Below are 288,358 nucleotides of genomic sequence, written 5' to 3'. Positions count from 1 at the left end.
CCCAGCTGCTTACCCTGTAGAATCATGCACAGTATTCACAAGCGAGTGGGGTTTGAGGTTTCAGTCAGTAATGCAAATACATTCAGCATCACTAAGGCTGGTTGCCCTTGCTGGAGTGTAGGCAGTCACCCAGGTTACACATGGTGCTGGTCTGAAAAAGCAGTTTGGACATGTGCTTTTTAAGAATCTGAAAAGTGGATTCATAATGTGTCAGTCTGTAAAAGTGTTTATCACTTGCCAAAAAAAAGAGTAGTAAGTGTGCTTTCAAATTGGCAAAGAAATTTCGTTTTGTGACTAATGTGAAAACATGACTCTGTGTGCAAATAGGAATTACAGGCAGAGATTTATTGCGTATTGCTCTGGTGATTTCACAGTTGCATTCGATGGAAAGGGGGAGCCATTTTTTGGTGCAGAAGCAGACTCTTAGCACACACCCAGCTGCTTACCCTGTGGAATCATGCACAGTATTCACAAGCGAGTGGGGTTTGAGGTTTCAGTCAATAATGCAAATACATTCAGCATCACTAAGGCTGGTTGCCCTTGCTGGAGTGTAGGCAGTCACCCAGGTTACACATGGTGCTGGTCTGAAAAAGCAGTTTTGACATGTGCTTTTTTAAGAATCTGAAAAGTGGATTCATAATGTGTCAGTCTGTAAAAGTGTTTATCACTTGCCAAAAAAAAGAGTAGTAAGTGTGCTTTCAAATTGGCAAAGAAATTTCGTTTTGTGACTAATGTGAAAACATGACTCTGTGTGCAAATAGGAATTACAGGCAGAGATTTATTGCGTATTGCTCTGGTGATTTCACAGTTGCATTAGATGGAAAGGGGGAGCCATTTTTTGGTGCAGCAGCAGACTCTTAGCACACACCCAGCTGCTTACCCTGTGGAATCATGCACAGTATTCACAAGCGAGTGGGGTTTGAGGTTTCAGTCAGTAATGCAAATACATTTAGCATCACTAAGGCTGGTTGCCCTTGCTGGAGTGTAGGCAGTCACCCAGGTTATACATGGTGCTGGTCTGAAAAAGCAGTTTGGACATGTGCTTTTTTAAGAATCTGAAAAGTGGATTCATAAAGTGTCAGTCTGTAAAAGTGTTTATCACTTGCCAAAAAAAAGAGTAGTAAGTGTGCTTTCAAATTGGCAAAGAAATTTCGTTTTGTGACTAATGTGAAAACATGACTCTGTGTGCAAATAGGAATTACAGGCAGAGATTTATTGCGTATTGCTCTGGTGATTTCACAGTTGCATTAGATGGAAAGGGGGAGCCATTTTTTGGTGCAGAAGCAGACTCTTAGCACACACCCAGCTGCTTACCCTGTGGAATCATGCACAGTATTCACAAGCGAGTGGGGTTTGAGGTTTCAGTCAGTAATGCAAATACATTCAGCATCACTAAGGCTGGTTGCCCTTGCTGGAGTGTAGGCAGTCACCCAGGTTACACATGGTGCTGGTCTGAAAAAGCAGTTTGGACATGTGCTTTTTTAAGAATCTGAAAAGTGGATTCATAATGTGTCAGTCTGTAAAAGTGTTTATCACTTGCCAAAAAAAAGAGTAGTAAGTGTGCTTTCAAATTGGCAAAGAAATTTCGTTTTGTGACTAATGTGAAAACATGACTCTGTGTGCAAATAGGAATTACAGGCAGAGATTTATTGCGTATTGCTCTGGTGATTTCACAGTTGCATTAGATGGAAAGGGGGAGCCATTTTTTGGTGCAGCAGCAGACTCTTAGCACACACCCAGCTGCTTACCCTGTGGAATCATGCACAGTATTCACAAGCGAGTGGGGTTTGAGGTTTCAGTCAGTAATGCAAATACATTTAGCATCACTAAGGCTGGTTGCCCTTGCTGGAGTGTAGGCAGTCACCCAGGTTATACATGGTGCTGGTCTGAAAAAGCAGTTTGGACATGTGCTTTTTTAAGAATCTGAAAAGTGGATTCATAAAGTGTCAGTCTGTAAAAGTGTTTATCACTTGCCAAAAAAAAGAGTAGTAAGTGTGCTTTCAAATTGGCAAAGAAATTTCGTTTTGTGACTAATGTGAAAACATGACTCTGTGTGCAAATAGGAATTACAGGCAGAGATTTATTGCGTATTGCTCTGGTGATTTCACAGTTGCATTAGATGGAAAGGGGGAGCCATTTTTTGGTGCAGAAGCAGACTCTTAGCACACACCCAGCTGCTTACCCTGTGGAATCATGCACAGTATTCACAAGCGAGTGGGGTTTGAGGTTTCAGTCAGTAATGCAAATACATTCAGCATCACTAAGGCTGGTTGCCCTTGCTGGAGTGTAGGCAGTCACCCAGGTTACACATGGTGCTGGTCTGAAAAAGCAGTTTGGACATGTGCTTTTTTAAGAATCTGAAAAGTGGATTCATAATGTGTCAGTCTGTAAAAGTGTTTATCACTTGCCAAAAAAAAGAGTAGTAAGTGTGCTTTCAAATTGGCAAAGAAATTTAGTTTTGTGACTAATGTGAAAACATGACTCTGTGTGCAAATAGGAATTACAGGCAGAGATTTATTGCGTATTGCTCTGGTGATTTCACAGTTGCATTAGATGGAAAGGGGGAGCCATTTTTTGGTGCAGAAGCAGACTCTTAGCACACACCCAGCTGCTTACCCTGTGGAATCATGCACAGTATTCACAAGCGAGTGGGGTTTGAGGTTTCAGTCAGTAATGCAAATACATTCAGCATCACTAAGGCTGGTTGCCCTTGCTGGAGTGTAGGCAGTCACCCAGGTTACACATGGTGCTGGTCTGAAAAAGCAGTTTGGACATGTGCTTTTTTAAGAATCTGAAAAGTGGATTCATAATGTGTCAGTCTGTAAAAGTACTTTTCACTTGCCTAAAAAGTAGTAGAAAGTATGCTTTGCAATTGGCAAAGAAATTTCGTTTTCTGCCTAATTTCAAAGCATGACTCTGTGTGCACACAGGAATTGTTTTTAGATATTTAATTGGTGAAGGTGTTATTGTGATTTTCATTTATAGGAAAGGGGTTTATAGTATTTTAAGATTTCTAAAGAACATACAAAATGTAGTAATATATTTAAATAAAATAAAGGAATTTTTTTTTAGTTTTTTTCAGGTATTGCTGAAGAGCAGTGAACAAAATTTAAGATGCCTACAAAATCCAGAGTAAAGAAAGACCAGAAAAAAAACCTATATTTGAAGACAACTGGAGGACCTAAGTTAGTTGGAGATGCTCATGTTGGGAAAAAGAAAAAATCTTCTGGTAAGCAGACAAACATTTTTTTAAAGAACATATTCAAAAAAAGGAAAAATGTACAAAATGTCTGTACTGGAAAGAATGTTTTCAATAGAAAAGGACAGGAAAAAATTGAGAATTTAGTTAATGCAAATATACCTTCTGCAACTAAAAAGATTAACTTAAACAGAAAAACAGCGTTTAAAGAGATACGTAGAAAAATGTTTCAGAGAAGAGTTATGTCCAATTTGATAAAGGATGTGAAGAAATATAAGCAAAAGGCTAAGTTTTATAAGAGAAAAAAAGAAATTGAAGCCATTGCAGCAAAGGCATTAGAATTAAAAAGGAAACTATTCATTTTAATTTTGAATAGGATGCGTACATTAGATAAAATGGTTAATATACTGAAATCACAAAGCAAAAGGAAAAGAGTAGTGAACAGAACAAACTTTTCTAAAGTGTTTTTAGGAAAATGGATGCATAGTTCAAGTAGTGAACCTTTTTTTAATGAAGAGAGCTATTTTCAAAGTAATAGTTTGCTGCATGCAGTTGACACCAGAGGTCGTGCTTACGAAGTGAAAAATGGTTGCATAATGGAGAAGGAGATAATGGTTCCAAGAGATGAGGTACAAGTGATGGCGGATGAGGCTATGGGGAGACGTCCTAAAGCCCCAGTGTACACTTGGAATTGTAGTAGTATTTGCACTGTGCGTCAGGAATCTATTGATAAATTTCGTGAGTTTCTAAGAGAATATAGTAAAAAAATTGTAAAACAGAAGATTAAGGTGCTTCAAAGTCTAGATCCATGCAGAGTGAGAGAGAATACTGGTTTGCAGGGTCATTCTCTGGCTTGTCTATCTAGAAAAGTGTGTAATAGTGTTTTCCATCATTTTAGGATGCTGGCTGTTCATCATACTGAAATGAGAAAGTTTGTGAGACGGTTGTATTTTGCTAAAAGTCCAGCAATAAAGTTAGATGAATTGAATAGGGCTCTGTTCCGTGGATCGGTATCAGATGTAGAGAAGGTTGTTGATGAAATTCAGTTTTGTTACTTTGGTCCTGAACAAAACAGTGCAGAAAAGGACACAGTAAATGAGGAAGAAGTGGAAGAGAATGTAGAACCCTCTGTAAGTAAGACATTTAGGGCCTCATGTAGGTAGCCAAATACCGGTCGGTAACGGCCGATTTTCGGTAAATATGCCGTTACCGACCGGTATTCAGACAAGTGAGATGTAGGAGTCCAAAAACCACTTTCCGGTAAATATGAGGCGGTAAATACCGATTCATATATTCCGAATTCTAAAATACCGATTCAAATTTACCGAATACAAAATTAACGAATCGGTAAACATGAAGTGGTAAATATGAAGTGGTAAAATTTTAAAATGACATGTAGGAGCACTCGGTAATTAAGAAATCCTGTAAATTCGTTAAATAAGAGTCGGTAATTAACACGGATGAAAAGCAGGTGGTAACCATCAACAATGGATAAATGCAAACCCAAAATGCTACAGCGTGGACAACATGGCCGCTATGTACGTCATTGCAAGGCGCCTACGTCTACAGGCAGCAGGACTGAGGGTGTGGCGACGGGAGGAACAAATCTACAGACAGCGCATCACACTATTCCAGCTGACTGATGCAGAGATACATGAGAGGTACAGGCTAGACCCCGAAACCATCATGGACTTAATCAGGGACCTACACCCACGCCTGGACCAGCCAATAAGAAGGGCGCACGCCATACCCCCACATGTGCAGGTGCTCTGCAGCCTACATCTGCTGGCATCCGGCAGTTATCAGGTGGTGATAGCTGCGGTGGGTGGGGTATCCCAGATTTGCCTGTCACGTTTCTTCAGGAAGTTTCTGGATGCCATGATGCAGAGAATGCACCACTACATCAGCTTCCCCAACACACAGGCTGCACTGCAGAAAACAAAAACAGACTTTTATCACATGGCACAGTTCCCCCATGTCATCGGCTGTATTGATGGTACACACATCCCAATCTGTCCACCAGCTGATACAGAGCACATCTACAGGAACAGGAAGTCCACCCACTCCATCAATGTGCAGGTGATCTGTGATGCAGGGAACATCATCACAGATATTGTTGCAAAGTTTCCTGGGAGCACCCACGACTCTTACATCTTCCAGAATAGTGGGATATACACACGACTGAGTGCCGGAGAATTTGGAGAGGGATACCTGCTAGGTAAGTAACAGTGACGCCCCTTGAAACCTGCAAATCATAGTGTCATGAGGCATGTTACTGATGGTTCCCTTTCACTCATCCAGGCGACAGTGCATATGCATGCCGGTCATTCATCCTCACTCCCTACCTACACCCAGCAACCCAGAGTGAGAGACGATACAACGTGGCACACAAAACAACACGCAATGTGGTGGAGCGCACTTTTGGACTACTGAAGAGCAGGTTCCGCTGCCTGCACAAGAGCGGAGGCGCACGCCAGTACAAACCCATCACCTGCTGCAAGATTATTGCCACTTGTGCAATGCTGCACAACCTTGCCACGAAAAAAGGGACAGATGTGGAACTAACATATCATGAGGACAACGAGGATGAGTCAGACCAGCCAGAGGGCAACGCAGCTAGAGTGCCAACTGCAATCGATGGGAGAGAGAGACGGGCAGAGATCACAGCCAACTATTTCTGAGTAAGTAAGGGGACACAGCGAGTTGTGAGAAGTCATGACGTAGTTTTAATGTGGCACCACGCCATGAACACATGAACAGGCCAATCTGGCAATATACCATCTATACAAGTAGTATGTCCAGGGTTACGTCACCCAATGGGAAGTGGCAAAGCAGGGCAACATCAATGTTTGCGCATACGCGCTGCAGTGGTGGGTTGCACGGCCTGTGCATCCTCACTAGAGCCAACCCCAAGCCGCCTGCTGCTCCTGCGTGCTTCTGGGACGGGGGGTGTGATGCTGCTGCTGGTGTCGATGCTCTCCGCAGCATCCCCTGCAGCAGTTGTCGACGCCTGACTAGGCAATAGCACCCCTAGTGCACTTGTCACCTGCACCATCCCCCGAGACAGGTCGCTGCAGCACTGTGTGAGGCCCTCCTGCATCGTCACAGAGCGCCGGCACAGTAGAGAAGTCGCAGTTGCCAGACGGTTGAGTGCCCTGCTGGTGGTGTCCCTTCTCTGGCGTTCCCGGCGCCGTGCTTCGATGTCAGCATCTAGTTTGCTGCACAACTGCTGGATAGACTGGGACATGTCCCGAATGCCCGCAGCCATGCCGCTAATGTTAGTGTTCATGTTGACTAATGTTGTCGTCATCACCCGCATGTGCCTCTGGACTGACATGACTGCCTTTGATTGCAGGCGCTGTTGCTTTAACATTTGGCCCTCGAGCCCCAAGAAGACACCATGGCCGTCAGTGGGTGCTGGTGGACTCTGGACACGCGACCTGCGGCGCCCTCTTGCTTCCGTCTGTGCTGCCTGTGAGGTGTGGGGCACAGTGGCATGGCTCCCTTCCTGGGGCCCGGTGCGGTCTTCTGGTCCCATGCTGTCGTCTGACGAGGTGTCTAAGGCTCGTAGCCTGGCTGCTGGACGCCTCCTCATTCTCACGCCTGCAAGCGGGGATGTGGCTGGTGATTCGAACATGAGTGGCGATGCTGGCTCTGGTGGTGGTGATGCTGGCTCTGGGTGAGGTGATGCTGGCTCTGTGTGCGGCGAGGCTGGCTGTGTAGGTGGTGCGGCTGCCAGTGGGCCTGCTCCCTGGTCTGAACATGTGCTGGCTTGCGGCGATATATGTGGCCGATGTGCCGTCTCTCCTGCAGCATGCCCTGTCCTGCATGGTGTCACATCTGTGGACAGAAATACAACATTGGCTCAGTGTCCCCGAAGGGCTGCATTGCATGCGTCACAATAAATCATTTCACATTCCAATATGTCCCCTGTCTCCTTGTGCCTCGAGTGCGTGACATGCCTTGTTGCCCTGTAACATTTACGTCATGGTTAGTGTTGCCCTGACTACATCTCCCGGAATGCATTGCCTGTCTGCACTGACACGTGTGGACTGCAGTGTGATTCTCGATTCACAATTGGGGGATGTGGGATAGGGGTTGGGGGGGCTACATTGCTGTGCTTTCGTCTTACCTTGGTGTGTTGCGGCTCTGGCAGAGCTGTCGGCGTCCCCAAGTCCCACGACGCTCTCTTGCTCGATTGTGGCCGCCACCAGCTCCTCCAGTTCGGTGAGGGCAGGTGCCCTGTTGGTTCCACCTCCGGTCTGGCTGGCCTCCTTCTGGATGTCACCCATCTTCCTCTTGGTTACAATCCGGAGGTCATACCAGCGCTTTTTGAGTACCTCAATGTCCCTGTGGGTCACTCCCACAGCATTGACCTGCGCCTGGATGGCCAGCCATATGTTGCGCTTTTCCACCTCAGGCACTTGCAGGGATTGCCTTCCGAACAGCTTGTGGTGCTGCTTCACCACCTCCTCCACCAGCACCTGGAGTTCCTTGGGGCTAAATTTCAGCTTCCTCCTCCTTTCCCCTCCGTCTTTCTGTGTTCTCTGGCTGGACATGCTGTTCGTTTACCCGCTCGCACATGCAACGGCTCCTTGCCTCTCCTCTGCACTCCAAGCCTCTCCAGGGTCGGCTGATTATGTACACCTGCCTGGGTGTGGCCACTTCGGCTAATTTTGTACACCTGCCTGGGTGTGGCCTGTTCCTTGTTGGGTGGGCTGTCGTTGCACTTGATTAGCTGTTTCGTCAAGTCATGTGATTTTCTTTACCGAATCCGTACATGCCGATTCGGTATTTTCCGATTCGGTATATACCACCTCGGTATTTTCCGAGTCGGTATATACCACCTCGGTATTTTCCGATTCGGTATATACCACCTCGGTATTTACCGATTCGGTCATTTCCGATTCTTAATTACCGAATGTTACCGATTCGGTAACTGTTACCGAATTTTTACCTACATGTAACTTACCGATTCTTATTTACCGATTCGGTACGGCTCGGTATTTTAGAACCGGTAAAATTTATTTACCTACATGAGGCCCTAAATGATCACATAACAAAATTTGCAATAATCTCTAATGAAAGACCAAATATTACTTGTATTTGTTGCCGCAGAACTCATTATAGAAAACAAACTAGGAATGTTGATCTCTACAGAAAGAGTGAAAATGAAGATAATTATAAGTGGAAGGATTTTGCCACATATATATTTCTTGAAAATTGTTTTGAATTGGGTGAAGATCACCGTATTTGTAAATACTGTTACAACAAGTTAGAGGAAAATAGAATGCCGACCAGAGCTGTACATAATAATTTAGAATTGGATGCTATTCCTGCTGAACTTTCTGAATTAAATACATATGAGTCTATACTCATTCAATGTGTTCATCCGTTCCAGACCATAGTACGTATGGAGCCCAAAACTGGTAAATTACCTCCTTCTGATTTACTGAGAGGTTTAAAAGGTAGAGTGGTGTATTTGCCCTTGGATTTGAAAAAAAATATGGAAACTATTGATGCGGATACTTTGGAAACTGAACCATTAATTATTCTGGTTAATGGTGTACCTACAAAGAATAAGAAGATTTGGCAGGAGCTGGTAGATGTACGGAAAGTACAAAGTGCAAATTTGTATTTGAAAAGGAATAACAAATGGTATGAATCAATTTATATAGAAGAAGAAGAAGAAGAAGATTTACAAGAAGACACAGAAACACCAACTGGACAAATTGAAAAAGTGGACAAGTCAAAGGAAGAAGAAATTTATGAACATTTTAGCATACATCCTCTTCATTCAAAAGAAGTTATGGGAGACAATATTGATCTGTTTCAGATGAAGAAAGCAAAAGGAACTCCCGTGAGTGTATGGGAGGAGAGCTTGGAAGCTCGATGTTTTCCCCAGCTGTTTCCTAAAGGAAAAGGAGGACGATACGATGAACGTCCGGAACAGATTCCAGCTTCTGAGTATCGGACTGCAAGACTATATGCTGAAGATCCCAGATTTCGACAAAGTATTCCTTATTTGTTCCATCTTTTATTTGAAAGCGACTTGTCTGCACTGTCTTATGCAGTAAATCACATTTTAAAAAGTGGAGTACATTTACAAAATGTGTCTGCTAAGGATTTTATGGAGAAAGTGCAGCACCGAGATGATCATTTGGAAACACAACTGATCAATCTGATGGCTTGTCAGCGTGGGACAAATGAATATTGGTACAGACGCCATGGTGAATTAAAATGCATGTTACGGAATTTAGGAACACCAACATGGTTCGTTACCCTAAGCTGTGCTGAGTACGCTTGGGATGATTTACTGGATTTTCTACGAGAGGCAAATTCAAACATTAAAAACATCGAATACAAGACAGCAGGAGAACTGTGCTCATTGGATCCGGTTAATGTTTGCAGATATTTCAATCATAGATTTGAGGCTATGATGTCGTTCATCTGCAATAAAAAAAAATCCACCTCTAGGAGAAGTAGTGGATTTCTTTTGGAGAAAAGAGTACCAGGCAAGAGGTGCTCGTCATATTCATATGCTGTTGTGGATCAAGGATGCCCCAAAGTTTGGAACAGATGCTGATGAAGCAGTGTTATCTTACATTGAAGAATATGCAACATGTGCTATACCAAAAAACACAGAAGAGAAAAAGTTAAAGGAGCAAGTTTTACGTTTCCAAAGTCATCGGTGTGGAAAATACTGTCGACGGAAATACAAGAGCAAAGATAAATACTACACTAAATGTCGATTTGGATTTCCTAGACCTGTTCTTTCAAATGGAAGAGTAAACAGTTTTATGTCATCTGTGAGACATACTATCACAAGAAAATCACCTAAGAATACCTACAACCTTAAAAGAAAAGAAGAATCAAAAAATATAAATGACTACAACCCAGTCATTTTATCCATGTGGAATGCTAACATGTATATACAGTATGTAGCTGACAATTCCATTGCTGTTGCTCGATATGTAACGTCGTACATTACGAAAACAGAAAAAACAGAATTGAAGGAAATGTGGGAAGAGATTTCTCACGAGAAAACTGTCAGTAAGAAGCTGTACAGTTTCAGTTTGAAGATGTTATCGCATCGAGAAATTGGATCCTACGAATGTTCAGATAGGTTATCTTCTGCAAGTCTCTACTCGAAATCAAGAAGAATAATTTGGGCAAGTTTAGGCCTTGCAGCAATGAGAAATCGGGTACTGAAATCTGTTGGAGAAATTGAATATTTGGCCAAGAATGACCCAGAAAGTACAGATATTTTGAAATCAAACATGTTGGACACATATTATCCCAAGAGAAGTCATCATCTGGAGAACATGTGTCTCTATGAAGTGCTGCAGAACTACATTTATTCACGGAAAGCCACAGAAGACATCAACAATGGAAAATATAAAGTCATTGGTGAGGAAGGATGTTTGGTGAAGCAAACAAAAGGAAGTTTGATAAATCACAGGAAGCTGAGTTGCGACACTACTGACAAAAAGGAATTTTACTACTTGGCTCTTTTACAGCTGTTTAAACCATGGCGTACAGAGGATGAACTACTGGGAGAATTTCAAAGCTATGAAGATTCATTTAATGCTTGCAAAGACAGCATACAATGCAGTACATTCTCAACTTATCTGCAAATGTTAAATGAAGAAATTGAACAGGAAACTACAATTGCAGCAGAAATAGCTAGAGACAGTTCTCAGGACAGCCAAAGTTCAGGAACACTCAATCAAGATCCCCTAGGACAACCAATCGTTGAAAATGAAGCATCAATAGCCATGAATGAAGTGGAAACGGCTATGAATCAAGCTCAAGAAGAATTTATAGACTTACAAAATTTGGAAAGACAACTGAACGAAGAGCAGCAACAAATTTATGAAGAGATCAGAAACAAAATTGATCACGGATTTCTACATGAAAAAAAGAGTGCTCATGCACATCATTTCATCCAATCAGGATGTATGTAAGCGGACAAGCTGGAACTGGAAAAAGTTTCCTTATAAAAGTCATCAGAAGCTACCTACAGCAAAAAACGGATTCTACTTTGTCTTGTGTGGTTACTGCTCCAACTGGGTTAGCAGCATATAACATAAAAGGAATCACTTTACATCGTTTGCTAATGTTACCAGTGGAGCATGAGAACAAAATACAATACAACAAGCTAACTGGAGAAGCATGCTTGGAAGTTTCAAGAGTATTAAAGAAGATGCAAGTTCTCATTATTGATGAGGTGAGCATGGTATCAAACTTAATGCTTGCCTTTGTGCATTTAAGAATGCAGCAAATTCTGAAGACAGACTATGACGTGTTATTTGGAGGAAAACACGTCATTGTTTTTGGAGATCTTTTGCAACTTACTCCAGTTAAAGGACAACCAGTGTTTAATACTGTGACACATGAAGACACGAAGAAGTCATTGGGAAGCATCGGTAATACAAATATTTGGTCCTTCTTTGAGTACAAGAAACTTACTACTAATATGAGGCAAGCAAACGATGAAGAATATGGAAGTATTCTGAAAGATATCAGAATTGGACTACTCACTGAAGCTGGCACGAAAGCATTACAGAGTCGGCTGCTACATAATTTATTTCCAAAGGAAGAAATAGTTGCAGAGAACATATACAAGAACATTGCAGTAAAGAAAAGTGTCATCTGCTTAATGCCAACTCTACGTGAATGCTCAATATTCAATGAGGAGCTTTTGAAATTGGAAAAGGAAGATATCAGGAAATTGGAAGCAGTGGACAAAATTGAGGATGGAAGAATTACTGTTACATTAACAGGCACACTGAAAAATAAATTGGATTCACTAGAGAAGAACATTTCCAAAACAGCTGGATTAGAAAAAAATCTATATGTTTGCATGAACTGTAGAGTATTTTTAAGGAGAAATTTGGATGTTGAAAAAGGTTTAGTTAATGGAGCTATGGGAAGAGTTGTGGGTTTTATTAATTATCAGAAAAAAGATGGAATTGAATGTTTAAAAATAAAATTTGATCAGATAGAAGAAGTTAAAGACATTTGTCGTTGTTCAGTTCGTTTCATGCTTGTGAAAGACTTATATGTACGTAGGAAGCAGTTTCCGTTTTCTCTAGCATATGCTGTAACTATTCACAAGTCTCAAGGATTGACTGTAGATTGTGCATTTGTGAACATTGGTTCAACTGTGTTCAAAGAAGGTATGGCATATGTTGCTTTGTCACGAGTGAAAACATTATCAGGTTTATTCATGATAGACTTTGATGACTCAAAAGTTAGTGCTGATGCAAATTGTGTAAAGGAGTATAATAGATTAAGAAGAAGCTATGCTCCTCATTTAGGTCAGTATCCTGTGTTGGAGAAACGTGTAGTTTCTCGTAAAAGGAGAAATGAGAATATCTGTAATGAAGATGTAGAGAGGAGGAGAAAAAAGAGGAGTGATGTAATTGCAAGCAAAAAGAAAAAGGAAAATGAAGAACAGGTTGTAGGATGTCATTTTGAAAATAGCTCTGGTTTCAACTGCTACGCTAATGTAGTGCTGAATGTTGCATTTTATCTGGATAGTGTGCAAGAGCAGATAATAGTAAATCAGGGAAAAAGATTCTGTTGAGTCTCCTTTTTCAAAAGCTGAGTAATGATAAAACTCAAATAGAAAGTGCTACTGAAATTAGAAAACTTTTAGATGTATGTTCAGGACGAACACAGTTTTCTCAAAATGTACAGCAAGACGCACAGGAATTCTTGATGTTTTTTCTTCAGGTACTGGAAGAAGAAGGGGTTCCCATTGAAAATTTATTTGGTCTCTCTTATAAATGGGAACATAGTTGTGAAAACTGTTATAATATATGTGGCTCTAATGTTGATTCTGAAAGGTTTATTTATTTAACATTGCCAGAAAGTAAAACAGTCACTTTTGCTAAATTAGTTAAAGATGCTAATCATAGCATGGAATGCAGTGAGTGTCAATCTGACATGTTTTCAACGTTAATTTTAAAGGAATACGGACAGTATGTAATTTTAATGATGCAACGCTGTAAAGCTGATGGTTCAAAATTAGATACTTTAATAAAGAAGTTTACAGGACAGCAATTATCAATTTCAGGAAAAACTTTTGTAACAGTTGCAATAATTTTCCATGATGGACCTACTGTAACTTCTGGTCATTACACAGTTTATCTTAAATGTGAAAAAGGCTGGACACTGTGTAATGATTCCCAATTGATTTTTAAGCAACGTTTGCCTTTTGATTTAGCAAATTCCTATCTAATCTTCCTGAAACCTAAATTTTAGAGAGATTTGGCAACATCTGGACAAAACAATGTTACCATTTTATTGGATTACCATTGGAATTTACAAATAAAAAGATTTTACAAATTATCATTTGGCCTAATGGAAAGGTAACCAATTGTAATGTGGAATTTTTCAATTTTTTAATGAAACTTTGGAAAACCAAAAATTTCGAAAAAATCGGTAACATCTGCACAATTTAAATTTTGGAATGTTATTGGATTGCCATTGGAAATTTATTCAAAAAAGATTTTTAAAATTACTATTTGGCCACGCGGAAAGGTAAACAATTCTATTGTGGACTTATTTAATTATTAATAAATCTTTCGGAAACCAAAATGTTACAGAGAATCGGTGAGATCTGTACAATTTAAACTTTAGATTTTTATTGGATTACCATTGGAAATTTAATCAAAAAAGAATTTTAAAATTACTATTTGGCCTAAAGGAAATGGAACCAGATGTATTGTGGAGTTATTTGAGATATATTTTTGTGATTATACTTCTGAAACAAAAATATCAGACGGTATTTTAAAGAAATAAGTATTGATATTAGATGATAATTTTTAAGAATATTATGCATTTATATAAAGTTATGTTTATGCAAAAAGAGATTGTGGGCTTTTTTTTTTGCCCGCTGTTAAAAGATGAATGCAATTGCTTTCACAATTTATAGTGAAATGCAATATATTCTGAAAACAGCAAAAAAAAAGGCAAAAAATTGTTTTTGAAAAATATGTAAATATGTGTACTGTATTATAAAATGTTTTATTAAATGTTAATACTTTTTTCATTTTTTTCAGATTGAGATAGAAAATTTTCGAAAACTAGAACCATTTTTAAAGCAATTAAAAAAAAATTTAAATGAATAAATATTGTTTTGAGTGGGTATGGTAAGTCAAAAATTTCATGGTCCCTTTTTTCCACTTCTCCACAATCACATTTTCAGTTTTTCATTGTAGTCTCTCAAGGACCTTGTAATGTGATAATTGATTTTTAGTTTTTTTTAAAAAAATAAATAAATAATTACATGTACCATAAGCGTACGGTAAAAAAAAAAATCAAAAAAAAGTTTTAAAAAATATATTTAAAAAAGTTGAAAGGTAAGGTTGGCTCTTAAAAGAGCCGTTGTGTTCATGCAGGGACAAAGGAAAGAAAGAATGGGAATATTAGACGGTACGACAAATGTGCTGATCTATTTTATTGTTCACTAGGGAAATACTGGTCTCCCTATAACAAATTAGATCATGACAAGTGGCGCACCGTATTTCAACCCTCAGAAACCGAGGGTTAATTTCCTGAGGACGAGAAAAAGGAGATGCTCCCCCCACAGATGAAGGGCTCACCTGACCTGCCGAAGATGGACTCGGCACTGCAGATGATGGTCCAGGCTGAGCTGCTGTGGATGTGCTTGGTTGACTTACTGAAGGGTTACCTTCAGTATGTCGAGCATGTGTCCTTTTGTGTACATCCTTAAGGTGTCTCAACATGGTGTGATTCCCGAAGGAATACTTCTTGTTGGGATTCCCTCTTGAAAGTACACGCTTACACAGCTTACAAGTCACTAAGGGTGCATTTACCTTTTGCTGGCCCTCTGGAAAAGAAAAATACTCCCATATGAAAGAGGTCTTTTGTTTCCTCGTTCTCTGCCTCAAGGTAGTGCTGCTAGCCTCACTCTCAGAAGGGCTCTGCTGTTCTGCCATCGTATCACAAAGACAACCCAGCTCCTTCTCCTAAGGGATCACAAGCAGAAATGAGGGGAATGGGTGTGGTGTAGGAGAGTTCTAGAACTGAAAGTTGTAAAAACCAATCAAAAGTCTTGTTTCTTGATCACATGACCTACCGTACGCTTACGGTACGCTTACGGTGCGCTTACGGCAAAAGTACGCATGCGCGTAAAAAAGACACGCGCACGCGCGCATGCGCACAACAGGCACGCCCCTTCACTTCCGCGTAACGTGCGCGTGCAGCGTACGCGTTACGCGCTGTGCGCGCGTGACGTGCGTCTACGCAAATTGCGTAAATAAACGCAAACAGCGTAGAAATCTAACATAATTAAAGCAAGACGTGCGCTTACCGTACGCGCACGTTAAAAAATAAAAAAAAAAAAAAAACAAAGGAAAAACAAAAAAAAAAGTTATACTAATAAATCTTACCTGTTTATTTTCTAAAAATGGTTAAAAAAAACATATTGTAGAATTTTTAAAATTTAACCATAGTCTTTAAAAAAGGATAGAAAATTAAAATAAAAATATGTAAAAAAAAAAGAACAAAAAAAAAATTAGCATTTAAAAAACCTTGCAAATTCACTGAAAAAACCATGGGTTTCACTCACGTTATAGTTAGGAATTAGCATTTAAAAAACCTTGCAAATTCACTGAAAAAACCATGGGTTTCACACACGTTATAGTTAGGAATTAGCATTTAAAAAACCTTAGAAATTCAATGAAAAAACCAAAGGTTTCACAAATGTTATAGTTAGCTGGACATTTCACTCGTAAAAAACCATTGAAATTCCCCCGTTATAGTTAGTTCAGCTAACTATAACTCGCGCGCCCGCAATGCACTACTGATGACGTCACATATTACATCACTCATGACATGGTCACTGACATCACTGATGACATCACTGATGACATCTCAAATGACATCACTGATGACATCACTGATGACATCATCCTTGTGACAGAGTGGCAGACCTCCTCTTCCCCTAATATAACCATTGAAACACACATTCAAAAATAGAAACTAAAATGTTCAAAATAATGAACATATCAATATCAGTTACAACAACCTATTCAGTAATTCTAAGAACCACATACACATACAGTCATTCACCAACAGTCCTCTACAGTCACTCATACATGTACTCACTCATCATATGTATTCATACACCTATACATCCTGTTACACAACGCCACTCATCCATAGAGTTACTCACACACATAGTCACTCATGCTAATAAAGAATCAAACATCCATTTACTTGCATATACAGTTATACACACACCACCACACTTACTTCTACAGAAACTTACATATACTTACTCTTTTAAACAATAACTTATAGAAACACATACTTATTCACACAGGAACTCTTCCAATCTCTCACTCTCACATATACTCACTTATATACACCAATAGTCACATATACTAGTTTAAAACATATGCAGTTACTCAAAAAGACACTATAGAGACAGTCATTCACTCACTAACACACCCATGCACACACTCATCCACCCATACAGTCCTGCACACATGCTGTATTCAACACATACAAACAGTGAGTCACTCATTCATGCACCTATGCACTAAGTAATACCCCCCACCGAACCATACAGAAACTCAGACACTCATACTGATAAAAAAACAACTAATAACCTATATAGACACTCATGTAGCTACTCACCAACCCATGCAGCCACTTATACACAAAGTAAGAAACTGATACAGATATTTAAATATTTAAAGATTACTCAGTAAGCCATGTATTCACTATGATACACTTAATCAGTCAGTTACACAAAATTTGTTTTTTTTTTTAAAAGCATCCATTTAGACACTTATATACCCATTTATTCTTCCATTGACCTTGAGATATACATAAATATAAAAAATATTTAATTTTCAGAAAAACACACAATCACTGGGTGATGTCATCAGTGATGTCATCAGTGATGTCATTTGAGATGTCATCAGTGATGTCATGAGTGATGTCAGTGACCATGTCATGAGTGATGTAATATGTGACGTCATCAGTAGTGCATTGCGGGCGCGCGAGTTATAGTTAGCTGAACTAACTATAACGGGGGAATTTCAATGGTTTTTTACGAGTAAAATGTCCAGCTAACTATAACATGTGTGAAACCTTTGTTTTTTTCATTGAATATATATACATATATATATACGGAAGGGAATCGCAACTCACCCCTACCCTTTTCTTCCAGAAGAATATTGAATCACTGGACAGATAAGAGAACCTTCATATTCCTAATGATATGTTTTAGTTCTTTGCTGTAGTGTTTTGACTATATATAAGGGAATGGTAGCACATATTTTATTTTAATTTGTAGATTGGGTGTAGATCTTTTTGGGTGGAGCAGGGATAGACTAGGTCACGTTATGAGAGGAAACAGTTTTGATTAATGGACTATATCATGCATCTGTACTAATTAATTTACACGTACCACTATGCACACATGAATTTCATCCCAGGTACTGGACATATAGAAGCACTATGCTACTTACTTTGTGTGCATAAATTGAACACAGCACTAGACTGTGCACAAAGGATATTTGAAATCAGTTCATAAAGTTTTACATTGTGTGCATATATTGATTACAGCACTAGACTGCGTAAAACAATACGGTGCTTTTTTGATGGTTTCTTTAAGGTACGTTGTATTAATGTTACCAACATGTATATAAAGAAGAAATAATCTGCTTGAAACTATGAATACAATAGTTCTAAAATTACATGTATTAGACCATATGAGCACTAGACTGTAGATTTTTCATGTATATTTTTGACTAGCTTAAAATGGCCGCCACAGTTACACACTTGGTTAATAGTTTTCCATGTTGTCCGTTTTTTACTTTTTACTGTTTCCCTGAGAGTATATACGTGTATTCATCCCATGACTCCGTGTGTGATCAAGCCTGCTGTGTCAGGCGAAACGCGTTACCTAATAAATTAGATCTGGTGAAAGATAGCACGGTGGTGGTCGTTATATTTGCTTCAACTGAGAATATATATATATATATATATATATATATATATATATATATATATATATATATATATATTACCTACTGGCGATAGCCAGTAGGTAGTTATAGTTAGGACCACGTTTCCATAGGAAAACCTCAACATTCTATTTTGAATAACTTTGGCGCCGGTCGACGAATCCTCGCAAATTTTTCAAAATAGGTGGGGCGCTACGCTCCGCTCCTACCCTGAAAGTCTCGGGGGGATCCGTCAAGCGGGGGCTGAGATAAAAGGGGGGTCCCAAAACGCGTTTTTCCCATGCATTTTTCCATAGGACCTTTAGAACGAGCTACAGCCCGAACGGCTGAACAGAATTACTCAAAATTTGGCAGAGAGGTAGTCCCTAGGTCAAGGAAGTGCCTTTTGTAGGTTTGGTGTAAATCTGTTCAGTAGATTCTGAGAAAATAGCCTTTAAATCAATATATATATCTGAGCCAGCTTACGGTACGCTTACCGTACGCTTACCGTACGCTTACGGTAAGCGTACGGTGGCGTGCGCGAGCGCGATTCTGATTGGCTCTTAGATCTTAGTAAACATTCGAATCGGCCGAAACCAGGAAGCGGCGGCCGCCATTTTGTCTCTCGCACTGAGAGTGATTTTTAAAATATCAAGCCCAAAAACATGTAAAGGGGCTGTTTTGACAACTCCCTCCCACATAGTCATGTTGAGGGAGTCCACAAACATCCCCCAAGTGCAAAAACGGTTTTATTTTTTTTTCGGCAATTTCGCGGGGTACGCTTACCGTACGCTTACCTTAAGCGTACGGTAAAAAAATAAAAATAAAAAAAACACTATCCACACTTACCCCACCCCCTGTGCTTTTGGTGGCCGAAGGCCACCAAATGTACAGGGCTTATGTTAAGGGCAAAAAACACTATCCACACTTACCCCACCCCCTGTGCTTTTGGTGGCCGAAGGCCACCAAATGTACAGGGCTTATTATAAGGGAAAAAAACTTAGCATTTAAAAAACCGTACTAATTCACTGAAAAAACCATAGGTTTCACACACGTTATAGTTAGGAATTAGCATTTAAAAAACCTTGCAAATTCACTGAAAAAACCATAGGTTTCACACATGTTATAGTTAGCGGAAATTTTACTGATAAAAAACCAGTGAAATTCCCCCGTTATAGTTAGCGCAGGCAACTATAACTCACGCGACTGCAATCTTCTGCTGATGACATATGTGTCTTTATGAAAAAAAAATATTTGTAATATATGTATAGCTAAAAATGTATGGAAGAAGACATGGGCAAATAAGTGTCTAAATACAGTATTAGCATCAGCAGAGGATTGCAGTCGCGTGAGTTATAGTTGCCTGCGCTAACTATAACGGGGGAATTTCACTGGTTTTTTATCAGTAAAATTTCCGCTAACTATAACATGTGTGAAACCTATGGTTTTTTCAGTGAATATATATATATATATATACTACCTACTGGCAGTCACCAGTAGATACGCATAGTTAGGATCATGATTCCATAGGAAAACCATTTTTTGACTTGCCTATATCTTTGGGATGTTTGACGAATCATCACGAAAGTTTCCAAGAAAAGTGTCATAGTAAGTCTTGTTAGGCATGGAAAGTTTTGGGGTGAACAGTTATGCGGGGGCCGAGAAAATGAGGGGTCAAAAAATGATGTGTTTCCCATATTAATTCACATAGGACTTGTCAACATGGCTACAGCCCGAACCGCTAAACGGAATTACACCAAATTTGGCAGAAAGGAGGTAGATTCGGTTATGCAGATTCTGCTTTTATTATTTGGTGTAAATGTGTTCAATAGTTGTTGAGAAAAATAAGACAATACTTTTACTGATATCTGTGGCCATGCCGACTTTGTGAAAATTAACAAGCTCGTGCATGGAAATGAGCTCTGATTAACTGCCAACACTTCAAACAGAAAGTGTTGGCACCCATCTTGGGACTTTGCTTCAGCCAGTCCCAAAGAATATATAAAAATAAAAAAGAAAATGTGTCAGGGAAGGAATACCCTGACCCCATAAAGTTGGTCCTGGGGTCCCAGAGGAACCCCACAAGGTCAAAAAAGCATTAAAAAATAGCTTGCGTTGAATTTGCAATATTCGTGTGTTCGCGGGAGACAAAAAGAAGCATAGGCGCCCGTGCTTCTTTAGTAATCAGCCCTCGGGTGGACCAGGTTCTGAGGGCATTTTCAAAATAAAGCAAGGGGATGCACGGGCCCCCTTCCAAGGGCTTATTAATGCCCCAGAGACCATCACCTCCCCAGGGCTTATTTATCATTAAATGGGTGGGCGCTTTCTGACCCCCCCAGACCCCGGGGACCATCACCTCCCCAGGACCACATTCCAAAAATAAATCGGGGGGCCTCATGCCCCGGAGACCACCACCTCACTGGGGCTTATATATTTTTATAAGGTGGTCTCTTGGACCCCCTTGGTCCTGGCGACCACCACCTCCTTGGGGCCATCATCAATTTGTAGTGGGGTGCCTCAATGACCACTCCTGTTCCCGGGGACCACCACCTCCCTGGGGCCAACATATTTTTTTTTAAATGGGAAGGGGCAACGCAGCTCCCCTCCTGGGCCATTCTCAGCCCCTCCCCATGGCAGACCCTACATCAAAAAAGGAGGGGGACCATGTGGCCTCCCTCCCGGAGCCCTGGATAGCCCTGTGAATCTCTATCACCCAGGGCCAGTTCCTGCAATGTCGTGGGGGTGCCCACCTCCAGGAAATAGCTGTTTGTTGTGGCTTGGCTGGAGCTTTACTGCTCCTGCCAAGTCACAGCAAATGCCTGACGTCCAGCAACCAAGAGCATTGAAAATCCTCTTGCTTGCTGAAAGCAGAGCAGAATTTCTCTTAGACAGAGGGAGTTGCATGTTTAGCTCCCTCTGTCTAAAAGCAATGCCGGCTCTTGCAGGAGGCGGGGAGCCGGCCGGGACCGCAGGGGCATTCAGGCCCCCCTCGCTGTCCCAGTGGAGACTGAGTGTCCTCGGGGCTTCCAGCAGACATGTTCTGGCCCCGGGGATGTGGTCCCAAGTGCCAAAATCAGCCCATGAAGTGAGGTTGCTTGGCTCCCTTCCACCAATGGAAAAAGGCAGGGCCCTGGGGGATGGATTACCCGGGATGGAAATCGGCCTGGGAAGGGGACTTTGTGACCCTCCTCCCCAATAAAGTATATAAAATTGAAGAGGTCAGGCCCTGGGGAATGGGGTACCCGGAGCTCAAATTGGCTCAGGGATGGGGACTGTATGCCACCCTTCCCTATTACAAATAGGCCGGGCCCTGGGATGTGAGCCATGGTGCCAATGAACCCTCCTGCTACCTCCAGTAAGTCCAACATAGGGAATTGCTGAGAGTTTGCAGAGGCCACGCCCTCTTTCTCCACCACTTGGCAAACGTGCCTCCAGGTGTACAACTGGTTAGGGGATGATGTTTCTTTGGTTGCTGAACATCTTGGGGGTCAATAACCCCTCCTGTTACCTCCAGTAAGTTTCACACAACGGGATTGCTGAAAAGTTGTCGGATGCCATGCACCCTTCCTCCACCGCTTGGCAAATGTGCTTCCTGGCACACAACTGGTTGGGGGATGAAGTCCCCTTGACTACTGAGAATTCTTGTGGGCCAACAACCGCTCCTGTTACCTCTAGTAAGTCTCACACAGCGTGATTGCTGAAAGCTGGTCAGAGGCCCCGCCCCCTTTCTCCACCACTCTGTAAACACGACTACTAGCTAAAAAAAACATAAAAATTAACTTATAAATTTAAAGTTTACAAGGACGTTATAGTTAGGAAATATAATTTAAAAAACCTTAGAAATTCACTGAAAAAAAACCAAAGGTTACAGGGATGCCCCCCCTCCCGGACTGATTTTGACCTTGTAAATCCCATCACTAGGGGCCCGGCTAATGAGCTGGAGGAAAGGGCAGCCACTCGGACCCCCTCCCCAGGCTGATTTTTGATCCGGGAGCACATCCCCACAGCCCGGCCTTTGAAATAATAGGGAGGGGGCATGCAGCCACCCTCCCAGTCTGATTTTGGCCTTGGGGAACCCATCCCCTGGACCTGCCCCTGATGGAAAATAAGGCAGATTTTGGCAATGGGGACCCCATGCCATGTATTCCAGGCTTAATACTAATGGGGAATGGGGACATGTGGCACCCCTCCTCTGGCTGATTTGGCCTCGGGACCCCATCTCCCGGTGCCTTGCTGCAAAGTTAAGAGGAAGGACATGCAGCCCCCCTGCCAGACCATTAATTGCTTTGGGGACTGCATCCCCAGGGCCAGCTCCAGCTATGTCCTTGAGTGCCCATTTCAGGGACATAGCAGTTTCCCTGCCCACACTGGTGTGGCAGGGAAACCTGTGTTTGCTCTTGCTTGGCAGGAGCAATTTCAAAGCTCCTTCCAATCGAGAAGAGTAAACACAAAGTCTGCTCCAAGTGGATGGGAGCATGGAAAATGCTCCCTCCCACTGGAAGCAGACTTTTCATCTGTGTTGATTTTGAACCTGCACAAGGGCAGGTACATAAAGTGCACCCTCGCAACCCCTGAGATGCCCACCATTTAGGGTGGAGCGATCCACGGAGAAATACTTTATGGAGCTGTAGTGTGACCTGATTTAACTTCCAGTGCTGGAAGTAGGGCAGCTACTCCTTGGGTGACAGATATCTTGGGGTCTTGACCACATATTGCTGGCGCTGCAAGTAGTTCAACCTATACTAAATTGATCAATTATTCTGCAATAGGACAATAGGTAGAGATATTTTTATTGGCACGCTATCCAGAGGTTATTTGTGGGTACAAAAGGTGACAACAAGGAAGCCAGTGAGCACCAGGAAACATCCTTTATCAGATTACAGCACCAAGGGAGACCTCTCGGTGAAAGTGTGCTCCATAAATAAGCCTTTTATGATGTGTTATGGTGTATTATTTTTACAAGGTAAGACAGAAAATAGAGCAGTCATATTGCTTTCTCTGCAATCTCCGTAATAGGCATAGGTCACACATGATGGACAGACAGACCTTGTGATACTGCTTGAACCAAATTCACATCTGTGCCGAAAAAGAAGCATCCTTCATACGCTTTTTTAAAGTTCATCCTTTAAAATTCATTCAAAAGGAATAGAAGTCAGTATATATATAAATATATTTCTTAATATGTTGAAGTCCATGTCAGACATGATTGCAGGCAGCTGTTTGAATGTTAGAGCATTTACAAACTGTATTTGCATACCTTGATCCTGACCCGTCCCTTAAAACGGAGGTGAACTCCTTGGATGGAAGACGGGCTCGGAAATTTACCAGTGTATCTCATCATCTAGATTTTGGTGTTTCACACAAGGGAACACTGCTGAAAATGCCTGCAAAATTCTTTTTGTAGATCACTTAATATCTAGAGCAATTCACAACACATATGTTCTCTTACAGAGGTTGCATAAAAGGCTTGTTATGTTCACTCTCTGAGTCCCCTTATTGCCTCCATACATATTTATGTGGCCAGAAAACTATTCAAAAGTTTGTTACAGTCTTGTGGCCAATGTAAAAAAACATTTTTGCAGTCGAAAATGGCCTGATTCTCAAAATAGGGCCTCTACTAACCACAAAAAGGCCTTTTCATATGTACATAACACAAATTGCGATTCGGTAACGTTATCAATTCGCAATTTGTGTTTGGTGATTCGGTATTTTGAAGAGGCGTGTTTAGGGCATCCCTTCCTAACACCTAACAACAGTGATATGTATGAATATTTTGGGACCGAATTACAGCCGCAAACATTCATTTTTTCACCGACACCTCAAGGATGGGGTTATTTATTCACAAATGGAAAGGGGTCCCCATGGGACCCCTTCTCATTTTTGAATGTTGAAACAAATGTTTTTTAAGAGCATGCAAGGGACCACTGCCTTCTCTTAAAAAATTAAATTTTAATATTTCTTTGTTTTTTAAACACATCCCCCTTTCCTTTAAGGAAAACGGGCTGCATTTAAAAAAAAGATAGCTTTATTAAAAAGCAATCACAGCAATCATCTGCTGACACCTGCAGGCCACCATCCCTGTGATGGCTGCAATTCCGATTGGGTCGCAAATTGTGACCTATCTGATTAATATTCATGAGGTAGGTCGATTGCAACCCCGTTAGGAATTGCTAAATGAAACTCAATGGGTTTCATACATTAGGAATGCGATTTCCTAATTGCGATTTGCAAAGAATCGCAATTAGGAGAACGCAATCCCTAAAATTTGTACATGTGAACCTTATTTTCTTAAAAGTAAAAATTGTAAAAAGATGGCTGCCCAGGATATTCTAGTTTAAGACATGGAAATCAAATTTACCAATGAGACTACAGCTTTAAATGGAAATGAAGGAAGCTACATTTTAATATAATGATTGAAGGTAATGCAGCTAAATTTGCACCTGACAGATTTTTGGTGGAATCGCCAGTTTAAGTTGCACTCGAGCCTGATGGATCTTTGGTTCCAGAATGAGGCATGAAACAACAATTCAAATTCAATTTAATTACAGTGAAGCACATGTGGCTACACAAAGATGACAGAGAATAGTTGATTTAAAACCATAAAAGTTTAATAGTAAATTTACAAAGTTACACCTTAAAATAATTGAAATTAGCCATAAATCAATATTTAACATAAAAAGATAAAAAGACAATGGTTGATACAATTCAAGCAAGTCAAAATCAGCAAATGCAAAGATAGGTTATAAAAAGATTATCATAAGTAAATTGTGTATCCTACAATTGTCCTTAATAAGTTCTTCAACACTAGCAAATGAGTTAAAACTAAAGTGCAGGGGAATTTAAGCAGCAGGTGTTAGCAAATGAAGCTTCTAAGGCAGACCAAAATGAAAGTTCCAATTAGATAGAGGAGAAATATGTTTGCTTGAGAAATTAACTCTATGAGCAGAAATAAAATAAGCATAGGGTCTCAACTGAGGGCATTATAAGGTGGAAAGCAGCAGGTACGACTGACTAACTTAGCCATGCACAATTAAAACATAGGATTCAACAAGTTGAAACTTGTGCCACAGTTCCCAAGAAACAGGAACCAATGAAAACTAAGGGGCCCATGAGGATGGTGGTCGGAAAATCACGCCGACACCCATGGTAGAGGGAAAAGACCACCCGCTAGGGCCGCAGTATAACCGTCGGCCCAATTAGTATGCTCCGCAGTCGAAATACGACCACGGCGATCGGATTCCGGCAGTTAACATTGCGGCGGTTGCTGCTGCCAGCAGCACCGCCGCGATGTGAAAAGGAGCATGTCCTGCAATTCCCTGCACTGCGTGGCAGGCACTGGACAGTGCCTGCCAACTGGTACAGGGATATATAAGGGGTACCATGGGTACCCCACCAGTACACCCACACCCCACAAACACATTGGGGGCCCGCATTGGGCCCCCGGAACCAGTCTCCGCCAGCCTTTCAATGGTGGTCCCACCGCAGAAGAAAGGCTGACTATCGCCGGCATCCTAATTACGCCGGCGGTGCTCGGCCCTGATACGCAACAATTGTGGCGGTCCGGCAAGGCAAGCGGGCAGACTGCAACTGGCGGAAATGTGGCGGGCAGAAAATCACACCGCCGCGGTCACGGCCGCAATGCTAATCGAACCAGCAGTTTCCCGGCTTTCGACGGCGGGTGGATAGCTGCCGCCTGACCGGCGGTTACCACCGCCGACCCATCAGCGGTCATCCGCCCGCCATCCTAATCGACACCTAAATACTTGCAAACACTTGGTGAAGGACCTTTTCACATGAATCATACAAAGTAAGATTTCAGCTCCATGACCTTCATAGGTATCTTGCAAGAGAGGGAATATCTCAGCCAGTCCACCTCACACACAGGTGTTAAAATCTACTGTTCCGCTCCTCAAAAGATACATTCAATGAACTTCAAACAGCATTTAAAAATAACAACACAGTTCTAATGGACACACAGTTAGAACTCTGATTCGGAAACAAGAAAAAGATTATGCACAACAAGCAGAAACATAACATTTCATTAACATTGGCCTTTCAAATCGAGACCTATATTGACTATGGTTAACATGAACAGACTCTAGCTTTGATTAACTATTATTTTAATAATCACTAATTATGTTTAATCTAAATATAAAATCACACTTGAATTTAAGTAAGCAGTGATTATATGTGATGTGCATTAGCATGTTATCATACGAAAATGAAAAATAGTGACAACGCTTCAACGATGGCAGGATAGATGCTTCTGGTGTGACAAAGATACTTGTGCCGTAGACAAAGAATGATATAGATTTGTACAGCTCTATGTCTGTTAACCTTAACACACTCTGATGAGATAAAAAATAATTGCAGGGCCAAATGTTTTTCTAAAGAGCTCCAAATTCCAGAGTTGCAGGCACATTTTTTTCCCTAGGGCCTGATTATGAGTTTGGCGGTCCGACCGTCTGAGAACTGCTGCTCCAGCGATCTACCGCCTGCCATATTATGAGTTTTACTGTCACAATTGTTGCCACCGCTAAAGCTGTCTACTCGGCGGGACTGCAGTGGTCTTCAATGTTGGCGGTGCGTGCGCTAATGCCGCCAGTGCCACGGTCCACCGGCTGAGCATATAATGACTTCACAGTCATACTCGTGGTCTCTCAGTGGTGCTCAACAAACGGCGGTCGACTGACGCGGTACGCGCCATAAAAAGCAACACAACAGTGAACATTGGATGGATTCAAAAACGTTACACCTGATGTGCTTTAGCAAAAACATGCCTGCAAATCACACTATAAAATACGCCCCATCCATGACCATATTCCTTTGCTCCCTAACTGCAGCCCAGAAGACAGCCACCAGCATGTACTGCATTTTTTGACAAGGCACCCCTTTTTCCATCTTACCAGTTAGCACTCACCACCACCTTCAATTTTCTTTTCTGCAACTTTTTGCCTCTATCCCTTGTTTGTATATCATTATTATACTCACTTACATTTTTTTCACCAGCCTGGGAAAAACATTTAATTGAGCAAGAGTTGTCAGGAATATATGATGTTACAACACATCCCATTACCAACACATACTTTTAAAACGTGGATTTTACAACGCAACTACCATTACAATGCATATATTTCTCCACGCAAGCTATTAGAACGCATGTTGACACACATACATAAAAAGTGCTATTACACCACCAACCATTACAACGCATCCCAATACAACGAATACCATTACAACGCATAATAATTATACTATGTTAAACGTGTACATATGTCTCCGCGATTAGGACTACTGGGATTGGTGAACTGTATTAAGCTCTGTTATTGGAGGTTCGTAGCTATTGCCCTAACACTTGCAAAGAGAGATATAGCTGTACACTGAGGGACAAAAACTAGGCCCAAAAAAATGGCATGGGCACACAGTATGGCCTATTGCAATCTGCAAACTGAGATCTATGCTACACTCCAGCCTCCAACCTCAAGACCTCGAGATATATGGAGCGTATATCGCACGTACCTACAACAAACACTCAACGCTTCCCAGGCACACCCACCGAATCCACAGGCAACCCCAGAGAGTGCAGAGCCTGGACTGGCTCATAACACTGGTTGATTTTCTGGTGTAGTGCGTCCCCTTCCCCTACCAAACATATCACTGCGGCAAATGCCCGAGCGAACACAATCTAATGTGTCGTATGCCATACCAGTTAGAACAAAGCGCAGTAAACCTGAAGCAAGGAACCCCTCCCCCCCTTCCATCCCTTTTTTTTAAAATGTTCTCTATATGATTACTGTGTTTTATTTTTTCATAAGTTTAATGGTTGATTGATTTATGTTGTTGTCCCATCAATGTTATTGTTATGATTGAAAATTGTATTTTAATGTCTTTATCTTCATTAAAACGTATAAAAAAAATACGTGTACATATAATACATACAAAAACTGAAAAAAAATTATTGAAACAATATACTTTGACATATAAATAAACTTTTAAGAATAAAATAAACAGAGTGGATTCATTACCAAAACCAGTATTAACATACAAAGAATAACATCGTGATGTCTTTCCACTATTTCCACTAAAACATCCTAGTCATTATCGACTCTAGAAAAATTGGTGTCCTTCCACCATTCCCACTACGTCTGCCTAACCACCATCTACTCAAAATGGCTGCCACTGTGAACCGAAATGTTAAAAACAACGGGCCCGATTCACAGAACTAACTTAAGACAAAATCCTAAACTTACTACTTTTGGTATTCACAGAAGTTAGGATTTTGCCTTAAGTTTGTCTTAAGACAAACTTAAGACAGACTTAAGACAGACTTAAGACAGACTTAAGACAAACTTAAGACAGACTCAAGACAGACTTGAGACAGACTTGAGACAGACTTAAGACAGGCTTAAGACAGACTTAAGTTAGGATTTTGTCTTAAGTTTGTTCTGTGAATCGGCCCCTATATTTTTCACAAAACATAAAAAATAAACATTCTGTCAGGTTCTGCATCACGTGGAAAAATAGATTTCAAAATATACATTTTCATTTAAATTTTAGTTTACAAATGTATAAATTAAGCTGGCCATCATTTTGTGCTCAGTGGTGCACTGACTTCCCTGGTAACCACACACATCTACAGTAACAGGGGAAAACTACCAGCTTCGACTGCAGACAGTGCCATCTATTGACATAAGTAAGTGTAGGTTTAAAACGATCCACATTTAGATAAAAACATTAATTAAAAAGCCTAATTTTTTTAAACATTTTAAATATATTCACAGAACTTGAAAAAGACATCCAACATTACAATGCACATTCTGTCAAAAGTAAGTGTCTGTTCAAAATAATTATGAATTAATCTTAAGTGAAACAAAGCCAAACTTGCAAATTAAATTTTAATTTTTAAATCATTTACATACTTTGACCATATTCATACAGCAATCAAAATTAATAAAAATTTCAGAGGAAATTCTTCTGTAAGTACACTGTGAAGTGTTTGTATTACAAAATAAAATATTTTTCAAGTGTTAACTAAATTACTGTACTAACACCACAGGATGCTTGCCTTAGGGAAGGTGCTGGTCACTTGTGGGGGGCAAAATTACTATTCTAACTCCCCCATGTTCTTGCCTCAGGGAAGGTGATGGGGCAAAATTATTATTCAAACTCCGCAGGGTGTTTGCCTCAGGGAAGGTGCCGGTCACTGGTGGGAGGCAAAATTACTCATCTAACTCTGCAGTGTGCTTACCTTAGAGAAGGCACTAGTCAGTGGTGGGGGGCAAAATAACTATTCTAACTCCGCAGGATGCTTGACTGAGGGAAGGTGCTGGTCACTTCAGTTCTCGATCAGGTAGAACGCGTTGCTGCATCTTATTCTGCGCCTTGAAATAGATGCCAATCCTGTTCCCCACTATCAGGCAAAGCACATAATTGTAATCTAGTGTTTGGTGCCTTGTGCCTTTTTAGGTCTGTGTGATATTGATCGGCACGTTTTTTTCCATGCAATCTCGCATACACTAGCCTGTCTGGTACAAAGCAGTTTTGTAAACCAGTTCAGCACATCTTGAATTCAGCCACAGCACTGTTTTCTTTCTTTTAATTCTTGGTAGGATCATGATAATTATTTGTCACTTTATTCCAATCCAGACTGAGTATCATAATGATGAGCTACGCACCTATTGACCATTCACCCGGAGACATCGCTCCCGGTTGGACATGATCATGCTCATATTCATTAGAACTTCCCAACCTAATGGCCCACAATTTTGTCCTTAGGTTAACGCGGATTCAAGCTGCACTACAATGTTAATTTGATTACGTTTTCACATGCGGTGGATCCAATCCTAGATGCCAGAGTTATTCAAAGGCTTTCCATCATCGTATAAAAGCTTTCTATCTGTGAGTACTGAATTATTTTAGTTCAAGCCTTAATCTATATCTCCTGGCAATCTAGTGAGCACTGACATACCTCCCCCCTCTCTCTTTTGTGTACCTGCAGTGTTCTACATTTTCATGTTCCTGGAGCACAATCGTAAAATATTTCCATTGTCGATTGGGCAGTGCTCTTTTGAGGTGAGTCATCCTACCACATCAATGGAGTTACACACCCCTTACCACTTTGTACTTTATTTAATGGTCAGTCTATCTACCTTGTAGGTTGCTCCTCCAATGGTCCTGATAAAAACCCCGGTAAGGAAAGAATTACCTTCTTCTAGTGTCTGGTGTTGAAACGTCGACTTTGCTTACAATTGGACCTGTACTTACCTGTTCAACCCAGAAGCGGAGAATTTATTATGCATTCATGGCATCGTATCACTTGGGTTGCCTTAGTCAGCTTTTGATACATTGTTAGACAGGTCATTTTCAGCCTTGTAACATATTGTAAATACTGTTAATTTTATTATCACATCCCCATCCCCCCACGAGCGCTACCTTGAGCACTTTATTCACCTGATTTCACTTTGGAGCAACTATTGAAGAACTTGTGATTAATTCATAATGTAAACTTTTTTTGATAATCAAGTTAATCTGGTCATTGTTCCATTTAATCATTGTGGGGTGTCCTCTTATTATATTTTTCGCCTCAAAAAGTTTACCGGTCAGTTGGACCACTTTTTGTATGTACCATTATTGGCCCAGGTCCAGCTGGGTACTGGGTATACCCTATTGTTATGTAACGGTCACTAGTGGGAGGCAAATCTACTCACCCCTTCCCAAAAATTAATTTATATATCTTAACATGCCACATTGTAAATGCATCATCATACTTTTTGTATTGAATTATTACAAATATTTTTAAACTATTAGTAATGTAAAATTAAAACCCGAGTATTATTACACTCCCCCACCCAAAACCCCTCTTTCCCTTGCATCCCATGCCAGAGAAAGGGTGTCACACCCTCACAAGAATTATTTTGAATTATTATTAAATTACTTTAAAATAATAGTAAATGATATATATATATATATATATATATATATATATATATATATATATATATATATTAATACCCGGGTATTACAATTAATACCAAAGTATTAATTCACCCCCCAACCAGGGCCCCTATTTTCCTTGCATCCCATGCCAGTGAAAGAGTGTCATACCCTCACAAGTATTATTTTGAATTAGTATTAAATTACTTAAAAATAATAGTAAATATAATGTATATTAATACCCACGTATTAAAATTAATACCCACTAATTAATACACTCCCCCAACCAAAACCCCTATTTCCCTTGCATCCAATGCCAGAGAAAGGGTGTCACAGCCTCATTAGTATTATTTTGAATTATTATTATATTACATAAAATAATATTAAATATAATATATATATTACTACCCAGGTACTGAAATGAATACCCGAGTATTAATACACTCCCCTGCCCAAACCCCATATTTCCCATGCATCCCATGCCAGTGAAATGGTGTCACACTTCCACAAGTATTATTTTGAATTATTATTAAATTACTTAAAACTAATATTAAATATAAGATACATTAATACACAAGTATTACAATGAATACCCACGTGTTAATATACTCCCCCACCAAATACCCCTAGTCTCCTTGGATCCTGTGCCAGTGAAAGGGTGTTGCACCCTCACAGGTATTATTTTGAATTATCATTAAATTACTTAAAAATAATATTAAATACAATATATATTAATACCCATGTATTAAAATATTACCCAATAATTAATACACTCACCCAAACAAAACCCCTATTTCCCTTGCATACCGTGCCAGAGAAAGGGTGTCACACCCTCATTAGTATTATTTTGAATTATTATTAAATTGCTTGAAATAATATTACATATGATAAATCTATTAATACCCATGTATTAAAATTAATACCCACATATTAATACACAACCAAACCAAAACCCATTTTTCCCTTGCATCCTGTGCCAGTGAAATGGTGTCATACCGTCACAAAGCAACAACCAAAGGAAATGATGGACGGAGTGTTGAACATTGCAAGCACTCACCCCCAGTCAACTGATCTGGGTTTAATCCATCACCGTTCTTTAGCCTACTCTGCCACCCCAGTTCAGACATGGCCATATGCAAATCAGTCTGACCCTGTGCCTCATGGGAACAGTCCAGCCCGAACTGCCAAGCCATGTCTTCTCTGGACCGGAAACAAGCTTCCTAGGACCGGTTTCTGGCATTTCAGCCGTCTTCAGCCAGGCTTGCTGGAATCCAGTGGCAAAGTGAGCAAGGGACTCACGTCTGAGCATACCCTGCCAACTTATGGCGAACAAAGCAACAACCAAAGGAAATGATGGACGGAGTGTTGAACATTGCAAGCACTCACCCCCAGTCAACTGATCTGGGTTTAATCCATCACCGTTCTTTAGCCCACTCTGCCACCCCAGTTCAGACATGGCCATATGCAAATCAGTCTGACCCTGTGCCTCATGGGAACAGTCCAGCCCGAACTGCCAAGCCATGTCTTCTCTGGACCGGAAACAAGCTTCCTAGGACCGGTTTCTGGCATTTCAGCCGTCTTCAGCCAGGCTTGCTGGAATCCAGTGGCAAAGTGAGCAAGGGACTCACGTCTGAGCATACCCTGCCAACTTATGGCGAACAAAGCAACAACCAAAGGAAATGATATGCCAGAATACCGTCACAAGCATGATTTAGAATTATTATTAAATTACTTAAAAATAATATTACATATAACACATATTAATACGTAGGTATTAAAATTGATATCTGAGTGTTAATGCACTTCCCCACCCAAATCCCCTATTTCCCTTGCATCCCATGCCTGAGAAAGGGTGTCACACTCTCACTAGTATTATTTTGAATTAATATTAAATTTAAAAAGTTCTCATACCCAGATCTTAAAATGTAAAATAAATATAAATGTATATTTACATCATTTATTAGTACTTACCTAAACACTTACCATAATTTTTGATGTATTAGTAGCATGGGAATGGCAAATGTGTTTTAATGGCATGCATTGTAATGGCACATTTGTTGTAATGGCTGTGTTGTAAAACCATTACAATGTAATGCATGTGTTGTAATGGATGTTTCCCATTGTCAGTTATGGTGGAGGAATTCATTAGAGCAGAGCCAAACATTTTTGGAGCCCAAGTCCGGCAGACTCCTCACAGTAGATAAAGTAAAATGTGAGACAGGATAGTCAACAGAGTGAATGTTGTTGGCACTACCCTGCACACACAGGGTGACATTAGGAAGAGGTGTAATGATCTCAGGCTGAGGGTATGCACCAAGTACAACAGCCACTACCAGGCGGTTCAGAGGATTGCCGGTGGCCCTCCCGGCGCACCATTACAACTCTTACCCTGGTAAGAGAAGGTATTGGCCATCCTGCATACTGAGGGCTTGACAGGAATATAGGTGGGAGTGGGCTCTGGTAAGTTACACTTTAAGAACTGACACAATATCACTATGCCTGATTTGCTTTCAACTCTGCTTTTGCTAAATTATTGTCTATATACTTTCCTACATGCAATACTCAAGGTATCTGACATGTTAGTCGGTCTATGGAAATGTGTATTGATGCAAATAAGAGCACATGTATCCAAATTGCCACATGTTGCAATGCTGTCTGTAAGAGCATGATCAACAAAATACCAATCCCGGACCCCTGATATGTGTCATGTCAATATGTAAATGTATGGTCTATCCCAAATGCATGTTGCCAACAGCTATGGTACACTAACCGTTCTTCAAGTGTTGCCAAAGTGAGATTGAACTGACTTCAAATACGATAAGGCCTTGTCACTTCATCTCTAACCAAGGTGCTAGGCTGCCTGTACCTCTTCTCACTTGTCGGCCATGTTACTACTGACCTACACTAGTCATGCAGCTTACCATTTCTCAAGTGTTGGTAAGTAGAGATAGAAAAGGTACCACAACAACCATGAGGCCTTGTAACTCCAACTCTGACCAAGATACTACTCTGCTTGTGCCCCTTGTTACTTTTCGGACAAGTTATTGATGATCTACACTAATCATGAAATGTGCAATGTACCGACAATGCTCCACTCAAAATATCCATCTGATTCGTTTTCTTGATGGTGTCCTGGACTCATAAACTTAAATCAATGATGGCATAAGTGACACCATAACAACTGCATACCCCTAATATAAGTCGACCATTAAGGAAACTCAGCTCATTAGCAGTGCTAGGTGACCCCTTGACTCTGCACTTTTTTGATGAACAAAGCTACATATACAACCAAGCTGGGTGTTTGCCTGAATTATATACAACTAGGCCTTGGAATGGACAAATACACATGGTATGACTACATGTTAGGGCATATTTACAAGGAAATGACAGAGCCCAGAGCCTCTGCATATTTTACTGCGCTACACTTGCCTTTTAAAAAATGCAGGGATGCATCATATTTACGAGAATAAAAATAGCTAAAAATAGCTGCCTAGCACCAACGCAGACACCCTTGCGCCATAGTGCAAGGGTGCCTGCGTTGCAGAATGCAGCACACATGGAAAAAGCAAAAACAACAAGAACTAAAATAAACTGAAATACATTTATTTATCCTCGTTGAGCCATTCTAACGCCTGCTATTGCATGCCATTAGTTTTTGGCACTGTCTCAGATTTACACCTCCTTGTAAATCTGGGGTAGCGTCAAGAAGCAATGGGTGGTGCAATGGAATGCCCACAAGAACACCCAATGCGCGCACCTTTCACGCAGATACCTGCGTGAAAGGATACTATATTTACAAACCGGCGTTAAGCCACAAAATTTGGCTTAGCGCCACTCTGTAAATAAGGTGCAGGGCAATGCAGCACCAGAACGTCAAAAAAAATATCATGTTCCGGTTATGCAATCCCCTTGCAAATATGCCCTTGTGTTGGTAGCAGAGTTTTGGAGTCACCATGTCTATCCCTAAAGCAAAAATGCCACATAGCTACACATCCAATGAAGTGATGAAATCTAATACTTCATTTGAATGTCTACAGATGTCTAGTAACTAACTTCTACTCCACGCAAATAGTTGACAATATTAATCTCTATCTATTGTGTTCCATTCCAGACCCCTATTTACTTTCACACAAACAACGTGGATGCCGATAACTCAAATCCATCATTAACAATGTTCTCCATTTCTCAACAGGTCGACCCACCACTGCACCTGCTCAGCGGTTGGAAACTGAACAGAGTTCCTCTCCTTCCCATGAACAAGCCCTCAGTGATGACAATGCTCCTGAAGAGCTGGTCTCCCTGGTTGGGGTGCTGTGGGACTTTTGCTCCTCCATTTACCCCTACCTGTGGCCCAATTAATTCCCAACCATCAACATCTGCCGCAGCCACAGGAAGGGAGGCACTGACAGAGGATGATACGCCTGCACACACCCCTGTCTTAGCAGTTCCAGATCCCCCTTCTGCCCGTAGAAGGTGACGTCCACGGAAAAATCAAGGAGCTTAGAATTGCAAGACACCCATCACTACCAGTAAGAAACCTCAACCCTAATGTCGTCCTGTGTGTGCTATCCATTCACTTTGTTGACTATTCATGCCCACTTTTCCAAATCTGATGGGAGGAGTATGTTCGACTTTGGACTCCAGAAAAATTGAAATCTATTACAATGATTTCATACACCATGAGTGAAGACTTCAAATTTTGTTATCACCCTTTAAGTTATAAATTGATTTCTTGGGCATGTTCACTTCATTAAAATACACACATCAAAGCATTCTCTCCTGATGTAATTCTCACATTTAACAATGTGAATGTACTACCATGTGAACTTTGTAATGTAAAAAGTAGGGACTTCTGGAAGCATGGATATGTTGTATGTAAACAATGTTCAAATCAGGATCACTAACATTTCACAACAACACATATATACAAGTGTCTGGGCTTATAACACCTTTATTCCATTGTTCGAATCCTAGACTGACATAATGTAAGACACATAGCAAATAAGACATGACTCATTTTTACTATGCCAGTGATCACATTATCACTTGCAGAGTTTCACACCATGGAAGGAGGGGATACATCTGACAATATCACACACAGTAGGCTACAACAAATTAGGTTTACATCATCAGCTGGAGACATTTTGCCTGCCTCACAAAAAGAGTTCTACATCAAAGAAACAAATAAACAGACAAATGTCAGTACAACAGTTTCTAACCACAGAGTCATTTCAATCCAGCGTTGCTTGCATTTGGTGGAATGTCACAAACAAAATGTCAGTGATGGGCTACAAGCACTTTGGCCTACAATGAGGAGACAGAGCAACAGCTACATCTAGTTCATAGACAATGAGGAATTAGCCAATGTGAAGGCTGGATAACATGAATTAGGCATAGCACAACATTGTGTTGGATCACAAGATGACACACATATTGTAATTGGACCAAATCACCACATAAAAAAAGTCTAAGAAAGCCAGGTAATTTTCATCCAGTCGCTGCGCAAGCTATCTTGGTACTGGCTTTGCATACCCAAACTCTGTGACAAACATTCCCAGGAACAATCCATGTCCACTTTGTACATTTGAACAGCACCATATACCTGCTAATCTCACAACTCTGAAATGTCCAAATGAGGATGACATGGCAAAGGCGCCTAAAACAGAGCAACACAGAAAGATTAGCTAGGAAAATATACATATGACACATATCACATTGTCAACTTCTATAGAATACAGTCCAAAACAACATTTACAGTAGGGGTGGGCGGAGCTTTGCGTAGTCGCGCTATGCAAAGCTCCGCGAAACGGTAAAAAATCTCCGTGAGCACGCAGAAATTCCGCAAACATGTGGAATCGCTTGGGGGAAATATCTGGCGAACACGCATTTTGAGAACGCGAACAAGCAAACACAGAATTTTGGGCAATTCCGCGTTCTCCGCGGAACGCGAAATTACCCAAATTCCGCAAATTTCGCGGGCGGTACGGAATTTACCGCCCAGGCCTAATTTACAGCCGAACAAAGCTACACTTACAATACCAACACCTTTCCCCAGATCTTTCCAAAGCCATATATCACTAGTATGCAGCATTAACATCCTCCTCACAACATCACTATAACATTTGCAAGAATGTTCATCACATCTCACACCATACTTACACTCAGGAGAAGAAGTTCAGTATGAGATCCTGATGCAAGTCAGCTCATTTGTCCTCATCACTATCATCATCTTTGTTTAGCATTTCAGGGTCCATACTCAGTGAGTCTTCGTGGCCTGCATCGTCTGAGATGCACGGGATGCTCCATCGCAGGGCAATGTTGTGGAACATGCAGCAGGCCACGGTGATTTACACACCTCCCCAGGTGAGTAGAGCAGTGCTGCCCCAGTCTTGTCCAGACACATGAATCTGGCTTTAAGGAGCCCAAAAGCCCATTCCACTGGCTGCTGGGTTCTTCCATGGGCCTCAATGAAGCGGACCTCCCCTGCCATTGTAGAATTTCTCAGCCGTGCCAACAACCATGGCCAGTTGGGATATGATGAGTATCCTAGATGGAAGATGGACAGGAAAGCTACATTTAGTTACACACTTTCAGATCATACTACCTGACATTTCCTACACAAAGAGAGGACATATCACACTTACCTACAGGCCAGGCCCTCTTTGGTAGTAGTTGTGACATCAACAGGGGTATGGTCCTGTTCCACAGTAAGATGAAATCATGATCAGATCCTGGGAATGGGGCACAGACTTTTGACATGTACAAATTAGGTAAGCAGACAACTTGCACGTTGATAGAATGGAAGTGCTTCCTGTTCCGGTACACTTACTCCCTGTCTCTTGCTATTGGTCACCTGCCCCCACTAGCACCCATGTGGACTGGCTAATGCCCTGACAATTTGAAAAATAGTTGTGTTAAGTTCTGAATAAAGCAGATCACTTTGTTAGGAAAACATGAGCCCTGCCACTTTTTCTGATATCATTATGAAGTTACTCTGTACTTTATAATGTGTGACTAAAGTTTTGCCTCTGACATCTAGTTTGCTGTGCAATTAGCAGAGTTTTATAAATCATGTAAATGGCACCGGTGATGGTATGTCACAGGAGAAGGCTAACTGTTTCATGGCTGGACATGTTCGATGACATGGACTTAGGTGAGATGTCATATGGTGGGTATTTCTACTTCTCCTGGACAATGTCAACCTCGTTAGTTTTTAAGATCTTGCAATGATGTAGGCTGGATATGTGATTGATGTGTTGAAATAACAAACGTGATTCACCACACATGGAAGCAATTATGTAGGCCTAATGTTGTATGATGTGTAATGGGCATATGTCAACATATGTGTGTTGGAATTTCACCTAAATTATCTTCCTGTGTCACACAATCAGTTCCTGCAATGTTTGCTTAGCCAACTTGCACTTCCACATTTCCCTGATCTGCATGGCTGTTGGTTATGATAATGTTAGTCCCTGCTACTCTGCACATGCAGATTTAAAGTCATGTGCAACGTTGACTGTGGCGCAGGCCCTCAGGCTGTTAGGAACCCACATGGTGCAGTGAGGACCATGTTATATGGGTACTTTTTATTCAGTCAGAACTTCTTCATGACATCTCTTTTTTCCATGGTTTGAAAGTATGGGAATGGCAGGTACACTGGATCCTAGTGTCGTGTTACTGTCCCAGACTATCTATATGTGCAGTGTATACACATTTGGGCTAGGATCACAGTGTGCGCAGTAATATCTGTGAGGAGAAAGCCAAATTAATCATGTGAACAAAGAGTCCTGGATATGTAAGCATTAAATGCCACAACATCCATCCACGTATTTACTGACTTACATTAATATTTACCATTAAATGCTAATTCCGGACTCCACATGTGTGAATATTCAATTGTTATAAGTATAGAGACGTATGCTGTTCCTAGAGGGTGAGAGGAGAAAAGAAAAGAGGCCTACAGTATTATGTTAATCAGTGAAATCAGGAGGAAATCCCTCCTTCAGGAAAAAGACCCTCACACATCCAGCCAGCTAGATCATCATCGAGTCTGCTCCTAATCGGGGCGGCGCTGCAATCCCCGATCGGCGCCCTTGATGGTGCCTTTTGGCGGAGATCTTTATTCCTTGTATGCCGGTTGGTGTAGTGCGGGTGAGGGCCCTAAGTGAAGTGTGTACTAGTGAGATTTAAAACAAGTAGTAGGGGCAGGGGCGGTTCCTGTATGAGGGCGTTGGGGCGGAGCCCCGCTAGTCTAGACGGAAGGAGAAGAAAGAGACTGAAAGACTAGTCTGAGGCACTCATTCTGCCCACCCTATAAGTAGCAGTGCATCACAGCAGTATACAAACACACAGTGCGCATGTGGCACGGAGGACTTCAATATCGCCCGAGTCCCGCATGCGCAGTGTGTGTTTGTGAGGCAGAGGTGAGGGCAGTTAGGCGCTGCCTAAAGCAGCAGTATTTCCAGGGCTTCGGTCGAGTAATCGCCTCGCCCGGATCTGCTACATAGGTTATGTTCTTTCAGGATCCCGCCTCCCTTCTGATTGGCTGACCATTCATACTGTCAGCCTATGAGAATAGGAGGCGGGGTCATAGTTGGGACAAAGTATTTCACCTGTCCCTTCTTTGCAACCGTTGTTGAAGCCTTTTGCCTCCTGGTCACCCTTCAGCCTCTGTCTTCTCACTCGGGATGGTCAGTCGACTTCTGACTCGCCTGCATCGATGCTGGGATAATTCGGTGACGTGTGCCTGTGTTGGGGCCCGTATTTCCCTCGTTCCTTCACCAGCTGAGAGACGCCTATCGGAGGAACGCCATTACACCAGCCGAAAGCGTCAGTACTATTATCCTTTGCCTCCTCTGTCAAGCTGACTTCGAGGCCTGAGTCTATGCCTGGCGTCATCTGTTTTCAGGGTTTGCATTCGCTCCATATTCCCCCCTCCGGCCTCTAACATCTCCCTTTGCAACCCTTAATACATGCGTGTCAGAGTGCAATGCAAGTGTGAACCTCAGCATAAAGGCCTTAGCACGACTGCTAAAATTCACACTTGCATGCTTGCATTGCACTCTGACACGCACGTATTTAAAAGACACATTGAGACGCACATATTTAAAGACAATGTGTCTTTAAATACGTACTTTTCAGTGTGAATCTTAGCAGTCATGTCCTGGCAGTATGTATCGAGATATTCTCCTTGCTTAGTTTCGAGAGACCCCTTTCATTGTCACTGGCGTGCTTAATGTTTAAAGGATTGCAAAGTGCATTGCAATTTGGCTTTTGGCAAGTTTAATCCAGTAATAAATAGAGGTGAAGGCCGGTCGTTAAAGTTCATTATGTGCCTGCTTCATTCTGGTTCCCGGGGATATGGCTGTGGTTATTAAAAGATCTCTGTATTCATGTAAAAATAATGAGTCGAGCTGTAACACCGGGATTTCAAGTTTTGCTCGAATTTTGTTCTTAAGGTAAGGAATCTCCATTCATTGAGTGAAAAAATCACATGTATGTTGGCGGTGAGAGTGGAGGGGGTATGCACGGGTAGAACAGTACTGCAATTGCTACCAGAGGAACTTATTCTCTCATTTATGCGCCAGCAATAATTCTCCCACTGTCAGACGAAGCCCATTATTTATTTATTTAATCGTATAATAAAATGGGCATGTGATGTCTGTATAGGAGAAAGCTTAGAGATCAGAAGAAGCTTGTATTTTTCTGTGTTACTGTGCGGCAAATGTAATGATTGCTTTAATAATAAACAATATGAAGGGCCCCTTTTTCGTCATTAGGGGCCTTGGCTGAGCATGGCTCATCCATTTTGAGGGTGTGGGGGTCTGTCATATGTTATGTTTCTTGTTGGAGGGATGAGGATTTATTTCACCAAGAGGGAGACTCACTCATTGGGAAATCGTGTGGTAAATGTGCAAACTCACTAGACAGGTAAAGATTGATAGAACCATAATAACTTCAAATATAGTCAAGGTAATAGACAAGAGCATTAATTAGTGGAAGAATGGCCATGCAGAAAAGGGCATTTTAGTGGTACTGTGATGGATATTGAAATGCATGCCATTACTTAGTTAGTTCTTCTGCAAGAAAACCCTATCACAGAATGAAATTAATCAAGTCCTTGCCCGTTTCGTGGCAGAGCCATAAATAATGTCAATCATCCGTCATAATAAATGTGAAGGAAATATTGTTGAGAAATGCTATGCATGAAGGAACACATACAAATGCTGGAGTTCGCTTTTTTGTCCTTATGCTGCCTTAAAAAAATAGCAGCCCAACAAAATGCATTCTGTGCTCTTCAGCTTGATTTAATGCCATCATTTTCATTTTATCGAATTGAAATTTGGCCCACTGTTGACCAGATGCAAGCACGTCTGTCGTTATTTGTTTATCTGACATGAGTTACCCTTTGAAAGTTTAACTATTGCTCTGTTCGGGCTGCTAAAGGTAGGGTTGGCTTCTTCTAAATAATGTTGATACTCGGATATGAATTATGAAAATTCAAGCAAAGTACTTCTGTATATGCAATATTCTGTGACTACTGTACAATCTAAATGGACATTTTGGTTGCACAGTTGGTGTTACTACTTTTGCTTCATACCTTGATATTTTGTACAGGCCGAATGCGGGTTGGGACTCTGCGAGCAATAAAGCGCAGAAGTCTTGTCTCCCCCCCCCATCTTCGTACGCCAAATGGTTGCCAAACGTTGTTTGCACAAGGGTGCGAACAAAGGAGAGACAAGACCAGACGGAGACCACACCCCGTGACCTGTGCTGTGGCCAGGCTTGAGTCTCATTTGTCCTGACTCTGAGGCCGAGCCTTTGTCATGTTGTGTGATCCAGTGGTCATATGGGGGGATCTGAAGGGCACAACATGAAAGACAACTGTCCCGACAGTTGAAATGCTTCAGCTGAAGTGTAAGGCACGAGTCTCCTGTGCTGTGAACCTGAAGGAGGGGTAGACAGCTAAATAAGCCTTTTTGCCTGTGTGCCTGTGCTCCGGCCCATTTGGGTATCTCGCAATTATCTACTGGAACCCACTCTGGTCAGATGGACCTTTTTACTTGCCCAATAGCGTGGAGGGAAAAACACAATTATCAAAATTACTGTCCGCAATTTGCCATAATCAAGGACTCGAGACTTAATCTCTTGGCTCTCTGGTTTTTATTATCAGCATGAAGATTTGCAGATACAAAGTCCTCAATACGAGGCACAACAAGTACATAGGCACTAACACAAATGCTACTCTACGAAGAATCCGCATACGGCTAAAAATAACTAAAAGTACAATCTCTAAAAGCATGAGGTAGAACACCACCAAGCAAATGTCGATACTAGGGACACTGAACCATACCATCTCTGTCCCTACTCTGCACTAGATGACATCCCTACTTAGCCATCCCTTGAGACCCTCATCGAATAAAAGGTGTCAGAGTGAAACTTCATAAGAAGACTTCACTTAGAGAGCTGGTCTAAGTTGCCCCCTCTATCTCTTCGCCTAGCCTTCCTCTGCTCAGGGCTGCTCTGATCTGCCTCCACCCTCGGGGCGCTGTCCCTAATACAGAACCCCAAATCCCAGAACACGCCCTTTGCGCCTCCTCTTCTCCGGGGTCGTCTTTCAGTAAATTTCCACAGAGCGCTGTCCAGTTCCATCGTCCATCGCTTGGCCTTGAGTCCCAGACGCCATCCGCACTAGGAGTTACGATTGGCACATTCCAATACACTCCCATGTCTGGCTTTTACTACATAAGTCAATTTGTGAACAAAGAGCTTCTCTACTAACGAGCAACTGTCCTTGCACCTGGGGTGAGATCATGCAAAGCAGACATTCTTCACATCTTTTAAGTTGCAATTTACTACAGCCTAAAACCTCTACTGGAATAAATCCTTTTTGGCCTATTGCCCTTGGCTAACATAAGAAAATACCAGGCCTTTCGCCTCAACGATATATGCGAATTCTGGCCACTACTTCGGTTACACAAGCAGGTTTCAATCACAGTATTGACATTTACGTCTTTCTTTCATGTGTGGTCAAGCTAAACAAACTACAGACACGAAGTCTAGGGTGCACATTTCTAACACCACATTACATTTCACATAAACTAAACTCTATACATTTCTCCAATACGTTTACAATGGGCTTGTACATAGCTAGCACTTCTATTAAAATCGATATAGGTTACACAATTCGTAATACACTGCACACAAGATACCTGAGCACACATTTGATTATATGCGGGTGCCGACTAACAATGAGTATAATGCACCCCTACAATTTTCAAACTTTTAAGCGCTACATCAGTTCCCCCCTTTGATGACATCCGTCATCACACCATTACATTTCTCTTCTTTAGAACTGAGTTAAACCGCGCTAGTCATAACTTGGCCATGTCGAACTCCCTCCAGTTTCTTAAGACTCTCATATTGCTGCTCCTGGAGCTTCGCCATCCTTTTCTCGTTTGCCTTAAGAGCCCTTTCAACCTTGCCTCCTTGATACCACTTCCATGCCTTCACGCATCCCCACAAACAAATCACACAAACCACAGCAATGATAATCGGCTTCAATACTGATCCCAGAAATCCTCTTCCCAAATTCGCAAACCAAGTTCCCACTCTTCCAAAGCCTAATCCAATCTTCTCCCACACATTCTCCTCCGTCAAATCCATAATCTCCTTGTGAATAGTCGTGATGTTATCTATGTACTTCCCTATCTCCTTCGTGTTGTCTGGAATATATGTGCAGCATTCCTGAACCTTCAATAATTTGCAGACTCCGCCCTCTTTGGCTAATAATACGTCTAAAGCAAGGCGATTCTGCATAACCATATTCCGTATCGACAACATCTCTCCAGCCACCAACAACAAAGATCTCGCCGTGTTCATAGACAACTCATCAACCACAGTCGCCAACCTCCTGATCTTCACATCATTCAACACCACACCCATACTAGGTATCATTGCTCCGTATATGTCCCCAATCACTGCACCAGCGTTCGTAGCCCTACGTTTCCTGGACTGTCGCTTCGTCTCTAACAACTCCAAGTCCTCGGTGTGATAGATCTTCGGGAATATAATGGCCAAATAGCATATGCCATACCAATTCGCAGGTAGTCTGACATAAGCATTCTTCCCACATACATAATATACTGTCGGAATTACCTCTACTGGACCTACCATAAAATTCTTAGCAGAAGCTTCCACTGTGAAAGTCTGAGAACAAGTGCTATGTCCTACTGCGACCTTATCCGTATCGGATTGAGGCCGCCCAATACACAAATTCCCTCTCTGTACCTCATCTAACGCTATTGGTCCATAACTTCCCTTGGATCTGTGAGCCCTCTCCTCGTCTGTCCAATCTACTGGGCTATCTCCGGTGTGTCGTGTCTGGGTCAACCGTCTGTATCTGTCCTCTACCTGGTCTATGAATTTCTTCTCTATCTCAGATAACGCACATGTCAGGTTATTCCTGTGAGCATGCGCCGTATCCAACTTCATAGTCGGTCTAAAATACTTCAGGAGTCTGTCCTCTTTCTTATTAGAATCATATTTGTTCAAATGCTTGATTGCTGGAACTTCAGGAAGTACCGTATCAAAATTTGAAAAGAAATACTCGAACTGTCTCCTGTCATAAAATAAACTGAGTAATAAACTACAAGAAATCCCATAAGTCAATGGGAGATGATGATACTTGATACCCTCATCCACTGAAGCAGGCAACTGCATACACACATAGCAATCCTTCACATCCATCGCATCAACATACTCATACAGCAAACTTGCATACGCATTAAGCTTAAAATCACCCCTCGATAAATCCATGTGGAGTCTGCGATCATCCCTCAACTTCGATATTTCCTGTTCTCTGATACTGACACCACTCTGCCCTGGGGTAATAGGTGTAGGTGCTCCCTGAACCTTCCCCTCTTGCCTGTGAGCCACCATGTATGAACTTATCACTACCGCAAATATGGTGACTATCACAACTCCTACCAATGTGCCTATTATCAATTTAGCCCTACGATGTGGGTTTGCAGGATCTGCCATCTTCGGAATGTACTCAGCGTCCAATACAGTCTCTGAAAGGGTATATCTCTTTCTCATCAGTGTCTCTTTCGTGAACTTTAGGCAAACCTCCCTAACCTTTCTTCGTTCTATAACGGAAAAATCCCTAAATTTGTTCTTCTTCCGCTCGGATCTAGGTTATCTTCTTCTCTGCTTGCAACCTTCTCAAATCAATCTAACATAAGCGCTGGTCCCAACAGCTCCAAGACTCCCTGCAATATTTCGAGCTTAAGAATGATCAGTTCTTGTGGGTCTGGCACAGTCGTGAACGTCGGGAACTCCAAATTGTCCAAGATCATACCTCGAATGACACTTAGGAATGGCGGACTCGGAATATGAATCGTCAAAATTCCTTCGATCTCCAATCCCGGAACCTTCAGCAACACTTCCACCCTCTGGAGCGGGACACTGTTGACCAATGTCATCGACCTCAACCTTCCCGTGCTCGGTAACCCTGGCATCAGTCACTTGATATGCCCACTCGGGTGAAGCGTACTTCCGACTTGGCACTCTTGTTCTCTTTGATCTTCTCACACCTTGAGGATTCTCCTCATCCCCTGATTCTTCTTCTGGTTCTTCCGAAACTGGTGCAAGGTCTGTGTCCGGAGCCGACCTCAGGTTTACCCGGTTCTGTCTTGCGGGCCAAACCCTTTCTGCTTCGGTGGCACCTCCGGTCTTCTCCCCGATACCCTGTGCACTGACTTCCTCTTCTTCGCCCGAACTCGATTCTGTACTACCCACTGCACCTCTTGCTCTTTCGCCGGTTTCTGGGTCAGTACTTCTTTCACGTTCTTCCTCAACTCGATTCAGTGCACCATCAGCCGCTTCAGCAACCCTTACAGCTTGACTGGCCCTCTCAGGAGGCTCTGTCGGCTCACTGGGATCTTTGTTCTCGAGAGGGGCTGTATCTTCCAAGGGTGCTGGAACTCTACGGGTATGAGAAGCATGCACCCAGTTCGGTAAACCTCCACACTTGACAGCGGTGTTCGTGACGAGGATCACTTGGAAAGGACCGCGCCACCTAGCATCCAAACAACTCTTCCTCACGTGCTTTCGGACTAGGACCCAATCGCCTGGGTCCAAGTCGTGGCACCGGTCACTCGCAGCTGGAACCGTTGCTGTCTGCACCTGCTGAGACACAGAACGGACCACGTCAGCAAGGCCTTTACAATAGTCCAGGATCATATCATCAGTGATATTTATCAGAGCAGTAGCAGGTATTGCAGGCAAACGCATCGCTCTTCCCATGAGGATTTCATGGGGTGACAACCCAGTCCTTCTATCAGGCACACTTCGGAGGCTCATAAGGACCAAAGGTAATGCGTCAGGCCACTTCAGAGACGTAGACGAACACACTTTCGCCATCCGAGCCTTCAGAGTTCCATTCACCTGCTCCACTATCCCTGAAGCTTCTGGTCTATAGCTACAATGTAACTTCTGATCTATATTCAAAGCAGCACACAGCAACTTCATAACTTCGCTGTGGAAATGAGTTCCTCTGTCCGATTCAAAGGACGTCGGGAACCCGTACCTTGGAATGAGTTCTCTCAATAGTAGTTTTGCTACCGTGAGCGTGTCACATCTACGTGTAGGGTATGCCTCCACCCACCTGGAAAAGACACATACTATCACTAATATGTACCTCAACCCATTACACTTCGGCATTTCAACAAAATCCAACTGCATCCTATTGAAAGGTCCCCCTGACCTCCCTATGTGGCTCAACGTCACAGCGGTTCTTTTCCCCACATTCATCTGTTGACAAGTGACACACCTCTGACACACAGTTTCAGCCACTGCACGAAACTTCGGATTGTACCAAGTCTGACGAAACACTCTCATCATGGCATCCCTACCCAGATGTACAGCACCATGTATCAACCTCGCCATGGGGTTCAACAAACTTTCCGGCAACACTGCTCGTCCATCATTCGAAACCCATATATCCACATCTCCCTTCTCACATCCAGCTCGTATCCAACTGTCACGTTCCTGATCCGAGACCCCTTCCTGAAGCTGTTTCAGTTCCTCCCATGAGTCTGCCATTGCTAACATCTGACCGTACACCACCTCCTCCCCAGTTTCCTCAACATGGGTCTCAGTGAAGTTGCATCCCTGTTCCGCACAAAATCGGGCTACTTCATCAGCATAGTTATTTCCCAACGAGACGAAATCATTTCCCTTTGTGTGGGCAGCACATTTAACAACAGCAATTTCATCAGGACCTTGCAATGCCTTTAACAATTTCCGCACATGATCACCATTTCTTATAGGAGAACCTGAAGACGTCATAAACCCTCTCTGGGACCATAGCTGTCCGAAGTCATGAACCACACCAAACCCATACTGGCTGTCCGTGTAAATAGTTACACGGATCTTGTCGGCTGCCAAACAGGCACGAGTCAAAGCAATAAGCTCAGCCACCTGCGCGGAGTGTACTCCTTCTAAACAAGCGGCCTCAACCACACCCGTGATGGTGCATACAGCAAACGCTGCTCTCAATCGACCGACACTGTCTCTTAAACATGAACCGTCCACAAAGAAAATCTCATCTGACTCTGGGAGCGGTTCATCGACAATGTCAGGTCTCGGTTTGGTGCATAGTTCAGTCACATCGAGACAATCATGGTCCGCACAATCTTCATTATCATCTATAATTGGAACAGGTAACAATGTAGCAGGATTTAAAACAGCACACCTCTTCAGTGTCACATTATCGGCTGCAAGGATAACTTGCTCATAACGAGTCAGCCTATTATTCGTGAGGTGCTGCGTTTTAGTCCTAGTCATCAACAGTTCAACAGAATGTGGCACATGTACAGTAAGAGGATGACCCATCACAATGCTCTCACATCTCTCGATGCTGACACCTGTTGCCGCAACGGATCTGAGACATCCGGGCAACGCAGAAGCTACTGGGTCTAAAGTAGCTGAGAAATAAGCAACTGGTCTACGGACACCTCCATGATTCTGGGTTAACACTGCTAATGCGCAACCTTCTCTTTCGCAGCAGAACAATGCAAATGCCTTGTTGTAATCCGGCATTCCCAACGCAGGAGCGCTACATAAGGCTTCTCTCAGCCTCAGAAATGATTTCAAACAGTCGTCGTCCCATGGTACCGGATCACTTACATCCTTTCGCGTCAGCCGCTGTAAAGGCTTCGCTTCAAAGGAAAAGTTTGGGATCCACTGGCGGCAATAGCCCACCATTCCCAAAAACATTCTAACTTCCCTCTGCGTCGAGGGAACTGGCATTCTCAGAATCGCATCAATGCGATCTGGAGACACCTTCCTTTTACCCTTCTCAATTCTGTGCCCCAAATACTGTACCTCAGGTAAACAGTATTGCAGCTTGTTTGGAGACACCTTGTGACCGTTCTCTCCCAGGAAATTCAACAACGCAATGGTATCGACCCTGCAAGCGTCTTCTGTTTCTGACGCAACAAGCAGGTCGTCAATGTATTGCACCAAAACAGAGTTTTTCGGCAACACAAGACCTTCAAGATTCTTCTTTAAGAGCTGATTAAAAATTGACGGGCTCTCCGTATACCCCTGTGGGATACGACACCACGTTAATATACGATTCTCTAGCCTAAATGCAAAAAGAAATCTACTCTCTTCATGTAGGGGAATCGAAAAGAATGCCTGACACAAGTCAATCACTGTGAACCATCCAGCTTCGCATGGGATCTGGAACAGTATCACAGATGGATTCGGTACCACTGGACAACATGGAACAACTATGTCGTTTATTTTCCGCAGGTCTTGCACTATCCTAAACTTCCCACTTGGTTTCTGCAGTCCCATAATGGGTGAGTTACATGGACTACCCATGATCTCCACCAGTATTCCCTGCCTAATCATAGACTCGATCACAGGTTTGATCCCTGCAATTGTTTCAGGTGACAGTTTATACTGGGGTGTTCTCGGGAATTCCGCGTTCGGCTTAACCTGTATTCTCACTGGTTCCACTCCCCTGACTAAACCGATCTCCTCTCCGCTTAGATCCCACACATCGGTCGATACAGACTCCCTCAAATCCTGTGGAAGCTCCTCCACTGTCAAAGCCGGGTACATTTCCACGCACACCCGCTGATTTGCAACCTTAAAGGTCGCGTCATCATCTCTTGTCTGTACCTCTACTCCCTTCGGGGTACAGTAAATTGTGCAATTGAGCTTACACAATAAATCTCTTCCCAACAGACAAACAGGACTAGAATCGCACACCACGAACTGATGTCGATCCCTAAAGTTTCCTATCCTGACTGGAATCGGTTCCGTTAAGGGGCTCACTAGCCTCTTGTTCGCCACTCCAACCACTTGTATGCATTCCCCCGAAAGGGCTACCCCCGGAACTACTGCTGATCTTATAGTTGACCTGGTAGCCCCCGTATCTACCAAAAAGGTAGTCGGGCGTCCATCGAGTTCTGCTTCCACAAAGGGTCCTCTCTGATCTACCTCTAGAATAGCCCTAAGGAGGCAATCATCATCCTGACCTAAACTTAGCTGCGCTAGCAAATCTGCATCCCTCTCCTCTCCTACTTCGAACATGGGCATCTGCAAATAAGTCCGAGCTCCCTGCTGTATGTTCTGCATCCGGGGTGGCTGGGGAACCTGCACCTGCGAGACGCCGGTCCCCCCTTGCATCATTCTCGGTACAGTCACCGTCTGTACCTGCTCCGCCCCAGGGACCTGACCCATTCCTCCCTCCATCTGCGGCTGATTATAGGGGTTCAAGGGACACTCGCGCCTCCAATGTCCCACCTGGTGACACTGGTGACAGGCAGTCGTCTTTTTCAAGATCGCTACATCTATGCCTGTCCTAGGGTCAACGGGCCTCGGCCTTCCCTGACCCTGCGCGTTCTGATTCCCTGTCTGATAATTTCCCTGTCTCCGCCCCACCTGACCCCCATTCGGCGGTCCCTGAGCAGCTTGCATCTGAATGAGCAATAAGTTATCCTTCATCTTCTTATGCTTGGACTCGATCTCATCCGTGCAGTACCTAGCATACCGCAAGATCTCATCTACGGGCTTATTCTGCCAACAGATCAAATGCTGCTGTATCATAAGACTGACCTCGGGCTTCAAACCCAGCACGAACTTAGACACAAACTGTCCCATGTCCTTCGTTTCCAGCTCATCTAAACCACTGTACTGCTTAAAAGCCTTCAAAAGTCTCTCATAGAATTCATGTACTGTCTCCTTTGGCTCCTGCACTGTCCTGTCTATCTTCACCCAATCGATGTCTTGGGGTGAAACCTTTGATTTCAGCCAGGTAATTACCTTATCGTACAGCCTCATTACCACGGGCGACGGACCATTTGTAACTATGTTCCTATCAGGCTCATAGTCCGGCCAATCAACAGCAATTTTACATGCGTTCCACAGATCTCCCGGAACCACGATATCGAATAAGGTGTTCAGATCTATCCACAACACCTTCGAAATCTTAACGAAACGCTCAACTTGCTTGTACCACTCTGCAGGCTTCTCCCTGAGCCTGGGAAAATCATTCGTAAATGATGCCAAATCCCCCCTGCTCCATGGCACATGCACATATCCTCCATTCGCCACCTCTCTCAAGGGAAGGATCTTTACCTCCTGCAAATCTCCTTCAGAGCTCCCTCCTTTCGCTCCTCTAGAATTCTTTTTCCTAGCCCATTTCTCTTGCCATTTGTCAAGCATCAGCCATATTCTCATAGCTACAATCAGTTCCCTAGTATGTGACCTTAGACCAACAACTCTTTTCTCTTCCAATTCCCGCTCGGTACAATGCATCCTATGGCTCCCTTGTAATGCTCTAGTCTTGGATAGATCCACCCCATATTCTCTAGCCAAACCCGCCAGTTTCTCATGTGCCGCTCGTGCTTTCCGAGTCACATCTTTTGCTACAAAAAGCAATTCATCCGGAGTATATGCCACTACTCTCTCAAGAGGTAGATTCCCATATATTATTTCATCCGCCTCTGCTTTAAGTCTTACTACATCTATCATTCCTGCCTTCAAGGCCCCTTTCAACACCTGACAACTCGCTCCACGTCCCTCATCATACTCGCATTCCGGCTCCTGCTCTCTCCTTTCTTCTGGTAGTTCTATGGGAGCAGAATGGCTCGTAAAGGCAACTGGGGTTGTCCCCGCTCGGCCCATATTCCAGCTCATTTGCTTCTTTGGCGGTACCCATGACCCTGAATCTGATCTTGACTCCATCAGAGTCCTCGGCCTCACCGGTCTCTCGTCCTCTTCGCCCCTAGATGTGTCTGACACCGCTGCTAATGGTGTACTCCATTGTACAGGGCTTGGAGGTCGGGCCGTTGCCCCTTCCAACTCACTTTCCCCGCTTTCTCTCCTCGTTCTTTCTGCCACTCGTTCTGACCTCTCTCTTTCCTCTGATTCCGGACTGTATATTGACACAATCGGTCCAATGGTGACCGGTACCCTTAAGGCATCCGGTAACCTCATCTCTCTTCCAATCCTTCCACTGGTCTCCGACTGACCCTGAGAACTCGCTGTTTCAAACGAAACCAACCCTTCCACTCGGGTCTCAGGCTGGATTGTTACCCTCCTAGAGTCTCCCCTCTCGCCCCACCTATCATCCTCTTCATCTGGATTATAAGGGGGTGGTCTCTCGTCTAGCAATCTTTGCAATACCCCATCATCAGAATCACTATCTTCCTCTTTCTGTGCCTTCCCATGCCTTATCCCAGTCTCCTCCATTAGCGCGGGATACAGTTTCGCTTCCTCAATTGTCTGCACTCTCCATCTTTTCTCCGCTGCGTCCCACTTGGCATCCTGAAATGCCCTAATCGACTTCCTCATCCTCTCCTGACTTCTTCCCTTTTCCTTATCATGCGCTGCTCTTATCCACGCATGTAATGCTTCAAACTGTGCTGGTCTTGGCAAGGGTTTTAAGGACCCCATCACCGTCTTCAGTTGGTACAGCACTGCTAATCTAAATGAGCCATACCTCGGGAAAGCTAGTTCCCCTTCGCCTTGTGTAACCTTGTGCCAATTCTCGATCCAAACTATAGTATGTAACCCCACATTCTGTGCCATGTAATGTGCCGGGGTATCCTCGGGAGGGGCTTCTTCTCCCCCACGAACAACCACATGCTTATCGCCTCTACACAACTCTCGCAAAGCCCTAAGGCACTTCATAATGAGCAAATTCGATCTCGCGCTCTATTTACTTCTTGTTCCCGAATCCTCCAATAACAGCGCGACTCACACCAACCGGCCTATCACAGCGCGACACCCTCTGACGTCACCTTCCTTCGTTCGCAGCAGTTCCCTTCTCCAAAACTCGTTTCACGCTTACTCACGTCCCATTCACACACTGAAATAACCGATTAAGTTACTTCTCTGGCTGTCCGTCCACAGCCTCTGACTGTTCGTCCACAGTCTCTCGACCTTGTTGACCTCGATTGGCGCCCGTCTGCCCCGTCCGGCCAGACGACTCGCCTCTGATAGGTTACTAACACTCCGATCTGCACACCACAACCCACGACCAGCGTTAAGTTGCCATACACACACGCATTCGCTCCCCCTATCTCGGTCCAGGTGATCGATGGTACCTCACGATCTCCTTTGGGTGGTCAACAAAATCTATCTCAGGTGTTTTCTACACCCCAATTCCCGGGCTGCGCGCGCTCACAGCCTGATCTCACAATCACACGACATACACAACAACTCCGCAAGACATCACACAACAAATCAACACCGCAATCTACAACATCTCATTTTCATACTCACTCCTGGAACTGCTGCTTTCGGCCGTGCTGCTACTCGCCGTCGATGCTCATCGGCTGCCGTCTGCTGCTCGCCATCTGATGATTCAGCATCACTTATCGTCTCTTGGGCCTCAAGGGTCACTTATCCTTATCTAATCTTCCCTCGCTATCAGTAAGAAACCATCCTCGTTTGCTACCAACTGCTCCGGCCCATTTGGGTATCTCGCAATTATCTACTGGAACCCACTCTGGTCAAATGGACCTTTTTACTTGCCCAATAGCGTGGAGGGAAAAACACAATTATCAAAATTACTGTCCGCAATTTGCCATAATCAAGGACTCGAGACTTAATCTCTTGGCTCTCTGGTTTTTATTATCAGCATGAAGATTTGCAGATACAAAGTCCTCAATACGAGGCACAACAAGTACATAGGCACTAACACAAATGCTACTCTACGAAGAATCCGCATACGGCTAAAAATAACTAAAAGTACAATCTCTAAAAGCATGAGGTAGAACACCACCAAGCAAATGTCGATACTAGGGACACTGAACCATACCATCTCTGTCCCTACTCTGCACTAGATGACATCCCTACTTAGCCATCCCTTGAGACCCTCATCGAATAAAAGGTGTCAGAGTGAAACTTCATAAGAAGACTTCACTTAGAGAGCTGGTCTAAGTTGCCCCCTCTATCTCTTCGCCTAGCCTTCCTCTGCTCAGGGCTGCTCTGATCTGCCTCCACCCTCGGGGCGCTGTCCCTAATACAGAACCCCAAATCCCAGAACACGCCCTTTGCGCCTCCTCTTCTCCGGGGTCGTCTTTCAGTAAATTTCCACAGAGCGCTGTCCAGTTCCATCGTCCATCGCTTGGCCTTGAGTCCCAGACGCCATCCGCACTAGGAGTTACGATTGGCACATTCCAATACACTCCCATGTCTGGCTTTTACTACATAAGTCAATTTGTGAACAACGAGCTTCTCTACTAACGAGCAACTGTCCTTGCACCTGGGGTGAGATCATGCAAAGCAGACATTCTTCACATCTTTTAAGTTGCAATTTACTACAGCCTAAAACCTCTACTGGAATAAATCCTTTTTGGCCTATTGCCCTTGGCTAACATAAGAAAATACCAGGCCTTTCGCCTCAACGATATATGCGAATTCTGGCCACTACTTCGGTTACACAAGCAGGTTTCAATCACAGTATTGACATTTACGTCTTTCTTTCATGTGTGGTCAAGCTAAACAAACTACAGACACGAAGTCTAGGGTGCACATTTCTAACACCACATTACATTTCACATAAACTAAACTCTATACATTTCTCCAATACGTTTACAATGGGCTTGTACATAGCTAGCACTTCTATTAAAATCGATATAGGTTACACAATTCGTAATACACTGCACACAAGATACCTGAGCACACATTTGATTATATGCGGGTGCCGACTAACAATGAGTATAATGCACCCCTACAATTTTCAAACTTTTAAGCGCTACATCACCTGCTTCGCAGAAAGAAATGTAAAATGTGTGCAACTGGTCAATCTGCAAATGTAAAGGGTTCTTAGAAGCTGTTATTGGCTTTAATTAATGGAATCACTTGAAGCTTCCTGAAATCTCTTTACTGATATCATAACTAAATTTTCACCATTGCTTTATTAACCTTGCTTTCTCAAATATGCTTGAAAATGTACCACATGCCTACCCTTGGCACTTAGACTCACTCGCTGGGCTCGCTCGCTCGCCGCTGGGCACTCATTGCAAACTTTTACGCCCCCCCACTTTCAAATGTCACCAGCCACCACTGAGTAGGGGTCCAAAATAACAAAAGTTTAATAAAGAAGGCCCCACTCTTGATTAAAACAAAAAAGTGCGCGTCCCTAAAGTAAAGTTGTCAGGTCTGCGCTACAATGGTCAACATGTTTCTTGCACCGGTTAGGTCAACCGCAATTCATCAGGACCAAACTTAAAGTTCACACACTTACTACTGTAGCACTTACCACTTGTACAGCACCCTAATAAGTGGTTACTTAGTTGATAAGAACCCAAGGCACCTGTAGAGGGAAGATAAAGAACAGGCACGAGTAAAAACAGACTTCCTAAAAGGTTATTGGTAGCGAGGTTGGCAAGAAACATGTTGACCATTGTAGCACAGACCTGACTTTACTTTAGGGACGCGCACTGTTTTGTTGTAATCAAGAGTGGGGCCTTCTTTATTAAACTTTTGTTATTTTGGACCCCTACTACTTGTTTTAAATCTCACTAGTACACACTTCACTTAGGGCCCTTACCCGCACTACACCAACCGGCATACAAGGAATAAAGATCTCCGCCAGAAGGCACCATCAAGGGCGCCGATCGGGGATTGCAGCGCCGCCCCGATTAGGAGCAGACTCGATGATGATCAAGCTGGCTGGATGTGTGAGGGTCTTTTTCCTGAAGGAGGGATTTCCTCCTGATTTCACTGATTAACATAATACTGTAGGCCTCTTTTCTTTTCTCCTCTCACCCTCTAGGAACAGCATACGTATCTATACTTATACTTGTTGTTGGGCTTTGTGTGCTGGACCTGTTCAAAATAGCCCGTTGTTCCTCCTATTTATGTAGTAGTTGAATATCCAATTGTATCATAAACACCAGCCTGTCCTATATAAGTCGATATGAACACCTTATTTCCGTCATCGCTGGGCTTAAAATCACTACTGTAAATGTGGAGCCATCAGCAGGAATGCTGTACAACCTCATTTGTAAAGTGGTAGTTACAGAGCATTAGTCTACAACCTCTGTCGACATGTCCCAACATACTTGTAGTAATGCCGACACTGTAGAAAATGTGAGGAATACTCTCATTTCAAACGCCAAAATGGCATTAGCTTGATGTCGTTTATCGGACATTCAGAATCCACTACCTCCTGCAGAAGCAGACTGTGTGGTAGGCAGTGTCATCTTCGGCAGAGACAGCCATTGGCTAAAATTGGTGCAAATGACTGTTGCGGTCCAGTGGCTGTCCTTGTTTGCAGAAGATCACCTATGTGGCGTACATGTACTTCCTGGTGCGCAAAACAATTCACTTACCTCCTGCGATCTACACCTGCACAACTTCAGTTGCTGTTTGCCGTCTCTGAGAGCAATCATGACATGCGCTGGAGGGATAAGGGCCCCAGCTTTCTTTCCAGAGGAGGTGGAGATGCTCGTCGATGTGGTCCTTCCCCTGTGTGGCCAGTTCTATGGCTCACTAGAGGAGCAGGTAACTTCCTAACATACATACTTCAATCTGATGGTCTGCTTCGCTTTCTGTCGCACAGGGTATGATGGGGCTTTGTAAATGTAAATGTACTTATAGAGCGCACTGTCACCAGACGGCCACCTTGCGGTGTCGCCTTTTGCGGTTTCCTGGCGCTGATACTCATACCGCTGTGGAACCCCTCCTGGCTTTCCCTGTGAAGTGTCCACTCCTGGGCACCCCCAGGGTGAAGCCAGGCATCCTTAGCGCTGTTGGGGCCGGTGTGGAGGCTAAGCAAGCTATTGCCCAGAGTTGCAGCGTGGGGCCCGTGATTAGAATAGGCACCGAGGCGAGAATAGACAGGTCCGAGGAAATTGAGCCCGAGCCCCGCCGAGGCGGGAATCGAACCCTGGTCCCTGGCCAGAACTCTGCCTCAGGGTCTGCCGCTCTAACCATTGAGCCACACTCCTCCTCCTTTGGTGTCTAGTCTGTCATATGATAGTAATGAAGTAAAATGTTGGTGTCCCTACATATGAGATTCATGTAATGGATTGTGAAGCACTGTACTCTATGTACTTCACATCATCACTGTGACGTTTGTTAAGTCTTAGATCATTCCTGAGAAGCATGCATATTTCAATGCATATGCTCAGTTGATGGTGCAATGTGAACCTTGTGTTAGCAAAAACCATGGTAAAGGGTGTTTATAGGCTTACAGTCTGACCTGTGTATGTATACTGTTAGAAGCGGGTAAGGTGAGGCATGTGTACAGTCAAAATACTTACGCAGTGCAGATCTGTACTTGTCAAACTATGCTTATGGAGCTAGCTATAATGCAATGCCCCCCTCAAAGTGCCACACAACTCTCATGACACAAATAGCATGGCTCAAAGATGGACATTTCTGGATTAAAATACTGAGAATGTGTTGTGCATGTGGGATGAGTCTGCACTGCCTGCAGAGGGCAAGGGATAATGAAAAATTGTACCCATCATTGGCCATGGCAGAGGCTGAGCGGCACAGTCACTAGGGTTACACGTTTTAGTCACAGGTTCACCTCCCTGCAGTTCTGCTGATCCCTGGAATGTTGAAAATTCTGTATGTTGTCATAGATCACCCTCTGACCTGATACTTCTTTCTGTTGGCCCACACTGTGGATGTGTGTGATTGAATTAGGTCAGGCCATTTACTTCCACAGGTGTGCTGTAACTCTCCCTAACGTCATGCTTGCATTGTACTGTCCCAATGCTCATTTGACATTTTGACTGTCTTGGAAGTTGCTTATGTGTGAGACAATCGACTTTTGTGGTTGAGCAGCTTTTCAAAAGGCAACATATTCAATTACGTATTATAAAGTTTGTAGGTGTCATCCCTGTGTCAGTGCCACATATGGCAGGAGGTATGTCCTGTGATGCTAATACCAACCATTCAAACTCTGTCACACATTGTATGGTATCGCTTTCTGTTGTCCACATAGCCAGACAATACCAGAGTGGTATCTGTCAGTGTGACACATGTGAGCCCTTTCATTGTGACCTTAGTGTTTACTGTCAATCTGTACTATGGTATCAGGATGTATGTACCGTATGTATTTTGTAAATGGGCCTGGCAGTTACAGAGTGTGTACAAACATGCACAAGCAAGTTACCCTTCAGAAGGTCTGAATGGTGGGTTGTGCGCCACAATAATTCACAGAACATTACATGTAGGATGGTCCTGACCTACATGGCGTTAGTGGGCTGTCTTTGTCAGTGTAGGATACAACCAGGATTGAGGATAGTCCATCAATGACTACAAAAGTGTGTATACCCCTAAATGTGGTGCTAAGCATATGAAGAGTACGCATGTAGTGTATGAAGAATTATTACGTGCTTGTGCTAGATGTCTCCAAAATGTGGTTGAACCTGACATTGATCCATTTACTTGCAGTTACAATGTTTTGCTTCATCTCTTGTATATATACAGGACAACACCGATCTGAAGGAGGGAATGTGGAAAGCCATTGCCCGGAAAGTTTTGTCCCTGAGGGTCTATCGCCAGCACACCATCCACTGCAGGTAGAGGTGGGAGGACCTGAGATGCTGGACCAGGAAGCTCATGGAGGTCCAGCAGGAAAAGTCATCCCAACATGGTAGGGGGTGCGTGCCGTACACTGACTCCCCTGATGGAGTCCCCTAATGGAATCCTGACAGTGGCCTACCCGGAGCTTGATGGGCAGTTGAGAGCCCAACAGCAGCTAGGAGGGGGTAAGTATTGGCCCGAGTCAGACATTGTGCATTTACATTTTCCTCCTGTTAGAAGCAGCAGTTCACCCATCAACGTTGCAGGTTTCTCATGTCCTAAGGATTAGCACTGTTGTTGCATGTGTAGGTCTTGTAGTAGGTGCATGATGTTTCTCCAAGACTTATGTCTTTTGGACAAGATCTAAGGTGAGTCAAGTCACATGTACACCTTCAGAGTTGTACAAACACATGGCTGAGTAATTTGGCAGTTCACCTGCATATGTTTGATGTTGTGTGTGTCGGTTGTCCCACACAGACCATGTCTCTTCTTTGTGTCAGGAGTGATGCTCCCCCAATATGATTTATCTTGTCCTGGGGATCTCTTACATGTGACATGGCATACAGTGCACATAGGATCCAGACAATGAGCCACGCTTGGCCTTGGTAAGGGGGGTATGCACAGCATTTTGAGACAGTAAACAACACTAGTGCCATCAGTATTTAAGCCTACATGATGGCATGTGTAGCTATAATTTGTTGTGCTATCATCTGCACATGGGTATGATACATGATGTAAGGGTCTACACAGATTAAGGTGAGAGTACTCCACACTTGTATGTGTTGGCCAATGTGTAAAGGCCAATGTTCATTCATGCTGGGGATCCATATGACTTGTACATAGAGACAGGAACGTGTAGACATGGGTAGGATTCTAAGACACAGGAAGAGACATTGATCTCTCTTATTAGTTACATTCAATTGTTGAGGCTATGTATTTCATGGTATCTACACTTACAGTTGTGTCTCACAAACTGATCATCAATGCCATTGATGAGGGAGTGTAGAGTTACGTGAACTACACATGTAGACTTTTGAAGGTGCATTCACTAACTGATGACATGCCTCAGGGAGTGACACGTAGATTTGGTGTGGTCATATGTGGGTGTTTAAACACTGTGACACATTTGTATTTGTGTGTGCAAAAACATTTTGGGTACTGTGATTTGCCTTCCCTTTTGGACACAAGTGACACCTCATATTCATGGACTGGCGACGATCTAAACCTCTAAAGACTTTCGCTGCTCTATTGAGTTGTAGATATGCAATCTGAGGATGGTGTTCCCACCAGGACCAATGTGGCTTGGGGATGCCCCTAGCCATAGGTGAGTTCTGATACTATAGATACATGTGCAACTACTAACAGAAATCATAGGGCCACCCTGTCTACTTGCAAGTTTTAGGAAGCGTTGTCAGTGGAGTGATCTGGGCACCTTTGAAACTGTTATTAAGGGCTGTTCATACATTGAGTTTACACAGATGTCTTACACCTTTTTCAACTGTCTTTTCAGCTTCAACCGAGGCAAACAGAGGAGACCGTGCCAATGACGATGGGGATGCAGATGGCCACAGTGCCTCTAGACGGGAGACTGACACTGATGGAGGCAGTGGTCCAGAGGAGGCTGGAGGTTCCATGGAGGTACCTGATTCAACGTCATCTTCTGAGTAGACCTCCAGTGGCAACTCCCTGATGGTGGCAGAAACCAAAGAACCTGTGTACACAACATCCTTGTCTGCCACCCCCGTTCCATCTCAACCCTCCCTGCTGTTCACCACCTAGTTTTTTAGCTTCACTCCTGTAAAAAGGGCAGCGTCTCCTTAGCTCCAGGCACCTCGGCCCCTGCGTCTGTGGTCCTAGCTGCCCTGAGTGAGGAGGCTATTGACCTCATGAGACAGATCTCTGTTGGGCAGACTGAACTGCTGAATGCTATCCAGGGACAGTCCAGAAAGCTGATGCAGACGCTGGACCACCTGGAAGGTATTTACAGCAGTATGTCTGGCCTATGGAGGTCAGACTGCCACCACCAGCACAATGGTCTACTGACCACTAAACTCATAATAAACCCCCTAGTGTTTATTCCAACTCGTGCATCCTTCTTTCACCACACTGCAAATTCCTTTTTGTTCTCTCACTATAGCAGGTTTCTTCTCTTCCCTGTTTTCTCCCTTGGTCATGGCTTTCCTACCCTTGTCTTGCTCTTTCATTTCCCCCTTTCCTTCTATTTTTTGCTGTGGGTCAACTTCTGGTTGGAAAAATTAAGTCCCAGTCCCCAAAAATGAAGGTTGTGTCCATCACCTGAAGTCACCAAGCTCTGGCCTTCACAATGGCGGCAGCCTTCCACCTAGCCCTGGCTTCCACTCCATCTGCTGTCTTTTCCCCATCCCAAATCCCTTTACCCAGCCCTGTCCACAGCAAATGCAGGCTAAAGCATGCATCCACAACAACATTCACATGCAGTACACACACACACCAAAACGTAGCAAGAAGTCCAGGCATGCAAACACTCAACAGACACTCACCACCCTCACTAGTCCCACCACAAACATACCCACAGACCCGACCCCACACCAACAGACACAGCCCAGACACACAACATACCCACCACATCCACAGCAAACACCCAGATAAAACGCAAATGCAAAATCTCACCCAAACAACAGACACCTACAACACAGACACAACATACATCAGATCCACATACACTTGCACCAACGTCATGTACACCCAAAACACACACCTCCAAAATTCCACTCCTTGCCATTCCACCTCCCCAGATTCCCAAGGAAAGCCCTATGTTTGACTTTGCTCTTACCTCTGCCACAGCTACATCCCCCCTCCCAAAATCATCCAACCCCCTCCCAGTACTGACCCCAGCCCTCCCAAATAACAATATTGAGGTGCTTGGAGTGCCCACTAGATGCCCCTTCCTGGAGAGGTTTCCCTGGCAATGCCAGTAAGGGCAAGTTTGGTGGAATAGCATTGTGCTGTGGCACATGGGCAATGGGTAATTAAGGGACTGGCCATTGGCCTTTGTTTTTTTTTGTTGTTTTTTTAAATCCTTTCAGTAAACCATTTTACAGTTTGGGAGACATTAGTCCTGCCACTAATTTCTTATTTATTTGATATTCTTGTATAGTTAATGCTGTGTGAGTACAGTTGTGTTTGTTTGATCCCTGATTGCTGATCCAGTTCAAGTGGTTATTATGATGTGACCTTGGAGCAAGTGCTGGAGTTAGACAGGACAAGGGTAAATGTTGGATGGATGTCTATGTGGGTTGACATCCAGATGGGGCAGACATTGCATTGGGTGACATATTATGTTGTACGTATTTCAGCTTGGCCTGGCCACGTCAATGTCATTTAGTTTGCCCTTCTTCCTATGATGTAGGTTGGGTATGTGTTAGGTGTGTTGAAGTTAGATATTTGTGTATCCACACATGGAGGCTGTCAACTTGTCATACCTTTGTGTAGTTATGCATCGACATGTGTCAATTTTTCTGTGTGTACCGTACAGCTACTTCATCCAGATGTGTGCCACATGCTGTTTGTGCTTTGTTTGCTTTCATAACTTGCACTTACCCATTGTCTACACATACCTGGCACTTGGTTATTCTATTGGTTGTTCATGATTTACTTCAGTTCCCAGGTCCAGTGCATATGGAGTTTGTCAGACATCTGCAAAATGTAGTGTAGTCAGCCTTTTAGGGTTCCTCCTGATAAAGGCATAGCTATTGTGCATAGAGTTTTTCCAATTAACCCTTACAATGTTTCTCACACTGATTCTATGAAATCCCATTGACTGGCATTGCCTTTTCATGCGGGTGATGTGTGAGAGTTCACTACAGAGTTATAGCAGAGAAGGTGTGTTTCACTTTAATGACGCATCCATACTGATGTTTCGTTGACCTCACAACAGACCTGGGATGTGTGCAATGTGAGTGTGTCACATTCACTATAGCATCTTGGTCAGAGTTACAATCACAATGCATAATGGTAGTTGTAGTCATTCAAAGTCACTTTAGCAACACTTGAAGAATGATAAGCTGCATGACTTGTGTAGACCAGTGGTGACATAGCGGACAATTGAAAAGGGGCAAAAGGAGTGTACCATGTTGGTCAGAGTTATAATCACATGGCATCATGGGATTTGTAGTGAGTTCAAAGTCACTTTAGGAACACTTGAGAAATGGTAAGCTGTATGACTAGTGTAGACCAGGGGTGACATGGTAAACAAGTGTGAAGGGGCAAAATGAGTGCAGCATCTTGGTCAAATTTACAATCACAAGGCGTCATGGTAGTTTTAGTCAGTTCAATGTCACTTTAGCAACACTTGGAAAATGGTAACCTGCATGACTAGTGAAGATCAGTAGTGACATAGCAAACAAGTGAGAAAGGACAAAATGTATGTGTGACAGACATTAATAGGTATAATATCGATGAGGAGGTGGTGTTGTGGAACACAAATTGATACACTCATCACTATCACTTTAAATAATTTGCTAGCACGTGTTCATTTGTGTACAGTGTGCCTGTGCAGTACCAATGTTTTGGTCTAGGACGGCATCCCCCAGATGTGTTCAGGATGACTGTTAAGAAACAATCCCAGACAGGGTCCCTGTATACGTGCAATTTATCTTGTCCTGGGGATCTCTTACATGTGACATGGCATACAGTGCACATAGGATCCAGACAATGAGCCACGCTTGGCCTTGGTAAGGGGGGTATGCACAGCATTTTGAGACAGTAAACAACACTAGTGCCATCAGTATTTAAGCCTACATGATGGCATGTGTAGCTATAATTTGTTGTGCTATCATCTGCACATGGGTATGATACATGATGTAAGGGTCTACACAGGTTAAGGTGAGAGTAGTACTCCACACTTGTATGTGTTGGCCAATGTGTAAAGGCCAATGTTCATTCATGCTGGGGATCCATATGACTTGTACATAGAGACAGGAACGTGTAGACATGGGTAGGATTCTAAGACACAGGAAGAGACATTGATCTCTCTTATTAGTTACATTCAATTGTTGAGGCTATGTGCCTGTGCAGTACCAATGTTTTGGTCTAGGACGGCATCCCCCAGATGTGTTCAGGATGACTGTTAAGAAACAATCCCAGACAGGGTCCCTGTATACGTGCAATTTACTAAGAAACCCCAACTCCCTTGCCTGGTCCATTGTGGGGTATTATTTTGCTGAGGAATCAAAGACAACAAATAGTTCTATGACTTACTGTCGATCTTGTCTGTGATGGACTTAGATTTGAATGTAGTTGAGCAGGTAGAGCAGCAGCAGGACGTGTAGGATTGGTTCCATGGTGGTGCAGGACATGTAGAAGTGAGTATAGGTCTTATATCCCTCCCTTTCCACTGACTCAGATGTGGTGGTCATGCCGGCTGTAAAGCAACTCATAATTGGGCGGGTGGATTTACTGGCGGTCGGAGTCTCCCAAAGCATGAGAGGCCCACTCCACGACCACCACACTCTGAGTTGGCTGGTGGTGTCGGCGGTTCGGCAGCAGTTTTCGCTAACCCTATCTGCACAGCTCGTAATACAGCGGTCGGACCACTGAGCTTGCAGCAGTCGGACCGCCACCACCAGCACATTGGTCTACTGATCACCAAACTCATAATAAGCCCCCTAGTCTTTATTCCAACTTGTGCATCCTTATTCCACCCCACTGCAAATTCCTTCTCTTTATCAAACTCTAGCAGGTTTCTTCTCTTCCCTGCTTTCTCCCTTGGCCATTGCTTTCCTACCTTTGTCTTGATCTTTCATTTTCCCCTTTCCTTCTATTTCTTGCTGTAGGTCAGCATCTGGTGGGGAAAATTAAGTCTCAGTACCCAAAAATGAAGGTTGTGTCTGTCACCTGAATCCACCAGTAGAAACTTAGCAATGGAGAGTTTGTAGATGGATTGACGGATTGAGAGATGGAGTAGCTTTGCAAGACAGACACCCGCAGCTTTGTTTGGTTTTGTATGCTCCATCGTATATAGATGGCAGAATATTTTCCTTTTCTACTTTCCTTTTAAAGTGCAAAGGTGAGTGCCAGAGTGCTTAAACCCAATGACATAAAAGGCACTTTCATTCATAAGCCAGACATATATACATAGCCAATGTTTGTTAGAAGAGTGCTCGCGGCTGTAGACCTTCCCCATTGCTACTTGGCCATACATTCAGGAAATATTTATTTTCTGTTGGAAGTGCTTTCAGCTAGCTCTGGCTTTTTGCAATGCTAAAAAGCCATACTACAAGTCCTGAAATGGAATTCGTTGTGCTAATGCCTAAAAAGCCAATACTGGCAGATGATGCACATGATGGAGCCACTTCTTAGCTCTTCATGGTAGTCCTTGGTTCGTATCTGCTTTGACAAGGAAAGAAATGTGTTGTTTACTGATTAAAAATGTTAAGTAAATGGAATCTTGTTTAGTATTTGATGTTTCTTTCTGAGAATGAGATAAATCATTCAATGCTTCTTTATAATGTAATGTAAAGTTCGAGGCATATATGCCAAGTGGCAATGTTTTCTGTAACTGACACCTTTCACCACTCCTGGTTTATTAGACAGCACCCTTTTGTATTCATGGAAGTGGCCTAGTGACCGTACAGAACACTTTAGGGACAATGGGCCATAATATCAAGAACGGCGCAAAAATTATCGCCGCTTTAGCGGCAGAAAACTGCAGCTAAAGCGGCGATAAGGGGCTTGATAATATGCCCTTGAGAATTCCAATAGAAGCCCATGTTCTGGTGTGAAGATGGGCTTGTATTGGAATTCTTAAGGGCATATTATCAAGCCCATTATCGCCGCTTTAGCGGCAGTTTTTTCTGCTTCTAAAGCGGTGATAATTTTAACGCCGTTCTTGATAATATGCCCATGTGTCTGTTTTCAAATAAATTCCAGATTAAAACTTTATGACATTTCTGCTTTATTTTACTCTTGATCACGCATAATTCATTGAAATGTTACACTAGAACACAGCGGAAATCTTGAAATGTCACACATAAGCAAACTTGGCAACTATTCACTGGGCTTTTTCGAAATCGGTTTCTTATTGGCTGAGCCACTGGAATAATGCAATTGTGCGGCTGTGGTGTTTTCGCATATTTATGGATCTGCCGACTTTACCACATAATTCATCATCTGCTGCATATTCTGCAGATTTCAACAAAAAAAGTTGTTTCTAGCTCAAACGGTTCGAAATTACTATAATCACAGTGACACGTGTTCCTCCACAGTGGAAGGCCATTTGCAAAGTTTCACTGGTCACCTTTCTGTTGCTTATTTCTATGTTTGGTTGTTAAACTGGTACATATGAGGTGTAACCTATGCCCGGACAGTGTTAGCAAGTGTAAAAAGGACAAAATAATGAAGTAATACTATAAGAAAATGTGCCTCATTATGCTGTATAAATTGGCTTTTCTTGCCGCTAAATTTAGTCAACCCTGCTGCATAATTTTACCCTCTGCTGCCACATAATTCCAGTGTCCCTACTTATTTCCTAGTGGCACTTAATGTATGTTGCTAAAGAACACTGTAGAAAAAAGAGAAGTATAGACTTGCATTGTCGCATATGCTGAGTCGCGTCACAAAATGCAGTGGCCTGCCCTATATTTTGTATCGTTGCTTTAATTACTTTATACTCAGCTTTATCTCTGATGGTCGACATGTAAAATGGCGATACATCATCTCAATTTGAGTGATGCCTTGGTAGCCCTCCATCTTCACATTGTACAGACTATAGGTGTCAATCCCTCCAGCTTCAGCATGGATAACACTCCAACCCCCTCGATTTCCAAGCCTGCCAGAGGAAGTTCCATCACCGCCAATTATTTCTATATCCACCATACCATGGTTATTGAAATTGAATTTGACATTGTGCACTAACGCTTTTTTCATATCAATTTCATGCTGCAGTCCTCCCCAGGGATTCCCAACAAAGCGACCCCAAGAGCCATTGTAGAAGAACTGCAGACCATCGATCAGATTCCACTCCCTCACATTCACCTGGGTGACCGGGCTCTCGGTGGGATTATCTTCACTTGGGTCTCCGACATAGCAGCTTTGGCCGCAGGCTCCAGCAATAATATCGTATGAAAATGGACCAAAAGAAGCGGTCCTCATGGAAGGATCTGGGTTGGAGAGATGGTCCTCACTCCCTGGCATGAAGTTATCCAGGAAAAATATGGGCAAGAGGGCCTGCAGCATGGCAGCATTAGCCCTGTTCCACATCATTCTCTTGACTGTGTTGCAGATCACTTTGAAGTAAGTGGGGTTGGACACAGTCAGATAGGGATGTGCGTCAAAGTATCTGTCTTCCCCAGAGACCTTGTCATTCACATCCCCTGTGTAGACATACCAGTAAAAAGGTGGAACCGTTGTGAAGGTTTTGTACTCTCCCAAAGTCACAACGATGCTGTCGCTTCGCCACTGTCGCCATCTAGCATAGACTTCCTGAATGTCTTTCTTGTAAGTTTCAATCTCATCCTGCAGTTCTTTCCGCCAGATTGGTGTGTTATCTTCATCATAGATTTCTTTACCATGCATCAGTCTCTCCTTGAGGTTAGCCAGATGCATATATGACAATGTCACTGTCAGAGGAACAAAGCTGACTGCATTATCTGAGTGCACAAGTCGGCTGTGAAGATCATTGCAAACAGCAATGATGGCGGACATCAGTGACCCTTTCTCGTGGGGCTTTGCGTGCACATACTGCTCCATGGTGTGGCGCAAGCCGTCAAGGCTATTTTTCAGCTGGGTTACCTCTGCGGCTAGGATCTTCTTGTCAATCATGTACTCCACTTGATCCTTCACAAGCTCCCAGATATCCACGGAAGAGCTTGGCCAGAAGAAGCTGATGAGCACACTGACAAACTTCCCGACTGGGATGCCTTCCACGCTGACGAGCCCAACCAGACCAGTCACCAGCTGCTTCATTCGATCGTTCCATGTGTCGGTGAGTTTATCAGTTAGAATGGCAGATGGGTCGTCCAGCCTCAAACCAGGCTGCTCTGAAAAGAAAGATTACTCATGAGACACATGCTATGGAAAGACCAAGCCTAAGGACAAGGTTTACATTGTGACTAGTGGCACAAACATGGTAAGGCGGCACACAGGCACCCACACACATTTATAATCAGAATTGGAAATGATGGCGGCTCCTCACTGGTGAAATTAAATTAAAATACTTTTAAGTTGTCATTGTCAGCTGTTATGTTTTGAGTGGTTTTAGCTGGCTAGTGGCAACACGTTACTGGACTGGCATTCTATCGTCATTATTGTATTGCATTCGTATTGATCCAAAAGATATAACTAGTCCGCTGATCAGTAGACCTGAGCAACTTCTTGGACTTGGGATCACAAAAGAGACGCACGGTCTGCAATCTCTTTAAGGACCCAGAGGAAGACAACTGTACTGTAGCAGCACACCTCAAGAGGGCGCACTTGCTCTGCCTAAAATCTCCCTTTAAAGGTGCTTGTGCCATGCATAGAGCCCCCGGCTCCTTATGGACCTTTATCCAGCTGGTACCATGCAGACCTGGATGAGGCGTACTGCAACATTCGAAGAGTGGTCTCGGTCACATCTGCATCTTGGGACCACAGTTATTATTACTTTGAACAGATTGGAAGCTGAGAGAACTATAAGCCCATCAGGTTTCACTTTATTTGAATTGATGAATCACTTAATGTAAGCCAGCAGTTGGCGCCACCAGTATTTTTCTATGTAAACAGAAAATGGAACAGTCACGTCCTCATGATAGTGGCCGCTACAATAAATCCGTTAACCACTGACATGGCACTTATTACACACAAGTTCCCTGCCAAACACACCTAGCAACGCGCCTCTTCTCTTACCTTACACTCTAACAGAGCATCTCTCCCTAACCATTAATCACGGGCTACGCCCCTGATCCCTCCTCATCATCACTCGCTCCTCACATGCAACTCCCCCAAGACAAACAATAATGCACCTTTATATCTCCCATGACTGTTGTCAGTGCAACTAATCCCTTCCTTCAACCATTAACAGAGCATCTCTTCCTCCTCCATCTCTCCAGAGAGATCTCGGGAGGTCTGATCAATTCCTATTCAGTGCTGTAAAATCTCACTGTTACTTGTGCTATAAACATCAATGTGGCATGAGGTGTGATAAAAACCTGACTGCTTAATCAAGTTTCCACCAATGCTGTTCTTGGGTTTAATTGGTGCATTATTTTTTAAAATATTGTAAATACTCCGCTCACAGCAAAAACAAAACCTCAGTCCAGGCACTTTCCAAAACACATAGATCCAGGTATGCACTGGTGGGCTACATAGTTCCAAAGTCAGAAGACTTGCAACTTTTCACATTTTTAAAATTGTTATTAAAACTTCAAGAGCTTCATAAAGTGAGAAGGTCACAAAGATTTATCTTTTAGAAAAAGAGGGGGAAATGTATTGATCCTTTGTGCAGCAAGAGACCCCTTCCCTTGCACGCAGGTTGCCTAGTGCTGCTTGGCAGCCATCTCACACCCGAGCCCCTACCATAGGGCATGTCCTCTGCCTTGCCATCAAAAGCTCTTCTAAGTCTCTGCTTAATTAGAATGCAGAGACCTTGTGTGTGCATACTCTGTACCATCTCCTGCACTCTTTCCACAGAGCCCCAACCCCATGATATGGCCCAGCCACTACCCATTCCCTAATATAGCTTTCCATTTTCCAACTCTAGCACATCCTGTTCTTAATAGGTAGGACATCCTGCGGCTGGAAAAGCCCTCTTGTGCTAGCAATGGGTCGAACAATTTAAACTTGGTGAAGTTGGGAAGGGGGTAAATCTTTGCCAGGGTGCATTTTCCAATTGTGTGACTTTGCATGAGAGGGCTTTGCCTTCACCTGCCTAAAGAACTCACATTAACGTCCTTGTTTCAAAGGTGGACGTCCCATTTACTTACATATATTTACAGCCATTCTTCGTAGACTACGATCTAATTGTAGACCATCTCATTGTTTGTCCTTCCATTTTATGTAATATATGGATAATATTTTTTGTAGGGTTAGGCCAAGGGCTTAATGTGAAGTTTTTAGGGGTGGGAGGTTTATGGGTGAAGTGTTTATAAGTGAAGGATTTAAGGGTGATGGGTAAGGGGCTTAGGAGTGAAAGGTTACAGACAACATTTTAAGGGTTAACAGGTGATGGGTAAAGGGCAAGGGAAGAAGGATTTAAATGTGAAGGGTATACGAGTGAAGGGCATAGCGGTGTGAAAGTTAAGGAAAGGTTTAGGATTGAAGAGTATGAGAATGAAGCATTTAAGGGTGAAAGGTTTAAGGGTGATTGGTGAATGGTGAATGGTCGAGGGGTCGAGGGTTTAGGGTTAAATGTGTTTACTTAGGTGCCGATTCCGATCCTGTAAAACCCGGGTACAAATGGTCGTAAGGAGCGTTTTCTCCGTCCGACTCGTACCCGGGAAAAACACCTTACAAACTCGCAAGTACGATTCGCACAGAAATACCGTTTCCATACGAGTCGTACAAAAGACCAACCGGCAAAAAAATATATACAAATCTGAATCTGGACAGCGCGTACGCGACGTCCGGACGGAGTCAGGCAGCGTTTTACGGACCAGCAAGTACGATCCGTGCCTACGTCACTCCGCACCGCTATTTTTTTACGGCAGCCAAAAACTCTCGGGAAATTGAGGACGACGCGAAGAAGGAGCACCGGTACGTGACGGACAGCGATGGACCCCAACCTACGCGTCATCCCGGCCCTCATAGCCTACGACCTCGTGTTCAGAAACCGACGCAGATGCCGCAGAAGGTCAGAACAACACCCAGGGGCAAAGGGGGGCGGAGGGGCTGGGGTAGGAAACATTACCCACACCCAATTACAAATATACATATGTCCTGCACAGAAATGACCTCCAGGCTCTGGTCACTGGGGGGGGCATGTCCACCAATCCCTACCTACCTCCACAACGGAAGATGACGTCGACTTGTACCCGTCACCACTACAATGGTGGTACGGCTCGTACCCACGCCCCCAGAGCATGGGTACTGGCCATACCACGCGTACCCCTACGTCACCGCCACAATGGTGGTACGGCCCGTACCCACGCTCTAGGGGGTGTGGGTACGAGCCGTACCACGCTTACCCCTATTTCACCGCCACAATGGTGGTACGGCCCGTACTCACGGCCCCCAGAGCGTGGGTACGGGCCGTACCACGCGTACCCCTATGTAACCGCCACAATGGTGGTACGGCCCGTACCCACGCCCCCCAGAGCGTGGGTACAGGCCGTACCACGTGTACCCCTACGTCACCGCCACAATGGTGATACAGCCCGTACCCACGACCCCCAGAGCGTGGGTACGGGCCGTACCATGCGTACCCCTACGTCACCACCACTATGGTAGTACAGCCCGTACCCACGCCCCCCAGAGCGTGGGTACGGGCCGTACCATGCATACCCCTACGTCACCGCCACAATGTTGGTACGGGCCGTACCCACGCCCCCAGAGCATGGGTACGGGCCGTACCACGCGTACCCCTACGTCACCGCCACAATGGTGGTATGGCCCATACCCACGCCCCCAGAGCATGGGTACGGGCCGTACCACCCGTACCCCTACAGCCCCATTACATGATGGATACAAGGCGTACACGCGCCACGGATGTAGGTGTACGGCTTGGTGCAGCACATCAGCTGTAAATTGGGGGTGGTGTATGCCCAGGACAGCAGTGTACCACAGCAAGGGCGCAAGTGGGTGGGTGGGTGGGTGCAGAGGAATACCAGCAGTGGACAGGGACATGGGGGTGGGTGCAGAGGAATACCAGCAGTGGACACAGACATGGTGGTGGGTGCAGAGGAATACCAGCAGTGGAGAGGGATATGTGAGGGGTGGGTGCCCATCTCTCCTAGCAGTGGACAGAGACATGGGGGTGGGTGCAGAGGAATGCCAGCAGTGGGCACAGACATGGGGGTGGGTGCAGAGGAATACCAGCAGTGGACAGGGACATGTGAGGGGTGGGTGCCCATCACTCCCAGCAGTGGACAGAGACATGGGGTGGGTGCAGAGGAATACCAGCAGTGGACACAGACATGGGGGTGGGTGCAGAGGACTCCCAGCAGTGGACAGAGACATGGGGGTGGGTGCATATCAACTCCAGCAGTGGACAGAGACATGGGGGTGGGTGCAGAGGACTCCCAGCAGTGGACAGAGACATGGGGGTGGGTGCAGAGGACTCCCAGAACTGGACAGAGACATGGGGGTGGGTTCAGAGGACTCCTAGCAGTGGACAGAGACATGGGGGTGGGTGCATATCAACACCAGCAGTGGACAGAGACATGGGGTGGGTGAAGAGGTCTCCCAGCAGTGGACAGAGACATGGGGGTGGGTGCAGAGGACTCCCAGCAGTGGACAGAGACATGGGGGTGGGTGCAGAGGACTCCCAACAGTGGACAGAGACATGGGAGTGGGTGCATATCAACACCAGCAGTTGACAGAGACATGGGGGTGGGTGCAGAGGAATACCAGCAGTGGACACAGAAATGGGGGTGGGTGCAGAGGACTCCCAGCAGTGGACACAGACATGGGGGTGGGTGCAGAGGACTCCCAGCAGTGGACAGAGACATGGGGGTGGGTGCAGAGGACTCCCAGAAGTGGACAGAGACATGGGGGTGGATGCAGAGGACTCCCAGCAGTGGACAGAGACATGGGGGTGGGTGCAGAGGACTCCCAGCAGTGGACAGACATATATGAGTGGGTGCAGAGGACTCCCAGCAGTGGACAGAGACATGGGGGTGGGTGCAGAGGACTCCCAGAAGAGGACAGAGACATGGGGGTGGGTGCAGAGGACTCCCAGCAGTGGACAGAGACATGGGGGTGGGTGCATATCAACACCAGCAGTGGACAGAGACATGGGGGTGGGTGCAGAGGACTCCCAGCAGTGGACAGAGACATGGCGGTGGGTGCATATCAACACCAGCAGTGGACACAGACATGGGGGTGGGTTCAGAGGAATACCAGCAGTGGACACAGACATGGGGGTGGGTGCAGAGGACTCCCAGAAGTGGACAGAGACCTGGGGGTGGGTGCAGAGGACTCCCAGCAGTGGACAGACATATATGAGTGGGTGCAGAGGACTCTCAGCAGTGGACAGAGACATGAGGGGTGTACATCATGATCAGATGACCACAACTCCATGGGTGTATGTACGCATCCCTAACTTTGGACAATGATGATAGTGCCATAACAACACATCACTGACAGCAGTGTCCCACTCCCAGGAGGATGGATGTCTTTCCTCCACTGCATGACACACCACATGTGGGTGTGAGGACAAATAACACATGCATACCCACCCCTGGCAGATGCAGCACAATACACACACTGAGATCATGCCACAAGACTGTATAGTCATGTCACTGCCTACTAAACTAAGAGAGCCAAAGAGAACACACACTGTCACGCACATCCCAGGACTGATAGGAATGTTCAGGTGCTGGGCCAGCCACCAAGATGTTGTCTGTCATGGAAGGAATAGGGTGGACTTCCCACAGATACAATGCCCACAATTGTGAGTCAGGTGTTCAAATTCCCAGCAGAACAAGTACCATATGTGTGCTAGGCTGGGATTACACACATGCATTGTGTGGAAAAGGGACAATTTCTCCATGAAGGCATGGCAAAATACTCTATACACAAATACAGTGAGTACCAAGGATGGCACAGACGATGCAGCCGGAGACATTGCTGAGCAGGCATGGCCAGAGTTGAAGGGATCCATCATCAACAAAGGAAATGTAGAAACAGGTCAACACAACATTTGTGCAACTCTCTGCAGGGAAGATGTCAGGTGCCTCAGAGGAAGGAACACTCCTTGGGACAATGTCTCCAAACACAAAGAGCATACACGACAAACAATCTTTGCAGAGACCTTGTGATGGCGCGCAGATACCAGGTTCCCCCCCATGTGCAGCAGACTACATTTCCCTGAAACATAACACATGCCCACAACCCCAACTCCTGTAGCATCAGCATCAACATTGTTAGACCTGGCACCTTGGCGTGAGTTTCCCTTCCACTTTTTGCTGATGTGCCTCATTGTGTTTTGTTGGTGTTAGCTGCTCAGAGCACTGTGCCACTGCTGATCAGTGCCACAGTGCAAGTGCTCCCTTTGAAAAGTGTATACATTGATTGGTGTCCATGATTGGTTCATTTGGTTTACTGTCAGCCCCTAGTAAAGTGCACCAGGAGTGCCAGGGCTTGTAAATACAAATGCTGCTGGTGGGCCTGCAGCACTGGTTGTGCCACCCACAGAAGCGGCCTAGTAAAATGTGTCTAGGGTCTGCCACTGCAGAACCTGCGCGTGGTCTGGTACCGTCGCGCTGACTGCGCAAGTGACCCCACTTGCCAGTCCCTAAACCTTCCCTTAACTACATATTAGTCACCCCTCTGGTAGGCCCAAGGGCAGGGTGCATTGTAGGCATAAGGTAGAACATGCCCTGATGTGTGTGGCATGTCTTAATAGTGAATTACAGCCATTTTCATTTTTCACTATTGAAGGCTACCTGCTCTCCATAGGCCAGAATAGCCTGCTGGTGTCACTACACGCTGTGACCCCATTGGACTCATAGAGCATGGTAGAAAGTCATGTTTAGTACGCCTGAACTCAGAATAATAAAATACTTCTTTTAGTAAAGTTGATTTTAATATCCTGTGTTTGTAAATACTACTTTTAGAAAGTTAGTATTTACTGACCTGGCCATTTCAGTCCGCCTCTGCGCTGTGTGTGTGTGTTCTGCCTAGTAACAGGGAAGGAGCAGGGCTGGGGAATTCCAGGGGACAGGCTGGCTGCCAGGTGGTGGGTAGAGAGATTACACCAGGATGGGTGGGAGGAGTACACCTTGACTCTTGAATAGACCTGTGCTCTGCCAGCACAAAGCCGGCTCCGCCCCCTGTGGAGCGGCTGATGTCTCTGCCCTGCTGCTGAAAGGAAAGAGCAGAGTCACCACAACAAAGTGCTCTAAAACTGGACTGAGCCAGGCCCAGGCCCCCTGGCGCTAAAGAACAAAAGAATTGCACTATAAAAGTAGGAGCCTGGCTCCTAAGAAATCAGATCCTGTTTGCGCCAAGAAGAAACTCTGCCCAAAGAGAAGGACCTGGAGAAGCTGAAGGAGGAATACTGTCTCTGACCTGTGAGACTGGCCTGCAGTGGGTGCCTTGCTGCAAGAAGGAGAGGAAAAGACTTAAGGAAAAGACTTTTGCATCAACTTGCGCTTTAAACAATCTCCAAGGGCTTGCTGGTGAACTTGCCCCCTGATCTGCGCCCCAGGAACAGTGGGCGCTACCTTCCTGAAGAAGAGGAGAAGTGCCAAGGAGTGATTCTGCAAGCTGACTCCCAGAGAACCTGTGAATCCCCTGCTCTCGCTGAGCACCGCGACTTCTGCTGCTGGAGTGGCTGTGAGCAACGTAAAGGCTTGTCGGCCTGAGCAAAGTAAACTGCTGCCCCCTCGAGCCGTAGCTCGCAAAGTAAGGTGGAGATCTTTGTGCCTGAGCGCCGAGCCCCTGTGACCCCCGCCGGGTTGTAGAGGCTGCTGCCGAAGACTCAAGTGCCCTGGTTCACGTCCCCGGCCGATGCTAACAGCGCGCGGCGCTGTGATCTCACCCCGAGGCTGCCCTCCTGCTTTTGCCCCCCCCTTCGTGGCAACCTGCATCCTGCCCGAGCGCCCCACGAAGCACCGCCGTCCCCTGGACACTTGGGACGCCAGCGTGATGTGGGACACCCCTGGACTGGACCGCGAGGCCGCCACAAACCTTCCCCGTGAAGCTGCAAGGTACGGTGCCGATCGCGGTGAAAGTACGATCCGTACTTTCCTTTAAACATATCGCCTTTGAGCCGTACGGTGTCTGAGCCGTACTTGCTATTGAACCCCCCCTGGGTTCGAACCGTACGGCCCCTTGTACACCTGCTGGGTCCGACCCGTACTGCCTGTGGCCCACACTGGGTCTGACCCGTACTGATTCTGGGTTCGCACTGTACTGCCTTTACAATATTCTGGGTTCGCACTGTACTGCCTTTAAACTACTCTGGGTTCGCACTGTACTTTGAAAGAACCCCTGTTTGCACCGTACCGGTGCTTCAATCCATGTACGGCGCGTCCCTGGCTGTCCGGACCGTACCGCATTGAAAAACATTGCCGGTGCTCACGCGAGAAACGTGGGACTCGGCAAGCGTACTCCGGCTCACGCGGGAAGCGTGAGAAACGGCAAGGTACTGTCAAAACCTTGCCCAGAGCATTCCAAAGGCGCTACGAAGTGCGCAGAAGACCTAAGAACCTGAATTTAACGAGATCTGTGCCATATTGAGATCTGTGGACTGCCCTTAAGCATTTAAAGAGTAACTGGATTGATCTTTACCAAGAGAACTGTATTTGTGCAACCTGCCTGAAAGAAAACCTTTTATATAAAGACTTCTACTTTTGATAAATACAGCCTTGTGTCTTTTGTGTGGTGGGGTGGTGATTATTGTGTGGGACAACTTGAACGCTTAACCTTATGCCCTCTGGAAATCTAGCCTGACTGCTCGCGCCACGTTACCTACAGGGTGAGCAGGGGTTATTTTTAAAGAGGTGATCCTTTGCCCTGACTTAGAGGAAAGGGTCCCTGCTTGTCGCAAGTGCATACCTGCGCCAACCAGAGACCCCGGATTCTAACAAACATCAATACCTGAAATGCAAGACTTTTCTAACGAAAATAGAAAATGCTTTATTCAGCATGAAAATAATAATGTGTAAACGAGACTATTCACAAAGGCCAATGGCCAGTCCATATCATCAGTCCTTGGGGGGGGGACACATGGCCATGCGTCTCCCCTAGCTTGTCTGCACATCAGAAGACTCTGTGTCGTCGACTGGGGGGGGCATCATGTGGGGAAGGACCAGGCACCGCAGGAACAGGAGGGGGAAGGGTAGGTGTGGTGGGTGCAGGGACGGACAACTCCACCACAGGGGGTGGGGCAGCGCCAAAGGTGGAGGTGAGCTTGGCGCTGCACATTTCTGCCAGTTCTTCAAGCGTCTCCCCTGCACCCGGAGAAACAACAGGTCCCAAGGAGGGGGGGTGGTCGGAGGGATGGGTTGCAGCGCTACTGGGGGAGGTGGTGGACAGGCTGGGGGACTTAACTCCCCTACCCGTGGAGTGCCTTGACCGTTTCCGGCCAGCTGAAGTAGTGGGGCTGAGGCCCAGCCCAGAAAAGTAGGCCTCCTTCTCCGAATCTGGGGCAGGGGAGCCAAGGCGAGTGACATCGGAGGGACTGGGGAGTGAGTCATGTGGACGAGGACTGTGGCTGCGTGCCTGCCGGTGTGCCCCAGACCCAGTGGGTGTGCCTGCTTCCCCCTGAGTGTGCGTGTCAGGAGGTGTGCGCTTGCCCTTACGTGGTGGTGTGCTGCTTGTGTCTGGTTGGGTGCGTGTGTGTGGATGTCTTGGTGTGCTTGGGACAGGCATGGGTGTGGGACTTGTGGATGGGGCAGGGGTAGGGGGGGGATGCAGCGCTGCAGGTGACTCACTACTGCCGTCAGTGACGAGTCCAGGGACCTCAGCAACATCCGTTGGTCAGACATCGCAGATGACATGCCCTCCATGTACGACACCATCTGGGTCAGCAGTCTGGTGTGGCCATGGAGGACAGTCAGGATCGATGTCTGCCCAACTTGCAACTGCCGCTGAATGTCCACAGACTCGGCAGTGAGGGCAGCAGGGGGGACAGGGGCAGGGGGTGCGGTGCCTGGCACGAAGGAGACACGGTGTTGCCTAGCATGGACAGAAGGGACCTGAGCAAGTGGGAGGGCGGTGATGGGAATGGAGGGGGCGGGTACGGATGGAGTGCTGCTGCCAGCTGTTGGAGCAGCCTCCGCCCCCTCAGGGAGTTCAGCCTCGGACCCGTCAGCCTCGTAGTCAGTGTTGGTACTGGGCAGGTCCTCCGCCTCACTCCCCTCGCCCTCGGTGCCACTTGAGTCCGCCGACTCCTCAGCAGTGGTGGCACCACTACTCGATCCCTCCTCCACGTCCGTGCCGGTGTCTCCCTCAGTGTCCTCCGATGATGCTGTGGGCAAGGTGAAGAGACAGGAAAAAATCAGTCACCTGTATACATCTGACACATGAGTCCAAACAAAATAGGCAACAGTGCATATCAGGAAAGGCATCATAAGTAACATCTAGAATACTCCCCACATATGTAAGCCCTGCACTCCCCAGTTGGTTGACCCACCATGCCACTTGGAAACAATGAAAATTAGGACACAACATCAAATAACTTGAAATCACAAGATCATGAGAAGCTAGTGTCTGGGATCAGTTGAGCACAGCAAGACTATGAAGGCATGCCACCTCTTGTTCACTGTGAACCAAACAGTATTGTCGCACCCAAGGTCAAATACCACATGCCAATGCAGAAGGTGTCCCCACACTCAGAGACCTGTGAGTACTTTTGAAACCCCAAAGAAATACATTGTGACTCCTGGAGAATCACAACCCTTTACACAAATGGACATGTCTAGAATGTGTGAATGTGGCACTCTGTGAACACAACACACATGTGTCTGTATAGCAGAAGTCACACAAGGAGGTGCACACCAAACTACATGTACACAGTCATTGTCTGAGCTGCCAGACTCATTCAAATCAGCCATTGTTAGGCAGAAATGGCGTATCAGTAAGTACAAATACATGGCACCACGGTGGTCTGGATGACTTGACACTCGTAAATTGTTATCAGCAACAACCAAGGACTAACCCAAATGCTACCACACTGTGGGAACATGTATATGTATGAACTCCAAACAAGTTTTTTTCAAACTGTGCCTTACTTTAAAATGTGCCAGCGTGTCCCTGGAAAGTGTAAAGGTGATTTCTTGTGCACTTCCTTGGGAGACATCTGTCATTCAGGCACATCATTTTCCTTCACAACAAAACAACAAGGTCAAGCATATGAGACATGTTGACAGGTGTAGTGAGTGCCAATGGACATTTTCTCATAATGTCATTTGTCACATGGATATCCGTCACCTGATCACACAGTTGGCTACACATATGACCTACTGACTGTCATCTGGAGTGGCACACATGTCCATACCCAGGACAATGCATAAGCTAATGGGCCTGCAATTGTTTAGCAAAAAAGCCTAGCTGTACTGTGGGTTCCCCCTCATGGCAAGCCAGAATGTACCCACAGATGTCAGCACACAAAGTCACAACTGTGTAGCATCTTAACCACACACAGTTGCCAAAAATGTACAAGCAGGATACATGATTGTCAAAAACTGACACAGGCTACGAAGCACGAACATTAAGCACTGGCCAACATCACGGGGGCACTGCACGATGACTTTCTGTACTGCGAATCATCACACACAAGTCAGAACTGGTAATGAAACATCAGGGTTGAACATGTACGCCCCTCCCGCACACACCCACCCATAACTGAGTCAATGTGACTGATACCGATCAAGAAGTGACACCTCTTATTCAGGGTTACAATAACTGTGCTTGAAAACTAGCTTCATTAACACGACATCACCTTGTAGGGCTGCCAAAACATATTGGTCACAAACAAACATCAACAGATTGTTGTGAATAGCCACACAGGCACTGCCCAGTGTGAGTATGCACAAGCAAACTGGTGTATCCCTGTCCAGTGGACAAATGTATCATACATGTGAAAAATACTACCTAGGCCAGGGAACAATGTCACAGAGGCAGAGCCATGCTGAACCCACAGTGAATGTGCACAGTGTTGGATGACACACATGAGTAGGAGGGCAGGCTGTGTCAGGGGACTGTAGTGGGCACACTGCTCCATGGTCCTGGAATGAGCTGACTGTAACAGGAGCAACCGTCCCGGCACTATGCATATATCCCACTCATGCACATCATGTCTGAGGCCACAGCATTGGTAATGCATGCTGCAAGTCTGTTCATTTGAAACCTCACACTCCTATGTTGAGACTCAGCATCAGTGCCAACAATTATGCACCCCCAAATGACTGAGCAGGACAGGGCACAGGCAGACCACCCCCACACATGATGCTGAAAGCAGTGTGCACCTTGATTAACTGGCAGCCTAGATGACCATTTGCAATAGTGATAACACACAGACCAGGTAACACATGTCAAGGAGGGGAAGGGAGGAAGAACAGCACAGGTTGACTTGGGGGAACAGGATATGCACTGCACATATATACCCTGGCAGTGTATCCAGGCGACTGAGCAGCTACAAAAGTTGGCGACACACAACAAACACCCTTGTACCTACCCCCTTCCTGCTGCTGTAACTCCTGTATCCACCTATCCAGGTCAGGGAAGACCACCGCCAGGACACGCTTCATCTGGTGGGTCAGGCGCCGGCGCCTGCCATGCTTGCGAGGAGCCTCCTCCTTCAGCATGACCCGGGCGATCCTGCGGGTCCAGCACCAGATGTCCTGCCGTCTCTTCCTCACTTGTGGCAGGCGCCGACCGCGACCGTCCACCGATTGCAAAGCCTTGACGGCATCCTTCCAGATCTTCCCCTTGTGGTAGGCGGTTACCTGTGTGGATGACAAAGTGGGACAACATCACTACACCTGCACCATGTCACAGAGACACACATTTGAACATCTTTGATTTGTTGAACAGGGCATAGTATGCTGGCAAGTAATAGCACCTTAGTCATAGGGACTTTTTCCACTGTGGACGCACCAATGCACTACATGGCATAGTAAGTACACAGGTGGCATGAGGGGTGCGAAACAATCCCTGATCATGGCACACACTGTGCATCCCAAGCAACACAAGGCGGATGGACAGCACCGCAAAGCAGTCACATGCCCCAGGCCACTGACGAAACCTCAGCAGAGTACACAGACACACACAGGCACACATCAATCACCTGCCATTGGCAACAGCGGATGCAAACCTCACTCTGCACATGTGCCACTTGCCAGGGGGGGGGTCACAGGTGTGGGGCTAGCTCAGCAAGTCAGACACACAGCACGGCTTACTTCTCAGATCAGATGGATTGAGCAGTTGCCTCCTCCATGCAGCTGTGGTGCAACACTCCACGTAGACACTCACCCACATGACAAGAAACATTCACACACATCAATGTCCAGGGGGCGTACACAGCATTTGGGCACTCTCACCACTCTCACCACAGCTCCACTCAACTCTCACACACATCTGTGGGTGCAGTCATCTGTCACACCGGGGTGACCACTGAATCACCGCAGGACAATAGAACAAGAATGCACAAAAGGATTAGGCTGGCTGAATGTGCCATGCACTATGCAGTGAATGTCACAGTAAGCACAATGCAAGTGAGGAGTACACACATGAACTACATCAAGCCCTGCATGAGAGACATAAGCCATCCACCCCCCCCCGGGACCCATTCCAACCAACATTGCATGTCTGTCACACCTGGACACAATGCCAGAAGCGACAGACATAAAAAAGGTGCACAGGCAAAGGTAGTGGAGTCAGCACTCACCTGCTCCCCTGGTCGACCATACAGCATGGGGTACCGTCGGAGGATCACATCCAGCAGGGCCTCATGCTCCTCCTGGGTGAAAGGCTGGGCCCCCTCCACAGTCCTTGACATGGTGCCAGAGGGAGACAATACAGCAGCAGTGGTATCGACTGCCATGTTGTGCAGGCAAGTGCCCTCCCATGGGTTTTGCCTGCCTTATATCTGCCTTGATGGCCTATTTCATTTACAGGAGTACAGAGTGATTGGTCAGACTCATTTGCATCCTACGTTTCCTCCAATCCCTTTAAACATACACCAGTGACAGCCTTAGCATCTTTCGAATTTGCAGCATCATGTCAAGTCAACAACCACTTTGCAACAATGTATAATGTGGCCAAATGCCTTTTCCAGACCACATGATGTTAAATTTTGAACTTGAAACTCAGTATCCATGACAACTAGCATGCATTTAGGCCCTAATACTTGTCCCTCATGTGTCCCCATTGTAATTCTTAAATCCCCTCACAGGTACGGTGCGTTTCACACGTAGCCCTAGGGCACCATCACTACAGTGATATGGGCCGTACTCACGCGTGTACGTGCCGTACACGCGTGAGTACGTGCCGTATCACTAGGGCCTACAGTACCCCAACTATAGTGATAGGCACGTACTCACGCGTGTACGTACCGTACACGCATGAGTACGTGCCTTATCACTAGGGCCTACGGTACTCCAACTATAGTGATAGGCACGTACTCACGCGTGTACGGCCCGTACATGCGTGAGGACGGGCCGTACACGCGTGAGTACGTGCCGTATCACTGGGCCTACAGTAACATAACTATAGTGATAGGCACGTACTCACGTGTGTACGGCCCGTACACGCGTGAGTACGGCCCGTATCACTAGGGCCTACGGTACCCCAACTATAGTGATAGGCACGTACTCACGCGTGTACGGTACCCCAACTATAGTGATAGGCACGTACTCACGCGTGTATGGGCCGTACACGCGTGAGTATGTGCCTATCACTATAGTTGGGGTACCGTAGGCCCTAGTGATACGGCCCGTACTCACGCGTGTACGTGCCATACACACGTGAGTACGTGCCGTTTCACTAGGGCCTACGGTACCCCAACTATAGTGATTGGCACGTACTCACGTGTGTACGGGCCGTACACGCGTGAGTACGTGCCGTATCACTAGGGCCTACGGTACCTCAACTATAGTGATAGGCACGTACTCACGTGTGTACGGGCCGTACACGCGTGAGTACGTGCCGTATCACTAGGGCCTTCGGTACCCCAACTATAGTGATAGGCACGTACTCACGCGTGTACGGGCCGTACATGTGTGAGTACGTGCCTATCACTATAGTTGGGGTACCGTAGGCCCTAGTGATACGGCCAGTACTCACGCGTGTACGGGCCGTACATGCGTGAGTACGTGCCGTATCACTAGGGCCTACGGTATCACAACTATAGTGATAGGCACGTACTCACGCGTGTACGGGCCGTACACACGTGAGTACGTGCCGTATCACTAAGACCTACAGTAACACAACTATAGTGATAGGCACGTACTCACGCGTGTACGGCACGTACACACACCCTCAGAGCATGTGTACTGCGTTTCACAGCTTACACTGGTGATAGGAGGCGCACACGAAAGGAATGGAGGTGTTAGACTCGCACAAGGCTGGACATCAAGTCATTGTCAGTGCAGTCCTTCATGTGCAGGGCCTAGGTGTGTCAGGCAGTGATGTGGCACATGTCTCATCATGTTGTGGCACAATAGATGTGTGATGAGCTGTGTACACATGTCATGTGTGATGGGGCACTACGTGGCACACTTCCCCGTCACACTTTGCACATGTGTGCATGTAGGACACACGTGTCAAGCACTGCATCACTGGTATGGCACAGTCACCCGCAACTGTCCCCTGATGCCAGGTACACGGATAATTACACCTGACATGTGACTACCAGCGTGCCACAATGTGACTATGTCATGTGTGTGTCATGTGTTCCCATGAGCTTGCTGTTGGTGTTCCGTCAACTCCATCTGCTGTTGCAGCATCCAACATGTGTCTGTGTGCATATGTGCATGACACACATATACGCACACCATGCCACATGTGGACTCACACGTTACATGTGTCATGATGGTTCGAAGATGACTTCCTGACATGAGGCAATATCTGCGTTGTTTCAATGTCTGTGTCATCAGTTTTTGACATGTACCCCTTCATGGAAATGTGTGTTATCTGTCCTTTTTCAGATGACATGTGACCTGTGCGTCTAGACTCCCGCCAGCTGTCTGTATGAGATAACATCCTTCAAATGCTGATATGTGGATGTCTGTCACTCATGTAATGTGTCTGGCTGGTCACTTACACTGGCTCACAGCTATTTTAATGGCATGTCACGTCAACATTGCCATGCAACTATTGTGGCTGGCTCTTTGTAGGAGTATCACCTGGCTGGCCTACGTGTCCTGGATGTATTGCACAGACCAGACTCTGTATTAAGCAGATGTGTATTAGCTGTTGAACATGTGCTCACCTCAGTGACATTGGTGTGGTAATGTACTCACTCTTCGTTATTCTTTCCAAATCTCTGCAGGGCACCGCCTCTCCCCAGATGAATGCAAGACCTGGATGCCATGCGTGAACATGACTGCATACGCAGATACCGCTTCTCGCAAGAGTTGATAGAGAACTTGACCCACCGGCTTGAACCACACCTCCAACCACAACACAGGTATCCTACAGCTCTGACCCCCAAGATGAAGGTGATGGCAGCCCTACATTTTTTTGCCACCAGCACGTTTCAATTGACCATAGCTGATGTTGGTGGCATGTCCCAGACAATATTCAGCCGTGACCTGCATGATGTTTTAGAAGCCATGTTGGTGCACCTGGATGAATTCATCCATTTTCCCACTCGTGAGCAGTTGACACGTGTCAAGGGTGAGTTCTATGCCCTGGGAGGGATGCCTCACGTAATTGGGGCCATTGATGGGACACATGTGGCTTTGGTACCACCACAGGCACAGGAGGTAGCCTTTCGGAACCGCAAACATTATCACTCTATCAATGCCCTTGTGGTGTGTCTTGCTAACATGCTGATTTCCAGGGTCCACACATGATGCCTACATCATGAGGTGTAGCAGGATGCCAGAAATGATGCTGCAGCTGCACGCGGAACGAGCATGTCTTGTTGGTGGGTATACTCTGTTAGTCCTGTGTTTCGCGCTATCTTTGTATCTTACGGCATCTCCTGACCCACTTCTTCACATGATGTTTCCATGTAGGGGACTCTGGCTATCCCAACATGCCATGGCTGATGATGCCTCTCCGCAACCCCAGAACAGCCACACAACGACATCCATGGGCAGACGAGGCGCGTGATTGAGAGGACGTTTGGACTCCTGAAGAGCAGATTCCAGTACCTCCACAAGACCGGCGGCGCCCTCCCATATGCCCCGGTGAAGGTCTGCAAAATCTTCATTGTGTGCTGCATGCTGCACAACATGGCAGTGGAGAAGGCCGTGCCACTCATTCTTGATCCGGATGAGCAGGATCATCCACCTGTGGAGGATGAAGGGCTTGGGCACGGGGCAAGTGAGGATGAGGATGAGGATGAGGACATCCGGAGTCAGCTTATCCGCAACTTCTTCTCATAATGGTGAGTCCCTGTGTCTGAGTGTGCACGCTTTGAGCCTTGTGTGGCATGTGTTGCAATGTGTGTGTCCAGCTGACTGTGTGTTAAGTGACTTGGAGGTGTGTTTTGATATGTCATTCAAGTGATGATGTCATTCCACACATTTTAGCTGGGACACTAAATTTTTTAAGAGCATGGTGACAACATCATTCATGTAGAGTACATGTACATGTCTGCGGATTACTAGCTCTTCGCTGACTTGTTGTGTGTCTGTCCTCCCCAGGTTCTTGCGGCTGTCGTCTGCTCATGTCATCATTGCCCTCCTGCTATTCCTCATGAGTATTGCAACGTGTGCTGGATCAGAGTTACATGCACAGACATGGTGAAAAGTCATTTTGGGTAAGGAGTGCAGCAAGGCATTTTGTGGGTGGTACGTGTTTGTGATATGTGGGGACTGCTCCTGTGCATGTTGTGTTACCATGCATACATGTCGACTCACCATGGGGCACATGACGTGTTGCATGGCTCCCATGAATTGATAGTCACCCTTCCTGACAGTCATCTGTAATGGTTTGTGGATTCTGATGAAGGCATCAATGTGTGTATAATGTCCCTCAGGAACATATGGGATGCTAATGGTGGACATAGTGTGGGACATCCCCATATGAGGCTCAATGGGGAATTGCAGACTCTCCGTGTGCAGCAAGGGGTGTTAGGCTCAACCCCTTCACTTGTGTGCCAGCTCAGTAGGATTTACCACATCTGTGTGTTGAAGGGGGTGTCCAGTGTAGGTCACACATGGTCAGCCAAATGACCTGTGAGTCTGTTCCAATTGATGCATTTCCCTTAGTGTGAGGCTGAGTAATAAAGGTGTTCGTCACACTCCAAGGTGCCTCATCTCTGTCAATGCAGGTCTCTTGCCACTTTGCATGCGGCATATCTGGCATAGTTGTGGAAGATTATGCATAGGAGTCCATGTGTAGTTTAGCAACATGCATGCAGTTGCTCATGGATTAGGCTCCCTATTGGGCATGAAGTACATGGTCGTGTATGTTTTTTGGCATGTTGGTCCACACAATGGGCCATCAACACCCGTTGAGGGTGTGTCTCCTGTGCGCAGGTCGGCCTTCAGTTTCCTGATCCGGTGTCATGCTTCTTTGGTGATTGTGCATGCATTGTCTCTGGGTGTGCCATGTGACACTGGACACTCCTTACTTTACACACGCGCCTGTTGCAGTTGTCCTTCTGACATCCTAGTCTTTGTGTGCAAATTCTGGCATTTTGCAAGGAGATGCCGCCTGCTGCTGCGGCCCCTGCAGCAAGGGCCCACAGAGTATCCAGATTTGGCAACACACCCTCCTCCAAGATGCTCCTCACTTCCTCCCTCCACCCATTCATTTGGCTGTCCTCAGCTTGTCTATGCCACTGTTGCCACCACGCGATGACAAAGGCTGGACCATCAGCACATGCAAGGTGCACATTGCACCACCATCCTGTCCTTGCATAACCCACATCACACTACAGTCTAATGTAGCAGCCACACTCCGAGCTATGTCCATCCGCACATCTAACGCCTGCTGTCAGACATACCCTGGGCACACACACGACACCTTTGCATGCTGAGTGTGCACCTCCAACAGCCTACACTGCGCTGCCCCGCCTTCCAGGCCCTGTCACACCAACCAGGTCACGTCCCTAATACTCCCCACCGGCTCTGTAGCCCAGCAAGGGCATGGGAGTGGGACTCAAGGCTTCAGCATGTAGTATGGTGTCATCGTCTGGGACATGGCAATGGTATCATCTCTCAGCATGTCAATCTACAGAGTGTCCAGGACCCCCCTCTCCACCATCACATGCGCACAGCACCTCATCATCAGCTCATATGCCATTGACAGCCAGGTGCTCCTCACCCTCAACAAAGACACAGACATTGGCAGTTCCATCATTCAAGTATTCATGAGATCCATTGATGAATGGCTGAACACGAGCCACCTGAGGCTGGACTTGTACAGGACTGAGGTTATCATCTGAGGATTGTCCCCTTCCAGCTGGGTCAAGTGCTTGTATCTCACCTGCACGAGCCCTGCAGAAGTACCCAGTGGCCACACACACAAGATGGTGTGCATCATGTTTGGCTCGCTCACATTTGCCATGCTAGTCCACAGCATCTGTACCTCATGCTGCAACGCCCTCTGCATTATGCACATGATCCACAGATAGATCCACTCCAAGAAAAAACAGACCATCCCCCAGGTCCATGACAAGATCCGTGTCAAATACTGCCCTGCCCTCTACGGAGCAAGTACATCCAAACTCCCAGGAAAGTTGTCCACATCCGGGGTGCATCTGCACACCTCAGCTTCAACACCCTGCGCCCCAGCCACCTCACCGTCCACCATAGATAGCTGCAATGGATCACTGTCTACTGCAGGATGACCTCCACACTCCCCATCCACACTCAGGAGGCAGTCCACAACCTGACCCCAAACCGACCTTGTACGTCTGTCATCCTAGATCCCGTTGGGCCATCTCCGTGCATCCAACCTTGCCCTGGCCACCGTTCTTGACATCTACCGTACTCCAGCATACAGGACATTGTTCTCCCACCTGGCCACACATACCTGGGACTCCCTCTCCCCGGGAACCTCCACATGAGCCATGACCTCTACGCCTTGATGATAATCTCCCAAATAGGTCTGTCCGCACAGTTTAGCAAGCCCCCCCTCAGCAGCCAGAGGCCATCACAGGTGAGTGTTGTGCTCCATGCCTACATTGAATGAAACCTTGTGACCCATGTGTGTCCTGTACCAGACTCTGATCCCAGGGTATGGATGGCTGGAGTTAGTTCAACACTCAGGCATAGTTTGACATTTCCACACACATATGTTGTTGAATAATGCTAAATGACAGGAACGTCTCATGACCAAAGTAATATATTTATTTGCGGTGGGGTACGTGTTTTGGTAGATGAAATTAGGTGCTCTACCGGGGGAATAGAATCCAAAGTTCACAGGGGGAGATGGTATCCTTGGCATTGGAAGCCATCAGAGTCCAGGGCACAGTGTTGGTCATCATTGGTCAGACTGTGACCAGCAAGTCCATGTGGCAGAGAATGTCATTGGATGAGGTGCTGCTGTTGCGCCAGAGGGTCAGGTGCCGGGCCAGGTGACCTGGGAGATGTGGATGGTCCGCTGACTCTCACGGTCTTTTCCGTGGATGACCCACCTTCCTCCGGGGACCCTCAGATGCAGGCCTTGACGATGTTTGGGACGCTCCGTCAGACGAATCCTCCTCCTCCTCCTCCTCCCTCCCTGTGTCTGGTGCTGGTCTACGCCTGGTGGCGCAGGGAGGGTTGCCCATGCTTTGGGCGATCTGACGGAGTGATTGGCTCATGTCCCTGTGCACCGCCAGGAGCTCAGCCAGTCTTGCCTCCATCCGTCCTTGGTGTTGTTGATGACTGGCATGATGCTCGACCTGCAGGTTCTTTATCTCATCGAGGGTCCACTGCATCTCTGAGAGTCTCGACATTACCTGGTTGATGCCTCTGGTGTCACGCCGGTATGTGTCCAGGATGTTGCGTATGTGTGACATACCGGTGTCCTGAGCTGGCTGGTCAGGTTCGCGCCTGCCTCCACTCCCACCACCCCTGCCCACTTGAGCCTGGCCTGCCCTTGTGGGCACATCGGGTCTACGGGACCCCTGAGGGATGGCATTTGCAGGGTTGCCTGCCTCCTCGTGGGTGCCCGGAGAACCTTCTCCCTCCTGGTCAGACTGGCTCTGTTGTTCAGTGTGAGCAGGGCTCCTGGGTGTGTCCTTGGATGTGGCAGGAATGGGGGGGGTGGTTGGCACAGATGTACCTGACGCAGGTGCTGCAGGGGCTTGGGCACCAGAGGGTCCAGGTTGGTCGGGGTCATCCACAGAGTGGTGAGAGTCGTCGCTGCCGGTGGGATCATCTTCACGCGGAGCCTGGGACTTTGATTCTTCGTTGGGGGGAGATCGACGACGTTGCCCTGTGTGTGAGAGAGAGACAATGTTAATGGTGTTTCATGCGACATCTATGTTTCATACATATTCAAGTTGACACAGTTCCTCCAGGTAGTTGGATGTGCCTAGCATTCCTCTCAATGTCCACTTGGGGATGGGTATGTTGCGGGGGACAGATTGTGATGTTCTCCTGAGTGTTTGACCTGTAGATTGTTGGCTATGATGCTTATTTGGCTATGGATTGGTCTTGTTGTGTCACATGTCCATTGTGGGAGTGTGTAAATCCGTTGCCTGCCCCGGGGGTGTGTGCTTGTGTTAGGGGGGGGTGGGACCGGGCCTGCTGTTGTGTGTAGTGTGAGTTGTCATTGGGTCTCCCAGGTGGTGTGTCTGTCCCCTCATGGTGCATGCTGGCATGACAGTGAGTGTGAGTTCCTGTGCTAGATACCTGTGCTTGTGGAGTTGGTGTTTGAGTGTACAGTGGTCCCAGGAGGGCCTTGTGCTGCATACAGCAGGGCCAAGTGTCAGCTACCTTGTCAGTACTTTGCCAGTCCCTGTGCATTGTGCATGGGTATGTACCTATGCCATATGGGCTGAGGGCATTGGTGTCTGCGTCTCATTTTCACAATGTGTTGTGTGGGTGGGGCCCACCCTCCCAGACATCCAGTCTTGTGTTTGTGGTTGTTGTAGCCTTGGACATGGCCTTGCCTTGATTTGTGAAGGGTGCATGGAGATGTTAGTGGCATGAGCGTGGTTTTTGACTGTGGTTGTGTGCGGTGAGTGCTTGGGGGAAGTTGCTTGCATTTGGTGTATATGTGGTGTGGACCCCATTGCCCCCATGTTACGTAAGTTGCTTGTGTACTCACCAGGCTCTGCGACTCCTTCGACCCCGTGTACTCCCACCGGCGGTAGCAGGGCCATCACCTTCTCCTCCCAGGGATGGTAGTGTACGGGTCTGCGGGGCGGCCCACCTCCAGTGATGTTACTCTGGGCATATTCTTCGTTCATTTTCCTCTTGACCGCCCTGCGCAGATCGTACCACCTGGCTTGGCATTCATGCCTGGTCCTTCGGATGGGCGCAACAGCATTCACCTTATCGACAATCCTCTGCAACATGGCAGATTTTTCAGCTATGCTTGTCTGTCTGACCAATGTTCCAAACAGCTGTGGCTCGACTCTGATGACTTTGTTGACAAGGAGGTCCAGCTCCGCCGTTGTGAACTTTGGATTCTTGTCTGTGGGCATGGTGTGGGGTGTGGGTGTGGATGGTTGTGGGTGGTGGGTGTGAATGTGACGGTGTGTGTGTGAATGTGAAGAGGGGGATATTTGTGAAGGAGGTTATGTGAAGGTGTGTGAGTGAAGGTGTAGTGAAGGTATCAGTAATGTAGAGTTGTTTCTCTGTGGGGTCTGGCAGCAGTGGGTCTGTTGCAAAGGCTCATGGGTTGTGTGTGTGGGCCCTTTTTATTGGTCCAATTTTGGGTGTGGCTGTGTTTGAATTTTGGTGGGTGTGTTATAAGAGGTGGTTGTGATTTAAGGCCTCTGTTTGCCTGTTTGGATGTGCCAGGTCAGTCATTGAGATGTATTTTGTCATGTAGACGTGTTTTGTGGTGTTGTGCGAGTCGAATTGACCCTCCTTTTGCTGTTTTACAGTGTCCTGGTTCTGTAAGAGTCTTTTTCGCGTAGGTACGGTCCGTACATACACGATGCTGGGTGAGGGTGCTGGCGTACGGTGTTGGAGTGTGGCGCGTACATGCGGTGGGGGTATGGTGCATACACGTGCGGGCCTGGGGTACGGCGCATACATGCGGAGGTATGGCGCGTTCATGCGGGGGTTAGGCGCGTACATGGGGGGTACGGCGCGTACAGGTGCGGGCCTGGGGTACGGCACGTACATGTGGAGGTACGGAGCGTACATGGGGGGGAAGGCGCGTACATGGGGGGGTATGGCACGTACATGGGGGGTACGGCGCGTACAGTTGCGGGGCTGGGGTACAGTGCGGACAGGGGGGGTAAGGCGCGTACATGGGGGGGTACGGCACGTACATGGGGGGTACGGCACGTACAGTTGCGGGGCTGGGGCACAGTGCGGAGAGGGTGGTGTACGGTGCTGACATATTGGGGGGTGGGGAGGCTGTACGGCTCGTACACGGGCATAAGTTTACCCGTGTACATGTGTGCTACTGAGTTGGCTCCGTACGGGCCATTTTACGTGCGATTGTGTATTCGGACGGACGGTCAGGATCGTACTTGCGCGCTCGGACTAGTGTTTTATGATTTGCACGTAAAAATGTCCGGCTCACTCTCGTACACTTTTCCCGACGATATTCGGACGTAGAAACTTTCCGACGCCCTCTCGTACACTTTTCCCGACGCTATTCGTAGTTATTTTTCATGTACGAATCATACTTGGCCGTTTGTACGGTATTTGTACGACTCGTACGTAAAAAAATACGGATACGGGTCGTACGCAAATTATTTTTAACGGATCGGAATCGGCACCCTAGTGTAGAGTTTAGGAGTGCAAGCAGAAGGGTTTAGGGGTGGAGAATTTAGGGGGGAAGGACAAAGGGTTTAGAGGTGAAGGGTGTAAGGGCGAAGGAAGTTGAGGGTTTGGTGACGTTAGCATCACTGAAAACAAGCACTGGTAAAGCCAATAGGTTTCTCGTTTATAATACAATCTCTAAGCATTTGACTTAGCTAATATTTGTAAAGTATTGCTTAAAAAAGTGAAGACAAATAATTCCAAAATACTGGAAAGCAAGCATATTTTTTATGGTACATCAAAACTGAACATTGAATTCAAGGTTATCAATCTTTATAAATGGCATGGTTAATTTTTTAATACTTTATACTCAGGAAGCTCTGAACAGAATTTAAAAATTAAGTCAGAATTGTCGGAATATAAATCAGAATGCTGGCCTAGGCCTAATTTACTTTCTACATGATTTAGCTATTTGGTCTTTCACAGTATCCCAGGGAGTAGATTTATGGGCCTCCTGGAGACGTGCCATGTGAAGTAAACCTTCTGCCTCAGAAGTCTGCTGAATCAGTGCACCAGAGGGTCCACCTTTCTGTGCCATAAAAGCCTTTGTGCAGCAAAGTTTGTGCTTTTGTGCGATATATGGATTGTAGGAGCTAAAAATACAAATCTTAAACTCTGCTCTTCAGCCAAAACTGAGTAAAAAAATCCCTGGCAAACACAAAAAGTCAAACACAAAAAGACAAACACAGAAAAGGAATGTAAGTCGTCTCAATAGAGGAATGAGAGTGGTAATTAAGCCTAGTAATGGTACAGAATGGGCAGGCTGTAAGCACACTTAACTATAACAATAAGTATTTCACAATCAGACAGCTTGCAGTGTCTGATAGGCAAGACCTAATGAAATTGAAAATGAGCTCCATTTAAAAAATGTATGTTATTTAAAAGCAATCACAGACAAAATGTCTGCTGATCTGAGCAGGGTATCATTCCTGTGATCCAACCAATCCGACCCAACTTATTAATACTCATTAAGTAGGCACAATTACAACCCACTGTAAGTTGGAACTTTATGAACTGACCGATTAATACATGGGTGGGTTAGTAAAACTGCAAACAGTATTTTTGACCTGTTGTTTATACATATGCCTCATTATTCCTATAGGACCCACCTTTGTAATTTCCAGAAATATGCTTTACACCTGAACTATGTGTATTTATCTGCTGTCATGTAATGTAATCATTTGCACACAGTAATGTAATCATCTACCCACAGCGGTCAAGGTTTTAAAGCTCTGTGTGCAATAACTAGCTCAACAATTCTGATCCTGTACCCCAATCCCTATGCTCAACTCTCAGTGGTACACCGCTGTAAGCCCACTCAATATTCAATATATATATATAATGAAAGGAGCGTAGAATTATATATCATAATTATGAATCAATTATTATACATTATTACAACTAATCCAGTCCACAGGCCAATGATTTCCAAAATTCATTAACTCATTTCTATATTCTTCACAAAATTTGTAGATCAATCCATCAATTCTTTATAATCATAAATTCTTCACAGCCACAGCCTACGCGTTTCGTCCTACAACAGGACTTCATCAAGGCTGTAAAAATCAAAATACATACACCCATCAGTGTACTCTTCATTCAAATTATATAAATTATTTGTACATTGTTATCCATCAAATTAACATTTATTGTGGCCTGTCTATCTCCATTCTAAATCCTATGAATCACATCAATGGATGGAAAACGTATTTCAACAAAATATATCGCAGCCAATATATTATATACACAACTTACTCCTGATCAACCAAATTTTAGTGTTATATATATAAACCTCTCCTCCCTGATCCACACAGTCTCTGTTTTATTCATACTCTGACAAGACAATGTCTTCCAATAAGAACCCCTAGAGAATTCCCTTAGTTTCTAAAATCTGTCTTCGAGCAATCTTTTGATTTATTACCTTATCTTTGATAATTAGATGTCAAAACTCTGTTGTTCACGACCTCATAAGTTAATTGCATGTCATGAGGGGAAGATACGATATTGCCCCATGGAAAGCAAGAGCGATAGTATTGCACTATGGTTGATGGAATTCTGAATAGTAATATTTTAGGTAGTCAGAAGCTAATTGTATGTTCAAGTTGGTTGGACATGCATTATGTTAATTACAAAGGAAACACGCTAGTAATTCGAAATGAATCAGGCCAAGTGTTACATAATTCATAATTGGAACTATGATTATCATATATCTTGTAAACACCAAGAAGTGGGTTAGTCGACATTTTGAAACCCTGTAGGGATAGTTTCTACTGCTGCTTATACTTGAGTTGCGACACTGGGGTAAGAGCGTGGAATAACAGTCAGTATGACATGGTGAAGATCATGATATGACAATACGGGTTATTTGTGGAAAATGTGTGTGATTAAAAACAACGCAGAATAGCGTGAGGAAATCTGCACGAACAGGATGTGGAATTCACCCATTGGGGATAGAACTTAGCACACAAGTAGATTCATAATTACTAATCATCTGAGTGGGATAAGGTGAGAATTTTCAATTTTGATAATACAGATCTATGATAAAATTGCGAGGCAGTGCGCATATCTCTAGCCATGTGAGGAGTACTCGGTTAAACAGATGGTTAATAATATTGAGCGGACTTAAAATGGAACATGTAGAGGCGGAATTGGATTGGTTGAAGTAAGGCAATCGATTTGGATTGGCCTAAATATGTCATGAGCATGAGAACAAATAGGCAAATGTGGCTAAAATTGAAGGATAAGGTTACGCGGTACTAAAGAACAAAGTGGACCAGATTGGGAACTGGGTTATATAGAAACGGATTGGCTGATTATAGATAGAGGCATAGGCGGAACTTCCGTTGGTAAATAGAGGCATAGGCTGAACTTCCGTTGGTAAATGGAGACTTGTGATTGGTTTACCAGTCTAGCGGACCACGGAGGGAACCGTATACTGATTTTAATGCACAGGTTTAGAATAGAAGAATCCTGATTGGGAGATGTTAGAAATGGTGGTATCTAGTTGGCAATGGCTGGCCACTGTCCAAGTAGGGACCCTTCTTCCTAAGTCAGAGTAAGAGGGTTACACCCTTTGATAACCCCTGCTCAACCCTGTGGTACCGTAGCACGAGCAGCTAGGCTTTTCTCAGAGGCAGTGTGTAAAGCATTTATGACCACACACAGTAACTCAGTGAAGAACACTACAAAGGGACACCACACAGGTAGTTATAAAAAATAAGTATCTTTATATATATACTTAACACAAGACCAATAACGATAAAAAGTCACAATACTGTCAAATAGGATTACTCTTGGAATGCTGCAAAAATAGTTCAAAGTGTGCAAAGAGGAGTTCAGTTCAAAGCAGTGGTCTCTGCGACCCTTTGACTTACAAAGTACCTGGATTTCATAGCAAAACCAACAAAATGTCGCAAAGAAGCTGTAGCGATGATTTTCTGCACGCGAGGCCGGTGATGTGATGAATCCTTGCCGCGAGGGAGGAGACGATGCGCCGATCTGCAGATGCGTGCGGGGACAAGCCGACAAACTTCTGCACACTAGGCCGTTGATGCGATGACTCCTTGATGGGAGACGAGGTGACGATCCTGTTGTGTGTGCGATCGGGTTGCGATGTGAAGAAATGGCACTCCGCGACGGAGCGACAATCCTGATGCGATGCGATGAAAATGGCAGACGCCCGGAGTCCGCGCTGCGATGTCGTGATGTGATGATCTCAATGCGATGATCTGTGGGGTTAGCAAGCACTTGGCAGCCCGCAAATGTGCGATGATCTTTGGATTTAGCGAGCACTTGGCAGCTGCTAACGTGCGATGCGATGATCTTTGGTTGCGAGCACTCAGCGGCAGCAGCGCGATGATTTTCTGGTGCGCTTTCAGCTGCGGCGGCTCGCAAACTGGCGTTAGCGACGATTTCAGCACTTCTTTCTCTGTAGTAGAACTAGAGGCCCTGGAACTCACAGGAGCCTCACCTGCAGATAGAAATCCTCTCTGGGAGGAATCAGGAGGCTGGTGGTGAAGTCTGATGTGCCTGAGACTTCAGCAGGAGGCTAGCTCTCTCCTAGCCCATGGGTGATTGCTTTAGCAAGATAAATAAAAGTTCTCTCAATGTCCTTTTCCCTCTTCTTCCAAGGCCAATGGTAACCACTGCAGGCCAATCCAAGAAACAGCACAGAAGCACAAGGATAGTCACCTCCTGCAGATTCCTTCAGTTACACGGACAGAGGTTCATCTTGATGTCCAGGAGCAATACAAATTGTAGGGGTTTCAGCACAGATATTTATACCACAAAAGTTTTTGTTCTCAAAAGCTACAAGTCACTGAACCCAGACAGAACCAGTTCTGCTCAGTCCTGGAGCACTTTGTTTACCAGACTGCATCCTCCCTTTCAGAAAGATGGGGTCTGCCATCAGACGCACAGTAGGAGGTGGAGCCAGCATTCACCTTGCCAGGCAGAGCCCTATTCAGGTCAAGGAGCTACCCCTCCCCATACTCCAAATGCAGATCTCTCTATTCAACTCAGGTCTGACTCAGCCTGCCCTGTCCCTCCAAAACCAGACAGCCAATACACATAACAGCAGAGCACACTGGAAGGCTTAGGCAAGAAAATACCTACTTTCTAAAAGTGGTATTTTCAAACACAGAATATACAAATAAACTTCACTAAAATATATATTTTAATATTCTGAGCTCCGGCATACTAAATTCGTTTTTCTACCATGTTCCTTGGGTCAGTTAGGATTATAGAATGTAATAATCAAAACTGCCCATTCTGGCCTATGGGGAACAGGTAGCCTTGCAGTAGTGAAAAACGAAATTGGGTGTAATTCACTACCAGGACATGCTACACACACCAAGGCATGTCCTACCTTACACATACAATGCACCCACCCTACCATAGGGGTGACTTACATGATGCCAAGGGAAGGTTCAGGGGCTGGGAAGTGGTTGCACTTCACAGCCAAGATGGCAGTTCTGGACTGCACACAGACTCTGCAGTGGCAGGTCTGAGACACACTTTACAAGCTGATTCTGTGGGTGGCGCAAACCAGCGCTGCAGGCCCACCAGCAGCATTTGGTTTACCAGCCCGGGGCACACTCAGGCCACGCTACTAGGGACTAACAGGTAAACCAAATAAGCCAATCATGGATATACCAATTCACATGTCATATTTTCTCAGGGAGCATTCGCGTTGTGGCACTGAATGGCAGTGGCACAGTGCCCAGAGCATCTAACGCCAACAAAAACAGAGGAGACAACAGCGAAAAATGGAAGGGAGACCCACGCCAATGGTGCCAGGTCTAAAAGGAGATGTACTGATTGAGTTTGCAACCCGATAGGTGACCCACATGTTTAATAGTGGGAGTTACATAAGTCAAGATAATGCAGGATTCATTAGCCTGGCTACGAAGAAGTGAGGAACGCTCAGACCTCGGATTTGGTGAGTCAATGGTAACTCGCACAAAACTAAGAGTAGATAATAAATAGGTATTAGAAGCGTATGTAGTTATTAAATTGGAGATTGCACAGTTGCATTTGGGCATTGGGGCTTACTAAAGCGAATGTCTTCTTGTACATTTCAAACATAAACTTGGTTAGCTGGCGGTATTAGGAACAGAAGATAGAAGGAATATGTGAAGGACGATACTCGAGGGAAACATTTTGGAGGACCCAATAATAATAGCAAAAATAACGGTATGTTGGTTTTTTATATGTTTTTAATTGAAATTGAAATAAGAATCACATAGCGGATTCTTTCAAATGATATTTGTATCACTAAACAGGATCGAGGACAACTCACGTAGAACATATACAGAACAGTTACAGACTCTGGATGCAGAATACCGAGTCTGACATAAAATTCAAGTATATGAAAATTCATTTCAACTAAATAAGCATAAAGTGCTAAGTGGAAAATATTTCAGCAAGAAGCAGGGGAGGAGTATTATGAAGTAACTAGATGGATCATGTTGGAATGTAATGAGGAGTCTAGTGATTCTAGATAGGACCACATGAGTATGAATGCATCTCTAAAAGAGGAGAATGTAAAGATAGAGGTATAATTGGAATTGATTCAGAATCATGTTTTTTACTTTTCAGTTTCAAAAGAATGACTTCCGCACATCAAATAATTTAGAATCAGAATTCAGATATCAAACGAAATAAAAAATATAGGCACGTAACTTTACTTGTGAAAGCATAATTGTTACATTTGTGTGAGTTGTTAACTCAACAATAAATTATTTTTAAAATTAGGATTAAAGACGAAAATTTAAGAAGGTTGGAAGAATACACTATAAGAGGTCGTGAGCAACAGAGTTTTGACATCTAATTATCAAATATAAGGTAATAGATCAAAAGATTGCTCGAAGACAGATTTCAGACACTAAGGGAAGTCTCTAGGGGTTCTTATTGGAAGACATTGTCTTGTCAGAGTATGAATAAAACAGAAACTAAGTGGATCAGGGAGGAGAGGTGTATATAACACTAAAATTTGGTTGATCAGGAGCAAGTTGTGTATATAATATATTGGCTGCGATATATTTTGTTACAATATATTTTCCATCCATTGATGTGATTCATAGGATTTAGAATGGAGATAGGCAGGCCACAATAAATGTTAATTTGATGGATAACAATGTACAAATAATTTATATAATTTGAATGAAGAGTACACTGATGGGTGTATGTATGGTGTTTTTTACAGCCCTGATGAAGTCATGTTGTAGGACGAAACGCGTAGGCTGTGGCTGTTAAGAATTTATGATTATAAAGAATTGATGGATTGATCTACAAATTTTGTGAAGAATATAGAAATGACTTAATGAACTTTTATGAAAAAAAACATCTCAACATCGAAAGGAATTTTGGAAATCATTGGCATGTGAACTGGATTAGTTGTAATAATGTATAATAATTGATTCTTAATTATGATATATGATTCTACGCTCCTTTCATTATATATTTGCACACAGTAGTATATTCTGGAATTTAACCCTGAAACCTCACACTGATTATCTGCTGAGATCGTCTTGATGGTTAGTTGCATTATCAAGTGGGTAGACAATTTTGGAGATATATTACGTGCCTGATCTGTTCCATGAGAAATATAGCATATTTTACTTCTTGATAATTGGTACGCCCATGAACTCTGATGAATGCATTTTCAACATCTAACAGTATTTCTGCAGCTATCTTAACTCTTTTAAAATAATTGATTGCCTAAATGCTTAAGTGGGTATTTGGGGGAAGCTTCTACTTGCAAGTAGAACTAAAGATACATCGGAGGATACCCAACTATAGAATAACTTTAAACAACATTTCATAATCAGCGTTAAAAGGCACAATTGGCCAATATGAGCCACACTGATTTTACACCATTCCTAAGTTAAAAAAGCTGACGATAACTTCAGGTAAAAATAAATTGGAAACAACGCCACTGTCAGTAGCATAACACCGGCTCTTGTAGCCCCTTCGGTGCAGGGGGGCCTCCAAGTTTTCAGTGCCCCCTCCCCAACCATTCAGGGAGACCTAATTCTGCCCAAGGAAAATGAATATCTATGAGATAAGCGAGACTTAGGGGCCCCCTTCACATTCTACGGGGAGGGGGCATCAACTTACATTACGGTACTGGCAACTAATTTTTGTATTGTTTACATTTTCAAACAGTTATAGCACTAATGATTTAAACGATTTGTAAAATTCAACCCCTATTCCATTGTCTCTAGGGGTCTTATAATTTGGTAGTTGGTAAATAGCAGTGAGTGAAATATGTGAATTGCCAAACAGGTGAAATGTGCAGTTTTTTCAGCTTTCACTGCTCCATTGAAGGAAAAAACCTCAATACAATTACATTTAGGAACCATGTGAGGTGCTGGACAATGTATTTATTTACCTAAAGCTAAATTCAGTATGATACATACATTACCGTGACCCCTGACAGTGCTCTTGAAAGCAATTTACTGAGCATGAAAGCTTTTGTGCAGCACCTGCCTGCAGGGTCCTTTGAGACCTGTTGTACATATGTTGTGGGCTTACAGCCCGCCCATTGCTTTTCATTTGTTTCTTTTAGTGTCTTTTAAAAATCCTTGCTTCTAAGTGGTTAATCTTTGCTATTTCTCCCTTTTTGTCATTGGGTGTTCCCTCCCATAGAGCACTGCCGCCTTACTTGTAGCCTTACACTTGTCCCATTTTTAGTAATGTAAAAGGGACTACTTTTTCCTTTGTCTAAGACCACTTTACACAAGCGCTCAAAGTTTTAAGTCGCTCTGAGTTCTGTAAACTGGCATATAATTCTTGTTTCCTTACATTTGCATTATTGAATGGATTGTAACAGCACTTTTCTTGGCTCTTCCAATATTTATAAATAAAAGAACATTTATCTGGCATTGTCCTGGGTTATGATATTGTGGATCTATCATTTTTTAATTAGAGTGAGTTCTAGCTTGTGCTAGGCATGGAGAAATCACTCTAGTGTGAGACACCAATGCCATCACACTACACTCCCAGCAACCACAGAGGCTTAAATATGTGCCGCTTGCAGGGCGTTCTAGTTGTTGCAAGGTGTGGTGCTACAACCATGTTTTTGATGCACCAATGCCTCTGTACCATGCCCACAAGAACTCAGGGTTGGATTGGAATTAAAAATCGGCCCGGGGAAGCTTAAACAAAGAGGCCCACATTTGCATGTTGACAGGGGCATGTTTTCCTAACTTTACTTAGATAAAAACAAAATGAATGGATTAGCTCACGCTGGTGAAACACACCTGAAAACAAGTGAGGCCACTTCTGCTCAGGCCCCCTGCCCCGCTCAATATGCATACATTAATGGGCCGGTCCAGCGAGAGAAAGGGAGTGACACCTCTGCCCGTTGACAAAACGGGAGGTAATAGACACCCATCTCCCTCCAGAAAGGCCACTCCGGCACCCACTGGGCCGCTGGCAGCATCTGAACACATCAGACACAGCCCAAATCGGCTCCCAGGCTGCCCAAAAAAGCAGCCCACAGCTGGAACTCAGATACCGGCCCCATGGCCATTGCCCGAGTGCCTGCCCTACCAATCCAACCCTGCAAGAACGGCATAGGCTGAAATACGGGCCGCAAAACTCATTTGGCTGTTGTAGGTGTTTCTGAAGGCGCATCCTCTTGAGGAAGTAAGTAGGGGTCCAGAAGCATTAGTCTATACGGTTTCAGGCACATTGGAATCCCAAAAGGATAATGCAAACTCACATTCAGTATACTTCTTATTTCTGTGGCCATGGCTGGCCTTTTTCCACCTTAGAAGTGACTTCTCTGTGAGGCATGTCAGGCTGTTTGAGCTACATTTCAGCAGCGCTGTATTCCGGTCTGCTGAGCTTGCATCTGCCCAGCCTCCTTCCAATGCCCCACTCCATAATTACATACAGGCCATAACAACAAGAAACTAAGGCAATGGAGCTGTGTGTAAAGTTCCTTTAAATATTAATTGTAAAGTAGATGTAACAAGGCACTGTGTCTTCCTGGCTCAGCACTGCAGGGAAACCCGCATCACCCTTTGGCACTCACATTTCTATTGTGCTTTTTAATGGGGGCTGAGGAGTGTCTGGTTCTGGTTTTCATAGTAATGGGGGTTTGTTGCTTCTGGCTGCGGACCAGGCATGTACAAACAAGGCTTCATACCAGCATTCTGGAAATGCACCTTAACCTTGCTTAACATTGCTGCCATCAGGTACAAAGAACTTCAACAGCTCTACCAATGGGCTTCCATCCTGACCTGCTGCACCTTTATTATATTATCGCACAGGGGCACACATAGCTCTGGCAATGTGCCTCAGTTCTGATTCCTGACAAGCTACACTGTGTACTATTTCAGTACCGGGGCACGCACAGCTCTGTCAGTGTACCTCACTTCTGACCTTCCACATACTCATGCATAGTTCTGGCAATGTACCTCAATTCTGACATACCATACACTCTGCTATTTCTTTATAGGGACGTACAGTGCTTTCATCTCCTATATATCAGTTCCAGGGCTCTCACAACTTTGTCAATGTACTTCAGTCATGAGCTGGTGCACCCTCTGCTATTTTCGAACTGATGAGCCCGCAGCCCCACCTAAATCCAGGCCCACCTAACGCTCTACCAGTGTGTCTCAATGCTGACCTGCCACACCCTGTACTATACAATATGGGGCACAGTCAGTTTAGCCAATGTATCTCAATTGGGGCTAGAACACCATGTGTTGTTACAGTACCATGACACACACCGCTGTGCCAAAGTACCCCACTCCAGACCTTATACACCCTCTGCTATCACACTAATGGGACACACTATGCTCTTCCAATGTATGCCAATCCTGACCTGCCGCGCTATCAGCTGTTACAGAATTGGAGCACATTTAGTTCTGGCAATGCACCTCTATCCAAACTTGTTGTACCCTCGGCTCTCAGTAACACACACTCTTCCCCCCCTCAGTTCTGCCCTGTGGCTCTACATCTAGTTCAGGGTGACACCCACACGCAGCTCCCTCAATTCAGCTCAGTCATAAGCTGCAGCTGTTTCACTGCTCACTCACATAGGCATACCTCCTAATGTGTCCAGATCTTGACACACCTCCCTCACTCAAAACACATTACATAAACACTGACCACCCAGAAAAAGGCAACACAGCACTCACAAATACATGCTCTATTATCCCTTGCATCACAATAAAAACACAGATCACCAGTGCACACATCGCAGCAACAAAAGCAGAACAAAAGTAGAAGTCTTACATTATAAAGGGAGACCTATTGGCTTTGCTAATGCTTGTTAAAATGTGGGCCAAGTGTATACCTAACCAGTGGAAATTGGCAAAATTGCCCGAAGTTTTGACAATATACCATTGATACACAAACACAAAATAATACACACAAATAATATGTTGCCTACCCCATTGGTAAATTGCTTACTTCACTGCTTTTATAATGTATTCAGTTATTAGGGTTTAGTGGCTCTGCTATCAATAAGAGAAATCACTAATCTCTTTGCGAACACAAACTGACTCATTTGTAACAGAACTGCGCCTCTCACCTGAAGATTCAGCAAGAGCCGCCACAAGTTTATCTCTTTGCATAACAAACAGTGCCCACCGGCGTGGATTTCCTTTCGAGCGATGCTCTACTTGCTCCTGGTGAAAATCTGCCCAACGAATGGAACTCTTGACATAATAATTGAGAAGGTAAAACTTCAGTGGGACTTATCTGGGACTGTATCCGACCCATGCTCTATCGCAGTCGGCCTGAACGTTTGGATTTGACCTGGTCTGGTGCAACCAGATATCCCTTGTTGGAGCTTTATGCCATTAAACACTATTTTAAAGTTTATTCTTTTGAAATTCATAACTCCGGGTCTACTAATTGTATTTTTGTTGTTTTGGTCTTGTCTTGCTCATTTAATTAAACTCTATGTTCCTAACCTGGTGTGAAATATTTTTGATTGGTGTTTTCACTGTTTTACTGTTTGAAGTGTTGCACAAATACTTTACACATTGCCTCTTAAGTTAAGCCTGACTGCTCTGTGCCAAGCTACCAAAGGGTAAGCACATGTTAATTTAGGGTATGTTTGTGACTTACCCTGACTAGGATTGTGGCTACTGCTCGACCAGGGCTTCCACCCCAGTCAACCAGGAACCCAATTTCTAACATTGGTGATCAGCAGTGAGGATAGGACTTGTGTTTGTGCAGTTCCATCCAGCAATATGGTGTACATTACCATTCCACATATAAGACCAATTTTAGTGATTTCTCCCTGACTGGCATTTTTTACTTTTTTCAAATGTATTCTGTCTGAACATGCCTGTTGTATCTGTGACCACGCCTGCAAAAATGGAGTTTGTGCTGACCAACCTGGAGAGCTACACTGTGGCCTAGCTCAAGGAGTTTTACCAGCAGAAGGGGCTGCCTGCCTAGAGGAGGACTAAAAAGGCAGAGCTCCAAAAGGACTTGAGGGCAAGGCTGGAGGCCCACCAGATCCCCACAGATGATGAGGAGGAAGAGATGAATGATGAGGAGGTATTGGACCAAGACCTACAGGAGGGCCTTTGACTGCTACCTATTGAGGAGGGGGTTAATATCCTCCAAGATTGAAGATTCCCCCCGGACAGGGAGCAGTGTGTCATTCAAGGAGTCTGTATTCAGAGGGGTAGGTGGACAGGAGGGAAGAGAAAATGCTAAAGTTGGAGCTTACTAAATTAGAGAAAGAGCAAGCTTTGGAAGAAAGGAGGCTAGCAAAGTCACAGAGGAGCAACTCAACTCCACCCTCAACCGCAACCCCCCCACCACTGCAACCAACGCCAACCTCGCAGCCAGGGAACACCACACATGGATCTCCAACTGCGCAGACAAGCTTGCCCCGCTACGCAACCCTCAACAAACAGCACCCCAGGAAGGCCGCCTGGCTCACCACCGACCTCTAAGAAGCCAGGCGCACCTGCAGACGTCTGGAGAAGAACTGGAGAAACAGCAATACACCTGAAAACCACACCACCTATGAGAATGCCATGACGGACCACCACCAACGCATTAGAGCCATCAAAAGGACCTCCTTCCATATCAAAATCCTCGCCAACTCCAGCAGCACCAAGGAACTCTTAAGCGTCATCCAGGATTTCACCAAGCCCCGCAGCGAAGCCACAGACATCACCCCCTCCCAGGACCTCTGCGACAAGCTTGGATCCTACTTCCACCTGAAGATCAAACACCTCTACGACAACTTCAATGACTATACGCCTGACTCTGCAGCCATCCCGCCCTCCGGCAACGCAAGCCAGCCCACCATCTCCGCTTGGACAACGGTCACGACCGAAGAGAACGCATCAACCATGAAAGGCATCCACTCAGGGGCCTCCACAGACCCCTGCCCACCACACATCTACCACAGAGCGGCCACCGCCATCTCACCCGAACTACAATACACAATCAACACCACCTTCGATACCGGCCCCATCCCCGATGACTGGAAACGTGCAGAACTCAGGCCCTTGCTCAAGAAGCCCTCAGCAGACCCTACAGACCTCAAGAACTACCAGCCCATCTCGCTCCTCCCCTTTGCGGTGAAAGTCACTGAGAAGACGTCAACACAGAACTGACAAGGTTCAACAAAGACAATGCCGTCCTCGATCCATCTCAATCCAGATTACACAGCAACCACAGCACCGAGACCGCCCTACTCGCCGCCACAGATGACATCTGCACCCTCTTTTGTCAAGGCCACACCGCAGCCCTGATTCTACTTGACTGGTCAGCAGCATTCAACACCGTCTCCCATGAACACTTGCAGCCAGACTACGCAACGCCGGCATACAATGAACCACCCTCAACTGGATCCAATCTTTCCTCACCAGCAGAAGCCAAAGGATCAGACTGCCACCCTTCCTCTCCAAACCCATGGAAATCAAATGCGGAGTCCCACAGGGATCAACGCTCAGCCCAACCCTCTTCAACATCTACATGGCCCTCCTTGCCGCCATCGTCCGACAGCATGGCCTCCTCAGCATAGTATCCTGCGCTGACGAGACCCTGCTTATCCTCTCCCTCACCAAGGACCCTACCACCACCAAACTCAGCGTCCAGGAAGGAATACAAGACGTCACAGCCCGGATGAGCAACAGCTGTCTAAAGCTCAACTCAGAGAAGACAGAAGTCCTCGTCCTCGGAACCACCCCATTGGCATGGAACAACTCCTGGTGGCCTACCGCCCACTGCAGCCCCCGACCCCCACTGACCACTCCATAAACCTGAGCATCGTACTGAACTCCTCCCTCCCCATGAACCAACAGGTCAACGCTGTCTCCTCCAGCTGCTTCAACACCCTCTGCATCCTCCATAAGACTTTCAAATGGATCTCCCCCGAGTTAAGGAAGACAGTCACCCACGCACTCATCACCAGCAGGTTGGACTACGGAAATGCCCTCTATGCCAGCATAAACAAGTCTCTACTACGCAAGCTCCAGACGATACAGAACACTGCCGCCAGACTCGTCCTCTGTATCACACAACATGAGCACATCAGCCAACACCTATGGAAGCTCCACTTGCTCCCCATCGAGAAGAGAGTCACTTTCAAGATACTCACCCACGCATATAAATGCCACACACGAGACCCCAATATCTCAACGATAGAATCACCCTCCCGTACCCAAAAGAAACCTTTAATCCGCCAACCCCGTCCTCACCGAAAGCCCCTGCATCCACAGAGCCAAAGCAGGGGGAAGATCCTTCTCCTACATTGCGGCCTTGACCTGGAATGAGATCCCGATCAACATCAGATGCGCCACCTCCCTGAACACCTTCAGGAAAGCTCACAAGACCTGGCTCTTCGGCTAAACGGAACTGCTGACCACCACCCACCCCAGCGCCTTGAGACCCTCATGGGTGAGTAGCGTGCTTACAATTCCCTGATTCATGCTCACACTGGGGAAGGACACACTCCTAACAGTAGAGGTCGAGGACAAGACTCAGAACCCTCCCATTAAAGAAATACTTAATAATAATGTGGGTTAACCCCTGAGAAGTATAGACAGATGTTCAGGCGAAGCTACACATTTCCCAGACAGGCCTGGGTGGACTTTCTAGATTATTCCAGCAAGGCACTGAAGGACTGGGTGAGGGGCAGCAAGGTAGAAGATTATACTGGGCTATACAACCTGATTCTGAGGGAGCACATGCTTTTTTTTAGAGCTGTGCCAGCACCTAGTTATTAGCAAGCTCACTGACCACTGGAACTTTGCTGAGGAGATGGACCTCTAGGCCAGCACCAGAGTGTCCAAAAAGGCATCTTTCAGGAAGTCCCAAATTGGTGGTCAAGGGTCCTACCAGAAGAAAAAGGAGGGAGATAAAAAGAAGGAGTTCTCATAAGACCCCAAAACAGTTCTCAAGGGAAAGGGTTCCATTCTCAATCTGGCCACCAGAAAGAGAGCTTCCCTGCTAAGAATTAGAGCACCCCCACCCCCAAGTGATATGGGTGAAATGAGTATGGACATTACAAGTGGAATCCCAAATGTCTTAAGAGGACACAGCCTCCCACTGGAGGAAAGCACCAGGGTTGGCAAGTGTAGTACTTGGGGAAGAGTTTTTCCCAGTCAGTGGGGGAGGGAGTAATTGAGGTTACCCTAGTGTCCCTGAGTGATGTGGAGAGGGTGCCTAAAGCCCATATGCCTTCCAATACTGCAAAGTATAGTAGGAAGTGGGCCACCATTAATGGGTAAGGAGCTGAGGCTCTGAAGGACACAGGAGCAAGTAAGACTACAGTAAGGAGTCAGCTGGTGGCCACAGAGCAGATTTTACTGAATGCATTCCACCGGATTGTAGTAGCTGATAACCAAGAGGGTCACTACCCAGTGACCCTTGATCCATTTGAGTGGGGTGGGAGGGGCTTGATCTCAGGTCTTCTGAAAGTTGCTGTGAACCATGCCTTTGGACTCTTTGTTAGGGAATGATCTTGATCACACTACCTGGAAGGACATGGAGCTTAAGTCACCCCTGGAAATGTTGGGTATTGCCGAGTGGATTTGTGCAACCACCAGGTCCATGGCTGCCCGGGAAGGAAGTCAAGGAGGTCTGGACCCTGGAAGCATGGCCTAGACAACTGCCAAAAGAGGGAAGGGCAAGGGGCGTGGGAAACTAGCTCTTGAATGTCTCCTGGCTGAGGCGGATGGGGCACCAGGAGAGGTTGCTCTGGAGCCAACTGAAAAGGACATTGACTCAACGTGAATGTAGTGGATGGCAAGTAGAGAGGGGACCCATCAGGGAGGAGTTCTGTAAGGCACAGAATGAGTTCCTAACCATACAGGGCATGAGGCAACAGGCTGAAGCCCAGGCAACCGGTGATGCCTCAGGAATCATTGCATCTATTGGGAGGATAACCTCCTATATAGTGAGTCTAGGGTACCTGGGGCAACAAGGGCACCAGTAGTTCCCCAATGCTACAGGACCTTCCTACAGGAGCTGGCTCATGAGATACCCCTGGAAGGACCTCTGGGGCAGGACAAGACCTTTGCCAGGCTAGTTCCCCAATTATACTGGCCCCAGATGAAGATTTCCTCAGATACATTCTACAGGACTTGCTTGACCTGCCAGGTTAGCATGTAGACAGGGCTGAAGCTAAAATTTCTCCTGAATCCCTTGCCTGTCATTGGCACTTCCTTTGAAAGGGTGGGCATCTACATTGTAGGTCCATAGATCCACAGACAGCCTCCGTAAACAGGTTTATCCTGGTGCTGGTGGACCATGCCACCAGGTACCGAAAGGCCATAGCTATGAGGGCTGTGGCTGTGGCAGCACCTGCAGTGGCTAGGGCCCTAATGGGCACTTTTATCAGAGTGGGTTTCCCCAAGGAAGTGGTGCCTGATAGGGGCACCAACTTCATGTCTGCTTATATGCAGTCAATGTGGAAGGAGGGTGGAATTTCTTATACGTTCTCCACCCCTACCATCCACAAACCAATAGGCTTGTTGAGAGATTCAACAAGACCCTCAAAGGCATGATCAAGGACCTGCCTGAGCCCATGAAGCATAAGTTGGACGTTCTATTACCATTCCTGCTCTTTGCGTACAGAGAGGAACCACAAAAGGGGTTGTATGTAGCCCTTTTGAGCCTCTGTATGGCCATCCTGTAAGGAGACCCCTCAGTTTGGTGTGTGAGGGGTGGGAGCAAGCTCCCAGGAAACCTCCCCAGGATGTGGTTAGTTACATGATAGCCCTCTGGAGCCAGATGGCCATGTTTTGGAAGCAAGCTTCTGAAAGGTTAGAGGCCAGTCGGGTGGTAATGAAGCAGTGTCATGACCAGACGGCTACCCCTGTGGAATTTCAGCCTGGACTAAAAGTGTGGGTGATGGAGACCAAGGAGCCCAGGGGCCACAAGACCATTGAACTGGGCCTTATAAGACTGTTGAGAGGAAGGAGGAGGTCACCTACCCTGGTAGACATCAAGACTCCAGGCACCCCCAAAGGGATCTCCATATCAACTGTAGCAAACCACACTTTGAGAGGTCTACAGTCACCATGCAGTTGGTGACAGATGGTGCGGAGGAAGAGGAGAATTAACCTTGCCTTGACCTCCTAGCCTCCAAAGAGGAGGATGGGTCAGTGGAAGGTGTGAACCTAACTCCTGCCCTGACTTCAGAGCAGCAGAGGGACTGTCACCACTTACTGGGATAGTTATCCTCTCTGTTTTCCCTCACTCCTGGGATTATCCATGATGTGGAGGCAGGAGACAGCCTTCCTGTCACAGGCTGTCTGACAAAGTGAGGGCCACCATCAAAGATGAGGTATCCAAGATGTTGGAATTGGGGGTGCTTGAACCCTCAAGTAGCCCCAGGTCCAGCCTAGTGGTGCTGCTACCAAAAGCTGTCCAACTGAGTACTACATTGACCTCCGGTTCTGGGTGTATTGCAAGGGGCTAAACTCAGTCACCAAGACTGATGCTCATCCCATTCCCTGGGCTGATGAGCTTATTGACAGGTTAGGGGCTGCCCAGTTCCTGGATATCTTTGATCTGGTTCTGGCTATTTCCCTAACTGAGGAGAGGTCAGCCTTCCCCACTCCATAGGGCCATTACCAGTTCAAAGTGATGCCCTATGGATTAAAAAACGTCCCTGCCACCTTCCAAAGGCTGGTGAATCAGATTTTTGCAGGTATGGAGGCCTTCATTGCTTCTTACTTAAATGACATAGCTGTCTTTAGTAGCAGCTGGAAGGACCACCTCTTTCACCTGCAGGAGGTGCTTCAGGCCCTGCAAAATGCAGGCCTGACTATCAAGGCCAGCAATTACCAGAGAGGGCAAGGGTGTGTGATGTACTTAGGATACCTGGTGTGCGGGGGTAAGGTGCAGCACCTCCAGGCCAAGACAGAAACCATCATGGCCTGGAATCCCCTAAAAACTAAAACTGAGGTGAGAGCCTACCTGGGCCTCACAAGGAATTACAGGAGGTTTTTCAACGGATAAAGCACCATTGTTGCTCCCTTGGCTGAGCTGACTTTGAAGAAGCAGCCCAGAATGGTGATCTGGACAGAGGTATTCCAGAAAGCATTTGAATCCCTAAAGCAGGCCGAGTGCGCAGTCGCTGTGCTCAAGGTCCCTGACTTTTCCAGGGAATTCATTGTATAAACTGATGCCTAAGAGCATAGCATAGGGCAATTTTTTCATAGCTAAATAATGAGGGCCTAGACGATCATGTAGCTTTTATCTCTAGCAGGTTACTTCCCAGGGACTAATGGTGGAGTGCTATTAAAAAGGAAGCCTTTTTCTGTGTTCTAAGCACTAAAGAAGCTGTGACCATACATGTTTGGGACTCAATTCTGGATTCAGACCAACCATAGTCCCCTCAGATGGCTAATACAAATGAAGGGTGTGAATACAAAATTGTTGAGGTGGTCCATCTCCCATCTCCCTACAGGGAATGGACTACAGCCAGTTCTGATAGTCGCTCCAGGTTCTTTCGTCTTTGTGATGAGAACTCCCAGAAGGTTGGGTAGCTCTCCCCTCTTTCAGCTGAGTGGGGCACATGTTAGACCTGTCAGCCTTAGGGTGGAGGTCTTCCACAAACCGTTAGCCTGCTTGCCTCCAATTTTGCTGAATTCATTTTTCTTGGGCTTAGGACTCTGTGCACTTTACAACTGCTAGCCAGTGCTAAAGTCTTGTGATCTCACCCCTAAACATGGTTTGATAGGCTTATCAACAATTGGCATATTTAATGTACCTTTAAGTCCCTAGTACAATGTACTACATGTGCCCAGGGCCTGTAAATGAAATGCTACTAGTGGGCTTGTAGCACTGATTGTGCCACCCACCTAAGAAGCCCTTTATACATGTCCCAGGCCTGCCACTAATGAGCCTGTGTATGCAGTTTACAATGCCATGTCAACTTAGCATTTAAACCCCTTGCCAAGCCTTAAACTCCCCTTTTATTACATATAAGTTGTTCCTAAAGTAGGCCCAAGGTAGCCCATAGGGCATGGTGCTGTGTAAGTAAAAGGCAGGGCATCTACCTTTAAGTTTTATATGTCCTAGTGATCAAAAACTCTCAAATTCGTTTTTCACTACTGTGAGGCCTACCCCTCTCATAGGTTATCATTGGGGATTCCGTATTACATTCAATATGCTGTAATTCCTAATTGAGAAGTCGTCTGTCATGTTTAGTGCCTATGAAACTGTAATGACAAATCCTCTTTAATTTTGATAATTCTACTTTTAGAAAGTTGGTATTATCATGCTCTTAACCCTGTGTGCCTGCAGCCTGTCTCCAATACACATCTGTAGAGGGTGACAGCTGGGCTTTGTGCATTCCCTCTAGACAGCCACACACAATGGGAGCTTAGGTGTGACTTGATGGACCATGGTGGGAAGATGGGAGGGAGGAGGTGAGAGCAGACAAACGTGCACCTGAATAAGCTGTGTCCTGTCCCCACACAAAGGACTACATAATCCTTTGTAGTGTGTCTGGAGCCAGAGCAGGAATGGAGGATCTCTGTACACTTCAAAGACCCTTCTTCCACACTTCAAAGGCACCAGCGGGTATAAAACTGGACCTAAGACCCTACCAGTTCAGTACACTTCTGAACCTGTGGATACTCTGCCAAGAAGAAGGACTGCTGTGCTGGTGAAGAACTGTCACTCTGCTGGACTGCTGCTCAGAAAGAACTGCTGCCTTGCTGTACTAATTTGCTGCTCTCATGCCTAGAGAAGAAAAACTGGACCTAGAACCCATCTTGAACCCCCATACCCCAGAGTGACCCCAAGGACTAGTCTGCTGGCCACCTGATCTGACCCTCAGGGACATAATAAGCTCCTCACAGCTGCTGGACCCAACTTCAATGAGCTCCTGTCCCCCAAGAAGTGCCTCTCAGGTCCTGGGCTCTTGGACGTGGTTTTTGGCTCCTTAAATCAAGGTTTTGGGTTCTTTGTGAAAGCAAACGGGCCTGTTTGCACTAGAACCATGCTACTCACCTGAAGAATGAGCATGAACTGCACAAGTAGAGCCCACGGGTGTGGGTTGCCACTACGAGCAATGGTCTCCTTGCTCCTGGCGAACTTCTGCCCTGTGAATGGGACTCTTGGCACAAAACGTGAGAAGGTAAAACTTCAGCCGAACTTATCTGGGACTGCATTCGACCAGCACTCCATCGCGGTCACCTTGAACTTTTGGATTTGACCCAGTCTAGTGTGACCAGATATCCCTGGTTGGCCCTTTTATACTTCCTAACTACAGTTCTACTTATTGGGTTATTGTCATTTTGGTCTCGTTTTGCAACTTGTCTTCATTAAATTAGGCTCTATTTTTTTAACTTGGCGTGGAATATTTTTGTGTGGTATTTTTACTGTTTTACTGTTTAAAGTGTTGCACAAATATTTCACACATTACCTCTTAAGCTGCTTTGTGCCAAACCACCAGAGGGTGAGCACAGGTTATTTTAGGGTGTGTTTGTTACTTACCTTGACTAGGATTGTGGTTAATGCTTGACGAGGGCTTCCAACCCTGTCAACCAGGAACCTAATTTCTAACAGCATACCTCGAGGTACCCCAAAAGGGGGCTGGCTTCAGCCCCTTTGACCTTCTGTATGGGCACTGGGTGCAAGGACCTCTCATTCTGGTCAAGGAGGGCTGGGAGCAAATTCTCAGGAAGTCCCCCCAGGATGTGGTCAGCTACATGTTGTTACTCCGTACCCAGATGAAGCAGTTCTGGAAGCAAGCTAAGATGAATCTAGAAACTAGCCAGAAGGTCATGAAACAGTGGAACAGCCAGAGGGCCCCTCTGGTCGAGTATCAGTGTTGGACAGGCCACATGAAGGGCTTGCTCCCTCCCCGCATGACAGGGCCCGAGCCCCGGCCCCCCAGGTGTTACCCACAGAAGCGACCCGCACCCCGTCCCAAGACGGGATTCCTGCCCCCGGACATCTCTGTATCATGGGGCCGAACCACTACCGGCTCCCTCGCCCGGCCCGGCCGCCATCTTGGACACTGCACCACGAGGCCGCATGGCCTCAGCTCGACCCTAACCCTGGGCCTGGCCAGGCCCCGACATCCCGGCACCACCATCCACCCAGGAGGTGAACGGACCACTTGGCAGGTCAATGGGAGAAAGAAGTGTCGATGGCTCTCCCCCGCCAGGTGCCGATCGCCCCCAGCTGCCCCGGGCGCTGGCTCCACCCCCCTGCTGGGTGTCTGGACTCCCTCATCCCGGACCTCCCGACCTCCAAGTGCGAGAGTCCGGACATCAAAGGGCGCCAGACCTATAACTGGGGCAGCTCCAGAGCAGGAAGGCAGTTGTATCCTGGAGTCGAGAGACACCGTGAAGAACTCATCCTTGACGGACTACTGGCGCTGCCGTAGTCCTGCCTTGTGAACTATCATCCTGCCTGCTGGCGCTGCCGCAACCTTCTGCATCCTTCATCCTCGTCGGGACCTGCTGGCGCTGCCGCGGACCGTTGTAACTACCATCCTCGTCGGGACCTGCTGGCGCTGCCGCGGACCGTTGTAACTACCATCCTCGTCGGGACCTGCTGGCGCTGCCGCGGACCGTTGTAACTACCATCCTCGCCGGGACCTGCTGGCGCTGCCGCGGACCGTTGTAACTACCAACTTCACCGGGACCTGCTGGCGCTGCCGCGGTCCGTCCATCTCGAACGCCGAGCTCGAGGATTGTGAGCTATCCATCATACCATCGCATCTACCTGATTGGTAACAAGACTGTCCCGCTACCCCCTTTCCCAACCAAGAGACTAGAATCGAGGGGACCCCTGAGTCCTGACCTCCTTGTACCATTCTATCGTACCTAAAGATTGCTTATAAAGAACGTTAAACCTTATCATTGTGTGGTGTACCTCTGTGGGGGGGAAGTTATTCGTCTGTACGATCGCTGGAGACGGCTCTCCCCGGAGACCTCTCCCCTTGTCCTCGGCCGACCCTCCCGGTCCGTCTAACAATCAGCCTGGCCAAAACATGTAGGTGATGGAGCCTATAGGGCCCAGGGCCCTAAAACACTATTGGTGTGGGCCCTATGAGGTGAAAGAGTGCAAGAATGGGGTCATCTACCTAGTGGACCTCAAAACTCCCAGGAACCCTTTAAGGGTTTTGCACGTCAATCGCCTCAAACAGCCCTTGGTCCAGCCCAGTGGTGTTGGTCCCCAAGGCTACCCCTCCAGGTGCCGCTTGAGAACTTAGGTCCTATGTAGATTACCAGTAGCTCAATGTGGACACCAAGACTGACACACACCCCATCCCAAGAGCCGGTGAGTTCATAGATTGGTTGTGAGCTGCCAAGTTCCTCAACACGTTTGATCTAAAGTCTGGGTACGGGCAGATTCCCTTAACTGAGGAGGCCAAAGAGAGGTCTGCATTCTCTACCCCAGAAGGGCACTTCCATTTCCAGGTAATGCCCTTTGGGTTGAAGAACGACACTGCTACCTTCCAGAGTTTCGTCAACCAGGTTCTGGCTAGGTTTACGTTCAGGCCTCCTGTTTTTGGTGACTTCTTTTTTGCTGGCCTTGGGAATTTGTATACTTTACTACTGCTAACCAGTGCTAAAGTGCTTGTGCTCTCTCTAAAAGATATGCTAGACTGGCTTATACCCAACTGGCATTTTTTATTTACTTGTAAGTCCTTAATTATTATTATTATTAATGGCATTTGTTAAGCGCATGGTTGCACAAGGAACAGTGCGTCCCCGCGCTGACAATCCCACTAGACATCTCTTCAGCTTAGCTCACGGAGGGGGAACACTTGGGCCAGGGGAAACTATACTGAATTATGTCTTGGGGAAAAGATGGGTTTTCAACCTTTGTCTGAACCTAGTTTCAGACGGTTCCATCCTCAATTCGATGGGTAGGTCATTCCAGCCTTTACTGGCAAGGTGTCTAAAGGACCGTCCTCCCATCCTAGCTCTGTGAATCCGTGGAACTACTAATAGCATGCTGCCCATCGACCTAAGAGGGTGTGAAGGACGATAGATAGGAAGCAAATCCTGGAGATATGAAGGTGCTTTTATATGAGCTATGCGGTGGGTAATGCACATCGTTTTGAATTTAATTCGTTCTTTTATTGGAAGCCAATGCAGGGAACGCAATGCATGTTTCCCAGAGGCCCTCCTAGGGAGGTTCAGGACAAGCCTGGCAGCTGCATTCTGGACGCGTTGCAACTGCATTAGACCTTTTTTACTGAGTCCACATAGGAGGGAGTTCCCATAATCTAAATGGGAGGTGACCAAGGCATGTACCATTGTTTTTCTGGTGCTAGGAGGCAGTAGGTCCAGGATTTTCCTCAGGACCTTCAAAATGCCATAGCATTTACCGACAACATTACCCACATGATTAGTGTAGGCTAGATTAGAATCAAGACGTATGCCGAGGTTTTTGACTGTGTCCACCAGGACAGGGACAGAGCCCAGTTCTATGGGCCACCAGGCAGATGTCCAGATGGAAGGACGGGGACCAACAATAAGAACTTCCGTCTTATTACCATTGAGGCGGAGATAGTTCTGCTTCATCCACCCATCAAGTGCCACCAAGCAGGCCGAGAATTTCTCAGCATCCACAACTGGATCACGAGACAGGTTGATCACCAGTTGTGTATCGTCTGCATAAGAGACTATGGCAACACCATATGACTCCACCAGTTTGGCAAGGGGTTCCATGTACAGATTGAATAACGTGGGGCTCAAAATCGAGCCCTGTGGAACCCCTTGTCTAAGACATCTTATACTGGATTTGCATGGTGGACAATGCACTTGAAATCTCCTGTTTTTAAGGAAGGAAACCAACCACTCATGGGCAGGCCCGGTTATTCCCTTCTCACTCAGACGGTCCAGTAATACGGAGTGTGATACGGTGTCAAACGCCGCACTTAAGTCCAATAGGACCAGTGCGGCCGTGTGACCCTCATCCGCCTGACACCGCAACAGTTCCGTAGAAAGGAGGAGGGCGGTCTCCGTCGAATGTTTGGCTCTGAATCCCGACTGAGACGAGTGGAGGAACTTATTTTCCTCCACAAAGCTCACCAGCTGTCGGTTGACCAATTTCTCTACTACCTTCGCACAGTAGGGGAGGAGAGGGATTGGTCTAAGGTTGTCTAGTTGTGTTATGCTAATATGGGCTTTCTTTTTTATCGGGACAACTTGGGCCATTTTCCAGACGTCCGGAACTAGACATTCATGGAAGGAAAGAGAGGCCATGTTACCTATGTGCTCCGCTACCTGGGGAAGATGACTGCGAAGGATCCTCGCTGGGACCGCATCTAAGGGAGAGCCAGAGTGAATGTCCGATAAGATGTTAATTAGCTCCTCTGTTTGGGGGACCACAAACTTCCTAAGTTTGTTCATAACCTGTTTTTCACAGTGAGGGTTAGGCGAATATGTGGGTTCTGTGTTAATCTGAAAAGATGCATAGATCTTTTCTACCTTCCCTATAAAGAAGTCTGCAATCTCATTGCATGATTCTGTCGAGGGGGGGACTTCCCCTGAACTTGCTAGCGGGGCGGAGAGTTCCTTCAAAATCATAAATAGCTCTTTAGATGTGTTCTCTGAGCAGTCAATCCTCTTATTATAGTAGTCTCTTTTAGATTTCCTAATCTGTCTATGATAAGACTTTAATTCACTCTTGTAGACTTCACGTTGTGAGGGGGCGTATTCCACTCTCCATCTACGCTCCAGAGTCTTACATTTGGTTTTGGCGGCTCGCAGCTCAGCGGTAAACCACGGAGCGGATTTCGTGCTCCGAGCCATGGCTTTCTGAGTCCAGGGGGCAACTTTATTCAGTGCACTCTCAACCCATTCATCATACATCCTGCACGCCTCAACCAAGTTGTCGCTGAGCTTTGGGGGTTCCTGTCCTAGGGCTTGACTGAAGGCATCGTGACTGAATTTCCTCCAGTCCCTGTGCCTAATAGCGGGGGGTTTCTGTATAGGCCCCCTGTTGGGCAATCTTCTAAGTATAAAAGGGATCAAATAATGATCTGACCACAGGATCTTAATCGGGGCAGATACGCTTATATCTTCCCAATTTACAAAGATTGGATCCAGCAAATGCCCTGCTTGGTGGGTGGCTCTGTTATCGGCCAACACAAACATTAGAGCTCTCAGCGAATTAATCAGGGATACAGCCTCCCTGCAGTTGACATCATCCAAATGCACGTTGAGGTCTCCTACAATCATAAACTTATTATGGCGTAAAGCAGATTGCGTTAGAGCCTCCAGGAGGCTCTCAATGAACGCAGTCGCCACACCAGGAGGGCGATAGATAAGGTAGCCCTTAATGGTGCAATTAGGGCCAACCGAGATGGAAAATAGTCCAGCTTCACAGTTGTTAATGGCAGTCGGTTCGAGAGAACATGGAAGCTCAATTTTATGGACAATAGCTATCCCCCCCCCCCTCTGACTCCCTCTATTAATTTGGAGAATGTTATAGCCGGAGGGAAGGGCCTCTATAATATCAGGGAGGGATTGCTCATCCAACCATGTTTCTGTCAAGAAGACCAAGTCAGGGTTGTCATCTATCAGCATGTCATAAATGTTCAAGCTATGACATTTCAATGATCGACAGTTCAGTAGAAAGGCAGAAAGTTTGTTACCTTCCTTACTCATCTCTTGGTCTCTGAAGATAGTATAGCCGCAACCCTCACACTTCAGAGACCATTGCTCCACGTGCAGCGTATGTGCGCATTCCGGCGGCAGCACCTTGCGCAGATGTAGTAACGCCTGCCTCGTATAGGCTGCCATCCCACACCGGTCTGAGGTGGTAAGGCCAGGGGGACGGGCCCTGGGCCGCGTCTGGTCGCGGACGGGCGCAGACGGGCTTGCCTTAGGCACGCCTTCAGCTCGCAAACGGCACTCCCGCTGCACTCGTCCGCTGCGCTTATGTGGGAGGCACATTTAGGGAGAGGGTGGGCGTGGCCTGTCAGGTGGGCGTAGCCTCGCGTGTGCAGCGATGGCGGCTGTCAAAACAACTGTCCCACGAAGCAGCGCTAGCTCCGTTGCTTGTGGGGTGCCTGCTTGGCGCTAAGCCTGAATAAGAGCTCAGGGTGAGGTCAATAAGTATTAATAAAGTGCAACCACCTGTGCCCAGGGCTTGTAAATTAAAATGCTACTATTGGGCCTGCAACTGATTGTGCCACCTACTCAAGTAGCGCTTTAAACATGTCTCAGGCCTGACATTTCAGCCTCTATGTGCGCAGTTTTAAACTGCCATTTCAACGTGGCAAAGTAAACCTTTTGCCAGGCCCAAACCTTCTTTTTTAATAAATATAAGTTACCCCTAGGGGGAACCCTGGACAACCTAGAGGGAAGGGTACGATGTATTTAAAGAGTGGTACATGTACCTTTTAATTTTACATGTCCTGGGGTAGTGAAAATACTCCTAAATTTATTTTTCACTGCTGCAAGACCTACCTCTCCCATAGGATAACATTGAAGTTACCTTATAACATTTTATTAGTGTAATTTCCAAATGTGTACAGCTAGGCGTATTATGTTTGGTGTCTCTTCAATTGTAATTTCAAATCCTAACTTATGATGAAGTCAGGTTTTAAATTACAATTCTGAAAAGGCCACTTTTAGACAGTTGTCTCTTTCTTGCCTTGCCCATTTGGGACCTGCAGCATGTCTCTGGGTCACATGACTGGGTGTGGGTGATAGTTGGGCTTTGTGTATTCCTCCTAGACAGCCACACACAAAGGGGAGCCTTAGGTGTGACTGGATGTTCCATCACTGGCAGGATGGGAGGGAGGAGCTGGATCCAGCCCCATTTACACGTGACTAGTCTGTGTTCTGTCTCCACACAAAGGGCTGGATACCCCCTGTAGTCTGGAACCAGGTAGACATTACACTTGTGCATTTCAAAGGCATGCATCTAGAAGCTTTTCCCCACTTCAAAGACACAACTAGGTATAAATACTGGACTTCAGACACCACCTCTTCAGTACAATTGTGGACCTGTGGAAACTCTGCCAGGAAGAAGGACTGCTGTACTGCTGAAAGGACTGCCACTCTTCTGGATTGCTTCTCTGAAGGAACTGCTGACCTGCTGTGCTGACCTGCTGCCCTCTCGCCTGAGTCAGAAGGACTGGACCAACATCTGTTGAACTCGGGACCCATATTGACTCTAAGGACTAGTTGGCTGATCTCCTGATCTGAAACCTCAGGAACACAACAGGTTTTCAAAGGCCTTGCACCTGCAACTGGACTCTGCCATCTGTGAGTCTCACCTACCAAGTGTTGCCACCCCAGTCCTGGACTCTTGGTAGTGGGCTTAAGGTGCTCTGCCAGCCTCTGAGATTCCAGTCGAACAAAAACATCTCCTCTGCTGCCCAGCGCAAACTCAAGCACAACTGACACCTCGGTGCTGCTGTGTGGATTGGACCAGTCGCAAAGACCCTCATCGCCTCTCTTAGGAACCGATGTATTGTCCCGACTGAGCGATGGATCCTCTGAGCAAGCCCTTGCATCCCTCGTCATCAGTAGCCTTGATAACAGACTCTGCATCACAGCCTTGCAGCTCCTCGAACCAATGCATCACGTCGTACCCTCAATGCTGGACTTCACATTGCAATCCCCATCAATGGGATCCTCAGCAATGAAACAGGCCCTCGACTTGCAGACTCGCCGCATCTCGGGACAAACGCTTCCCTTTGGCTGCGTAACAGATCTTCAACACATATCCTCACAACGTTCTCATAGATTTAAAGTACTCTGTTCAACAGGTCTAACTGGGTCCCTGCAACTGGCCCTGTGCTCCATCGCAGTCAGCCTAAACTTTTGACTTTGCCCCGGTCCGGCACGATCAGATATCCACAGTTGGCGCTTTGTGCTTTCTAGCACTATTTTTAATAAAATCTTTAAAATTGCATATCACTGTTTCTACTGATTGAGTTTTTGTCACTTTGGTCTTGTGTTGATTATTAAAGACATTTCTATTATATTAAGCTGGTGTGGGTTCCTTTTGTGTGGTGTTTTCACTTTATTACTGTTAGATGTGTAGCACAAATACTTTACACATTACCTCTAAGTTAAGTCTGACTGCTCTGTACTAGGCTACCAGAGGGTTGAGTACAGGTAAATATGGGGTTGCTTGTGCCTTACCCTGACAAGGATTGTTGTTGCTGCTTGACTAGGGCTCCCACCCCAGTCAACCATCAACCCAATTTCTCACACTGTCGTTCTACTACATCGACTAACCACACTGCAAGATCAATTAGTATTTACAGTTAACTTCTTTTATACTTACTTTCCAAGATACATATGTGTGGAGTTAACAACAATAAATATGTCCCTTACAATGTCATTTTTTGATCAATGTAGTGCACGCTGTATTAATGTAGGTTGATATTGACAATCTCATATAGTGCCATACCTTTTGCTTGCTTCTTTTTCGGTTCCTGTGAAATTTGAAATGCTATATTCTGTTGCAGATGACTCTCCTTCCACCTGATGGTGTATCAATACCTGATCCCACATGAGGTGGGTTTAAAAAAGAGGTAAACACCACAGACTCAAACACAGAGACAGTTATTTCAATACCTGATTGACCTACGGTGTTTTCCTGTATCCAAGAGGGCCCTGTATAAACTCCTCCGCATTTGCAATTCAACTGTCTAAAAATCAAGGTCCATTCTATTGCATCTTGTTTCAGTTAATACACTTTTTCTTGCTCTTTTTGACCTTTTTATGACACTTAGAGACCTGTTGGTGATTTGGCGCTATATAAATAGAAATTAACATAACATAACATCACAGGTAAGGTAGGATCATTCCCTTTCTCACCCCTGGCTCAAAGAATGATTGAAGACCTACTCTTCATAGAAAATGCCAGAAAATAAGGGGAATATTATTTGAAGCAAAACAAGATGGAATGGCGTGACACTTATCCATGTTGTCACTGGTTTTGATCTGGTGATGGTGCAAAAACATTACCTAAACTTTGGTATCCAGCATTGGAGACTCTGGTTCTTTCATGGTGACAAACACAAGGGCGTCCCTGTGAGATAATTGCCATCAGGATTTCTAGCTGCCACTACAGTTTGCAGGTCCCTTCAGGAAAGTGATTTTTTGTTTTCTTAATCATTTTGGAGTCGATCTAGGAATATGCATACAATTTCATCCACTTTGGGCCCTTCATGGCAAGTTTTGTGCAGATCTGTCAAATGGGGGCCAGGAACAAGAGGATGGCAGCAGTTACAAGCCTCCAGCTAGGCCTTGTGCCCTACAGTCAGTGGGCAGACAACCCCCTCTGCTAGAGCCTTTGAAGGATGTGCAGCAGGGATTGGTCAAAGGACCCTGCTTCAATCAGGCCCTGTACCCTACTCTCTGCAGATGGCCAACCGTATTGCAAATGGCATGAAGTCGTGCACAATGAAGGTCTGCCACAGTAGTGTCCCACCCCTGGAGTTGGCCGGCCCCAGAATGCGCACAACCTGCGTTCTCTGGCCAGACCCTCCACCACTCCTACTGTGGTCAGATAACCCCAACGGCACAAAACCTTCTGCTGTGGATAGTGAGGGAGAGGTGTGGTGCAGTGGCCAAGGTTGCTGACTCAAGAGCATGGAGATCAGGGTTCGATCCAAGACGACACCTCAGCTCAGCATCATGTGACTCTGGGTCATATCTCACTTAATCGCCCCTACGGCCCCCAGTGCATTGAATCCTTAACCTCTTGAGTGCCCCGCCCTTTCCACGCCCTGTGCCGGGCGTTTCATTAGCGGGCGGGGCTCATGACGAGATAGTGTCGTCATGGGCACAGCGCAACCGCGGCCCATGACGAGACCATCTCGTCATGGGCACTCAAGGGGTTAAGGGGTGATATGTTTGCACTTTACAAAAAAATAGGAATAGGAATAGTGCGGTTTGGCAAGTCATAGCCTCTGGCCCCTTTGCCTCGCAACCCCCTCTGCACATGGCCTTCTTGCTAATGATGCTCATGTTCCTTTCTGTGTGAAGCATGGTTTAATGGCATGACCTTGACAGTGGCCAATCCCTGCACCCCACCCTCCTCTGGCAGCTAGCCCCCACTGTGCATGGTCATTGACCAAGTGCAGCGGTTGATGGCCTCGGATGGGAAACACCATGGGCAGCCAACTCCTGCCCGGCCCTGTGGCCAACCCCTAGGTACAACATTGCAGGAATGAGCATTACAAGCAAGAAGGCCATTCAGAGCAGGTGTTGGCCACCTGCAGACATCAATTTGCAGGACCTAGCTAATAATGGGCACAGTAGGGTTTGGCTGCCTGGCCTAGAAACTGCCCATGCTCAGCACCCCGATCTCTGTGGGTGGTAAACTGCCCTGAACACAGCCTTCATCTTTGCCTGGAATGTGTTGGCTGCAGGAGATCTCATCTTCATGATATAAAGGTATTATAATATTCTGTCTTATGAGGATAGACTATTATAAGATGACAGTACATTATAATATAGTCCAATACCACTGTACGAGGCTATAGTAACCATTAAAGGCCTTCTACAACATAATAGGTGTGGTCCAAAGGCACATACCTATAACAAGTGAGCTGGCCTTTAATGGTCAAGGGAGGGTTGGTGTCCTTTGTAGTCACACATTCATCAGAAGGTTTTAATTGTGTAATACATTTTTTTACAGTTTAGTTTTAGCTGTGGGTTGTGGGGATTATGGAGGTAACGTGTGGGAAGTTAATGCATTTCTATGAGTTCTAATTTGTTTTTAATTAATAATATTTCTTTAATTGGTAATTAATTATGTTAATTAAGGAAGTACATTTAAAAAAAAATTGTGGGTTGTGAATTGTGTGGTGTTATAGGGTAGGAAATAAAACAAGTACATTTATGTAATAATTAATGTGTTTGTTTCAAAATAATATCTATATGAAAATTATTTGTTTGAATTTTAATTTTAATTTTATTTAATATAATATTTGTAGGTATTTGTCATATGTATTTAACATTATAATTTTTTTTTTAATATTAACATATTTATATATTTCTTTATTTATTTAGTTTTTTAAATATATTTGTTGTTGTCAATATGTTGTTTGTTTTTAATTTTGAACTGACTGGAGTGAGAATATTAATTGTTACTCCTCCGCAATCCAAAACTTACCCTAGTATTGTACTCACAGGAGTGGAAATAGTAATATTTACCCCTTCGCTATCCAACACTTTCCCTACTGTTGCACTCATTAGAGTGGGAATAGTAATTTTTGCCCCTCCGCTATCCAACACTTTCCCTACTGTTACAATCATTAGAGCGGGAAAAGTAATTTTTCACCCCTCCACTATCCAACACTTTCCCTAATGTTGCACTGACTGGTGTGGGAATAGTAATTTTTACCCCTTTGCTAGCCAACACTTTCCCTAATGTTGTACTGACTGGAGTGGGAAATAGTTTATTAATTGTTTTAAAGTAAATATATATTAATTATTATGTATGTGTGTTTAACTTTTTTAAATTAAGTTTATCTTTTATATTTGTTTAAATTCATAATAAATCTACTTAATTTTTTATATTAATGTTATTATCTAAACATATTTAATATTGATTATTTTATTATAAATATATATATATATTATCTACTGGCGGTCGCCAGTAGATAGTTATAGTTAGGACCGTGTTTCCATAGGAAATCTGAAAATTCTAGTTTGAATAACTTTGGCGCGGGTTGACGGATCCTCGTGAAATTTTCAAAACTAATGGGGCGCTCCACTCAGCTCCTACCCTGAATGTCTCGGGGTGATTCGTCAAGCGGGGGCTGAGAAAAAAGGGGGGTCCCAAAACGCGTTTTCCCCATGCATTTTCCCATAGGACCTTTAGTCGAAGGTGCAGCCCGAACTGCTGAACAGAATTACTTGAAATTTGGCAAAGAGGTAGTCCTCTGGTCAGGGATGTGCCTTTTGCATATATGGAGTCAATCTGTTCAGTTGTTCCTGAGAAAATTGCAGTTAAAAGTACATAAATATCTATAGGCGCGCACCGTGCACGCACGGTGCCGTGCGGGAGCGTAATTCTGATTGGTGGTTTCATGTCAGTCAACGATCGAATCGGTCGAAATCAGGAAGTGTCGTCCGCCGTTTTTTGTGTGACAGTGAAAAAGAAAGGTGGAGAATGTGAAAAGGGGGCAGTGTAGAGAGTTCCTGACCCCCTAGCCTTTGTCAGGGGGTCCCTGAAGGACCCCGAAGGGTGAAAAAAACATTTATTTTTTTTCAAAAAATCGCGCGGTGTGCGTACGGTGCGCGCAACGTGCGCGCACGGTGAAAAACCCTAAAAAAAAAAAAAATATATAAAAAAATATAATAAAACATACATAACTTAGCATTTAAAAAACCTTACAAATTCACTTAAAAAACCATAGGTTTCACACATGTTATAGTTAGCTGGACATTTCACTCGTAAAAAACCATTGAAATTCCCCCGTTATAGTTAGTTCAGATAACTATAACTCGCGCGCCCGCAATGCACTGCTGATGACGTCACCTATTACATCACTCATGACATGGTCAGTGGCATCACTCATGACATCATCCTTGTGATAGAGTGGCGGTCGCGCGAGTTATAGTTATCTGAACTAACTATAACGGGGGAATTTCAATGTTTTTTTACGAGTGAAATGTCCAGCTAACTATAACATGTGTGAAACCTATAGTTTTTTAAGGGATAAATATATATATATGAATCGATATTTTGTGCATCTATATTTTTTACCTCAATACTTTTTTTCCGATATTTTTGTACTTACCTGTTTAGGTATAGGGAGTCGATATTTTTACATTGATATTCTGTCAGTAAACTGTAAAAAGACTGTGCAGCAGGGGTTTGCTCACCCATATGCAGTAGTTGCTTACAGGATGTTGGGCCTCAGCAAAGGGTTCCGAACTTTGTGAAAGCCATGCATAGTATGGGTTTGGCCACCTAAAGGTGCTTGGACGTCTGGATGGACTGGGCTGTCTGTGAGGAGGTGTGCACAGGGGGAAGACTGTGCGCAGCAGGGGCTTGCACACCCATATGCTGTTAATTGCCCACAAGGGGTTGGGTATCAGAAAAGGGACTGAAACAGGGCGAAAGCCTTGCATAGTGGGGATTCAGCAATGTAAGAGGGCTTGAGAGTCTGACGGTAGTTGGCTGCCATGAGAGGATATCCAAAGGGGGAATAGAGTGCACAGACAACAGGGGCATGCCCACCTGTATGCAGTTGGTCACCCATAAAGGGTTGGTTGTCCACAAAGGGTTCAGTACAAGGTAAAAGCTGTGCATAATATGGGTTTGGCCACCTATGGGGGCCTCGAGTGTAAAAAAGAAGTGGACTCTCAGTGTGGGGTTGTGCACAAGGTGAATACCATGCACTTCAGTGGCTTGACTGCCCATGAGCAGCTGGCTGCCCACAAAGGTTTGACTGCGAAGAGTTTGAAGATGGCAAAGCTGTGCTTAGTAGTAGTAGAAAGTATATCTCGCGCCCAGCCATGCACAGCGTTGTCATCAACTATGTAATTTCAGTTGTCATCAGTGATGTTGTCAATAAACACATAGAACATGTCATGAGTGTTGCAATATGTGCGATCATAAGCAGTGCATGGTGAGGCATGAGTTATAGTTTCTTGAGTTAAATATACCTGGTGAATTTCCGTTTTCTTTTAATGTTATGTTTAAACTGATATTTTCACCTAACTATAACTCAATTTAACCTTAATTCTTTTCAGTGGATTTCTAAGGTGTGTTTTAATATAAAGTAAGATATTATTAACATACCAAACTTAATGTCACTTTACCCTTTGTTTTTTTCAATGAATTTCAACAGTTTTTTTAATATAAAACAACATTTTATCACCATACGTAACTATGGCAAACTCCAGCCGCTCATGGCTTTCGGCCGTGCATGGAGTGATGTTGACTGCAGGGTCTGGCCAATGGCAAGGCTCTGCTTCTAACCCTCCATGGGAGGCCAACTTGATGTCAAATAAGTTGACAATTTGCCAGGCAAACTGGTAAAGGTAGTTCCATACACTGCCAAAAAGACTTCAATGTTCTTTAACCAAGTGGATGCTGTTCTCACTTCACATAAAAATATAATCCCCGTAGGGTAGGAAAGCAACGCCAGCACTGCCTTCCAACTGTTAAGTTTCCAAGCAGGTGAGGCTCCCTCTGCCCAACCTTTACTCGTGGTTACGAGCACACAGGAGCCGCTGTTCGCAGCCAGGGCATTCTTGCGGCTGGTCCAACCGCAGAAACACAAAACCAGAGTTATCCTCAATAAGAACACCACACACAGAGGGTTCCGCACATCACCTCGCAAGCGGCAGCATGGTGGCTGTGCCACTCAGTGCCTGCCCCAATAAGCAGGATGTAGCCCCACTTCTCGATCCTGCGGTGGTGCATTTCGCGACTGGGCCGACCGCATTAATGTTCAAAAACAGAGTTGCCCCCTGGAGAAATGCACTCACAGCCTTCCATAAGAAAGCAGTTTATTGGATTCATTGCCACAGCCATTCCATGCCTCAAGTGAGTTCAGGAGGCAAGTGCTGAGATTTCTGGGATCCGTAGTGCAGAATATCAAACCCTTGTGGGCTGTCATCCCCACTAAAACGAAAGTTAATAAATTAGCTGAAGTACTCCAAACAAGCAGCTTTCTTTTACTCACATTCCCGCTGTGCCACTCAGTGCCTGCTCCAATAAGATTTAACTTATTAACTCTGGTTTTTGTGGTGATGACGGCCCACATGGGTTTAATATTCTGCACTACGGATCCCAGAAATATCGGCACTTGCCTCCTGAACTCACTTCAGGACATTTCACTTGTACAAAACCATAGAAATCCCCCCGTTATAGTTAGTTCAGCTAACTATAACTCGCACCCCCGCAATGCACTGCTGATGACGTCACATATTACATCATTCATGACATGGTCAGTGACATCACTGATGACATCACTGATGACATCATCCAGTGAATGTGTTTTTCTTTAAAGTTTAAATATGTATTATATATATAACAAGGTATATTGAAGAATGAGTGGCTGTATAAGTGTCTGGATGGAGGATTTAGTAGGTGTGTTACTGATTGTTTAAGTGAGTTATTTCATGTGTCTTACTGAATGCATGGGTTAGTGAATAAACTGTGTGAATGTCTGTATCAGTCTCTTTGCTGTTGCATAAGCTTGTGCATTGGTTGGTCAGTAGCTACATGCGTCTATTTGGGTTATTGATTGGTTGCCAGAGTATTTGTATAGGTGCCTGAGTGTGAGTGTGTGGCTGCATCGGAAGTGTCACTCTGTACATACATGTTTGAGTGGTTGATTCACTGGGTGTATGGGTTCATGAGTGCATATGGAAACAGCTGTATGTGTGGGTGAGTGTGTATATGGGTGTGTTGGTGAGTGAATGGACGTCTCAATGGTACATGTCCAAGTAACTCCATATGTAAAAGGCAGTGTATGTGAAAGTTGAAGTATATAAATGACTATACATAAGAGTCAGTGAGTGTTAGCGTGGCTGCATGGATGAGTGTGTATTTGTAGAAGTGTAGAAGAGAATAAGTATGCATTTGTTTCTGTTTGAATAAGTGATGTGGTACGTGTATAGGTCAGTAAATGGAAGTGTGATTGATTCTTTGCATGACTGACTAGGTGTGTGAGTAACTCTGGATGAGTGGTGGTGTGCGAGTGTCTGTATAGGTGTATGAGTGCTTATGATAGTGTGCGTATTGATGAGTGACTACATGTAAGAGTGATTGTATGGGTGAATGAGTGCATGTGTGTGTAGACTAGGCCTGGGCGGTAAATTCTGTTCCGCTCACGGAATTTGCGGTATTTGGGTAATTTCACATTCCGCAGAGAACACGGAATTGCCCAAAGTTCTGCTTTCTGCGGCTTCGCGGAATTTTTTGCTTGTTCGCGTTCTCAAAATGCGTGTTCATGAGGTATTTCCTCCTGCGCACGCACACAGCGTTCGCGAACAGGAAAAAAGCATTGTGAACAAGCAATTCCGCTTGTTTGCGGAATTTCTGCGTGCTCGCGGAGATTTTTTAACATTTTGCAGAGCTTTGCGGAGCGCGACTACGCAAATTCCGCCCACCCCTAGTGTAGACCTAGGAATCAGTGAGTGCATATGTAGTAACTGGTATTGGTGTGTCGATTGTTTCGAGAATGATAGTCTGTATTTTACAGTGGGTGTATCAAAGGTTATATTAGAGTGTGAGGAGGTGCATCGTATTATCACGTGGATGATGTCATCAGTGATGTCATTTGAGGTGTCATCAGTGATGTCATCAGTGATGTCACTGACCATGTCATGAATGATGTAATATGCAATGTCATCAGCAGTGCATTGCGGGGGCGCGAGTTATAGTTAGCTGAACTAACTATAACGGGGGAATTTCTATGTTTTTGTATAGAGTGAAATGTCCAACTAACTATAACGTCCCTGAAACCTATGGTTTTTGCAGTGAATTTCTAAGGTTTTTTAAATGCTAATTTCTAACTATAACGTGTCTGAAACCTATGTTTTTTTCAGTGAATTTCAAAGGTTTTTTAATGCTAATTTCTAACTATAACGTGCCTGAAACCTATGGTTTTTTTCAGTGAATTTCAAAGGTTTTTTAAATGCTAGTTTCTAACTATGCCTACAGAGGTAGGAGATGTGAAGAAAGAAGAAAAAACACACAGAAAGAAGCAAAAGAAATGCAGAAAGAAGCAACAGAAGTCCACAAAGACGAAGAAAAGTGCAGGAAGAAGCAAGACATGTGCAGAAAGAACCAACAGAGGAGCAGAAAGAGGCCTTGTTGCAAAATCATCATGTGCCCACAACCTTTTCAAACGGGTACTAGTGGTAACTGACTCTCACTAACCAGGCCTAGAGCCAGTGCTATGCTAAAAGACACTTAGAATTCAGTGAAAACACCTACATACACTAGGGAACACTATGCATTGGGGTACCCCTGTGATTAGCATGACCTCCTCTGTAAGGCCCTAGTACATAATAGGGCAGGGGGATTAAAACTACCTCTAAGTCAGAGGTGCAGAAATATGCTACTTTAACTAGTAGTCACGTTTGTAGAGTGGTGGAGAAAGGGTGCTGGGCGTCCAACCAATGCTCAGGAGTTCCGCTGCGTAGGACTTACAGGAGGTACCAGGAGGCATTCTTGGCCCCCAAAAAGTCCCTCAGGACTAAATTGAACTTCATCCCCATCCCGTAATCTGCCTCGAGGCACGTTTGCAGAGTGGTAGAGAAAGGGGGCCTCTGAAGACGTCTTAGCAATCCCACTGTGTGGTACTTACTGGAGGTAACAAGAGGGGTAGTTGGCCCCCAAGGAGATCCTTGAGGGCCAACTTCCCAAACTATTAACTCCAGTCAGTCCCACTCAGCAGCACTGGTAAGTACTCGTACCAGGCCATACCCACTTTGCCCACCACTCTACAAACGCGCTCCCTGGCACGCTCTTGGATGGGGATTGAAGTCCCCTTCACTGCTGGGGGTCCTTTAGGGGCCAACTAGCCTACCTTTTATATCCAGTAAGCCCCACGCAGTGGGATTGGTGAGAGGTAGACAAAGGCCATGCCCCCTTTCTCCACCACTCTGCAAACGCACCCCCTGGCACGTTGTAAGTTGAGGGATTAAGTCTCCTTGAATAATGAGGGTCCCTGGGGTCCAACTAGCCCACTAGGTACCTCCAGTAAGCGCCACATAGCTGTGTTGTAGAGAGGTGTAGAAAGGGGCATGGCCTGGACCACCTCTCTGCCTCGCAGTGCAGTGTTGCTTCCTGGAAGCACCTAGTGGGCTAGTTGGACCCCAGAGACCCTCAGGATTGAAAGGGAATTAATTTCCCAACTTTAAACGTGCCACAGGGCGTGTTTGCACACATGTCACCTCAGGACCTGCTCCCTCCCTTCACCACTGTGCAAATGCACCCCGTGGCGTGTTTTAAGTTGGGAGATTAAGTCCCCTTGAATACTGAGGGTTCCTGGGGTCCAACTAGCCCACTAGGTACCTCCAGTAAGCGCCACAAAGCTGCGTTGCAGAGAGGTGTAAAAAGGGGCATGGCCTGGACCACCTCTCTGCAATGCAGGCCTGTGGCTCTTACTGGAGGTAACTGGTGACCTAGTTGGCCCCCAGTGGCCCTCAGGATTGAAGGAGATTTAATTCCCTAACTTAAAACGTGCCACAGGGCGTGTTTGCACACATGTCACCTCAGGCCCCACCCCCTCCCTTCACCACTGTGCAAACACGCCCCGTGGCGCATTATAAGTTGGGGGATTAAGTCCCCTTGAATATTGAGGGTTCCTGGGGTCCAACTAGCCCACTAGGTACCTCCAGTAAGCGCCACAGAGCTGCATTGCAGAGCGGTGAAAAAAGGGGTATGGCCTGGACCACCTCTCTGCAACGCAGGCCTGTGGTGCTTACTGGAGATACCTTGTGGCCTATTTGGCCCGAGGCGCCTTCAGGATTGAACGGCCCCCCTCCCAACAATTGCAAAGCCCCGGGTAGGTAGTGGTCCCCGGGACTCGGGGGTCCCTTACGGACCCCCGAATTTCAATATTAGTGCCCCGGGGAGGTGGCGGTCCCCGGGGCGTGGGGGGGCCTTGGAGGACCCCCAACCATTAAAAAAACAAAGCCCTGGGGGTGTAGGTCCCCAGGGCTTGGGGGGGGCTTGGAGGCCCCCCCACACCTTGCCCACCCGGGGGCTAAATAATTTTTTTAAATTTTCAGCCAAACTTCGCGCTGGGTGCGCGAATCTCGACAATTTTTCTTTTTAAAAAAGAAGCTTTTTTGGACCTTGGGGGTCCTTGTGCGACCCCCTGAGCAGGCCTAGGGGGTCAGGGTGTTTCTACCCCGCTCCCTTTTCTTGTTTTTCACGTTTCTTTTTCTGTTTTCTTGTGCCTCGGTTACCGGGGCACAAGATGGCTGCCAACACTTCCTGGTTTGGAGTGTTGACAGCCAATTAGAATAAAGCTCGTGGTCGGAAGGGTGCGCGGATCCACCGCGCCTCTAAATATCGAACTTTTATTTTTGGATTTTCTCAGGAACTACAGAACGGATTTACTCCATTTTAAAAAAAAAGGTCTCTTTCTGAACCAAGGGCTACCTTTTTGCCAATTTGGTGTCACCTCAGGCCCCACCCCCTCCCTTCACCACTGTGCAAACACGCCCCGTGGCGCATTATAAGTTGGGGGATTAAGTCCCCTTGAATATTGAGGGTTCCTGGGGTCCAACTAGCCCACTAGGTACCTCCAGTAAGCGCCACAGAGCTGCATTGCAGAGAGGTGAAAAAAGGGGCGTGGCCTGGACCACCTCTCTGCAACGCAGGCCTGTGGTGCTTACTGGAGATACCTGGTGGCCTATTTGGCCCGAGGGGCCTTCAGGATTGTAGGGGAATTAATTCCCCAACTTAAAACGTGCCACAGGGCATGTTTGCAAACATGTCACCTCAGGCCCCGCCCCCTCCCTTCACCACTGTGCAAACGCACCCCGTGGCGCGTTTTAAGTTGGGGGATTAAGTCCCCTTGAATACTGGGGGTCCCTAGGGTCCAACTAGCCCACTAGGTACCTCCAGTAAGCGCCACAGAGCTGCGTTGCAGAGAGGTGTAAAACGGGAATGGCCTGGACCACCTCTCTGCAACGCAGCACAGTGGCGCTTACTGGAAGCACCTGGTGGGCTAGTTGGCCCCCAGGGGCCCTCAGGATTAAAAGGGAATTAATTTCCCAACTTTAAACGTGCCACAGGGCGTGTTTGCACACATGTCACCTCAGGCCCCGCCCCCTCCCTTCACCACTGTGCAAACGTACCCGTGGCATGTTTTAAGTTGGGATATTAAGTCCCCTTGAGTCCTGAGGGTCCCTGGGGTCCAACTAGCCCGAGAGGTACCTCCAGTAAGCGCCACAGAGCTGCGTTGCAGACAGGTTTCAAAAGGGGCATGGCCTGGACCACCTTTCTGCAACGCAGCCCTGTGGCGCTTACTGGAGGTACTTGGTGGGCTAGTTGGCCCCCAGGGACCCCCAATATTGAACGGGAATTAATTCCCCAACTTGAAATGCACCTCCGGCATGATCGCGTGTGTTTTTTAATAGTTTTTTGGGGAAGGGGGGCTGTGTGGCCCCCTTCTTTTTACTTTTTTGGGCCCTGGGGACCTCATCACCCAGGGCCTGACCCCCTTTTAAAAAAAAAATATATATATATATTAACGGGAAGGGGGCAGCATGGGCCCCCCTCCCATGGCCAATTCCAGTCCCGGGGACCCCATCCCCCGGGGCATGGCCAAATATATATTTTTTTATTACGGAGTGGGCTGCGTGGCCCCACTCTGAGGCCTCTATGGGCCCCGAGGACCCCATCCCCCGGGCTGGCCTTTATTCTTTTTTATTTCTTCTTTGGGATGGGGGCCGCGTGGCCCCCCTCCTGGGCCACTTCTGGCCCCGGGGGCCCCAGGGCCTGGCCATTGCTTTTGTTTTTTTTCAGAGGGGGGCCACGTGGCACCCCTCCTCAGGCCAATTATGGCCCCGGGGACCCCATCCCTCAGGGCCAGCCTGCCTTATTTTTTTTATTTTTGTAGGGGAGGGGGGCTGCATGGCCCCGGGGTCCCCATCCTCCGGAGCCGGCCCTATCCGTTGGGGACCATGAGGGACCCCAATTCCCCCAAGTTACCGTCGGCTCCCTGCCTCCTGCAGGAGCCGGCATTGCTTTTCCACGAGGGGAGCTGCTGACATGCAGCTCCCTTTAATGGAAAGCAATCTGCTTTGCTTCATTGAAGCGATAGCAGGTTGCTACCACCCTGTCATTGCAAACAGCAGTGTCCTAGGAGTGGGCACCCCGGGACACTGCAGGAGTTGTCCCTGGGGGTGGCGGTCCCCAGGGCCATGAAGGGCTCCACGAGGGGAGCCGTGCGGCCCCCCTCCCAACAATTGCAAAGCCCCGGGGAGGTAGTGGTCCCCGGGACTCGGGGGTCCCTTACGGACCCCCGAATTTCAATATTAGTGCCCCGGGGTGGTGACGGTCCCCGGGGCGTGGGGGGGCCTTGGAGGAACCCCAACCATTAAAAAAACAAAGCCCTGGGGGTGTAGGTCCCCAGGGCTTGGGGGGGGCTTGGAGGCCCCCCCACACCTGGCCCACCCGGGGGCTAAATAATTTTTTTAAATTTTCAGCCAAACTTCGCGCTGGGTGCGTGAATCTCGCCAATTTTTCTTTTTAAAAAAGAAGCTTTTTTGGACCTTAGGGGTCCTTGTGCGACCCCCTGAGCAGGCCTAGGGGGTCAGGGTGTTTCTACCCCGCTCCCTTTTCTTGTTTTTCACGTTTCTTTTTCTGTTTTCTTGTGCCTCGGTTACCGGGGCACAAGATGGCTGCCAACACTTCCTGGTTTGGAGTGTTGACAGCCAATTAGAATAAAGCTCGTGGTCGGAAGGGTGTGCGGATCCACCGCGCCTCTAAATATCGAACTTTTATTTTTGGATTTTCTCAGGAACTACAGAACGGATTTACTCCATTTAAAAAAAAGGTCTCTTTCTGAACCAAGGGCTACCTTTTTGCCAATTTGGTGTAATTCTCTTCAGCAGTTCAGGCTGTAGTCGTGTCTAAAGTTTCTTATGGGAAATAACATGGAAAAAACAAGTTTAGGGACCCCCCTTTTTTCTCAGCCCCCGCTTACCGAATCACCCCGAAACTTTCAGGATAGGAGCTGACTGGAACGCCCCACTAGTTTTGAACATTTTGCGAACATTCGTCATCCGGCGCCAAAGTTATTGGGAAAACAAAATACGCTTTTCCTATGGAAACTAGGTCTTAACTATAACTACCTACTGGCAGCGGCGACATACTTATATATGTTTGTGTATACATACACAAACACATTTAATCAGGTATACATATATAAAATATTATATGTGATATATAGTAAATGCCATACAAATCAATGGTAAAGCTCCATGATGTAATGCAATGCATTTTTGTAAAGGTGTAGAAGTCAGAGCGTTGCATTGCATGTGTGGTAAAAGCACACGTGGTAACTCATATTCTGGAATTGGATTGTCTCTTCTAATGTTTGAGAACTAGTTTTGGATTTTGTTGTATGTGCAATTGGAAAGTGACTTCACAGATGTTGGGTTTTGGTAGTCTGAAGTCGGACATTAAGGGGCCGATTCCGATCCTGGAAAAATTTTCCCCGTCCGAATTGTATCCGGATTTTTTTCCATACGAATCGTACAAGTAGCGTACAAACTGCCAAGTACGATTCGCATGGGAAAAACTCCATACGAATCACATCGGGAAAATTTCCCCACACGTCCTCGGGTCGGAAATTGTGTCTGACACATCCCCGGACGATTTACCATACGAATCGGAAAAATGAAGTCCGACCGCGCAAGTACGATCACTCCCGTCCTTTCGATTTCACAACTGTCCTTTCGATTTCACAACTGTATGGAAAAAACACCGTACGGACTGAACTCCCATAGCAACCATGGAGACATGTGCCCACATACGCGCCGAACACCCCACCACAGACCCCGCATGTACGCGCAAAACGCCCCCTGGCCGCGGATGTACGCGACGAACCCCCACCAGTGTATGCATGGAGCGTACCCCCACCCATGTATGCATGGAGCGTACCAACTCCCCACCCGTGTATGTACGGACTGTACCCACACCCCACCCGTGTATGTACGGACCGTACCCCCACCCGTGTATGTACGGACCGTACCCACACCCCACCCGTGTATGTACGGACCGTACCCCCACCCGTGTATGTACGGACCGTACCCCCACCCCACCCATGTATGTACGGACCGTACCCCCACCCCACCAGTGTATGTATGGACTGTACCCCCACCCGTGTATGTACGGACCGTACCCCCACCCCACCAGTGTATGTACGGACCGTACCCCCACCCGTGTATGTACGGACCGTACCCCCACCCATGTATGCATGGAGCGTACCAACTCCCCACCCGTGTATGTACAGACCATACCCCCACCCGTGTATATACGGACCGTACCCCCACCCCACCAGTGTATGTATGGACCGTACCCCCACCCGTGTATGTACGGACCGTACCCCCACCCCACCAGTGTATGTACGGACCATACCCCCACCCGTGTATGTACGGACCATACCCCCACCCCACCAGTGTATGTACAGACCATACCCCCACCCGTGTATGTACGGACCGTACCCCCACCTGTGTATGCATGGAGCGTACCAACTCCCCACCCGTGTATGTACGGACCGTACCCCCACCCGTGTATGTACGGACCGTACCCCCACCCCACCAGTGTATGTACGGACCGTACCCCCACCCGTGTATGTACGGACCGTACCCCCACCCCACCAGTGTATGTACGGGCCGTACCCCCACCCGTGTATGCATGGAGCGTACCAACTCCCCACCCGTGTATGTACGGACCGTACCCCCACCCGTGTATGTACGGACCGTACCCCCACCCCACCAGTGTATGTACGGACCGTACCCCACCTGTGTATGTACGGGCCGTACCCCCACCCCACCAGTGTATGTACGGACTGTACCCCCACCCCACCAGTGTATGTACGGACCGTACCCCCACCTGTGTATGTACAGACCGTACCCCCACCCCACCAGTGTATGTACGGACCGTACCCCCACCCGTGTATGTACGGACCGTACCCCCACCCGTGTATGCATGGAGCGTACCAACTCCCCATCCGTGTATGTACAGACCGTACCCACACCCCACCAGTGTATGTATGGAGCGTACCCCCACCCGTGTATGTACGGACCGTACCCCCACCCCACCAGTGTATGTACGGACCATACCCCCACCCGTGTATGTACGGACCGTACCCCCACCTGTGTATGCATGGAGCGTACCAACTCCCCACCCGTGTATGTACGGACCGTACCCCCACCCATGTATGTACGGACTGTACCCCCACCCCACCAGTGTATGTACGGACCGTACCCCCACCCGTGTATGTACGGACCGTACCCCCACCCCACCAGTGTATGTACGGACCGTACCCCCACCCGTGTATGCATGGAGCGTACCAACTCCCCACCTGTGTATGTACGGACCGTACCCCCACCCGTGTATGTACGGACCGTACCCCCACCCCACCAGTGTATGTACAGACCGTACCCCCACCTGTGTATGTACGGACCGTACCCCCACCCCACCAGTGTATGTACGGACCGTACCCCCACCCCACCAGTGTATGTACGGACCGTACCCCTACCTGTGTATGTACAGACCGTACCCCCACCCCACCAGTGTATGTACGGATCGTACCCCCACCCGTGTATGTACGGACCGTACCCCCACCCGTGTATGCATGGAGCGTACCAACTCCCCATCCGTGTATGTACAGACCGTACCCACACCCCACCAGTGTATGTATGGAGCGTACCCCCACCCGTGTATGTACGGACCGTACCCCCACCACACCAGTGTATGTACGGACCGTACCCCCACCCGTGTATGTACGGACCGTACCCCCACCCCACCAGTGTATGTACGGACCATACCCCCACCCCACCAGTGTATGTACGGACCGTACCCCCACCCGTGTATGTACGGACCATACCCCCACCCCACCAGTGTATGTACGGACCATACCCCCACCCGTGTATGTACGGACCGTACCCCCACTCGTGTATGCATGGAGCGTACCAACTCCCCACCCGTGTATGAATGGACCGTACCCCCACCAGTGTATGTACGGACCGTACCCACACCCCACCAGTGTATGTATGGAGCGTACCCCCACCCGTGTATGTACAGACCGTAGCCCCACCCGTGTATGTACGGACCGTACCCACACCCCACCAGTGTATGTACGGACCCTACACCCAGCCCCCCCTGTATGTACGGTGCGAAACACCACCACCAATGGACGGTGCGGACCAATACCCTGCCCGTGTTCATACGCACCCTACCCCAGGCCCACACACCAGCACCCTCACCCAACATCGCGCATGTACGAGTCGTACTAAGCCATAGCAAAGGACAGCACTATACAACAACATGGCCCATGTACGCACCATACAGACGCAAAAAACACTCGTACTGAACCAGGACAAACCAAAAAAACACAAGGAGAGTCAATTCGATGCACACAACACCACAAAACATATCCAACAAGGCCAAAAACATCCTATACACTGACCTGCAACTGACAAACAGATAAACAGAGGCCCAAACCACTACCACTCCTTATAACACACCCACCCAAAGTTCAAACACAGCCACACCCACAAATGGACCAATAAAAAGGCCCAGCACACACAAACCATGATCCTTTGCAACAGATCCCCTACTGCCAGACCACAGAGACAATGCACTGCACCATACTATATACATCAATACACCTTACACTTGCACTCCTTCACACAACCACCATCACAAACACACCCTCACCACATTCACACACACACACCTGCACAACCACACTCACACACCCACAACCATCCACACCCCCACAACCATCCACACCCACACCCCACACCATGCCCACTAACAAGAATCCAAAGTTCACAAAGGAGGAGCTGGCGGTCCTTGTCGACGAAATCATCAGAGTCGAGCCACAGCTCTTTGGAACATTGGTCAGATGGACCAGCATAGCCAAAAAATCTGCCATGTGGGAGAGGATAGTCAATTCCGTGAATGCTGTTGGGGCCACCAGAAGGACCAGGCATGAGTGCCAAGCCAGGTGGTACGATCTGCGGAGGACGGTCCGCCGCAAAATGACGGACGACCACAACCAGGCCAACATCACTGGAGGAGGTCCGTCCCGCAGACCGGTACCCTACCATCCCTGGGAGGAGAAGGTGATGGCCACGCTGCCACCGGTGGGAGTAGATGGATTAGAAGGAGTCCGAGAGCCTGGTGAGTACACAAACAACTCACCTCACATGGGGGGAACGCCATATACAACCCAAATACCAATCATGCACGCAACCCCCCCAAAGCCTGCACCGTACACAACCACACTCCAAAAACACACACATGCCACTAGTGCCTCCATGCCCCATGCCCCAAGCAAGGCCATGCCAAGTCACAGGCCACACAAAACACCAACACAAGACAGGATGTCCCCAATGCCGGGAGGGTGGGCCTCAAAACTAACATAGAGCAACTCTGAAGCACACAACAATGCCCTCAGCCCATATGGCTTAGGGCACAGCCATACAAACAGTGTGTCCCCACACAGTACTGTTTTGCCTGCTAATGGTGGCCGCGTTGCAGGACGACATGGGTATGAAGGCACAATTTGCACATAAAAGCAGCTAATGAAGACGCATCACACTGAAAGAGTGTCAGCACACACCGCCACAGCAGCAGCGCAGACTCAGACACTCCGCCCAATGGGTGCCGGCAGAGAAGAAACAAACCCACATGAAAAAGCCAATGGCCTTTGAAAGACCTGCAAACTGTGTGTGCCCAGGAAGCTGGGCTGAGGTGACAGAGGGTGACACACAGAGGGAGGGAGAGGGGCAGAGAGAGGGACAGAGACAGAGGTGGACACAGGGAGACAGACAGAGGGAGGGAGGAGGCTGACAGAGGGAGGGAGAAAGGGAGACGGACAGAGGGAGGAGGCTGACAGAGGGAGGGAGAAAGGGAGATGGACAGAGGGAGGAGGCTGACAGAGGGAGGGAGAAAGGGAGACGGACAGAGGGAGGAGGCTGACAGAGGGAGGGAGAAAGGGAGACAGAGGGAAACCAAATCACCCTTGGGTGGTGTGGCCATGTCCGCTCGTCAGCAGGTGGACTGTGTGCATGTAGACAAGGTTTGGCACTGCGTGAACCCCCCCTTCAACCTTTGATAAACACTGGGCCATGTGTCAATCTGTGCACAAGTACATCCGTGCTGCAGGCACAAACAGAACCTTACACCCAGTATACCCACCCACTGTGTTTGTCAGAACCCTGTCACAAATTGTTAAGTTACCTACCTGCATTCTCAAATTGCATGGAAAAAACACCATTTGGCCACGTACAGTGCAACACGTAAGCCGGCTCTGCATGGCTTGCTACGCCCGCTCACTACACTGCTGACTGCGTTCACAAAAGATGCATCAACTAAGATTGTGTCACACATAGGTAAAGTGTCGAAAGCTGTGGCCAAGGGACATACCCATGCACAAGTGCACTGGGAGAGGAATGCTAGCCAAATCCAACCACCCAGAGGAACTGTGCCTAATCAAAAATGAATGAACATGAATTTCGCATATAACACAATTAACACTGTCTCTCTCACACACAGGTCAACGTCGTCGATCTCCCCCCAACACTGGGGGGAAGACTCACAGGACCAGGCTCTGCATGAAGAGGACCCCACCGGCAGCGACGACTCTCACCACTCCGTGGATGACCCGGACCAACCTGGCCCCTCTGGTGTCCAACCACCTGCAGCACCTGCATCAGGTACAACTGTGCCAACCACCACCCCCATTCCTGCCACATCCTAGGAGACACCCAGGAGTCCTGCCCGCACACAACAACACAGCCAGTCTGTCCAGGAGGGACAAGGTGCTCCGGGCACCCAGGAGGAGGCAGGCGACACCGCAAATGCCATCCCTCAGGGGTCCCGGAGACCCGATGTGCCCACAACGGCAGGCCAGGTGCAAGTGGGCAGGGGTGGTGGGAGTGGAGGACGGTGGAGGCGTGAACCTGACCAGTTGGCTCAGGAACCGGTAATGTCACACGTCCACAACATCCTGGACACATACCGGCATGACTCCAGAGGCATCGACCAGGTAGTGGAGACCCTCAATGAGATGAAGACCCTGCAGGTCGAGCATCATGCCAGTCATCTACAACACCATGGACGGATGGAGGCAAGACTGGCTGAGCTCCTGGCGGTGCAAAGGGACGTGAGCCAATCACTCCGTCAGATCGCCCAAAGCCTGGCAAACCCTCCCTGTGCCACCAGGCGTAGACCAGCACCAGAAACGGGGAGGGAGAAGGAGGAGGATTCATCTGACGGAGCGTCCCTAGCATCGTCAAGGCCTGCTTCTGAGGGTCCCCGCAGGAAGGTGGGTCATCCACACAAAAGACCGTGAGAGTAAGCGGAACATCACCATCTCCCAGGTCACCTGGCCTGGCACCTGGCCCTCTGGCCCAACAGCAGCACAGCAGCAACTGACATTCTCTGCCACATTGCCTTGCTGGTCACTGTCTGACCAATGATGACAAAGACTGTGGCACAGACTCTGATGACTTTCAATGGCAGGATACCAACTCCCCCTGTGAACTTTGGATTCTACACTCCCGCCAAGCACCTCTTGTCACCCCCCAAACACGTACCCCAGCACTAATAAAATTCATCACAATCACAAGATGATGCCGTCATTTTGCATTATTCCACTACATGTGTGTGTTGTAAAGTCAAACCATGCCTGATTTCAGAAGTAACTCCAAACATCCATACCCTGGGGTCTGAGTCTGGCACAGGACACACATGGGTCACAATGTACCATCCAAGACAGACATGGAGCACCATACTCACCCGTGATGGGCCCAACCAGCTGAGGGGGTGCCCGCACAACTGTGCCTACAGACCTATTTAGAAGAGCAACAGTCATGCGCAGAGGTCAGGGATCATGTGGAGTGTCCTGGGGTGGGAGTCCCAGGTATGTGTAGACACGTGGCAGAACCATGTCCTGCATGCTTGAGTCAGGTGGATGTGGAGAATGGTGGGCCAGCCAAGGTTGGATGCATGGAGATGGCACAATTGGGTGTTGGATCATAGTGCCACATGGTTGTGTTGTGGTTGTGGGCTGCATCCTGAGTGTGTGCGTGGATTGAGAAGGTCATCCTGCAGCTGGCAGTGATCCACTCCCCCCATCTCTGTTGGACGTTGATGTGGCCTGGTCGCCGGATGTAGTAGCAGAGCTGTGCAGATGCACCCTGGACATGTCCGTAGAGTGCAGGGTAGGATTAGACACGGATGTCGTAGTTGACATGGGGGATGGTCTCCCTCTTGCCTTGAGGTTGATGGAACTGGGGATCTTGTGCATAATGCAGAGTGTGCTGCCGCATGAGGCACAGATGCTGCTGATCAGCATAGCACATGCCAGCAAGCAATCCATGATGAACACCAGCTCGTTTGCGTGGACACTGGGTGCCCTTGCTGCAGGGCCTGCAGCAGCATGCGCCATGTCAAGAAAACAATGCCACAAGTAGCACACAAAGACAAGGATCTCAGGAAGGAACTATGCAAAAGGTGTATGTCAAGTAAGGAATGTCTGGTTCAACATGGCACACACACACACAATGGATTCACATGCAGCACAGTGGCCGTCGTGGAGACTGGCATGCCACAATACCTACACAGCCATGGACATCATGCACAATACAGAATCTAATCCCTGACAAACAGCTTGCATCTTGGTACTCTACACATAGACTCATATGCACCATCTCTGAGAACAATGCCAGACATGCCGCATGCACAGTGGCAACAGACCACCATTGACAGAGATGAGGCACCTTGGAGGCAGAGGGACACCTTTACTACTCACGTGTGTCGGAATGCTAATGCAACTCTGTCAACACATACACAGGTCATGTGGATGAACAGGTGGGACCAACACTGGCACCCCCCTTACCACCACAGATGCTGGAAATCCATGGCACTGCCACACAAGTGACGGGTTACAGCTAAACACCCCCTGCTGCTCACGGAGAGGCTGCTATACGCCATTGAGCCCCTAATGGGGAATTCACAGACCATGTCAACCCGGTGCAACCCGTATGTTTCCGAGGGCAGTGTTACACACATTGATGGCTCCATCACAATCCACAATCCCATTACAGATGACTGTCACCAAGTCTGACCATCAATTCAGGTGAATTCAGCTCCATGTCATGTGCCCCATGGTGATTCTACATGTATGTAAAGTATCCAAACATGAACAGGAGCAGTGCACACACATTCAAAACAAATACCACTCGCAAAAAGCCGTGCTGCATCCCTTACCCGAAGGAGATTTCTAACTTGTCCGTGCATGTAACGCTGATTCAGCACATGTTGCTGTGTTCATGAGGAATAGCAGGAGCACAACAATGCCACCAGCAGACAGCATGCGCAAGTACCTGTGGATGGGAGACACACCAGAAGTCAGCCAAAAGAAGCACATCCGCATACATGTGCATGTACTCGACACGTATAAGGTTGTCAACATGCTAGGTGACAATGATGACTCTGGAAAAACATTCTTCTATTGCACCATCACTCGAGTGACACATCCAAACACACCTCTGACTCACTTGGCAGACATGCAGATGGACACACACATTGCAACACTTGCCACACACGGCCCAATGTGTGCACACTCAGACACTGGAACTCACCACTAAGCAAAGAAGTTGCGTATGAGCCGACTCCGCATGTCCTCTACTGCCTCCTCCTCCTCCACATCACTTGCCTCGTGACCAAGCCCTTCATCCTCCACGGGTGGATGGTCCTGCTCATCTGGATCCAGGGTGAGTGGCACAGCTTTCTCCACTGCCATGTTGTGCAGCATGCAGCACACGAGGAATATCTTGCAGACCTTCACCGGTGCATATGGGAGTGCGCCACCGGTCTTGTGGAGGCAACGGAATCGGCTCTTCAGGAGGCCAAACGTCCTCTCTATCACTCGCCTGGTCCGCCCATGGGCGTTGTTGTAGCGGTGATCGGCAGCCGTGCTGGGGTTGCGGAGAGGCGTGATCAGCCATGGCATGTTGGGATAGCCAGCGTCCCCTACATGGAAACATCATGGACAACAGTGGGTCAGGAGAAGCAGTAAGACAGGAAGATGACGTTAAATACAGGACTGCCAGAGTATACCCACCAACAATACATGCTCGTTCGTTGCGCAGCTGCAGCTTCATTTCAGGCACCCTGCTACGCCTCATGATGTAGGCATCGTGTGCTGATCCTGGAAAACGAGCACAGACATGTGAAATCACCATGTTGGCAAGACACACCACAAGGGCATTAATGGAGTGGTAATGCTTGCGGTTCCTATACGCTACCTCCTGTGCCTGTGGTGGTACCAAAGCCACATGTGTTCCATCTATGGACCCAATGACATGGGGCATCCCTCCCAGGGCATAGAACTCACGCTTGACTCCTGTCAACTGCTCAGGAGTTGGGAATTTTATGAACTCATCCAGGTGATCCAACATGGCCTCTAAAAAATCATGCAGAACACGGCTGCACATGGTTTGGGACATGCCACCGACATGGGCAATGGTATGTTGAAAGGTACCCGTGGCAAAGAAATGTAGGGCTGCCATCACCTTCATCTTGGGTGTCAGTGCAGTAGGATACCTGTGTAGCGGTTGGAGGTGTGGTGCCAGCCGTGTCATCAAGTCCTCAATCAAACGTTGGGGGAAGCGGTAGCGGCGTATACAGTCATGTTCCCTCAGGTCAGCCAAGTCCGGAATTGCTCGAGGGAGAGGCGGAGCCCTGCAGTGAATTAGAAGGGACAACGAAGAGTGAGTACAGTACACCACCAATGTCAATGTACTGAGCACATTCTCAACAGGCAATACACATATGCTACATACAGAGTCAGGTCTGTGCAATATGCCCTGGACACGTATGCCAGGCATGTGACACTCCTACCAAGAGCCAGCTACAAACGTTGATTCTCAACCTCAATATGCCATGCCATGAAACTAGCTGTGGGCCAGTGTAAGTGAGCAGGCAGACGCATTACAGGAGTTACAGACATCCAAATATGTGCAGAAGAAGGATGTTTATTGTACAGACAGGTTGCGGAACACGAGAGGCACAGGTCACATGTCATAGAATAAGGACAGACCACACACCTTGCCATGAAGGATTACATGTCAAGACTGATCACACATACATTGAGAGTATGCAGATATGTCCTTGTTTTGAAACTCCGTGTCGATGCATACATACACACCTTACGTCGGATTACACATGTGTGCTGGTGTGCGTAACAGTGTGCCATGCCCATCTACACACAGACACATGTTGGTTGCAGCAACTGCAGATGCATTTGACCAAACACCTACAGCAAACCTATGGGAACACATGACACACACATGACATAGCTACAGCGTGCAACGCGGGCATTCACTTGTCAGGGGTAACATTCCGTGTACCTTGCATCAGGGGACATTTGCGGGTGTCGGTGACTGTGCCATGCCAGTGACGCATGGCTAACCAAGTCTGTACTACATGCACACATGTCAAAGGAGTGAAGGAGATGTGTGGCACATAGGGCACCATCACACGTGACATGTGTACACAGCTCATCATACTTTAATTAGCTTCACACCTCAGGAGTATAGTGCCACATCACAGCCTGACCCACCTGTGCCCGACACATGTAGTACTGCACAGACAATGCCTTGATGTCCAGCCTTGGCCAGGTATGACAGCTCAATTCCTTCCTGTGTGCCGCCTGTCACCACTGTCAGGTGTGAAACGCACCGTACATACGCTCTGAGGGCATGTGTAGGGTCCCTATCACTATGGGAGTGCTGGCATATGCATACACCACAGTGATACGGACCGTACACGCGTGTGTAGGGTCCCTATCACTATGGGAGTGCTGGCGTATGCGTACACCACAGTGATACAGACCGTACACGCGTGTGTAGGGTCCTTATCACTATGGGAGTGCTGGCGAATGCGTACGCCACAGTGATACGGACCTTACACGCGTGTGTAGGGTCCCTATCACTATGGGAGTGCTGGCGAATGCGTACGCCACAGTGATACGGAACGTACACGCGTGTGTAGGGTCCCTATCACTATGGGAGTGCTGGCGTATGCGTACGCATTCACGGTCTTCCCCGACTTGGATAGGCGCTTACTGGAGAAGCAGCAGCAGGAAGGGGGTAGGTACATGTGTGTTTGTTGTGTGTCACCAGCTTTTGGTAGTGCGCAGTTGCATGGATACACTGCCAGGGTTTACATGTGCAGTGCATAACCAGTTCCCCAAAGTAAACCGGTGCTGTTCTTCCTCCCTTCCCCTCCTTGCCATGTGTTCCCTGGTCTGTGTGTAGTCACTCTTGCACAAGGTAATCTAGGCTGGCAGTAAATCCAAGTGCCCAATGCTTGCGGCATCATGTGTGGGGGTGGAGTGTGACAGGTTTTGGTACCTTGGCTGTGCCCTGGCCAGTTCAGTCATTGTGGGGTCCATGTCAGTTGGCACTCATGCTGAGTCCCAACATAGGAGTGTGTCTTTAAAGTGTACTGCCTTCCAGCATGCATGCCCAATGTTGTGCCCTCTGACATGATGTCCATGAGTGGGATTAATGCATAGTGCAGGGACGGTTGCTTCAGTTGCAGTCATATCCATCCAGGACCATGGAGGTGTGTGGCCACTACCGTGCCCTGGGGCACCTTTTCCTAGGTATCATGTGTGTCATCCAACTATGTGGACATTTTCTGTGTCTTCGGCATAGGTTGGGCTCTGTGGCATTGTACCCTGGCCTCATCTGTATTGACGTAAACTGTGCTACATGGGTCCACTGTACAGTGTGACCCAATTTTGCTTGTGCATACTCACAGTGGGCAGTGCCTGTGTGTCTTGGAACAACAATCTGATGATGGTTGATTGTCAATGATATATGTGGACAGGCGCACCAGGGGTAGTTTGTGTACAATCAGGATTTCGTGCAGGCCATGTGTTTTTATCCCAGAGTAAGAGGTGGAAGTACTTCCTCTGTCACAATCACATTGTCTCAGGTAGGGGGTGCTTTGTGCGGGCAAGGCCTACATGTCCAAATCTGAAGTCCCCCTGCTAGGTCTGGCCTGTGTGTGATGTTTGTCTGGACATACACTCAAGGTGCAGTGACCCAGTCATGTTGTGCATGTTTTTATGTATTGGCTTTGCAGCATGTGCAAAAAGTTAATAGACATGGTTCCTGCTCATCCCTTTTATGTCAACGCTGTGTGGTACAGATGCTGTGCACGATAGTTCCCAGAGCCTGGCTCCTCTGTCCTATTTGATGACAAGTAATTTGCTGTTGGGTCATGCTCTCCATTGTTTCTCAGTGGCATGGTGGGTCAACCAGCTGGGTGTTGCAGGGCCTACATATGTACCTTGTGTTGAAGATGTTACTCATGTTGCTTTTCAGGCTATGCACTGTGACCTATGTCGATTTGACTCATGTGACATATGTATACAGGTGTCTGATCATTTCCTGTCTCTTCACCTTGCCCACAGCATCGTCGGGGGACTCCGAGGGAGACACTGGCACGGACCGTGAGGAGGGAGCAGGCACCAGTGGCAGCAGTGCTGTCTTGTCTGGCACATCAAGTGGCACGGAGGCCCAGGGGAGTGAGGCGGAGGACCTGTCCAGTTACACCACCGACTATGACGCTGACGGGTCCGAGGCTGAGCTCCCAGAGGGGGCGGAGGCTGCTCCCACAGCTGACAGCCGCACTCGATCTCTGCCCGCCCCCTCGATTCCCATCACCGGCCTCCCACTTGCTCTGGTCCCTTCCCGCCGTGCTAGGTCACCACGTGTCTCCTTCTTGCCAGGCACCGCACCCCCTGCCCCTGTCTCCACTGCTGCCGCCAATGCAGAGTCTGTGGACATCCTGCGCCAGTTGCAGGTTGGTAAGACTGCGATGCTTAATGTCCTCCATGGCCACACACGAGTGCTCACCCAGATGGAGGCATACATGGAGGGCTTCTCAGCTGCGCAGTCTGACCAATGCCAGTTGCTGAGGTCCATTGACTCGACACTGACTGCAGCAGTGGGTCTCCTGCAGCGCTACGTCCCCCCCCTACCCCTGCAGCATCCACACTTGCCACTCCCATGCTTGTCCAAAGCACACCCAGACGTAGCCATGCACGCACCCCACCAGACACAGGCACCGCACCACCGGGGAAGGCCAAGCGCACACCTCCTCTCACGCACACACAGGGGGAAGTAGGCACACCCACTGGGTCGGGGGGCAAACGTAAGACACGCAGCCACAGTGGGAGTCCACATTCATCCCAACCCACTGCCTCCAAATCCACTCCCCTCAGCTCTCCTGGCCAGGATTCCACCAAAGACTCCTTCATGGCCGCTCTGTCCCTGAGCCCCAAAGTGACACCACCCCGCAAGCGGTCAAAGGAGTCCCCGGTCAGGGTGGTTGTGTCCCCCCCCCCTGTCCACACCCTCCCCCAGTGGCGCTGCGACCCATCCCTCCGACCCCCCCCTCCTTGGGACCTGTGGTTCCTTCAGGTGCAGGGGAGACGCTGGGGGACCTTGCAACCGTGTGCAGCGCCATTCTGACCTCCACCTTTGGCGCTGCCCCACCCCCTGTGGTGGAGTCCTCCGTCCCTGCACCCACAACACCTACCCTTGCCCCTCCAGTCCCTGCGGTGCCTGGTCCTTCCCCCCCACATGATGCCCCCCCTTCTGTGGATCAAATGGACATGTGAACTGTGCAGGCAAGTTAGGGGACACACGTCCCGATGTGTACCCCCCCAGGACTTTGCTGATGGCCTGGCCCATGGGCCTTGTAAATAGTGGACATTTATACCAATTTATTTTGACTGCTGAATAAAGCATTTTGTTTTTCTTTTGCACACTACTGCTTTTCTGGTATTGCTGTTGGTGGTGCTGCTCCATGTTTGAGGTGGGGATAATGTGTTAGGTGTCTGGCAAATGTAGTGGTGTGCTGCTCATGGGATGGACCCTGGTATCTGTGTGCCATCACAAGGTATTTGCGGAATAACTTTGTTCATGTATGCTCTTACTGCATGGTGACATTGTCCCAAGTTGTGTCCCTTCCTCTGTGGACCCTGACATCTTCCCTGCAGGGTGTTTCCTAATTGTTGTGCTGAGCTGTGTCTACATATCCTTGGTGTATGACGGATCCGTTCTACTTTGGCCATGCATGCTGGGCAATGTCTCCACCTGCATCATTTGTGGCATCCTTGGTGGTCACTGTACTTGTGTGTGGAGTATATTGAAGTTACTTCATGTGGACATGTTCCCTTTTACACACTATGCATGTCTGTACTCCCAGCCTCGCACACATGTTACGTGTTCTGCAGGGTCTTTGAGCACCTGACTGACTATTGTGGGCATTGTATCTGTGGGTACTGCACCCTTTTTTTTCCATGGGCACTGCTGGGAGGACTCTGCACACACCCCTCCTGTGTCTGGGCACTGCTGGGAGTGATAGGCACCCACCCCTCCTGCGTCTGGGCACTGCTGGGAGGACTCTGCACACACCCCTCCTGTGTCTGGGCACTGCTGGGAGGACTCTGCACACACCCCTCCTGTGTCTGGGCACTGCTGAGAGTGATAGGCACCCACCCCTCCTGCGTCTGGGCACTGCTGGGAGGACTCTGCACACACCCCTCCTGTGTCTCAGCACTGCTGGGAGTGATAGGCACCCACCCCTCCTGCGTCTGGGCACTGCTGGGAGGACTCTGCACACACCCCTCCTGTGTCTGGGCACTGCGGGGAGGACTCTGCACACACCCCTCCTGTGTCTGGGCACTGCTGGGAGTGATAGGCACCCAACCCTCCTGCGTCTGGGCACTGCTGTGAGGACTCTGCACACACCCCTCCTGTGTCTGGGCACTGCTGGGAGGACTCTGCACCCACCCCTCCTGCGTCTGGGCACTGCTGGGAGCACTCTGCACACACCCCTCCTGTGTCTGGGCACTGCTGAGAGTGATAGGCACCCACCCCTCCTGCGTCTGGGCACTGCTGGGAGGACTCTGCACACACCCCTCCTGCGTCTGGGCACTGCTGGGAGGACTCTGCACACACCCCACCTGTGTCTGGGCACTGCTGGGAGGACTCTGCACACACCCCTCCTGTGTCTGGGGACTGCTGGGAGGACTCTGCACCCTCCCCTCCTGTGTCTGGGCACTGCTGGGAGGACTCTGCACACACCCCTCCTGTGTCTGGGCACTGCTGGGAGTGATAGGCACCCACCCCTCCTGCGTCTGGGCACTGCTGGGAGGACTCTGCACTCACCCCTCCTGTGTCTGGGCACTGCTGGGAGGACTCTGCACACACCCCTCCTGTGTCTGGGCACTGCTGGGAGTGATAGGCACCAACCCCTCCTGCGTCTGGGCACTGCTGTGAGGACTCTGCACACACCCCTCCTGTGTCTGGGCACTGCTGGGAGGACTCTGCACACACCCCTCCTGTGTCTGGGCACTGCTGGGAGTGATAGGCACCCACCCCTCCTGTGTCTGGGCACTGCTGGGAGGACTCTGCACACACCCCTCCTGTGTCTGGGCACTGCTGGGAGTGATAGGCACCCACCCCTCCTGCATCTGGGCACTGCTGGGAGTGATAGGCACCCACCCCTCCTGAGTCTGGGCACTGCTGGGAGGACTCTGCACCCACCCCTCCTGTGTCTGGGCACTGCTGGGAGGACTCTGCACGCACCCCTCCTGTGTCTGGGCACTGCTGGGAGGACTCTGCACCCTCCCCTCCTGTGTCTGGGCACTGCTGGGAGGACTCTGCACACACCCCTCCTGTGTCTGGGCACTGCTGGGAGTGATAGGCGCCCACCCCTCCTGTGTCTGGGCACTGCTGGGAGGACTCTGCACACACCCCTCCTGTGTCTGGGCACTTCTGGGAGTGATAGGCACCCACCCCTCCTGTGTCTGGGCACTGCTGGGAGGACTCTGCACCCACCCCTCCTGCGTCTGGGCACTGCTGGGAGGACTCTGCACACACCCCTCCTGTGTCTGGGCACTGCTGGGAGGACTCTGCACCCACCCCTCCTGCGTCTGGGCACTGCTGGGAGGACTCTGCACACACCCCTCCTGTGTCTGGGCACTGCTGGGAGGACTCTGCACACACCCCTCCTGTGTCTGGGCACTGCTGGGAGGACTCTGCACCCACCCCTCCTGCGTCTGGGCACTGCTGGGAGTGATAGGCACCCACCCCTCCTGCATCTGGGCACAGCTGGGAGGACTCTGCACACACCCCTCCTGTGTCTGGGCACTGCTGGGAGGACTCTGCACACACCCCTCCTGTGTCTGGGCACTGCTGGGAGTGATAGGCACCCACCCCTCCTGTGTCTGGGCACTGCTGGGAGGACTCTGCACCCACCCCTCCTGCATCTGGGCACTGCTGGGAGGACTCTGCACACACCCCTCCTGTGTCTGGGCACTGCTGGGAGGACTCTGCACACACCCCTCCTGTGTCTGGGCACTGCTGGGAGGACTCTGCACCCACCCCTCCTGCGTCTGGGCACTGCTGGGGGGACTCTGCACACACCCCTCCTATGTCTGGGCATGTACGGTCGGGACATACACGGGTGTGAGTACGCTCCGGACAAACACTGGTGGGGTGTGGATACGCTACATTCATACACGGGTGGGGGTACGCTCCATTCATACACGGGTGGGGGTACGCTCCGTACATTCACGTACCCACGATTTGCAGGCCTGGGTAAATACCGTACCCAGGCCTTCAGAGCGTGGGTACGTGTCGTACCACGCCCACCACTACGTCACCCCAACAATGGCGGTATGGCCCGTACCCACGTTCTAAAGGCCTGGGTATGGGCCGTACCAGCATTGTTGGGGTGATGTAGGGGTACGCGTGGTACGACCCGTGCCCACGCTCTGAAGGGCTGGGTACGGTGCATACCCCTACGGCACCCCATTGGGTGTCTGCACCGTACCCAGGCCTTCAGAGCGTTGGTACGGGTCGTACCACGCCCACCCCTACGTCACCCCACAATGCTGGTACGTACCGTACCCAGGCATTTAGAACGTGGGTACGGGCCGTACCGCCATTGTTGGGGTGACGTAGTGGTGGGCGTGGTACGACCCGTACCCACGCTCTTAAGGCCTGGGTACGGTATGTACCGGTATTGTTGTGTTGCCGGTTCGCGTCAACATCCACTTCCGTTATGGCGGACGCTGGCTTTGCTGGACACGCCCCCACCCCCTCGAGGTGACCAGGTCCTGCAGGTCAGGTTTGTCCAGGGCATGTGTAATTTGTGACTTGGGTGGGAGCTATGTGTCCTGCCCCTGCCACCCCCCTTTGCCCCTGGGTGTTATTCTGACCTTCTGCGGCATCTGCGTTGGTGCCTGTAGAGCAGGTGGACTGCTATGAGGGCTGGGATGACACGTAGGTTCGGGTCCATGGCTGTCCGTCGCGTACAGGTGCTCCTTGTGCGCGTCGTCCTGGTTTCCCGGCAGTTTTTGGCAGGCGGAGAATTTTATCCGTGCGGGGTGACGTCCGTGCGGATCGTACTTCCTGGTTCGTGAACCGCAGGCTGAATGCATCCCGACGTCACATCGGCGCTGTCTCGGATCACATTGGTATGTATTTTTTCGTCGGTCTGTGTTTTTTACGAATCGTACGGAAATGGTGTTTCCGTGGGAATCGTACTTGCATGTTTGTAATGTTTATTTCCCAGGTACGAGTCGGATGGAGAAAACGCTCCGACCGACGGTTCATACCCGGTTTCTCCAGGATCCGAATCTGCACCTATGTGGGAGACTAAACAGAAATTTGATAGTATCCATGAAACAGAGACTGAGTGGGTTATTAAATGTATTATTGAAAAGTGGAAACTTGACAGGCCGCCCTAGGACCATTTCTCTTGCACCTGTCTTTTTTAAAATGTTTTCAATGGATTTGTAGCCTTTTGCACATAATTTCAGTCTTGTAAAGCACAGTGAGTCCTTTTGAACACTCAACTTTAGTTCACTTAAGGCACTGGTGGCTCGTCTGCAATGGCAGAGGAGCGTTGCCCCACTGTCTGGCTCAAAGCCAGCAAATGTAAAATAAAACGATACTCTTCGTTTTATTTCACATTTGCCGGCTAGGGCAGTGGTGTTGGGAGGGGCGGGGCTTAGGCATGGTAGGAGGGAGGATAAGTGCTATGTACACTCCACTCCCTAAGTGAGCATATGTGTTTTAGCCAGCTGTCTCAGGCTGACCAAAATACACATGCACACTTAGGGTTTCTCCAGCCCACCTGCATTGAGCAGCCAGGCTGGAGAAACCCCACAGACTCCCTGGTCTGAGCAGGGCATCTTCCCTGCCTGCTCAGACCAATCCCAGCCCTGCTCTGCAGCATGGGGATTGGATGGGACTCTGCGTCCTAGGGGCTGTTGGGACCCAGGAAGAGGAGAGGTGGCAAACACGATGATGGAGGCAGCCGGCCACGGCAGCATAAGGTACATTTTGTATTTTTTTTTAAATATCGCATCCCCCCGGGTGACGCCTCCTATGAGACCCCTCCCGCCCACCACCCTCTGTTTATAGTGGCCGTTGCTGCTTAAAGGGCCATATCTACAAACACGTTTCCATAGACACAAAATGGGTAAAACCCTTTGTTTCATTGGGCCCTAGTCATTTTCAAAGAGTGCGGGGACATTTTGGTGCACAGTGGTCTTTTTGTGTTCATCACTGAGACAGTGATTTTTGCAAGCTAAAATGAGATCTGTGCTTCATGGTAGGGTGGGTTATGGAGGGATTCTTACTTACTCAGTAGATGGAGCAATGACGTATGTTGTTTTGGTTCTTCATCACCTGGAAAACACAACGTATAAATTAACAAATGTAGATACAATTATAATCATTACAGAGCTTGCACCTGACATAAAATAACTGTTCTGCAAAATAGTCAGTAATTTAAGTTACAAAACGTCTAAAGAATGACACCTACTGCTGACATGGATGACGGCAGCACAGTTACTCTCTCCGATTAAATCTGAGATTTACCAACATGGGGCAGTAGAATGCTTCATGCACATCTAGGGGCATATTCACAAGAACGTGTGCTAACCATTGCAAAAGTTACTTAACACAATCTCCAACATCTCAGTCGATAGTGGGAATCCAACGCTGTGTTAACCAGGAATTCACAACACGGTGGTACCATGCGATAGTCACCAGATAATATGTCAACTGACCACGTTAAAAACAACGCCACGCCGCAAAAATGTGAAACGCTAACACAAACAATCCTGGGATGAGGCCAATCGCGATACAAAAAGCCACAAAAACCAGTCGCAGGCCTGCAAATCCCACTCGTCTGGCAGTAAAATGCACTATAAAAGCTACAAAAACTACACACCAGAAAGAATCCAAATGCGTAGCAACATGGATGCACCCCGACCCAGCACAGAGGCCAACGCACACCCCACAAGTCCCACAGACCACCAGCAAGGAACAACGTGGCCGGGTAAGGCCAAGGAAGATGGGATGCAGTCCGCAGGAAAACAAGACCAGCGTCACGGAGGTGACAGAACAAATACCAGCAACTGCCCCACAATCAGACTACCTGGAATGCAGCCGGTGTATCGAGGAGGACAATGGATGAGGCCAAGAGGTGCTGGCATGACCTGAAAACCTAAACCAGTCCCAAAGCCGCTGCTAACAGGAAGGCAGCAATGGCGACAGGAGGTGGGAGTCCTGCACCACAGAAGGAGCTGGAGGAAACGAAGGCCAGTCTTCAGTGTGGAGACGGTGCAAGGAGGTGGGAGTACAGACACAGCTCGAGAGGACCTGACACAACAACAATAGGGTGAGGATCCAACAGGGACTGAGGGGACGGGGGGAGATGGGCACAATGGCACAGATCCACAACGAGGTGTAGCACACTGCACAACCACAATGACACAGTGACTTGTCCCCATCCCCGTGGCACACTGCAGTACACACACATAGCAATCACAGCACATCCAATGACAATGTGGCAGAAAGTGCAACACCGACACTGCAGAACAGGGGACACAACTGGGCCCACCCATGTGCAGAAACAGCCTAACCACATGTGACAGAGCAGGGAACTGTGAGATGCATATGTACAGGTACAACCTCACATCAGTCATGTAGTCCAAATGTCCATTGTCCCAAACCAAATTGCAAGCACCCCCAAACAGTCACAGGGTACATTGTCACACAGTCTGCATGTCTACAAGAACAATGCGCTAACATAAATGTCAACACAATGTCAACATGCTTCTCCCCTTCACATTGCAGAGGGACGAACAACACCTCCAGCAGGTCAGACCAGACAACCCATCCGTGATGCTGGAGACGAACACCACACCTTCGACACCGACGCCCTACAACAGCCCCTGGATATCCCATGCAACCCACCACCAGGACCAGGGCAGACAAGCTACTAAGAGGAGAACCCAGCCCCTGCAACAGACCACACAGCATGGAGCACCCACAAGCACGGCTGGCTCACAACACTTCACCGACCCACAAATGGCACCCCAATGCTATGTGTCAGAACACCAAAAGGAGGTGGCCCAACAGGTGCGGGTGTAGTCTGAACCCATGGAAGGCCAACTAGAACACATACATGGCTGTCTAATACCCTTCAGGGACCATCTACACCCCACAAAGGAGACCCACACTGCCATAGAGACACATGCAGATGCACATTCCCAGTACAGAACCACGCCCAGGGGCACGCACATATCAGTCACACACCCACATTGGCCCTGTGTACGACGGCACAGTCAATTCCCCTTACAAATTGAGTGGGTGACGACAAAGCTACATGTCCACGTTCTAACCCGCTGCCTGCGGTGACATGTCTGCATCTGCTGTACACAGCACAATGTAATGTCATATGGCCCAGGACCCCCATGCATACAACAAGACCACAGGGACAGACGCATATATCATGTTCAACTGGCTACAGGCACGTGCGCCCGGTCCCCTTTATTGGCAGGGCCACATGTACAGTGACGCCTGTGCTGGATGTGTGTGGGATTAGTATAAGCCAGCCCTCAAGGAGTGCTTAGTGCTGGCAACAACTTGAACAGTGGACACCAGTGCAATGGAAACAGAAAACACAAGCATAACCGAGTCAACTGCAGAGTAACATGGAAGGAGGAAGGACAGAGCTCACCCAATGTTCAGTCAGGAGGTTCCGTGAGTTGCAGTCCACTGAGGTAGGGGCACTAGAGATGAGCGCGCTCATGTGAAGAAATTGCTTCGATTGTGTCCCTTTGTGTTAGTCCTGATGCAGATGCACTGGGGTGTGTTACACCTGCATCAACTTCATTAACATCCCAGGTCTCCCACACTGCCTGAGGTGACAGTTGGGTACGCAGTCCACAGCGCAATACCCAGTAATAGATCCGGGTGTGTAGCTTGATTTCCACCTCCAGTCTGCATTTCTGCCTTGGGGATGTTGCCTCCTGCCCTCCCATTGTCTGTGACTTCTCCCGTCCGCAGACTTACCACATCTTTCTCATCATAGTCCCAGGTCTTCCCCACTGCATGAGGTAAAATTGTTGTGTGCTCTGTCCACAGCACAGTACTCAATCAGAACAGGTCCATGAGTTGTGGTGCACAGAGCACACCACCACTGGACGGTGACTTACGGTGCAGTGTGATAGGGACACAAGAGCTGAGCGGTTCCTCGTCGATGTCCAAGGTGAATGAAGCGGAGTTTTACAAGGGACAGTGGAAGGTGTTCTTCCAGGGCCTGATGCAGAGGGCAGAACCAAGCAGACACAGGCAACATGTAGTAGATGAATGTTACAGACACCTACTTGACAGCAAACCAGTATCGGCTATATGATGATGATGATAACACCCAGGCCATAGACTCACATGCCACCAAAGTTCAAACAGGGAGTGTACATGGATCATGGGGCACAGAGTCAGTAGCACCACTGCTGAAAGGGGATGCAGTCTGTAATGAAGCATGTACAATGGCATAGAATGTGCCATAAATAAATCATATCTCAGTTCCACGTGTGGCCTACTTTTCCGCAGTGCAGTCCAGAGCCACGTGTCGTTGGCTCGCGATGCACAGAGTTAGTGACACCCGGGGAGTTGTTGGTAGTGTTTGATCACCTCCGTAACAATGATCCTATTCCCTTCGGACTGCAACGCATCATCCTCTTGTGTGCAATTACATGTATTCTGCCTTTGAATAATCGATGTCCAGTTCCAATTCTGTGACCTACTCGTGCGCAGCGTAGGACGAGGGCAGTTGTCCGCGTAGGCCCACAGACACATGTGGTTGTAATGCTATGCACAGACTTGGTGGCACCACATCGAAGGGAGTATAGTGACATAAACTCTGCCTTGAATGATGTTCCCTGCCATGTTGTAATCAAGACTCAGTTCCAAATGTGTGACCTACTTGTCAGTAGTGTAGGCCGGATGCAGCAGTAGGCTATGTCAACGAGAAAGGAGTAAAGCGGGCCTGTGTCGTGGAGGCTGTGATGGTCTGAGGAGGCTGCCAAGGTCACGGGCCTCGGGCTTGGAGCTTGCGCCCGCACGTGGTGGGACCTCTTTGACATACCCCGGTGTCGGCAGGTGAGCAGTGTGGCATGACTGCGCAGGGGCGGGCCTGACGGTTTAGGGATCCAGAGGGCCGGGGTACGGCAGGCGCACAGGATCACAGACAACTCCGCTCACCAGGATGGCGTTGGCCTCGTGGCAGGGTGAGAGGCACCCCCCTGGCATGGATGTTGGGCATTCCAGAAGAGGACCACGCCCAGGGCTACATGTTTTTTAGTCACACCCCTACCCTGGGCTGGTGTATGCCGGGCCATCCCACTCCGCTCACGCTTACGGGGGGGGACGTAAAAGGCAACATTTCCGTGTACTCCCCCACTGGCTGGGGTGACATGGTTGCGTTCACTGCACTCCATACACCAGCGTGGTTTGTCGCCATGGATATGAGTGTGTCCTGAATACTGAGGTCTGTCCAGCACATCCCTGCCACTCTTGGCATTGTGTACTTTCCCAATCCTTGTTCTCCTGCCTCCTTCACACATGCCTGGTTGCCACCTCTCCCCACATTTGGCTATTGTATGGCTGAGGTGCCATGCCGTTGATGGAACATGTTCACGGCTTTCCCAGGTTAACATTGTAAGTAGTTCTATCATGTCTGGTGGGTGGGCATGTTGTTTTGAATGTTGTATGGGATTTTGTGACGTGTGAATTGCCAGAGTTGTGAGTTGCATGGCTGTGGAGTTGAGGTGTGTGGGGTGTTCAGTTGGTACTTGACAACGGGCAGTGCATTCCCATTGGTGCCATCCTGCAAGCGATGGTTGATGATGGACTGTCGGAGGATTAGGGAATCATGGACACTGGCTGGGTATTTTGCGACGACGTTGGTGGAGATTCCAGGGTGTTCGGATGTTGCCTGAACATTGATATGAGACGTGTGCTTTCTGTTGGGGTGAATGTGTGCTGTGTCGGCAGGGGGCACAAGTAGGACATGTGTGTTGTGGATTGCCCCAACACATGCGTGCATCCAGCTATGGCGTATGGTCCTTGCTTGGTCTCCAGCGGATCCTGCTCATTGTGGTGGACGTATAGGTACTGGGGTACCAGGCTGATGATGGCATCCAGGACAGGTGTCAGTAACTTGGATGTGGCTGGCTGTGAGACTCCTCCGACTCTGGCGGGTGTTGGTTGGGGTTACCAGTGGCCAACAGGTACAGCACAGCCAGTATCTTGGTGTGGGGTGGGATGTTGGTTGTCTGCTGTGTTGGTGCTGTCGGCCTGTTGGGCGATGATGGTCGGGATGCGTAGGATGTTTGTTCTTTTGAGCCTGTAGTGGGCAATGACATTGTCAGGTGTTGGGTCTGTGAGGCTGGTGCGTTTCCTGGGGGTCAGCTGTCTTTGTCTGCGCTGCCTCTGTGATGGTCCAGGGGGGGTCAGGGTGGGGGTTGGAGTCCTGGGGGTGTTGACGGGGGGTGTTGTGGCCCTCGTGGGTGTCCGGGCCACATGATCAGTGGCTCCATGGCATCTGTTGTTCTTCATGTGTGGCTCTGGGCTGGGCTCCCTTTTGTGGTGCAGGCTGTGGTCCGACTTTGCACCAGGTCTGAGCAGTTGTTAGGTACTTGCTGCTATCGCGCCTTATCGCCAGTTTTGTGATCTTATCGCAGATCTGGCTGGTCGTTGAGGATGTCATGGAGTGGTGTTGTCGCGGCTTTTTGCTCGGGAACGTCTACTCTGCATCTCATTAGCGATAGTTGCAGGTGTCATCTGTGGTGATGTTTTTTCAGGCTGCTATCGCAGGTAAATTGGTGCTATGGGCTGTTTATACCAGCTTGTGAATAGGGTGATAAATTTATTGCCACTTTGGCTGCGATAAAATGCCGCTAACTCGGCGATAAGTCCTTGTGAATATCCCTCCTACAGTACTGAGTTGTGCAAGAGAGAGAAAGAGTGCAGCACCATATTTACAAGTGTTGTCTATCAATACTGTCTTCAGCCATGCTAAAATGCTGTTTATGCAAGGTTTAAATCAATTTTACATTGCGCTACGACAGCAAAGGTGAGTGAGAGGTGGCTTGTATGAGTTTTGTACTCGGGGTACACCCTTCAGTACAAATCTTTGCTCACAAATACATTTGAAAGAGGAAGCTGTGTACACAGCTTATGTTACATATAGAAATATGTGAAATTCCTCTTGCCATCTGTACCTGTTTTCGTTTGATTCTAGGATTTGATGTAAAGTCTGACCATGTAATTTTGGGTTACTTTAGTAGATCTTCCTTTACAGGGAATTCAGGAGTTGTTTACACTGCTCCTGCACTACTACACCCCTCATTGCATAGATTATGAGTAGGTCTCCCGGTTTTCTGGCATTTATGTTTTTTACCATTTCTGTCTGCATTTATCCATATTTCTTTTTTTTTCATTTTATCTGTATTTATCCACATTTATTTTTGTTGCATGCAATAGAAGATGCTACAGCTATTATTTTTTAACATTTATTTAAATAGTCACTGCACACACGCTCTTTTGTGATAGGTTTAGATATACCCATGATTAATTCCGATCTGGCGGAAAATCTTTTGGCACTAGAGTATAGGACCTGTGCCCCAGACTCTACATCCATCCAGATCAGGCGTTTCCAAACAATTTCTGCAGCAAGGGCCCATGACAATGTGTTATCTTTGCCCAAATGTAGAGGGTCCTCACTTGTGGCGGTTGACTGACTACGGCAGGACTCAAATGTAAGCCAGGTTCTAGAACTTCCTTCAAATTTCAATATCCTAAGTCCCCCTACTACTACTCAATTATGTTCTGCCCCTGAACAATCCCAAATTAGGGTAACAGTTAATAGAAACAGTAGTTTTCCGGTTTGTAGTACGAAGAACCACGGGTTGGCAGCAATTTGTGATACTTCTGTTCCATCTTCTACTGCATCCCCTTCGGTTCAACCATCCTCTTTGGGAAATGGTTTTTCTATTTCCCAGCTCAAGATTCTTTCATGGAACGTGGCTGGGCTCCAAAATAAAATGTCCTTACCCGACTGGAATATTCTGATTGAGGAACACCATATCTGTATATTAGAAGAAACATGGAACCTCGTACCACTATATAAGTCTGGCTACACCTGTTTTTTTTTACATCTGCTGTACATACGGGTAGGGGGCGGCCTTCTGGAGGTCTCATTGTCTGGACCAAGATTGACATGAACTGTGAAATAAAGGTGCAGCAATGTGCGAGCCCGGATATTATGTGGCTTTCGTTCAAGGGTGCTAATGGTGGTAAAACCCTTGAATTGTTTAATGTTTATATAAGGGGGACTTCAGGGGGCAAAGCATCAGATATTGTTATGTCGTTGGAACAAGAATTATCGAAACGCCACTTAGATTCACATGTTATGATAGCTGGGTACTTTAATTGCACCTTTGAGCCTTTAAGTTCTGAAGATTTGTTGGGGGTTGATGAAGATAACGCCAAGTGTGGTATCCCATTGCTAAATATACCCCCTATTAAGAAATGGTCACAGGTAGCAATACAGATTAGTGTTCTTACCCTAGAAGTAGGATTAAGGGCTGTGAACGGCAGAACACCTTCTGACGTCGTCGGGGCTAATACATATAACAGGGTGTCTTGCCCCTCACAAATCGATTATATATTAATAGACGTTAGATTTTGGAGATTTATAATAGACATGGAAGTGGTTCCTTCTATCGATAGTGATCATAATATACTAAGTCTGACAATGTATTCGCCCTGGGCTCCTTTTAGTCCCATAATTCAGGGGACAGGCCCTCTTATGAGGACAAAAGACTTGGTCCCCTCAAACTGCAGTAGGTTTCTCAAATGGCCACGAGTGGTGGCTCAAGAGTCTCGAATGGCTGAGATTAAGCGTATACTCAGCGAAAGTACATCTAAATTGTGTGAGGCCCAGAGTGAAGAGGATAGTCTGTCTAGGATCCCAGAGTTACATGGAAGCATGATGACTCAGTTGGGGTCTCTTTTTATTATAAAGAATCGCGCTGGCAACCAAGTCATATGTTGCAAAAACTGCCGGACGTGGTTCAATGCGGATTGCAGATAGAAGAAAAAGGCCTTGATCTTAGCGATAAAAAACAGACATTGCCCCTCAGTTAGGGAAACTAGAAAGGATTATAAAAATGCTGTTATTCAAGCTAAGCGTGAATGGGATGAGACACACTGGCAGAATTTAAAGGATGCAAGCGTAGCCAGGGATCCCAATCTTTTTTGGGACGCGGTTAGGCGGTTAGGCAATAAAGATCCTGATCTAATCCCTAACCATATCGCAATTCAGGATTGGTTTAACCATTTTGGGAAACTTTACTCGGGGCCCAGTTTAACCCCCCAAGATGGGTCTGTTGGTCAAATAAGTAGTTACCCCACTCAGGATGTCATTGCTCCCTTTAATACAAAGGAAATAGAGGCAGCCATTAAGAAAATTGTTCCAGCTAAAGCCGCAGGCCCGGATGACGTCATGGGCGACCTTTTCCTTGCAGATCCCCTTAATTGGGCAATTTATATTAAGGTTTTAATCAACTCGATTGTAGAGGGTAGTGCAGTACCCGGCTCATGGAAAGGTGCAGAGGTGGTACCTATTTTTAAAAAAGGTGCCAGGGAGGACCCTGCCAACTACAATCCAATTAGCTTGATTGGTTCTATGCAGAAAGTAGTTGGCAGGGTGTTGCTTCAGAGAATTCACCATTGGGTGGATGATAAGCATGTTCTTTCCCAGTATCAAGCGGGTTTTAGGGCATGCACAGGTACAGTGGACCAAGCATTTAGACTGCTGCTAATCTATTGGAAGGTCGTACTAATTGGCAAGGGCAGTCTTTATTTGGCCTTTATTGACCTGAAGACTGCCTTTGACCTAGTGCCCCGCGATCGGCTGTGGCAACTACTAGGCGAAATGGGGATTGATCCTATGATCCGGAATCTGCTCATTCGCCTTCACGCGGACAATTATGCCCAAGTAAGTTGGGGATCTCAGGCACAGAAGACAGACAGGATCCCCGTAAATAGAGGAGTCCGCCAGGGTTGTGTAATGGCGCCCACCCTATTTTCTTTATTTATTAATGGGGTGGTCATCTTTTTACAAGAATTTCCATTGGATGCTCCGTCTCTGGCAGTAGACAAGGTTCCTACCCTGCTCTTTGCGGACGATACTCTCCTTCTGTCTAAAACTCCGACTGGGCTCCAGAAGCTCTTAGATAGGTTCCATCTGTTCTGTGAATCCAGGGGGTTGGTTGTTAACACCACCAAAACTAAGCTTATGATGTTTAATCCCTACAAGCCACATAAAGCTAATTTTATACTAGACGATACACGCTTAGAGCAAGTCCTAACGTTTGATTACCTGGGGATTCGGCTTGCTGAGAAAATGCATTGGAGGCACCATATTGACAAAATGCTCTTGAGCCACAAACGTGTGGTAGGAACACTACTTAAAGAACATCGCTCCTCGCAGAGCAGACCTGTGGCTCCTGCCTTCACGATTTATGCAGCTAAAGCTGTTAGCTCAGCTCTCTATGGTGCCGAATTATGGGGTTTCGACAATGTCGATGGAATTAGCAGATCTGAACACACATTTTTTAGAGATCTAGTGACGCTTCCCAGCAACGTACCCCTAAAACCCCTGGTGAGTGATCTGGGTAGGCGCTCTTTCAAAGATATTGCTAGGCTGCGGCCCCTGTTATTTTGGGCCCGCCTGCGTCGTACTCCAGAGCTTGGTAGTTATGCCTCTGCGCTTACAGAAGTGATGGCTATGGAGGGCAATCAAAAGATTAGTTGGTTATCTAATCTTAAAAAATTGGTTTTGGCGCTTGGCTTGAAGGACTCTTGGGAAAATCAAATCCCACCCAGTAAGGTCGACCTAAAAAAGCGCTACTGGGCTTGGGTGGATGCACAAGAGCATTGCAACTCATGACTAGGGAGACTCACAGATGAATTTTATTTACATAAGCAGCACATATTTTTAGAACCCTATTTAGATTTTCTTCAGACACCACGTGACAGGGCACTTTACATCCAGTTTAGGATAGGTACACTCCCGATACGAGAATTAACTGTAAAATGGAGTGTCCCGCATCAGACAACAGTGGATTGCCCGTGCTGCAAGGCTCCAGCTGAAACCTTGGCCCATTTTATGTTTGCTTGCCCCGCTTATAAAAAGGCAAGAACAAGATGGTTAAAAGCTATTTGTAGTTCATTGGGCACTCGTGAACACAGGGTTGCCTTGCGTATACTGAAAACGGATGCATGGACCTTCTTGGCCTGTGGCGTGGCCAAGTATCTTGGCCGTGCCAGGATAGTAAGGCTTAAAATACTACGCGCCACAACCTAGATGAACTATTGCGCTTATAGCGCATTTCCTATTGCATTTCCATTTATATATTTGCTCTATGAATTTAAAACAAGTTGAAACTGAACTAACTTATGATTATAAAAACCTTTTATCTGAAATTGCCCACTGTTATCTTTTTATGGAAATTTTGAATTGCTGTTTTTATGGATTGTATATTTTTAGACCATGTATTATCTGATAATTCGTACTCTTATGATGTCTGTTTTTTATGTTATTGCTTTTAAGATACTTGTTATCGAATAAAGCTACTTTTGATTGATTGTTTGATATACCCATATAGACATGAAATTAAGTGAACACAATGCATTCATTTGTGATTTTTGCCAGTCTTTGACTATCTCAATTTTGCTACAAAAGGTTTGTTTGGGTAGAAATAAAATGCTATTAGTAAAGTGAACACTATCCACTGTGTTACATTCTGAATCCTGAGTTTATGTTTCCCAGACCAAGCACTCTTAAAAAATGCCTACCAGTATGGATATCATGTGAATCCTGCACCTACACCCTTTGTCTTATATAACATTTCTATATACTGATTTACACATGTATGATTCCTTGTCTCTGTATGCATGTGTGATGTGAAGTGCTCCAACACTCTACGCTGGTAAGAGAGGCGCTACGAAACAAATGAAATACATGTGAGAGAGGGGCTATGGGGAGATTTTAAAGTCTGCACAGACTTAAAAAATCACCAAGCAAAATTGAAAACACTGAAAGACAGAAAGTTCTATTTTAAAGAAAAAGTGTGCACTTATTGTACAGATATCCAGGGCAGGTTAAGCAGGTAAAATTAGGCAGCGCGTTCTAAGAGGGGGTCATGATGGATTCAGCCTCTCTTTTGGCAAAGTTTGAAGTATTTGTTATTGTAATGGCATCAAACATGCACTGCATTACAAAATCTCTCCACTCAGTTACCTACATCCTGTTCTAACCCTTCGTGATGCAAAGAGCAAGCGCAACTTTATTGAGGAAGATCAGAAGAGGACTGAAGAAGCCATGAAAGCAAATGGGAAATTACTTTTACATTGGCAACAGCAAAAAAGGAAAGAGATTGCGATCCACAGATCTCTCTGGCAAAAGCTAATTGCACAGAAGCAGCTGGCATTTCACAATCAAACAGTTAAAAAAAAAAGAAAGAATTTCATGTTTTTTTTAAACACTATAATGTTTCAACACTGCTGGTATATTCATTAGGTTTCTCCTGCACAGCACGTGCGCTGTGACTGTGACATTTCTTGTATTTAATATATATTAAAAGGGGGCTCTTATCAGTTCCCGTAGACGAATTACTGTGTTCATGCACATTTGAATCACAATCCAATACACACGCATCAATTTACATTTCAATCATATGGCAGTAATTGCACAAAACAAGACGATGAGTAGATTCGGGTTTGTTTCTTTTCTTTGTCTTTTAATTTTTTACGCCCAGCCAACACGTGTTTTGTCGTTAACACCGCAACTTCTTCAGGGCTGTCGAGATTTGGTTCCTTATCTCCTCTCCACCGGTTCTACTTCCGCCCGGCTGGTCAAATTATTAATTAGTCTGTCTGTGTGTCAGATTGCTGCTTTCAATGAGGCTATATTCTTGTAAGGGAGTTCTTCCCGCGACCATGTGGATATCTACATCAATGTAAATCACAGTAAGGAGTCCGTTCCTCTTTGGGGCAGATGCACTCAAGGTTGCTAACTGACTAGTGTTCAAGTTGCTGGGAGATCTGAATTTCAGATCGTAATGCCCTCACACACCTGTTAGGGTGTCATGCTTCATCATAGGGCGCTCCTCGTCAGACTGGTGCTGCAATGTCTAACGGGCCTGGTGGCTTCTTTGGCGGAGTTCTTCTGATCTGATGATGCTGTATGTGGTGGGTGTATGTGAGGTAAAAAGAAGTGACCAATAGTGTGTGCAAAGTGACTAGATGACTTTAGAATAGGCACCGGACCCAAGAACGTTTTAATTAAAAAATGGGACCAGGACTAAGTAAAAACAGTGGAGCTACCAGGAGGTCCTAAGGTACCAGGGTAGCTTTATGTGTTCTTGGTCAACATGTTGCTGGGAGGGGGCGGGGCCTCCGGCACCATCATGTGTGTTTTGTAAAATTTTTTTGGAAGGGGGACTGTGTGGCCCCCCTTCTTTTTACTTTTTATGGCCCTGGGGACCCCAGGGCCTGACCCCCTTTTTAAAAAAAATATATATATATTAACGGGAAGGGGGCCACGTGGCCAATTCCGGCCCCGGGGAGCCCATCCCCTGGGGCATGGCCAATTTTCTTTTTTATTATGAGGGGCACCCCTCCTGAGGCCTATATGGGCCCCGGGAACCCCATCACCCGGGGCCGGCCTTTATTTAAAAATGTTTTTTTTAATTTCTTCTTTGGGAGGGGTGCCACGTGGCCCCCCTCCCGGGCCACTTCTGGCCCCTGAGACCCCATCCCCCGGGGCCTGGCCATTGCTTTTTTTTATTTTTTGGAGGGGGGCCGTGTGGCACCCCTCCTCAGGCCAATTATGGCCCCGGGGACCCCATCCCCTAGGGCCGGCCTGCCTTTAAAAAAAAAAATTGTAGCGGAGGGGGGCTGCGCGGCCCCCCCTCCCGGCCCAATTCTGGCCCCGGGGACCCCATCCCCCAGGGCCGGCCCAATCCATTGGGGACCGTGGGGGGACCCCAATTCCCCCACTGTCCCGTCGGCTACCCGCCTCCTGCAGGAGCCGGCATTGCTTTTCCACAAGGGGAGCTGCTGACATGCTTTATTGAAGCAAGAGCAGGTTTCCCTGCTGTCACTTCAATGAAGCAAAGCAGTTTGCAATGACAGGGCAGGAGCCTGTCATTGCAAACAGCATTGTCCTGGGGGTGGGCACCCTGGGACACTGCAGGAGCCGGGGGGCTGGCGGTCCCCAGGGCCATGAAGGGCTCCAGGAGGGGGGCCGCGCGGCTACCCTCCGAACAATTGCAAAGCCCCGGGGAGTTGGTGGTCCCCGGGGCTCAGTGGTCCGTTACGGACCCCCGAATTTGAATATTAGTGCCCCGGGGAGGTGGCGGTCCCCGGGGCATGTGTGGGGGCTTGAGCCCCCCCACACAGATGTTATTAAAAAAATAAAAGCCCTGGGGGTGGCGGTCCTCGGAGCAGCGGGGGGGCCGTGTGCCCCCGCAAAATTATTAATGAAAGCCCCGGGGGTGGCGGTTCCCGGGGCTGAGGGGGGGCCATGAGCCCCCCACAAATATTTATGGAAAGTCCCGAGGTGGCAGTCCCCGGGGCTGCGGGGGCCTCCCTAGGCCTCCGCTATTACATTTTCACATGTCCCCGGGACTTGGCCCACCTGGGGGCTAAATACTAATGAAGCGCGGGAGCCCGTGCTTTGTTTTCTTTTTATTTTCAGCCGAAATTCGCGCTGGGTGCGTGAATCTCTCTGATTTCTTTATTTTTTAAATGCTTTTCTGGGCCTTTGGGTCCTTGTGGGACCCCCTGAGCAGGCCTAGGGGGTTAGGGGGTTTCTACCCTGCCCCCTTTTCTTGTTTTTCGTGTTTCTTTTTTTGTTTTCTTGTGCCTTGGTTACGGAGGCACAAGATGGCTGCCAACACTTCCTGGTTTGGAGTGTTGACAGCCAATTAGAATAAAGCTTGTGGTCGGGAGGGTACACGGATCCACCACGCCTCTAAATATCGAAACTTTTATTTTTTGATTTTCTCAGCAACTACTGAACGGATTTACACCATTTAAAAAAAGGTCTCTTTCCGAACCAAGAGCTCCATTTTTGCCAAATTTGGTGTAATTCCGTTCAGAAGTTTCGGCTGTAACCGTGTATAAAGTTTCCTATGGGAAATTGATTTTCCGACCTCTATTTTTTGAACTTCTCAGGAACTACTCAACGTATTTAAACCATTTTAAGAAAAGATCTCTTTCTGAACCAAGGGCTACCTTTTTGCCAAATTTGGTGTAATTCCGTTTCAGCAGTTCGGGCTGTAGCTGCGGCTAAAGGTCCTATGGGAAATAACATGGAGAAAACACGTTTTGGGACCCCCCTTTTTTCTCGGCCCCCGCGTACCGAATCACCCCGAAACTGAGTTGAATTTTAATTGGCTGCCAACACTGTGACTCAGAAGGGTTGGCAGCCATCTTGTGCCTCACAAGAAACCCAAAGAAAAGGCACAAAACGTGAAAAGGGGGCAGGGTAGAAACACCCTGACCCCCTAGGCCTGCTCAGGGGTCCCAGAAGGACCCCAAGACCCAAACATTTTTATTTTATTTTTAAACGGGAGGATGCACGCTGGATGCGCGCATCCTGCCGATAGAATTTTTTTTAGCATATTTGCTACATATGCTAATTTGCCCCCGGGCCCAAATCCCGGGGGCATATTGAAAAAATAGGTGTGGGGGGGCCCAATCCCCCCCACACTGCCCCGGGGGCTGCCACCCCCCGGGGCACTAACATAAAATAGGCGGGTGGCTCACAGACCCCCGCAGCCCTGGGGACCACCACCCCCTGGGGCTTGTTTAAAATGGGTGGGGGGGCTCTCAGGTCCCCCCAGCCCCGGGGACAGCCACCCCGGGGCAACTTTAAAATAGGTGGGGGGGCTCTCAGGCCACCCCCAGCCCCAGGGACCGCCACCCCTGGAGCAACTTTAAAATGGGTGTGGGGCTTTCAGGCCGCCCAAGCCCCGGGGACCACCACCCCCCAGGGCAACTTTAAAATGTGGGAGGGGGCCGCGTGGCCCCCCTCCTGGAGCCTTGTACAGGCCCTGGGGACCGCCACCCCCCAGGGCCGGCTCCTGCAGTGTACCGGGGTGCCCACCCCGAGGACACTGCTGTTTGCAATGGCAGGGCAGGAGCCTCGCGGCTCCCACCCTGCCACTGCAAACTGCTTTGCTTCATTGAAGCAAGAGCAGGGAAACCTGCTCTCACTTCAATGAAGCAAAGCAGATTGCTTTTCCACATGGGGAGCAGCAAGTTAGCTGCGCACCATGTGGAAAAGCAAAGCCGGCTCCCGCAGGAGGCAGGGAGCCAGCTGGGACCGTGGGGGGATTGGAGACCCCCCACGGTCCCCAATGAGGTGGCCAGGCCCCGGGGGATGGGGGCCCGGGAGGGGGGCCACACGGCCCCCCTCCCCATTATTTCAAAAACAAAAAAAATACATCAATGGCCGGCCCCGGGGGATGGGGTCCCCGGGGCCTTAAGTGGCCAGCCCCCTTCCAAAATCAAACATTTTTTAAAAAAGGGCCATGCCCCAGGGGATGGGGTCCCCGGGGCAAATTATGGCCTCAGGAGGGGGGCCACGCTGCCCTCTTCCCGATTTAAAAAAAATATATATATTGGGGCAGGCCCTGGGGGATGGGGTCCCCAGGGCCAATAAATTAGAAAAAGAAGGGGGGCTTCACAGCCCCCCTCCTAAAAAAATAAAAAATACGGGATCAGGCCGGAGGCCACGCCCCCTCCTTGCACCACTCTGCAAACGCTCCACCTGGTGCGTTTGCAGAGGGGGAACTAATTCCCCTTGAATACTGGGGGTCCCTGGGGGCCAACTAGCCCACCAGGAACCTCCAGTGTGCACCAGGGGGCTGCATTGCAGAAAGGTGTAATGAGGCCACGCCCCTTTTTACACCTCTCTGCAACGCAGCTCCATGGCGCTTACTGGAGGTACCTGGTGGGCTAGTTGGCCACCAGGGGACCTCAGGATTCAAGGGGCTTAATCCCCCAGCTTAAAACATGCCACGGGGCTCATTTGCACAGTGGTGAAGGTAGGGGGCGCGGCCTGAGGTGATATGTGTGCAAACACGCCCTGTGGCACGTTTTAAGTTGGGGAATTCATTCCTCTTCAATCCAGAGGTCCCCTGGGGGCCACCTAGCCCACCAGGTACTTCCACTAAGCGCCACGGAGCTGCGTTGCAGAGTGTTGTAAAAAGGGGCGTGGCCTCTGAACACCTCTCTTCAACGCAGCTACCTGGCGCATACTGGAGGTACCTGGTGGGCTAGTTGGCCACCAGGAGACCTCAGGATTCAAGGGGACTTAATCCCCCAAGTTAAAACACGCCACAGGGCGCGTTTGTACAGTGGTGAAGGTAGGGGGCAGGGCCTTAGGTGATATGTGTGCAAACACGCCCTGTGGCGTGTTTTAAGTTGGGTAATTAATTCCTCTTTAATCCAGAGGTGTCCTAGGGGCCAACTAGCCCACCAGGTACCTCCAGTAAGCACCACGGAGCTGCGTTGCAGAGTGTTGTAAAAAGGGGTGTGGCCTCTAAACACCTCTCTGCAACGCAGCTCTCTGGCACATACTGGAGGTACCTGGTGGGCTAGTTGGCCCCTAGGGACCCTCGGGATTGAGGAGGAATTAATTTTCCAACTTAAAACGCGCCACAGGGTGTGTTTGCAGACATGTCACCTCAGGCCCCGCCCCCTTCCTTCAGCATTGTGCAAAGGTGCCCTGTGGTGCGTTCTAAGTTGAGGAATTAATTCCTCTTCAATCTTGATGGTCCCTGGGGGCCAACTAGCCCACCAGGTACCTCCAGTATGCACCAGGGAGCTGCGTTGCAGAGAGGTGTTCAGAGGCTACGCCGCTTTTTACACCTCTCTGCAATGCAGCTCTGTGGCGCTTACTGGAGGTACCTAGTGGGCTACTTTGACCCTAGGGACCCTCAGGATTCAAGGGGACTTAATCTCTTAACTTAGAATGGCCACAGGGCATATTTACACAGTGGCGAAGGGAGAGGACGGGCCTGAGGTGACATGTGCAAACACACCCTGTAGCGCGTTTTAAGTTGGGAAAATAATTCCCCTTCAATCCTGAGGGCTTCGGGGGGCCAACTACCTACAATGTGCTTCCAGTAAGCACCACTGTGCTGCGTTGCAGAGAGGTGGTCTAGGCCGTGCCCCTTTTTACACCTCTCTGCAACGCAGCTAGGTGGCGCTTACTGGAGGTACCTAGTGGGCTAGTTGGACCCTAGGGACCCTCAGGATTCAAGGGGACTTAATCTCCCAACTTAAAATGGCCACAGGGCGTGTTTACACAGTGGTGAAGGGAGGGGACGGGGCCTGAGGTGACGTGTGCAAACAGGCCCTATGGCACGTTTTAAGTTCGGGGAAATAATTACCCTTCAATCCTGAGGGACCCTGGGGGCCAACTAGCCCACCAGGGGCTTCCAGTAAGCGCCACTGTGCTGCGTTGCAGAGAGGTGGTCCAGACTGTGCCCATTTTCTCTGCAACGCAGCTCTGTGGTGCTAACTAGAGATACCTGATGGGCTAGTTGTACGCAAGGGACACTCAGGATTCAAGGGGACTTTAACCCCCAAATTAAAACCGCCACAGGGCGTGTTTGCACACGTCAGCTCACCCCCCTCCCTTCACCAGTGTGCAAACGCGCCCTGTAGCGCATTTTAAGTGGTAGTTTTAATCCCCCTGCCTTATTATATACTAGGGGCTTACGGAGGAGGTCATGCTAATAACAGGGGTACCCCAACGCATAGTGTTCCCTAGTGTATGTAGGTGTAACTGTATTCTAAGTGTCTTTTAGCATAGCACTGGCTCTAGGACTGGTTAGCCAGAGTCAGTTACCACCAGTACCCATCTGAAAAAGTTGAGGGTACAGGATGATTTTGCAACAAAGACTCTTTCTACTCCTCTGTTTGTTCTTTCTGCACGTCTTCCTTCTTCCTGCACTTTTCTTCGTCTTTGAGGACTTCTGTTGCTTCTTTCTGCATTTCTTTATCTTCTTTCTGTTTGTTTTTTCTTCTTTCTTCACATGTCCTACCAATGTAGGCATAGTTAGAAACTAGCATTTAAAAAAGCTTTGAAATTCAATTAAAAAACCATAGGTTTCAGTTACGTTAAAGTTAGAAATTAGCATTTAAAAAACCTTTGAAATTCACTTAAAAAACCATAGGTTCCAGGCACGTTATAGTTAGGAATTAGCATTTAAAAAACCTTAGAAATTCAGAGAAAAAAACATCGCGACCACTTTGTGAAAGGGTCCCCTGTGCGTGTCACTGGCCAAACACGCTATAAATCACCAGAAAATCTCTTCCCATAAGAACAAGATCAGGGGACACAGTGGGGCTTCAGAATGATTCATAATAAAAGTTTCGGGCATGACGCGTTTCAGCAACAGCCTTCCTCAGATCCCTCCATCTTTGACTCAAGTCCTATATATGTATACCTGATTAAATGTAGTTGTGTATGTATACACAAACATATATAAGTATATATATATATATGTATATATATACTTATATATGTTTGTGTATACATACACAACTACATTTAATCAGGTATACATTTATAAAATATTCTATGTTGTATATAGTAACTACCATGCAAATCAATGGTAAAGCTCCATGATGTAATGCAATGCATTTTTGTAAAGGTGTAGAAGTCAGAGCATTATATTGCATGTGTGGTAAAAGCACATGTGGTAACTCATATTCTGGAATTGGATTGTCTCTTCTAAGGTTTGAGAACTAGTTTAGGATTTTGTAGTATGTGCAATTGGAAAATGATTTCACAGATGTTGGGTTTTGGTAGTCTGAAGTCGGACATTTAGTGGGAGACTAGAACAGAAATTCGATAGTATCCATGAAACAGGGACTGAGTGGGTTATTAAATGTATTATTGAAAAGTGGAAACTTGACAGGCCACCCTAGGACCATTTCTCTTGCACCTGTCTTTTTAGAAATATTTTCAATGGATTTGTAGCCTTTTGCACAGAATTTCAGTCTTGTAAAGCACAGTGAGTCCTTTTGAACACTCAACTTTAGTTCACTTAAAGGCAGTGGTGGCTCGTCTGCAATGGCAGAGGAGCGTTGCCCCACTGTCTGGCTCAGAGCCAGCAAATGTAAAATAAAATGATGCTCTTGCATCGTTTTATTTCACATTTGCTGACTATGGTAGTGGTGTTGGGAGGGGCAGGGCTTAGGCATGGGAAGAGGGAGGAGAAGTGCTAGGTACACTCCACTCCCTAATTGCGTATATGTGTTTTGGGCAGCCGTCTCAGGCCGACCAAAATACACATGCACACAGGCTGGAGAAACCCCACAGACTCACTCTTCTGAGCAGGGCGTCTTCCCTGCCTGCTCAGACCAATCCCCAGGCTACTCTGCAGCATGGGGATTGGATAGGAGTCTCTGTCCTAGGGGCTGTTGGGACCCAGGAGAGGAGAGGTGGCAAACACGATGCTGGAGGCGGCCGGCCATGGCAGCAAAAGGTACATTTTGTATTTTTTTTAAATATCGCATCCCCCATTTGACACCTCCCACGAGACCCCTCCCGCCCATTACCCTTTACTTGTGGTGGCCATTGCTGCTTAAAGGGTAAAACCCTTTGTTTCATCGGGTCCTAGTCATTTTCAAAGAGTGGGGGGACACTTTGGTGAACGGTGGTCTTTTTGTGTTCATCACTGAGACAGTGATTTTTAAAGCTATAATTATGTCTGTGCTTCATGGTGGGGTGGGTTATGGAGGGCTTCTTACTTACTCAGTAGATGGAGCAATGACGTATGTTGTTTTGGTTCTTCATCACCTGGAAAAACACAACGTTTAAAATTAACAAATGTAGATACAATTATTGTCATTAAAGAGCTTGCACCTGACATAAAATAACTGTTCTGCAAAATAGTCAGTAATTTAAGTTACAAAACGTCTAAAGAATGACACCTGCTGCTACATTTGGGAGGACCGGGAGCGGACATACAGGATTCGGGACACATCCATCTCTTGTTACAAGGAGACAAAACTGTGGATTCCCTCCGCCCCTTCCCCCATGGGATAAGTTGTCCATTTAATTAGGGCTTCACCATTGGAAGCAGTTTAAAACAGTGAAGTGTGACCTACGCCACACTCACACAGTGGTAACATCTTACCAACATTTGGTAAGAACGGAGCCCCTTTCTCATCTCTAGGTCCTGATGAATGCCATGGACCCAATTGGGCCGCTTTGGCAGAAACATGTCGACCATTCACTAGACGGTTAGGGGACACTAATTACCCCAATCACCGTTACATATATTTTAATATCATATAGTTTTCACTCACATTAAAAAAACACTCCTGACTACTATAATGATTTTTAACCCCACTCACATATTCACGGGCCCCCACTTAGTCACTTAGAAGTGCATCCTTGTCGTCAAGTGTATGCCCGCCCTCCATCAAACGAAGGTTTTGGAGGGCGAGGACTGGTCAATGATGAAGCATGACACCAGGTGGTGTGTGAGACCAGTCCGTAACTTTTTGTGAGATGCCCACACTCACGACGTTCTTGTAACTCGTTTGGGTTATCACACTAGGAGCAGCTCTTTTGTGGTAAACATTTAGTATTGGAGGCTGCTAGCTCCTAGAACCCCACGCCTCTTGTTCCCTCCTCCACACATTCAGTGGAGTTTTCTTGTGATTAGATGGATGATGACAGCACAGTTACTCTCCCCGATTAAATCTGAGATTTACAAACATGGGGCAGTGGAATGCTTCATGCACATCTAGGGGTATATTCACAAGAACGTGTGATAACCATCGCAAAAGTTACTTAACACAGTCTCCAAAATCACAGTCGATCGTAGGAATCCAACTTTGTGTTAACCAGGAATTCACAACATGGCGGTACCATGTAATAGTCACCAGATAACGCGTCAACTGACCGCGTTAAAAACAACACCACGCCGCAAAAATGCGAAACGCTAACACAAACAATACTGCGATGAGGCCAATTGCACGCATCTGGCGGGAAAATGCACTATAAAAGCTACAAAAACTACACACCAGAAAGAATCCAAAGTGCGTAGCAACATGGATGCACCCTGACCCAGCACACGGCCAACGCAAACCCGACAAGTCCCACAGACCACCAGTAAGGAACAACGTGGCCAGGTAAGGCCAAGGAGAAGAGGGAGAAGAAGACGGGGTGCAGTCCGCAGGAAAACAAGACCAGCATCACGGAATTGACAGAACACATACCAGCAACTGTCACACAATCAGACTACCTGGAATGCAGCCGGTGTATGAGGAGGACAATGGATGAGGCCAAGAGGCGCTGGCATGACCTGAAAACCTAAACCAGGCCCAAAGCCGCTGCCAACATGAAGGCAGCAACGGCAACAGGAGGTGGGAGTCCTGCACCCCAGGAGGAGCTGGAGGGAACGGAGGCCAGTCATCAGTGTGGAGACGGTGCAAGGAGGTAGGAGTATGGACACAGCTTGAGAGGACCTGACACAACAACAACAGGGTGAGGATCCAACAGGAACTGGGGGGACGGGGGAGATGGGCACAATGGCACAGATGCACAACGAGGTGTAGCACGCTGCACAACCACAATGACACAGGGACTTGTCCCCAATCCCCGTGGCACACTGCAGCACACACACATAGCAATCACAGCACATCCCATGACAATGTGGCACAAAGTGCAACACTGACACTGCAGAACAGGGGACACAACTGGGCCTGACCATGAGCAGAAACAGGCCAATCACAATGGACAGAGAAGGGAACTGTGAGATGCATATGTACGGGTACAACCTCACATCAGTCATGTAGTCCAAATGTCCACTGTCCCAAAGCAAATTGCAAGCACAGTCTGCATGTCTACAAGAACAATGCGCCAACATAAATGTCAACACAATGTCAACATGCATCTCCCCTTCACATTACAGAGGGACAAACAACACCTCCAGCAGGTCAGACCAGACAACCCATAAGTGGCGCTGGAGACGAACACCACATCTTCGACACCGACACCCTACAAAAGCCCCTGGACATCCCATACAACCCACCACCAGGGCAGACAAGCTACTAAGAGGAGAACCCAGCCCCTGCAACAGACCACACAGCATGGAGCACCTGCAAGCACGGCTGCCTCACAACACTTCACCGACCCACACATGGCACCCCAATGCTAGGTGTCACACGCCAAAAGGAGGTGGCACCACAGGTGCGGGTGTGGTCTGAACCCATGGAAGGCCAACTAGAAAACACATACGTGGGTGTCCAATATCCTTCAGGGACCACCTACACCCCACAAAGGAGGCCCACACTGCCATAGAGACACATGCAGATGCACATTCCCAGTTCAGAACCACGCCCAGGGGCAAGCATATATCAGTCACACACCCACGTGCGTACGACGGCACAGTCCACTCCCCTTACAAATTGAGTGGGTGACGACAAAGCTACATGTCCAAGTTCTAACCCGCTGCCTGCGGTGACATGTCTGCGTCTGCTGTACACAGCACAATGTAATGTCATATGGCCCAGGGCCCCCATGCATACAACAAGACCACAGGGACACACGCATATATCATGTTGAACTGGCTATGGGCACGTGCGCCTGGTCCCCTTTATTGGCAGGGCCACATGTACAGGTTCGCCTGTGCTGGATGTGTGTGGGGTGAGTATAAGCCAGCCCGCACGGAGTGCTTGGTGCTGGCAACAACTTGAACAGTGGACACCAGTGCAATGGAAACAGAAAACACAAGCATAACCGAGTCAACTGCAGAGCAACATGGAGGGAGCTGGAGCAAGGACAGAGGTCACCCAATATCCAGTCAGGAGGTTCAGTGAGTTGCAGTGCACTGAGGTAGGGGCACTAGAGATGAGCGCTCTCATGTGAAGAAATTGCTACGATTGTGTCCCTTCGGGTTAGTCCTGATGCAGATACAGTGGGGTGTGTTACACCTGCATCAACTTCATTAACATCCCAGGTCTCCCGCACTGCCTGAGGTGACAGTTGGGTCCGCAGTCCACAGTGCAATACCCAGTAAAAGATCTGGATGTGCAGCTTGATTTTCACATTCAGTCTGCATTCCTGCCTTGGGGTTGTTGCCTCCTGGCCTCCCATTGTCTGTGCCTTCTCCCGCCCGCACACTTGACACATCTTCCTCATCATAGTCCCAGGTCTTCCCCACTGCATGAGGTAACATTGTTGCGTGCGCTGTCCACAGCACAGTACACAATCAGAACAGGTCCATGAGTTGTGGTGCACAGAGTTAGTGACCCCGGATGCAGTGCGGCCGGCACAGGCACACCACCACGGGGCGGTGACTTACGGTGGAGTGTGATAGGGACACAAGAGATGAGCGGGATCCTCGTTGATGTCCAAGGTGAATGACGTGGAGTCTTACAAGGGACAGTGGAAGGTGTTCTTCCAGGTCCTGATGCAGAGGGCAGAACCAAGCAGACACAGGCAATATGTAGTAGATGAATGCTACAGATACCTACTTGACAGCAAATCAGTATCGGCTCCATGATGATGATGACAACACCCAGGCCATAGACTCACATGCCACCAAAGTTCAAACAGGGAGTGTACATGGATCATGGGGCACAGAGTCAGTGGTACCAGTGCTGAAAGGGGATGCAGTCTGCGATGATGTGTGTATAATGGCATAGAATGTGCCATAAATAAATCATATCTCAGTTCCACATGTATGACCTACTTGTCCTGCAGTCCAGAGCCATGGCTCAGCATGGGCCCACAACCATGTGTCGTTGGCTCGCGATGCACAGAGTTAGTGACACCAGGGCAGTTGTTGGTAGTGTTCGATCACCTCTGTAACGATGATCCTATTCCCTCCGGACTGCAGCGCATCATCCTCTTATGCCTCACCTTGCGTGCAATGACATGTATTCTGTCTATGAATAATCGATGTCCAGTTCCAATTTTGTGACTTACTCGTGCGCAGCATAGGCCGAGGGCAGTTGTCCGCATAGGCCCACAGACATGTGTGGTTGTAATGCTATGCACAGACTTGGTAGCACCACATCGAAGGGAGTATAGTGACATAAACTCTGCCTTGAATGATGTTCCCTGCCATGATGTAATCAAGACTCAGTTCCAAATGTGTGACCTCCTTGTCCGTAGTGTAGGCCGGATGCAGCAGTAGAGTACGTCAATGAGAAAGGAGTAAAGCGGGCCTGTGTCGTGGAGGCTGTGATGGTCTGAGGAGGCTGCCATGGTCGCGGGCCTCGGGCTTGCACCCATACGTGGTGGGCCCTCTTTGACACACGTCGGTGTCGGCAGGTGGGCAGTGTGGCCTGGCTGTGCAGGAGCGAGTCTGATGGGTTAGGGGTCCAGCAGGCCAGGGTACCGCAGGCGCACAGGATCACAGACAACTCAGCTCACGAGAACGGCGTTGGCCTCGTGACGGAGTTAGAGGTGCCTCCCTGGCAGGGACGTTGGGCGTTCCGGAAGAGGACCACACCCAGGGCTATGTGCTTTTTATTCACACCCCTACGCTGGGCTGGCGTATGCCGGGTCATCCCACTCCGCTCACGCTTACAGGGTGGACGTAACAGGCAACATTTCTGCATACTCCCCCACTGGCTGGAGTGACATGGTTGCGTCCACTACACTCTATACACCAGCCGTGTATGTCACCATCGATATGGGTGTGTTCTGCATACGGAGGTCTGTCCAGCCTATCGCCACCACTCTTGGGATTGTGGACTTTCCCAATCCTTGTTCTCCTGCCTCCTTCACACATGCCTGGTTGCCACCTCTACCCACATTTGGCTATTGTGTGGCTGAAGTGCCATGCCGTTGATTGCTCATGTTCACGGCTTTCCCAGGTTAACATTGTAAGTAGTTCTATCATGTCTGGTGGGTGCGCATGTTGTTTTGAATGTTGTATGTGATTTTGTGACGTGTGCATTGCCAGAGTTGTGAGTTGCATGGTTGTGGAGTTGAGGTGTGTGGGGTGTTCATTTGGTACTTGACAACGGGCAGTGCATTCTCATTGGTGCAATCCTGCAAGCGATGGTTGATGATGGACTGTCGGAGGATGAGGGAATCATGCACACTGGCTGAGTATTTTGCGACGACGTTGGTGGAGATTCCAGGGTGTTCAGATGTTGCCTGCACATTGATGTGAGACGTGTGCTTTCTGTTGCGGTGAATGTGTGCTGTGTCGGCAAGGGGCACAAGTAGGACATGTGTGCTGTGGATTACCCCCAACACGTGCATGCATCCAGCTATGGCGTATGGTCCTTGCTTGGTCTCCAGCGGATCCAGCGCATTGTGGTGCACGTATAGGTACTGGGGTACCTCGCTGATAATGGCATCCAGGACAGGTGTGAGTTACTTGGATGTGGCTGGCTGTAAGACTCCTCTGACTCTGGAGGGTGTTGGTTGGGGGTATCAGTGGCCAACAGGTACAGCACAGCCAGTAGCTTGGTGTGGGGTGGGATGTTGGTTGTCTGCTGTGTTGGTGCCGTCGGCCTGTTGGGCGATGATGGTCAGGATGCGTAGGATGGTTTTCCTTTAGAGCCTGTAGTGGGCAATGACATTGTCAGGTGTTGGGTCTGTGAGGCTAGTGCGTTTCCTGGTGGTCAGCTGTCTTTGTCTGCGCTGCCTCTGTGTTTGTCTGGGGGACGGGGGTCGGGGGGATTGTGGTCCTGGGGGTGTTGGCGGTGGGTGTTGTGGCCCTCTCGGATGTCCGAGCCACATGATCAGTGGCTCCATGGCATCTGTTGTTCTTCAGGTGTGGCTCTGGGCTGGGCTCCCTTTTGTGGTGCAGGCTGTGGTACAACTTTGCACCAGGTCTGAGCAGGTATTAGTTTCCTGCTGCTAACGCGCCTTATCGCCAGTTTTGTGATCTTATCGCAGATCTGGCTGGTCGTTGAGAATATCGTGAAGTGATGTTGTCGTGGCTTTTTGATCGTGAACGTCTACTCTGCATCTCATTAGTGATAGTTGCATGGTCCTGATGAAGTGTCGCTCGACTTTTGGGCTCCTATGACACGAAACATGTTGACTTAAAATGTTCTTGGGTCCGGTGCCTATTCTACCTTATGTGAGGTAAAAAGAGGTGACCACTAGTGTGTACAAAGTGACTCGGTGACTTTAGAATAGGCACCGGACCCATGAACGTTTTAATTCAAAAATGGGACCAGGACTAAGTAAAAACAGTGGAGCTACCAGAAGGTCCTAAGGTACCAGGGTAGCTTTATGTGTGCGTGGTCAACATGTTTCGTGCCATAGGAGCCCAAAAGTCGAGCGACACTTCATCAGGACCAAAATAAACAAAAAACAATAAGATCCACAGAAAATATGGACCGGGGGGGACACCCCGTAAGGTGGGGATGTCCGAGTGAAGTATGCCTGATCCCATTTAGGGTACAAGAGGTGCTTCTCCACCTCGAAGGGGGAGGGATATTACTTCATAGATGAAGGGGAGGGACCCGACCACTGGATGGACCACCGAAGCGGAGGCACGGGCAATGCCGTCTCACCTGCGCATCTTTCCGACGTGGACGCTCACCACATACGGCGTCCTCAGATCAGAAGAACTCCGCCAAAAAAGCCACCAGGCCCGTCAGACATTGCAGCGCCGGTCTGACGAGGTGCGCCCTATGATGAAGCATGACACCCTAACAGGTGTGTGAGGGCATTACGATCTTAAATTCAGATCTCCCAGCGACTTGAACAATAGTCAGTTAGCAACCATGAGTGCATCTGCCCCAAAGAGGAATGGACTCCTTACTGTGATTTACATTAGTACTTGGAGGAGCACAGGAGTAGGACCTCTTTAAATAACCAGCTCTTCTGTTCCCTTTTTGATTTAACGATATCTACATCAAAACCGGAAGCGTAATGTAATGTAATGTAAATTGATGCATGTGTATAGGATTGTGATTTAATTTGACTTTCACCCTAGGGTTGAGTATTGGAGGATTCAGGGTGATTCCCCACCCCTAGAGCACCACAAGTGAGCAGAGGTGTATGCTTAACAGCGAGAATTAAATTTGCGAGCGCCATTGAGCACCTAGTTTTAATTCACCCTAGTGCGAGATTAAAACTAATTCTTGTGCTTTTGTGTTGAACTTTTTTTTTGTTAACTTCCCCTGGCTGCACACATTAAAAATGCTTCTACTAAACCTGTTCACACTGTCTAAGCCCAATTCCCTGTCAATATAAGCTCTCTTCCCATGGAAAAGGCAGACAGACTCTAACAGTATGCTGGAATGCTTGCTTTGCATTACTTAGTTGTATAAAGCAGTCCTTTAGCCTTAGAAGGTTTGTGACATTTCCTATTCAGTACCTTTCTTTGCACGTTGTAGGCATTATCAGATGGATTTTATCAACTTAATCTATTTGGTCAATATGATCAAATTCTAAATGTAATACACATTGCATGCTAAAAATAAAATAATTATACAAGAGCTATGCTATATATTACTACTAAACAGGTAACCACAAGTGCAGTTAGCTTGCAGACAGCAGGGTCATGATTTGAATGGTGCAGCAGGTGCAGTAGCACCGGGGCAAAACCAAAGGGGATGATGGACGGAGTGTTGAACATTGCAAGCACTCACCCCCAGTCAACTGATCGGGGTTTAATCCATCATCATTCTTTAGCTCACTCCGTCACCCCAGTTCAGACATGGCCATATGCAAATCAGTCTGACCCTGTGCCTCATTGGGAACAGTCCAGCTCGAACTGCCAAGCTATGTCTTCCCTGGATCGGAAACAAGCATCCTGGGACCGGCTAATCAGCCGTCATCAGCCAGGCCCAAGAGAACTCCTCTAAACACATAATATTGCTATATTTGACTACTAAACAGCCAGGCACAATTGCAGTTACCTTGCAGTTAACAGGGACTTGATTTGAATGATAGAGCAGGTGCAGTGGCACTAAGGCCAATAGCTCTAGGCATCCCATTAAACAACTTTATTTAGTTGCTTTATTTTACTACTAAGCAGACAGTCATGAGTGCAGTTACCTTGCAGACAACAGGGTCATGATTTGAATGGTGCATCAGATGCAGTGGCACTGGGCCTTAAAGTTGTCATAACTCCCCTAAACACCAAATATTGCTATATTTTACTACTAAACAGGCAGTCACAAATTCAGTTATATTGCAGGCACTAGGGGCATGATTTGAGTAGTGCAGCAGGTGCAGTGGCAGAACTCCTCTAAACACATAATATTGCTACCACATCAATTAATTATATTACTTTCCTCTTTCATTTCATTTTTCAAAATGTTACTATTACTTACCCGCACTATATCACTAGTAACAGCACATATTGTCATTTTGTACATAAAAAAGTCATAACACTTTAACAGGGTTTCTGCAACTTATGTTGTACAACTACTCAGCAAGCTACAACTTACAACAAAAACCAGCTTATTATTAATCACATAGGCGAAACCTAATGCATTTACCAATCCTTGTTTTTTAATTTCTGACTGCCTGGAATCTGCCGCTGAGCTCATCGCTACCTGCTAGCAGGCCTCTGCCTTGTTGCCACTTATTGACATTCACTGTCTACCTTATTAACGCTGACCCCAGCAGGTCCCAATAGATGGGACCTGCAGCTTTCTAACAGTGAGCCGGACTGTTAATGGACATATTAACACCTCATGCTCAGCTATTAGGCATTCTAGGTTGGACACAGTGCTGCTTTAAACGTCAAGAACTCACACTTCTTCTATCATCCCCTACCTCCTTAACATGTGACACCTGTTGAGGTGCAATACGAGCAGCTTGTCTTATGAGCAGTAATGGTATAGTCAGGAAGAGCGGTGTGGCGATGTAAACATGGGCTGGAGCAGGGATGCGCTGCACAATCTGTCAGTATTGTCCTATTTCTAATTAATAAATACAGACAAATTAAACATAGTTTTCCATTTGTATTTATATGTAAAAATCTGTTTAAATGGAAAACCGGGAACCTTAATTATGAGGAGCGTGGTGACACTTAACATTACACTATTAGGCTCTTGACTTGCAAAGATTCCTTTTGCACCTGAAAGATCCTTTGTGCTATTGTTTGCTCTGAGCATGTAGCACAAGCATTTGCACTTACCTTTAGTACAACTTTGCTCATGAATTCATGTGTCCTGACAGGCTAACATGAAGGATGGGTTTTTACTTTTCCCATGTGTTTCCACTTTCTGAGATATTTTCTCTCAGGGGAAAACATTATGTGTGCAGTATTTCCCACAAAATCCGGAATCTGTAACTGTGTGCAAATCCCATTTGAGCATGGATGGAGGCCTTAGTCTAAAACATATAGAAATATAGATGGGTTACAGCAATTTACACAGATGTAACTCACCGAGGGGTACTGAGTGATATCAAATAGACAACAAGAGTGAAATCACCTGCTCCTGCTTTCCACTGCTAAACAGTAGCAGAGTTATAATGGGTGAGCAATATATTACATGACCTGTGTTATGTATCCCAGTCCCAAATGTGTAAAACCCTTCCTGCAACGCAAAGCATAGAGCAGGTAGAAGAGCTGCTCTGACAGGCTCTTTGAGAGCCCTATTAGCCTAGCCTTTATGATGTAGCAACAACGTATAAAGAGTTTTGTTATCAACTGTTGCTAAGTCATAGCAGTGAGTTATTAGATTCAGAAACTGTTATAAACCAAAGTAGCTCTCTACCAGAGCCATGCATACCTGTATATTAACTTAAGAATCTTCTGTAGTTAAACTTTGCTAAATATTTTAACTGGGAGGGTGATTATTCACAACTGAATTTTTGCGTAATCCTTTCGTTCAGCCACTACCTTCCTTCACGTATATGACATTACATGACAAACCTTATGTATTGCTGTTACAATATTGCAGCTGACTACAACTCCCAGGATAACCTTCTTGAAGCCTTGAAAAAGCTCTATGACCAATGCAGCACAGCAGAACATGTTGGCTATTTCTTTAACTAACACAAGAGCACTAGAATAAAAAGGAAAACTTCGAAACTGCATATTGCTTTACATATTATTGGAACAGCTACTCTTCCTTTAGGTGTAATTCTGGATTCCCTGACCTGTTGTTCTACACAAACCACACCACTTAGTAGGATAAAGTCCTGGGTAGTATTAATGAGTACCCACTATCCCACCAAGCTTCAAACAACCAGAGGTACCACTGGCCAGGAGTACTGCCAATACTATTTATCAAACTTTATCTTTCCCATGCATGCGGCTCATAAATCAAAATATGACAATATTTACAATCAAGAAAAATAACAGCGTGCACAGACACCATACATATATTCTAATCCATAACATAAGCATATAGTGTTTGTTGGACTTGGCCCTTTTTGCAGGGTTATCCCCAAACATTTTGCTTCTTCCTCCTATTTTTTTCCTGACCTGTTGTTGTTGGTTTTAGGACTCCGGGCACTTTGCCACTGCTAATCAGTGCTAAAGTGCATATGCTCTTATGCTGTGAACATGATTGGTTCTCCCTGATTGGCATATTTGATTTACTGGTCAGTCCCTAGTAAAGTGCACTGAGTGTGCTGGGGCTGGTAAATCAAATACTACCAGTGTGCCTGCAGCACTGATTGTGCCACTCACACGAGTAGTTCGGAAACGGTAACTCAGACCTGCCACTGCAGTGTCTGTGCGCAGTTGTTAACTGCCATGTCGACTTGGCAGGTGCAGCCGCTTGCCAGGCCCTAACCTTCCCTTTTCTTACATATAGGACACCCTTATGGTAGGCCCAAGGTACCCCGTGGGCAGGGTGCAGTGTATGTGAAAGGTAAGACATGTACTGATGTGTGTAACACGTCCCAATAGTGAAATACTGCCAATTTCGTTTTTGACTATTGAAAGGCCAAATTGCTCCATAGGACAGAATGGGGAATGCTTTGTAACATATCTTCTCATAGGGATAAGATGGGAAAGTAAAGTTTAGACTCTCTGAACTCAGAATTTAATAACAGATATTTTATTAAAGATGGTTTTTAAATTGTGTGTTTGAAAATACCACTTTTAGAAAGTAGGAATTGTATTGTTTTGGAGTGACAGGGACTGGGGAGGTCCATTCTCTCAAACAGCCACTAGAGCGTCCTGCCTTTCCTGAATTAGTCAGGGCTGGGTTGAATAGACCTGGGTTGCCTTCAGAGTAGGGGGAGGAGTTCTCACTAGCACCTGAATTGGCCCGGTCCGTATTTAGAGTGGTGGGAGGAGCTTTCCCTTGCAACTGAATAGAGCCTGTCAGCCTTACCCAATGCTGTCTCCGCCTCCTGCCGGGCAGCTGCACCATAGAGGACAGAACTGGTTTGGACTGGGCTCAGAGACCCTTGCACAAAGAGAACTAAGATGTTTCTATGGTATAGGTATTAGACCTAAAAACCCTGAACTTTAGACTACTTCTGGAATCAAGAGGAACCTTTGCCAAGGAGAAGAGCTGGAGAAACTGAGGAGAAGTACTGCCCTTGCTCTGTGTCTGAGGTTGGCCTGCAGTTGCTGTTTCTGCCAAGGAAAAGAGAAGGACTTTGCTGTGTGCTGTGTCCCCTGCTTGGGGAAAGTCTCCAAGGGCTTGAGTAGAGCTTGCCTCCTGTTTTGAAGTCTCAGGAACACAAAGACTTCACCCCCAGCTCCCTTGAACTTCCTTGCTGTGAGTTCTGACCTGCCACGAGTGCCTGTGACTGTGTGGGGGTTTTGGAGGTTGTTTCTGCTGCTGGGAGTTGGGAAGCTTATAAGGAACAAGGAGACCCTAGGAGTCAGAAGGGACCAAGGGTGTAAACATTATTATAAAGGAACAGTGGTCCCATTCAATTTGAGTAAATTAAAGTGCCACAATTAGTTCAATGAAAAATTGGGTTTTATGTTTGAAGACAATGCAAAAAATAACTAAAGGATTACAGTAAATAGTGAGAAAAGTAAACCAGTGAGTGAGTTGGTGGCAGGGTAATAGGAAATCAGCCGATTTCCGGTACCCAGGCAAGTGATTTAAAAGGTGACTTTTTGGTGCTCAAAGGTAATTGTTATCAAAAAGTCAGTAAAACATTTCATACTCCGACATTTCAATTTTGTGATACACTGGAGTTTAGAAATGATTGTCGACGACGTTTCGATCCCTTAACGAGTAGTGGGATCTCTTCAGGACAAGAGAATGATAATTAATTGCCTGGGAGGAAGCCTAGTGGGGAGGGGGAGAAAAATAACAATATGCAAAGTTAGGAAGAGAGCATAGGAAGAGTAAAGGGAGGCGAGAGTGGCTTAAGGGTAATATGCGAGAAGAGAGGGATGTTAAGGGGGTGGTGCAGAGAATTAATTAAAAGGGTGGTCGGAACTTACAGTGCCTGGAACGGGAAGAGGATGACCCAATCAAGTAGTATCTGTTGCGCAGCCGCGCCAAAATCAACACTAGACTGTCTTAGTGTTGTAGTCCGGAATGAGGTATAGGCGGGAGTTAGAGCCTGTAGGGGAGAGGGAGAGTCAATGCGGGGGAGGAGTGCGGGAGCGCAGGGTGCAAGTGGAGGAGAGTTGGGCAAGGGCTTACCAGAGATATGGCGAGAAACTAATTCGATGAAGCGCCCCGTCAGAGAACGTCTCAGACCTGGGCTCGACGGAAGTCGCAATTCCGTGTGGGCGGAAAAGTGAGCCTGCAAGGGAATAGGAGGGTTAGGAGGAGGTGAGGAAGTGACTGAATGTGTGAATAAGGGGAGAAAAGCGGGCTACGGCTTACCAGGGGAACGGTGAAGAATAGGGAGAGGTAATTGGTCCGATAGTGGCGAGTCAGGTCTGTGTTGCAAACCGATGGGAATTCCGAGGCAGCCCGACCGGGCTTGTCGATGGGTTCGGAAACCTACATCCTGTAGGGAGAAGTATGGGATAGTGAGCAAGGAGGGGGTGGGGGGGTGAAGTGATGGTAACGGGACATGTGGAAATAAACTCACCGTGGGGCGGTAGTCCGGGAATTTTAAGCGTAGGAGAATGTTGATAGTTACGATGCAAGCCGCATGTACCACGACGACCTGTGGAAGGGAGGGAGGGAATCGAGTGAGGATGGGCGAGTAATGTGGGGGAAGAGAAAGTGAGCGAGCGAGTGTGTCTCACCTGAGAAGCTTGCGAGGATCCGGCTAAGCGTCAGGGTGCGGGCTGTGTGAATGGAGCCTCAATGGGACGGAAGTGCACTGGGAAATAGAACCGCCCAGTAATCGAAAGCGAAGAGGGCCAAGGTGGGGTGGATTAGGAGGGCGGCCATGATGGAATGGTCAAGGACGTCCATAGAGACAAGAATTGCGAAGGTAAACCAGATAGGGGAGTAGTATGAAAAGTTGCGACTCAGGATGGGGGGCGAGGAACAGTTGAGAAAGGAAGACAGGGGGGATAGGTTAGTATAGTGTTAGAATTATTCAGTTATAACAAAGGGAGTGGAAAGAAGGGGGCATGGAAAAGCTGGAAACATGCTCGGTTCTTGGTACATAGATTTAGAGAGAAAACACATTTCAGTAATTTTACGCATGGCTAAGTGTACACATAAAGATATTCAAGGATTAGAGTAGATTAGACCAGTCCTCAAGTCGGTTCAGTCCAGAGTGATGGCTATCACAGCGAATTATCCATTTGAGTTCCTCTTTGTTGAGGACAGATGCAATGTTCATGTTCCTTGTGGACTGTGTGATAACGCTGATCACCTGCCATCTCAAGTCGTCCTCGGTATGATTAAATTGTGTGAAATGTTCAACAAGAGGAGCGTTAGCCGTCTTGCAGCGGATTCTGCTTCTATGTTGACAAATGCGAATCCTGATTTTCTGCGTAGTTTGTCCCACATAGATCAAATTACACGGGCATGTTATGGCATATATAACATTATTAGTGTTACAATTAGAAAAATTGTTCAAGGTGACGTTAATGTTAGCATGCACAAAGGTTTTAGTATCCAATGTGAGGCAGCAGACACTACAGCTAGTACATTTGAAGTGGCCCACCAGTCGTGGTAGATTGCAAAAGGTTCTCAGGGTAGAGTCCCTGTTTGGTTCTGGAATTGCGGCCCTGACTAGATGATCCTTAATACTTTTGTTCTTTTTAAATGCAAAAATGGGGCACTCTATATGGAGATTTCCAGCATTCAGTGTAGGCCAATGTCTCTTGATACATTTTTTCACTATGCTAGAAATGGGTGTAAAAGTAGTAACACACACAAGTTTGTCGTTCTGTTTCTTATCCTTGGGAGTGAGTAGAGTTTCCCTCGGGCAATACCAGGCTCTTTTTAGCGATCTCTTGACTAATTTACGTGGGTAACCTCTGTCAGTCAATTTTTTGAGTAGCAGGTAAGCTTCAGAAAAATAGTCTTGTTTGAAGAAGCAATTGCGCCGTATCCGCAAGAATTGTGAGTATGGAAGTGAGTCGCGAAGGGCTCTGGGGTGGTGACTGCTGTATGCCAAAAGAGTGTTTTTCTCAGTGGGTTTGCGGTAAAGGGTGGTGTAGAGACCCTCGTTGTGAGCAATGATAGTGAGATCCAGGAAGGCTATTTGTTCTTTACTGCTGTTAACAGTAAATTTTAAACCATTGCTGTGATGATTAAGCCAGTTATGGAATTGAGCGAGGTGGTCTGTGTTACTGTTCCATATAAGGAAAATATCATCGATGTAACGTTTCCATTCTTGTATGTAGGGCCTGAAGGGATTATGGGGGGATAGTATGGTATTGGTTTCTAGCCAATCCATGTACAGTATCGCGAAATTTGGAGCGAAAACTGCGCCCATACTGGTTCCTTTCACTTGTTGGTAAAATGTACCATCAAAAAGGAAGAAATTCTTAGTGAGGCAGATTTTGAGAAGGTGAATGATGAAGGAGGTAGGGACTGAATGAGGTTGTGGCCTAGTATTGAGAGTGGATCTTATTACGTCAATGCCTTCATCATGGGGAATGTTGGTGTAGAGTGACTCCACATCGAGGGTGCAAAGGAGATCGCTGAGGGGATTAAAGGGAAGTCCCTCTATAAAATTTACCATGGCCATGGTGTCTTTAATGTAGCATCGAGTGACAGGGACGAAGTCTCTGATAAAGAAATCAATGTATCGACCCAATGGTTCCAAGATTGAGCCACAACCCGACACAATGGGGCGACCCGGGGGGGTGGTGGGGTTCTTATGTATCTTAGGTAGGGTGTAAATTACTGGTGTACGGGGACTTTTGGTGTTGAGAAATTGAAATTCATTCTTGGTCAGAAAGCCTTGGGCTAGGCCTTCTTCAGTGATATCAAGGATGAGTTTTTGAATATCTTTGGTGGGATCAGAGGGCAATCTCAGATAGTGATCTGTTCTAGAGAGTTGTGTCAGTATGCCCTGTTTGTAGGAGTCAGTGTTTTGGATGACAATCCCTCCTCCCTTGTCTGCTGGTTTGATGGTCAGAATGAATTTCAATTTCTCAACACCAAAAGTCCCCGTACACCAGTAATTTACACCCTACCTAAGATACATAAGAACCCCACCACCCCCCCGGGTCGCCCCATTGTGTCGGGTTGTGGCTCAATCTTGGAACCATTGGGTCGATACATTGATTTCTTTATCAGAGACTTCGTCCCTGTCACTCGATGCTACATTAAAGACACCATGGCCATGGTAAATTTTATAGAGGGACTTCCCTTTAATCCCCTCAGCGATCTCCTTTGCACCCTCGATGTGGAGTCACTCTACACCAACATTCCCCATGATGAAGGCATTGACGTAATAAGATCCACTCTCAATACTAGGCCACAACCTCATTCAGTCCCTACCTCCTTCATCATTCACCTTCTCAAAATCTGCCTCACTAAGAATTTCTTCCTTTTTGATGGTACATTTTACCAACAAGTGAAAGGAACCAGTATGGGCGCAGTTTTCGCTCCAAATTTCGCGATACTGTACATGGATTGGCTAGAAACCAATACCATACTATCCCCCATAATCCCTTCAGGCCCTACATACAAGAATGGAAACGTTACATCGATGATATTTTCCTTATATGGAACAGTAACACAGACCACCTCGCTCAATTCCATAACTGGCTTAATCATCACAGCAATGGTTTAAAATTTACTGTTAACAGCAGTAAAGAACAAATAGCCTTCCTGGATCTCACTATCATTGCTCACAACGAGGGTCTCTACACCACCCTTTACCGCAAACCCACTGAGAAAAACACTCTTTTGGCATACAGCAGTCACCACCCCAGAGCCCTTCGCGACTCACTTCCATACTCACAATTCTTGCGGATACGGCGCAATTGCTTCTTCAAACAAGACTATTTTTCTGAAGCTAACCTGCTACTCAAAAAATTGACTGACAGAGGTTACCCACGTAAATTAGTCAAGAGATCGCTAAAAAGAGCCTGGTATTGCCCGAGGGAAACTCTACTCACTCCCAAGGATAAGAAACAGAACGACAAACTTGTGTGTGTTACTACTTTTACACCCATTTCTAGCATAGTGAAAAAATGTATCAAGAGACATTGGCCTACACTGAATGCTGGAAATCTCCATATAGAGTGCCCCATTTTTGCATTTAAAAAGAACAAAAGTATTAAGGATCATCTAGTCAGGGCCGCAATTCCAGAACCAAACAGGGACTCTACCCTGAGAACCTTTTGCAATCTACCACGACTGGTGGGCCACTTCAAATGTACTAGCTGTAGTGTCTGCTGCCTCACATTGGATACTAAAACCTTCGTGCATGCTAACATTAACGTCACCTTGAACAATTTTTCTAATTGTAACACTAATAATGTTATATATGCCATAACATGCCCGTGTAATTTGATCTATGTGGGACAAACTACGCAGAAAATCAGGATTCGCATTTGTCAACATAGAAGCAGAATCCGCTGCAAGACGGCTAACGCTCCTCTTGTTGAACATTTCACACAATTTAATCATACCGAGGACGACTTGAGATGGCAGGTGATCAGCGTTATCACACAGTCCACAAGGAACATGAACATTGCATCTGTCCTCAACAAAGAGGAACTCAAATGGATAATTCGCTGTGATAGCCATCACTCTGGACTGAACCGACTTGAGGACTGGTCTAATCTACTCTAATCCTTGAATATCTTTATGTGTACACTTAGCCATGCGTAAAATTACTGAAATGTGTTTTCTCTCTAAATCTATGTACCAAGAACCGAGCATGTTTCCAGCTTTTCCATGCCCTATACCCCCTTCTTTCCACTCCCTTTGTTATAACTGAATAATTCTAACACTATACTAACCTATCCCCCCTGTCTTCCTTTCTCAACTGTTCCTCGCCCCCCATCCTGAGTCGCAACTTTTCATACTACTCCCCTATCTGGTTTACCTTCGCAATTCTTGTCTCTATGGACGTCCTTGACCATTCCATCATGGCCGCCCTCCTAATCCACCCCACCTTGGCCCTCTTCGCTTTCGATTACTGGGCGGTTCTATTTCCCAGTGCACTTCCGTCCCATTGAGGCTCCATTCACACAGCCCGCACCCTGACGCTTAGCCGGATCCTCGCAAGCTTCTCAGGTGAGACACACTCGCTCGCTCACTTTCTCTTCCCCCACATTACTCGCCCATCCTCACTCGATTCCCTCCCTCCCTTCCACAGGTCGTCGTGGTACATGCGGCTTGCATCGTAACTATCAACATTCTCCTACGCTTAAAATTCCCGGACTACCGCCCCACGGTGAGTTTATTTCCACATGTCCCGTTACCATCACTTCACCCCCCACCCCCTCCTTGCTCACTATCCCATACTTCTCCCCACAGGATGTAGGTTTCCGAACCCATCGACAAGCCCGGTCGGGCTGCCTCGGAATTCCCATCGGTTTGCAACACAGACCTGACTCGCCACTATCGGACCAATTACCTCTCCCTATTCTTCACCGTTCCCCTGGTAAGCCGTAGCCCGCTTTTCTCCCCTTATTCACACATTCAGTCACTTCCTCACCTCCTCCTAACCCTCCTATTCCCTTGCAGGCTCACTTTTCCGCCCACACGGAATTGCGACTTCCGTCGAGCCCAGGTCTGAGACGTTCTCTGACGGGGCGCTTCATCGAATTAGTTTCTCGCCATATCTCTGGTAAGCCCTTGCCCAACCCTCCTCCACTTGCACCCTGCGCTCCCGCACTCCTCCCCCGCATTGACTCTCCCTCTCCCCTACAGGCTCTAACTCCCGCCTATACCTCATTCCGGACTACAACACTAAGACAGTCTAGTGTTGATTTTGGCGCGGCTGCGCAACAGATACTACTTGATTGGGTCATCCTCTTCCCGTTCCGGGCACTGTAAGTTCCGACCACCCTTTTAATTAATTCTCTGCACCACCCCCTTAACATCCCTCTCTTCTCGCATATTACCCTTAAGCCACTCTCGCCTCCCTTTACTCTTCCTATGCTCTCTTCCTAACTTTGCATATTGTTATTTTTCTCCCCCTCCCCACTAGGCTTCCTCCCAGGCAATTAATTATCATTCTCTTGTCCTGAAGAGATCCCACTACTCGTTAAGGGATCGAAACGTTGTCGACAATCATTTCTAAACTCCAGTGTATCACAAAATTGAAATGTCGGAGTATGAAATGTTTTACTGACTTTTTGATAACAATTACCTTTGAGCACCAAAAAGTCACCTTTTAAATCACTTGCCTGGGTACCGGAAATCGGCTGATTTCCTATTACCCTGCCACCAACTCACTCACTGGTTTACTTTTCTCACTATTTACTGTAATCCTTTAGTTATTTTTTGCATTGTCTTCAAACATAAAACCCAATTTTTCATTGAACTAATTGTGGCACTTTAATTTACTCGAATTGAATGGGACCACTGTTCCTTTATAATAAGGGAGTTGGGAAGCAGCGCAACAACAAGAAAATTGACAAATTGCTCGTCTTGCGACAGTTTTTATGATGCAAGCCGTGGTGCGAGAAGAATCTCCCCACACCACTGCTGATGAAATCAATGCAGCGCCTGTCGCCGCTGCAAGAATCGAAGTTTCACGGCTGAAGAGATCGACGCAGTGGCGCTCGATGCTGCTGCATCGTTCACCGACGCATCCTGGATTTCCATGCATCATCCCTGTGCGGCAAGCTTTCCCCGACGCATCACCCGAGGATCGGAATCATCTAAAAATCGACACATCGCTTCCCCCTGCAGACCAGACCCGACGCATCTCTCCCCTGTGTACAGCAAAATGGTTGCATCGCATACACGAGGGTCTCAGGAACAGATGCATCTCTTTGTTTTTCAACGCATCCCATCGCTGCGGCTGTTTGGCTTGGTGAATTTTGTCGCAACAACAGGTACTTTGCAAGAAATCACGCATCCATAGTTTTCTATGGACTCAGTTGCTAAAAACTTTTAAAAGTCATTTTCCTTAATACTGTATGTTGGATTTTGATCGATTTGGTCTTGTTAAAGTTTAGATAAAGATACTTTATTTTTCTAAACCGGTGTGGTGCCCATTTGAGGTGTTATCACTGTGTTACTGTGAGTGTTGGTACAAATACTTTACACATTGCCTTTGGGATAAGCCTGTCTGCTCATGCAAGGTACCAAGGGGGTGAGCAGGGGTTATCTAGAGTGTGTATCCCCCTTACCCTGACTAGAAGCAAGGGTCCCTATGTGGACAAAGGTGCCTACCTCTGCCAACTAGAGATCCCCATTTCTAACATTGGTGGTCAGCGGTGAGGATTTGAACTTGTATTTGTACTTGACCCACAGGGATTGGTGTGTAGGAGAGTAGGATCTGCTTCACATGGGTACCCCCACTATTTGCTGGTGTTTCACTGTTTTTTTACCTTAGTCTGGCTGTGGCCCTGCTAATCAGGACCACAGCCTAGCTGCTTCCTCTCTAAAATGGTTTCCATGCACATTAGGTACATATCTAATTGGATTCTGGAGTGCCGTATATGCCCCTAGTATATGGTATACAATGTACCTAGGGCATAGGTACCTCAGAGGCCTACCAGGGGCTGCAGCATGTATTATGCCACCCCTGGGAAGCACTCCAAAATGACACCACAGGTCTGCTACTGCAGCCTGGGTAAGGGTGTGCTTGCACCCCTTACTGTGGTATAGGCTACCTATATCACTACCTTATACAGACACATATAAACCTATAAGCCACTCCTATAGCAGGCCTTGACAATCCTGAAGGCAGAGTGCTTGGTTTTACGTGAGAGAGTGCCCAAGCATGAGCTGAGGCCCTCTGCAGCATTCGGAAATACTTCCTTATGGCTGTTCTGTGATACAGCCATACCATATATACTCTTAAGTGCATTATAACCTCGCGGTAAATGCTAACTTTGGGATGGCTGCATCAAAACATGTCGTCTTTGGTGTCAAACGCTTTGGAATACTACCCCCCCCCCCGCCAGTCCTGGCGGCGGGGGTAGCATTCCACCCTTCTCGGGGTAGAGACATGTTCACACTGGCTAAGCCCGGTTAAAACTTTCCAAAGCCCTGGCATCACAAAATGGATCCCACTGCCACAGACACTGGTCTGGCCTCCTGCTGCTGGGAGAAACTCCAGCAGAGGAGGCCTGGACAATAGGTTTCCTGTCACAGGGAGGTGTAACCACCTCCCCAGACAGGCAGATGTGTATTGAGACAGGGTGGGTGCATTCAGAGAATGCTTTTGAGTCACTGCCTGGGGCACACAAGGTGTTCCTGTGCATAGCCCAGTTGAAACCGGTTGCAGGGGCACTCAGCCCCTGCTCTGGCATGAAACTGGACAAAGGGGAAGGGGTGTAACCACCCCCACCCCAGGTCCAACCATAGGTGGGGCCTTAGAGTTAGTCCATCCCCTAAACTTAGTATAAGTATAGGAATCCAGTCCCTAGGAGATTAGATTACACTGGATGAACCTCTGCAACATATATCCTGGACCTTCGACTTTCTATCACGACTAGATGATGGAAGAAATCTCCCTTGGGGTCAAGGAGTGACTCCCCAGCTTGGCAGGCACCAAAGAAGCAACTGACTGGTCTACAATTCTGAAGCTCCCGCCGGAGGCCAAAGTCTCTGCATCCCCAGAGGTAGATTTCCAGACTTCGCCGAGGCTACCCTGAGTCCACAGCAAAGCTGAGGCCCATGGCTATCGTGGGTGACGTGGAACCGTGACCCCTGGACACTGTGAACTTTTGCAGAAAAACTACCTTCCTGGTCATCCTTGAAGTTGTACTTTGGGCTTCAAGTAGCCCCAGCCTTGAGCACCTCCTGCACTGAAGATTGTTGGCCTCCACTCCACGAGTGACCCATGGGCCAGCTTCAAGTGCGATCGCTCAAGGCTCCTTCGTGATCACTAGCCCGTTGGCTAGCAGGTCCCCACGAAGGCGACTCCTTTTCTGATTGGGCTTACCTGGTTGCTCCAGATGTGCCCTGACTTACCCTTGCTGGGTGAGTCCCTCAGACCTTGCTGGTCTGCACCGCAGTCTTTTCTCTGCATTCCTGTGACTTGCCGTTGCCAAGGCTTGTTGGGTCTTTTCTGGTCGCCGACACCGCAGCACTTGACAGATTTTGTGGGACAGCTCGAATCTGGCTCGTGGACTTCATCAACGCCTCCTGGACCTCGTGGCTGAAAAGTCAAGACGCCCAACAACTCACCTGAAGCACCCGACATCTGTGGGCATTGGTCCATCCTGTCCTCGGTCACTGGCTAGTGACCCAGACTCTGTCCCCTCTGCTTTCAGGTTCCTTACATCCTAGATCCAGGCTTGAATCTCTTCGGACACTTCTCCTCTTCACGGCAGCAGCAGTTCTTTGCAGGCTTCCATTGAAATCGACGTCGCGACCTGACACCAAAAGACACCTATGCACCCGGCTTCCCTGGGTGAGGTAACTCGAGTACTCCGGTGCTCTCGTGGGTGCTAGCCCTAGAACTTCTTTAGACCAAAAGGGTTTGGTCCAGACTCGATTAGAAGTGTCCCTAATCTTTAAAAATTCCAACCGCGACATTGCCCATAGAAGATAATAGGAACCCGCGGTTGTGTTTTCACACTGCATACAGCTCCCGTTGATCCCCTGTGTCACTACCTTCGGTGGTTCCTTGGGGTCCCAGAGATTCTAGAGGCAATAGGCCTAGTGCCTATCTCAGTTGTGGTTCTTATACCACTATTTTAGTATATGGTTTGGTGCGCCCCTAGGGCCCAAACGTGTATTTGTGCTTTTACTGATGCTTTATCACTTGTAACTTTAGTACTTTGAACTCCAGTTTCATAAAGAGACTAGAGGGGTGTGTTTAACTTTAAATACATATATTTTGAATATATACCTGGTGTGGTTGTCTTTTCATTTGATCATTCAAGAGATTATAGACTGAAAAAAAGGGGGCTTTCCATTCCGTCAAGACTTAGCCTGAAAGCTGCTCTCCATAGCTACCACTAGGATAGCTTTCAATAAAGGTTGTCTTTAACCTATCACCATAAGGGGTTGTTTGGACTGATACAAGGTGCCCACTAGAACTAGTGGACAGAATATACCAGGCCACCTTCTCACATGGTGTACATCACTAGTTTAGCGCAGACCACCACACAACCACATACTGGTTTATTTTTGTTCTATTTTTGATCTGACCCATGAGTATCCACGCACCATTTCTCTGAGTAGTAAACCAGCAAGTGAGGCAGCAGAATTGGAGTTTGACATTGAACTATTAAGTAGTTACAAAGTAGAGCAACTCAAGCAGTTCTGCAGGAGCTTTCGATGTCCCATGAGGAGCAACTCTAGGATAGAGGAGCTACAGAAGGCCTTAGGGGCCTGGTGGAAGGCCAGAGAAGCTGGGGAGGCAGATGATGCAGATGTGGATGGGGGTGTGCCAGAAGGCCTTTTCAGATCCCAGGATTGGCCTGTTGGGAGAGCAGCCTCTAGGGCTGAAAGCAATCATTCTTCCAAGAATTTTTGTCCAGAGGATTTGGAGGAAAGGCAAAGGGCCAGGGATCATGAATTGGAGGTCATGAGACTAAAGACAGAGAAGAGCAAGAATGCTCGTGCCTTGGAAGAAAGGAAGTTGCTTTTGGCACATGAATTGAGAATGAGAGAGCTTGATATGGAGCCTGAGAGGCTTGAGGCCATGAGTGTCTTAGCTAAGAAAAAGAAAAAGCGTTTAGCTCATGAACTGAGCTTGGCTGGTTTAGAGGTGGAGTCCAGCTCGGATGATGGCAGCAAAAATGTAGTGTCTAGTGCTGAGAGAGTAGTACACATACCCATAGATGTGGCGCCTGACTTGAAGGAGGGGGTTGACATACACCAAGGGGTTTAGAGTTATGAGGTAGCTCCAGTGGTGCAGTGTCCCTAAGGTGGATTGGGGAAATGGCACAGGGGTTCATATTCCTAGTGGTTGGAGGGATACTCTACTGACTCTAGATGAGAGGTGCAGGGAGAGGTGTTCCCCCATGGTAGAAGCCTTGGTATGTGAGTATGGAGACTGCCCAGAAGAGTGTGGATTGAGTGACAGAAACAGTCAGACACTGTTTTGCCAGTCTCAGGAAGGGTGATGTGAGGTACTTGTGTGAGGCACTGGATGATGAGGCAAAGTGTAGCTTGGTCAACACTTGTGTGAGGCTGTGTGATTCAATTGTTGGAGAGCATATTTTAAGTCCCCGTTTTCCAGAGCTATGCCAACAGCCGGTGGAGTGTGAGTTCGATGACCCCAGAGAGCTTGCACTGGAGGCAGATCTTTTGGTGGATTCCAGAATGTCTGAAGACGCTTTTGGGAGTGATCCTGAAGGATTGGCTCAGGTTTTTCCTAACCAAGTGAGAAAGGGAGGTTGGTGGTAGCCCAGATAGGTCCTAGTGTAGTGGGAGGGGTGTAGGGTCCCATGTCTTGTCTCAGAGGAAAAGGAGTGGCAGTGGGTTGTGTCCCAAGGTGCCTGAAACCCAGTCCCTGGGCCTGGTTGGTTCCATGAGTGAACACCAGGAGGGGGCCCTAGTCTGTACCGAGAGGCCATCCCCTGAGAGGGATCCCAAAGTTTCAGGTGAACTTGGGGGGACTGCTGTAACAAGCCTCCCACCAGTTCTGGTGTCTGGCAGTACTGCTCCTGTGGGGAGGGTGCATGAGTCCATAGAAAAGGGTGAGGGGGGACAAAGTCCCCGGTGGAAGGACCAATGGGTCAGGGGTTGCCAGCTCTGAGGTACGAGCAACCCAGGACCCACCCTGGTGTAGCCACTTCTGGCCTGGGGGTCTTCATGCTCTGTCAGATGGACAGGAGGCTGGAGACCTGTACCAGGTGGACTCTCGCACAACTCATGAGGAGTGTGTTTCCCTGGGGGGGGTGTCTGTGTATTCCCCTGGAAGTCCTGGGTTGCCAGCTACAGGTCCAGCCTAAGGGTACAGACCCTGGGTTGGAGAACCAGGTTCAGGGTGTCCCCCTGACCTGGAAGAAGGGGTGAATGCTAACAGTGCTCCTACTAGTTTGTCTTCTGGGGGTACTGCTCCAGGTGAGAGGGTACAGAGCCCCAGGGAGGATGACCAGGTGAGGGAGAGCCCATCCCAGTCCTGTGTTCAGCCGCAGGGTACAGACCCTGGGCTGGTGTACCAGTTGCAGGATAGCATAGCACCCCTGAACTGGTGGGAGAATTGTGCAGAACACCTGCCACAGATGCCCTGACAATTCTGGAATCGAGAAAGACTGCTCCCAGTGGGGGATGCAGAGCCCCAGGAAGGGGAACAGGGTGTGGGAGAGCCCACCCCCGTCTCCTGTCCAGCTGCAGGGTGCAGACCCTGGGCTGTTGGGCCAGTGTCAGGATGCCATAGCTGACTTGGCAGGAGGGAGAGTGGACAAAAGGTGCCAGGCACCTGGGGCTACCGCACCCCACTTTCTGATGCCACAGAGGTTAGAGAGGCCTCAAAGGCATGAGGCCTTGCTCTCATCACTGACAGTTGTCAGTGGCCACTGTGGATGGAGACAGGAGTCATACCCCGGGTTGACTGGGCCTCACCACTGTGTTGGCCATGTGGGTACTGTCTGCCTGTTGGGACACATCTGTGAGCAAAGTAAGTTTAGGTGCTGCACAGATGGGGTCCACAGGTGAGGAGAAGGGTTCCCATGGGTTAGCTTAGTGGTCCCTAAGAGTATGGATACAGGGATCCAACTAGGTTCAGGAAGGAGTAGAACGGGAATAGACCCATGCTATTGCAGGCCAGGTTCCATGTTCTATAGCCTCTAGCAGGGAAGCCCATCGAGGTATGGATTGGTCTACCCTGGCTTTAGGCTGCAAGAGGGTTGTGTTGGACGTTCCCTTTTCTTACATATAGGACACCCCTATGGTAGGCCAAGGTACCCCACTGGGCAGGGTGCAGTGTACGTGACAGGTAGGACATGTACTGATGTGTGTAACATGTCCTGATAGTGAAATACTGCCAATATCGTTTTTGACTATTGAAAGGCTATCTTGCCCATAGGACAGAATGGAGAATGATTTGTAACAGTTTACAAGCATATGTTCCCATAGGGATAACATGGGAAAATAAAGTTTAGGCTCTCTGAACTCAGAATTTAATAACACATCTTTTACTAAAGATGGTTTTTAAATTGTGTGTTTGAAATTGCCACTTTTAGAAAGTATGGATTTTCTTATTTAACCATTCTGTGTGCCTCTGCCTGTTTGTGTATTGACTGTCTGGTTTTGGAGTGACAGGGACTGGGTAGGTGCATCCTCTCAGACAGCCACTGGGAGGGGGGAGGGGGGGTATATGTGTGTCCTGCCTCTCCTGAATGAGTCAGGACTGAGTTGAATAGACCTTGGCTGCATTCAGAGTAGCGGGGGGGGGTGGGGGAGTTCTCACTAGCACCTGAATCGGCTTGGTCTGCATTTAGAGTGGTGGGAGGAGATTTCCCTTGCACCTGAATAGGACCTGTCTGCCTTACACAATGCTGTCTCCACTTCCTGCCGGGCAGCTGTAAGAGAGAGGACAGAACTGGTTTGGACTGGGCCCAGAGACCCGTGCACAAAGAGAACAAATATATTTTTGGGGTATAAGTATCAGACCTAAACACCCTGAACTCAGTGGCGTCACTAGGGTTGGTGTCACCCGGTGCGGGTAACTCATGGTGTCACCCCCTCACGACTTACTGCATGGACCTCCTCCGCCCGAGTCCGCCAGTGGACACAGTTGGCAAATAACGGGACCATACAGAATCCTTAGTAACGTTTGTAAATGTAGGTCCTATATTTACAAAATGTGCCTGTTAACAACAGTGTGATAATGATTCATTAATCAGGTTGTACAGTGGGCTACCTGCTAGTCAACAGTTTATTGGAATTTATAATATCATAGGTATAGTACTTTTTACTGGTATGGTGTTCCCACTATCCAGCAACACGATATATAAGTGGTCGAAGTGGGGGAAAAAAAGTAGGGGAACTGTGGGCGGAGAATCAGAGGGCGGGAATAACCCAAGGATTGGATCAGTGGGCAGAGCCAGAGGCCTGGCCAGAATGCGCAAACATCCCAATATTTTGTATTTGTTTGGTTTCACTGCCCAGTTTTATCAACCAATGGATACACATGATTATTTAAGGTTATAATGAGTTATTGACAGTAAAATGTGTTCACAAAGTGGGATATGCTTCTAATCACAGAATGTTCCCAAATATGATAAAATGTGGAAGCACAAGCCATTTGTCTCCGAGCCATGGAGTTTCTGTCATCAGCACTTCTCCCTTTTCCAAAACAGCAGTTCAAACATGAATGGCTAAAAATCCTAGTTTGCAAATGTTTTCTAAATAATAATGGCTCTGCCATATTTGCCTCATAATGCAAGATCTGCAGCATGATCTGACCATTGAAACTAATAAATTCTTTGTAGCTCAAACGTATCAAAAGTTAATAAAAAATGTGACTTGTGTTGCTGTGGAGTAGATGACGGTTAATAGCTCACTGTTCTATGGTAGGATTTTAACTTATAAACTGCAAGTAACAAAAGGATCTCTCTGACAAAAGCAGTAGCCCACTGGCCTATTTACATTATGTGCACTTTGTGATCTGCATGGTACATGTTCTTTGCAGCAGGTACATTAACCCTCTGAGCTACCTTTCCATGAGTCAAATCTTCCATTAGACAAAATTCCGATCTCTCTCTAGGAAGAACATTAATCACCAGAGTCATCATGACATTTTTATTGTTACCGAAAATTACTGGAGGCTAGGAAGGAAGCAGCAAGCGATTTTAAAACCATAATATACTTGCAAAAATGATGCCTCCACCTAAAGTGAGCACCTGGTGCGGTCACACCAGTTGCACCACCCTAGAGCTGGCCCTTCTCAAGGGTCCTGTGATCTCAGTGACAGGGTCACTGTTCTAGGGTGTACTGCTTCATAGGCCTGCCCGCAAGACTGGAGGTGAACTTCAGTATGAATAGTGGTGGACAAGCCTTGAAGGTTAACCTACACTTGTCATGCTAGGGTCCACCTTCTGGTGCTACGACACCGGGGCTTCTAATGTCTTGTGAAGCCTTCTAAGGTCTAGCATGAGATAGTGCTCTCTCAGGAGAGTGGTCTGGCGGACTGGTTATTAAGTCTGAACCTGGTTCCCCAGTTCCAAATTCAGCAGCTCTGGCCATAGTGCCACATCCTCTCCCCGACTGAACACCATACTGCCCCACTGAGAAAAACTCAGACTGCCTTCCACTATAACCCAATTGTTGCCAGCTATAAACACCTGGATGCGGCTCAATTTAAATTACGCATTGGGCAAGAGCAATATGTGGCCTACAATAAAAAGTTACAGCATGCTGGAAAAAGCAAACAATCATAGGGAATGCAAAATTTTGCAAACCATGTGAAATGTAAGCAGGAACAACATGGTTACCTGTACGCTTTTACACTCACTGTTCAGAAATCAGTGAGTGCTTTTGCCTGAAAAGTTAAGGACATGACAACAGGGCCCTGAATGGACCCATTTCAATGGCCATTGCTTATATCCTTACAAAACGTAAGCAGTAGGTAAAAAAAGACAACATCCCTAGATACAGAGCAGCAGTACAAATTTTGTTTTTCATTCCTCACATTGCAGTACCTCCAGGATTGGTGCACTAGTTCCAAGCCCAGGGAAAACAAAGCCAAGACAACAAAAATAGCGCTTCACTGGCAAACTCTGTAAAAGTGGCGCTAATGTGTCTGGGTGTGATTAAAATCAATCTGGACAGTTTGCTACCACTCTTACTTTATTTAGTTATTTATTTTTCATATTTTTAAACTTTTATTCCCGATGCTGCATTTTGGAATTAAATGTCAGAAAAATACGACTGCGCACAGGCACCTCCTCCTCCTAAAAGGTTATGTTGCTCTGCGTACACCGGCCCTGTTGGTGTCACCCCATGTCAGGGTGTCACCCGGTGCGGTCCGCACCCCCCGCACCCCCATAGTGACGCCGCTGCCTGAACTTTAGACTTCTTCTGGAATCAAGAGGAACCTTTGTGAAGAAGAAGAGCTGGTTAACCTGAGGAGTAGTACTGCCCTTGCTGTGTGTCTGGGGTTGGCGTGCAGTTACTGTTTCGACCAAGGAAAGGAGAAGGGCTTTGCTGTGTGTTGTGTCCCCTGCTTGAGGAAAGTCTAGAAGGGCTTGAGTAGAGCTTGCCTCCTGTTTTGAAGTCTCATGAACACAAAGACTTCACCCCCAGCTCCCTGAACTTCCTTGCTAGGAGTTCTGACCTGCCAGGAGTGCCTGTGACTGTGTGGGGCCTCTGGAGGTTGTTTATGTTGCTGGTATCTGGAAAGCAAAGCAACAACAAGAAAATCGATGCATCGCTCTTCTTGCGTCAATTTTTCCGACGCAACGCTGTGGTGCGAGAAGAATCTCCCCGCTGCTTAAAAGAACACAGTGCCTGTTGCCGCTACAAGAATCGATGTATCGAGGGATCCCGGCTGAAATTGCCACTGCATCGTTCACCGATGCATCCCAGATTTCCACATATCGTCCCTGTGCGGCAAGTTTTGCCTGACGCATCACCCGAGGATCGGAATCGTCCAAAAATCGACACATCGCTTCTCCCTACAGACCAGACCTGACGTATCGCTCCCCTGTGTACAGCGGAACTCTTGCATCACATCCACAATTGTCTCAGGAACCGACGTATCTCTTTGTTTATGGATGCTTCCCATCGCTGTGGCTTTTAGGCTTGGTGAATTTTGTCACAACAACAGGTACTTTGCAAGAAATCACGCATCCATAGTTTTCTATGGACTCAGTTACTAAAACCTTTTAAAAGTCATTTTCGTTAATACTGTATGCCGGATTTTTGCCGTTTTGGTCTTGTTAAAGTTTAGATAAAGATACTTTATTTTTCTAAACTGGTGTGGTGTCCATTTATGGTGTTATCACTTTGTTACTGTAAGTGTTGGTACAAATACTTTACACATTGCCTTTTGGATAAGCCTATCTGCTCGTGCCAAGCTACCAAAGGGGTGAGCAGGGGTTATCTAGAGTGTGTATCCCCCTTACCCTGACTAGAAGTGTTAAATGGTAGCAGCAGTTTCAGTCGATAACCTTTCAAGTATTGCCCGGCGGTAATCGCCTCTCATACCATTCGATAATTTACCAATGAAAGAGGCAGGCGTCGGAGACTGGAAGGCAGGAAACAAAGTTTTATTCCGTCGGAGCAGAACACATCAGATCAGACAGCAAGGTATCGTCACGAGGTGCTCTAACTGCATCTCTGAGACCTGGCCTCTTATACACACGTTTATGACTTTATTGCAGGGTTATCATACATGGCACATCCTTGAGATCACTTTGATGCATGAAAGAACATCCTCAGAATCCCTGGCTCAGATCCGATCCCACGCATAGCTACAGTAGAAGTTCTCACCCCACCCGCAGTAGGAGATGGCTATCACACAGCAGCATATTCCACCAATTCCCGGGGGTGTGTGTGACCGGTCGGGTCTCAGGGGGTGGGGGGCCTTGATCTACTGTAATCCCTTTGATGTGGGGTGTTTCCCTTACAGTAGGGGCAATAAACTGCATCCGCAGGGCTAGGTGAAGGCCTGGGATCGGTTCGGACAATGGGGCGCAGAGGAAGGGGGTTATCAAAGAGATGCATGACCATGTATGGGATGTCGGTCAGGCGTGGGATGCGGTTCCATGGCAGGGTCGCGCAGAAGGAGAGGGTTTATGGCCCGTGTATGAGAGAGCGGGGGTGGCCGGCGCGCGGGGGATGCTTGCAGCGCCAGGGGGACGCGCTGGCGATCGGCAATGAGCAGGGAGAGACCAGGGTGCCTAAAATGGCTGCCGTGCGCTTTCCTGTGTGTCGCGCTGGGGAGAGACAAGATGGCGCAGATAATGTTCAGTTTGCAAGCTAAATTTCCACAGTCCTCCCTTTTAACATATCTTGTTTAGTTTGGATCTATCCCCATAATACTACGAACTTCCACCTCATACAGAGCTTTCATTCGTTCCGCTTCAAAGTTCAAAGTCTTAGGGCAGATGCAGTTCATAAAAAGCGAACATAAAGGTGGCAGACACTGAATCCCCAAGCAACATCCACATAGTATCACAATCGGTATTAGGATAAATGAAAACAGCCTCCATCCCCAACTTTTAATAGTGTCCCAAAACCAACTCCCAAGTGACCATCCTTCTTGCTCCTGATGAACCTCTGCGGAAAGTCTGTGGAGGTGTTCAATTGCTTTGTAGACTGAGGGTGAGTTATCCGGTACGTAGGTACAACAGCTGGACCCAATGATGCGGCATGCTCCTCCACGATCAGCCAGAACCACTTCTAGAACGAGGCGGTTCTGAAGAGCCACCAGGCGGACGGCCTGAAGCTCGGCGGTGTTGTTGGCGAGGATGCCAGCCGTAATGTTCATCGCCGTCTCGACTGCCTGAGTTAAGTGGCGGATGGCACGGCTGTTTGCCATTGGACCCCAGAGCGGAACAAGACCTTTTACTGCGTCCATGAACTGTGCTCCGGTGGAGTCGGCTTGCGCAATGTCTTTGGCACGTTTCTGTCGGTGATGGTTTGCTGGAGCCACATATGTCGGAGGAAGGACAAAAGCGATGTAGCAGGTGCCTCCCCAACCTTTCGGAAGCCAGGTGTAGGCCTTAGTACCACAGACGAAGTACATATTCGGGGAGGCGACAAAGGAGGGTGGATCAACTGAGTCCAATGTTCGGGTGATGAGGCAGGAGCTGTGGCCCACCAGCTGCGCCCCCAGGCCTTCGAGGCACACAAGTCCAGTGATGTTGATGACGGATAGGGCCACTGTTAGGGTGGCGGCCGTTCGTTTCCGGAGGTAAGAGAAGGTGGGTCTGGCTGGGTTGTTAAACACCTGCATTTCAACTCGTTCTTTGGCAGGGATGTCCATGTGAAAGGAAGTGTTTGATCTCAGAAGACAGAAGGGGGCAGAAGTTTTTCCAGTTTTGTTCAGCCAGAACCCATGGTAGAAGTGTGACACAGTTTTGCCGGAAGTGGCATTGTCTTTGTAGCTTTCCTGCAGGAGGATTAGCCAGGCGAGGCAGGAACCATGGACAGAAAAAGGTGAAGGGATGAAAGGGATAGAGTGTCCAGTGGCATGTGGTAGCAATCCACAGATCCAGCAATTAGTGGCGTTGGCGGCAAGATTGTGTTGGTGGAGCAACTGCACAAAAGAGTTATTCCAGAACTCCTTATGCCTTTCTCGGAGTTGGGGTGAAAGTGAGATCAGATGGTGTTCTTTCATGGTGATAGGTTGAACGGTGGTCAGCAATGTCTTATGAGCGGGTGTGCTCTCCTCCATGATCCAGAAGGTCACCATGAGGAGAAGGCAAAAGAGAAGGGTAATGAAAAGTGCAATAGTCTTTGAGCTGTGCATTCTGTCAGTCTTTGGGTTTTTGTAGTGGATCTTCGGACGTCCGGTTGCTTCCATCATCTTCATGTCGGGCGCTTCCATCACCTTCAAGGGACTCGGTAGCGGGCAGAACCACAGACTTTGTTTAGTTTCTCTCCTGGTGGCCTTTGAGGTGACTAGGCTACCGCTCTGAGATTTCCACTTAGTTTGTGGTCTGCTTAGCCGAAGTTCCCTCCTTTTGTCGTAGGTTATACCCTTCCTTGGATGGCACAGTGGGATCGGGATATTTCCTTAATTCAAGTGTCTCTGTATCTGGGCAGCGGCTCAGGGATGGTCGGTCTTTGTCCAGAAGTTCTTCTTGGGCGGTGATGTTGTCCGTGGTCGTCAGGGTCGATGATACCTTCTTGCAGTGGTGTGCATGCAGCCAATTGCGCTTCCCCTCCACTCGAAGAGCTGTTCGGGTGGTGATCAGGACTTGCAGGGGGCCCATCCACCGGGGCTCCAGACTCTTGGTGCGCTGGGAGTTACGCACTAAGACAAAGTCACCGGGTTGGATGTCGTGTCCGGGGCCCCTGGAAACATCGGGAATGGCTTGCAGCACCTGCTGATGGATAACAGACAACGTTTTAGTTAGGTTATACAAATAGTCAGACATGAGGACGTCCGGGACGTCGTGCATGGATGTTGGCTTCGGTGCAGTCCAAAGGTTCATGGGCTGCCCGAAGACGACCTCGTAGGGGGTTAAGTGGTGTTTGGTGGGGGTGGAACGCATTGATAGTAATGCTAGCGGGAGAGCGTCTGGCCATTTCAGTCCTGTGGTGGCAACTATTTTTGCTATCTTAAGCTTCAATGTGGCATTATGTCACTCAACCAAGCCTGCAGATTGGGGATGGAAGACCGCATGGAACTTCTGTTTTACACCCAGCCCCTTTAAGATGAGTTGGATAACCTCGGCTACAAAGTGGGGGCCGTTGTCGCTCCACAAAATTCGACAAAGGCCGTATCGGGGGAAGAATTCTTTCAGTAGTACTTTTGCGGTAGTCATAGCGGTGTTGTCGTGGGTTGGGTAGGCTTCCACCCACTTGCTGAAGGCACACACAACAACAAGTACGTACTTCAAACCTTGGCACCTTTCTAACTGGACGTAGTCCATTTGTAGGACTTCAAAGGGGTGATTGGGAACCCCAAACCCTCCCCGGGGTACAGCAGTTCCTTTCCCAGGGTTGTGTTGGAGGCATACCAGGCATTGTTGGACCAGACGTTTGGCTGAGTCTGGGATTTTGTCGTTGTGCCAGACTTTGGAGATGAGTTCGATCATGGGGGCAGACCCTATGTGTGCGGGGGAGTGTGCCATGGTCAGCATGGGGATCAAGTATGAGTCAGGTAGCAACCATTTGTTCGAGTCTTTAGTTCGCCAGCAACCGTCATCGTCCTTCAATCCCACCCGTGCCCATTCAGTTAATTCGTGTGGTGTGCTGGCTAGTTGGATATCCCTAATTGTTTCCCTAGCATCCTTCCATTTCTCAGTTTGTGACCTGGTCACGTACATACGGGTCGTGGACCTATTCTCGGCTGTGGTTCGGGCAGTAATGTCAGCTAGTGCATTTCCCTGTCCTATAATGTCTGTCACCTTCTTGTGTGCCTGGCATTTGATCACAGCCAGCCGTGTGGGGAGGATGACTGCTTCGGTCAGGGCAGAGACTAGATCTCCATGCAGGATGGGTGTGCCATGGGAAGTCAAGAATCCCCTCTCTTTCCATAAGAGCCCAAAGTGGTGAACTACCCCGAAGGCGTACTGACTGTCTGTGTAAATGTTTGCGGTTGTCCCTGCTGCCAGGATGCATGCTCGTGTGAGAGCAATTAGTTCCGCCTCCTGTGCGGATCGCTGTGTGATGCGGGCTGTCTCAACAACTGTTCGGGCTGTGGTGACTGCATAGGCAGCTGAGGTGGTGCCATCGGGGAGCTTGATGCATGAGCCATCCACCCACAGTTCTCCGTCAGGGTCCGGGAAGGCAGTATCTCGGAGGTCAACCCTACTCTTGGTCTGTTCGTCGGTGAGGGTCACGCAGTCATGTATAGGGGACGCATTGGGGTCAGTGTCAGGGAGAGGTAGTAGAGTAGCTGGATTCAGAGTGGTGCATCGTTTCAATGTGATGTGGGGTGCAAGCAGAGTCAGTTCGTAACCAGTCAGTCGTGCGCTAGTCAGGTGTTGAGTCTTGGTCTGGTTCAGGAGGGTGTCAACCGCATGGGGTACCAATACAGTGAGGGGGTTCGAAAGCACGATCCCCTCACTTTGCCGGATAGAGACAGCAGCGGCGGCTACTGCTCGAAGGCAGGCGGGCAAAGCTCTGGCTACAGGGTCAAGAGTGGCAGAGAAGTAGGCACAAGGGCGTTGTTTAGGGCCTATGGACTGGGTTAGGACAGACAACGCACATCCCTCCCTTTCGTGGGTGTAGAGGGAGAAAGGTTAAGTGTAGTCTGGGGTTCCTAGGACTGGGGCCGAGCAGAGGGCGTCTCGTAATTCTTTAAAGGAGGATTGGCATTCGGGTGTCCAGGGGAGGGGGAAGGGGACATCTTTAGCCAGCAGGGAAAGCAGAGGTTTTACAATAAGACTGAAGTTTGGCAACCATTGTCGACAAAAGGAGGTGAGGCCTACTAGAGACCGCACTTGCTTCTGAGTTTTGGGAACAGGGGTTTCTAGGATGGTCTGAATTCGGTCAGGGGTAAGTTTCCTCCCATCCTTGGATAGGAGGTGGCCTAGGTATGTCACTTGGGGTTGGCAGAACTGTAACTTCTTCCTGGAGACCTTGTGACCGTTCTCCGCGAGGAAGTGGAGGAGGTGAAGGGTGGCCGTGACAGCAAGTGGGGTGGTGTCGGCCGCCAAAAGGATGTCATCGACGTACTGTATTAACACCACTCCATCGGGCAATTGGACTGCATCTAGTTGTCTCTTGAGGGCTTGGCTATAAATGCTGGGACTCTCAGTGTAGCCTTAGGGTGCCCTACAGAATCTGTACGACCGAGCTTTCAAAGTGAAGCCGAACAGGTAGCGGCTGTCTGGGTGGATGGGGATGGAGAAGAATGCGTTCTTGAGATCAATAACAGTAAAGGTGGTGGCAGTGGACGGAATTAGGGTGAGGATGGTGGTGATGTCTGAGACCACGGGGTACTGAGGTATGACTACTTTGTTGACTTCTCGTAAGTCGACAATGAAGCGGTATGCTTTCTCATCTCCCTCGCCTTGCTTCTTTACAATGGGTAGGATAGGGCTGTTGCAAACATTACTGACTACTTCTTCTACTACTCCTGCATTGACTAGGGACTGGATGATTTCCACCAATGCCTTCTCACCTTCGGGCGATATTCGATACTGTGGAAGCTTTGGTAGCACTGCGTCTGGTCGGACGGTTATGTGTACTGGGTCGATCACCATGCGCCCTACATCTGAGTCGGTTTTAGCCCATAGATGTGAGGGTAACGTGTCGAGTAGGGACAGGTCAGCATCAGTTATAGAGAGCATACGTCGTGTGTGACAAGGTCTGAACAGATCTGGGTTATCGTGCAGGATGACTCGAACTCCGTCTGGGGAGCATCTGATGGTAGCTCGGAAATGTTTTAGCAAATCAAGTCCCATAATAGCCTCGGGGGTGTTGGAGGAGAGCAGAAAGGTCGTGTCAGTGGCGTTATCTTCTAAGTCAAAGGAGATTGGTGCTGATAAGGGGTTAGTGGAGGGCGTTCCATCGAAGCCTATTGAGGTTACGTGTGAGCCAGACAAGGGTGCCCTAGGAATCAGTCGTTTAGATAACGCACTACGTGTCGCCCCAGTATCTACCAGGAATGGAGACTTTGTGCCCAAGACCTTAGCAGTGACGTAAGGACCTTGCTGGTCAACACGGAGTTCGACTGGATCCCTCCCTTGCCCCTGGCGGTCCTATGCGAAGTCATGGGTGCTTTCATAGTCGGACTGCTGACACTGGTTTTGTCGGGGGCGATCAAAGGTGTTTGGTCTGCCTGGCCTGTCGTTGATGGCGTCGTTCGTGTACCCTCTTCCCTGTCCTCTATTTCTGGGGTCATATGCTGTGTCTCTGGGGTCCCTATTTTTGTTCAATTCCAGAAGGACCGGGCACTGGGATTTCCAGTGTCCGAACCCTCTACAGAACGCACATTGGTTCCCATCTAAGTCTCTCCGTCCGTTGTAGGGTGCAGGTGTATGGTCTCTAGGGGGGTAGCTTTCTAGGGGCGGTTGGTTGGTAATTCCCTTTTGGGGTTCCCTTCCTATGGTCACCCCTTGCAACTGTGCTATCATTACCCTCTCCTTCAGTTCCTTTTTCTTCCTCTCTGACGCCCTATCGTTCTCATTCTTTTGGTTTTCGTAGTATTGGGCCATCTGGAGGATTGCTGCGGGTTTGGAGGCTGCCCAACTACTCTCGCTGGTCTGTAGCTTCTGGGAGGCTTCTTGTGACAGACCCTTCACATAATTCTGGACAAAGAGGTGATGTCCGGTTGCGGTGGTCATGTCCTGGCCACTATAATCGGAAAACACAGTCTCGAATCGAGAGAAGTATTCAGACACATCCTCCTGGGGTTTCTGGCGACAAGCCGTCACTATCGACCAGTCTACCTTTCTTTCTGGGATTAGAGTCTTCAACTTCTGTACAATCTTGTCTGGGAGCTCCAATATGGCTTTCGGGGGTTTCTGTCCCGGTTCTCGCTGTTTATCTATGGTATCGAGTTGTACCCAGGTATATCCGAACGGCTCAGCGTGGTCAACTTTCCGGATTTGTTTCCACACATCAGCCGGCAGACATAACCCGAAGAACAAGTCGATATCTGCTAAAGTCATTATTGTTGAACCTAAGGCTGTACCTAGTTCGGTGTAGAAGGCAGTCGGGTTCTTTCTTAAGTCGGGTAGAGTTTTTCTAAAGGTCAAAATATCTTGTCGGTCCCATGGCTGGTAGACCCAATTATATACAACCCTTCCCTTCGCATCTTGGTGGTTGATGTCGTCATGTGTTCCCTGACCTCGTGGGGGGACCCAGTAGGGGGCGGCCTCTTTGATGGGCATCATGGTATCAGTCCTTCCTGCCTGGGGCTTAGTCGCTATGGGAGTTTCTGCTTTGGTTGTCTGTCTGTGCTCTTTAAGGTGTCGATAGACCTCGAGTGTACGAGTGAAGAGGTTCGTCACATCGCCCTCTCCTTCTTCCCCAATGTCTACCTTCCTATATAGGGCCGCTAAGCCTTCGGGACCTTTATCGTGGTACCTATCCTCATATGTATTCAGGGCGTGATAACAAAGTCGTACGACAAAGTGTCGTCTGCGGTTGTCGGCATACGAGTTATACATGTCTGTTATATACTCCTCACTTTCCTTTCGCTCCACCAGTGTCCCTACTATCTTGTCGATTCCTGCTCGTTCATCCTTTGTTAGTCGATTCATTCTGGTGGAATCTTTCTTTCTCATCTCAGGGTCATCCAACGTTATTGCCGACGTTGTGTTCAGTACAAGAGGCTCGGCCGGCGCGGAGGCCGTGAGGACCGAGGCCCCTGTACTGCTTTCGCTCGTGTTTGGGGGTTGTGGGTGTTGCACTACCGATTGGGAGGGTGCGTATGGAGGGGGCATGTAAATGATCGGGGGACCTAATAGTAATTCGTCATTCGTTCGTTGCTTAGAGGACAACTCAGGGTAGAGCATAGAGGGGGTCCTAACAGGGTACTGGCCTGATGTTTCGGGCTCCTGTCTTAGTTTAGTTTCCCTTCTCTCCTTTATTTCTTCTTCTAACTTTCTAGCGGCAAGGTGAGCTGCCTTTCGTAATTCCTTTTCTGCTTTTACTTCTTCCCTCTTTTTCCGTTGTGTTGCTTCTTTGCGCCACATGCCGATACTGTCAAGCATAGTAGGCGTCGCCTTATTGCTACGCAGAGCTATTTCTAGCATTTCTATCTTATGGTCGTCGAAGGATCCCATCAGTGGCCACTGACTCTCGGGGTCCTTCTTGGTATATTTATGCCATAGCTTGCTATAAGCTACGGCGACTAGTCCATATTTAGTGAACATGTCCTTATTAGGGGTGCCCTCCAGTGGAGCCGGATGGTTCACCTCTAATAAGCGGTCCGGGCAGAACCAACTACCAATCAGTGGGGAGAAGATAGGCATGACGGGTTACAACGGGGACAAAAGTCAGCACTACCTATCTTTTCACTGCTTGCAAAGACTAGACAGAATATCTCTATTCCTCGTTATTTGTAAGCAGAGAATACCTCCAAAGAACCAATATCGAACAACTAGTGTTCGGACAATCAATCAATCAATGGGGAGATAAAGATAGGCATGACGGGTTACAATGGGGACAAAAGTCTGCGTTACCTACCCTTCACTATTTGCAAAGACTAGACAGAATATTTCTATTCTATGTTATTTGCAAACAGAGAATATCTCAAAGAGCACTATCCTTCCAAACAATCAATGTTCGGACAATCAATCAGTGGGGAGATAAAGATAGGCACGACGGGTTACAACGGGGACAAAAGTCTGCGTTACCTACCCTTCACTATCTGCAAAGGGAGAGAGGGAGAGTATTTCTACTCCTCCCCGTTTGTAGACAGCGAATATCTCAAAGAGAACAATCAATAAGCAATACTAGTATTTTTCCATCAATCAATCAATCGTTTCGCAATTTGTCGTGTTTCACGACCTTACCCGGACCGCGTGGACAGTTTCTCATCTTCCGCCTCCAGCGCCCGATCGTCCTCTACTCTCCGTTATTGCCGCGGCACTCCTGATGGTTCCCAGTCAGGACCGTAGATCGCTCGAGAGAGGTCTGCTCGGAATCAGTGAAGTTCGGATGATCGGCTGCCAGACGAGGGTCTATCGGGCAGGAGCTCTCCCGATCGTTGCAGTCGTTCACTCTGTCGTCGGGACCTCTCCCACTGGATCCACGTGTCGCTGATGGGCCCCATGCTTGGGACGCGAATTGTTAAATGGTAGCGGCAGTTTCAGTCGATAACCTTTCAAGTATTGCCCGGCGGTAATCGCCTCTCATACCATTCGATAATTTACCAATGAAAGAGGCAGGCGCCGGAGACTGGAAGGCAGGAAACAAAGTTTTATTCCGTCGGAGCAGAACACATCAGATCAGACAGCAAGGTATCGTCACGAGGTGCTCTAACTGCATCTCTGAGACCTGGCCTCTTATACACACGTTTATGACTTTATTGCAGGGTTATCATACATGGCACATTCTTGAGATCACTTTGATGCATGAAAGAACATCCTCAGAATCCCTGGCTCAGATCCGATCCCACGCATAGCTACAGTAGAAGTTCTCACCCCACCCGCAGTAGGAGATGGCTATCACACAGCAGGATATTCCGCCAATTCCCGGGGGTGTGTGTGACCGGTCGGGTCTCAGGGGGTGGGGGCCTTGATCTACTGTAATCCCTTTGATGTGGGGTGTTTCCCTTACAGTAGGGGCAATAAACTACATCCGCAGGGCTAGGTGATGGCCTGGGATCGGTTCGGACAATGGGGCGCAGAGGAAGGGGGTTATCAAAAAGATGCATGTCCATGTATGGGATGTCGGTCAGGCGTGGGATGCGGTTCCATGGCAGGGTCGCGCAGAAGGAGAGGGTTTATGGCCCGTGTATGAGAGAGCGGGGGTGGCCGGCGCGTGGGGGATGCTTGCAGCGCCAGGGGGACGCGCTGGCGATCGGCAATGAGCAGGGAGAGACCAGGGTGCCTAAAATGGCTGCCGTGCGCTTTCCTGTGTGTCGCGCTGGGGAGAGACAAGATGGCGCAGATAATGTTCAGTTTGCAAGCTAAATTTCCACAGAAGCAAGGGTCCCTATGTGGACAAAGGTGCCTACCTCTGCCAACTAGGGACCCCCATTTCTAACAGTGTTCGTCTAACATTTAAAAGCCAAATTCCCTCCCCATGCTCCATTGTACAGTTTGTCCCGTATATTTAGTCTCCAAATGCTACTTACATTACACCGTCTCTGTGACACTCCGTTAAAAGCACAAGCCTAGAAGCCGAATATTTGTGGATAACATCTGTTTACTACTTCATATTCTTTTTGTGGACACGAATTGTACAAACATAATTCTACAAAGTTAAACATACCTCTTGTAATGGTCACTGTCATACATACAAGCAGGAGGAAGACGATGCCGGTGCAAAGAGAAGCTTTCATCCTGGAAAGATAATAAAATATGTCAGTAATGTCAGTCTGAACCGCAGACAGGGCAGGTAGAAAGTCCTATGGCCACTTATAAAAGGAAAAGCTGCCTTTGCCTGCTAGTGAGATTCAAAGTCTCACAAGTACGGTGCAGGATGGTCCATTGTGTCATCATGTCCATCCTCTTGTTATGTTGCAAGAACTGCCTTTAAACTAATACTGCAGCTGTTCAGGAACCATCACTATACGAAAGTAATAGATGCCACAAGAAGATCTAGGCCATGCCCCTGTTGAGATACACAAAGTCCTGCTGAGTTAAAAGAAAAATACGCCTATGGATCATCAGGTGCAGTCCCCGGGAGAAGTACTCAAATCATTGCCTTAGTAGGCAGTCAGGCACCCAGGAGCAAACATTACAACCCACAGCTATGGTACAAATATTAATGCTATAAGAATGCACAGGTATCACTCGGTTATTGTGTCCAGCCGTCGGGTGTGAGATCAGAACCTGTCAGTGCATTGCTAGCTGTCAAGCGTGGGTGATTATCTGTAGGTTTAACAAACTTTAGCTGAGCCCTCACAATGCCCCAATATTCATTATTTCAGAGAAGGGAAAAAAGGCCAGATAGAGGAACTCATAAATCAGTAAGCAAAATTGAATCTCACTTATGAGACTCAAGGTCTACGCGAAAGGTTTCACTAGAAGATACTAAAACATTTGAAAGTAGAAAGTGACTTCATGTCCAAAGTAATCCTTTAGCATTTTATTGTAAATTCACTGGGAGCTGCCGATACTATAGAAAAACCGAGAGGACTATTAAAGTATTTGTGGACGGTCAGAGTTTCAAACACATTAGTGAGTCCCACTGTCGAACTGTCTGCAAACAATATAGGGTCTTGGGAAAAGCTACAAAATTATTGAAAGGCGTCTGCCTAAAACTGTGGGTCCCGATAACTTGGTACACTTAACTTCAGTACTAGTCTTTGTTTTCAAGGGCATAATCTCTGCAGGTGAATCAACTGGATTTCTACCAACCTTGGACCTTCTTGCCAGAGGGCTCCCTGGATGAAGGTACATAGGGACATATCATCACGGAGGCGATATAAAATTATCGCCGCTTTCGCGTCTGTTTTTGGACGAAAAGCGGCGATAATTGTATCGCCTTATCAGCAAGGTCACGCTATCGCATGAATCCTTGCATTAGCTCCCTTTCCCGTAACGCTCACCTTTACGTTCCGTCCCAAAATAACTGGAGAAATGTCGCTAACCGACATTTCTCCATTATCAATGGGCACGCTAACAGGCATAGCGATAAGAAAAGCAGCGCTAACCTTGGTTATCGCTACTTTCCTTACGCCTGCTTTTAGTTTGACTTAGCCATTATATCCAATGTAAGGTGGATATCATGGCTAAATCTGCCCTGCCCTATCAACAAGCTATCGCCAAACTTTGTGAGATTATCGCTGGATTTCCAGCGATAATCTCACAATTGGCAGTTAGCGCTTGGAATTTTATCGCTTTTGAGATAAGCGTTGCTAATCGCATGCTATCTCAGCGATAAAATTCCACGTTACCATGCGATAATTATCCTAGCTCTAAATGCGCTTAGAGATAATTATCGACGGTCCTTGATGATATGCCCCTAAGGGGCATATCATATCAGGAAGACAATTATCGCCGCTTTAGCGCCCGTTTTCGGCGGGAAAGCGGCAATAATTGTATTGCCCTATTAGCAAGGTCACGCCATCGCGTGAATCCTTGCCTCAGCCCTTTCCCTTAACGCCCAGCTTGCATCTCTAATAAGATGCAAAGTGGACGTTCCTCCCCAGAATAACGGGAGAAATGTCGCTAAGCAACATTTCTCCTATTATCAAGCCTCACGCTAACCTGCAGAGCGCTAAGAAAAGTAGCGCTAACCTCGGTTATCGCTACTTTCCTAATGCCTGCTTTTCATCTAACTTAGCCATGATATCCTATGGAAGGTGGATATCATGGCTAAGTCTGTCCCTGCCCTATCAGCAAGCATTCCCCAAACATTGTGCAATTATCGCTGGATTTCCAGCGATAATCGCACATTTGGCAGTTTGTGCCTTGATTTTTATCGCTGTTGAGATGAGCGTTGCTGATAGCACGCTATCTCAGCGATAAAAATCAGCGTTAGCCGGCGATAATTATCCTCGCGCTAAGCGCGCTGAGAGATAATTATCTCCGGTTCTTGCAGATATGCCCCTAAAAGCTTATTGAAAGTTCAAGTTGGTGGAAAGCTGCGGATGGAGGAGGTGTGGTCAGATTGGTATTGTTTCTTTGCCTGGTTACCGTTCTTATTTCACCAGATGTGGAGCTCAAACAAGTGCAGCAATGAATGCCTCAAAAGTGATGCTGAGTAGAGGTAAAAAAAACTCTGATCAAGTCAAAGTGGTTAGAGTAGCTCGAGAAGTCCATCTTTACTGGCTTAGCAGAGGCTTATTTCCAGATACCTCAGATGGAACTCAAAGAACACCAGTGTGTTTTTGGGTGGAATTTCAGCACCCAAAGCGAGGGTTTGATAGGCTTTTAATCTGTTTATTTATTTAGTGTTCAATACCTTTTGTGGGGTTCAACCCAGTATTAGAGTACAAAGATAATAATATGGTTAATAGGATTGATCAATACACATTTTGTTTCAATGTTCACTAGAAGAAAGATATATTCACGAGTTCAAGTGCTGCCCATAAATCAATGCACTCATGGGCTTGGTTGGGCAACCCCATGTTTGTTTATAAACCACATCCGAACTGTGCCAGGGTGCAATTGCGCTAATTCCTGTTCGATTTGAGACATTGCTTGGAATCTTTCTACTGACTACCCCATTCATCTTTTCTAGTCAGAACCTGACATAAGCCGACAAATGAAGCAGAAAATTACTCAGCCAAACCCTCAAGATCTCACCCACCACTAACCTCGTTTAGAAACCCCTAATACTCCTTCCCAGAGCTGCATGTCAAGAGATTGTAAACGACACAGGTACCTGCACATGCTATTAACAGTAAGGGCAATACTAAACTAAGGCTACACATAAGATAAGTAAAATGAACTCAGCTGTTGGGGTCCTCCTGAAGCCCTCACACCACTGTCACACCACTTAGACTCATTCTGCTCATGACTTCTTAGCGCTTTAGTCCAATTTTCCTTGCAACTGTTTCTAAGCATGACACAGGGAGACAAAGTGATTCGAGCAGTTTCACTCAACTTGATCATCGGGAATTTTCACAGTCTGACTCCGAACTCCGAGCTTCACAGATGACCACCTAGCCAGTCCACAACATCTTCCTCTCTGACATTCTTTTAGATTGAACATTTGTGTGTAATTTCCGTAAAATGCGCTGGCAGTGGTACTCACATTTGCAATACGATTTCTGTACCTACCTGCTGACTGATGTAGGGCGAGGGCCCCGCTCTTCGACCTTCGCTTTTGCTGCTTTCCCTCTTATTTCACGTTCTTTTGAATTCTGAGAAGTGAGCTCGGAAAGGCAGGCTTTTAACCAGCTCTGCCTGACCCAGCCTGCTGACCTCACCCCCCTCGACCCACCCTCCTGCTGTTGCTCAATCTCTTGACAAAAAAGCATTGAAATGCAATAGGTCTCGCCCTCGTTTATAAAGCAATTCTGTTTGTAATTAGGTGGCTTTTTAGCTTTGCTTTTATTAGTGTTTTTCAAACTTTCATGTACATAACATGCATATATATGCATATATGTATATGTATGCATGCATTTGTATTTATATAGATATGCAGATGCATATAAATATGTATGTATGTATGCATATATATATACACATACATATATATAAATGCATTTATATATATATACATATATATAAATATATGCGCATATGTGTGTGCGTAGAGAGGAAGAGACAGGTAGACAGAGGTAGAGGTAGGTAGAGGTAGAGGTAGAGAGGAAGAGGTAGAGAGGAATAAGGAGAGTGGTAGAGGTAGAGAGGTAGAGGTAGAGAGGTAGAGTAGTAGAGAGAGAAGTAGAGAGAGAGGTAGAGAGAGGTAGAGAGAGGTAGAAGAGTAGAGAGTAGAGAGTGAGTAGTAGAGAGTAGAGAGTGAGTAGTAGAGAGTAGTAGACAGAGTAGTAGAGAGTGAGTAGTAGAGAGTGGTAGAGAGTAGTAGAGAGTGAGTAGTAGAGAGAGTAGTAGAGAGTAGCAGAGAGTGAGTAGTAGAGAGTGAGTAGTAGAGAATACTAGAAAGTGAGTGGAGAGTAGTATATGATGAGTAGTAGAGAGTAGTAGAGAGTGAGTAGTAGAGAGTGAGTAGTAGAGAGAGAGTAGTAGAGAGTAGTGGATAGTGAGTAGTAGAGAGTAGTAGAGAGTGAGTAGAGAGTAGTAGAGACTAGTAGAGAGTAGTAGAGAGTGAGTAGTAAAGTGAGTAGTAGAGAGTAGTAGATAGTAGAGAGTAGTAGAGAGTAATAGAGAGTGAGTAGTATAGAGCAGTAGAGAGTGATGAGTAGTGAGTGAGAAGTAGAGAGTAGTAGAGAGTGAGTAGTAGAGAGTTAGTAGAGAGTAGTAGAGAGTGAGTAGCATAGAGTGAGTAGAGAGAGAGTAGTAGAGAGTGAGTAGTAGAGAGTAGTAGAGAGTGAGTAGTAGAGAGTGAGAAGTAATGAGTAGTAGAGAGTGAGTAGTAGGGAGTAGTAGAGAGTGAGTAGCAGAGAGTGAGTAGAGAGAGTGAGTAGAGAGAGAGTAGTAGAGAGTGAGTAGTAAATAGGGAGTAGTAGAGAGAGAGTAGTAGAGAGTGAGTAGTAGAGAGTGAGTGGTAGAGAATAGAGAGTAGAGAGTAGTAGAGAGTAGTAGAGAGTGAGTAGTAGAGAGTAGTAGAGAGTGAGTAGTAGAGAGTAGTAGAGAGTAAGTAGTAGAGAGAGAGTAGTAGAGAGTGAGTAGTAGAGAGTAGAGAGTAGTAGAGAGTGAATAGTGGAAAGTAGTAGTGAGTAGAGAGTAGTAGAGAGTGAGTAGTAGAGAGTGGTAGAGAGTAGTAGAGAGAGTAGTAGAGTAGTAGAGAGTGAGTAGTAGAGAGTGAGAAGTAGAGAGTAGTAGAGAGAGAGTGAATTGTAGAGAGTAGTAGAGAGTGAGAGGTAGAGTGAGTAGTAGAGAGTAGTACAGAGTAGTACAGAGTGAGTAGTAGAGAGAAAGTAGTAGAGAGAGAGTAGTAGAGAGAGAGAGTAGTAGAGAGTAGAGAGTAGTAGAGAGTGAGTAGTACAGAGTAGTAGAGAGTAGTAGAGAGTGAGTAGTAGAGTAAGCAGTAGAGAGTAGTAGAGAGTGAGTAGTAGAGAATGAGTAGAGAGTGAGTAGTAGAGAGTAGTAAAGAATGAGTAGTAGAGAGTGAGTAGTAGAGATTGAGTAATAGAGAGTGAGTAGTAGAGAGTAGTAGAGAGCACAGTCCTGTGTCTGGTGAGGGGTGTCCTGTGTCTGATTAGCACAATCCTGTGTCTGGTAGGAGGTGTCCTGTGTCTGATGAGCAGAGTCCTGTGTCTGGTGAGAGGTGTCCTGTGTCTGATGAGCACAGTCCTGTGTCTGGTGAGGGGTTTCCTGTGTCTGATGAGCACAGTCTTGTGTCTGGTGAGGGGTGTCCTGTGTCTGATGGTCACAGTCATGTGTGTGGTGAGGGGTGTTCTTTGTCTTGTGAGTGTGCTCCTCTGTCTGGTGAGTGGTGTCCTGTGTCTAGTAAGCGCAGTCCTGCATCTGGTGAGGGGTGTCATGTGCCTGATAAGCACTGTCCTGTGTCTGATGAACACAGTCCTGTGTCTGGTGAGGGGTGTCCTGTGGCTGATGAGCACAGCCCTCTGGTGAGATGTGTCCTGTGTCTGATGAGCACAGTCCTGTGTCTGGTGAGGGGTGTCCTGCGTCTGATGAGCACTGTCCTGTGTCTGATGAGCACAGTTCTGTGTCTGATGAGGGGTGTCCTGTGTCTGATGAGCACATTCCTATGTGTGGTGAGGGGTGTTCTTTGTCTTGTGAGTGTGCTCCTCTGTCTGGCGAGTGGTGTCCTGTGCCTAGTAAGTGCAGTCCTGCGCCTGGTGAGTGATTAATTTAGCCTGCTGAGGGGTGTTCTGTGTCTAAAGAGTGGTGTACTGTGCCTGGTGATAAGAGTCTCGAGTCTGATGAGGGAGGTTCTTTGTCTAGTGAGTGGGCACCTTTGTCTGGTGAGCAGTGACCTGTGTCAGGTGAGGCAAGTCCTGTACCTGGTGAGCAGTGACCTGTGTCTGGAGGGGAGTGTTCTGTGTCTGGTAAGCTTTAAATCCCACCAAAAAGAGGAAAGGAGGACGGAGCAAGCTGTAAAAGTGTGCACCCCCCGCAAGGAAATGATAAACAACAAACAAACTCTCCTTCCCAGGAGGGAGGGAGGTAGGGCTGAAAGACTGCTAACAGTAGTGAAAGGGGCCAGCTGCTGCTGCTTGGGGGTGCAGCCGAACCAGGGCTGCAAATAACTTGAAACTGCACACTGAGTAGTAGAGTGAGTAGTAGAGAATAGAGAGTAGTAGAGAGTAGTAGAGAGTGAGTAGTAGAGACTGAGTAGCAGAGAGTGAGTAGAAGAGAGTGAGTAGTAGATGGTAGTAGAGAATGAGTAGTAGAGAGTGACTAGTAGAGAGAGTAGTAGAGAGTAGTAGAGAGTGAGTAGTAGAGAGTGAGTAGTAGAGAGTAGTAGAGAGTGAGTAGAGAGTAGTAGAAAGTGAGTAGTAGAGACTAGTAGAAAGTATTGGAGAGTGAGTAGTAAAGTGAGTAGTAAAGAGTACTAGAGAGTGAGTAGTATAGAGTAGTAGGAAGTGAGTAGTAGAGAGTGAGAAGTAGAGCATGAATAGTAGAGAGTGAGTAATAGAGAGTAGTAGAGAGTGAGTAGCAGAGAGTAGAGAGTAGTACAGAGTAGTAAAGAGTGAGTAGAGAGTAGAGAGTAGAGAGTAGTAGAGAGTAGTAGAGTGTAGTAGAGAGTGAGTAGTAGAGAGTAGTAGAGAGTGAGTAGTAGATAGGGAGTAGTAGAGAGAGAGTAGTAGAGAGTGAGTAGTAGAGAGTGAGTGGTAGAGAATAGAGGGTAGAGAGTAGTAGAGAGTAGTAGAGAGTGAGTAGTAGAGAGTGAGTAGTAGAGAGTAGTAGAGAGTAAGTAGTAGAGAGAGAGTAGTAGAGAGTGAGTAATAGAGAGTAGAGAGTAGTAGAGAGTGAATATTGGAGAGTAGTAGAGTGAGTAAAGAGTAGTAAAGAGTAGTAGAGAGTAGTAGAGTAGTAGAGAATGAGTAGTAGAGAGTTAGTAGTAGTTAGTAGTAGAGAAGTAGAGAGTAGTAGAGAGAGAGTGAGTTGTAGAGAGTAGTAGAGAGTGAGTAGTAGAGAGTAGTAGAGAGTAGTAGAGAGTGAGTAGTAGAGTAAGTAGTAGAGAGTAGTAGAGAGTGAGTAGAGAGTGAGTAGTAGAGAGTAGTAAAGAGTGAGTAGTAGAGAGTGAGTAGTAGAGAGTAATAGAGAATGAGTAGTAGAGAGTGAGTAGAAGAGAGTAATAGAGAGTGAGTAGTAGAGAGTAGTAGAGAGCACAGTCCCGTGTCTGGTGAGGGGTGTCCTGTGTCTGATTAGCACAGTCCTGTGTCTGGTAGAAGGTGTCCTGTGTCTGATGAGCAGAGTCCTGTGTCTGGTGAGAGGTGTCCTGTGTCTGATGAGCACAGTCCTGTGTCTGGTGAGGGGTGTCCTGTGTCTGATGAGCACAGTCCTGTGTCTGGTGAGGGGTGCCCTGTGTCTGATGAGCACAGTCCTGTGTCTGGTGAGGGGTGTTCTTTGTCTTGTGAGTGTGCTCCTCTGTCTGGTGAGTGGTGTCCTGTGTCTAGTAAGCTCAGTCCTGCATCTGGTGAGGGGTGTCATGTGCCTGATAAGCACAGTCCTGTGTCTGATGAGGGGTGTCCTGTGTCTGATGAGCACAGTCCTGTGCCTGGTGAGATGTGTCCTGTGTCTGATGAGCACAGTCTTGTGTCTGATGAGCACAGTCCTGTGTCTGATGAGCACAGTCCCGTGTCTGGTGAGGGGTGTCCTTTGTCTGATTAGCACAGTCCTGTGTCTGGTAGGAGGTGTCCTGTGTCTGATGAGCACAGCCCTCTGTCTGGTGAGATGTGTCCTGTGTCTGATGAGCACAGTCTTGTGTCTGATGAGCACAGTCCTGTGTCTGATGAGCACAGTCCTGTGTCTGATGAGGGGTGTCCTGTGGCTGATGAGCACAGTCCTGTGTGTGGTGAGGGGTGTTCTTTGTCTTGTGGGTGTGCTCCTCTGTCTGGTGAGTGGTGTCCTTTGTCTAGTAAGTGCAGTCCTGCGTCTGGTGAGTGATGACTTTTGTCTGCTGAGGGGTGTTCTGTGTCTAAAGGGTGGACTCATGTGCCTGGTGATAAGAGTCTCGAGTCTGGTGAGAGATGTTCTTTTTCTAGTGAGTGGGCTCCTTTGTCTGGTGAGCAGTGATCTGTGTCAGGTGAGGCAAGTCCCGTGCCTGGTGAGCAGTGACCTGTGTCTGGTGGGTAGTGTTCTGTGTCTGGTAAGCTTTAGATCCTGCCAAAAAGAGGAAAGGGGGACGGAGCGAGCTGTAAAAGTGTGCAACCCCCCCCCCCGCAAGAAAATGAAAAACAACAAACAAACTCTCCTTCCCGGGAGGGAGGGAGGTAGGGCTGAAAGACTGCAAACAGTAGTGAAAGGGGCCAGCTGCTGCTTCTTGGGGGTGCAGCTGAACCAGGGCTGCAAATAACCTGAAACTGCACAACCTGAAACTGCACAGCATGGTGCCTTCAAGTTGCAGAGCACGCTACCCCCCTAGTCAAGAACATTAACTACAGCAACACTTCAGGTCCAGTTCAGGCATTAAGCTACCCCCAAAACGAGGCGTCACAGCATGTGGGTTCCTACAAATTTATCGAACTTACATTGACAGGGTGTCGACTTGAAGGGGTGCAGCTGATCAACTTTAAGGAAATCATGCATGCGTTTTAACTGCTGAAAAATACCGTTATTGTTGCAGAAATATCCTCGCAAAGAGCAGCGTAAGGTTTCTCCTCTCTCCCCTACCTCTTGACCGGAAAGGGTAGTTCGTTGAAAAAAACATAAAAGAACACTGAACCTTATTGTTAGTAAAAAAGAAGAAAATGAAGAAATCTTGAGACATATTTTGCTTAAAACTGCAAAAGCACAGAGAAATGAAAAGCGCCAAGAACAGAGAAATGAAAAGCGCAGAGAACAGAGAAATGAAAAGCGCGTCAGCCATTATTGAAGGCAAACGCGGTAATACAAAAAAAAGTGCCTAGCAGCTAATTAGGAAACACTGTCTCCTGCTGCAAGTAAAAGATCAAATCCCGGTGGGCGGGGCCAAAAGGGGACAGTGTGGCAGCCTTAAGTGTAATGATTACCTCCGGTGCAAACATTACACTGTGTTTTGCATCATCCATGACGCAAAATGACGCGCACCAATCACAATTGTGGTTGGAGCTGCGACACGACTTCTGGAATCGCATTGATTCCAAAAAGCCTCTGCTTGGCAGGGCAGCGCATGCGTTGTTTTCGCCAGGCCGAGACTTGACAATGTCGATGACTCCATCCTGCAAGCACCTGTTCCAAAACGGAGGGTATCCTGGAGACGTTATTTGACGTTAACTGCCCTGCAGGCCTGACTTTTCTTCAGCGTCGTGCCCAGTACCTGGCAAATACACGCACAGTATCGAAGCAAAAATCAACGGGCGCGCATAAAGATACTGGGAAAAGCACAGTACAAGAAAACAGGCACATAGCAAGAGGTAAATCCATCTTTAGAAACATAAAGCAGGGAACAGAGACAAGCGCACAAACAATCTCGCACAGAGAGTAGCAAGGACACGACAGGGACGATGCACGATAGACATATTACACCAAGGGGGGTACTTGTGCCAACGTTTATAGATCAAACTGTTGTTCAAACTGTTTGGCATAGTTTCCCTGAAATGAAGTGAAAGACGCTCTCCACAAGCAAACCTTCAGGGTAATTCTGGGTTCTGTATATATGTGGATCAGAAACTGATCGATTGCTTAGACTCAAATGGAAGACATTTCTGCAACAATGATTTTCAGATAGGGTCTTTTCAACCTGTCTGAGCTATCATTGTACTCTTTACAGTTATTTTCTCTCTTTGTACAAGAAATGTCATTTCATAAACTTCAGGACATCTAGGGAGGTAGCTTGCCAGGTTAGTGTATATGCTGCCAGTGAGACTGAAAAGCAGATCACAGGATGTTTGTAAAACACACATTCACCCAGAGGTGAATCTTGTCACCTAAATAACAGATGCCATCGCAATGGTACTCATTTTATTGAGCTCGAAAGGATGACAGGCTGAGTGGGCCCAAATCCATGAGGTAAACACACACTCCTTTAAAGAACACACAGAGAGGCAACACTAAAGAACGCATAGACTACACAATAGGTGATTCACAGCAGCAGCAATACAGCCAACGCGTTTCACCCGCATAGGGCTTCCTCAGGGCAATAATAGAAATAGTCCAATCTTGTTCAGATCACTAACGTACCGCGATCACTACTTGATTCACTTCGCAATTGTACGGCAATCCATCTTCAATTCCCAAAATTACATGAGAAGAATTCTTCAATTAATCTCATACTTGAAGTGAGTGTTTCACAAAAACTTAAAGTGTCTATAATCCTCAAATAATGTTTAAGATCCAAATTTAAAAAAATCTCTCATGTTCATTACGATGGGTGAAATTCCAAAGTATTCAAAGTTACTTCATCATTGGCCCTCGTAAGACGCCGAGTCCCTCGACCTGCCGCCGGCCTTCAAACATGTAGCGGTCGACAAATTAGTCCACTGAGCCACCAGGACCAACTTCTATCAATGGAGAGAGCACACAATAGCATAATTGCATTTAAAACAAACTAAATCAAGCAGCAAAGCCACTAGGTCTTGCCTATGCTGCCTACTGGTTTTGCCAATGCCTTTTGGCATTGCTGTACACCTTCAGAAAGAAATGACTCAGCTGTGTCATTTTGTAGGCGTGCACAACTGCAGATGCATCACTACACATGTGCACTTACCAAACTACGCAAGCACAGTTTTTTTTGTCTACTAATCTGAGGTAGATCCGTATAAGAAATACATAAGAAGCAGCAAGAGAGCACTTTCCTTCAAGGAGGAGGGACAGAAAGCAATTTGCTGCTCGGTCCTCCCTCAAAAAAAAAAAGACAAATAACGATGAGCGAGGGGAGGCAACAAAGCTGCAGTTGGGGGGAGCAACATAGGAGAGGGTGGGGAAAAGCTGCACATGAGGGAGATCTACAAGGGCATTTGGGGAGAGAGAAGCACACGAGTGAGAAAGGTACATTAAGCAAAGGAGGCCAGGGGCGTTTGGTGGGGAAGAAGAACGTAAGCGAAAGACTGCAACACGTGGGGGATAGCAACACAATGCACAGGGTCGGGGAATCACTTGAGGGAGAGAGCTGGTAAACACATGCCCTATGATGGAGCACTTTAAAAGTGAGCAGTGGAAGGATTTCCTGCTGACCAGGAGTCACAGCCATCCATAGAGGGAGGATGACTAACCCCCTGCAGGCAGCAGACAAGGGGTACCGCAGCAGCAGCAGGGTGCAAGAGCAAGCCAGAAAAAGGCCAGCAAGTGACTAGTGGTCTTTGGGTTAGAAAGGCTCAATCGAGAAATAGGGGGCGTGGTCACAAGCAGGACTAAAAGGTGACCGGGACAAACCGGTATAGAGCTTTGTTGCAGGAAGAATTGATCTCACCCACCCACACCAGAGAATGCGGGCATCGCATCTGCAGGTGACGAGGGAGCAGTAAATATCTTCACAGAAGGACGTAAAAGGGCAACTGCGCAAACAAGGTCATTGGGATGCCTTACAGCTGGGACTCTTGAGACATTGTGCTATTGCCCAAACAAGGTCCTTGGGATGCCTTATGGCAGGGACTCTTGAGACAAGTGCCCAGACAGGATTCTTGGGATGCTATAGCAGGGATACTTGAGGGCAGACAAATGGGAAAGAAATGGTCAGTGCTGGGGGGACACAGCACTTGCAGTCCAGGCATGGCCGTGGGGCCACAAGCACCAGACTTTCGGTAGCAAGTTGAAGCCTCGAAGCCGCAGCCATCTGTACCAAGTAAGTGGCAGAAGTAGAGCTGTCACGGCATATGCAGAGTGATTTATGACAAGCTTGAAGAGACATCATGTCGGCAAGGATAATGAATTGCAGGATGTTAGAGCTCGGAGTCTCTAATTGGCAGCGGTATGCACCTTTGTCAAGTAGGGACCCTTCGTCTATGTCAGGGCAAGGGAGTTACACGCTGTAGATAACCCCTGCTCACCCCCTTGGTAGCTTGACACAAGCAGGCAGGCTTATCTCAGAGGCAGTGTGCTAAGCATTTGTGAACACATACAGTAATATAGATGAACCACTACAAACGGACACCACACCAGGGATGTATCAATAAGTCAGCTTTATATAATAAACACAAGACCTTAACGGCAAAGGATTCCACAGTACGAATATGCTTTACGGTTACTCAAAAATAGGCTTTAGCTTCAAGTGTCTCTTGCAACAGATAACCCCAACGGGTGTTATAGCTTTACCTCACAAAAGAGTTCTTGGGGTACAGCCCACCTGCAAGGAGCACAGCATCGGGCCTGGAGTTACAACTAGACTCTCTCGGGACAGTACCTCCAGAAAAACAGACAAAGGCTCTTCTCGGCATCAGGGAACTGTGATGTTGTGTGGCACGTAGTAGCGTCGGTTCCTTACTTCAGGGGAAAGCGATGCAGGGGGGCCCTGGATGCGGATGCAGGCAGGGGCGGGTTCGGTCCTTACCGGAGAGGAGGTGACGTTACGACAGTGCTGGCACCACAGGTCGTTGCTGATGTCATTGAGTCAGTGAAATGTTGGTTCACTCTTGTCGATAGTCGGTCTCGCCCAGATGGCGATCTCGGAGCCGGTGCAGCACAGCGGCAGGCGTCGGTCTACGGGGCGAGTCGGAGCGACGCACACGGTCTCATTGCAGAAAGTGGCCTCGTTGGCTAGCTTGAGTTGCAGAGATCCTCTGTAGCAGCTGAATCCGCAGTTCAAGCCCTCGCTCAAACAGAAGAGGTGAAGTCGTTGGTATCCCTGCGTCTTCAATCAGGAGGTTAGCTTGACTCTAGCCCTTGGAGAATATTCGGCAAGATGATGAAAGTTTCTTCCTTGGTCCTTTCTACCTCTCCATGGCATTAGAGACACTACCACAGGCCAACCCACTACAGCGCTCTGGCAGAGGGGCAGTACAACTCCTGCGGTCTCCGGGTGCTCTTCCACGACTGAGGGTCGTCTTGTTCCTTCCCAAAGTGATCCTAAAGTTCTGGGGTCAGGGCCCCAATATTTATACTCGTACATCCCTTTGTTCCGAGGGCAGAGGGTCCTGTGCTCGGACCAAACCTGTTCCGGGTGCCTTCGACCAGGTGTGCTCTTCTCCTTTGTCGGGCGGGCTAGGGTCTTCAGACACTCCACAGGAAGTGAAGCCAGCACCGGGGGAGATGGCCCTGCTCTTTTCAGACCCAGGCGCCTGCTCATCCTACCATTCTCGCAACGATCGGCCTAGTGCCATCGCACCCTACCCCCTGGGGTCCCCCCAGCCCTGTCACTCACAAACCCAGACATACAATACACACTCTAGCAGAAGCAGGCTGGACGGTTAGGCAAGAAAATATTGTCTTTCTAAAAGTGGTATTTTCAAACACAGAATGTTAAAATCATCTTTCCTAAAAGATGCATCTTCCCTTTCTGGGTTCAGGCATACTAAGCTCGACTCTCGACCTGGTTTCCTTAGCCAGTTAGGATTATAGGATGCTATAATCAAAACTGCCCAGTTCGGCCTACGGGGAACAGTTAGCCTTGCAATAGTGAAAAACGCGCTCATGGATAATTCACTACCAGGTCATGCCACACACTCCAAGGCATGATCTGCCTTCTACACACAACGCACCCTGCCCGCAGGCCTTCGGTAGGGGTAACTGACATGCCGCAAAGGGATGGGTCACAGACCAACGAGTGGTTGCACTCGCCGAGTCACACAGCGGCACAGGCTGCATACGGCACTCTGCGGTGGCAGGCCCAGGTCATACTTTACGGGCTACTCCGGTGGGTGGCACAATCGGTGCTGCGAGCCCGCCAGTAGCTTTTGAATTACAAGCCCCGGGCACCCCTGTGCATGATACGAGGGTCTGACAGTAAATCAAAATACCAATCATGGAATCACAAATTCAACATTACTTTTCTCAGGGAGCACTTGCACTGCGCACTGGATAGCAGTGGCGCAGTGCCCAAAGCGTCTAAACCAGCAAACATAAAAAAACAGGGGAGGCAATCCATCAGAAAAAGAGGAAGGGAGACCCATGCCAATGGTACCAGGTCTAACACAGGATTAGGCAAAGTTATGGTATTAATATACAAAAAGTATAGGATGTACGCTGTATAACCTGTTATATAAAATGCCTCACATTGTAGTACAGATAAGCCAGAAATTAGCATGTTGTTGACCAATGCCATCATAACAAGTGCATACTAACCAGGGCCAGACTGGGAACCAAAACCGGCCCTGACAAAGTGCTCGGCCGGCCCCCCGGGGGTTGGGGGTGCGGCCGAGCTCTTTGCCAGGGCTGGTTTTCGGCCGATTTTGTTACAGGGCCGATTTTGCAGCTATGCTGCAAAAACGGCCCTGTAACAAAAATAGCCCCCAAGGGCCCAAAACCGTCCACAACCCGTGCGGCGCACCGGGGGATTGCCCCGTGCCCGCTATGGCCAGTCCGGCCCTGATACTAACTAATGATGTGAATAAACTGCGGCCGTTCTATCACCATAGAAGGTCTTGGTGTATACATAATTGATGGGAAAGAAGGAACGAAGGGCCCGAGAGTTGCTCGCACACCTGGGGGGATGATTAGATGCCAGCGAACCAGAGAGATGGTAAAGAAGCTATACTCCAAAGGAGGAAACGGTGGGGTAAGGAAAACTATCAAATAAGAAACAAGCAAAGGAGAGTGACAATAAAGCCAAGCAATATTAAGCAATAGCCCTGCTATTAGACCCTGTACATTTTTGGTAAGCTTTTGCTGTCTGATAAGCCTAACCGTTATGATTTTAGTTATGAGACTGCAAGACTTCAAGAAACCAAAAACGCAGAGATTGGAGATTTGGACTCTGCCCTTTCTCATAACCACACTCTGCTCCTGCTCCAGTCAGAGCAACAATACTATTTTTCTTTCTCAATTCACACAATAGAACTTTATTTTATAAATCTAATTAAATTGGGAAAAATTGCTGTAAACCTGGATAGTATGCTCAGTTGCTCACTCAGTTACTCCACAAGAAAAGCGCAAAAAAGAGCCAATTTTTGGTTCAAGAGGTCATAGTGTTTTTATACAATATAGTATCATAGAGCCCTCAAGTTTTCCAAACTCTAAGGGTTGAAAATTAATTTGCATATGGATGACTTCATTGGAAACGATGTCACTCAACTTATGACATTAATGACTTAAGAAGAAGTCACACTTGTACGTTGGCAAAAAGTGTCAAATGTCGAGTAAATTGAATAAAATAATTTAAAAAAACTTGTTAAAGTAGGTTCACAAAGAAAACTTTACTGAGTAGACAATATGTAATTCACAGGAGCAGCACGGTGGCAGTCTCGAGACAGGCACACACAGGCAGAGCGTCGTACAGTGCCACAGCAGTTTGGCACTGTGCAGTTTGCCCAAACTGATCGTCTGTGCAGCGCACGGGTCATCATCCGCATGGTAGTACAGATGACAGCATCTTAAGTGTTCAAAGTGTCAGACTGGTCTGACCAGGCCGCTGCACAGCAGTCCCAGCCTTTATCACCAGGAGCGCTGCAGCTGGCTTCCCCACATCCCACCTCACTGTCCTGTGCCACAACAGTCACAAATGATGTTACCCTGCTCAAGAGGCAGTAGTCCCGACTCACTGCAGCCATGACACCTTCGCCCTCTCTAGGCTGCAGCCAGGAGTATGAACAAGCTAGGATTGTTGTGGCTTCTTTTTCAGGTGTGCAGTAGAGCACGTTTATTCGGCCCGCCGCTATGTCGTGCCCGCAGTCTGTGCTGCTCTGCCCGTCACAAAGCTCAACGAAGACTGTGCATGAGAATAGGTTGTTTTGGAGTTGCAGCATATTTTTAGATCAATTTGAGTTATTCTCAGGGCCACGTCCCTCAATCTCATCCTGAGACCCCATGAAACACACCTGTAGGTAAGAGGAGCACCTTTAATCCTTCACTTAATCTGGTTTTAACCCAGGACTGACAGTTTGCAAAGTATAGCTAAATAACTGTCACTTTGTGATTTCTGGTAACACTTGCGGGTCCATTCGGACTCTGTTCCTATTAGATTTTTCTCTCTTGTTGCACTATGAAAAACAGTTTTTGCTTGCTGAATTCTGTAAAAGCCCCTTCCTATTCCTCTTTGAAGCCTCGTTTTTAGGTCTCGCCTGATCCAGCGCTTGCGCTGATCTGGCAGAGACATTTTGTAAACAGGCTTTTTCAAAGTGCTGCCGTGGCCTAAAGCTACAGTGCACATGAACGTGCACGCGCGCCCTCCGTTGCATGCGATCGTAATCGCGATTGCGATCACTTTCACTTTCGCGGCCGCGTTGCCAAAGCTTGTTCTCTCCTTATCTTTCATCCTCACTCTCTCCTGCCAACCTTCTCTCCACACTTTAATCCTGTCCGTTTCTTCTCCCCTTAGTATTCCCCTACCTCTCTCCACCCTCTAGCTTTTCATTGCTTCGCCTTTATTTTCTCCTTTAATTATCTACCTCCTTCACTCCAAACCCGCTGTACTCCTGCTTTGCATTCTTGTTCCATTTTAAAACGTGGCATGTCACCCCACCGCCCACACTGCTCTGCAGCTGTCATTTCATCACTATTGTTTCACGTAGGTGCCATTGTGCACACAAAAGAAATGAAACTTGAAGCACGTTCCAATTTAGTAGGCAAAGTATACACAAAAAGCGGGTAATCCGACAGGAATGCGGCTGGCCTGATGCTCAGTTTCGGGTGATGGTGCTGTTATGATCGGGGCTCGTCTCACGCAAAGCTTTCTGCTCCCAAGGCCTGGACAGAGCGGATGACATACTGTCGCGAGGCTTAGAGTCGTATCGTGCGGTCTCGTGCGCACACAGCACTGTTGTGGGTCCAGTTACATCAAGTCAGTGGAAACTGCGAGTCTCTATTTATTATGTTTGCACATTTGCAGAGAGGTGGTGTTTAGTTAGAGAACGAGCTGTTCTTTCTTAGAACAGGCAGAATTATCACCTTCTTGGAATGCTGAGATTATATCGGCCAATCGGAAGGCTTTGGGGGTGGCACTTAACTTCCAGTTTTCTAATTTCTAAACCTTCAGCTGAAAGCGTGGAACAAGGACACACCATAGAAAGAAGCCATTTGTTTCTTCAGACGAGCGGCGAGTAGTGTAATAGCCTTACATGGATACCATTATTATGAGGTGGGCAATTACCACACCACATGTGGAACAACACTAGTGTAAAGTAGAAATTGCCTATGACCACAACCTTTCGGCTAAAATTCTCCCTGGTGTTATAGTTCAACGTACAGATCGTTGACATGACTTTTTTTTGTGTGTTAATTCTCTACATAAATGTCTTTATAGGTGTTTTTACATGACGGCAGTGGTTTTGACCATAGCTGCATTCATTCCTACTCAGTTCCGGATTACCAGATAGGCAAAGTAGGCACTGGCCTATGGGCCCCACTCCTTTTAGGGGACCGCAACAAAAGATCAATACAATATTGATGTGATCTTGAAAGAAAATTACAATCAATCTTTCTTGAGCTTGAGGGGTGGGGGCAACATTTCGACTGTCTAGGGGGCTCCACAGGGTTTAATCTGGCACTTTTCCTACTGGTCTATTAGGTGAAACAGGCTAGAAAACATTTTTCCAGCTAAATAACCACTGTTTGCTCTCTTGTGCTCATGCAAGAAGCACCTCATATTTCTGTGTCAAATTCAAGCTAGTGAAAGCTGCTACAATACGATTACATGACTCAGCACCTTCCACGTGTAGCAGACCAGCTATAGGCACCCTACTGCGCTTGGAGCACTTGTCAGATGTCACAGCTAGTCAAACGCTTTGTACCCGTGTCAGGCATAGGAGAAGGGCAGAGGATACCTGTAGGGGGTTCTACCCTCTCCAGACCTACAGCATTCACACCAATGGAAAGCCATTACAACCATAAAAGCTGTCGCCAGCACAAGATTGAGCCCAGGCAATAGTTGAATTGAGTGAGGGGCGACATTTCAGTGTGTAGGGGGCTCCCATGTGTTGCAAAGATGCATCTGGGTTTAAGATGCTGCTAGGTCAGAGAGTGGGTTAATGAACCATCTGTAGTGAACCATCCGTGACACAATGAAATACATAAGTGCACCATTTGTTTCACGCTATGCAAACACATTCAGCTGAAAGAAGGCCACGGCAACACTGATAACTATCTTAATTAGGAGGCTAACTTTCAGTTTATTGTAGGAATGCTGTTTCCTTTCACAGCAGATTCCTTTTTTTTTTTTATCCTTTCTTTTTTTCTAAAACAACGTCTAAAGTTAATTCAATGCCTTTGCTAGCTTTCGTTTTACATTTTGCTTACACAAACATTTACATGTAAAAATGCAAGTGCAGAATGCTTTACTCACTATTTTGCTCGCATAGTAAACATGAACTCACCATAACAAGCATTTGCAATGCAATAGGTCTCGCAGTTGTTAAGAGTTTGAGCTATTGGCACTGTAAATGGCAATGCCTTTTATTTATGTGTGGGTTTATAAAACATAAATAAAAGGCATTGTCATTTACAATGCCAATAGCTCAAACTCGTATAAATGCGAGACCTATTGCATTGCAAATGCTTGTTTTGCTTATTTTCCGCATTGCTCACTCTTTCCTCTCCACTCACCTTCTGTGTGATCCCACTGTGCAACTTCACTCCCACACCATTAACTGGCTCTGCCTCCTTTCCGTGCTCTGCTTTCTATTATTGCAGCTTCTGCGTTCCTGGTGTTCTACCTGCTACCTTACCTCCCAACTCACATATTACCTGGTTACCATCTTATTCTGCTTATCAACCCAATAGCTGTGTACTCTTCACAACAATCAAAGGGCCTTTCGGCTATAAATCAGCTTTTTTTGTGACCAATTGTGCTTGCGTTTAGTATAAAAATTTGTGAATTTTGCGAAACTCTGCTCACAATTAACACAACTTTATTGCTGAAAGGCTCAGTTTCCCCCTCTCCCTACCCTTCTCTGTTATCCTCTCCCTACCTGCGCTCCCAGACACAGGATGTGGATTAGGAAGTGGATCACGCTCCTTCCCCAGGTGCTCTCATCTAGTCGTTGCTGGGAAACCACTAGGCAAGTCCTGCAGGTGAGCCTAAGAGGCTATGGGTCACATGACCTCACCATCAGCCTATAAAAGCCCCCCCCCCCCAGGGCGTCTTTGCATGGCATCGAGGCCAAGGGAGGAGAGGATACGGGCATAGAAAACAAGGACGGCTTGCCTGTTTGGATCTGTACAGGTGACCCTACCCCCTCCACTGTAGCTACTGTCTGGGGCTCAAGACCTCCTCCTCAGTCTCAGCATAAGGCTCCTTGAGAAAAACCTAAAGGTAAGAGGAGATCATGTACTCCATCTCTTAATCTAGTCTTAACCCAGGTCTGACTGCTTACTATATATACTATAGCTTATGTGAAATAACTAAATGCATAACTACCGATCAGGGGAAGTCGCAGACTCCCTGATTGAAGTAATCAAAAAGGGGGCCGGTTCCTCAATCTTGCTAAGATAAAGTGTGCTGGAGGGTATGAGTGCGGGGGCACAGGGGGATGCCCCCAAAGCTAAGCTAGCTTGAGTATAACCAAGCCTCTGCAGGGAAGCTCATCAGGTAGCCTATGCCTGCTAGCAATGGGAGGATTCCCCAGGGTGGGTTGGTGGGGGACATGAGGGCGGGGTTGGGAATAGGCTGAGGAGCAGTGAGAAAAAACATAAGAAGGGGCTATATTTTTTACAGCAAGAAGTATGGCCACTTCTCTAGACTACACCGTATGTTCATGGATAAAGTCTTAGCCGGTAAAATAAAAGAAGTCAATCTGTTGCTAGGGCATATTTCAGACCATGGTTTGTCAGCATGAAGCTTAAGTGTTTTGGAGGTCAAAGTAATGCAAGGTGGACGTTAAAAAGGGCAATCCTCCTGGATTCAGAGGGAGTCACATTGCTGAAAGAAGCTAGTGTAGATTCCTTTTTAGTCAGTGCTTGATCGGCCTGCTCTATATAATCTGGGATTCTTTTAAAGCTTATATTAGAGGGGTATTGAAAAGTCTGGTATGTGGTAAAAATAGGGCTGAAAGAGTTGAACTCAATAGATTGGAGGAAAGAGAATGGACATCGGAAGCCGAGATGAAGCAGCAAAACGCAAGTTCCAATAGTGAGAGGGAGAGATTATCAAGCAAATTTGGGGAGGCCAGGTCAAATTGGAAGCAAAGTCTATCTAGAGAGCGTTGACAAGCCCGATGTGTGAAACAATTTGAATATGGGGAGAAATCGGGGGCACTCCTAGCATGAAAGGCTAGCGTGAGAGGTCTAGAAACTTCAACAGGGAATTAGTAATCAATCCACAGGGAGATGTTACGAACAAGGGTGAGGAACTGCAGGGCCTCTTGATATCCTTGTTTACTAAGCTGTATACGGAAGAGGTCCAGCCTGACCTGGAGAGGTTTTGAGCTTGGCTGGAAAGTGCATGGCTTTCAGGGTTCACAAAGGAAGGTATAGAAAGCTTGAATGCCCCATAACTAGGGTAGAAATTAGCATGCACCTCCTACGATTAAAGAGGGGAAAGGTTGCCGGCTCCGATGCAATACCCTAAGAGCTCTATAAGATCCTAACGGAAGAAATTATTTCAGAAGGAGAATCACTATTTAACTCAATTTACTTGTGGAAAGGACATATCCCAAATTCATGGAAAGAGGCCACAGTTGTTTTTGTTTTAAAACCAGCCAGGGACCCTCAGAAGACAGATTCCTATCGTCCAATCTCCCTGTTAAATGCAGACTATAAAATCTTTACAAGCATTTTGGTGGGGAGATTGGCCAAGTTAGCCCCCCCAATTGGTGCATCTGGACCAGAAAGGATTTGGACCAAAGAGGCAAATTCAAGAACTTATGCAGCAACTAATAGAAACTATCGATCTCTCTACCGCTCGTTTGGCTCCCTTGGCCATGGTCACAATCGATGCACCTAAGGCATTCGATCGAGTATGCTGGGCTTACCTATGGATGGTCCTGGTGGTAATAGGATTTAGTCCAGGTTTTAACTTCACACTCCGAACATTGTACAAATACTCATCAGATAGTATTCTCCTTAATGGCTCTTTGACCAGGAGTTTTAACAATCAAAGAGATACTAGGCAGGGGTGCCCTTTGTCATCTCTCTTGTTTCACATCTATATTGACCTCAAACAAGTAGAGGGAAAAGGGGGGCTTAACAATAATAAACTATCTTATTATTATTGCAGGTCCAGCATACATGCCCATCAATCAGTGAAAACAAAGAGATATGCAGTTCCTAAAGTTAACGCAATGTGTGTTGGAATCACTAAAGGTACCAGGGTGATACTGTGAAATTGATGAAATGGCAGGAGTGGAGGTTACTCCTTCTGGAAAAGAAGACCCTCATACACCCAACAAGCGGGTGTCTTGCTTCATCACCGGGTCTCTGCTCCTTATCGGGCTGGCGGTGCAATGCCCGATCAGGCACCCAATGGGGCCTTCCTATCGGAGATCTTTATTTCCAACGCCGATGAGTGAGGTGTGTGGGGGGGGAAAGTTAGTTATAATAATTGGTGTAGGTGCATGTGAGGTGAAAGGTAAGTGTACTAAAACAGGGGTAGGTGATCCACTTCAAACAATTTTAATAAAGCATGGTCACCATCCTGATTAAAATCAAAATAATCCACACATCTCTCACCTTTAGGTGTGTGAGTAAACGTGCTAAAAGGATCAAAGGGTCGACATGTTTCTTGCCTTGTATTATATTAAATGGCAATTCTTCAGGACCAATAAACAAAAATATACGGCTACCTGCACCTTTTTGGTGGTGGCCACAACCTCTAAGAGGTATCAATGGTGGACACACGTACAGCACCCTAAAAATGTGTGGTACCACGAGTAAAGAGAACACACAACCTGCGGAAGAAAAAGAAAGTTACAAATAAAAGCATTATCATAAAAACCAATCCGAGGCATCAGGTTAACTTAAGACAATAGGTGATGTCAAAATTGAAACCGTGACATGCGTCGATTGTGAGCAATTGTTTGTAGGACTTACTCATGGCTATCAGCAGTAAATTAATTATAGACCAACTCAAAGACCAACCCAAGAAAGGCTGCGTCAAATTATCAAGAGTAGTATCGCATGAACTCACCCTCATAGGCTGTGCAGAATATGAGGCCAGGGTAGGAGAGCACTAAATTTTAGTGTCCTAGAATGAGGAGGGTAGATAAACAACAGACAAGTGAAAAAAAATGAAGAACAACCATTGTAAGTTATTGAAACCTCTGTAGCATTAGGCCTCATGATATATTTGGGCACAGAGGAAAACAATCTGTAACTGAGCCTCACGAGGGCAAAAAGTAACTAGAGTGGTAGAAAACGCAATATCACAGGGAGTTAATATGCATATGTCTGTGACGATACAGTAAATGACGAATTGCCAGCATAAAACCAGTCATACTGTACGTCAGCACATTCATATAGCAGAGAAAAATATATGCGATCAGGTCTTGCCGCAGATAATTGAGGTATTAAGGTAACATACAGACCTAACGCATACGAATCACGTATACGAGCAGCCTCTGTTGGTCAGAGCTCCGTAGATTATAAATCGGTTATGCGGGTACATCCTGATGGTAGGAGAGATATAAAGCTCAATACTCACGATTCCGTATTAGAGGAACTACTGTGTACCTAGAACCTCGCCAGCCACTGCAGTCTGGTGTTTGTACGCCCGACTCGCTCCTGGTAATGAGAGCAGGTCAGCGTGCAGCGCGAGTGCGTGGGAGGCGGGGACATCCGGTGGAGGGAGGCGTGTCCCCGCAGCAACCACTAGGCCGCTAACCTCAATGGGTGTGAGTCGGGAGGGACGCATATGTGGTAGTTATGGTAACTCATGCGCGGGGAGATCAACCCTGTCGCTCGAGTGATGGTAAAAGTACCGGCAATCTGTTAGTATTAAGGCAAACGGCTCAGAGGGCTCCCATGGTAAAATGAATATAATCAGTATTCCCATGAACTGACAATCATTGTGAGGCGCACTAGAACAAATTCAGCGACTCTGCTTATTAATGTGGGGTGCAAGTTTACTTAATACAGCTAGAGTTATAGGAGGCAGTAAACTTAATCAAGTAAGCATGCTCCACGGAATATCCTCGTTGAGGCCAGTTGCGTCAGCAGCCAATCTTAAGACCCAACGTTGTTCGAGTCTAAAGAGGGCTTTTTTCGACATGTGGGGGTGGGATTCTAAGACCACCCATTGGAATGAGGTGGGAGCATGTCGTTCCAGGTGATAATGGGTCGTCATTTTGGTGTTTGTTTTGGCGCATCTGAAACTACTTTTATGTTCCAGCATGCGGGTCTTGACTGCACGAGTGGTCATGCCTATATATGGTAAACCACATGGACATGTCATCATATAGATGCAGTTAGATGAGTTAGCACTCAACAGAGTATAATGTCTCATGTAAGAGTGGCCTGTATTAGTATTTAATGGTCAACATGTTTCTCGCATAGAGTTATTACACTCGCGATTCTTCAGGACCTAGAAAAACAACTATCTACACGAAGAGAGAATGTTGTAATATTAATACTCTCAGTTAAAGTGGTATAGTTCCGGACTCGGTGGTGAGGGTAGGTCAATTCGCAAGGCATGAGCCACGAGAAACTACTACTTATTGAGGAATTGTTGCTCATGTTCCATCCACCGAGCACTGTTGTGGTCTAGACATATACTAAATAGGGTAGGACCAGACATTAACAGGTATTTTAATTAAGAGACACTGACTTGCTCTATACCACTTTAACTGAGAGTATTAATATTACAACAGGCCACTCTTACATGAGACATTATACTCTGTTGAGTGCTACACATTCACGTTTTTAATCAGGGAAGGAGGCCCTCAGAATAAAATTAATTCCTAGCTGGCACTTTCAACCCTGTTTTATATCACTTATTCACATCTACACAATTTAGGCCCCCACACCCGCACTTCACCATACGGCAGTTGGATTGAAGATCTCCGACAGAGTGCCCCTTTTTAAGGGAGCCCGTTAGGCATTGCACCGCCGGCCCGACGAGGAGCAGCCCATATGATGAAGCATGACACCTGAAAGGGTGTGTGAGGGCATTATTATCCAATAAATAGATTACCAACTTTAAACGCACTGTGTATTTAGTTGGATCCAGTCTTCTTTTTGACTGTTCCTTCTCTTATATCGAGGAACAGCAGGAATACCCCTTTTTGGTAATCTACATTCCTGGGGCAGCCTTTCTTGCTGGACCTCCCACTCCCCTGTGAGCGGAAATAGCCCCTTCTGTCCCTCTTCTTGTAGTTCATGTTTTAGTTTTATGGTGGAAATTACGATGGAATGCCTACCTTGCATATATTAATACTTGCGCCACACAGCTGGTTCAGGTGCACGTACATTTCATCGCAGGGCTCCAAAAAGTGACGAATCGGCCTAGATGTGTCACCTTGCAAAGGTGGAGCACTGACTGCGGCACCAAAGTGTTAAAAAGTATGATGCATTGGCTGCACAAGTAAATTCACTGAAAAAACCATAGGTTTCAGGGACATTATAGTTAGAAATTTGCATTTAAAAACCATAGAAATTCACTGAAAAAATCATAGGTTTCAGGCACGTTATAGTTAGAAATTAGCATTTAGAAAACCTTAGAAATTCACTAAAAAAACCATAGGTTTCAGGGACATTATAGTTAGTTGGACATCTTACTTGTACAAAACCAGAGAAATTCCGCCGTTATAGTTAGTTCAGCTAACTATATCTTGTGCCCCCACAATGCACTGCTGAGTACGTCACATATTGCATCATTCATGACATGGTCAGTGACATCACTGATGACATCACTGATGACATCTCACATGACATCACTGATGACATCATCCAGTGACTGTGTGTTTCTTTAAAGTTTAAATATATTTTATATATATGCCAAGGTGTATTGAAGAATGAGTGGGTGTATAAGTGACTGGATGGAGGATTTAGTAGGTGCGTGACTGACTGTTTAAGTGAGTGATTAAATGTGTCTTACTGAATGCATGGGTTAGTGATTAAACTGTGTGAATGTCTGTATCAGTCTGTCTGTTGTTGTAGAAGCTGCTGCATGGGTTGGTCAGTAGCTACATGAGTGTCTATATGGGTTATCGATTGGTTGCCTGCGTATTTGTATGGGTGCCTGAGTGTGTGTGTGGGTGGGTGGGAGGTGTGTGACTCTGGGCATAGATGTTTGAGTGGTTGATTCACTGGGTGTATGGGTTCAAGAGTGCATGTGGAAACAGCTGTATGGGTTGGTGTGTGTATGGGTGTGTTGGTGAGTGAATGGATGTCTCAGTGGTACATGTCCAAGTAACTACATGTGTAAAAGGCAGTGTATGTGAGAGTTGGAGCATATAAATGATTATACATGAGAGTCATTGATTGTGAGAGTGGCTGTATGGATGAGTGTGTACTTGTATCAGTGATTGTATAAGAGAGTAAGTATGTGTTTATTTCTGTATGAATAAGTGATGTGGTGTGTGTATAACTGTATAGGTGAGTAAATGGAAGTGTGATTGATTCTTTGCATGACTGACTAGGTGTGTGAGTAACTCTGGATGAGTGGTGGTGTGTGAGTGTCTGTATAGGTTTATGAGTGCATATGATAGTGTTGTATTGATGAGTGACTGCATGTATGAGTAATTGTATGGGTGAATGAGTGGATGTGTGTCTAGACCTAGGAATCAGCGAGTGCGTATGTAGTAACTGGTATTGGTGTGTCGATTGTTTCGAAAATGGTAGTCTGTATTTTACAGTGGGTGTATCAAAGGTTATATTAGAGTGTGAGGAGGTGCATCAGATGTTCACGTGGATGATGTCATCAGTGATGTCATCAGTGATGTCACTGACCATGTCATGAATGATGTAATATGTGACGTCATCAGCAGTGCATTGCAGGGGAGGGAGTTATAGTTAGCTGAACTAACTATAACGGCGGAATTTCTCTGGTTTTTTACAAGTGAAATGTCCAACTAACTATAACATCCCTGAAATCTATGTTTTTTTCAGTGAATTTCTAAGGTTTTTTAAATGCTAATTTCTAACTATAAAGTGCCTGAAAACTGTTTTTTTCAGTGAATTTCAATGGTTTTTTAAATGCTAATTTCTAACTATAATGTCCCTGAAACCTATGTTTTTTTCAGTGAATTTCAAAGGTTTTTTAAATGCTAATTTCTAACTATAACATAGCAGTCTCATTTTCAGAGTGGTGGAGAATGGTGAGAGTGGCCTCCAAACACCTTTTAGCAATCCCACTGTGTGGGATCTGCTGGAGGTAACAGGAGGGGTAGTTAGCCCCCAACGTCAACCTTGGGGGCCAACCACCCCTTTTATTACCTCCAGTAAGTCCCACACAGCAAGATTGCTAACTTGTTATATCAGGCCCCACCCCCTCCCTGCGCCACTGTGCAAACGCGTTCCCTGACGCATTGTAAATTGGGGGATTAATTCCCCCTTGAGTCCTGAGGGTTCCTGGGGGCCAACTAACCCATCAGGTACCTCCAGTAAGCACCAGAGAGTTGCACTGCAGAGAGGTGTAAAAATGGGTGCGGCTTCGGAACACCTCTCTGCAACACAGCTCTGTGGCGCATACTGGAGGTACCTGGTGGGCTAGTAGGCCCCCAGGGACCCTCAGGATTCAAGGGGACTTAATCCCTCAATTTACAACGCACCATGGGGCACATTTACACACTTGTTTTATTAGACCACACCCCCTCCCTGCACCACTGTGCAAACGCGCCCCCCTGGAGCGTTGTAAATTTGGGGATTAATTCCCCTTGAGTCCTGAGGGTCCCTGGGAGCCAACTAGCCCACCAGGTACCTCCAGTAAGTGCCACAGAGGTGCGTTGCAGAGAGGTGTATAAAGGGTCGTGGCCTCGGAACACCTCTCTGCAATGCAGCTGTGTGGCGCATACTGGAGGTACCTTGTGGGTTAGTTGGCCCCCAGGGACCCTCAGTATTCCAGGGGAATTAATTCCCCAACATACAACACGCCAGGGGGGTGCGTTTGCAGAGTGCTGCAGGGAGGGGGCAGGGCCTCTGGCGCGATGCTGGCTTTGTTTTTTCCAGGAGGAGGTCTGTGTGGCTCCCCTTCTTTTACCATTTTTGGGACCCTGGGGATTCCATCCCCCAGGGCCTGACCCCTATTTCTGAAAAAAATAGTAAAATATATGGGAAGGAGGCTGCGTGGTCCCCGCTCCCGAGGACAATCTTGGCCCTGGGTACCCCATCCCCTAGGGCATGGCCACATATTTATTTATTTAAAAAAAATATTATTTAAGGTGGGGGGCTACGTGGCCACCCTCCTGAGGCCTTTATTAGCCTTGGGGACTTCATCCACCGGGTTTGTGCCTCTTTTAAAAAAAAATTTTTAAATTTTACTGTGGGAGGGTGGCCCGTGACCCCCCTCCCGGGCCACTTCTGGCCCCGGGGACCCCATCCCCCGGGCAGGCTATTTCCGTTGGGGACCGTGGGAGGAGCCCCAATGCCCCCATGGTCCAGCCAGCTTCCCGCCTTCTGCGGGAGCCGGCATTGCTTTTGAGCAAGGGGAGCTGCTGACATGCAGCTCCCCTTGCTCAAAAGCTGTTCTGCTTTGCTTCCTTGAAGCAAGAACAGGTTTCCCTGCTCTCGCTTCAAGGAAGCAAAGCAGCGTTTGTTATGCCATAGCAAACAGCAGTGTCCTGGGGTGGGAACCCTGGGCCACTGGAGGAGCCGGCCCCGGCGGGTGGTATGTCCCCAGGGCTATTGAGGGCTCCTGGAGGGGGGCCGCATGGACCCCCTCCCTCCATTTCAAAGCCCCGGGGAGGTGGTGGTCCCCGGGGCCTGGCGGTCTGCAATGAACCCCCGTATTTAAATATTAAGTGCCCTGGGGAGGTGGAGGTCCCCGGGGCAGTGTGGGGGGGCTTGAGCCCCCACACTAAATATTCTGTATAGCCCCGGGGAGGTGGCGGTCCCCGGGGTTCTTGGGGGGCCCGTGAGGCTCCCCCCACCCATTTTCTTCAATGCTCTATGGAGGTGGCGGTCCCCGGGGCAGCATGGGGGGGTTGGGACCTCCCACGCATCTATTTCTCAAAGCCTAATTATTCTGTATAGCCCCAGGGAGGTGGCGGTCCCCGGGGCTACGGGAGTGCCACGTGCCCCACACATACAATTACTATAGCCCCGGGGAGGTGGCGGTCCCTGGGGCTGCGGGGGCCAAATTAAATACACATTGCCCCCGGGACCTGGCACACCTGGGGGCCTCATTAAAATGAAGAGCGGGAGCCCGCGCTTAATTAAAAAAAAAAAATGTTGGCGGGATTCATGACCCCAACGCGAATTCTGCAGAAATTATAAAAAAATACTTTTTTGGGCCCTGGGGGTCCTTGTGGGACCTCCTGAGCAGGCCTAGGGGGTCAGGGTGTTTCTACCCTGCCCCCTTTTCTTCTTTTTTTACCCTCTTTTTCACTGTTTTCTTGTGACTCGGTTCTACCGAGTTACATGTTGGCTGCCAACACTTCCTGGTTTGGAATGTTGGCAGCCAATCAGAGTGAAGCTCGTGCCCGGGAGGGTTCACGAACCCTTCTCGGTGCTCAGATATATACATTTTTTCTTTCTTTAATTTCTCAGCAACTACTGAAACAGATTTACACCATTTAAAAAAAAGGACTCTTTCTGATCCAAGGGCTACCTTTTTGCCAAATGTGGTGTAATTCCGTTCAACAGTTCGGGCTGTAGCTTTGTTTAAAGTTTCCTATGGAAATTAACATGGGAAAAACGTGTTTTGGGACCCCACTTTTTTCTCGCCTCCGCTTGACGAATCACCCTGAAACTTTCAAGACAGGAGCTGACCGGAGCGGGCCACTAGTTTTGAAAATGTTGCGAAGATTCATCAAACGACGCCAAAGTTATTGGGAAAACAAAAAACGCTTTTTGAATAGAAACAAAGTCCTAACTATAACATCCTACTGGCGACTGCCAGTAGGTAATATATATATATATATATATTGTCTTGCAAATTCGCAATGACGGATCCCTTTTGGCTCCAGATGGACTCCATGGAGCTGTGACATAAGTGTTGGAGCGGAATACAATGGAGGCTGATTTAGAATGTCGAGTTCACAGTTATATGCAGATGAATAAAGATCTCTAATATTGTGCTCCGTGTGTGGCGTAGTCATTTGCAGATACCCAGGCTGGGATGATGCTGCAGGCGTTAATCAACCCAAAGACGTCAATAACCCCAAGAAAATCTTTGTAAAATGTTGGAGAGTACTAGGTTGCTGGGGGACTTGGGATTCTTATAGCCACAGACCATCTACGGATATATTACAGGAGATAGCAACAATACATTATAACTGTGGGTTAAAATTCTTAACACTTAACTTTAAGATTGAACACTCAAACGATCCATGGTACAAAATGTCATTGAATCAGAGAAGGGTTAAGATGGTGCTCCTTCAAGAAACTGGTCACAGAAAGGGAGATCCCAGAGGGCTTTCCATGAAGCATTACACCATACAGATGCATGCCTTGGGTACATCAAAAACCTGTGAGGTAGAAAGTTTATTATGAAAAATGCAGCAAAAACGACAGCCACATTCTCTTGAAGCAACAGTCTGCACTCACATTCCTCACACCAACAGGTGCACCTGGAAATTTGGAGGATTCCTGAGAGACCCCTGAAGATATCAGACAGCTGTTAAAGGCCATGAGAATGTGCCCCAGGAACATTGAACTTCGCCTTTAAAGTCCTTTAACTACAAAAATGGACCCTTGCACCAGCGAGCACACTGTAGCATCCTCCCCAGCCCAGTAGGATTTAAATGAATTAAGCCACACACGGATCTCAGTATTGCACGTCTAATTCTCAGAGTGTAACCAGTAACTGAAACACACTATATCATGCATTTTGTTAACCACACCATAGGGGTCCCACGAAGTTAAATCCACAAGACAATACACACACCTCAGGGGAGGGAAGAGGCTCAGTATTCAGTGGAAGAACCACACAGCCTTTTGAAGCAATAGCGGGGGCTGACATCAGATCCGAAAGGTATAATGTACAAGTGAAGTTGGCAGTGGAAGCCCAGTGGGAGGCTGGTGGAGCAGCAGACTGACAGGCGGGCCTGGGTTTCCCTGCACAGCTGTCGGAACACATAAATATGGACAGGCATTAAGCAGACCAGAAGGGAAACCAGTGAGATCGTACTTTACCTGGGAATCAGGTTGAGACTTTATTCTGGATGTGGTTGGGACACAGCAGGAATCATTCAACAGATGACCATGCTGTCACCCCAAACAGGCTCATACAGAACTCTCCATAAGGCAGAACTGCAATGAAAATTACCATGTGTCCTTTTGTGAATAATACAATTGCATTCAATCGGTACTGTTCTACAGATGTGGACTAAGTGGGTGCCTGTAATCCCAATAAGACAGGTCCCTGGGACTGAAAGAATCACTAGGGTGATATCAATTGACAATGAAAGAATCATTCCAGGCATTTTACTGATATGGCGGCTGACTGCAGGCACGGGTGACCTGCTCCACTCAGAAGTATGCTTCCTGCAGGGTCAGCCCTCACGCTCTGAGAACAACAGAGTACACTGACATATATAAATCTTTACAGTAATTCACAAAGATGTAAGAACAATAAACTTGAGTATCTTGACCACATCTTGAAAAAGTCTTGGACCCCTAAAGAGACTGGAGAATAGAGACCCCAGGTCGTAAAACACTACTCTCCCTGGCAGAAAACATGAAAAGGAGATACTGAGATCAACAAAGTTTAAAAATGAGAAGCATTTGTATGCATTTGACCCCCTTGCTTTTAAATATGCTGATTGGGCTTCCTTAATGCTTAATTCACATCTAATTCACAGCAGTCCCTACTTAGCTTCACTAAGTAATTTAGAATGGCACTCACCATGGGGTACATTCCCTATATTTGATTTCTTCATCATTTTGTTGAATGCCATTTTAGAAGTGTCTCATACCATATGTGTTTTTGATTCATGGAGAAGAACTGTGGATATAATAAACTAAATTTGATCTAATTTGAGATCTGAAAGCATATGTGTTCAAATTAACAAATGTTAACGTAGCAATATCTGGACGCAGTAATGCAAGGTATGACGCACCCTTTCCCTTTCATAAATGCATGCATAAATTAATAACTGTGGAAATACATTGAAACAAGGACCATGACAAACCTATGTCTTGTTGTAAAATAATTATTTATTTTACATGGCAGAAGGGGGTTCTGTCCCATGGGTGATTCATAAAAATTATCATAATCATGCAAGAAAAATACAAAGTGGGACCTCTAATTATGCATTAGACACTACTCACCACTGGAATAAGGGAAGTCTCTGAAAGATCCAAAGCTAAAGTAAGGATGACTCTGGCAGAGAACTAAAAAGTGATTCCTCATAAAAAGGAGGGAAACTCGACTAATGTACCCCAAACCCATCCCCAAAAACGGGCAAAGAGAAATTGTAATCTATTACACCAGGAATCAGGCAGCCATGCAAATATCTATACCTCCACCAGATATGGTGAGGAAAGTGGGGGTGATGGCCCAACATGAGCCTACTCGCATCACCAAGAAAGACCTGAAAAAGCTAGCCCAAGGACTTAGACAAGATTGGAAAATTTACCTCAAACAAGAATTGAAGCAAATACTTCAAGGTTTCACCAAGGGGCTGACCTCACTGCACCCAGCCATTGATCAAGTAGGACATACACCAGAGGAGACGAGAAACTAGTAGGTTTCATAGAAGAAGAGTAAAAAATGGAAAAAGGACTTCATGATCCCAATTGCCAAGTTAGTGGCCCTGACAGAAAAATGCAAATGCAAAACTTTAGAAGACCCTGCCAGTAAAGACAACATCTTGATGTGTAATGTGAAGAAGGAAGAAAATAACACGCTGGGATATTTCAAACTACTGTTTGCACAGATGCTAAATCATAAGGAAGGTGAAAAAAAAAAGGGACAGGAAAAGTGCACGGAGTTGGCCAGAGTTGCAGTCAGGGAGGGCAGACAAAAGAACATCCTAGCCAAGATGAACTTTTTTTAAATGTATTTTTTAGAGTTTCATATAGCGCGAACTAGACCAGTGACATCGGGTATCAGAGCGCTTAACAGGAACACCAGTTTTGTTGCAAATGGACACATTCATTTTTGTTAGGCATGGGGAGATTAAGTGATTTGCCCAGAATCACAGGATGTTGAGCATTGTTGCGGAGACTCTAACCCTGTTCCCCAGCTTCGAGGTCGACCGCTCTAGCCGTAAGGCTACATCCTCTCCCCATATGATCCACAAAAGAAACAATCGATGAAAGCAGCCAGCAACTTGAGTTCCTTTGAGTCCAACAGGGAAACCATGAAGCTCCTGCAAGATGTTTGCAAGCCCCACTCATGAAAAGTAAAGTCTTTTGACTTTTGGTGGAGGACTTGGTGAAATATCACATTCAGAGGGCCATTCCCTTTCAGCCTCCTGTTTCATATAGGGAAAGAACCCAGTGGCGGTGCGTCCGTTGGGGGCGTTCGGGCATTGCCCCACCACCCACGGCGGCCCCATTTAGAAATCATTCTACTGACGCTAATTCAAGCAATCAGATCTCCTGATTGGAATGGAATTAGCGTCAGAACTTGAAGTAGAACGAGGGACGCTGAAGGGGTGGGGCTGCGGCAGCACTCAGGGTGAGTGACTGACAGCGCAATAGTGTGCATGTTCATTTTTGGGCTGGTCATTTTTAAGACCAGCCCGAACATGCGCGCTAAGCCTTCCCCTTAGGAGAGCGAGGGTTGCTTCATTCGCAGCCCCCGGTCTCCAAATGGGCAGGGAGTGACCCTGGTCCAGGCCAATCCTGGCACTGCTGGACTCTGGAGCAGCGTCTGGATTGGCTGAGAGCCTGAGAGGGCTTGCCAGCCACTCACACGGCAGAAGACGACGGTGAAGGCCCCTAACGTGGACCCCGGCCCAGAAGCAGACAGCAGAGGCAGCAGACCCAGTCAGGTAAGTTGTTTAAGCTTCTTCTGTCTTTATTTTCAAACCCCCGCGGCCCCCCACCCCGTGCGAGACACCCCTCGCAACCCCCCCACCCCCTCGAGACCCCCGCCCCTCCCCCCGCGAGTATTGCGTTAAACTTAGAAGTCTATACTTATACTCTAAGTTAGAGTTAATTGCTAGGTTTTTTTCCAAGGCAGGCGTGTGCACATATAATTTCTTGTTGGCCTTGTGGGTGAGAGAGACACTTGAAAGTGATGTGATGCTTATGTAACAACCTCTGCCACTGGCCTCACATGTCTGCATGCTCGATTTCCCTAACCACACTCTGCGTTTGTTTCTCCCCTCGCAGATATACTTTTCTACCCCCAACAAGCCCCGGTCTGTACATGTCCCTGACCCTTATTCTCCCTGCCCCTGAGTTGTGCCCTAGGTGGACCCCGTATCTCTGGCTATTGCCTATGCAGCTGCTGCAAAAGCGAGGAGTTGGCCACGAAGGCACCCAGTTGACGGAGACAGTGTTGAAAAGCGTGGCCTGTGTTTACACACACAGTGCTAGCACGGTTGCTACAGGGAGAAGGCCACCATCACGGAGGATGTAGCACCTGTAAAGATATCAAACAGGGAACCGATTCTGGTCGTCTAACTCTTTACTAGCACAGCTCCATCATGTTTATATGTAATAATAAGTGATCTGGTTACCAAATTACAAAGCCCACTTATAGAGACTGTCCCTAACAGGCGTACCCCTGAATGCATCGCTCCTCATCTTGTTAACTGTATCTCAGAGCACGTGAAATCATTTGGCATTTTTACTTTGTACACACGCCAAACTGAAATGTCTCAAGGCGCTGAAACTTTAGTTGGTATTATGTAGCTCACTGAATTTGCTTCATCACAGTAAAGGATGAAAGGATTAGTCGACCTTGACCTTGAACCTGCAAGTTGTCACAGACGTCAGCCATGGGCTCACGACCCCACGACCCTCTGACATATCTCGTCGGCTTTGCAAGAAAGCAGGGGGGAGGGCTGTGTATTTGGTGACATTGCTGAGGGAAAGGCCGTCGTATGTGAGGAGGCTACGAGAGGCCAAGGTGGTGAGGCTAAGGTGCTTAATCCAATCTGCATCGGGTGGTCGCATCAAGTCAGGAACCGGCAGCCTTCGCACCACATTAGGGATTTGCTGGGGCGCATCCGACAAGCATAAGCCGCACTCTGTAGTTGAGATGTGCCACTGCCAGCAGTTGTCTCTCTCGTCCTTTCTCGTATGTCTGCCCTCATGACGCGCACCTTTCTCATACCCCTGATGAGCTGTCACATGGCAGAACAGTGTGCAGCAACCTTCACTTCCCCCACATGCCGCCCTGGGATAGTACAGCCGCCACCGTATGCTGGAAAGCAATATCTTCCCAGCACAAGGCCGCACGGTGAGGAGAAACAGCGGCCTTCCAAATCCATTTACGCCACAGGGATTTGACAGAGATTGTGCCCAGTAAACAATGTCTACCGAGCTCAGATGAGGGCCGCCAATGCCCTAATAACTCACATCAGGCATGCCCATGACCTCGTCCCCATCTCGCCTAGGTGTGAAAAGTGTAAGTGATTTAAAGTGATCGGGTCGGCCAGTGACCCGTGACTAAAAGGTGATCCCAATAGAGGGACCGCGGAGGAGTGGATGGGCAAATAGGCCCTGATTTGCAGGTTGCTAGTGGGCCTTATGGGCTATTGAACTGAACCCTACTAAACCCTAATTAGTTGGCACCCAGAGCAAAGCTCCATAGCTAGGCAGAGGTGAATGAATCATTGGTGTGAGTTCATTCAGGTGGTGACGGAGGGTCAGGAGTATGTAGCAGGTAGGTGGTGTCTGCCCTTTTCATCCCTGTCACCCTTCCCACCCCTGTCACCCTCTTCATCCTTGTCGCCCACCCAGCTCTGTCACAATGATCGTGAAGTTGTTGGGCTAATAGCACACACTGGAGCATGATTTCCAGAATTCTGTGTTGCAATTTGAGTTGCTGGAACATGAATAACGCGTTAGGCGAAACGGAACTGAGCTTGATGTTCTAGTTGAGGAAGCGATAATCATGGCGTCTGCTTACAAGAAAGCAGCAGTTACTTTCATTGCACTCTATATTTGAATGGCCTCAGTTAACTTGGGTGTCCTGTGTCTTCAAAAGGTTATGTACCAAGAAAGAAGACAGCTGAATTTTCTCTGGGAATGCAACAGCAATAATTCTGCTTTGCTTATTGCACGTGGGGGAATTATTCATGGAAAATTAATCACATTTTCTAAGACTGAGCTGATGGTGCTGGGCAAGGCCTGTCCCTCTCTCATTACCAGTTGCTGGCCGCGGTCCCTGGGTGATCCTCCATCCCCCAAGAAGGAAATCAAGAGCTTGGGGGTTTGGTTGGAGGAAGATCTATCCTTCAGGACCCATGCTAGGAAAACCGCGGGGGTATGCTTTGGCTTGCTGCGTTCTGCTCGCAAAGTGCTACCTCTGCTCCCTAACTCTTCCAGGAAGCTTTTGATTCGCGGCCTAATCTTGTCGCGGCTTGACTTCGGGAACGCACTATTTTTGGGCGCCCCAGAAGCAACTTTCAAAACCCTTCAGCAGGTGCAGAATGCAGCAGCGAGGGTGTTAATGGAAGTGCCACGTAGACAATCAGCTGCCCCCGCCCTGAAAGCGCTCCACTGGCTCCCTGTTAAGGAGCGGGTGAAATTCAAGGCGCTATGTACGGCCCATAAAATCTTGTACGGCAGGGGCCCTTCTATTCTGTCTTCTATGGCACGCCCCTACAAGTCCACACGCCCACTGCGCTCGGATCAAAGACATCTGATGCAGACTACAAGAGTAAAAAGAGCTCGCTCCGGGGGCCGACGCTTCTCGGTTCAAGTAGCGTCACACTGGAATTCCTTGCCCCTTAAGATTCGCGCTGAGCCCAATATCCTGCACTTCAGGAAACTACTTAAAACACACTTATTCCCAGTGTAGGACTGAGTAAGAGCCTTTCGCGTCTGTGTTCACAGCGCCGGGATGCCCCTGGGTAACTGCGCGCGTTACAAATTTTATATAATAATAATAATAATAATACCAAGTCCTCCTTATATTTCTCAAGCTCAGAATGCACTTTAGCACTGCAGAGGGTCTCCCCAAATGTGTCATTTCTAAATAACCACAAACACAGATGCGCTTGCACATACAGCTTGAGACTGCAACAAAATCAAAGGTCTTTCTAAAATAAAGGCTTTTTACTGGATGCACATATAGAGTGAGTCACTCAGGCAGAACACCAACAACACACAAATATATGGGGGTTTTGCAACAGGTCGAACAATAAAGAAAAATGCAGTCATAGACACATTGTTCAGCTGTATTTGCCTCTGAATATTTTCTTAATTACACTGAAGTAATTTTGCTGATTTGTAAACCCCAATGTGCATTGTATCTCGAAGTCTGTTATGAAGCTTTGTTGTTATACTGAATAAGCAGCTACCTATGTTATGACATCTCTTTATTAATGTAATAACTGCACTTTCACAATTGCTTTTTTAACCTTCCTGCTTTTTCAAATTTGCTTGAAAATGCATCATTTTCCCACTCTTTTTCAACATTTTCCCAGGTGGAGAACCCCCTGAACCCCCTCTTAGGTTGTTCGGGCTCGCAAGCTATGCTCGCTCACTACGGTGCAGTATGACAATCATTTTACGCCTCACCACTTTCAAATGTCACTTTCTGCCACTGAAAGAACCACATCATATCTCTGACTTTTCCAAGGAGCTAGCTATAATACCATTTAGTCAACCAAAAGCCATCAACAACCAAAAGCCTCTAGAAAGGCATTGCATTGACAATCAAACAATTCAGGATGACATAAGACATGGCAATATTTAAGGAAACAATCTAATGGCAGCAACAGGGAATTCTAAAAGACTAACAGAGAAATTAGGAAAATGACATTATTGTGGCAGAGCAGGATTGAAACGACTCACAGAAGCACAGGGGACCTGGGATTAAGGCAGCAACAGAATATCTATGGATATAGTACTCCATTTGAATGTTATATTTGTTATATTTTTCTCTGGTTTTAAAGATACAGGCTGAAGGAGCAAAAGCACTAGAGGAAAGGAGAAAATCAAGCTCACTGAAGGAGAAACTTTAGGTTACCAGTCTCCTAAGAGGGTATATAGCAACAATTCACTATGCCTGTCAAATTCAGAATTTTAACACTGAACGTTAGTGGATTAAAAACTCACTCTAAAAGTGGTGCTTTTTGAAGATACTGACCTCCCAAAGGGAGATCCTAGATGATTTTTCCTCAAGCATTACGTCAGTCAAATCCATGCTAAAGTTGCCAGAAAAATCCTGGGAGATGGCAAGTTTAATGTGAACCTCACTAGGCCGCATACCCTTGAACCTCTCAATGTAAACAGGCTGGCTATTCCTTCATGAAAGGGAGTATAGGAACAGAAAATCTGAGGATAGTGTACTAAACGCACCGAACCAGGGTAAAGACACTTGAACACATGTAATCCTGCTGCAGGTGAGGGATTTGTAGAGGGGGTGTAATACTGAAAGGAGACTTCAAACAAATGGTTGACATAGACTTAGATAGAACAGGAACTGGGGCCAGGACCTCAAGGTAGACCTTGCTGAAAGCTGGAGAAGATCTGAAAGAGATGGGACTAGAGGATATATGGAGTATACTGTTGAATCCCTGAGACAAAGATTACACCCATTAATAGCACAAACCCCACTCCTACCCCAGAATATCTATAAACAATGCAGGTAAGCTTTTCAGGGTGAGAGTATCAGCATTTCACTAAGAGATATGAGTTGGAGCTTAGGAAAACATCTACTATAGAACTCAGTGTGAGAAAGTCACCTTTTTGCCCTGATTACCCCACTGTTTGACTGATACTGGTGGTTACTGACTCTGATTGTCTCTTGGGCTCCGCTAACCAGGCCCAGGGCAAGTGCTCTATTTAAACGGTATATGGCAATTAGGTGTAATTACAATTGGTTCTTACAATATATCTGTAACTCCCTAGTAAATGGGAAGGCATGTATGTTTAGAGACCTATGAACCATGTCAAAATTCGACTTTGGAGTTAAAAGTACTTCCAAAGTCTAAAACGACCTTTTTATTAAACATAAATTATCCCTAAGGTCTGACCTAGGTGCCCCAAGGGTAGGGTGCCTTGTAATTAAAATCAGGGAAAATATAAAATGTTATATATGCCTTGGTGAGGGAAAAACTGCCACTTTCGTTTCCCCCCATTGCAGTGTTGCTAACATGGGAAGGCTTTATTAAACTTCAATATTGTCTAACGTTTGTCAGGAGTTAGCTAGAACAATAATTCAGCGTATGAAAACAATAGTTACAACAACTCCAACATATTGCCAATGTTAGAGGTGGTATAACCATTTCAGAAAATAGGTTTAGAACTTGCTTTCCTGAAGTTACCTAAAGCAGCCCTGTAGCAGCCTCTTGTGATTGGCCAGCGTTTGACAGGCTCAGCCAAACTGCACCTTATTAGGATGAGGAGGCCTAGGCTGAAACAAAGAGACCATCTAGTGGAAGGATATCTGCTGCTGCAGATGCCAGGACAGGGCGGGGGCTGGTTAGTCAAACTGATCTTCAAAGGGGGAAAGACAGATAGTACAGGAACCAGGCCCACCCCCCAAGGGGAGTATAGGGAAAAGTAAGCCACACCTGTGGGTTGGGTTAGCCAGACTTTAACTCCCAGGAGAGATTTTCTCAATTTTGATTTTGAGAAATGCTTTCAAAAATATGGCACACTTCTAAGGAGGTGGTCATTGCAGAGGGTGGCAACTTGAATTAGGTTAGGGTTGCCCCCCCTTGCAGCCCAGAAACTGGAATAAATATGGGAGAGCTGCACAGCATCTCAGAGCCCTGCTTGAAGAAATTTGAAGGAGAAGGGCTGCTCTGCTGGTCAGCACAAAGAGAGGCCTGCACTCACAAAGACTGCACCTGCTGCCCATTCTGGGCTTCGCAAAAGAGGACTTTGCCTGTCTTCCAAGAGAAAGAAGTGAACTCCCTGGTCAGCAACATGACCAATAGAGCTATGAGAAGTCACCTGCATCTGGTCCATCAAAGACAAGCCCAGCTGACCAGCTCAACTGTACTTTATAGGATTTGACCAGCTGCTTTGTGGGAATTGAAGTCCCAAACCTCCAAGGGGCACCTCAGAGCTTCTGGACCCTTGATGGTATTGTGGACCCTCAAAGACCCTCAAGAGACCTTCTGGAAGAAGATCTAACTATTTGGGAACTTTTGGACAACTTTTGGCAGAAAGTTCCATAAGTCCACTGATGACGCAACAGCGACTTGACCTAACTTCCAGGTCTGCCCACTGAAAGATCTGGGGATTTCCAACGTTAATGACAAAGACTTCACTGGATTCAAAGGATTCACTGATGGTTTGCTCTGTAGCAAGCCACCATCATCAAACTGAAAGCTGGCTTTCTGAGGACAACCGCTTGACGTCCAGAGAAAATGAACCAAAAAAATGGCCAAATGCGAAGGTAAAATTTTGACTGGCCACCGACCACCCAAAGCATCTGACATTGTGCTCCATCAGAGTCGGCCTAAAACTTTGACTCGGTCCCGGACAAGCCTGACCAGAGAGCCTCGGTTGGTGCTTTTCACTTTGTTGCGCTAGAAGGCACATGATTAAATTTAATCTTTAGCAATTCATATCTCCCTACATTGGATGTTTTTCATTCTGTTGTCATTTTAAAGATAAAAATATTCTTTATTTTTATAAACTGGTGTTGGATTTTTATTGTGTCCTGTGTCTTATTTACTGTTTTGGTGATATTGAATGCACACACCTGTCTCCTAAGTTAAGGGTGGCTGCTTGTCAGCCAAACTACCAAGGGATGAGCAAGGATTATTTATTAAGACTTGACTGGACCTTATTTCTGATTGTGGTATTATTACTAGCTGTAGGTACCAACCTGCACCTACTAATAAATCACCTTCCAACACTCAGCAAACAGGAAAGAGATAATAAAAGTGATAAAGGAATACACCTATATTAAGAATACTCCAGAGTTTTAAAAGCCCAAACTATCGGACACCAATAAGGAAGCATAATGAGGAAAACTGATAGTGTTGGCAGCGGGAAACATCCTTTACAACGCAGTCATTACATCGCACTACCTTAACAACGCAGTTATTACAACGCAACATCCTTTACATTGCATGCCATTACAACGCAGCCATTACATCGCATGTCACTACAATGCATACCATTACAACGCATGTCACTACAACGCATACCATTACAATGCATACCATTACAATGCATAGTTTTTACCCTTACACTATCCAACACTTACCCTACTGTTGCACTCACTGGAGGGTGAATAGTAATTTTTACCCCTACACTATCCAACACTTACCCTGCTGTTGCACTCACTGGAGTGGGAATAGTCATTTTTACCCCTACACTATCCAACACTTACCCCACTGTTGCACTCACCGGAATGGGAATAGTAATTTTTATCCCTACCCTATCCAACACTTACCTTATATGCAATGTAATGGTATGCATTGTAATGGTATGATGCGTTGTAGTGGAATGCGTAGTAAATGTAGTTTCTAAAAATGCGTTGTGATGGCATGCGATGTAAAATCATGCATTATAAAGGACGTTGCAATGTAAAATCTGCGTTGTAAATGTATGCATTGTAACGTCATACATTCGTTGGCAGCTACCGATAAACGAAAAAGAGAACTAATCCAGAAGTTATAAAAAGGTTCCAAGAGATGGAACATCTACATAAAGAAGAAAGTCTATAGAATATAAGGGGACAACTCAAAACTAGGGGTGGGCGAAATTTGCGTAGTCGAGCCACGCAAAGCTCTGCGAAATGGTAAAAAATCTCCGCGAGCACGCAGAATTCCGCGAAGTTCCGCAAAGACGCGGATTTGCTTGTTCTGCCCCTTCGCGATGCATTTTTCATGTTCTCGAACTTGCCAAGACGGTCGCCAATTGGCGCGGCCATCTTCTTTCACTTGTCACACCCTCTTGCGATGTGTGTTTCCTGTTCCCGAACACGGGCGCGTCCAAATGATGTGTTTGCGATCGCACACTCTCGCGGGATTGCACAGCAGGCTACCAAAATCTCGTGGTGCACGCGAATGGATAGGAAAACTCATCGGCAAATGCAGGGATCCTGGTAAGTTGCTCCCGCGCGTGGGAACATGCATTTAGAAAGCGCGAACAAGGGAAAAATTCCGCGACACCGCGGAACGCGGAATTGCCCAAATTCTGCAAATTCCGCGAGCGGAACGGAATTTACCACCCAGGCCCAGGCCTACTCAAAACCAAGATAAAGTAGGAATAGAAGCTCTGAAACCTGCTACACTGATTAGAATCAAATACATGAAAGATGTTGGGAGAAATGCTTGCAATAAGCCTAACCATCTGCAATTACTCATGGCAGCATTCCAGCCATCGTTCTTTTGCCCACCATGCCAGGTTTGGTTTGACCCAATCATATGCAAATCAGTAGTATTCCTGCTTCAATGGGATTGATTCAGTCTGAACTGCCAGACCAGGTCCTCCCTGAACCAGGACACAAGCAACCCAAGACTGGTTTCGCCCTGATTGAAGCTCATCAGTAATGTGTAGCATGGATCTAGTGGTACAGTGAGCATGGGGCCCATGTGTGGCCATACCCAATGCACCATCCCATGCTAATCTAATGAGGCTTTCTCTCTCCATACCTGCAGTGGAAACAAAATATAAGTACACTCATTCTACATTGAAGGTTAAATAAGAATTACATATTAAACTCTAAACGTGAGCATGGACTGAATTGGTATCTTGAGGCCCACTCTAGACAATTTAGAAGTGCACAAGGTTACAGAATATGTGCACATTTCTACACATGCAATAAATGCAGCTTCTTAATAGATGAATAAATTGTAAAGAATCACAAATTATCAATTTAAATTCACCTGAATGGAATTAATTCTTGTTACACGGATAAATGTTTAAACATTCATTGGGACACTCTCTAGTTTAATAACCTCACAACAGAACACATTTATGTTAACTTATCCCATTACATTAATATGTAAAAGTGTCATAAACCTTTATTAATCACGTTCTATACATGAGTATTTCATGTGGAATATTTTAAATATACAATCCTCCACTCTCTTTAGTAACATTAATTACACAGAATATGTTCGAGTGTTGTCTACAAATGACTATGATGCACTCCTACGATATCTAGGATGGGATCAAGTTTGCCCTTCTCCACCAGTAATCCCATGGAAGACTGCTAAAACTCCATTCATTAAGTTTCATTAAATTAAAGAAAGGTGGAGTTTAAGGCACGTGGGTGCCAGTGGTCCAAGTGCAGAATTGCTACATCTTATAAAAGGAAGAAATGATGGAGCAGTGCAGTGGCATAGCAGGGCATCATAAGCCTTTATGTAAGCAAAGTCATTGAGCCTACATATCCTTGTTTGGTAGTAAAAGAATGACTATTATTTGGGTGAACTGGGCCACTCACAGTCTTGGATCCAGTGGCACTACACCTGTTGCACCATTGATAGCTCTACCACTGGAACAGAGGGACTAGCCGGCCAGCATTGACTAAAAGGCCCGGAATTGCGCAAGGTAATTAAAATGAAATGTTGGAGAGAGGTGATTTGTCTTCATTAGAGGTGGTTGAGGTGGACTGATTTGTTAAGCTGTTGGGGGGATTTGCAGTTAATCCAACGTATCTAGTTTGATGTGAGTGACATTATTAGAGTGTGCAATAAAATGAGCTTTATCCAGGGCCGATTTTCGAGCTGTTGGCTCAAGGTACAACCTCCATTTTTTGCTCCCCCTCATTGACCACCCTCTTTGGATTCAGTCATGACCACCAGAAAAAAAGTGCCCCTCCTCTCTTCATAGCACATCTCTCACCTATATCTCATTTATTTTAAAGCACTAGTAAAGGCTGACTTTACTAATAAGAACATATATCTACCAAAACAATCACTTTCCAGCAACTTTAGGAATAGATAATAAAAGACTGGGGGGAAAAAACAAAACATCCTAACCTACTCTATGCAGCTTGCATGCAGCTTTTTGAAGACAGTTTGTAACTGTCACTGTTCTATATAAGGGTTGTATCTTTTGAACTGCAGTAGCAAAAGGATCTCAGTGACAAAAGCAGTAATCCACTCAGCTATCCACCTAAAATACAGATATGCACTCTACACATTCTTTGCAGCAGGCATATAACCATCTGCACCACTTTATGGCGAGCCAAACATCTGATCTCTCACTCTCTAGCAGGAAAATTAATCACAAGAGTTATCTTGACATTTTTAATGCTGCCTGAAAACTAGACTCACCAGGAACTCTGCTAAAGGTATTTTTTAATCGTAGGTTATGCTAAACACAGCGCCCCCCCTGAGGTCAGCGCCCCCTCCCCAGGTCAGCGCCCTCTCCCCAGGTCAGCGCCCAGAGCGGTCGCACCAGTCGCACTGCCTAAAGACGGCTCAGGCTTTATCCTACCTCTGTAATACAATGTGATTTTTTTCAAGCAAAAAGCAAGTCTATGTTGCCTGTCCATTGCAAAGATCTGCAGTACAGCCTGTAACACAAAAAGCGAATACCCAGAAAAAAGCATTGTTACACACTTTTGAGAACATTATTAATTCCCTTCTGGAATTAAGCTCAGGCCTGAGAGTGTCAGTGGGTGCTTATATATAGATATAGCTCAGGAGGTTTGGGGTGAAGTGGAGGTGGTGATGTTAGACTATTTCCCGTAATGCAGAGGCAGAATACAGACTTAAGTTCCAAAACAAACAAAGAAGAGATAAAGTATAGGCAGCATTTGACCTTTGCCTTCTTGTTTTGGACATAAGCCCAGATGAAACCTTGGACAATCCTGCGTGGGTGGACAAAAATGCAATCTCCCAGACTTACCCTCGCAATACACACGGCTGAGGTCTCTGATGCAATCCATTTCAATCTGGACATTTGAACAAGTGATTTTCTGTTCATCTCCCAACAAATGTGGTCAGATAAAATGAACTAATCAACTTTGCACCAGCCTGAAATGAATACGTTATGCATTGAAATTAATAAGACATCTTTTAAAAAGAATGTGACTTGCAAAATTGATGAGATGGGTGGAACTTCACTTTGGTGTCGTGATGAAGTACCCTCTCTGCCAAAGTCTAAATTGGGCCAGAAGTCTCCCACTGTCTGTTCCTCTCATAATCAAGGGCCCAACATGAGGAATATGGTGCATATAAATTGACTGTGTGAAGATAAGCTCAGGGGAAAAAGCTTGAGGTACTTTGTGTTTGGGTCTCATAAATGTGACCCATGTAGTACCGCAGGATAATGCCTTACAATGCAGTGATACTAAGATGCTTTGAATACACATTGATCTAAAAATTGATATATTTCAGACTTCCTGGATATGCAATAAGAAGTGCTAGGCATGGCCGGACTGGGAATCACAACTGGCCCTGGAAATGTGCTCGGCCGGCCCCCTTGGGTGCCGCCGAGCTCTGTGCCAGAGCCGGTTTTCGGACGATTTCGCAGCTATGCTGCAAGAACGGCCTTGTAAGAAAAACGGCCCCCAGGGGCCCAAAACCGGCCCCCACCTGTGCGGCGCACCGGGGAATTGCCCGGTGCCCGCTACGGCCAGTCCGGCCCTGGTGCTAGGGGTTAACCCCTTCAGTGCCCATGACGAGCTGGACTCGTCATGGGCCGCGGTGGCGCTGTGCCCATGACGAGTCCAGCTCGTCATAGACCCCGCCCGCTAATGCAATGGCCGGCACTGGGCGGGGAAAGGGGCGGGCACTGAAGGGGTTAATGGACATGCAAAGCCTAATTCACGGAGTTAAGTTACAATTTTAAGCACGTTTACTACTTTCATTATTCACAAACTCCCAGTGTGAACTTAGTGCAAAAGCGTAAATCACTTATCTCTACCCTTAGAGTAATGCAATTGGCTTACTCTTGGGTGGGTGGGTGACGTCTCTCCTTAGACCCCCCCTGATCCTATCTAAACCCCATTTACTCCTCCTTAATCCCATTTTCTTTAGTGGTAAATCTGCCCCAGTCGGCCCCCTTTCCCAACCACTTTTACATTGAAAAACAAAACCTACACGTGCGGTAACTCCGCAGGTGTAAGCAAAACCTATATTTTTATAGTACTTTTGGTACTTTATTTCGTAGTAGTACAAAATGTATCACAAAGTTCAGTTTGAGAATCAGGCCGCAAAGTGAAGAGCTGGATTACATGTGCATATTGTGTGAGAGATGAGGAAAGAGAGATGATGAGTAAATAGTGAAGAGGGAGAGATACGGAGTGAGAGATGAGAGGGAGACATAATGAGTGAACTATGAGAGGTGAGGTTTCAGCAGTGGGGAATGAGGAATAAGGATTGTTGGGTGAAGGTGGAGGGTTGAGGGATAGGGAGTGAGAGGTGAGGGCTGAGTATTGAGAAATGAAGAATGAGGGATAGGGAATGAGGGCCAAAGAGTGAAGGATGTGGCTGAACGGGCTAGGGCTGTCGACCTCAAATCTGGGGAACCGGTCAAATCTGGGGAACCGGGTTTCGAATCTCAGCAATGACGCTCAGCATCCTGTGATTCTGGGCAAATCACTTAATCTCCCCGTGCCTAACAAAAATGAATGTGTCCTTGTGTAACGTAACTGGTGCTCATGTAAATCGCTCTGACACCTGATACCCTCAGGTCAAGTTTGCGTTATATAAAACTCCGGAAAGAAAGAAAATGATAAGGAGAGTGTTAGACGTGGCAAACGTGGCTTGATTCTACCCTAACTGTGTTGCCTTCAACCCTCCTGTATCACCAATTTCGTTTTTGCTGGCTTTAGGAATCTGCACCATGTTATCCAGTTCTGAACAGCTTGTGCTCTCTCATTAAAACATGGTTGAATTGGCGTATAGCCAAATGACACATTTAATTTACCTGAAAGTCTCCGAAAAAGTGGTACTACCTCTACTCAAGGCCTGTACATTAGGTGCTACTCTTGGGCCCGCAGCACTGGTTGTGCCACCCACTTAAGTAGCACTTTAAACATGTTTCAGGTCTGCCAGTGCAGCCTTTGTGTGCAGTTTTAAACTGCCATTTTGACCTAGCAAAATAAACCTTTTGCCATGCCTAAAACGTCCTTTTTCATACATGTGAGTCACCGCTAATGTAGGCCCTGGATAGCCCAGAGGGCAGGGTGCAGAGTATTTAAAGAACAGGACATACACTTTTAAGTTTTACATATCCTGGTGGTGAAAAGCTCCCAGAGTCATTTTTCACACAACACAATGGACACCTGAATGCTCGAAGGCATATTGTGGCATATGCAAGTAGAAGTTTGTCCCAAGCAAAACATGCTTATTCACAACCTGAAAAAAATAGTTTAGCTGTGGTATGGGCTTGTGAACATTTCCTGTATTCCTGTATGGTAAGTCGTTTACCCTGGTAAGTGATCATCAGGCTTTACTAACAATATTTGACATTCCAAAGGCCGAAATGCCTCCTAGCATTGAACGATAGAAACTACAATTACAAGAGTACAATTATAACACTTTGCATCAGCCAGGGAAGGATCGGAACCCCTCTGACTACTTTTCCAGAGTGCCTATACAAGATCATGGTACGCCATCCAAGACGGCTGAAGCCAGGTCAATTTCATTTTAAAATCAAAACACACCAGTTGCCAGTTTGTTTGCCCAGAGTAGTCACTGCCATGATAGTGATATGCTAAAGTTGAAAGATATAATTACAAATCAGGCATGGAACCAACACACTTGACCTCTCACCAGTGATGGTGAATATCAAAAATACAAAAATGTAAAAGGGGAACTGTCCATTACTCTGGAAGGAGTCATACTGCAAGGGTCAAGAATCCTGATTCCAGAGAGTCTGAGGCAGAACATCATTGAAGTGACTCACAAAGGACATCGTGAATCGTTGCCACAAAATGAGCTCTGTGAGACAGAGTCAGGTTTCCGTATCTCAATGAGCAGGTTGAACAGGAATTAAAGGCCTGTCATCTATGCAAATGCCTTACAAAAGTTACTCAACACACATGTCAGAACTCCTGAAGCATGCCTGGGAGAGAGTAGCCATTGACTTGTTTTGTCCACTTGACAATGGACATCACCTTATGGTGATTGTGGACGAATACTCGTGATTTCCATTAATTGAGGATCTCTCATCTACCACCCGAGACTGAGTCATTGAAAGGCTATCTGGCATCTTTGTGACACAGAGTGTTCCAGCCATATTGAAATATGACAATGGCCCTACTTTTAACAGTCAAGAGTTCAAAGGTTTCTTACAGCATCTGAATATAAAGCACCAGAAGAGCACACCTCTGTGGCTGGAGGTCAATTAATTTGTTGAGCACTTTATGAGTACGCTAAAGAAAGCAGTGCAAACTGATCCTCTTGAAAAATTTGACTTAAGAACTGTGTTAAATTCTACCTGAAGAGCATATCGTTCAACACCTCACTTGACAACTGGTGACAGTCCAGTGACATTGATGTTCGGGTGCGCAATGTCAAACAAGATACCTCAGTGGATCAATTAGAGAGAGAAAGGCTAGAAAGCACATCGTGAGAAGGACTTGGTTCATAAACAAATGATGAAAGTGTATGCGGACAAAAGACGACATGTGAAATACATTGTCTTTAAGAGAGGAGTTTGAGTGCTTGCATGCCAGATGCTGAGAAGAATATCTGATGTTCCATTTGAGGCAGAAGCTTTTCAAGTGGTGTCTACCAAGGTGCCCATCATGACTGTCCAGCGCCCTGGAAAGTCGGTTATCAGAGACTCTTCTCACTTTCAGTGTTTAACTCATTGTAAAAACCACATGTTTGAGGGACATTATAGTTTGGAATTAGCATTTAAAAAACCTTAGACATTCACGGAATAAACAGCAGGTTACAGAAACGTTATAGTTAGGCTGATATTTCACTTGTACAAAACCTGTGAAATTCAGCCTTTATAGTTAGCTGCACTAACTATAACTCGTGCCCCCACAATGTACTGCGGATGATGTCACATATTACATCACTAATGACATGGTCAGTGACATCACTGATGGACATCACTGATGACTTCTCAAATGACATCACTGATGACATCATTCAGTGAGTGTTTCTAAAAAGTTTAAGGATGTCATATATATATATATTCACAGCAAAAAACATAAGTTTCAGGCGTGTTATAGTTAGCTGGACATTTCACTCGTACAAAACCATAGAAATTCCTCCATTATAGTTAGTTCTGCTAACTATAACTCGCGCGCCCGCAATGCACTGCTGATGATGTCACATATTACATCATTTATGACATGGTCAGAGACACCACTGATGACATCACTGATGACATCTCAAATGACATCACTGGTGACATCACTGATGACATCATCCAGTGAATGTGGTTTAGTTTGAAATTTAAATATGTATTATATGTTAAATGTTAAAAGTTGCTTTATTCGATAAGTAAAATATCATAAAAGCATTCCGCATCTGTGCATACAAAACACAGCAATTATATAAAAAAGGAAAAAAAAATTGATTATAGATTTTAAATTATTAGATAAATTAATCCATCTAAAGACATTATATCACAAAATAGATAACAATTCATAAGAATAAAACAGTAAAACAGAACATCCTAGTAATTCCAATTTGGCACTATGGCAGTATCACTCCAGAAAGCTTTCTTTTAATATTTTTTGGCGCTTATTCCATGCACAGCCTAAGAACTTAGCCACCCCGCATGTATTATATATATACCAATCTGTATTGAAGATTGAGTGGATATATAACTGTCTGGATAGAGGATTTAGTAGCTGTCTGACTGTCTGTTTAAGTGAGTAATTAAAAGTGTCTCACTTAACACATGAATTAGTAACTAAACGATGTGAATGTGTGTGTCACTGTCTCTGTTGTTGTATAACATGCTGCACCAGTTGGTCACTAACTACATGAGTGTATATTAGTTATTGATTAGTTGGGTGAGTATTTGTATGGGACACTGAGTTTGTGTGTGGTTGGATGGGGTGTGTGTAACTCTATGCATAGATGTGTGAATGGTTGACTAGATGTATAGGTTTAAGAGTATATGTGGAAACAGTTGTTTGGGTGACTGAGTGTATTTATTTGTGTGTTGGTGAGCGAATATATGTTATAGTTGCACATCTTCAACAAAGTAAAAAAATAAAAGGCATTGTATGTGAGAGTTGGTGTATATAAATAAGTATATATAAGAGTCAGTGATTGTGAGAGTAACTATATGAATGAGTGTATAATTGTAATGGTGATTTCTTAACTATGAGTCACTATGTGTTTGAATAAATGAGGTGGAGTGTGTATAATTGTGTAAGTGAGTAAATGTAAGTGTGATTAATTTTTTTCATGAGTGAGTAGGATGACTGCATAACCGACTAAGATGACTGCTGATGTGTCAATGTCTATATATGTGTATAAGTGCATTTGATAGTGTTCTATTAATTAGTGACTGCATGTATAAGTGATTTTGTTGTTGAATGGGTAGGCGTGTGTGTAGACTTAGGAATCAGTGAGTGGGTATGTAGTAACTGGTATTGGTGTGTCAATGGTTTCAAATATGGTACTCCGTATTTTACAGTGAGTGATGAAAGGTTATACTAGTGTATGATGAGGTGTAGCAGATTGTCACGTGGATGAGGTCATCAGTGATGTCATCAGTGATGTCATTTGAGATGTCATCAGTGATGTCATCAATGATGTCACTGAACATGTCATGAATGATGTAATATGTGCCATCATCAGCAGTGCATTGCGGGCGCACGAGTTATAGTTAGCAGAACTAACTATAACGGAGGAATTTCTATGGTTTTGTACGAGTGAAATGTCCAGCTAACTATAACACCCCTGAAATCTATGGTTTTTTCTGTGAATTTCTAAGGTTTTTTAAATGCTAATTTCTAACTATAGCGTCTCTAAAACCTATTGTTTTTTAGTGAATTTCAAAGCTTTTTTAAATGCTAATTTCTAACTATAACGTCTCTAAAACCTATGGTTTTTTCAGTGAATTTCAAAGGTTTTTTTAATGCAAATTTTTAAGTGTAATAGTAGTTTTTTGCACTGCTTTTCTACAGTAGTTTTATACTGTTTATTTATAAATATTTTATTCATTAAATAACATTATATATTTTTCTGAAAATTGCAAAAAAATAATTAAAAAAATTAAAACTGAAATATTGTTTAATTGTTTTTTTTTAAATATATTTATATTATTTTCTTTAAAAAAAAAATTTCCAATTTTTTTTCGGAGTCGCACACCCAAAGCGCACACATCACGGTGGGTGCGTGGATTCTAGCCGCCATTTTAGAAATGTCATGAAGGAGCCGCCTATGGCTAGGCCATTCCATAAGTTCATGACTAGTAACTAGAATAATTACAGTATTACAAACAGAGTGTATAGTGAATTTATAAGTGCTTAGGTATTGGTGGAGTAATAGGATAAGTAGATAGTGCTGGATGGGTGATTGGAGAAATGCATGGGACAGACAGGAGGATTCCTACACTGCATAGGTACTAACTGGGTATTTAGACGAGCATATCAATAGTTTGTAGCTGGTTAGAGGTGTGCATGCATAGTGTACAAAATATTGTACCTGCACTTGTGTTTTTGACTGCGCCATTCCTTAAGTATACGACTGATAACTGGAGTAATTTCAGTGTTGCAAAGAAAGTGTGTGCTGAATTTATAAGTGCTTAGGTATTGGTGGAGTGATAGGATACGTAGATAGTGCTGGATGGGTGAATGGAGAAGTGCATGGGACAGACAGATGGATTTCTAGACTGCATAGGTACTAACTGGGTATTTGGAAGAGCGTATCAATAGTATGTAGCTGGTTAGAGGTCTGCATGCATAGTGTACAAAATATTGTACCTGCACTTGTGTTAGTGGCTAGGCCATTCCTTAAGTATATGACTAATAACTGGAGTAATTTCAGTGTTGCAAAGAAAGTGTGTGCTGAATTTATAAGTGCTTAGGTATTGGTGGAATGATACGATACGTAGATAGGGCTGGATGGTTGAATGGAGAAGTGCATGGGACAGACAGAAGGATTCCTAGACTGCATAGGTACTAACTGAGTATTTAAAAGACTGTATCAAAGCTATGTAGCTGATTAAAGGTCTGCATGCATAGTGCACAGAATATTGTAGCTGTACTTGTGTTTTTGACTACACCATTCCTTAAGTATACGACTAATAAATGGAGTAATTTCAGTGTTGCAAAGAAAGTGTGTGCTGAATTTATAAGTGCTTAGGTATTGGTGGAGTGATAGGATACGTAGATAGTGCTGGATGGGTGAATGGAGAAGTGCATGGGACAGAAAGATGGATTCCTAGACTGCATAGGTACTAAATGGGTATTTGGAAGAGCGTATCAATAGTATGTAGCTGGTTAGAGGTCTGCATGCATAGTGTACAAAATATTGTACCTGCACTTGTGTTAGTGGCTAGGCCATTCCTTAAGTATATGACTAATAACTGGAGTAATTTCAGGGTTGCAAAGAAAGTGTGTGCTGAATTTATAAGTGCTTAGGTATTGGTGGAATTATACGATACGTAGATAGGGCTGGATGGTTGAATGGAGAAGTGCATGGGACAGACAGAAGGATTCCTAGACTGCATAGGTACTAACTGAGTATTTAAAAGACTGTATCAAAGCTATGTAGCTGATTAAAGGTCTGCATGCATAGTGCACAGAATATTGTAGCTGTACTTGTGTTTTTGACTACACCATTCCTTAAGTATACGACTAATAAATGGAGTAATTTCAGTGTTGCAAAGAAAGTGTGTGCTGAATTTATAAGTGCTTAGGTATTGGTGGAGTGATAGGATACGTAGATAGTGCTGGATGGGTGAATGGAGAAGTGCATGGGACAGAAAGATGGATTCCTAGACTGCATAGGTACTAACTGGGTATTTGGAAGAGTGTATCAATAGTATGTAGCTGGTTAGAGGTCTGCATGCATAGTGTACAAAATATTGTACCTGCACTTGTGTTAGTGGCTAGGCCATTCCTTAAGTATATGACTAATAACTGAAGTAATTTCAGTGTTGCAAAGAAAGTGTGTGCTGAATTTATAAGTGCTTAGGTATTGGTGGAGTTATAGGATACGTAGATAGTGCTGGATGGTTGAATGGAGAAGTGAATGGGACAGACAGAAGGATTCCTAGACTGCATAGGTACTAACTGAGTATTTAAAAGACTGTATCAAAGCTATGTAGCTGATTAGAGGTCTGCATGCATAGTGCACAGAATATTGTAGCTGTATTAGTATTGGTGTGTCTATGGTTTCGAGAATGGTAGTCTGTATTTTAGGGTGTGAGGAGGTGCATCTGATGATCACGTAGATGATGTCATCAGTGATGTCATTTGAGATGTCATCAGTGATGTCATCAGTTATGTCACTGACCATGTCATGAGTGATGTAATATGTGATGTCATCAGCAGTGCATAACTTTAATCCAAAAAGGCTGGCGGCTATATTGGCCTGGTCACGATGTGAAAATTCAGGAATTGATACAATAAAGAAAAGAAAACAAGTGTTAATATGCACACAATGTCATTTCAGCATATCTTGCCCTGTGACCGGCATACCTGTATGTTGGTCAACGTGACTTATACATAATAAACATACTTAGAATTGCAAACATCAACATAAACAATGGACTACACATTACTTTGAAGTGAAAGGCTATTGGCCATATTAATCTGGGCACGTTGCGTATTATAATGATTCTTACACGAAAGAAAAGGAAAAAAAGGGGTGCTAATATACACACACTATCCCTAAAAACAGTTCTAACGATTATAGTTCCATTCCATTCACAGCTCATTGGAGATGTCATGAGTGATGTCATGAGTGATGTAACTGACCATGTCATGAATGATGTAATGTCTGAGGTCATTAGCAGCACATTGCGGGGGCATAAGTTATAGTTAGCTCAGGTAACTATAACTGCTGAATTTCACTGGTTGTGTGTGAGTGAATCCTGAGTCTAACTATAACGTCCCTGTAGTCTTTGTTTTTTTCTGCAAATCTCTAGTTTGCTTTTTAACGTTAAGTAAGATGCATATCACAATGGATGGTGGGGGGTTGGAAGCAGGGCCTGGCATTGTGCTGCCCCCACCCAAGCTTGCTGCTCCTACCTTCCCTCCTCCTAGCCATCCATTGTCCAAGTCTATGTCCCTGCTCACTTATTACAGGCCTGTGTGGCCGTTGTTCTGCCACTGGCCTTCCTGCCTTCTCTGAACATTTAGCTTGCTGCCCCATCCACCTCCTTCCTATCCTCTGTTGTCTGAATCCATGGACTAGCCTCCTCCCTCCTGCCATGCATGGTCTGATGTGCTGCCACTGCCCTCCATTTAGCATGATGTACCAGTCTACTCCTCCTGCCCTCCATTGCCCAATTCTATGCCCCATCATTGACCTCCTGCTTAGCCTCTGTGCATAGCTTGCTGCCCCTATTCTCCTTCCCCCTGCCCTCCGATGTCTTTGTGCATGCCCCTACTCCATCCTTTTCGCCCACCATGTTCCATGGACCTGCCACTCCTATCTACTCTGAGTGTTCTGTTGAGCTGCCACTCCCCTCCCACCTGCCTAGCATTGTCAGATGACTGTAACTTGTCCCTGCCACCTCCACCCTGCCTGTCCACATTCCATGCCCCTATCACCTTCCTCCTGTCCCCCATGGTCCATTTTACTACCACACCCTTCTTCCCTCCCTGGTCTGTTGTGCTGCAACTGCTCCTCCTGCCTGCCCCACGTGGTCTGTTGTGAGGCCTTTCCTCTGAACTCTCTTGCCTGTGCCCAGGTCCTGACCCTCCCTTCTATCCTCCATGGTCCTTTGTGCATGCCCTTCACCCTCCTTCTTGCCCATCATAGCCATTGTGCTGCCACTAACCCTCCCGCTTGCCATGCGTGGTCTTCTGTGCTGCCACAGCCCCTTCCACCTTCCTTGTGTGGTCAGCTAGCTGCCCCTTACCCCTCCCACCTTCCCTCCATGGTCTTTGTGTATGCCATCATAGTCTCACTGTTGCTCTCCATGGTGTGTCTTTCTTCTAGTGCCCATCCTGCCTGACCTCCATGGTCATCTTGCTGCTCCTGCCCCCTTGCCCCCAGCCCTCTGTTTCCATGTGCAGACCCCTATTCCCTCCCTCCTGGCTTGTCTGTTCCATTGTAATGCCCCTGATCCGTCCCTCCTGCCCTTTATGGTCTGTTATGCTGCAGCTTTCTCTCCTGTCTGTCCATAATGGTCAGCTACCTACCATTGCCTCTTTCCCCTCTGTTCTCTGTTGTCCATGTGCATGGTCCTGTCCTCTCCCTATTGCTTTCTATGGATTGTTGTGCTGCACTCCCGTCCCGCATGCCCAGTGTGGTGTATTGTGCTGCTGCAAACCCTGATGCCTGCCCTGTAGGGTCAGTTTGGTGCACCTCTCCATGTCCCTCCTGTCCTCTGTTATACAAGTCCATGTCCCTACCCCAATTCCTCCTGACTTCCAGGATCCAATGTACCATACTTGCTAACATTTTGAACTTGGTAAGAAGGAGATTTTGAAAAAAAACTGGGGTATTGATTTTCCCCTTTGACTTACATTGAAAAAGGGGAGATTGTAGACAGGAGACAGATCAAATAAAGCCCATTTGGGCTTAAAAACATTGGACGTTTCCTGGCTGAATCGGGTCTATTGGCATGTATGGTTGTACTACCACTGCCTCTTCCTTCTGCCCACAATGGTCTATTATATTGCCACAACCTCTCTTGCCAGTCCTGTATTGTTGGTTTGTTGCCCCTGCACCCCTTTCCACTGCCCTCCATAGTCTGTTGTTCTGCCACTACCCTTCCTGCATGCCCAGTGTGGTCAAATTGTTGCCTCTGCACCCTCCTACCTGCCTTTAATTTTCAGAGTCCGTGCCCCTGGCCTCTGCCTCTCAACAGTATCCCAATGAACAACTAGATTGCTAACATTCTATATTTATTACAAAAGTATGGAACGCCTGACGTCATCTTGATGTAATCAAAACTGTAATACCTAGAGCATTTCCTTTAGAAATTACATATATGAGAGGGTCTTATTTGCATCAAAATTATGGATAGGGCTCTAAAAAACTAAAATGAGGACATATTTTCTGAGTTTTCAAATAGCGACAAAGCACTATTAAATTATTTGTTATCTTTATGTTTTTTTATCCAGTTGACCACTTGATTAAATGTTGCACTTAGGGGAGAGGATGTGGTGTTACTTCCAGAGCTGCAGACTTTGCAACTGGGGAACCAGGTTGGAGTTTCTGCTTCAGCTCGACATTCTGTGATTCTGGTCAAATCACTTAATCTGCCCATGTCTACAACCTAAATGAATTTGTTCTTGTGTGATGTAACCAATGCTCATGCAAAGCACTCCAATACCTGACAAGTCTGCACTATATATAACTGCAAAAACACAAAAAATAAAAAGTGTTTTCCATACTTCTGTCATTGGGCTACATGTGGGCTACATCTGGGTGATATTTGTGCTACATTTGGGCTCTTTTGTCTCTGGTGGCCATCTTGGGAGACTTATCTGTTATGAAATTTCCTAATTTCCTCATTTACTACAGTCTCCTCAGTAGGAAATACTTTCAGTTTTTTACTTTGATTCCATCAAGAAAGCATTCAGATGTGTCACACATTTGCCATAAATTCAGAATGTTAGCACTCTAGTTGCTCATTAAATCACTGTAGTAAAGCTACTGCTCACCAGGGAAGTCTGCTGCTGGTATTAAAAGTGCATATTTCAGTCTGCATGTCAGAATTTGTTAAAGAAATAGAAGAGGATTAGAGAAGTCACTCAAAATGCGCCCTCATTTTTCTTTCTGCAGCACTAATCATACTTTCTTTGGCAAAATGAACCCCTCATTTTGTTCCTTTTTAAATTAAAAGATGTTTTAAGAGTTACCACTTTATTACAATCAAGATGGCTTCAGGTGTGCAATACGTTTGTAATAAATAGGACTGTTAGCGCTCTAGTTGTTCTTTAAAACACTCTGGGAAGCTGCAGTAGAACACAAAGGAATCAACTGACAGTCTCTGCCCTTGATGGATGTACATGTTTTAGTGAGAATGTCAGACTTCATTCTCACATGACTGAGAAAGATAATGTGAATTTACAGAAAATATGCTCTCAGTTTAGCTTATAGATCACCTTCCAAACCTCTGTGGAAAAAGCATGAGAAAATAGTTTTCTCTCAAACATGATTCATGATATCCCAGCAGAAGGCTTTTTCTCATGGTAAAATCACCTTAGAACACACCACAATTCCTAAAATGAGTTTGGTACCATCAACAAATGATTTATAATGTAACTAAAGTCTTAAACTTAAAACCTTCTATTAACTGCAATGCTTTTTAATGAGGTGCTATCATGTATATTGATCCCAAGATGGCTGGCAACACTTCTTGGATGAAGTGCTGACAGCCAATCAGATCTCACGATGAGATGTGTGGTTAGGCTCCGCCCAGATATATATATTTCTTTTTCCATTAATATTTTAAAAACTACTGAACGGATTTACACCATTTAACTAAAAGGCACGACTCTGAACCAAGGGCTACCTTTTTGCCAAATTTGGAGTAATTCCGTTCAGCAGTTCGGGCTGTAGCTGCGAATAAAGGTTCCTATGGAAAATTGCATGGCGAAAACACGTTTTGGGACCCCCCTTTTTTCTCAGCCCCCGCTTGCCGAATCACCCGAAACTTTCAAGATAGGAGCGGGCCGGAGCGCCCCACGAGCTTTGAGAATTTTGCAAAGTTTTGTCAATCAGCGCCAAAGTTATTGGGAATAGAATAGAATTTTCCTATGGTAACTAGGTCCTAACTATAACTGCCTACTGGCGACCGCCAGATATATATATATATATATAGATATATATATATTGTTCTGCAATGGCCCGAAAGCATTCAAAGGATGCACTCGCAGCCGTTAACCATCAGGTTCTTTATTAAGGGAAAGTCAGCATCTCCAGTTCAGGTAAATTCATCGCCGACGCGTTTCGAGGACAAGCCTCTTCATCATGGGCAAGCTCCAGCACCGCACAGATGGCTCCAATTAATTATTTAAGCATGCAGGGACCCCCAGTAGGTCATGCGCAGTACGTTCATTAGTATGATGCATGCTGGGATCTTGAGTCCCGATCGGAGAAGCATTGTTACTCACAGTGAGCTCCATGCGGTGCTGTTCGTGAAAGAGTCTAGTATGCCTTAGTAGGCCCCCAATTGGCACGATGACTTTAGTGTCTCCCAAACTGCTGCACTGATCGCGGCGTTTATGGCAAAGTTACAACATGCCGCACAGACCCTCCACACTTGTGAGATGGTGCGTCCTTTCACGGCAGGGCAGCCGTGGGAATTTATTGTTCTGCAATGGCCCGAAAGCATTCAAAGGACGCACTCGCAGCCGTTAACCATCAGGTTCTTTATTAAGGGAAAGTCAGCATCTCCAATTCAGGTAAATTCATCACCGACGCGTTTCGAGGACAAGCCTCTTCATCATGGGCAAGCTCCAGCACCGCACAGATGGCTCCAATTAATTATTTAAGCATGCAGGGACCCCCAGTAGGTCACACATATATATACGCCAACGTGTATTGATGAATCAGACAGTGTATGAGCGTCTGTATGGATGATTTCGTGGCTGTGTGACTGACTGTATAAGTGAGTTAATATACGTGTCACAGTGAATGTATGGGTGAGTGACTAATCTGTGTGGATGTCTGTATTAGTCTGTCAGTTGGGGTGTAAGTGGCTACATGGGTTGGTGAGTAGCTACATGAGTGTTTATATGGGTTATTGATTGGTTGTCTGAGTACTGTTATGGGTGCCTGAGTGTCTGTGTGGGGGGTTGAGGGGGTGTGTGCCTCACTGCATGGATGTGTGAGTGGGTGAACCACTGGGTGTATGGGTTCATGAGTGCATATGCGAGGGGCTGTATTGGTGAGTGAGTGTGCATATGGCTGTGTTGGTGAGTGAATGGATGTCTCAGTGGTATATGGGTGAGTAACTGCATATGTGAAAGGCAGTATTTGTGAGTGTTGTGTTGTATTCTGCTTTAGGTGACGTATATCGGTTTTCCTGAAACATGTCCTTATATAGGCAAAATTCGCATTGCCCTTATATAGGCATAAGATCCCAGTCCTTATTTAGGCATTAGCTATGCTATCCAAATACAGGCATTGCCACCTACATCCGTCCACCCCAACGTCACAATGAGTTCTTAGAAACCAGACCCATAAGCTCTTAGGAGTTCCCCTAGCACAGGATTATTGATTTCTCCAAGAACTCATTTATTATACATGAACCGCTATTCCTTAAGGGTTCATTCCTGACGTCTTCCTCTCCCCGACTTTACGTCAATGCTAACATTCCAACGCACCTACCAGGTATAAATATACCTTCCCGTGTCCAAGCTAAGAGGAGGAGACCTCGACTTTAGAGGAGCCCGTGTCCCGGCCTGATGCACTGACAAGACGCTGTCATCCCTGCTTGCAGAGAATCCAGCTTCCAGTGTTCTGACTCCCTTTGCAGGGTGTTAGAGTTTGAGACCCGGAAAGAGATTCCCACCTCTCTCATTCTCAAGGTATGGAGCTGACTAGAACCTAGAGGGACTCTTGGCATACTATACTAAACTATAGAATAACATTCTATAGAATACAGCACCTACTTCTTACCTTGTACTACACTTAGGTTAGGTACACTGGGGAGGAACTAGTTAGAGAGGCATCTTATGAGTACTCACATTTTTAGCTTATGTTATTTATGTATATGAATATATGTGTCATATCTAAAAGATAATGCTAGTGCAGTATTATGTCTTTCTACTGCTCATGCTGTACATAATATATCGGGCATACTGTCTTATGATTGTAACAGCTCAAATCTCTTACAGGAGAAAGAAGACTGTTCAATAAATCCCTTTTATTGAAACGCCCGTCTATTCTTTCTGTGTAACTCTGATGAAACTAAGCATGCTACGATTACTGAGTGAAACTGTTATCTATTGTTTTCACAATTCTGAGAGTGTTCCGATTCTAAAAGGAAATAAAGTTGTCATGTTTATGCGGTTGCCAGAAACTACTCCCTTCTTGTTTAAAAGGAGTTTCTAGTGGCCTCTGAGTTAGCTGGCACAAAGTAATTACGTTTAATGTACTCGAAAGGGGCATTCTGCCCTATGCCAAATCTATAGGGTATATTATTCCAACGCTCAGAGCCTATTAGGGAAATAGGAACTACACTACAGTTGGAGTATATAAGTGACTGAATGTGTGAGTGAATGATATTGAGAGTAGCTGTATGGGTGTAAGTGTGCTTGTGTCAGTGATTGTATAGGAGAGTAAGTATAAGTTAGCGTCTGTATGAAAAAGTGAAGTGGTGTGTGTATAACTGTATAGGTGAATAAGTGGCAGTGTGATTGACTTTTTGGGTGAGTGACTAGGTGTGTGAGTAGCTCTAGGGGTGACTGACTGTGTATGAGTGGCTGTATTGGATATATGAGTGGATATATCAGTGGCTGTATTTGTGAGTAAATGGGTATATGAGTGCCTGTATGGGTAAGTGAGTGGATGTGTATGTAGGCCTATGAATCAGGGAGTGGGTATGTACGTAATGGTATTGGTGTGTCAATGGTTTCAAGAATGGTAGTCTGAAATATGGAGAGGGTGTTTGAAAGGTTATATTATGTGGATGATGTCATCAGTGATGTGATTCGAGATGTCATCAGTGATGTCGCAGACCATGTCATGAGTGATGTAATATGTGACGTTATCAGCAGTGCATTTCGGGGGCGCGAGTTATAATTAGCTCAGCTAACTATAACGGCTGAATTTCAAAGGTTTTGTACAAGTGAAATGGCAGCCTAACTATAACGTTCCTGTAACCTGTGTTTTTTTCCTTGAATTTCTAAGGTTTTTTAAATCCTAATTTTTAAAAAATATCATTAAAGTCAAACATGTATGCTAAAGAATGAATATTTTGTGGAAATATAAAATGCTACAAGGGAACCTCAACATGTGAAAAATTAATCAAGGCCACAGAGCTTAGAGTTGACAAAAGGCTTCGAGAGTGTGCAACCATTAATTGTGATTCAAAGTTCTTAGCAGATTGTAGTAGGGACATAGTGGCTGCCGAAGCCCATTATCATGCATCTTGTTATAGGAACTGTACAAGGGTTAAAGGAAAGGAGGAAGATCATGCATCTAGCATTCAAACCAATGATCACTACAAACATATGACATATAAAGCATATGATGTACTCTTTCAATACATTAGAACTGTGATTATCCCTAACAAAGAGGTAATACGTGTGAAGACTCTCACTGAAAGGCTTGAAACCCTCATGGCATGGAGAGGAATACAGGGAATAGATGAATCTACCAAAAATCAAATTAGAAGAAAATTGGGCTTCAAGTTCAGTGACAGCCTCCACATATTCCCAGACAGCCAAGGAATATTATTGGCCCAACCTGATAGTGTCATAATACAGGACGTTGTAAGAGAAAAACAGAGTTTGAGAAGAGAATTATCAGTTTTAAAGGTTGAGTCAACAGACATGAACAAGATCATTTATCAAACATCATCGGACAAAAGGACAATGCTTAAAACAAACTTGAAATCAACACCATGGCCATATCACCCATCAGACGTTGATAAAGATTAACTTACAGTGCCTGATTACCTTAAACGGTTCCTATTAGGACTTCTGACTGGAGATCCAGAAAACACAAAGCCATCCAAAAGGGTGGCCTTACTTATGCAATCATTCAGTCAGGACATTATATATGCAGTGACAAATGGCCAACAGACACCCTCCCATATGTCGTTAAACGCCGACAGGCAATGTTGAAATCATTTGCACTCTAAACCGACTTGGTCATTGGATTTCATACTACCAACTGGAAGAAAATTATAGTGCCTTGTGACTTGTTGCTATCTTAAATGACCACATTTTTCTTCCAGCTGTCATTCAGCCTCATGTCTTCACTAACTGAGCATGGAATAACATTGATAGGTTGGAAGAGACTCTTACTGGTTGGGGGAAAATTCTTTGAGTCAATGGTATAGCTGTGCAGCTCAAGTTGTTTCAACCACAACATTTTAAAGTTCCTCTCCAAAGCATTGAAAAACAAAAGCAAAGAAGATTAACTACCACAAATACTGAAGAACCGTTCATGTTTGCTTCTGGTGAACGAGTTGGGCCTCAGCCATTAACTACAAGTACCGAAGTCATGCCGGAATGTGTTTCCCATTTGAAGCTTGCACAAAATAAGGACATAATCTGGGTTGTTACAAGAGCAGAAGTTAGCCTTGCACAGAGAATACAAAGTTGAACAGGATTTAACATCAGTACTAGAGACCTAGTTAGTGTATCACAGGATTCCATTGGCTACTTGTCCACCACTAATGCCCTTGCAACTGAGTTGACAACTGTTTCTGAAATTTTGAAACACTCAGAGAGATTGACTGCATTTGGTGAAAATTGCAGTGGTCTTGCATCAAGCTCTCTATGCAAAGCAACTGAGATCATGTGGATGTGTAAAGCAACGCACGACAGAATAATTCTTCGAATGAGCACCTTTCACACCATTTGCAAAGTCATGTTCATTCTTGGAAAATGCTTTCAAGACGATGGCCTTCGGAACCTTTGCATTGAAGCAGACATGAGATCAGAAGGATCCATATCATTAGTACTAGAAGGCTTTATGTACAATCAGGCACTTCGAATGCACAAGTGTGTGTATGAAGCTATATTGAGGCTGGCTTGGTTGGAATTTATCCCCTGGGTAGAGTACAACTACAAAGAAAAATCTGGGCCTGGCTTACACCAGTCCACCCTCTCTTGTTCCAGCAACCTTATCCTGTTACATCCCTCCAGAATTGCTTGGGTCTGGGTGATATTAAAGGGCAGCGGAGGAGGTGATGTGATATGGCTCTGTTTGTGGCTTTTGGAAGGAGTGGTGCCAAGATTTACTAAGGGCTAGTGTCACACATGCTGATACAAGCCCTTAAGTGAGATTTACTATGCCATGCACAGCCACCTTGTGTGGCTCTGCGTGACATAGTAAATCTGATGTAATACAAGTTAGCACATGTTGCTGCCTTGTGGTACTCCAACCTGGGAAGGTGCTCCATGGATGGAGCATGGGTGTCCACCCATGATTTTTGGTGCTTTCCCAGAGTTACTAACACTAGTGGACCTGGGTATGCTTCAAAATGTTATGCCTTTGCAGGTGATGCGTAACAAGAAAAAATGTGTTTGACGGCATGTGTGGCTGTGGATACATGTGCTCTGCATGCTCCTGCTGTCTGGTGTTGGGTCTGGATGTGTGCAGGTTGTCTTTCTTCGGGGAGGTCTCTTGAGTCGCGTGGTGGGGTGACTCCTCTTGGTGGTACTGCGCATTGGCATTGACTCCATTGTTGGATTGTTTTCTTTTAGCCATCGGATTTGCAAGAGTTCTTTCTTTGGCGCTCCAGTTTGAGACCACTTTTGGGCTCCCTTTGGTTCTTGTTAACCTCAATACCCGCTGGTAATTTTTTATTTTGCATTACTCTGTTGCCTTTCAAAAAACAGAAGCAATCCTTTGACTGCCAATTCGACCTTCTCCAGTCGCGAACGTCGGGCCTTGCCTATTTAGGCCTTCTCCATTCAGGCCTTGTTTCTTGTTGTATAGGCTTCGCCAATGATGCGCTGCTGATGACCTGAACTCCATGTTGATTGTGCCCCAACTGCCATGCAAAATAACTGCATACAGACTTCCATCAGGTTTGAAAATTGTTTCTGTGTCCTGACCACAATAAGGAAAACTGTAAGGCCTGTCAATCTTTTAGATCGAAGAAAACATTGGGGGACCATCAGGCGCAGCAGAAAGAGATGCAGTGCCGAGATCTGGTCAACCGACATCTTTGGCCAACACAATGTTAAACAGACAGAGGAGGAATTGCACAAGACTTCAGCAGCAGAGGAAGAGGCCCTTTCCATATAAGACTCAGCATCTGAGTCTGAAATAGAGTTTTGCCTACAGATGCAGGACTTGCCTTCGGGACAGCGCACAGTGAGCATCCATGTCCCTGCAGGAATGTCTGGTGAGTCAATAGTCTCAGTCACAGGGTCAATTACAAAATCTAGTGTTGAAAGACAGCCGCACACATCGCTCTCTGCAGTGGTGGAGTACACAGAACCTATTAAAAGGGCAGCCGCTCCTTGACCCTGTTTCCCACATCATTCTCACAGTGGATACATCCCTTACAGGATGGGGTATACATCTACATGATCTCACAGTTCGGGGTCTCTGGGACACAAAACACCAGAGTCTCCACATCAACTACCTAGACTTCAAGTTCACCTAGCATTGAAAGCATTTCTAGTCCACCTCAAAGGTAAAGTTGTCTTAGTCTTAACGGACAACACGACAGGCATTTTCTATTTTCTAAAACTGGGGGGAGGGGGATACTCTCAACCATTATCCCCCCGATCAGATGATTTGGCATTGGGCAATAAGTCACATCATTCACCTGTTAGCAGAACATCTCCCAGGGAAGGACAACAACTTTGCCGACCTCCTCAGCAGGATGCTGAACAAGTTGACGAGTGTGAACTCTACCCCAGAGTCCTCCTCCCATACTTCCACATGTGGAGGTTTCTAAATATAGACCTCTTTGCAACCGCAGACAAAGCAAAATGCCCATACATTGCCTCCAGGCTCCCACTTCCCCCATCCAAGGGCAATGATCTATAGATGAACTGATCAGGGATATTTGCGTATGCTTTTCCAGCGCTCCCTCTTCTTCTGTTAGTGGTTCGGAGGCTCAGGCAAACGTCTCTCACCCTCATTCTAGTAGCTCCCACTTGGGCTCGAAAACCATAGTTCACAACTCCACTCAAGATTTCAGTAGTACCACTTACAAAGTTTCCCCACAACCCGGATCTTCTCACTCACAATCATGGAGAAGTCAGGCACCCAAATACAAAGGCACTCAACCTTGTGATTTGGCTCCTAAGGTCATAGAACTCGGTTACCTAAATCTCCAACCAGAATGTATGACCATTCGCAAAGAGGCCCGTAAGCTCACAACCAAGGGTGTTACGCTGTGAAGTGGAAAATATTTTTGTTTCCTACTGTCGTGGTAAACACATTGACCCGTTTGATGCAACCGTGCAAAACAATGTTTAGCTATTGCATTTGCAAACTTCTGGATTAACGTACCCTTCAATATGCTTGCATTCAGCTGCAGTTGCTGCCTACCTGCAAAACAGACATTTATTAGTGTTCAAGATACCAGTTATTCAAGCATTCATGGAAGGCCTTTAAAGAGTAATTCCACCCAGGGTTCCCCCTGCACCTGCTTGGCATCTCAACAATGTACTCACCAGACTGATGAGTCCATCGTTTGAACCCTTGCATAAGTGCCCTCACCAATTCCTATCTTGGAAGGTAGCCTTTTTAGTAGCTATCACTTTTCTTAGACATGTCAGTGACCTCCAGACACTTACCTTGGAAGAACCTTTCTTCCAGCTTCACAGAGATAAGGTAGTCCTTCGAACTAACCCAAAATTCCTTCCAAAGGTAGTTTCTACTTTGCACCTCAATCAGTCAGTTGAATTGCCTGTCTTCTTGCCGCAACCTGATTCAGTTGCAGAAGGAGCCCTTCATACACTACATGGAAAAAGAGGTTTAATGTACTATATAGACAGAACTAAAGAGTTTGGTAAAGCCAAGTAACTCTTAGTGGCTTTTTCGCTCACTCACATAGGTAAACCCATATCAAAATTAGGTATTTCTATATGGATAATTAAATGAATTCAGGCATGTTATGTCAAAGTTAAAAGAAAGCTAAAAGAACATTGCCCACACCTCCTAGCACAAAATAGGACCATCTGTGGCTTTCCTGGGCAATATACCAGTAGCTGAGATCTGTTAAGCAGCTACATGGTCAACCCCACACACTTTATTTAAACATTACTGTGTGGATGTGTTGGCACACCAACAAGCAAATGTAGGACAGGCAAATGGCTGCAACACCCAAAGTTTAGCCACCGCTTTCTGGTGCATTGCTTTAGCCTATACAGAGATCTACAGCCACATACGCCATTGAACGGCTTATGGGCCAGATATATCAAGAATTGCTTTTGCGATTCTTAAATAGTGAATTTTACCAATTCGCTATTTAAGAATCGCAAAATGCAATGTATTTAGGATTTGCAAAAAAAATTGCGAGTCCTACATATTCCTTAATAGCGAATCGCAAATTGCAATTCGCTATTAAGGAATACATTCCCATTCATTCCTAGGAATGAATAGGATTGCAGTGGCCATTTGCGAGTAGCAAATAGGTACTCGCAAATTGCACATGCAATTTCAAGGGTGCAAAAGGACACCCTATTGCACCCCAGAAATATGCACATGTGGCACACATACATGCCCTTATGTGCGCCACATGCCCCATAGAAAAATGCTAAAAAGTGCATTTTAAAAGGAATTTGCAAATTACTACCAACTAGAAGTTGGTGGTAATTTGCGATTCCTTAAATCCAGGTCGCAATTTTTTCTTGCTTCCTGCATTGCATTTAAGGAATCGCAAATTGCGATTCCCTAAATGCATTCACAAAATAGGTAATCGCAAAAATTGCGATTACCTATTTTGCGAATGGCTTTTAGGATGATACATCTCAAAAGGCTTTTTTCCTGTGCGCAAACGGGCCGATTCTGCGAATCGCCCGTTTGGGAACGGGAAAACGCTTGATACATCTGGCCCTTAATTACTTACCCTGTAAGCATCTGTTTGTGACATGTAGTGCTGTAGATTCACATGCACCCGCACTCCTCCCAGACACCTCTGGTTGTTGCAGTACTTACTTATAATATCATCTGGATGGTCATCTTTTTACTAACACTTACTCACACTACAGTCTCACCCGACTGAGGGAAGGTAGTCTAGTAGTGGAGTCGATGCCCATGCGCGGTGTCGCCCAGAGGAGTCACTATGCCTTGTGGTTTGAGGGACTTCTTCAGGGGGGCGGCTTGCACATGTCCAAACCCGGCACTGGATGGCGGGAGTGTGTGGAGCATGTGGGTATGCGGCACTACATTCGTCAATCACATGTTTACAACATAAGTAACAATCCTTATTTCTCCTTGTTTTTTCCGCTTTCTACGTGTGCTGCATTCTGAAGCTCACAACGAAGAAAAAGGATCAGATGACATATTTTTTTCAGGAGGGTGTCCCTTTCTGCACTAAAACAATCCCGACTGCAACACAGGTAATCCCCTGCACCATGGCACAAGGGTGCGTGTATTGGTCCTAGGCTGCACTCGAGGTGTCATCTCAGGTAGTGAGCAGGAATGCTCAATATCTTAGTCAGTTTTGCTGTGCTGCAAGACTTGTTAGTAGATCTGGCCCTGGGTTTCTAGGGCCCGATTCACAGAACTAACTTAAGACAAAATCCTAAACTTACTACCATTTTGGTATTCACAGAAGGCACTTACTCATTTTGGTATTCACAGAAGGCACTTACTCATTTCGGTATTCACAGAAGTTAGGAGTCCTAACTTTAGGACTCCTAAATGCCTTCTGTGAATACCGAAAGTCTTAAAATTAGGATTTTTCTCAGTTTAGTAGTAGTATAGTTAGGACTCCTAACTTTAGGACTCCTAAATGCCTTCTGTGAATACCGAAAGTCTTAAAATTAGGATTTTTCTCAATTTAGTAGTCCTAAATTTAGGACTCCTAACTTTAGGACCCCTAAATGCCTTCTGTGAATACCGAAAGCCTTAAAATTAGGGGGCCCGATTCACAGAACTAACTTAAGACAAAATCCTAAACTTACTACCATTTTGGTATTCACAAAAGGCACTTACTCATTTTGGTATTCACAGAAGGCACTTACTCATTTCGGTATTCACAGAAGGCACTTACTCATTTCGGTATTCACAGAAGTTAGGAGTCCTAACTTTAGGACTCCTAAATGCCTTCTGTGAATACCGAAAGTCTTAAAATTAGGATTTTTCGCAGTTTAGTAGTAGTATAGTTAGGACTCCTAACTTTAGGACTCCTAAATGCCTTCTGTGAATACCGAAATTCTTAAAATTAGGATTTTTCTCAATTTAGTAGTCCTAAGTCTAAACTTAGGACTACTAAATTGAGAAAAATCCTAATTTTAAGACTTTCGGTATTCACAGAAGGCATTTAGGAGTCCTAAAGTTAGGAGTCCTAACCATACTACTACTAAACTGAGAAAAATCCTAATTTTAAGGCTTTCGGTAGTCACAGAAGGCATTTAGGAGTCCTAAAGTTAGGAGTCCTAAACTTAGGACTACTAAATTGAGAAAAATCCTAATTTTAAGAATTTCGGTATTCACAGAAGGCATTTAGGAGTCCTAAAGTTAGGAGTCCTAACTATACTACTACTAAACTGCGAAAAATCCTAATTTTAAGACTTTCGGTATTCACAGAAGGCATTTAGGAGTCCTAAAGTTAGGACTCCTAACTTCTGTGAATACCGAAATGAGTAAGTGCCTTCTGTGAATACCAAAATGAGTAAGTGCCTTCTGTGAATACCAAAATGGTAGTAAGTTTAGGATTTTGTCTTAAGTTAGTTCTGTGAATCGGGCCCAGGATTTTTCTCAATTTAGTAGTCCTAAATTTAGGACTCCTAACTTTAGGACTCCTAAATGCCTTCTGTGAATACCGAAAGCCTTAAAATTAGGATTTTTCTCAGTTTAGGAGTCCTAAGGTTAGGACTCCTAACTTTGCAACTACTAAACTGAGAAAAATCCTAATTTTAAGGCTTTCGGTATTCACAGAAGGCATTTAGGAGTCCTAAATTTAGGACTACTAAATTGAGAAAAATCCTAATTTTAAGACTTTCGGTATTCAGAGAAGGCATTTAGGAGTCCTAAAGTTAGGAGTCCTAACTATACTACTACTAAACTGAGAAAAATCCTAATTTTAAGACTTTCGGTATTCACAGAAGGCATTTAGGAGTCCTAAATTTAGGAGTCCTAAACTTAGGACTACTAAATTGAGAAAAATCCTAATTTTAAGACTTTCGGTATTCACAGAAGGCATTTAGGAGTCCTAAAGTTAGGAGTCCTAACTATACTACTACTAAACTGAGAAAAATCCTAATTTTAAGACTTTCGGTATCCACAGAAGGCATTTAGGAGTCCTAAAGTTAGGACTCCTAACTTCTGTGAATACCGAAATGAGTAAGTGCCTTCTGTGAATACCAAAATGGTAGTAAGTTTAGGATTTTGTCTTAAGTTAGTTCTGTGAATCGGGCCCCTAGGGCCCGATTCACAGAACTAACTTAAAACAAAATCCTAAACTTACTACCATTTTGGTATTCACAGAAGGCACGTACTCATTTTGGTATTCACAGAAGGCACTCACTCATTTTGGTATTCACAGAAGGCACTTACTCATTTCGGTATTCGCAGAAGTTAGGAGTCCTAACTTTAGGACTCCTAAATGCCTTCTGTGAATACCGAAAGTCTTAAAATTAGGATTTTTCTCAGTTTAGTAGTAGTATAGTTAGGACTCCTAACTTTAGGACTCCTAAATCCCTTCTGTAAATACCGAAAGCCTTAAAATTAGGATTTTTCTCAGTTTAGGAGTCCTAAGGTTAGGACTCCTAACTTTACAACTACTAAACTGAGAAAAATCCTAATTTTAAGGCATTCGGTATTCACAGAAGGCATTTAGAAGTCCTAAACTTAGGACTACTAAATTGAGAAAAATCCTAATTTTAAGACTTTCGGTATTCACAGAAGGCATTTAGGAGTCCTAAAGTTAGGAGTCCTAACTATACTACTACTAAACTGAGAAAAATCCTAATTTTAAGACTTTCGGTATTCACAGAAGGCATTTAGGAGTCCTAAACTTAGGAGTCCTAAATTTAGGACTACTAAATTGAGAAAAATCCTAATTTTAAGACTTTCGGTATTCACAGAAGGCATTTAGGAGTCCTAAAGTTAGGAGTCCTAACTATACTACTACTAAACTGAGAAAAATCCTAATTTTAAGACTTTCGGTATTCACAGAAGGCATTTAGGAGTCCTAAAGTTAGGACTCCTAAATTTAGGACTACTAAATTGAGAAAAATCCTAATTTTAAGACTTTCGGTATTCACAGAAGGCATTTAGGAGTCCTAAAGTTAGGAGTCCTAACTATACTACTACTAAACTGAGAAACATCCTAATTTTAAGACTTTCGGTATTCACAGAAGGCATTTAGGAGTCCTAAAGTTAGGACTCCTAACTTCTGTGAATACCGAAATGAGTAAGTGCCTTCTGTGAATACCAAAATGAGTAAGTGCCTTCTGTGAATACCAAAATGGTAGTAAGTTTAGGATTTTGTCTTAAGTTAGTTCTGTGAATCGGGCCCCTAGTGCCTACCTGCAGATGAGAGTGAGGGGGAAGCTACCATACTGGTCCCTTAGTTCCTAGTCTTTGCTATGAATGTTGGGCCTGTCTCTTCTCTACCCCATCTTGAACCGTTGCCAGTTGACCAGGCCCCTTTTCTACTTCTTCTGATATCTTTTTATATGCTTTCAAGGCTTGAAAATGCACAGTTGAAACAATTGGGAATTTTTTTGATGTAAGATGTATGTGAACTGGCTCCTATTGGGAACAGAGATGTAATCTTTTTCTTCCCTGGGGTGACGGGAGCATCTAAGTACATACAACTGCCCATCACTTTTCTCTGTCTATAAATACTCTTTGTGTAACTTGTGGCCATCATCACAATGCTCACAAATGTTAGCTAAAGGTGAGTAACAGTACTAGCTACAAAAATAATAGGTATTGGAGTACTTGAAGTCCAACTTGGGGGTAAAACTTGACATACTTTATGGTATATCGGGAATATATTAACCCTGGGCGTAGTTCGCGAAGTAGCGCTACGCGTAGCTACGCAAAGTGCACTTTGCCCTATGCGAGCTACACGTAGCACTTCACGAACTGCGTAGTACCCTGTTCGCACTATGCAAGATGCTGTTTTCAATGATTGCACAGTGCGTACAAGCATCCGGCACTGTGCAATCATTGAAACCGGCATCTTACACAGGGCGAGCTGTAGTTTTCTGCCGCTCAAGTAGATTTTTACTCGAGCGGCAGCTTTCTCAACGCGGACTGGTAGTTTCTCGTCGCGAGCATACGCGACTACTCGCAATGAGAAACCTGACCTCCCCGCATTGAGAATCTTGCCGGGAGAATCCACGCTCGCGATCGGCAACTTTATATTGCTGATCGCGAACGAGGAAAAAGTCTCGCCGGAATGACATTTTGGTTGCTCGCGGTAGCCAACTTGACGTTGAGGACCGCGAGCAAGCAAAAAATGACTGCTGCACTATGCTACGATACGCGTGTTTGCACTGTGCTATGTGCAATTCGCGTAGTGCGAAGTAGCGCAAACTTCGCAAACTACGCAAGCGTAGCGTAGTGCTTTGCCCAGGCTTAGAATATATGTAGTATATCAAATGTGTCAAGTGTTAAGAAATGGTTAGCTCTGCCAGCACCTTTTGTCCTCCCTAGGTCTGCAGGTTTACCAAGCCTAGAAAGGACTCCATTAAGTGTCTGCTGATCTGTCCTGATTAATGCAATCGGCCAGTGGCCGTTTGTACTTTCTTCTTTGGGTGATAGTGTCGCGTCTAGTGCGGCCTTCACCTCACAGCTCTCAGAGCCAGAAATCCACTGAGAGGACACATTACCCCAATGCTGCTGCACTGGCTATGTTGGGGGCTTGGTTACCATTTGAGACTACGGCGACACCACCTTAGTACTCAACGTTCCTGCAGGCCTCATCAACAATGAGCATGTGTCTCCACTTCATGCTCACACCGCGTGGCCTCTTCTGCTGCGACTTGGTCTCCTCTTAAAATAGTAAGGTTTTGTTAAGTCTCTCTCAAAGTGTGCATTCTAAACCAGACAATCCGTTTATGTGTAAACCTAGGATTTCTATAGCGCTCCTATCACAGATTTCATGATGCAAATACTGTAATGTACTACAATTAAAGCTTTAAAGCTTTTCATTTATTATTTTATAGGTGCCAGGTTTTATATTCTAAATTTTGTGTAGCAATTATCAACCAACATGTATAATCGTTTCACATCGATTAAACAAAATAAAGTAATTGACGACTCTTGCTTCAGAAAGGAAGGCAATTTTACAGCCACAAAATGCTGATGGTTTCTGGGTGCTGATTCAGCTGATGGTCCACGTTCTGATGCTGAAATGTTTCTATTATGCAACCTAATGCTCTACATTTTGACTTTAAAAAATAGTTTTTGTGAGCTCCACATGTGTTCTAAGCTGGAATAGTCAGTGTACACACTGATTTATGAAGTAGGAGATTGATGATTGATTGAAAATCTGTATTCAATTATTAATTATTATTAAAAGTGCAAATGAAAGCACAGTCATTAAAACTCACATGATAAAGCCATAAATCATGTGCACTCACAAATACATGTCATAAAAGGGTAAAAAACAACACTTAAAATATAAAACGTCAAGCTTTAAGTCCCTGACGCTAAATAATTACAGATTTATAGCAGCATTCAGATATAGACACACTACAGCAGCTATAATAATTGCATCAACTGGCATCTGTAGATGGATAAAAGTGGGTCTAAACTGATAGAAGCCCCTATATCTTAAGTTGGGGAGCAAATGTCTCCTTAGAGTGTAGTTGTACTTTGGGCAAAAGAGCACCCGATGGTCCAAAGTCTGTTGTGCAGTGCCATCGCAAGGACAAATTAATATAGAATCGCAGTCAAACTGACGGGGGGGGGAATAATCTATGCCGTATTGAGCCCAGCCAGAACCTTGTGAGCAATGATCTCTCCCTGGGATTGTTAACCAGGGTGAGATTAGGCTCAAGACCAGGATTCGTTTTTATGGTCTTACAAGCTCTCATGATCGGTTTTACAAGGGATCTGGATTCCCGTGCTTCGATAACTCAGTTAAAGAACTTTCGTCCTTTTTCCATCAGCTTTGACAATGGACTGAGGGGTATAATACAATTCAGGATGATCCAACCTCATGGCCAAATCTCTGATAGAAGATAGCTACTGGATTTATGCTCCAAGTATGGTCCCCACACCAGGCAGAGATCCATAAAAGGAGTAGGGCTAGTTTAATATATTCTTCATCAAACCCCAAACCCAATTCATCATGTATAAAAGTGCTTGGGCTAGCAGGACCAATCCCAAGCAATTTTCGACTAAACCGATTCTCTTCCTGCGGCACTTTAGTATAATTCCTTACATTTCCGGTAACCCCAGATAGCTGCACCATAGGTAAGTACCGGCGAGCATTTCAATCTATATATTTGAATGAAAAGAACTATTGTTTGTTGCCTATGGATGCAGAGAACTTAAAAAGTGCACCACAAGCTTGATTACAACGCTGGCATCTAACAGCCAGACAGGGGTCCAGTTACAATATTGTTCGAAACTGACAACCAAATATGGGAAGGAACTAATTTTTGAAAAAACACTGCCCTTAACAATTAGGGGCGAAGTAGGAGTATTAAATCATCCATCCGTCTTGAGTAGAAGGCTACTCTGCGTAGGGATATTAAACCCTGGTCCTTCTAAAGAAGTAATATGATTATCTATTGGGTACTCTGTTGGCTGCACAGACTCACTGCTAAGGGGAGCTTTTAGTAAAAACGTAGCTGCTGCGGTAAATCACTTATTATGGTACTACAGTATGTAGATTTATTATTCAGAAAATCTTTATTAGATGGGCTGTCATAGGCGAAAGAGTGGGGGGGCTAGTGTCTCTAAGGCCATTTGAGGTTTGACACTATCATGCAGTAATTGCAGCTAGTTGGCGATTTGTGTCCATCCCCTTCAATCCTTGGCTGCCTTCCAAATGATAACATTTAGATAACCATATTTATTTTGTATGTTTCGATAGTGGGTACAAGAAAAAGGATGTCAGCGCTTTCCATGGGTTCGAAGGTATAACTTCTTTTCATTACCATACAAAGTACAGAGATTTAAGGATTGTAAATTATAATAAAACAAAATGGGCAGTTCCAAGCAGGCCAAAAATGCGGGAGCGGCAGTTGAATCATATACTATCGCCCTTCTCAGAGCTAAAGCCTCATATTGCCATGTAGTTGCTACCAGTCCTTTGCTCACTTAACTACCTCTACAGAGCTTGGAAAAGTGCCAATACTCATACTGTTAAGGTTCCGTCTGCTATGTTCAGGCAGTATAATTGATTTAAGTAATTTGTAGTGAATTTTTCTGCTCTCTTACTTAATTAGATGTATGTTAATATAATAATCAATTATGGCATTTCTTAGGCGTGCCCACTCAGCCTCTGCTTTTATAGCTCGTATTAATTAACTTGGAACATTGCCATTGGCTGGATTTATGGATAGACATTGGCATGCTGGTAATCTCAGTAGGAAGAAGATCTGTTTATGGGAGATTACCAACTTTAATCTACTTTCTTGTTAGATAATCTGTTATGATTATTTTAGAGCGCAGCTGCAGTATTCAGAAATCGTAAGCAAATATTTTTTAAAGTTACCATTAACAGTGATTAGAAACCTTCTTGCATTTAGTTTTGCTACACAAAAAGCACCAAAGTGATGCATTGAAATGTTACTTTTGCAATGCCCATTTTTTTAATTTTTTGTTCTTGTGGTTAACAAATTTACATTGAAAATGTACTAATTTGATTCAGATACCTATGTTTAACTCGATCCCGTATCGGTGTAACCTACATTCTAAATCCAAATACAATTTTTAACTCTTCAATAGATTTACCAACAGTCACTAAGTGCAACTTTGTTGCCATCATGCTAATGTATTCTGTTGACAATTAGGTAATTTAGAACGAGCTTTTGCCCTTTAAGGAAACCAGTTTAGTGAGATGGGTGCATTTAAAATACATTTTTTTACGTCTCGCTCGATAGCATATTTGCGGGTTCTTAAATAGACGTAGGATGGTCTTTGGTTTCCACTCACCACATTCGCTTTCTGTTTGACATGTCATTCCGACTTCTGGGTCAGTACTGACTTTGTCTGTCCTGCTTTGCATATTGTGGAAGTGTGCTCATAATAGTTAAAACTAAAACGTAGGTGTCGAAAATATAAAGATATGTTTGGAATAATGTTATTTTCTCTGCCTAAGCTAAGGTTCCGACATGTATAGGGTTTTCGTTAGGTTTAGCAGGTGTCATAAGGTTAGTTGTGTAGCAATAAGGTTCAATTAAGCGTTATGTTTAGGTTTAAGATTAGCATGGGCTCATTTGAATAGGTCTACGGTTAATATTGGGGTAAGGTTGCCTTTGCCTGCTCACTGCCAGTAAGTGAGTGTTGAGAAATGGTGACCAAAGCAGAAACTACTGAAGGGCAGGCAAACTTCAAAGTTTTCTCAGCCCAGTACACAGGACAGATTGCTGTAATCTGGCAGCTGTTGATGCTATTGGCCAGACGACTGGCTTTCTAGTGCACAAGACTGCTGGCAGTAGACTGTGAAAGTGGTATAATCGGCCCGTGCGCGGGCCGCGGGAGTGATTATTGTGGGCCACGCTGCACCGCGCGAAGGACACACTCAGCCCACACAACGGGTACGGATTGGAGACCGCGCCCCGAGCGGGCGGCTCCTTTTATTATGCCCCGCAGGCCACGCCTTGCCCGGATGAGGTGTGTGACGTCTAGCTAACTACTAGACCGTCAGATATCAAATCCCTATCCAAATCAGTTAACGAAAACACAAAACCTAAACTCAAGTCATTTAAACAGTTCAAACAGTTCAGCCCACAGAGGGGGTAGTACTTGCGTGCACTCCGCCGCCAGACGCAGGATCTCTTCAGCAGGCAAAGTCTTTCAGCCGCTGGCTGGGGCGAGGATTGGGCCTCAGGCTGTACCTTTGCGGAGAACTTCGCAGTCGTGGACTGGTGGGAGGTCCGTTCTCTGGGACTGAGTTTGGGGCCAGTACCATGGTGGCTTCGGTGATTTCAGGTGTCGGTGTAGATGTGCTCCCTGTTGGCCCTTCCGGGAGTCTCTCAGGGTGTCCTGGGGGCACTTCTTTGAACCAGGACACGTTCCGGGACACCTCCTCTCCTCCTCTTTGGGCTGTTACCATAGTCCCTCGATTCACGGTGACTGTCCATGGCCCCAGTTCATAGTTCGTTTTGAACTTTCCTCCAGGGCGGCAGTCCTTCAGAATGACGGTGGCTCCTGTGCCGAGTGTCCTCGGCGTGGCACGGCGGTGAAGGCTTGCCCGTTGGTTTCGTCGGGCTCTTCTGGCTTGCACGTCCTCGGCCTCCAGTGGGGGCGGTGACCACCCTGGGCAGGTAGGGAGTAAGTCTCTCCGTGGGCCATGGAGCATCAGTGCCCACGGGCTCCTTTGGGTGGTGCAGTGTGGGGAGCTTCGATATTCCCACAGGAATTAGTGTAGTCGTTTTTCTGGATCCGCTTGCTCTACCCCCGCGATGCGGAACACTTTGTTCAGTGTGCGCATAAAACGTTCTACATCGCCGTTGGCTTGGGGCCACTGGGGGGTTATTCGCTGGTGATGTATCCCTCTCTGTCTTAGAAACGTGGCAAACTCTGCTCCCTGGAAGGGTGGTCCGTTGTCGCTACGGATCTCCTGTGGGAACCCGAACATGGCGAACACTCTCTCTAGGACGGGCTCTATCTGGGCAAAGGCCGTGGACGTCGCAGGTTCTACTATGGGGTATTTCGAGAAGGCATCCACTAACACCAGCGTGTGTTTTCCTCCAGGGAAACTTCCAAAGTCTATGCTTACTTGTGACCACGGGACGGTGCATGCGTCCTCGGTGATCACCGGTGCAGGTCTCTCCAGATTTCCGGTCAACTGGCATAACGGGCATCGCCTGACGTACTCTTCCACCATGTTTTCCAGCTCCGGGAACCAGACCTTTTCCCGCATTCTGGCTTTCATTTTTGTGATTCCCTGGTGTCCTCCGTGGGCCAGTTGCGTCGCCTTGTGTCTGAGGGTCCGCTGTATCACCAGCCTGGGTCCTCGGAGTAGAATCCCGTCGCTTGTAGCACTGAGCTCATGCCGTATGTGCCATATTTTCGTGGAGTATTCTCGCTCTTCCGGGCTCCAGGAGTTGGCTTGCCGCAGGTAGTTCGTCCACGACCCATCCTGGACTGCTTTCAGGGTTCTGCCGTAAACGGCGTCTTCGGTAGCCGCCTCCTTGATATCTTCTAGGGTCATATTCACCGGACATGCTGCTGTGGACACGAGGTGTACGTAGTGTTCGACATCCGCATTGTCTTCTTGGGTGTCGGCCGGGACCGGGTGTCTGGATAAGAAGTCGGCCGGGTTCTTTGCCCTGGTCGGTATACGACCTCCATTTCATATGGTTGCAGCTGGACTGCCCACCTCTCTATACGCGGCGGCGGGTGAGGCGCCGTCCCTTTGAAGAGTGGCACGAGCGGCTGGTGATCTGTAACCATTGTGAACGGTTGTCCCTTGAGGTACAGGTGGAAATGGTTGCAGGCCCATCTGATGGCCAATGCCTCTCGCTCAATGTGCGCGTATCTGGCTTCGGTCGGGGTGAGGGACTTGCTGGCGAACGATAGCGCTGCCCATCGCCCTGGTTCCTGTTCCTGGGCCAGCACAGCGCCAAGCCCTACTGGGCTGGCGTCCACGAGAACTTCAGTTCTTTTTGCCGGGTCAAAGTATGCCAGTGTGGCTTCCCCTAGAAGGGCATCTTTTATCCCTTGGAACGCCTTTTCCTCCTTCTGTCCCCACTGCCACTTTGCATCCGACCTTGTGAGGGCTCTCAGGGGTTCTGCTCGCGTGGCTAGTCCGGGGATGAATCTCCCGCAGTATGTTGCCATACCCAGGAAACTGTGTACTTCCG

General features: G+C 46.5%; 1 protein-coding gene across 1 annotated transcript; it reads right to left on the bottom strand.

The window, feature by feature from the left end:
- Window positions 1–65,116: 65,116 nt before the first annotated feature.
- On the bottom strand, window positions 65,117–214,506 carry LOC146855870 (uncharacterized). Its single transcript, XM_085650671.1, has 5 exons — window positions 214,366–214,506; window positions 210,905–210,975; window positions 170,811–170,855; window positions 151,250–151,294; window positions 65,117–67,220 (listed from the first exon to the last, which is right to left on the bottom strand). The coding sequence occupies exons 2-5, from the start codon at window positions 210,972–210,974 to the stop codon at window positions 65,842–65,844; spliced, it is 1,539 nt and encodes a 512-aa protein (XP_085506797.1). The 5' UTR covers window position 210,975; window positions 214,366–214,506; the 3' UTR covers window positions 65,117–65,841.
- Between the last annotated feature and the right edge of the window lie 73,852 nt (window positions 214,507–288,358).

This window comes from Triturus cristatus, chromosome 4_1, assembly GCF_964204655.1.
Source record: "Triturus cristatus chromosome 4_1, aTriCri1.1, whole genome shotgun sequence".
NCBI lineage: Eukaryota > Metazoa > Chordata > Amphibia > Caudata > Salamandridae > Triturus > Triturus cristatus.
This window is presented reverse-complemented; position numbering and strand designations above follow the sequence as displayed.

What these genes read in the sequence shown, in the direction of transcription:
- LOC146855870 (XM_085650671.1), bottom strand. Translation starts at nt 210,974, where the DNA reads ATGAAAGCTTCTCTTTGCACCGGCATCGTCTTCCTCCTGCTTGTATGT. An exon ending in GACAGTGACCATTACAAGAG is followed by an intron (nt 170,856 to 210,904) that starts GTATGTTTAACT and finishes GTGTTTTTCCAG; the next exon opens with GTGATGAAGAACCAAAACAA. An exon ending in GTCATTGCTCCATCTACTGA is followed by an intron (nt 151,295 to 170,810) that starts GTAAGTAAGAAG and finishes TGTGTTTTCCAG; the next exon opens with GTGATGAAGAACCAAAACAA.